Here is a 288,358-nt window from a genome sequence, read left to right as displayed (position 1 = left end):
AGGGATGGGAAAACTGTACCATTGTTGCGGCAAAAAATTATGGATTGCCTTGCTGAACCATTACCTAGTACAGTTCCAATTCGCATGATGGCTAAAAGAGATATGTGAGCAGAGCCATTCTGAGAGGAACATAAATTTAGATGTTACAGATGGTACCTAAGTTTTGGATTTATATTTATATCAAGACACAACACTCATTCCAATACTGTAGTTATCTCAACTCTCAGGTTCTTCAAAGATATTTCAGATAGCTGATTATGCCCCTAGTGATATTGAGCTGACAAGTTCTTGATGTTGATTGCCTTCATTTCCAGATCATGCACATCTCTTATCAAATAAGAGAAGTAGATGAGGACCAGGGATCATTAAAGATACAGTAGAATTTATTATGCATATTACAAGACTGTGTTTTTTAAATCACACAGCAGTTTCGTAGCGCGCTACGAAACTGCTGTAGGTGATGTTTTCAATGCAGAATAAACAGTTTGACCGGGAATGTTAGAAGAGAGACACCTGTACATCAATACAGCCTACAGCTCATCTGGAGATATGGTATTTGGTAGCAGCGTTCCATACTTTGAGTTATTAAAGATTTGGGAACATGCCTGCTACATTTTCGGAGAATGGAAGACAGGGACCGTGAAAATAGGGTGCTCATCTTTGCTAATTAATGAGCTATCTATACAGCTAGCATCCGAGGCCAGCCTGTTCAGTGAATATTCCTCAACATATCTCAGCCACAATAGAAATTGTACAGCTGTCAAGGATCCAAGAAGAATCATGCATACGAGGAGATAGAGTTGGATTTTCAATGTAATTGGGACTCTTTGTATTTACAGCACAATACCTTGTGTATTTAATAAGTTTGTTTAGAAATAGATAAGGTTAATTAATGGTAGATCATCGAGCTCTCCCCTCATGCTTGTTGAGGAGACTCAAGATAGTTTTAGTTTTGGTTTTTCTATATATAGTGAAAAACTCTGATGTAAGAGGGTTGGAGATTTTTATAAAAACAGAGTTTTCATATTGGCTTATGTAAAAGACTTTGACAGTAATAGAAAGAGTACTTTTTCTTCCCAAGATTCATCTTGTGTTTCAAATGCTCAGAGTATATGTGGTTTGGTTTTTATTCTTCTTGATTTACAGCTCACTAAATATGCAATCACTCTGAATTCACCTAGTGCTCAGACTTCCTGTGTATGTTTTTTGAGTTGAGGTTCTTCTTGAGAAATGTTCTGAGTGTTTAGACATTATATGCCTTGGCTTCCATGATTGAGTAGCTAATAGTTTACTGCAGAAGTGTATGACTCCATGAGCCCAATGGAAGAAGTCTAATTTTGTTGTTCCAACCAGCTTAAAATTCATCTACTGTTTAAAGAGTTAGCCATCTTTTCTTGTCCTTAATGCATATCAAAAATCTGTGAGAGAGCCCTCTCTGACTAAGGAGGCTAAACCTTAGTCTAAAGCCTGGTTTGAAATAGTTGCATGAGATCTTGCTAAGTAGCAGCCCTTAGTACACGATTTTGTGATAACATTTTGGTGCGTCTGCCGGGAGTCTGATGATTACTCATTCCCGAAGTTTTAAGATTGAATTTCTGAAGGTAGCAGGAGTTCAAAGTGGTTTTCGAGGCTGCAAACCTACCTTGGCGACTCCATTGTTGAAGAATTCAAAGTTCATACATTCATGGTGATTCCACTGGAGTTATGAAGGACCCAGAAGCTGCCATTCTTAGTTCAAGGTATGCATGCATAGATTTCTCAGGAATTCATGGTTTCCCAAATCATTTTCCCAAGGATGCATATTTTCTAAGGAATGGTCCCAAATTCAACGGTGAAGATTTGAGTTTAACCTTGAAGCATATCTCAGATTTCTGTCATTTTTCTGAGCTTCTTAGAGTTAAACATGAGGATGTTTGCATAAGGTTATTCTATGATTCACTTCAAGGGAAATGCAAACAATGGGTTGAAAGCTTTCCTGCCAAATCCATTAAGTCATTTCAAGACTTATGGCTTATGTTTTTGGAGGAATGGATAGATAGGTCAGAGTTGGTGGCAGACTCTCCCTCAGTTGAAGATTTTAAGCAATGGAATAATGATTATAGCAAAGAAGAAACAAATGAATCTTTTTCTTTGTCCTTATCCTCATATCTAAAATCCTTTGACTGCAAGGCAGAGGATAGGATGAGATTTTTGGATGAATTTGCTGAGGACCTTGAAAAAGAAATTGAAGGTTTAGAAGGACAAATTCAGGCATACAGTTTTCATGATCATGATCATTATTCTCAGAAGTTTTCTATGGCAGAACGCAAGGAGACTATGCTGGTTCCTTTCTCTTTCACGATTGAGGAACTGAACACTGTGGTTGAAGATCAGTTTGCACAGCTGGAAAGTTACAAGGAAAAACAAGCTGATCATGTATTCTGGGATCCTGTAGCTGATTACATGGAAGAGTTTTACTCTCCAGTATTTCAGTTTTTCAAAGAAGATCAGAGACAATTTCAGTGGCAGCGGTCATCACACTATCATATTGGCTCTGAACTCCGATGCAGTCAAAGAAGTCAAATGTCAGATAAAACAGAGGATTGGTTACATTGGAAATTTCATATTGATTGAACAGAAAGAAGTTGAAATGGTTAGGGTAGGTAGGTAGAGGTAAATGCAAATAAGCTCAAGGTTAACTGAGCATTTCTTTTTTCAGTAGATGTAGCTTTCTTTCTCCTACAGTCATGCTGGTCAAGCAAATTTCTGTTTGTCAAATAAGTTTTATAAGGCACTGGAACTGCAGGTTCTTAGTGCACCACAAGGGCACACTATCCCAAGTGGAGCCACTGTTATCACTGAAAATTCTGTTGCCAAATTTTTTTAGCCTAGCTTAAAGACAGGGTGTTTTCGCAGCGCCTGAATTCTTTTAGCAGTTTCGCAGCGCTACATGTTTAGGCGGTTTCTTAGCGCGCTGCGAAATTGGGGATTGGCTCGAGCTTTCAGCAGAAGGTTCATATACTAAATTTTGATGATAAGGTTCCTGCCCGAATGGTGCTTACTACTATTGACACTGCAGTGTTTAGAGCCACACCAGAGCCTTTTTGGTCCATCACAAACAGTTGTTCAGTTGCAGCTCATTAAGATTAATCTTCAAGAGGAATCATGTTTAATAATTACTTCTTTTGTGGTTGAGGGCATTATGGTAAATCCTGGTGATGTTTTGCCTAATAATTCGGTGAACACTTTTTACTTCGGTCTCAAGGAAATTGACCTTACAATTCCGGTAGATGTAGCAAAGCTAGATCAAGACATTTGCAAAATTGTTGATGACTGTTTCACAGGAGCAAGACTTCATGTTGAAAAATTGATTTTTATACAGTCATTATATTTGTCATTTGAACTTCTCAATCTTGAAAAAGTTTCAGCTTTCCTTTATGGAAGGGCCAGCCTATTGATTCCAGTCAAAGAAAATGTTAGAGAGCGCATTTCCTGGAGTTGATGTGGAACTTTCAAATTACCCCCCCCCACCATTACCGAAGCGCGTGCTTAGCAAGTTTGTGCCAGTGTTACAGATAGGCAGCATTGTGTTTATTACTGCAGGGGATCACATTTTTCCTAGACTGGGATACACAGCACCTCCTCCTTGGTACTACTCTCTGAAACAGAAACGCTTTGGAGTTATCTCAACTACCTGGCTTCTTGGAAATGCATTGCATTCATTTCTTCAAGGCACAGGGGCTTTTGAAGTAATGTGTAATGGTGATCTTGTGTTTTCTAAGCTAAGAGAGAATAGGTTTCCAAGTGTTGGCAGCTCGTTGGGAGCAAAATATTAGCCTGCTCTAACTCTGCATTTGCTTTACAGATGACTGATATAGATGAAAATGTCATGAATCTTATCAAGCACGTTGGTTCATTATTAATGCACATATTGAAGACATGAAAGTGAATTGTAAGGGAATATCTGCACTAGTATGAAGGGAATTTTAATTGGTGTTAGTTAGTAACATGGATTTTGGAACCAGAGAGTAGATGTCAGAGCGGTATGTGATGATCTATCATTGCAAAAGCTGTGTACTAGTGTTATCTGGTTTGATATCTGTGGCCTGGCGCAGTTATCATTTTCAGTGATTGCGGGAAAATGAGCTAGTAATGGTATGAGATCTAGAAATGTAAACGTAAGGCAAATGTGGATAATTTAGTGTTTCGTTCAAGTGTCAAAACACTATAAAGCAATATGTGTCAACACACAGGTTTATGTAGGAGCACCGCTTTCAAATCATGGCTGAGGTCTATCAAATGGGCCGGTGGAGATTTCTTTCCACTGTAGGTGAAACCAATTATTGGCAGGTGGCAAATTCATGGAATAGCATTTATGTCTTGTGCGCAAGTGTTTGACGAAGTGCCAGAGAGAGATGTAGTGCATTATCTTCGTGGCCTAGCTTCACAAGAGCTCTTTTTCCACGCAAACGGGTGGCAGAGAAGCCTCGAGCACGCTGCCTCACGAGTACTTTTTGAAACCTACAGGGGCTTGGACCATTAACTTTTGTAAGCGAGCATTGATTAGCAACTGGCTAATCATGGAGAGTGTATGTTGGCCCTATTTTGATCCGGAATATGAGAGTCTAAATCAAAGAATCCATCCTTCCATGGTCTGTATAGACAATGATACCTGCGAGGACTATTTTTTGGTGAAGGCTGATAGTGCTAACAGGCAAGGTATCTTACTAAAAGTAGTCCAAGTTTTGACGGATCTTGATTTAATCATTTCAAATGCCTATATTTCTTCAGATGGCCGATGGTTTATGGATGTGTTTCATGTAACGGATCAACTGGAGAATCATTGATTACATACACCAGGCTTTGGGAGCGAAACAGGGTGGTTCCACAACCGAAGTGAAGACCTGCTTAGGACGCACTGTAAGAGTTCAGTCTATAGGAGAACACACATCCATCGAATTGACTGGCACAGATCGTCCCGAGTTGCTTTCAGAAAGTTCAGCAATGCTTACCAACCTCAAATGCAATTGCTAGTTCTCCTTTTAAGGATGTTTTGAATCCAGTCATTCAGGTAGAAGGTTTTGTCAATGCATGCTGAATGGTTTATATTATGATCATGTTTTTTCTGATACGCAAACAGCCAGGCAATGGATATGTCCCAAAGTTTTCGAGATAAATCAGTGAATGGATGGTTGGAAGTTTTTTTTTTATGCTCCATGGCCGCGCTCAAGAAACTGGATTGACCTCTTAAAAGGAGAAGCATGTGTACCTGGTTTTGCCAAGTTATTTAAATGTCTTGATAAAGAGTGTGGAGAAACAGTACTCCAATCCTTGCAGAGCCCTTTAGAAGGATTACTGGAAAAGGAAGGGATGGGAAAACTGTACCATTGTTGCGGCAAAAAATTATGGATTGCCTTGCTGAACGATTACCTAGTAGAGTTCCAATTCGCATGATGGCTAAAAGAGATATGTGAGCAGAGCCATTCTGAGAGGAACATAAATTTAGATGTTACAGATGGTACCTAAGTTTTGGATTTATATTTATATCAAGACACAACACTCATTCCGATACTGTAGTTATCTCAACTCTCAGGTTCTTCAAAGATATTTCAGATAGCTGATTATGCCCCTAGTGATATTGAGCTGACAAGTTCTTGATGTTGATTGCCTTCATTTCCAGATCATGCACATCTCTTATCAAATAAGAGAAGTAGATGAGGACCAGGGATCATTAAAGATACAGTAGAATTTATTATGCATATTACAAGACTGTGTTTTTTAAATCACACAGCAGTTTCGTAGCGCGCTACGAAACTACTGTAGGTGATGTTTTCAATGCAGAATAAACAGTTTGACCGGGAATGTTAGAAGAGAGACACCTGTACATCAATACAACCTACAGCTCATCTGGAGACATGGTGTTTGGTAGCAGCGTTCCATACTTTGAGTTATTAAAGATTTGGGAACATGCCTGCTACATTTTCGGAGAATGGAAGACAGGGACCGTGAAAATAGGGTGCTCATCTTTGCTAATTAATGAGCTATCTATACAGCTAGCATCCGAGGCCAGCCTGTTCAGTGAATATTCCTCAACATATCTCAGCCACAACAGAAATTGTACAACTGTCAAGGATCCAAGAAGAATCATGCATACGAGGAGATAGAGTTGGATTTTCAATGTAATTGGGACTCTATGTATTTACAGCACAATACCTTGTGTATTTAATAAGTTTGTTTAGAAATAGATAAGGTTAATTAATGGTAGATCATCGAGCTCTCCCCTCATGCTTGTTGAGGAGACTCAAGATAGTTTTAGTTTTGGTTTTTCTATATATAGTGAAAAACTCTGATGTAAGAGGGTTGGAGATTTTTATAAAAACAGAGTTTTCATATTGGCTTATGTAAAAGACTTTGACAGTAATAGAAAGAGTACTTTTTCTTCCCAAGATTCATCTTGTGTTTCAAATGCTCAGAGTATATGTGGTTTGGTTTTTATTCTTCTTGATTTACAGCTCACTAAATATGCAATCACTCTGAATTCACCTAGTGCTCAGACTTCCTGTGTATGTTTTTTGAGTTGAGGTTCTTCTTGAGAAATGTTCTGAGTGTTTAGACATTATATGCCTTAGCTTCCATGATTGAGTAGCTAATAGTTTATTGCAGAAGTGTATGACTCCATGAGCCCAATGGAAGAAGTCTAATTTTGTTGTTCCAACCAGCTTAAAATTCATCTACTGTTTAAAGAGTTAGCCATCTTTTCTTGTCCTTAATGCATATCAAAAATCTGTGAGAGAGCCCTCTCTGACTAAGGAGGCTAAACCTTAGTCTAAAGCCTTGTTTGAAATAGTTGCATGAGATCTTGCTAAGTAGCAGCCCTTAGTACACGATTTTGTGATAACAGAGCTACTCATTTTATTCCTCATTGCCATGGAGCTGAGGGCTCTGCACTTTTTTCTTTTTTCTTTTTTTATGTAAGATCAAAACTCCTACAACGACACCATCTCAGATCTCCTCATTCTAACATAGCCTGAGACAAGATCAAAACCCCTACAACGACACCATTTCAGAGCTCCTTATTTTGTTCCTCATCACCATGGATCTCCTTATTTTGTTCCTCATCGCCATGGAGCTGAGGGATCTACACTTGATTTTAGTATTTTTTTTATGTAATGGACTGAGGACGAGATCAAAACCCCTACAATGACACCATCTCAGATCTCCTCATTCCAACGCAGTCGAAGACAAGATCAAAACCCCTACAACAATGCCATCTCAAAGCTCCTTATTTTGTTCCTCATTGCCATGGAGCTGAGGGCTCTGCACTTGATTGTAGTATTTTTTTTATGTAATGGACCGAAGAAAAGATCAAAACCACTGTAACGACACCATATCAGATCTCCTCATTCTAATGCAGCCGGAGGCAAGGTCAAAACCCCCACAATGACACCATCTCACAACTCGTTACTTTGTTCTTTGTCGCCATGGAGCTGAGGGCTCTGCACTTTCATTTAGTTTTTTCTGACTTGTTATATGTTTCCTTGGTTTGTAGTCATAGTTCCTCTAGTTGATGGATTTTGTCAATGGTAATTCCTTTAGAAAGAGGTGGAGATGTCAACAAGCTCACACATTTGTACCATAATCCAATGTTGATTTACCATTTTAAATGGTCACTATATTTTTCTTTTTGATTCCAGATTGTTTATTATAATGATTGCTTCTTTACAAGTCTAGGTTCTTGATATGATTCACATTAACCACATTGTGGGGCCAAGTTGTCAAGGAAAATCTAAATCACATGCATTCGCACCAACCTACTATGGAATAGTACAAGGACCATAACGAATAGGCTTGAGTTGGGTTTATGAGACCGTTGTATCCTGCCAACAAGCTCACGTAATAGACTAGAGACAAGATCAAAACCCCTGCAACAACACCATCTCCAATCCAATGTTGATTTACCATTTTTCTGTCAAGAATTTTTAAGGAAAATCTAAATCACATGCATTCGCACGAAACTACTGTGGAATAGTACAAGGACCATAAAGGATGGGCTTGAGTTGGGTTTCTGAGATAGTTGGATCCTGCAAACAATCTCACGTAATGGACTGGAGACAACATCTGAACCCATGCAACAACACCATCTCTAATCCAATGTTGATTTACTAGTTTTCTGTCAAGAATTTTTATTTTTTTTTATCCCATCAAGATTCAAAATATGATTGTATGACCATCTGGTTCTGTTTATTTTTTTCAACCTCCATTCTTAGGAAAATTATAAGATATATTATTATTTATTATTATAACATGTTAATATGTAAATTGAATGCATGTACAATGATAGTTTTGGTATTGTAGCAATTTTATATTGTAGGCATTGATGGAAAAATATGTAAAGTATTTAATTCAATGTTGCTTTCAAAAAATAATTCAAGCTCAGTTTTCTCTTTTTCTCGGGGGATTAACAACCATCTAGAAGAGAAAAGTTGCAGACCTTGAGATGATTTAAATTCTAAATTATTCTATAGCAACTTGTTTTTCTTGCTTTCCGTTTAAAAATTGTCATTTGGTAATTTTGAAATAATGATTTGATTGAACTACTGATCGAGTTATAACAAGTCATTTGGTTCTTTTTTGTGTACAACTATGTCATCCAACAAGGAAAAACCAAAGCTCTGCTTGATATTCCTTCTCAAGATTTTCCCATTCATAACTGAGGTAACAAACAAACTTTTGGTGTGTTATTAAATGCATTTGGAGAAGCGTTCATCCCATCACTGTTTTTGATTCATAAATCCATATATTTTAATAATAAGTAGAACAAGAAATCCATATCTTGGATGACGTTATCTACTAAGAAATATTCTTCCTTTCACTGGGTTTTTGCTCACATTACAGGATATCAAGCAGATTTTCATTAGAAAACCTTCTAAGTCCTTGACGATTAGAAATATGTTACTGATAAACAAGAGAGTGATCTTCAACTCTATATCGGAAGCAAATGTAGTGAAAATCCATTGAGACATTGTAGTGGATCCAAGTAGAGAGAGTTTCCCCATGGAAATTAGAACCTTCATTGACTCCTATGGCAGCGAATCCTCTGCCAGTAGCCAGGGGAAAGAGGCCTTAGCTAAATATATTACCTTCATCGTTTGATTTATCAGTTCATGGTAGGATTATTACCTGCTATAATAGCCTTCAAATGAAATTAACTTTGTGGGGTCATTGTTACTCTAAACTCTGCGTCTTTGTAGTTGCAGTTAACTTTATGCATTTCTTTTTTAAGAAAGATATTAATGGGTGCTAATTTCTTATTATTGCTCCCATCTTAAACATGGGACAACTATTTTTGCTGAGAATAAATCTAGTATTGGTGCCCAATAAGATATGTCATAGTATGTTGCTAATAAGTGGAGCAGGCACATAGGTCCAGTAGTGTGTCTTCCTCCAACAATTGCTGAAACATGGGACAACTGTTTGTCCAGAAAGGAAGTTGGCTTTAGGGCCCAATAAGATACATCATAGTGTGGTGCTAACAAGTGGAGTAGGTGCATAGGTCCAGTAGTGTGTCTTCCTCCAACAACTACTGAAAATTTAGAATATTATCATGTGGGTGAGAAATGCGAACTTCCTCTTTCAGAATAGGAGGTTCATAGAGCTTGAGATGATTAAAATTAACCACATTGTGTATCCAAAGCAACAAAGGTAAATCTAAATCACATTCATTCGCACTAACCTGCTGCAGAATAGTACAGAGACCATAGTAGATGGGCTTGAGTTTATGATGTCATTTCCCCATAAAACATTGTTTATCTAGATAAAATCAGACTTGATCACCTATGTAAAAATGAACAGACACTTGACTAACAATAGTTATTGGACAAGAAACTAAAGTGAAAACATCCTTTAAAACAAAATTACATATTTAAGAGAAAACCAAAAATCATTAACAACAACTTAGTTGTAACTAAATATCATATAATCTTAGCAAGAATGTGCAGGCTAGATAATCTCAGCAATAGTACATCAGTGAGAAAATGTTCCCAGAAGGTATGGATTAAATGCCAAAGCAGGCCCAAATATCCAAGGGCACTATGGATTTTTCACTTGGCCACAATATAGTCCTCTAACTACTTGCAAGAGAAACAAAATATAGATTCCATACATACCTTACTCTAAGGGCGAATGGTATACTTATAGTTGTTGTTCCAAATTTCATTTCCTTTCTCTCAATGTGGAATAGATTTTAGAATTCCTGCAGAAACTCTGATAGATCTAGAATTCTAGTTAAATTAAACACAAGTAATTTGTTGATATTCAAGAGAGGAGAGAAAGAATTTGTTCCATAAAATAACTGTGTTAAATTAATGAACAATAATAATACATGAGCAACCAAACCTCTAATCCGAAAGGGAGGTGGTTATATAGAAATTGTCGAATCTAGAAAAGTAGGAAAAAACTAGTAAAAAACTAGAAAAGGCTAAGAAAATCTAAAAGGAGGCCTAAAATAGAAACAATGACTCAAGACAGCCTATGCCAACTATTAGCCATGAGGAAATCATGAGGAGGGGTTAATTTCCCAAGGAAGGCAAATTTAAAACATGCTAAAATGGTATGGGGGACCAAATCCCTTGATTTAATGGGGAATCTTCATGTGGGGTGCCAATCCTCAAATTACTCAAGTGGATGAGGTGTGGTTAGGTGTGAACATGCACTTAGATGTCTAAATGGTTTAGGAAAGTGGTTGGACCAACATTTTCGCAATATTAAGCCTTTAAAGGCAAAAAATAAGGCAAAGTTGATCCACCGAGCTAGTTTACCAAAAACCAAGTGTGAACATGATTTTTAGTGCATGTGGCTAAGTCAAGGATACTTAGGCTAAAAAATAAATGTAGATGTTAGGATTATACTCCAACACCCCTCTTCATCCTAACTCACCTATCTAAACTGAGTCCCTGTCAGGCCAGGGACAACAAGTTTCTCTTGAGCTGTGGGAGATATAGAACATGATCCAGAAGAAAGTCTGGAAGACCAGGCAGTTTAAGCCTGATTATGCCAAGCCCTGATGGCTTGATTTTTGACTGATCTGCAAAGTATACTGCTCCATCAACATTGTCAGCGAAATCTTCAAAAAAATCTTTCCTATGAGTCATATGACAGGTTACTCCTGAATCAAGCAGCCAATCATTTTTCGAAGAAGCAAGTGAAGCATTAAACAAATCTTCATTTACTCCAATGTTACATTGTGCCTCAATATAGTGAGCGGATTCAGGTGCTTTACCTTTGTCTGTGTCATCAGTTTTACCTTTCTGTTGGTTTCTTCTCTGCTCAATTTTGTCCCATGGTAGCTTGCATGTAGAAGCATCATGTGATCCATTTCATTTGCAGCGAATGCAATGCAGATCTGCCTTTTCTGCTTGAGAATGTTTGCCACCCATGCCTCTGAAGTATCTTCCTCTTCCTCTTCGTCCACCTCTTCCTCTTGTAGAATCTTGAGCAGGATGCTTTTCTTTATGAGCAAGGCAAACAGTCTCTTCAGAAGATTCAGGGACTGTTTTCTTTCCAAAAGCTTTCTCTCTTTCAGCAAACTTTTTCACAAGAGACTCAAAGGTTATGTCTTTAAGATTTCCATTTGCTTGTAAGGACTCAAGATAAATGGAGTAGGTAGGATAGAGTGCTTTGAGAAAGCCAATAAGAGAGATATCCAGCTCAACCTTAGTGGATTTAATATCATGCATTATAGACTTTATTTCAGATGCAAGAGCAAGGGGATCATTATTTTTCAGTTCAAGAGTGAAGAGTTTAATCATGAGCTGAACAACTTCAAGTGCAGAATGTGAATCATAGAGTTCTTTCAGCTTTTGTAAAGCTTCAAAGGCAGTGGAATAGGATGAAATATGACGACTTACTTCTTCATTTACAGATGCTGCGATCAATGCATAGGCTTTGTTGTTCTTGTTTTCCCAAATGACAAGTTCTTTATCTGATGTAGGCTGCACATGGTCTTTGTCTTCTTCTCCGACACACACTCCTTTCCACAACTCATTGTAGATGAGGGTGTGTTTTACCATCCGAGACCATTCAGAATAGTTCTCCTTTCCAGTGAGAACTATTCCTACCATAGACATGATTGAATGCATTCTGTAAAAAAAATACTTCTGCTAAAAAACTTCTGCTGATAAGAAATTTTTGCTGATAAAAAAACTTCTACTGATGTACAGTGAAATTATACTCAAAAAAGAGCAAATACTTTACTGTTTCTTCAAAGCCCTCCAAAGATCATCATAAATTCATAAAAAATTTCAATGTATTGTAAATACACCAGCATGCAATCAACGCACATACAATCTTAGTTGCAACGTATATAAATTCAACGCACAACAACATGGACCATCATATACAATTCAAGGCAGCAGAATCTATTACTGTAAACGCACTTGTTTTTCTACAAGTCCGAAAGGACTTCTCCACAGAACCGAATCACCACGGGATCAAAATCTGAAAGAGATCCTTGCAACACCTAATCACCACATGATAAAATTTTGAGGAAGACTATTGCACATCCAAGCCTTGCTACTGATCCAACAACTTAATGTACGCATTTTTCATAAATTTCACACAGGAAGATGGATAGTCAAAGGTTCATACAGCCACATGTACAGTGTTAAGTTGACTTGACTTTTGTTGTCAACACACTGCATCTCTGCGCCATTCAACTGTTCTTGAACAAAAGTGACATCAATTCATTTACATGCACTCTACGCAATAACTATTTCTTCATCACATAAAAACGACTTCTCAAATTCTGCCAGCCTCAACTCGCAGATTCCATCACTCCACAAAATACAAAACTAGAGATTGCCGGATAATTTGATCAAAAAAGACACAGGACGTGCCATAGACCAGAATGAGGTTTGCCAAGACGAGAGAGCTCATCTGGGTACCTTTGAATGCCAAGCGTAGGTTGCCCTTGAACTCGAACTTGGAATTGCTTGCCCGTCTATGTCGGGCTCGACAGAATGGTTTCCATTCAGTGGTTTCAAGGCCACAAAAAATTACAATTGTTCTGCAGCGACTGACAGCACCTTACTGGGGAATCAGGCGTTGAATGTTTTTGGTAGAAAGCGTCTTGAAATCCTTCCGTTGAGGATATTTCATAGGAAACGGTGTATCAGGTGTGGACAGAGGCAATCAATGCGCAGAGAATCAATGTCAGACCAGGCAGAGGCAGAAACGCTCAGGTATTCAGCGCAGAGAATGAAACGCATGACAGAGGCAGCGCTCAGGTATTCATGCGCAGAGAAAAGGAGTTACGACTATTCTGAGGACTGGGACCTGTGCTCTGATACCATGTCAGGCCAGGGTAACTCCAAAATAGACAGAAGAAAACTGACTGCTTAATTCATTAGATAACTATAATTTATATACAGAAATGGAACGGATCAGTCCCAACCAAGATGCCATGTTAGGTACTCAGGTACAATAAATAAAATATCCTCATAAAATGAAGAAAGAGGGAAAACCTCATGGGAGAAAACCCCCCAAAAGAGGAAAAAAGGGTTAAGTGGCCAGAAGGGCCTACTTAGCTCTCTCCACCACTCCAAGCATAGCTCTCAGTTTTAAAAATTTCTTTTCAATGAGACTTGGTGAAGATGTCTGCAACTTGCTGCTCAGTGGGGTAGTACTGGAATGATATGACTCAGCCACTAATCAGCTCGCGAATGTAATGCATGTGAATATCGATGTGCTTGGTCCTCTACCTCTAAACTGGATCAATCGATATCTGAATGGAGCCCTGATTGTCACAAAATATGACAGTCAGAAGTGGATACTGAATATCAAACTTGGAGAGAAGCCCCCACAATCAAACAACCTTTGTAGTTGCATTCACTGCACCTCTATACTCTGCCTCAGCTATAGATAAAGCAATCGCGGATTGCTTCTTGCTAGACTAGCAGAAAGGCTGTGAACCAAAGCTAAAAAAATAACCAGAGGTGGGCTTGCGGCCTGTACCATTGCCAGCCCAATCAGAATTTGCGTACCCAATCAGTGAAAGCGAGCAATCTGCAACATAAAAGAGTAGCCATGACCTACTCCTCATCCTATGAATTAGACCCAAGAGGCTTCTCTGATGGTTGCTCTAAAGTGCTCGAATAAGTTTTAGACTCCTCCTCATCAATGCAACAAGTGGTTCCTCGGCAGGGTTTGCTGAAAAATCATGCAGTGATTCTTCTTCAAACTTCACACTTCGAGCTACAAGGAACTTTTCAATGCGAGAATCCAGAAATCTATATCCTTTGATACTATCAGGGTATCCAACAAAGATACATTCAACACTTTGAGGCTCCAAATCCTTCCTCTTATCTGTTAGAATGTGAGCCCATGCTTGTGAACCAAAAAAGTGAAATTGCGACACTTTCGGTTTCTTACTGGTCCAACATTCAAATGGAGTGGTGCCTTTGAGTGCTTCATGAGGAATGCGGTTCTCAATGTATGCTGCACAATTAATAGCTTCAGCCCATAGCTTAGGAGCTAATGATTTGGATTGTAGCATACAATTGGCCATCTCTTTTAACGACCAGTTTTTCCTCTCCACGACACCATTCTATTGTGGTGTATATGGCACTGTGTGTTGTAGCTGTATACCTACATCAATACAAAGTTCTTGCACATCTTTCTTGACATACTCCCCATTATTAGTACAGAGTATCTTAATCTTACACCCAGACTCATTCTCATCAAGTGCTTTAAATTCTATAAGGCATTCAAATACTTCCTATTTTAATTTCAAAAAAATACCCAAGTAAAGCGAGAGAAATCATCTATGAAGGTGAGTACATATCGAGCCTTACCGATTGAAGGCTACAGGAATGGGCCCGTGATGTCACTGTGAATCAGTCCAAGAGGTGAAGAAGCTCTTTGTGCCTTCCCTTTGTCAAACTTTTGCTCTAGATGCTTGCCAATAATGCATCCTTGACATACACTGCTTGTGAATTGAATAATGGGTAATCCTTCTACCATGTTTTCCTTGTTGAGTTGGTGCAAGTACTTATAGCTTAGATGGCAAAATATTTCATTCCATAACCTACTGATATCATTAAATTGTGACAAAAATACAGTTCTAATAGATTTAGGAACAAAGTGGGAGAAGAAATACAAACGAGAACCGTGACCTGCAATTCCATGTGCAAGTTATGAGCCCGTGGAAATGGCGGTAGTCACTATGGAGTCCAGTGTGAACTCCACCTTCCTTCTAGAGCCGGAATGAGTGATCTGATATATCGAGAGAAGATTTGCAGACAGCAAGGGAACATGAAGCACATTTTTGAAGTAGCCCCCTTCAAGGTCTATAATTCCTTCTCCACACACCTTTGCAGGTGTGGCATCTCCCAAGTAAATTGGGAATCTAGTGCTTTCTTCGATGGATGAAAATTCATCTTTTGATGCAGCCATATGGTTCAATGCACCTGAATCAATGATCCAAGCTAATGGAGTGGATGTGACAACCATTAAAGCATGAGCATCTCGTGCTCTCCCTCTCCCATCTCCCGTTTTGTTATTATTCTTCTTCTTTGCATTCTCGGGCATGGTGAGGTTGTGCTACTACAATTGCTTAGCCATCTCACCGATTGTTTTCCTCATGAAATTTTCTTCGGGATGAAAACCTTTGGAGCATTAGCTGCAAAGTGTTCTTTACTTCTTCTTCTTACCCTTAGGGAAAGAAGAGCTTTCTGAATATTTTATGGGTCTCTCCTTCCTCAATTCATTAAATTTACCCTTCCCTTTTTGCTTGTCTATTCCACTGCTCTTTGGAGCATCAGTAGCCGCAAGTGCTTGGTTCTTTGAATGCTTGATGGCACCCATTTGGACTAACTTAGCTTGCTCTTGAGTCAATGCTGTAATGAAATCATTCAATGGAGGCATTTTCCATTTTTCCTGAGTCAATTTAGATGCTTGAAAAGACGATACGAATAAAGAATATTTAGGGCCTAATTTCGAGAGAATCGAAAGGATGAGTTGATATTTCTCTTTCTTGACTGCACATGCATCAAGTTCAACAAGGAGGGATTTAAAATTGCTGAAGTATTCTTGTAGGTTGCTGAAATGAGTTGGACTGAGGGATATGAGTTCATTCTCCAGTTGATGCACTCTCATTTCATCCTGCTTACCGAATAGTCCTTCCAATGTGGTCCAGACCGCATAGGGAGTACTGGTTCCACTAACATGAAAGAGGAGTTCTTTGAAAATTGATAGGAATATCAGCCCAATTGCTTCATCTAATTTATTGAAATACTTGATCTTCTCCGCTACAGAAGTCGGTTTAGTCTTTGTTCCCATTGTTACCCTGTAAAGACCTTTGCTTCAGAGGAGTAGAGTGATCTCTATCTTCCATTCGAAGTAATTGAAAGGATTTAGAACGAGTTTTGTGTGATGAGAGAGATGATCCATTGCTTATTGTTGCAACTCCTGATTATTTATACATGCAAATAAAACCGTGTACAATCCACTAGATTTGAACTAGCTCTGATACCATGTAGAATTCCTACAGAAACTCTGATAGATCTAGAATTCTAGTTAAATTAAACACAAGTAATTTGTTGATATTCAAGAGAGGAGAGAAAGAATTTTCTCCATAAAATCAATGTATTAAATTAATGAATAATAGTAATACATGAGCAACCAAACATCTAATCCCAAAGGGAGGTGGTTATATAGAAATTTCCGAATCTAGAAAACTAGGAAAACACTAGTAAAAAACTAGAAAAGGCTAAGAAAAGCTAAAGGGTGGCCTAAAATAGAAAAAATGACTCAAGGCAACCTATGCCAACTATGATCCATGATGAAAGCATGACGGGGGGCGCATTTCCCAAGGAAGGCAACTTTAAAACATGCTCAAATGGTCCGGGGGACGAAATCCCTTGATTTAAGGGGGAATCTTCATGTGGGGCACTAATCCTCAAATAACTCAAGTGGATGAGGTGTGGTTAGGTGTCTACATGCACTTAGATGTCTAAATGACTTAGGAAAGTGGTTGGACCAATATTTCCATAATATTAAGCCTTTAAAGGAAAAAAACAAGGGAAAGTTGGTCCACCGAGCTAGTTTACCAAAAACCAAGTGTGAGCATGATTTTTAATGCATGTGGCTAAGTCAAGGATACTTAGGCTAAAAAATAAATATAGATGTTAGGATTATATTCCAACATAGACAGCCTTATATCATAAAATTATCCTAGCCAATTTTACTCTAATATTGATGTTATATTCAATTATTTTAGCCTCTCAAATTCTATGTTAGCGATTCTAACCCAAAATTGTGCCTTTTAATTAACTTTTTTCTTTGTTGTTAGGAATGAAAAATTGACAATTGAATTCCTTCTAACTATGTTGGAAACAATACACTTTCTTTTAGGAATCATCGTAGTGTCCCCTCGATTTTTTTTGTCCAATTGTAGCAATAAGATGTTGATGAATATATGACAATCTATCCACATTTTTATTGTCATGAATGGAAACTAATAAGATAGTGTAGTGACATTTCCCAAGCAAAGAAACACTTTTTAGGTGATTGCTTCCAATTTCCAATGAACCCACTGTTAAATTATAGCTTGGCTTACCAAGGAACAAATTAGTGTGGGAGAAATTAATGTTGCTGAAACAACGACAAAGTTGTCGTGAGTAGATGCACTAGTATTTCCTGCTACACCAACAACATTAATCCTTTCACGATTATTAGGGCATGCTCCTGCTATGTTCGTAATGCCACCAACTTCTACCACCATTCTCTAATGTCAAATTTTGTACAGTATATTTTGTAAGGTACAAATGAAAGCCACCATCATCCTTTGGGTTATGTAAATGTGTAGAGTATGTCTTTTTGGATACTACCCCAGTCACTGTCTCTATTTTAGATGGGTACAACATGTGTATCTTTTCATATGGGCAAACTAGAACTACAAAAACATTTACAATGGAGGGTACCCCAGAAAATAGGGGAGTTAACTTTCATATATTGGAGGAACATTTTTGAGTGGATGAGGAAAGAAAGGGACAATACAATTAATACCTCGGTGAGTGTATTGGAAGTTTAAAATGAGCAAATTTGAGATCCTGTTACATCCCCAACATAGCAAGGACAACATGCAAAGAAGTGTGTGTTTTTTTTTCCATTTGCACACTTTCTTTTAAAAACATGGCAATATTACATTTATATCTAATTTCGAGAGTACAAAATATAAGGAGAAATATATTTTTTCAATGTTGTTTTCTGGTGAACTCCTATGCATTCTATTACTTGGCCTATTTCCTTTTTTCGCTATATATAATTAGTAGTGATACATTGCTTCATGACAATAGGAAGTCTAAGCTCAACCATTTTCTACAAGATTCATTTGGTAATTGTCTTTAACCTTTTCAATTATGATATTAAGTTTCTTCTTTGATTTCAAAATTTTTATTGAGTGTTTCTTCTCTTGCTTCATTGTTTTCATTTCTGGTTAAAATCTCTGGTCAAAATCAAGTTGAAATTTTAATTTAGTTGTAAAAAGCTCAATTCAGTTGCCTCTGACACCAATGTGATGCATGTTCACCTAGGAGGAGATTCAAAGACTCCAATGTTTGTACAAATTAGTCCACATGAAAATGACATGGGAGAAACTATCTTCTTTTTGAACTTTTCCAGTTGAGTTTGAGGATTACAGCTTGGTCCTACTCAGAGATAACAAGATGCTAGTGAAGTTTTAAAGTATAAACAAATGTTATCCTATAGTCACTTTATTCACATATATTGAGAGGATTAGACAAGATAGAAAAGAGGTAAAGAATATGGAAGAGAGCTTGCAAAATATGGAGATTAAATTCAAGGGAAGGGAACATATGTGCATAAATCTTTAGGAGAAGGTTGAGACGACTTGTTTTTTGTTTGCTTTAATTTGCAAAACTAGTAATAATGACCTTGGAGTATGCTAAAAATGTTCAAATAATTAAATGGCTCTTATAGATAAACTAACGTGAAACTCAACTGATAAACGACAGGAAGGCTTGGGCTATATGTGAGACTGAGTTGAGAAACCATCAACACCATTTAGAAAATATGCCTGAGTATAAGACTCCATTTCTAAATTCTTTTTTGTGTATGTAAATGCTTTCAACAAAATTGTTTCTAGTCTACTAGTGCATCAGAAATTCCAAAATTGTACTACTACCCTGCCCTTGTCCCTATAGGTCATCGTGAGGTCATCCAAATTGAGAAACAATTGTAGCTCAACCCTTCTTCCAAGTATTTGAGGAATAGAGATATGTTTTTATTTCTCTCAATCATCTAGAAAATTGAGAACCTAAATCTCACATTCTGAAAAGTAGATATTGATGAGATTCCTCAATTTTACAAAGTTTATATTTCAAATTTTTTCTCACACAAATGGGTAAAAATAAAAATAATTGCATAAATTTTTTACTTCTATCTTCTATACTAGTCTTTCCTATGCTACTGCCTTATGGTGTGTCCTTTCAAACATATGGTACAATTGATAGTTAATTATCCTAATGAAACCACAAATGCTGCAATAGCCTCCAAAGCTTGTGATACCGCTTCCGCTCCCAAAAAATTAACACGAGAACAATAATCATAATAGTTTTATTAATAATTTAATAACAATCTTAAAAATATTTATTAATTATATATTTTAAAATTAATACTAATATTAAAATTAAATAAATATTTGAATATAAAGTAAATCCTAAATCTAAATTTTTAAAATTTCACAAAGACAGTCTACAAAACACCACAGTTGTAAGTGAGGGAAGCCCCAAAACCCTAAGTCAGCGAAAAGAAGACTTGCAATTGAAAGCACATTTTTCTATTCCGTGACCATTATCATTTGTACCTTCGTTTAAATTTATGTAATCTTTTAAAAAGCCGAGCTACTACATCTTTTGTTCAAAGTGATCGACATCGACTAAAATATCTAAACACCAATTTGTTTGGAGACCAATTTTAGTAAATCAAGATAAAAGGTTATGTAGATTTAGTAAACTAGTCAACCTTTATTATATTTACTTCCATAAACAAATGTGAAGGCCTCCATTTCCAACCAGATTTTTCAAGAGATAGCTTTGACACTTTATCAGAATTTATTTATGAGGAGGATTATAGATGTAGCATCCTCCATCCCATAAATAACTGCATTTTGCATGCAGACTACTAGGGCGTGTTCGCATTGACTTCAAAGACTGTAATGCTTTCCTAACTAGTATAGGTTTATACATTATTATTTATTTATTTTATTTTAAAAAAATTTAGTTGAATTAATATAGCCTATTGACTCAATAACATGAAAGGATTAATAAAATTATACATCATATTGGACTATTATTAAAAAACATAAAATTAGTTAATAAATAATATATATAAACAAAAAACTATTTTAATTCCTAATATGTTAGATGAAATCTCTAGCTTAACACTTAAATAGATTTAATCCTATTCCAGATTAAAATCGACCTGCCTGGTTTCTATTTTTCCAATAAATATTTCCATTTAGAAATTTTGATTATAAGGAGAGGCAGGTTCTGAAACTAACAATCTGATTTGATACTCATGGCTGAAGTAATGATCTAAGTTTGTAACCCTAACCATTATCGAGAATGTTGAATGCATTAGGTGGTGGTGGGAAAAATAGTCGTAAAGGTTGAAGCTTTAACTAAAAAAAATTGGAAAATAAAACATAAAACGTGGAGTAGAATTGATTAGAAAAAAATACATAGAATTTGTTATCCCTATCGCTATTAAATATTGTTTTGGTTTTTTTGGATAAATTTATGTTAATTTGGGTGTGATTAAATCAAAGAACCCTCTCCAAATATCACCACTTTGAAAAGAAAAATTACTATTAATAGCACCACTTTCACTGAGAACAGCTTCACAAACACATTTATATACCATGCCTAAGTCTTCCCCCTCAACAAAAGAGAAGGGTTTGGATTTAACTAACCAAGCTTTTAGAGACCTGTAAATTGAGAAATTCAACACCATAATAATTAATAAACATAAAGAAATGAATAAATGACCAAGACACAGAAAATAGTGCATGGTACCTTGAGGACGACGAGGAACTCTTGCAAAATCATAACACCTCACAGAGTCTACCCGAATTGAGCTGCCGTTGAGCACCAGTGTTATTGCTTCTCTCGCGACTGAGAGTAGTCATTCAATCATGCCATTGAGCACTCGTGTTATTGCTTCTCTCGCAACTGAGAATAGTCAATCAATCGTGCAATTCTTTCTCCACAATACATGGTATTCATTTCATCACATTCAACAAAAGAATGAAATCCACACAACTCCCATTGATTTAGAAGCTGGAGAATATTACTCTAAGAACGTACCCAATATTCTCTATTCTCTAGTATGTGAATCCCTAAGAATATGCCCAACATTGCCATGAAAAATATATAATTTTGATCGAAAACCTGCTCTACCTCTCTGCAGAACTGAATGTCTTGACTCTGAGTGCGATGGACGGAAAGATGAAGAAGAACAGAGATTTCGAAATTCAAGCACGCCAAGTTACAAATTCAAAATGGATGATGCATAGATGGCGTCGATGACGTAGGATTCTTGGACACTACAAACAAAGACAGTAACGGACAGTGTTGTTACGGAGGATGAACACGGTAGAAGCACGGATATCGAGTGCCACAGATGGACGTCGTCGATGATGAGGTATGATGCTTTGGATGGATAGCATGGATATGTATGGTGGACGGCCGCTATCCAGACATTAAAGCCGCTGGTTATTTGTTGGCCTACTATCAAGTTTTTAATGTATTGATAGCTTATTTTTTTGGAAGAATCACCGCACCTCTATAAAATCCGTAATTTCCACCGTGGGGATCCTAGTTACTTGTTTGCAACGTTTACACCTGCGAGGTTTGGTGTAACGGAAAACCTCTTCATGGTATCAAAGCCCACATGTTGCTAGATAAAAGGTGTACTAGAACTTTATTTTGCAGGTAGTACAGCTTGGAGATCGAAGATCAACAAAAAAATGGAGTTTCCCAAAGCATCAATCCTAACATCGTACAACTATCACGAATGGAAGGACCAAATGGCTCGATACCTTCGTGAGAAAGGGTTGTACAAGGTTACCATGGCTGCAGAAGTGGAACCCACTTCAACCATAGAGAAATCCAAGTACCTCAACCGCATGGATGAGACCCACAGATCCATATGCATGTGCATCTCCCCAGACTTGCAGTTTCATCTATCTTCCTGCAATACTCCCAAGAGATTTGGAAAAAGGTTTAAGAACTCTACGGGAAACAAGATGACATGAAAGGACATCTGCTCGAAGTGGAGCTGCTCTCATTGGATCCACGAAATTATGACAGAATTCAAGACTTCATCACCAAATATAATGATCTATTGTTGCAACTCAAGGGTTGTGGAATTGACAAATCCAAGGAGAAGATTCGAAAATTCCTCTCTATTATGTCAAAGCTCAGACCAAATACTCTGTCTTTGTGTCCACATTTCATTCAATAAGGCTCACAATAGGTAAATCCTACACTATGCCTTCTCTCAAAGAGTTCATGGAGTCCCTCACTTTTGAGCAAGTTAAACTCATTGGCATGGGGAAAATCAAACCTCCAAAAGCGCATGCACTTGCTATGCATAATCGTAGCCACAATAAAAATCACAGATCCGATTCAAATCAGAAAAATTAGCAGACAAGGGAAAAGCGCATTCCCATCCAAAGAAGGAAGGGTACACCAAGCCCTTCAATGACTCCTCCGACTCCAAAAATGAGAAAGGGAAGAGAGGAGACAAATGCGCCTACTGTCATCGAGGATTCCATCCAAAATCCTCTTGCATGAAGAAACAAATTGACCAAATGGAAGAAATCCTTCAGAAGGACAACCTTGGGGACCACACCCCTTAGGGCGCCAAGAAGAAAACTGAGGATCCGCCACACGGGAAAGGTAACCATTTTCATGCTTTAGTTGCAATTAACTCTTCCCCTGATGCATGGATTATAGATTCTGGTGCATCACATCATATGGCTGCTGCAAAGGAAGTCTATTCCTCTTTGGATGCATGCAAAGGACCTCCCATCCTCATGGGAGATGACTCACCTATTGAGGTCGCCAGAAAAGGTAGAGTGGAACTTTTACACGGAAGCTTTGAAGATGTCCTTCATGTTCCAAAACTTTCGGTAAACTTGCTTTCAATTTATCAAATCACTCATTTTGACACCGAAAAGAGAGTGGAATTCACTCCAGACGCAGTGAACATATATGACCTACATAGCAGCTCCAAAATTTCAATAGGTGAGCTAAATAATGGAGCTAGACTATATACATTTTCTAAATTTATTGAATTTGAATCCTTCTTATTGCTTACACATTCTGATGATAGTAGTAGGCTTTGGCACGAGAGGTTTGGTCACTTAAATTACAGGTATATGCAGCAGCTACGAAAGCATGAGATGGTGAAAAGCTTGCGAAATATCAATTTCTCCAAAGGAGTTTGTGAAGGGTGTGTCCTTGGAAAACATCCTAGATAAAAGTTTGACATCGGCAAGACTCACAGAGCATCCTCTCCTCTAGATCTGATCCATAGTGATTTCATGGGGCCTTTTCCTCATCCTTCCATCAACAAAGCAAGGTATGTGCTTACATTTATTGATGATTTCTCATGGTATACTTGGGTGTATCTTCTCAGGGCCAAATCTGAAGTTTTTGCGCACTTTGAAGATTTCAAAGCACTAGTTGAGACACAGTCAGAGAGAAAGATCAAAGCCCTTTGTACAGAAAATGGGGGGGAATATGTTAACACAACACTTCAAAACCTTTTCCTTGAGTCCAGCATACAGTTGCAGTACACAGTTCCATACACTCCGCAGCAAAACGGAGTTGCTGAGAGAAAGAACCAATCTCTCAAAGAGATGGCTTCCTGCATGTAGCATGCTAAGTCACTGCCTCATAAGCTATGGGCTGAAGCACTTAATTGTGCTAACTACATCCAGAACAGATCTCCTCATAGGTCTGTCAAGGATCAGACCCCCTTTAAGGCTTAGAGCGGCACTAAACCAGAGGTCACCCACTTCCATGCTTTCTGCTCCCGAGCATGGGCCAGGATCCCCTATGAAAAGAGGAAAGCTCTTGATCCACAGAGCATTGAGTGCAGCTTTGTTGGATACCCTGATGGTGTGAAGGGATACGGACTCCTGATTTCCTCAACGGACAAGCTCATCATTGAGCAAAGTGTCCAATTTGAGGAAACTCTCTCGCATGCACCTTAATTGCTGCATTCTGACACCTTTTATCTACCTCATGACCGAGATGATGAATCAGTACACTCAAATGCAAATACGAAGCATGTAGATGCTGAGGTAGAGCATGCAGATGCAGAGACAGAGTCTTCAAATATAAATCCAGTGCATGCATATGATGATCCACACCCAAGCCCAGATCGAGCTTCCAGTTGTAAATCAACTTCCCCTATCATAAATCAGAGAATAAAGAGCTTAACTAAGATATAAGCACAAGACCACCCAGCTGCTAAAAATGGTCTTGTGGGGGATAATTCTGATCTGCAGAGGACTAGCTCAGAGTTTATTGAGCCTCCTCCTACCCTCACTACCACTGAACCAACACCATCCTGGCATTGTCATTTGGTTCAGTCTTCTGATTCGTAGTCTTATGCTGAGGTTTCTGGGCATCCCTCTTGGGAGTCCGCCATGGAGGAGGAGTATAACTCCGTCCTCGAGAACTAGACCTGGGATCTGGTCCCCCTTCCTTCAGGAAGGAAACTTTTCCAATGCAAATGGGTCTATAGGATCAAGAGTGCTGCAGATGGGCAAATCACCAGACAGAAATCTAGGCTAGTAGCCAAAGGCTTCCAGTAAGTGCACGGCATTGATTATGATAAGACCTTTGCTCCAGTAGAAAATATGGATTCCATATGCCTTGCACTTGCCATTGGAGCTACCCAGAGGTGGGAAGTATATCACATGGATGTGAAGAATTCCTTTCTTCACAGAGACCTATCTGAGGAGATATACATGGAGTAGCCACATGGTTTCATTCAGGATTCATCTTTGGTCTGCAGACTAAAGAAGTATCTCTATGGCCTTAAGCAAGCCCGGAGAGCTTGGTATGCGAAAATGGATTCTTTTCTCTTATCACAAAACTTTGAAAGATATAAGTCTGATCTAAATGTTTACATGCTTAGGATACATGATTATCTTCTTATCTTAGTTTTGTATGTGATTGATCTCCTGATCATTGGCAACTCAGCTTCAGCCATTGCTGCAGTCAAGAGGGCCTTGCATTATAGGTTCTTGATGATGGATATGGGTCCATTACACTTCTTTCTTGGTCTTGAGATTAGCGAGGATGCCACAGGCATCAAACTCTCTTAGGCTAAGTATGCAGAGGATCTCCTCGAGAGATTTCACATGGCTGACTACAATCCAGCATCGACTCCTTTTCTGTCTAGGGTTCGCCTTGAGGATGGAGGCGACACTCCATTAGTTGACAGTACTCTCTACCGACAGCTAGTGGGGAGCTTACTGTACCTCACCCACTCCAAAACAGATCTCTTATCTGTAGTAGGGGAAATTTCCAAATACATGCAGGAGCCACATGAGCTACACTGGAATGCTGCCAAGCTCATCCTCCGATATGTGCAGGGCACCATCACCTTCGGGATTCACTATGCAGTAGGAACTAAATTGAATCTCCTTGGCTTCATAGATTCTGATTGGGCAAGCGACAACATTGTTCGCAAGTCCACCTCCGGATATTCACTTAGTCTAGGTTCTGGCCCTATTTGTTGGTCGAGTAAGAAGCAGGTTGCTATTTCTCTCTCTTCAGCTGAGGTCGAGTACAAATGAGTAATCAACATCACAATTCAAGCTCTGTGGCTACAACACTTCCTTATTGAGTTGGGCATCCAGTTCCACCAGCCCACTGTCATCTCGTGTGACAACCAAAGCACTCTCAAATTTTGTAGTGGTCCAGTACAGCGGCAGCAGATGAAGCACATAGAGATCCATATGCACTATATCAGAGACTTAGTACATGATCAGGTCATTGATTTGCAGTTCTGTCCTTTAGCAAAAAATATTGTAGACATCTTCACCAAGACATTCACTGAGCAGTAGTTTCACTCTCTGCGCGATCGTCTTGGAGTGAAGGACCCAGTGGCTTAGCAACTATGTTTTCTTCCTCTTTTCTTTTGATTACATTATATTTTGAGGGGGGTTTTCCCACGAGGTTTTCCCTCTTTCCTCAATTTTAGTACAAGTTGCACTATATTTTGGGTGACCTTTGGCCTTAGTTGCTAATCTGAAAATCACTCGTAAGTGATCTCAGTTAATTAATTAATTAATGAAGGTATTACAGACTCATGTGCTAGTGTGTGTGTTTATGTTATCTTAGGCAACGGATCGATCAAATTGAAAAATACACAGACACTGAAAAAAGGAAAACAGTAAGAGAAACACAACAAGAAAAACAGAACACAACAAATTAATAAGGAGTTCACCCAATCCTCCTGGGCTACGTCTCCGGTACAGCTTTCAATGGTGGCCTTATTTTATTGTGTCTTTAAAATAGAGACTTTATAATGGGGCTCAATTTGAGTCTCCTGAAACAGATGATGCTTAGTAGGGTGGTTCTTGGATTCCCCAAGCCACTAGACTGCACAGACTCTTCCTTACCATGTCTCGACCTCTCTGGTCTTTAATGGGATGAGTCCAATTTGGTATCAGTTCTCGATAGATGTCCTCACAGGTATTGCTTGAACATCTCAAGCCTTCTGTCTGCTCGATGTTGCCTTAGCTCTATAGGTCAGTTCAGCTCTCTATGTCTTACTTCTATCTCATTGTCTCCTTCTTCCTTTCTCCTATGTCCTCTCTCTTTGTCTGTTCGTTTATTCGTGGCTTAAAGCCAATTTGTCTCAAGATTGTTCGCTTCCTCTTCTGCCTCTTTGGATCGCCTGCTGTTGTTCGCTTGGAGTTCCCTGCCTCTGCGTCATCGCCACTATGTAACGTCTCACAGTGAAGTGACCACTTGTCCTCTCATGAACGATGCCATCTCTTCCCCAAATGGTTCGGTATTTCTGTTACTTTGCATAATGATTCATCCACCAATTCAGCGGTCAAATCAGACTTTAGACTTCTATATGCCGCAACTTATTTCTCCCTCTAGATCTGGTCATTCATCGGTTGCAATCTCCGTCATTGGATCTAGAGCCCCCAAATCCTACAATGTTCGTTCTTATCACGTAGTTGACTTACTCGGAAGTTATGCCGCGATGAGAGGCGGTTTTCTCTCTCATCCACCGGACACACGTCACTCGATGTATGGAATCACTGGGTCTCCTGACAATTCTGCTTACCGCCCAAAATGCCTCCGATATTCCGCTGGTTTTGAAGCGTGGGACCCACCATTGGTTTTAGCGCTTTTCCCACAGTTTCCTGCTTGCCTTGTGACTGAGCACTCGGGGCCTTTCCATTCTGAGGGGTTTTACCCAACTTAGCACGATCGCGCATCAGAAACAGCCTCCGTTTTCTGATCCGGACTTCCTAACTATTAGTTTGCGTCCTTTGCAATCTCCATGGGCCTCAATCAGTGCACTCTGACCGAGGTCCTCGTCGTTCCTTGCTGGCTACAAACTTCCATTGTCTAGAGGTCTTCCTAATAGCTCATTGTTCACAAGTTTTTGAAGCCTAATCAAATCATCATTGAGGGTGTTGGACGAACACCACATATGAAACAACATCACATGATTCGATGGATCTTCACCTAGATTTCCATTGAATTTAGGAATATTTGACAGAAGTTTATGAGGAATCGTTGGCCACCAGGGGCATAATCAATTGGATCATTTGTTAGCCGATTCAGATCTGGTAATTCTAAAGTTGCTACAAAGGGCAACTGTTGATTCAGGTTTGGCGAAGCATACCCAAGATAAGATGGGATTACCTGAGCACTGGGTCTTTTCATACCATCATAATGTATTTGATGCTGATAACTTTGATAAGGTTGATGGACATAACCATTATAATATGATTGTTGGTAACCGTTTTGAATATACGGCTGCCCATTACCTACAAAGCTTTGTTTCTCAAGTCCTCAGTAAGCTTGCTAGAATTGCAGTTGTTGATATTGCACCAGCCATGGCTGTGAGACCATTTGCTGTTGTCCAATACTGGATGTTTGGCCAAGATGAGGGGTGATAGTACCTATTTGAGCCTGAGTCGCTACAGTTAAGGAGCCACTAATCGGTGGTTGTGATTGAGTCATGGGGACAAGACGCTATTGTATTACGACCTGAGAGACTTTAGGTTGACATACAACAGGCAGTGATTGTACTTGCGACACCGTCACAATAGCTAGTGTAGTGGGAATGTTCGACACGGGTTGATTTTGTTGTATTGAATATACAACTCTTGGCTATTGAGGCAGTATTGGCACCCAGCCACTTGATGTAATTCCAGCTTGACTCGAACTTTGTTGTAAACTCTCATATGGTTTCTCCCCTGGAGAGAACAATGAAAAGGCATACTACCCCCCATATCGTGGCAATCCAGTGTTCAAAGGGTAAATTGGCCTTTGGAGACTGGACTGCCCAAATTGATACTGATGTGAAGGATCAATTTGCTGAGTCTCAACATAAGAAACTCCAGATAAGATTCTGGATGAACAAATAGGAACAGACCATGCTGTCGAAACAGTCCATCGACAGACTCCATCTAGTGGTTGAGAACTAGTTAGGACAGATGGTATACCAGTGAACATTGTCGGAGTAGCGGCAGGAAGTTCTGATGTTGCTGTATCAGAGGACACAATCTTAGATGTCGATGATCGTTTAGACATATTCAGTCTATCCAAAATATTTCCTAGCGATTTGACAAGAACTTGCAATGAAGGGTGATGAAAAGAACTAACTTCTATGGTAGAAGAATATAGGTGGATCCCAGTTCCAAAATGCAATGGGGTACTAGATGGAAGATCCTCCACAATTTCTTCTATAGCAATCAATCTAGGTGGAATAGGTAGACCGTCAGGTCCGTAAAATATTTCTGGTGCCGAAGAAGGTATAGACTCTACAGCGACAGATGTTGGAGGGGTGACACCTTCCAAATTAGCCCTAGATGGAGCTGGTTTAGGAATAGAAGTGTTTACCGTTACACTAGGATTAGTTCTAATGTCCTCTTGTAACCATGGAACTTCTTCGGTAGAGGCAGGGGTACCAGAAATAATTGGAGTAACTGGAGTCTCTAAGGATGTTGAAACACAAGTTTCAAATGAACCAAGAGACTTCGACCCAGTTAAAGGAGATCGCTTGGCCTAGAATGGTTTCATTTCCAGAGTCAAAGACAGTTGAATCGTTAGTCTCTATGAATGAAGGGGTTTTGATTGACTTTCTTCCACGATTGCAGATTACTTGATCAACTCAAAATAAAAAGGGGAAAAAGTTATTCTGAATTAAATGAATTTTATGACGATTTGACACAACTTGCTTTTTCAATTTTTAAGAGTTGAGAAAAAGCTAAAGATGACTCTAGTTGCCTTCGATTTTTAATGAGCCTGAAGTGCCAATTTCTCAGATGTACCTTTTCTTTTAAGGAGTCTGAAAAGGAATGAAAATGACTACTCTGGAAATCTAGACAGAGGGATTACCAAACCAATCACAAAACTGCAATATACACATTGGTGGTAAATTATAGAGAAATTACCGAGAGCTTTACATATGGCAGTCAATATTCTCTAATGTTGTGTTCAGTGCATTGCGATCGATAGGGCAACAGACATGGCTTCCTAAGGATAAAGGATATCAGCGTATTGTGGTCTCCCAATATATACTCGACACTACGTGGGAGCACAAGTCCATACTGGCACTTGTCATATCAAAGAGGAGGAAGCACCCAACCTACAATGAAAACAATAGTTACCAGGCTTTACGATGCTAGAATACGTGTCCAGCCTAGACTTCTAGATGTTGTGCGTTAGGTTCCAAAGCGTTTTTATGTTCATTGAGGTTTATTTTATAGTTTATCTTTCTTAAGAAGTTTGCCTTTCAAGGTTCACCACATGATGTAGATGTACAACTCCTAAATATGTAATCTAAAATGATAAATAGTTGTTTATTTTCTTTTAGCAATGAAAATCCTAGCTACTGAAGAAAGAAAAATATGATTCTTTCAACATAGAGCAGAGAGAACACACTAAATGCACTTTTCCTAAATCAATTTCCGCATGCAGTCTAAATTCAAATGCACATGCATGTATTTTTTTTCAGTTCCCTTAATGTAAGAATGACAAAAAGAAAACTAAGTACAAATCTAAACTACTTTTCCTCGAAGCGACACTTTAACAATTTCTTTTCAAAACGAAAGGAAGACTAAGATGACACTTTCAATTTCAAATGGAAAACTATTTTCGGCACTTCAAAGAATTGATAATTCAAAGCAAATGCAATGGAAAAAGTGTAATAGACTATCTAAAAGAGGAATACTTTACGACACTCTTTTTCTTGACTGAAAATGAGAGATGCGACACTTTCAAATCAAAAGACGACAGTTCGATTAAGCTACTGTGTGCAAAGGAGGACTGTAAATGATGAAAAATAAATAAAAACCATTCATAATTCCCTATCACTGGAGGCTGAATAATTTGAAGGAAGAAGGTTTCAACAGTGATATACTGATCATAGACAGCAAAACTACTGAATAGAGCTGAAAACAATGAAGAAAAAAGCAAAATCTGGAGGCAGAAACAGTCTCATTCAATCATTGTACCTGTCCTTAAGGAAAACAGGGATGCATCTCATCTGTAGCACATGGGAAGTGCGATGCATCCAGACTGCCAATGAGAGACAGTGCGATGGTCCAGGGACGATACTGAGCTTGGTTTTCACCCACAGTTTGCAGCTAAGTTTAAGGATTTAGGTTGAGCTTATGATAGACAGTAAACACAAAGTATAGGGGCTGATGTAATGAGTTTATTGAGCTACCATCAAGGCACTTAGGATGTTTGTAAGCTAGATGTTCAGTTCATAAACCAACCCAGAGATTGACTGAAGCGGCGTTGAGCTAATTTGCAGTTGCATAGCAAAATCAGTTGATCTAATTTGCAGTTGCATAGCAAACAATAGTAACAAACAAACAAACTATTCGCTCCCCAGCGGAGTCGCCATTTTGTTTCCGGGAAAACTAGTGTCCATTCAGAGTTGCTAGTCCCACTAAGATGGGTAGCTATCTTAGAAACAAACAATTCAAAGTAACTTGTGTTTTCCCTTATGAGAGATAGATGAGAGAGAAGCAAAGAGTACCAACCTTAGTCTTTTGCTTGGATCCTTGATTGTTTCCTCTCTCCTTTGATAGAGGTTCGCCACTCCTTTCTCACTTGTCCCACTTCAAAGAACACTTGTAGAGTTAAAGTAGCAAAATACCATCAAAGCATAGAGATCTATAACCATAAACAATGTAGAATCAGATGTACATTAACCATACGAATGCATACACAGATACAAGATTTAGAAATATACAGGTATATGGAGGAAAACTCAAATAGCTTTATTGATAGAAGTAGTAGAAGAGAGGATTACAACCCAGCTGTCTGATCCAGCATCATCCTCCCAACATGAAAGCCCTCTTCACCTCATGGACAGCTAGATCACCCAACAATACAATGTCTCAAAGAGAAACCAATAGCACTTCCTTACAAATTACAAAATTCCAGCCTCTGGACCTCTAGGATGAGGGATCCATGTATAGATATTTGCAGGGGATTGAGTCAGCTTTTGGGATTTTGATTAGTGTCATTTCACTGATAGTTCTTGGTTCCACTTGGAGATTTCATGATCTCTTACTCATCTCTGGGTGAATTCAGAGAGGCAAGTGTCACATGAGCAGTTTCTAGAAGATTCTCTGAGTTTCCACCTAGCAAACTACCTCTACCATTTGTCTTCTCTTGCTCATCGCACCGTACAAAAGGGATTTTTGGAATTCATCGCACCCTTTGTGTGTAGCAGGTGAGATGCATCGCACCCTCAGCATGGAGCAGTCACTATGGTCCAGTTTTGACCAATTATGAGCAGTTTTTCACAGAGAACTTCTGGTAAATGATGTAATCAGTTGATCTTGATCCTTTAGGGTACGAAAAAACACTTTTATGGGTTTGATAGCCCTTGGTTTATTGACATATGTGATTGGGGTTGCAGTGCCCAAATATGTCTATAACAAGGAGACAGTCCAGGACATGGAGAATGTAAAAAAAGAGCAGGATAAGGTAGCTGACATGGAGGACATCATAGTAGACAACCATCCAAAGGATGATCTACCAAGCCTAATGGAGATTATTAGGGACCAGGAGATGACTCCAAGTGAAGCAAGAACAAAGGACCATGAATTACAGGATATTTTGGATAAGGAAAATCTAGATCTATAGAAATTTCTGGAACAAGGTAAAGAGCTAGGGGTGGACTCCTTGCAGAAAGAGGATTATGATAGAGTACAACAACTCTTTCTCTGGAGGTCACAAGTTAAGGGAGAAAGAGTCAAAAGAAATCATGAAATCTAGGAGCTAGGTGGTGTCAAGATGATGGAGAATGCTTAGGCACAATCTCCAAAGAACTCAAGCAGGAAAAGAGGAAGAAAGAGGCAGAATGAACTGCTGAGTGAATGTGGAAAACTATTGATCAACTCAGGTAAGATGAAATATCTTACCAGTTATTCCTTTACTAATATTTCTTAACAAAATTCACAACCTGGAACATTAGAGGAATAGGTAATAGAAGGAAACAAAGAAATATTAGTAACAGAATGAAAGAAGAAAAACTAGACATGGTTTTTATTCAGGAGACAAAATGTTCAATGGAAAAGGTAAAAGATATTCATAATAAGTGGTTATTCAATAATGAGTATTTAGAGGTCAAGGAAGATCATTTGGCGGGGCGATTCTCACTTTGTGGTACCCCCAAAAATTGGGAATTCTAGATGTTGAAGCATCCAAGAACCACCTTTCCCTAATATGTCAACCTGTAGGGGACAAGTAGATATACATGATTACAAATGTTCATGGACCTCAAAAGCTAGCAGATAAGCTCAAGCTTCTCACTTCCCTGGAGGAACTTAGAGAGATACATCCCACTCTGCCTTGGATCATTGCAAGAGATTTCAATATGGTAATATCTCTTTCAGAAAGAAAAAGGAAGCACTAGACAGTTAGGCAAAGACTCCATGGCCTTCCAGAACTTCATTAGGAACATGAGGTTGGTGGATACTGAAATAATAAATAGAACCTTCACTTGGAACAACAAAAGGGGTGGGGCCCATCAAGTCGCTTCCAAATTTAATAGATTCATGATTTCAGAGGACCTCTTTCTCTCAAGACCTACCATGACAACCTCCATTCTGCCCTTTGGAGGATCAGATCATTGGCCTGTGCAGCTGGAAGCCACCTTTATGGCCACTCCCAGAAATAGACCTTTCAGGCTTTAAAATGCCTGGATCTGACATCCTAATTTCATTAATAACGTTGAGACATGGTGGAGAGAGGAGTTGAATATTCATTGGTCAAAAATGTATATGCTCCAGCAAAATCTTAAACATATAAAATCTCGTCTTACAGTTTGGAACAAAAATGAATTTGGAGATATCTTCAAAGCCAAAAGAGAAACTGAACTAAATCTCCAGGAGATCAATCAGATCATCATCACAAATGGCTTCACTAAAGAGAGGCAAAAATTAACTAACTCTCTCCAGGACGAATGGGAGAATCAATGCTTACAAGAAGAAATTTTCTGGAGGTGGAAATCAAGAATGCAGTGGATTAAAAAGGGAGAAAGAAACACAAAATTCTTCCACAAAACCACCATAGCTCACAGGGCACACAACAGGATCACAAAGATCAAGGATTCTCAAGGCATTGAGCTAGTTTCTCATAGTGATATGGAATCAGTCCTTGTTCAGCACTTTTGCAATATTGCAAAGGAGCCTCTGGAGGACAAATCTAGGTTCATTGAACATTTCACTCAATATATCCCTCAGTTGGTTACCAGAGAGAATAACCACAATCTCAATAGGCTAGTTTCAGAAGAGGAGGTTAGTGAATTGATTAATGAAATGTAGAGTGGAAAAGCACTAGGTCCGGATGGATTCAATGTAGAATTCTTCAAGGCCTGTTGGGAAAATATCAAAAATAATATCCTTGAGGTAGTGAAAGACTCAAGAATATCGAAAAAGGTACTAAAGGCTCTGAATGCATCCTTCATAGCTCTGATCCCAAAGCAAGAAAACGCCATGACTCCGGATGGTTTTTAGCCCATAGCCTTATGTAATATGGTGTATAAGATTATCTCCAAAGTGATAGCCAATTGACTCAAACCACTTCTACCCTCTCTCATTTCGGAGGAACAAACATGCTATGTGGAGGGAAGACAAATCCTCAACAATATCATCCAAGCTCATGAGGCGGTACACTCTCTCAATAGCAACAAACAAGCTGGCATGATCATTCAGTTGGACCTTGCAAAAGCCTATGACAAATTGAGCTGGGCTTACATAAGAGCAATTCTAAAAGCCTATGGTTTTGATCAGAATTGGATAAGATGGGTCATGGCATTAGTTACCTCAACCAGTTTTTCCATACTGCTTAATGGAGCTCCTTCTAGGACCTTCACCCCATCCAAAGGGCTCAGACAAGGAGATCCGCTTTCACCATTGCTCTTCATCCTCATGATGGAAGGGCTTGGCAGAGCGATTAAGATGGAAAAGTCTGAAGGAAGAATTCAAGGTATCAAACTTACCAAAGATGGAGACGCAAAAACTCATCAACAATTTGTAGATGATACTATGTTGCAGGGCATACCTACCGTTAGGGAGGCCAGATCAATTAAAACTATGTTAAATGACTTTTCCATCGTAGTAGGTGCTGATGTAAGCCTTAACAAGTCTAAATTTTTTTTCTTTAATACTAATATTGCTATTCAAAGAAATATTACCAGAATCCTTGGATTTCAAAGAGAACAACTAATTTCCAAATATATTGGCATTCCTCTTACTGACAAACCGCTAAGCAAGAAAATTTGGGAACCCATTTTAAATAAACTTCAAGACAAGATCAAAACATGGACATGCAGATCGCTAAATCTAGTAGGATGCCTTGTACTCACACAGGCGGTCCTGCAGGCCATTCCCATTTTGATGTTTTCATCTCTCCCTACTCCTCAAGGTATTAAGTGGCTAATAAGAAGCATTCAAAGGGACTTTCTGTGGGGTGGAGAGGAAGAGAAAAAGAAGTGGGCTTTAGTAACCTGGGTGTTATAGACATTTTTGTGCCTTACAGCTATAAGCATGAAATGTCCATAAATCAAGGGATCCTAAGTCCCTAAAGATGTTGTTACAGCTCCTAAAGGAATAAGGTCAACCAATGACAGCTTCTCCCAGAAGTTCTCCACCTGAAACTGCTCAAAACTAGTCAAATCAGGATCAATTCAGAAGCTCCACTAGCTGCCTGCATTGCAAAGCACCCAAATACACTGGCTAGGTGCATTGCAACGCACTTGAATGCACTACCCAGGTGCGTTGAGCGGGAAATGACAAGTGGCAGAGTCATTCAACGAGGTGGAAAGACCATGGAAGCTTCCAGAATCTTCTCCAATGACACTTGCCTCACTGAATTCGACCAAGTGATGAGTAAGAGGCTCTCGGTCTCCAAGTGGAAGCAAGAACTGATAGAGAGAAGCCACAAGTCAAAACATAAGCTGACTCATCCTCTCTGCTTACATCTATATATGGATCCCTCATCCCAGAGATCCAGAGGCGGGAATTTTGTACTTTGCAGAGAATTGTTGTTGGTTTGAGATTGAGATTAGTACATTGGGTGATTTATGCTTTGTTGGAGGAGAGGAGGGGATTCGTTTGCTGGGAGGTAGATGCTGGATCGGGACTCACTTGGTTGTATCTCCTCTTGGACTTTCTTATCATATCAATAAAATTATTTGAGTTTCTCCTACATTCTGTGTATCAATGATGTTTTGTTATATTTGCATGTTTAGCTTAATCTGATCCTGAGCTTTTTATGAATGTATATCTATATCTTCGTGTAGTTTCTCTCTCTTGTGATCTTGCAGGAATTCGGTGAAGCTGGGCCGGTAAGGGAGCAGGGAGCTGGGAGCTGGGAGCTATTGAAGAGAGGAGCGATTGGATCAACAAACTAGCGAAAGACACAGGTTAGTTACATCCTTTCTCCTCATTTACATTTCATAAAGAAGAATACTCAAGTAGTTTTCCCTATTTGTTGCTAAGGCACTATCACACCTTAGAGTGGGATAGGGGCGTTCTGAATAGATACTTTTCCCAACAAAAAATTGGTGACTCCGCTGGGGATCGTATCTAGTTAGTTTATTTGTGTTTCTATTGTTGTTCTTCTCATAAACTTAGGAGTGACGAATCGAACTGCATTTGCCATTTACAAATGCAAAGTAGAGATCTGCCACTCTAGTCCACTCACTGGGCCTGTTTATGATCTGAACAAGCTGATCCACAAATGCTCTAACTGCCCTTTGTGATAGCTCTTAGTCCTCCTTTAAATCATCCTTCTAATTGTACCTTATTGATAGCTTTTGTCCGGCCAAAAACCTTAGATCAAACTACAAACCGTGACCCAGAACCCAGAGACAATTCTCGTTTCTACTTCAGCGCAGGCTCTGTGAAGAGATTCTGCATTTCAACGTAGGTCCCGAGAGGGTTACCGGCGCTGCAATTCAGTTTCTCTGTGCAACAGGTGCGCTGATCAGCCTTTGCCCTGTGCAGTTGTGGTTCTTTGCATCCTTGTGTTCAGTTTTATCTCTATTTTTTGCAGCCTGTTATCAGTGTGTGTACCTATCTGAAAACCCCTTTTCTTTGCCTTAATTCCGCCTCAGTTGTGTAAAAGAAAATGTATTTGTTTTTGTGTATTTGTTACATCATTTGCAGTTTCCCATTACAAAAGTAAACTAGTCATACTGTCACTCTTAGATCTAGACCTGTCGTAAGTGTCGTTTTGATCTTAGGAGAAAGTTTGTTTGCTGTTGACAATTGATTGCTCTTTTACTTTTGTCTTTTGGTTTGAATTTGTGAATTTCTAGTGTCGAAACAAGTGTTTACTTCAAAATCATAAAGTGTCGTAATCGTCTTTTTGATTTCAAAAAGAAACTTGTTTGTGTTTTCACTTGAAATCGAGTTCAAATTTGTACAACAACTTTCTTTTTAGGCATCAATATTAAGAAAGTGAAAACAAATACATGCATTTGTGCATTTGCATATTGACAGTTTGTATGGTTTGATTTAGGAAAAGTGCATTTACAGTGTGCTCTATGCTCTTTGAGAAAAGATTGTGTCTTTCTTTTCCCCTTGTAGCTAGGACTTTCATTGTTGAAAAGAGATAAAAGCTTGCTTATCATCTTTAGACTGCATTTAGGAATTGTATCTACATCTCGTGGTGATCCAAAAAGGCAAACTTCTAAGAAAGATCAACCTAAAATAAATTGAAAGAACTTAACAACGCTTTGTAACTTAACCCACAACATAGAGGTCTAGGCTAGAGATGTGTTCCGGCATCGTAAAACCTGGTTACTGTCGGCCTCACTGATGGTTGGGTGATTCCTCCTGAGAGACGATAAGTGCTAGTACGGATTGTGCTCCCACGTACCGTCAAGTATATATTGGGAGACCCCTATAGGCATAAAACCTTTATCCATAGGAAGCCGTGTCGGCTGCCCTACTGATTGCAATGCACTGAACACAGCATTCGGGAAGATTGACCGCCCGTACCTTAAAAAGTATTCAGTGGTTTTGCGATTGGTTTGGCACACCCGCTACCTACAACTCCAGAGCAGGCCCTTTCGTTCCTTTTTAGACTCCTTAACGGAAAAGTTCCATCTGAGCACTTGTCACTTCAGGCTCATTAAAAATCGAAGGAGACTAGAGTCATCTTTTTGCTTTTTCTCGACTCTTTAAAATTGAAAAAGCAAGTTGTGTCCAAGCGTCGTTAAAATTTATTTTAAACGGAATATTCATACCCTTTTTCCTGCGTTGATCTTTAGGTTGAGAAAATGGAGCCTACCAACCAAGGAATTCCCCTTGGTGGAAATCCTATTCCCTTCTCCTCTTGGGGAGATGTTGGTGCACCCCATATGGCCACATTTTCGCTTCCAGGACTGACAATTGGCTTGCCAGTCTGGCTCTTCTCAACCAATGTCGTTTAGAACACCACTATTCCTGAACAGTCGAATCAGCAGTTAGACCAGTCCATAGTTACCCACCAACCTTCTACTTCCTCTAATTCTTCCTCTCCTCCTTCCTCTTCGCTTGATGGGGCTGGCAAAGCCAAAAGTCAAGTTCCTAAGGAGAAGAAGGAAAAGAAGAAGAAAGAGAAGAAGAAGAAGGAGCCAAAAGCAACTGGGGGCAAACGAGTGTCGTCTAATGAAAATCCACACACTGCACTGACCAGGCCTAAATCGCCATGTGTCATTTGCAAGGGAGACCACTTTCACAGAGATTGTCCCTACATCCCTCGGATACTAAGGGACTGGTCTCCCCGTCTGCACAATCCGGTGGCGTCAACCTCTGATAGCCATGTTGAAAGCACACCGTCAACTAGCGAAAGTGAAGTCCCAGGACAAAAAGGGAGAGCTAGATCTCCTTGTAAACTGTGCGAAGGAGATCACGCCATCCACCGTTGTCCCTTCTCAGACGAAGCTAAAAGAGTTTTGGATGATCGTCTGGTTTCACCGTTACGACTTCCTCCTGGATATAAAAAACTCTTGCTGAGTCCTTCGTTAGTTGAAAATCCAGCTGGCCCGCTCAAGTGGTCAGCTGAAGCGCCGGTCATTGAAGATGAACCAGTTGAATCCATACCCGACGAAAGTCAAAATGTCGACGCGGCAGTTGACCCAGTCTTGCCTTCAGAGGTTTTATCTTCGAATGATACAGTCACTGAAGAGGATAAAGATGACACCATCCAAATTCTCTTCATCAACACAGACTCCGACGAGCACAGGGGCAATCCACCCATTCCTTTATCGCAGGAAGGAAGTTCGTCAGAGCGATACCTGGCCGTCTACTTGGTCCCACCACCAAGCAACCTAGTTGTCTCCTTCGACTGGAACCAACTAGGCAGACCCCATTTGCCAGCAAGCATACCATTCAGAATTATCGTCCAAATATACAGAATGGTCATGGCTGGCACCATCATTGATGAGGGGGCATCTGTGAGTATCCTTTCCTCTATTGCTTGGAAAGTGCTTGGTTCGCCATCGCTTTTGCCTGAAATGAGAAATCTGACAGGCTTTGATAAAGGAACCAGTCGACCTTTAGGGATCCTCCCCAATGTGCCCATAACATTAAAAGGGAAGACCGTTCAAATGAACGTGATGGTCGTTCAAGGACCCTTGGATTATAACCTACTCCTTGGACGAGACTATATTTATTGCATGGGAGCCATCGTCTCCTTACTCTTTAGAGTAATTTGTTTTCCGCACGAAGGAAGAGTGGTCAAGCTCGTGGACCAGCTTTCATTTCCCGGATCATGCATCGCAAATAGTCATATACCATCCCTAAATGGTCTCTTCACGCAAGAAATGTCTCAACCCACGGTCCGTCCTCCCGATGAGCGCGAGTAATTCGGAGGGATATGACTGGAACCCAGGGGGCATGCGTCCTGGTCTGCTTCGGCAGGAAAAATTTGGGTATAGGGTAGGTTTCCGCAAGAGAATATGACTAGTTCGTACCCCGTCCGTGATTGGAAGAGGGGTTGTTCTAGAATAAGATTCTTTTGTCAAAGTTATGTGTTTGGCGCTCGTTGTCACTCACCTTTGTCTATCCCAGTAGACATCGCCGAAGAAGTGTTTTGTTTGAAAGATTAATAGAACAATCTTTGGTAACCTGAAAGAGGTAGGCCTTTCCTGGTAAAACAAATGTTTTATCTGCAAATTGAGGGGTAACCTTGAAATCGTCTTTTATACCTGGGGGCATGCAAACCTTTTGGAGTGCAAGCAAGGGGCGGCTATTTATTTTTTAAATTTTTAGGACCTCTAACCGTTTAAACTCGTAGGATTAGTCATTTCCGAACTTGCATAACAAAAGGATGCGGGGCATAGCTTTGTAAGGCGCAACCTCCATAAAAAATGGCATCTTACATGAGACATTCTTATCATATGACTGGATTAATCGAGCCGTTTTAGCACATAGTTCATGCTCGTTAAAAAATGAACTATCCTCCGATAAATAACCACTGTGAATGTAACATTATCAGCCATTAAAGCCTTGGTCGTGTTTGCACCGTCACCTCCACTTTTCATTGGCCGATAATTCACCTCCATATGATTGTTTACCCATTTTGAGGAACAGCTGCAAAGAGTGATTTCACTAGCCATCCTTGTGACACTGCTGTGATTGGAAAATTCCAACCCTTACCTGGAATCAGCTGCTACCCATTTTATCACTCGTTCCTCAAAAGACGAGTCTTCTTTAAGCTCTTTTCATTTGACTCGTAAAATATGAAAAGATTGCCGAGTTTTGGCCTTCCAACTCGTTAAAGCGACCGGAAGAGCTATCCCTCCTCTAGATTTTAATCTTTTTGGACCTGAGGGATTATTGCACAAAAAGATCGAGCGCTTGTTTTGTTCAGCTCGTTAAAACTATCGAAAATTCATCCCTTCTGTATTCTTTTATACTTTTTCGGACTTAAGGGATTAGATGACGAAAAAGGAACTCCGGAGTTAACTTTACGTACCTTTTCAGACTCTCTAAAAATGAAAAGGACCGAGTTATCTTTGTCGTTAGACTCGTTAAAAAACATTAATAGCGACAAACTTGTCTTTAGACGAGAACGAGTTTCACTATCGCTAGGCTCGTTAAAACATAGCGATGGGTTTTCCCGAAGGGCAAATTATAGAACAAGCATATGTTATCCTCCTCAAGCTTGACAAAAATAAAGAGGTACTGGTCAGCAATGACTGGGGAAAATTGGGAAGAAACTCAAATAACCTTTATTGGTGGCAAGTCGCTCTTGAACATGACACTTCCACTCCGTGCCTGAGTCGGGTTGGTTTGTTTCATTCACCGGCCACATCACCATGGTCTCGCCATACCATCCACCTTTGGGGTAAATGCTACCAATCCATCATACAAGTGTCGCTGATATGTTCAAGAGAAGTCATTCAGAGAAGTCAAACGTGTCCCATCCACTACCATACATTATACTTCATTCTTTCATGACCGCCACCCTGAACCATATATCATCAGATCGTTTTCACCTCCATCAAAATCATTTGCTTTGTTCCATGTCATTGATGTGGGATTCATCAAGGCCCTCCTTTGATGGATCACTTCTTGTCGACATCAGCTCATTATCCAAGAAGTTGATCTAGGAACACCCCCTTCAGTACTTTGAAGCTTGCATGCCTCAATGGCAAGTTTCTCACTTCCGGCGACATGTATACATCAATGACCTTCGACCGAAAGATTTTGCGTGGTGTTCGACGCCAATTCCTTTATCCACACCACATGAATTGTACTGTAGTACCTTGAGGGTCATTATCATTATCGGTGATCCCTCTCGCGCTTGTTAACAGTTTACATCATTGACTGGTAATCAAGCGATGTCTTTCCATGTTCGACTTCAAAACATTTCTCACATGGATCGACTTGTACTTAGAGTGAAGATCGGACGAGATTGAAGACCCTGGATCTAGTTTCATCCATCCGGGCTGCGATATATATTCAGGAAAAATAAAGACATTGACATGTACAACACTGCAGAACAGATAATCATCCTACCAAAAGGATGATGATTTCATCAGAATCATCAGTCTACCATCAGATGATTGTCTGTCCGATGTACATAAAAATGAATTTATAAAGCTGACCATGGGAATGCGCACCTCAGCTAGATCATGAAAAAAGTATGAAAAATAATGTATTGTATTGTATCTTATTACAGGTCTCCTCCTAGCATTGAATGAACTTCAGATCCTCCTAATAAAGCATTTCACCCGATAAACGGCCTCACGCTTCAGGGGGCAACTGTTATAGACATTTTTGTGCCTTACAGCTATAAGCATGAAATGTCCATAAATCAAGGGATCCTAAGTCCCTAAAGATGTTGTTACAACTCCTAAAGGAACAAGGTCAACCAATGACAGCTTCTGCCAGAAGTTCTCCACCTGAAACTACTCAAAACCAGTCAAATCAGGATCAATTCAGAAGCTCCACTAGCTGCCTGCGTTGCAAAGCACCCAAATACACTGGCTAGGTGTGTTGCAACGCACTTGAATGCACTACCCAGGTGCGTTGAGCGGGAAATGACAAGTGGCAGAGTCATTCAACGAGGTGGAAAGACCATGGAAGCTTCCAGAATCTTCTCCAATGACACTTGCCTCACTGAATTCGACCAAGTGATGAGTAAGAGGCACTCAGTCTCCAAGTGGAAGCAAGAACTGACAGAGAGAAGCCACAAGTCAAAACATAAGCTGACTCATCCTCTCTGCTTACATCTATATATGGATCCCTCATCCCAGAGATCCAGAGGCGGGAATTTTGTACTTTGCAGAGAATTGTTGTTGGTTTGAGATTGAGATTAGTACATTGGGTGATTTATGCTTTGTTGGAGGAGAGGAAGGGATTCCTTTGCTGGGAGGTAGATGCTGGATCGGGACTCACTTGGTTGTATCTCCTCTTGGACTTTCTTATCATATCAATAAAATTATTTGAGTTTCTCCTACATGCTGTGTATCAATGATGTTTTGTTATATTTGCATGTTTAGCTTAATCTGATACTGAGCTTTTTATGAATGTATATCTATATCTTCGTGTAGTTTCTCTCTCTTGTGATCTTGCAGGAATTCGGTGAAGCTGGGTCGGTAAGGGAGCAGGGAGCTGGGAGCTATTGAAGAGAGGAGCGATTGGATCAACAAACTAGCGAAAGACACGGGTTAGTTACATCCTTTCTCCTCATTTACATTTCATAAAGAAGAATACTCAAGTAGTTTTCCTTGTTCGTTGCTAAGGCACTATCACACCTTAGAGTGGGATAGGGGCGTTCTGAATAGATACTTTTCCCAAAAACACTGGGAAAAGCTTTGTAAGCCCAAGACACATGGTGGTTTGGGGCTTCATGATCCTGATACCCTCAGCAAAGTCTCGGGAGCCAAGATTTGGTGGAGATGGATTAAGGAACTGAATGCCCCCTGGCCTAAGCTTTGGAAACAAAAATATGCCAAGTACTGGCAGGAAAAGGATCATATTAAAATGTCATGGCAAATCAAGGGCTCCCATGTTTGGAACCTTGCTTGGGATAATAAAAACATTGTTCAGCACCATTGTTTTTTGGAAATTCGGGCAGGGGTTCTTGCTCGATTTTGGGAGGATAATTGGCAACAAGAACCCAACCTGTATAGGGATGAATTTTCAGATCTCAAAAATGACACAGACAACAAAGGCATGGTTCTGGTAAAAGACTTCTAGGATCAGGGAAGGAACAATGGAAAAAGGAGGGAGTCGAAGGATCTAGGATACAGTGATGAAAACCAGCTAAAAACCAAAGTAGAAACCCTCACCGAGGAGCTTAAGCATAGAAGGATTCTTGTCTCTTCCTCAAAATATCAATTAAGATGGGGAAAGAACACTGAAGCAACTTTAACCTTAAAGAAGCCAAATGGGAAGTCACAGGATTTAACTTTGTGAATCCTGATCAGATCTGAAGGAATCCTTGGCAAAGTCAGCATTGGATGAAAATAAAGCTTTTCATCTGGCTAGTGCGTCAAAGGAAGATCTTAACTTGGGAGAATATCCTCAAGAAAGGCCTCATTGGTCCTTGTAGGTGTTACCTTTGCGGCGCGCATGAGGAGACGATTGAACACCTTCTCAACCTTTGTCCTTTCACTTCAAAGGTGTGGAACTGGGTGGCTACTATCTTTGGACAAACTAATAGGGACAATCTCAGCATATCCAATACTCTAAAGAACTAGAGAAAGAACTTCTGAGGAAATGAGATAGTCAATAAAGCCTGGATTCTGGTTCTAGGTTTTGTCATCTGCAATGTATGGAAAGAACACAACAATTGAATCTTCAAAAACAAAGATCACAGACCCCAACACATAGTTGAGAAAATTCTAAGGCAACTTAAAGACACAGTTAGAAGCTTGCTAAGGACCCTTCCTAAAGATCCTCCCCTGCCCCATGAGGAGAGAATTTTACTTCACTTGGGGTTCCAGTCTATTAATCCTTTGGGAATAATTAAGACAGTGAACCCTCTAAACATGTGTGCTACCATTTGGAAGCATCCTCCTTATGGTTTCTTGAAAATCAATATTAATGGAGCAGCTAAGGGCAACCCAGGATTAGCGGGTTTTGCCGGTGCCATAAGAGATGACCAAGGACAAATACAGATGATCTTCCATGGTCACTTGGGGAAGGCTACAAACAACATGGCTGAGCTCATGGCATTACAACAATGCTTAGAAATATTGGCGAATTCAGGTTCACACAATGTTATTATTGAAGCGGATTCAGAATTAACTATTAGAGCGGATAAGAACATGAGTAATGGCACCTCTCCAGATAAAGTATCCAAGCACTAGAAGCTCTTGCAAGTTTTTTACACATCTATTCTCACCTACAAACCCTCAAAACTTTAATATTTTCTCATGTAAAAAGGAAGGTTAATATGTTAGCGTCTCGGTTGGCGAATGAAGGAGTCACAAGTACGGACAGGGATTCTAGGTATGCTTGGGATTCGCTTCCCCCAGGTAAATTACGGGAGGACTGTCTTTGTAATGCTACCCAGGATATGGAACTATGGACAAATAGGGAGGATCAAAGGAACCCTGAAGACCAGCGAGACGTTGGAGAACTCCATACAGTTCAACCCGCTATGGTTCGGTGATTTTCCATGGTCAGGCTTCCCTTTGATTGATTAAAGAATGATAGCCCTCATCATTTGTCTTAGGTGGTGGTTGACAGAGAATCCAGGTGAACATGATAGTCTAAAGTACTACCCGCTCAGAGGAATTAAGGGTCAGCACGTGGCGAAAGCTCGGGTGGGTTTTTACGCAAGTCAACTGATCCAATACCACAAGCGGTATATCGGGTGAGGTCTGAATGGTTTCCAATTTTTCTATGTTTGGCTCTGATTTCACTCTTTGAGCGACACATTGCAGAACGAGGAGAGAGAAAAGCGCCCTCATCAGGTGGTTAACTCTTGCATTTCTCATCCTTCCAATATCCATGATGACCGTTGAATCTTAATCGGTGGATCAATGGTGGCGATTGTGTGTGCGCATTGGTCGGACCTGAAAAATATTTAGAGTGTTATGCTTTAACTCCCTTTGGGTCCGTCTGTCTGTTTGTCAGTTTGTCAGTTTTCAGTTTGACTTATGGTGGGACCTCTTGTGGTTCCAAGGTTTACTATGCTCCTTGTACTTTGTTTTGAGGTTCTCTTAGTTTTGGGAGATTGGTTTGGTTTGGCCTGCCCGACTGACTACTGAACTCTCGCAGAGCGGGTGGCTCCTTGTAAATTATGTATATTTGACTAAGTTTAATAGAAGGTCCTACTCTTACTTGATAAAAAAAAAGAGAATTTGCATCTAATGAATTATTTTTTACCAACCTTTAGCTAAGAGAATTAATTAAGCTCTAAAACTATCCACAAAAAGTTTTTAATGGAATCTAAACTCGCGACCTAGAGTCGTTGTAGAATCTAAACTCGCGACTAAAAAATTGTTAAACTCTCCTCCAAGAGTTTGCAACACCAACATCAGCCCTACTAAACTCTTAGCCAAATTAATTTAAAACTCACGACTGAGAAAATATTTTGGCTTCGAGAGATCACGGAACATATCACAACTCCTCTATACTTACCAAAATGTGTTTCCCTTTTTCGTCTTTTCTCCCATAAAAATAGCACCCAGGATCAAGTTTGGGTGTTACATTCCCATTTCCCTTGTTTCCCATTTTCATCTTTTCACCCATATAAATAGCAACTCGGGAATCAAGTTTGGGTGTTACATTCCCTTGCCCTTAATCTTGAACTCTTGAACTCTTGTTAGTGCATTTGCATAAAAATGTACAAAATAGCTACAAGTACTCCTCTCTCATGGCCTCTTGAATCTCTCATGTGTCATCCTCAATATTGTAGCAAGCTATTATATATGACATGATGAAGATGGTGTTAATACTTTATAATGTTAATACCAAATTTACAATTAATTTTACCCATATAAATTTGTTTTTCATAAGATTTAAATATCCTTAGAATGATTTTCTTTTAGGATTTGCTATAAAATATATAAATAAATCAGGTTTTTCTTAATTTTAATTTTCTTTTCACAAAGAAAATTCACTACTTGTATGCATTAAGCTTGATTATTTATTATGTATTTTTTAACTTTTTCAACAAATGATAAACTTTCATATTACTGTATAACACATTTTATTGTAAAAACAATACTAAATTTTTTTATATAGTTAATTCTATAACAAAAAATTAGTAATTTTATACTCTTACCTCCATATTAAAAATTGATTTACTCTTATATCCATTACATGTTAAGTGTAATATTCATAACTCAATCCATCTACATGTTAAGTGTAACGTTCACAACTCAATTTTATTTGTAAACTAAATTTATTGCTAAATTTTATAAATATTTAACTTGAAACCATAAATATAGCAGTAGTTAATCAAAATTAATCAGAATTTTGCATTGATTAGGGTTTCTGAAGAAATAGGCAATCGTGTTTTCCTCGCCATCGAAACCTTCACTGAAATACCTCGTTCCAAAATCTCTTAACCAAGATATGTGAGTGTTTAATTTATATTATTTGTTTCGAAGAGCTCTTACCTAATATAATTAATAGTTTTTCCTTGGTTTTACATGAAAAATAGATATTAGTAAATTATTATTAACATAAATATATATTTTTAAACAAAAATGCATGATTTCATTAAATTATAATTGTGAATGGAATGCTTAACAAATGGTTAAAGCTTTTGTTTATATAAATGTAAAAGTAATAAAATTATTTTAAAAAATATATATTTTCTAATTTTTAAGAAATTAATAATATAAATAAATATAATTTTCCATCAAAATTTTAAAAATATATAATAACTTATATTTAAAATCTTCATTTAAACTTTTTAAATTCAATAATCATAAATAATATCTCATAAATGTAAAAGTAATAAAATTATTTTAAAAAATACTTATTTTCTAATTTTTAAAAAATTAATAATATAAATAAATATAATTTTCTATCAAAATTTAAAAAATATATAATAACTCATATTTAAAATCTTCATTTAAACTTTTTAAATTCAATAATCATAAATATTGCAAAAAACTAAATAGTTTCTATCATAAAATACACATGCTAAATAAGAAGCAAATAAGTCGTATCACCATAAACTTGTCTAAAGGATATTATGTGATACAGTTTGATTTTTTCCCAGAAGATACACATAGTTTTTATAAGTTATCATGATGTTGAAATGCATGTAATTATTCTGTTGATAAAATAGATGAAGCTAAACACTAAATTTCAAAATGAGATCTCTTTATTTGTATGGGAAGGGATTTATTTTTGTATGACAATTTGATTGTTAAAATCTATATAGATATATATACTTTATCTTTTTATAGATTTGATTTATAACATTTTAGAAAATACCCCATGTTCTTAACCATTAGACTTATTCAAATTACCAATTTAATTGCTAAAATCTACATAAATATATATACTCTATCTCTTTATAAATTTTACCTATAACCTTTTAGAAAATAACACATGTTCTTAACTATTATACCTACTCAAATTCTATATATATATATATATATATAATCTTAGCATTATATAAATAAATATAAACTCACATTATAAATAGTACAAGAGAACAATAGGATTGACTTTTAACATGGAGCTCTGCAAGGCCGCAGTCGGCAACCATGGAGGCCTCGGGGGCCATAACCTTGGGGATTGATGGCCATAGCTCTTGCATCTAGCTGGCCTGATCTAATGCCCTCCTCCCTATCCCCCTGGGGTTTTCACTCACTCAGCGCATGGTTACCTTGCAACAACGACTCACCGGGAAGTCACAGTTGGTTTACCCTTCATCCTATTACTTTGCCTCCTCGACAACTGTAGCTCCCCTGACCGTGACTGTCGGTTCCGATGGAGCTGGATGATGTTGACTACGAGGCGGACCCTCACCCTGACCAGCTTATCTAGGCGCACCACCGAACCGTGACGGGCTCTGGCCCTTTCGCTACCACTCTACAACCGCTGTCAGCTGCTCAGTCTGCCCAGTTTCATCCGAGCCCTTCTGAAAACCATTTGCAGCCCATATTACATACTGATGATGCACCTGTTTTGGACTATCCACCGCTCTCTCTAGCGACCTTGAACCTAATGGGAACCTGTCTCCAACCCTCTCCCACCTTTGATGCTCCTCTGTTTCACCCTCGACATATCTTAGCGCCCCATTGTGCTCCCTCTACCTCCCATATCCCCCCATCCAGACCCCCTTCCCTCACCATCCCTGCCTTCACAAGTGCTACCCTAACTCCTGGAGGTACAAACCCTAAAACCCCCATCCGCTCAGGCTGCTTCAGCTCCCCGATCCCTAACCCTAAATCTACCCCATCCACTCCCCAAACTATCAACCAGGGCTGCTAGGGTCTTCTAGAGGATCATCCGACTACTCATCACTCAGATGAACCCAAGAAAGTCAGGTGCCTAAAATCGGTTGATATGGACATCAACGTAACCCTAGGCGAGGACATTTCAATGGGTGAAGTCACAGATATGGTAAAGAAGGTCCTAGTGGGTCACATAAGGGGCAGAAACTACTCAGTGGATCATCTTCACCTCTGAACCTTAGAGATTTGGGGTTCCCTTCTGAAAGAACTTCCCATTATCAGGGTCTTGGATTGTGGGTGGTTTGCCCTTCGCTTCCATATGGAAGAATACACTTACTGGATAATATCTTACTTTTGGCACATCGAGCTCACTCTGGTACTGCTAAAAAGATGGGACCCTTTATTTGATCCAGAGCGAGAACAGTTGGGCGCAACGCTGATTTGGGTCCATCTGTCGGGCCTCCCAATGTAGTTCTGGACTCCTATTGTGTTCAAGCGCATTGGAGATGCACTAGGTACCTACTTAGAACATGACCAATCTTTTGAAAAGTCAAGGATTATGAAAATGGTGTGAATCCTAGTTCATCTAGATACCAGGGAGGGCATGGAGGAATATATAACCCTCCACTGCAGGGATTTCTCACGTCATCAAAACCTAGATTATGAAGGAGTGCCCTTTCAGTGCCGAAGATTCCACAAGGTCGACCATCTATTCAAGGATTGTCCGTTGCTCACTCCTACTTCTCAAGAGGCTAGAAGGGGATCGAAACTTCGTCTGTCTGAAGAACCAATTGTGGACGAGCAGTCCTTAGGTCATGATGACTCAAATGATGCGGATGGAGACACCGCTCAGAAATCCAGTGCTCCATGGATACCACCTACATCCCCTCCACTGACTTGATCACAATCTATGGTGGAAGCTACTCCTACAATGGGTAATGATCCTACTTCCATTACCTCTGCTCTACTTTACAATCATTTAATTGCATCTACACATATTCCTATTTCCCACTCTGTATCCCTATCGTGCACTCATCCCTCCACTAACTATGAGCTTCAGCCCCCCTCCCCCATTTTCTCTACAACCCTGCCATCTCTACAAGCTCTAAACCCTCTCCTTCAACCTCCTCCCTCCCCCTCTACTTTGGGCTCACACTCCTACAACCTCCAATCTCATCCCTTGATCAGATCCCCCCTGCTTGGTCTCGGCATCCCCCCCTCCCTTCCGAGATTAAACCCTCTAGAGGCAGGCCTTCAAAGATTTCCAAAGCCATCAAATCTGTGATGGTAGATGTGGCATAGGGTCGATAGACCACCATTGAAAGGGCACTTAGAGCACCTGAAACCCTTGATTACATTCCCTAATGATTTGGTTTTCATTCAATTGCAGGGGCTTGGCCAGCCCAAAAAAAAACTGGTCGTAAAGCGCCTCTTAAACTGTTCCCCCTATGACATGATCCTTCTTCAGGAAATCATAGGGCCTTCTTATTAGATCACTAAGCTCCTGCAAATTCTTCTACCCAGCTGGCACTTCCAAGGCCTGGACGTTGTGGGTCGATCAGGGGATCTAACCATTAGCATCAATCCAAAATCAATTAAGGTGATATCCTATTTGGGGGGCCTGGGGTTTCTGGGCATGGACATTATCTCTGCACATTTAAGCAAACAAATACGCATGATTAATATCTATGCCCCAACCAAAATAGACTTGATTTCTGGCAATCTCTACTGGATAACCCATTGATTAATAGTACCACCATTATATGGGGAGACCTAAACTTCTCCATTGGAATTGTGGAATCTTGGTGGCATCACTCATAGCTTGACGCTCTCTCAGACCAGCTGAGCTCTCTTCTGGATCAATATGGGCTTATAGATATATCCATGAATAAGAAGATGCCCACATGGCATAATAGGTGTACTAGCGAAGCTTCCCTTGGAAGAAGGCTGGACAGAAACCTCATACATGAAGAGCTACTTAGTACTCTCGCCTTATACAGACAATGGGTTGGCTCACGGGGAATCTCAGATCACTCCCCCATCTTCTTGGAAGCGACTGTCCCATTCAAGAAACCAAGGGCCTCTTTTAAATTTAACTCTTCTTGTTTAAAGGAACCAGATTATGTTAAGACGGTTTCGAAGTTCTAGCAAGCCCAGCCTCGCCTCGGGGATTAGAGAAAGGCTGCCAATTTCTACAGAAACATGTACCAGCTCAAGAGATTAACCATTGACTAGACTAAAAGGAAAAAAGCACGGGATGACCAATCCCTAGTGGATATCGAAGATCACCTGGCCTCCTTAATGGATGCTAGTGGCCTTGGCTACTTATCCACTGAAACAAAGCTTCATCTAGTGGACTTGGAATCTCATAGATCCAAGATCCTTCTAAACCGAGAAGAATTACGGAGACTTAGAAGCAAAGAAATTTGGCTGTAGGCGGGGGATGGCAACACAAAATTCTTCCACAAATCTACCAACAGTAGGAATTTACAGGGTAAGTTCCTCAGAAAGAATACCAAAAGGACACCGCTCACAACCAGATCTCAAATCAATACACCAGTATTTTTGACGTGGTTAAAACCCTCAAAGTGCAAGGAGGGAAACAGTCCACGGCCTGTCCCAACGTGGGTACTACAGGAAATTTATTAATCAAAGAATGAAAATTTACATAAGCTTCTCTCATGCACGGATTACCCTAACAATGACCCTCCATGCGCTTTAAATAGAACTCATGGACCAATCGGGTGTCAAGCCACGGATCAAGTGTCGGTAATACCTAGGTGAGAGTGAACCGTCGGATTACTACATATCGTGACCGTCGGATTGTAAGTTACAAAATGTACAACGGTAAAGAAACACACTTTACCTAACTCTAACCTAACTCTATACTAGACCAAGTTGAACTTAACTATATCCTATGTGTCGGAATATCCTAACATCCCCCCTTAAGAACAACTTGGGATAGGATTGAAGGATTTACAAATATGACACAATAGGAGAAGGAAGGAGGCACTAGAGCCTATCCCCCCTTAGTGACAACTTCCTGAACTCCAAGCATATATCGAAGTTTAGTGAACTTCGCCTCTGTGAGAGCCTTTGTGAAGATGTCTGCAACCTGATCATCTGTTGGACAATATTGCACTTCAAGAACATGGTCATGAATGAGCTTTCTGATGAAGTGCATGTGTAGTTCAATGTGTTTGCTGCGCTGATGCTGGACTGGATCTTTGCATAGCTGAATGGCACTTTGATTATCACACCAAAGTGTGGTTGGATGCTGCTGCTCAAAGCCAAACTCTGATAGGATCTAACGAAGCCACAAGGCTTCCTTACTAGCTTCCACGACACCACGATACTCTGCTTCTTCTGACGAAAGAGAAATGGCAGCCTGTTTCTTACAAGCCCATGTAATAGGTCCTGAACCAAGAGTGAAGACATAACCGGCAGTAGACTTCCGATCATCAGGGTCACCAGCCCAATCAGAATCAGTGAAACCAACTAACAGAGGAGCTGCTTTGGCACTGTAATGAATCCCAAACTGTACTGTACCTCGAACATAACGAAGTATTCTTTTAGCTGCTTTCCAATGACTTTCACGGGGGTTTTGCATAAAACGAGCAACAAGGCCAACAGCAAAGGAAAGATCAGGACGAGTATGGGTTAAATACAAGATTTTTCCGACAAGTTGACGGTATAAGGTAGCATCAACTTCAGGAGAAGTACAAGAGACTGAAAGTTTGACTCCAGACTGAAAGGGAGAAGGGGCTGGCTTACAGTCTTCCATGTGAAAATGACGAAGAATATCACAAGCATACTTGGACTGGGAAAGGAAAATACCCTCTTGGGATTGCAAGACTTGAAGACCGAGAAAATAGTGTAAGTGTCCTAAGTCTGTCATTTCAAATTTCTTTTTAAGGCTGGACTTCACATGGTTTATAAGGTTGGGATCACTACCAGTAAGAATAAGATCATCAACATAAAGAACAAGGATGATAAGAGAGTTGCCCACTTTCTTGGTGTAGACAGTATTGTCAGAATGACACCTAGAAAAGCCAGATTCTAAAAGAAAGCTATCCATTTTGGCATACCAAGCCCGAGGAGCTTGCTTGAGGCCATAAAGGGATTTCTTAAGTCGACAAACAAGGCTGGAGTCTGTTTGTATGAAGCCAATGGGTTGTTCCATATAGATTTCTTCCTGCAAGTCCCCATGCAAGAAGGCAGATTTAACATCCATCTGATGGACTTCCCATTTTAAAGAGGCAGCAAGGGAAAGAACAAGGCGGATAGAGTTCATTTTGGCAACAGGGGAGAAGGTTTCAGTGTAGTCAATGCCTTCAACCTGTGAAAAGCCCTTAGCAATGAGACGAGCTTTATGTTTATCAACTTTCCCATCTGGTCCATACTTGGTTCTGTAAACCCATTTACATCTAACAAGTTTGCGTCCCTTTGGTAGAGGAACAAGATCCCATGTATCATTTGTCATCAATGAATGATATTCTTCATTCATAGCTGCTTCCCAATGTGGATGGCCTGAAGCTTCTGCAAAAGTGTCAGGATCATGATTTACTGGAGCTTGAGCCAGTAAAGAAGAGGCTCTTTCAAACTGAGAACGTGTACGTCGCTGATCTGTAGGATCACCGGCAAGATCACCTGCTGCATCCCGAGTAGCACGGACCCATCTTGGAAGTTGAGGATCCTGAGAAGGTGGGGGAGGATTATCATCCTCGCTTTCATCATCTGAAGAAGAAATTTTTTCAAAAGTAGAAGAGATAGGAAGAGGTGGCACATCCGCCGGACTAGGCTCGCAGGCCGATTTATTTTCATCAAATTTTACATCTCTTCTAATGATAACATTTTTGGACTTAAATGGAATAAGTCTATAACCTTTTACATCTTCAGAATATCCAACAAAAGTACATTTCTCACTCTTAGGTTCTAAAGCTTTATGCTTTTCATCTGGAATATGGGCCCATGCTTCACTTCCAAACACACGAAAGTGACTTACATCTGGTTTAATGGAACTCCAAGCTTCTTCTGGAGTGATATTCTCTAGAACCTTAGTAGGAGTGCGATTGATTATATAATTTGCACAATTAATTGCTTCGGCCCAAAAACTAAGACTGAGTCCTTTAGATTGCAGCATACAATTAGCCATTTCCTTTAAGGTGCGATTTTTCCTTTCAGCTACACCATTTTGTTGTGGAGTGTATGGAACAGTATGTTGCATTTGAATTCCATTTTCGGTGCAAAAGTTGATGAATGTGTTTTTAACATATTCTCCACCATTATCAGTTCTTAGCTTAAGAATTTGATGTCCAGATTGTTTTTCAACAAAGGCTTTGAAGGCCAAAAAAGTGTTAAATACTTCGCTCTTGAGTTTTAAGAAGTATACCCAAGTGCGTCTGGAGAAATCATCAATGAAAGTTAAGAAGTACTTGCAGCCAGAGAATGAAGCAACAGGAAGAGGACCACATAAATCACTGTGCACAAGCTGTAAAGGGGCTGAGGCGTGCCAAGAGGCACGTTTGTCAAAACTGTCCCGATGATGTTTTCCGAGTACACATCCGGAACAAACACCATCTCTGCAAGATACCATAGGAAGACCTGTCACCATATTTTCTTTACATAGATGCTGAAGGGAGCGATAGTTTAAGTGACCAAATCGCTCATGCCAAAGTTTGCTCACTTCATCATTATGAGCAACAAATACTGAGGGAAGATTTGATGACCCAAAGTTGTGAAACTTATACAACCTTTTGGAATCATCAGCAAGACCAGTAGCTAGAATCTGTTTAGGATCTTTTAGATCCTTGATTACAACATCATGAGGTGAAAATTCAACAATTTTACCTTCACCTGAATGAGTTATCTGATAGACAGATAGAAGGTTGCAGGATAAGGTTGGAACACATAATACATCATTAAACTGACCATTGTCTAGATGAACAGTTCCAGTCCCTACAACATTAAGAGATCTATCATCACCAATATATATATTTTTGGTGTTACAATCATTTAAAGAAGAAAACATGGCTTGGTTTTTGGCCATGTGACAAGAGGCTCCAGAATCAATGAGCCACTCATGAGAATGAGAAGAAGAAGAAGATACATTTAATGCATAACCAGACTGAGATGATTGACAATGACATGCAGAAAGTGCCATTCCGGAAGTTGAAGTTGAAGTAGGCTCCACATGGATGTTATGTTTCTTCATTGCGGCTTCCAAGGCTTCCATCTTCTTAAAGCATTTAGATTCTAAGTGGCCATCTCGATTACAAAAGTTACAATGTCTATCAGTCTTCTTCCATTTGTTTTTATTGGTCTTATCATTTTGCTGAAATGATCTTTCATTTTGAGGCTGAGATGGTTTAGGACCATTCTTTTGAGGATATGACTTCTTAGGATTCTTTGAATTTGGTTGCTGCTGGGCGGCTAACGCTTTCGTGGAAGAGTTTCCAAGATTAAGAAGACCAAGGTGTAAGAGTTTTTCTTGTTCTCTTATTAAGGAATCACAAAAGGAGTCAAAGGAAGGGGCCTTGTAGTCTTGTCCTTGACAAATGAAAGCTTCCCTTGTAGAATGGAAAGTGGAAACAAATACAGAGTAGGCTGGTCCCAACTTAGTAAGGATGGAATAAATAAGGTTACCATCTTCTTTCTTAACTTTAACACCTTCCAAGAGATATCTAAGGGTCTTGAATTTGGACAAGAAATCTTCAATGCAAGAAAAATTATTAGGATCCAAAGTAAGCAGCTCATTTTCAAGTTGATGGGCTCTAATTTCATTTTTAATCCCAAAAACTTTAGCAAGTTTTTCTAATGCTTCATGAGGAGTTTCAAGTTCTGCAATGTGGAATCTAAGATCAGGAGAAATAGACATCCCTATCAAACCACGTGCTTGATCTTGTCTATTTTCCCATTTTTCCGCCTTGTCTTCATCTTTTGGTTTCTTCTCTTGGTCTGTGGCTATTCTGAAGAGACCTTTACTTCTAAGTAAATCTTCCATGTAGGCTACCCATTGGAAGTAGTTAGTGCTGTCAAGAATGACTTGGCATGGACTTTCCATTTTAAAAAAAAACTGAAGCTGAAGATGCTAAAAGTAAGTGTTCCAATGGATAGATCTCGAAAAAATAGGCGGTTTTAAAAAAAACGGCTCTGAAAAAGGCTTCCGGATGAAGAAGTTATGGCTTTTTGAAAAAAAAATGTTGACGTTGCCGGCAAAGTGCGCGAATGTGCGGGAATGAAAAAAAATCCGCCCCCACAAAATGGAGACTTGAACCCAAGACCTCTACTCTCTTAAAATAGCTTTGAACCAATTGATCTATACAAAAAATTTAAGAGAGAGAGAGAGAGAGAGAGGGGCCTTGGTTTGCGTGCTTGCCTTGAGAAAGCTCTTTTTCCCTACAAAACACAAAACACAAAACCCAACACGAATATGCAAAGAAAAACAAACCTTGCGGCTCGAAGTTAGCTTTAGCCAAAAAACTAGAAATTTAAAAAAAATCTCAAAGTTAGCTTTAGCCGAAAAACTAAATATTTTTCTCAATGTTTCTGATTTTCCGAGATCACACTAAGGTGCAGGGAAAAGAGCATACGCATGAGAAAAATCCTTCCTTTCTGTTTCTGATTTGCCCAGATCGCACAGAGTCGCAGGGCAAAGAGCATACGCAGAAATGAAAGGTATAGATCCGGTTAAAAAAAAAGGCTAAATAAACTGAGACCGAAATAAGCAGAGAAAAAATAACAGTAAACTGCAAAAAACACTGTATACCTCCCGATCTAAAAAATGACGCAGCTAGGGCTACCGGAAACCTTTTCGCATGAAACGAAAGGGGTTCCTCACTGGAACAGATGCTCCGAATGCAACAGAGCAGTCCTCTCGGCCCGAAAGCAGTCAGAAATAGCAGATCTAGGAAACGACAGCCGCATGCAGTTCTACCGGCTTCAGATTTGGATCACCAATGGACGCGGCCCTCAAATAGCTCTGATACCATGTAGGAATTTACAGGGTAAGTTCCTCAGAAAGAATACCAAAAGGACACCGCTCACAACCAGATCTCAAATCAATACACCAGTATTTTTGACGTGGTTAAAACCCTCAAAGTGCAAGGAGGGAAACAGTCCACGGCCTGTCCCAACGTGGGTACTACAGGCAATTTATTAATCAAAGAATGAAAATTTACATAAGCTTCTCTCATGCACGGATTACCCGAACAATGACCCTCCATGCGCTTTAAATAGAACTCATGGACCAATCGGGTGTCAAGCCACGGATCAAGTGTTGTTAATACCGAGGTGAGAGTGAACCGTCGGATTACTACATATCGTGACCGTCGGATTGTAAGTTACAAAATGTACAACGGTAAAGAAACACACTTTACCTAACTCTAACCTAACTCTATACTAGACCAAGTTGAACTTAACTATATCCTATGTGTCGGAATATCCTAACAGGAAGGCCAGCAATACTTTTTGGCAGATGCCCTTGGAATAGGATCGTTTGGCCACCACTCACTCTTAGCTTGCACAACTTGGTATATCCCACTTCAAGCAGCTCTTCAAAGCTCCCCCTGCCGCTTCTCTTCCTAAAATCATTAACCTAGCTAGTCATTTTTCTGGGTACTTGGAACCAGATGGAATCGATGATATTTTAAAACTAGTCTCCATGGGGGAATTAGAAAGCACACTTAAATAGTTCAAGAAAGACAAAAGTCCAGGGCTGGATGGCTGGCCAGTGGTATTTTATCTTGCTTTCTTGGACATCATTGGACCAGACCTACTAAGAGTGATAGAAGAGAGTCAATCTCTTGGTCGTATATATGCCCCCTTAAACTCCACTTTCATTGCCCTCATTCCCAAGAATGATTCCCCCACCTCCTTCAATGACTTTCACCCCATATCCCTCTGTAATTGTCTCTACAAAATTATCGCCAAGATTATAGCCAACCGAATAAAGCCAATCCTCTCAGAACATATTTCTCAAGAGCAATTCACCTTTCTCCACCATAGACATATTCATGAAGCCATTGGCTCTGCACAAGAGGCCCTCCACACCATTAAATTGAGAAAACTAAAAGGGATGGCGCTCAAAATAGACCTATCAAAATCATTTGATAAAGTAAGTTGGTTATATTTGAGGATGATACTTACACATCTGGGCTTCCCTTTGGAGTTCACCAGATGGATAATGGGATTTTTAACTTCAGTATCCTTTGCAATCCTTATCAGTGGGTCAACCTCCCATTCCTTTCAGATGAAAGGGGAATTAGGTAGGGATGCCCCTTATCCCCCCTTCTGTTCCTTCTAGTTATCGAAGGGCTGAGCAGACTGATAGCATCGGAGAAGCGCGCTAGGAGACTCAGGGTACTTATGATTAATGATCATTTCCTATTGACCCATCTACTCTTTTTTGATGACATCCTCATCTTTCTCAATGGTGGTATACAGGATATCATTACTCTTAGGGAGTCATTAAAAATATTTAGTGTTGCTACAGGAATGGAAATCAATAGGGAAAAGTCCACTATATCGTTTTCTAAATGTACTCAACAAGAAATTCATCTCTCCCTACAAAATTTCCACTATCAAATATTGGATCTACAGGATGGACTGAAGTATCTAGGCTTCACGATAAAATCAAATGGCTACAAAATAGCTGATTGGACTTGGCTGATCAAAAAAGTGGAGAAAAGAATAAATATTGGGTTTCATCGCCTTCTATCCAGGGCACAAAGATTGGTACTCGTAAAAGCAGTAATAGAAGCAACCCCAATATTTTGGATGTCCTTGGCCTAGATTCCCTTGGGGATTCTTCATAGGATCCAACGAATTTGCAACCATTTCCTGTGGAAGGGACAAAATGATGGAAAGCCTTATGTGTGGGTCAAATGGAACAGAATTACGACCCCTAAAAAATGGGGAGGTTGGGACTTAAAGAATCTCCAGGCTTTTGCACAAGCACTAGCTACAAAGCAAGGTTGGTTACTTCTGAAACATAAGAGTGTTTGGTCGGAGGTGGTCACCCATAAATACATTTGACCCAACTCTATACTTGATTGGATAAGGCAACCTCCATGGAACAGGAAAGGCATTTCATTTATTTGGAGGGACATTCTAAACACCTTACCCATCATCAAAAGAGGACTTATTATAGGATTGGAAATGGGGGGTCAATGCATATTGAGATTGATCCTTGGATTGGTAGTGGGAATGTTTATCAACTACCATAGGAATTGATGACACACCTCAACCACAATGGAGCCTTGTTCATATCACATCTAGGAGATCATTGTAATACAACCATTCTTCAGCAAGCATGGCACACCAGAGAGGCTTGGAATATACCGATCCATTGGGAAAGACAGTGGAGAATTTATCTGCAAGCTCTATCAGAATACCATGTTCACCTCAATGAAGAATAGTATTAATTGATTTGGGGTCTAACTAAAAATGGGCATTACTCCTCCAAAAAGGGTATGATCTCATTCATGCTAAGCACAAATTGCACAGATTGATGAGCTGGTAGAGTCAAATTTGGAAGTTAAAATCACCCCCACGCACAATATTATTAATGTGGAATATCATCATGGATAAAACCCCACGAGGAGGAATCAAAGCAAAACTTATCTCTCATCTGCCCTACATCCAAAATACTCTGGACACAAGTACTGCATACTCTAAATATTAAGCAAACCTAGAGTTGCACGGATATCCAAAGTGCCTCGGATAGTTAGTGGGTAGCTGCAACGGAACCAAAATATAGATATATGTAGCTACTGGTCTCTTGGTATATATGGATGGTGTTAGCACTCGAATTTGCCTCAGGCTGAGGAAGGTAGAATCCAAGGCAACATCAAACCACTTAGCCTCGTAGCTAGCCCTACGAGAACAGGAGAGGGTTCTCTCTGGGTCTATCTCAGCAAAAGGTTTTCAAAGGGATGAGATGACCAATAAAGAACACTGACTTTAGGCTAGTAAACTGATAGGGAAAGTTTGATTTCAAATTTTTAGGGTTTTGTTGGAAAACTGAGCACGGCAATTTTGGGTGCGGGGATGAGACACAGTTTTTGCAGAGGTATTTTTGGGGCAAGGTAGGAGATTGTCTTGATGCCTTTGAATGAAGTGAATGGATAGGTATGACTGGTGAGGAGCTAAGGAGAGCAAGAACCATCAGGAGTTCTCCTTAAATAGATGAAAACATAGATATTAAGCAAACTTAAAGGCAAAGCATAGAAACCATGAATTCTACCTTAACACTTCATTTACTTAATTTGCAGAAGAGAAGAGTAGGAAAATGATACACATAAAAAACTTACAAGTACATGAGACAAACACACCATCAACACAAATCACCACAGGAATCCCAAATAGTGCTGCAAAACCCTGGTCTTTCCTTTGCCAAATTGCAGAGATACAAAGAGTAATACAGTCTAAGCTTATCCCTCAAGAGTCCAACCATGAAAATGACTAAGAAAGTACATAATATAGGCAAGCTAACACATTTCCTTGCCTCTAGGGGTCGAGCTCATCATCCTAGGAGCTGTTTCAATCAATTCTAAACTGAGCACTACAATCTAGGTAGTCAAAACAACTTGCCTCTATAAGTTAGGAAAGCAATTCATTCATTAATTTTTTGCTATTTTATGAATGAATCTTCTAGAATAGGTAAAAAAGTGTCATGTCAACATAAAATTACATCAATTACATCAAGGAGGGTGAAAAATCCCATCACAAGTCAAAACTGGTCAAATGCTGCGTTTTCCTGAGCTGAAGATGAAAAATTGAGAAAATGTCATGATGTGTAGCGTGCCATTTCTCAATGCGTAGCGCGCCTTTGATCCCCCTTTTGGGGCACTTACCGGCATCCAAATCAGGCACAAGTGGGCTTGTTGGAAAGTTCTAGATGTCTACTCTCCATCCCAAGTGGAATTTCTCAATTTGGGGGCCATTGTACCCTCCAAAAATGAAATCTCCCAAGACTGCTTCCTGTATGTCCAAAAAGTGGCAGAAGGTCATGTTTTGCTTGTTTTTTGACCTTTTGGGGGCTCAAATCTCCATGAAATGTCTTAGAAATGGCTGAGCAAGTGTAATTTGTCATGAAAAATCCAAAAATGCTGAGTTTTTGTGAAATGGACCTCCCCAACTTAAGGGTAGCGCGCGGCGCACTACGCGTTGAGCCAAAACCCTGATGCGTAGCGCGCCTGAGCCCTATGCGTAGCGAGAATTTCAGATGCTTTTTGGAGGCCTTTTCGGTGTCCAAATTGGGTGCAGGATAGCTCGTTGGAAGGTATTTGAGTCTACTTTCCAAAACAACTGGAATTTTTCAATTTGGAGTTTATTTTCCCTGTCAAAAATCAAATCTCCCAAGACTGGTCAAAATGTGCCAAATGAGGCTACCTCAAGGCAAAGTGTTGTTGCAGTCAACTTTTGAATGCCTTACTCAACTCCAAATTGAGCTCATGATAGCTCATTGGAAAGATATTTATGTCTAGTTATCATTTGACTCATCACAAAATTTATTTTACAAACCAAGCTAGGAGAAACCTTGATTTTCCCAAGGTCACTTTAGAGGTGCATTCGATTCTCCCGAGGTGATTGTATTTTTGACATTTCTCTAAAACCATGACACCTGTGTAAAAAGTGAAGGAGGTTTTTCTTCTTTGGCATGTTTTGGACAAAACTCTCTCTCAGTGTTCCAAAATTCATCATTTATTGCTCTGAAACATCTTTTGAGTGAAACTTTTCCCGATGTGTGAAACAAGGAATTTTGTGGAAATGAAGCGAAATGAAGGGGATAAGGGGCTTATAAATTCTTGGGGAAATTTTTGGAAGTAGGGAGGGATGTTAGGAAGCAGGGAAAAGTGGAATCTCAGAGATCGAGCGAGGGGAAAGGGTCCAAAAGGGCAAAACACAGGCCTAGCCTAGAAAATTGCCAAGTTGTGGCAAGAAACTAGGGTTTGTACGAAAATGAGGAATTTGGCGGATCTCAGTGATGGGAAGCATTTGATAAGGTACACGACGGATAGGGGAAGGTGTATGAACATCTGGATACAAGTTTTGCTAATGATTTGACCATCCAAGAGAGATTGCCTTCAAAACCCTAGGAGAGGGAAATGACCTTACCTAGGCTCAACTGAAGCATGAACAAGGTGTAAAATGACTCATTAGATACTGACATGATAATGAAAACCCTATGAATGATGATAGACTCAGATGAATAGTGACATAGATTGGCATTTGGGCAATTTTGAAAAGAGTGAAAGCAAACCCTAAACCTAATGCCTAGTGACCAAATTTTTCTTGAAGACTCACTGAAATGACAAAATTTGACCTTGACACTCTGAGACCACTTTGTAAGAGCATATTTGATCACTGGAGGAAGGCTAGAAAGACTGACACTAACATTGGCTCCAATGGGGATGGTAGCTCCTTGGAGGTGCCAAGAACGGCAGATCTCTGGAAGAGCTAGACAGTGCCTTCGTCCATTGGGCAATGGAGTCAAAAACTCAAGCTGAAATGCATGACTGAAAACTGATGACTTGACAACACAAATTGACTCTCACTCAACTAAAAACTGACTCAATACTTAAACACAACTGACAAACTGGAAATGATGCTCAAAGTGGAGCTTATTCATCAAAACCTACTCTAACAGTTTCATTCATCACCTGATCAAGTGAAATGAAACAACCAATGCAACCAAGTAAGTATCTTGTCTGTTGTTCGAATTCTTCGCAAGTGCTCACTTATGAACAACAAGAGAGAACTACTGAAAGGCAACTCCCATGACAACTTGGAAACAGATCCGTTGAATGATATGAATTCTCTATCCTCCTCCAAAAACACTACATAAGGATCTTGAAATTCAAGCACACTGGAACTTAGCTCATCTAATGGATTACTTCTCGTTTCCTCATACCATGAATGCAAACTTTGATCTGAGCCTTATGACAAGACCTCTGCTGAAAATGACAAAGAAACCGACTGTCGGATCAAATTCATATCAGCACATGTTTCAAGCTCACATGTAGTCAATGGAGAAAGACTTTGACTGCAAACCTCATCCAAAACATCAACTATTGGATCATGAAAAACTTGAAAAGACTGCCGTAATGTATCCATTGAAAATGTATGACATCCTTCTAACTGTTCATCTTTTCCTTGAGAGATTTTAAGAAGATTCTGCCTTATAAACTGAAATGCTTCGAAACAAAAGGGTATAGAATATTCCTGCATCATCAAATCGTGTATTTCGTCGTCCACAGCTTCATCTGTAATCTGCCCTTCAATTTCATTTGGTGGCTGCAAATCTGATGCTACAGGCTGCTCAAGAATTTTGTTATCTGCCTCATCCTCAACATTAACACTGAGAGGTTGCTGATTTGTTATAGGCTGTTCATTTGAAGATTTACTATGCAATCTACCCTTCAAAAACTGAAATGATTCAAAACAGAATGGTACGGAGTCACCTAGAATCATTAAATCATGTGTGTCCACTTCCAAGTCTTTAGCTGCAACTTGACAATCAATGGCTTTCGGGGGTTGCAAATCTGAATATGAGAAGTCTTGAACAAAATTTTCATTGCTCTCAAGATGATTCAAACCAAGACTTGTTGACATTTGATTTTTGATTGCATGGTAATTATCTCTGATGAACTGAAACGAATCAAAACAAAAAGGCAAAGATCCTTCACTTACTTCAAACTTTGCTGCACTTTCCTCATCAATGTCATAGCTGATATGCATCATTTGATCATTGTACTCGAGCTGCTGTAAGTGAACCTCTTCCTCCCACAAACTAGCTGCTGATTTGTCTGCAAGATTAGCTTCTGTTTGGAGAACATAATCATCATCATACTGATCAAACTGAGGCAAATCATCAGTATAAAAGACATCATCGACCATACATGTCATATCAACAGATCTCTCTTCTCCAAGATGATCTACAAAACAATCATTATCAGATCTATGACAACTAGGATAAGAAACAAAATGTTTTGGATCAACAACTTGTTCTTCTTCAATCAGCGAGCCATGAGCTTGAACATCATAATCATTCCTTGTGTTGATATTATCCATCATCTTTTCCACTACACTTACCAAAATGTCAAGCTTCACCTCTAGAGATGTTGATTCAGCCGGATCTATGTTTTTCATCTCTTCTTCTTTCAACCTTGTCCGTCGGATCAGCAAATGCGACTCTACATTTATTGCACTGTTTTACATCTCGTGAAGCGTTGCAATATCCCTTTCTCTCAGCTGAAACTCCATCTCCGGATCAAAGGCACCCGGATAGTGCAAGAGAGCAGATCTAGGAGGAGGCCTTATATCAACTGGCATTGAATAATAAACTTGGTTAAATCTGGCCGAAAACTGTTGTACTGTCTCCCCTGGCAATCTTTTCAGCTGGTTATATTCTTCTCCAATCAAGAGAAGGTTCTGTCCGATCATCCACCTGTCGAGAAAAACTTTGATAAACTGCTGGAAATCTGAGATTCTCGCATCAGGCAGGGCTTTGAACCAACTCTTCACTTTGCCTTGCAAAGAAAGAGCAAAAAGCCTAATAATGACATCTTCGCTATCAACTTCAAAAAGATCTAGAAAATTCTCAACATTCTGCACATGTTTCTCAGCGTTGACATTCTTACTTTCACCGTCAAACCTCGGCAAGTATAGATCATAGTTTTTGGGGAAAGCATGGAGAACAGAAGGTAAAACAAGAGGTTTATACCGATCTGGAATTTTACAAGGTGTAGGGGTATGTACAGCAGGTATATAATCGGTCTTGGTCTTTTGAGGTTCATCAATCTGAAGATGGTCATCACAAAATTTAGAAGAAAGGTCTTGATCAAGCTCAAAGGTATGCAAATCTTTGGTATTCACAATCTTCAAAGGGAAAGAATCAACTGCAGGCCGAGGATCTCTTCTCAAATATAGTATACTTTGCAAAGCCTTCTTGACATTCTTGGGAAAAGAGAAGAAATAATTTATGACAATGAACAAAATGTCTTGGATGAAATTCCAACTTGAATACCTGATCTGTCCATGTTGTCCTTTCATGTTTTTGCTGGTCGGGATCATCCTCCAGTGGAGTCTTTGGATCTGATCTCGAAACTGATTTAGAGTCGCTAGGTGAATGATTTCAGCCTTGCCAGTGTCTAATCATTGTCCACCATCAACAATCAGATCTGACCTTCATACATGTACTAGGGAAATTAACAAGTTAGATGTCACGATTACAAGCTAGACCGGAGATTAACTGAAGCAACGTTTATCTACATCCGCTAATGCAAAGCAAAAGTGTTTTGAAGGCTACCTGGCATAACTTCAGGCTCCGTCTGTAGCTTATAAAACAAATGACATCAACAAGTAAACCATTTGTTCTCCCCAGTATGGTCACCAATATGTTAGCACTCGAATTTGCCTCAGGCTGAGGAAGGCAGAATCCAAGGCAACATCAAACCACTTAGCCTCATAGCTAGCCCTACGAGAACAGGAGAGGGCTCTCTCCGGGTCTATCTCAGAAAAAGGTTTTCAAAGGGCTGAGATGACCAATAAAGAACACTAATTTTAGGCTAGTAAACTGATAGGGAAAGTTTGATTTCAAAATTTTAGGGTTTTGTTGGAAAACTGAGCACGGCAATTTTGGGTGCGGGGATGAGACACAGTTTTTGCAGAGGTCTTTTTGGGGTAAGGTAGGAGATTGTCTTGATGCCTTTGAAGGAAGTGAATGGATAGGTATGACTGGTGAGGAGCTAAGGAGAGCAAGAAACCATCAGGAGTTCTCCTTAAACAAATGAAAACATAGATATTAAGCAAACTTAAAGGCAGAGCATAGAAACCATGAATTCTACCTTAACACTTCATTTACTTAATTTGCAGAAGAGAAGAGTAGGAAAATGATACACATAACAAACTTACAAGTACATGAGAGAAACACACCATCATCACAAATCACCACAGGAATCCCAAATAGTGCTGCAAAACCCTGGTCTTTCCTTTGCCAAATTGCAGAGATACAAAGAGTAATACAGTCTAAGCTTATCCCTCAAGAGTCCAACCATGAAAATGACTAAGAAAGTAAATAATATAGGAAAGATAACACATTTCCTTGCCTCTAGGGGTCAAGCTCATCATCCTAGGAGCTTTTTCAACCAATTCTAAACTGAGCACTACAATCTAGGTAGTCAAAACAACTTGCCTCTATAAGTTAGGAAACCAATTCATTCATTAATTTTTTGCTATTTTATGAATGAATCTTCTAGAATACGTAAAAAAGTGTCATGTCAACATAAAATTACATCAATTACATCACGGAGGGTGAAAAATCCCATCACAAGTCAAAACTGGTCAAATGTTGCGTTTTCCTGAGCTGAAGATGAAAAATTGAGAAAATGTCCTGATGCGTAGCGTGCCATTTCTCAACGCGTAGTGCGCCTTTGAGCCCACTTTTTGGGCACTTCCCGGCATCCAAATGAGGCACAAGTGGGCTTGTTGGAAAGGTCTAGATGTATACTCTCCCGCCCAAGTGAAATTTCTCAATTTGATGGCCATTTGCACCTCCAAAAATGCAATCTCCCAAGACTGCTTCCTGTATGTCCAAAAAGTGGCAGAAGGTCATTTTTTGCTTTTTTTTTTGACCTTTTGGGGGCTCAAATCTCCATGAAATGTCTTGGCAGTGGCTGAGAAAGTGTAATTTGTCATGACAAATCCAAAAATGCTGAGGTTTTGTGAAATGTACCTCCCCAACTTAAGGGTAGCGCGTGGCGCGCTACGCGTTGAACCAAAACCCTGATGCGTAGCACGCCTGAGCCCTATGCGTAGCGCGATTGTTAGATCCTTTTTGGAGGCCTTCCCGGTGTCCAAATTGGGTGCAGGATAGCTCGTTGGAAAGGTCGTTGAATCGAATTTCCAACAAAACTATAATTTTTCAATTTGGAGTTCATTTGCCCTGTCAAAAATCAAATCTCCCAAGACTAGTCAAAATGTGCCAAATGAGGCTGCCTCAAGGCAGAGTGCTGTTGCAGTCAACTTTTGAATGCCTTCCTCAACTCCAAATTGAGCTCATGATAGCTCATTGGAAATATATTTATGTCTAGTTATCATTTCACTCATCAAGAAATTCGTTTGACCAACCAAGCTAGGATAAAACTTGATTTTCCCAAGGTCACTTCAGAGGTGCATTCGATTCTCCCGAGGCGATTGTATTTTTGAAATTTATCTAAAACCATGACACCTGTGTAAAAAGTGAAGGAGGTTTTTCTTCTTTGGAATGTTGTGGACAAAAACCTCGCTCAGTGTTCTAAAATTCATCTTTTATTGCTCTGAAACATCTTTTGAGTGAAACTTATCCCGATGTGTGTAACAAGGAATTTTGTGGAAATGAAGTGAAATGAAGGGGATAAGGGGCTTCTAAATTCTTGGGGAAATTTTTGGAAGTAGGGAGGGATGTTAGGAAGCAGGGGAAAGTGGAATCTCATAGATCGAGCGATGGGAAGGGGTCCAAAAGGGCAAAACACAGGCCTAGCATAGAAAATTGTCAAGCTGTGGCAAGAAACTAGGGTTTCTACGAAAATGAGGAATTTGGCGGATCTCAGTGATGGGAAGCATTTGATAAGGTACATGAAGGATAGGGGAAGGTGTATGAACATCTGGATACAAGTTTTTCTAATGATTTGACCATCCAAGAGAGATTGCCTTCAAAACCCTAGGAGAGGGAAATGACCTTACCTAGGCTCAACTGAAGCATGAACAAGGTGTAAAATGACTCATTAGATACTGACATGATAATGAAAACCCTATGAATGATGATAGACTCAGCTGAATAGTGACATAGATTGGCATTTGGGAAATTTTGAAAAGAGTGAAAGCAAACCCTAGACCTAATGCCTAGTGACCAAATTTTTCTTGAAGACTCACTGAAATGACAAAATTTGACCTTGACACTCTGAGACCACTTTGTAAGATTATATTTGATCACTGGAGGAAGGCTGGAAAGACTGACAGTAACAGATGGGACACAACAATATCATCTTTCGAGATCGGAACATAAACTAGACCCTGATACTTCCAAAAATCTACTCGGGCTATGAGGAAATCCTAGCTAAAGATTTTGTTAACAGAACCGAGATCATCACATAAGAACATATTGACAAAGCCCACCCCTGGGCTTATTTTGATGGGGCTGCACAATCTCAGGGATGTGGGCAAGGCATAATCTTTCATCTATCAGACACCCATTTTATTCACATATGCATGGGTCTGTGTGAGGGTACAAATAATTATGCAAAGCTGACTACTCTTCGACACTTGTTACATTTTTCCATCCTCAAACAATGTAGACATTTACAAATATTTGGGGACTCCAAAATAGTCATAAATTGGTTTAACAAGACAATTTTATGCCATGCATATACACTCAGAACTATTATGGATGAAATCGTTTTTCTTAAAACACATTTTGATCACATTTCATGCACTCATATCTACAGGGAGAATAATGAAAGTGCGGACAAGCTTTTGAAAGAGGCAACACATCGTCTTTGAGGAGAATGGCTGATCACAGAGCACACACCAGAGAGGACCTACTAGTGCTTCCACAGGCCATACAGAGATCAGGAACTTTGGAGGGCAGACAAGCCCTAATATCAACAACATATTTTTTGTCTCTTTTACAGCCTCTTTATTATCTTGTAATTAGCAAACTTTTGGCAACAGAACAGCGATCACCTATTGGTGATTTTTTGAATATGTAATTACTTATATATGTACAGCACACCCAATTGAGTCTATCTATTTTTCACAATTTTGTAACTATAAACAGCTGACTATGGTCATAGTATTTGCATATGCCTCTGGGCATCTACAACATGTAATTTTCAACAGTATTAAAAATTATGATTTTTCTCCCCAGAAAAAATAATACAAGTACAATTTTATATATAATAAAAAAATGATTTATAAATTTTATTTTGGTGAATATAAAATAAAAAAATGTCATCTTAAAATACCAACTTATAAAATAAACATTAAATAAGCTTATTATACTTACATTGCTTCTAATTATTGACCACCATCTTTTGGAAAATAAAAGATGGAACAAATGTAAAAATGGTTCTCACAAATGGGAAGGATAGGAATTCGGATACCATATGCCTCCTCAACTATTATATGAACTCATAAACTAATAGATCTTTACAATAAATCAAGATTCCCACCCAAGCTATATGCTCGAATCCACAGATTTAGCACACTACACCCTCTTTAGCAGCTTGGTAATTTGGAATTAGAGAGTTAAATATAATTTCAAAATCATTATATGTTGGCCAAAGGGAGCCAAAAACAACTATTATAGTGTATGAATCACAGATGATCGTATTTAGAAACAAGAGCACATTTTTCGATTAATTTTCGACATTCACATTTTCAAAGCACTAAGCTCAAAGGCAAAGCAATAGAGGTAAACTATTTATGGTAAACAGTGCTCATGATGAGCCAAAGTTTTGATGCTTTAACTATATATAATTTTTTTGTTTATCTTTAAGCCTTGCTTAATGGTAGACTTATTTATGCTACTATTAAGAGACATGCACTGGAATCATAACGTTTTTGTAGATATTTTTTTTAAGTTGTTACCTTGTGGTTTATAAGTATTTTATTAATTTTCTTCTATATAATGGTATATAAACAATATCTACATCAATATATACTTTTGGTTTAAAGTCTTTTATATAATAATAGTAATAATAATAGTCTAATTTAAAGCCATGGCTAGGTTAGAGACCAAATTTTTATATGAGACCATTTTGTTTGTAGCATAAGGGATCCACGTTTGCATGAGGATTCATTAATAAAATCTATGTGGATGTATACACTCTACCATTATAGATTTAACTCATAATATTTTCAGAAAAAACACATACTCTTAATCATTAAACCCACTGAAATTATATATATAGACTCACATTATAAATAATAAAATACAATTATATATATACTAAAAAAAAGCAGTTGAAAATTTCCTTATTTTCATGAATATAAAATCAAAAACAACATTGAAAGTATTAACTCATAACATAAACTTATCTTAATTATCAGCAATTTCAAACAAGATGTATGGACAAAATAATTTCCTTGATTTAAGAGCATCTCAACATCATTACAACTCATAAAAATTGTGTGTATTTTGTGAAAAAACGATGCCAATATAACACCTAGCCTCCATTGGATAAGTTTTTGGTTATACAACTTATTTGACTTCTTATTTAGGATAAGTGTATTTTATGATGGAAGGCTATCTAGCTAAGGCATATAGTGTTTGGAATATTTTATCATTTTATTGATCATTATGATATTGTTTATGATTTTTTAAATTAACTGTTTTAACTTTTTTTCTTTCATCTTATAAATCATTATTTTTTATTTTTGAAATTGATAGTTAAAAAAAATGATTTTTGAAATTAATGATTAAAAAAATTTAAATTTAAATTTAAATATAAATTATCATATATTTCTTGATCTTTATAGAAAACTATAATCATCTGTACTATCCATTCTTCAAAATTTGGAAAATATAATTTTTTTAAAATAATTTATTACTTTTACATTTATATAAAAAAAAACTTCACCCATTTGTTGAATATTAATTTTAAAATTAATATTTTTTATTTAAAAATATATTTTTATTTTAATATATTTTTAATAATAATTTAATAATATTTTTTATTCCTATAAAAGAATAACAAGGAAAACCTAAAACCTAATATAGCTCTCGGAAAAACATAATTTAAAATAAACACTCAGATATATTCGGTAAGAGTTTTTGGAAACGGGTACTTTATTTAAGTTTTCGTTATCGAGGAAAATACAATTACCAATTCTCATTGTAAAGTTTTGGTTAACCAGCGATATATTTAGGGGTTGTTTTTAAGTTAAATATTTATAAAATTTAGTAATAAATTTAGTTAATAAATAAAATTGAGTGAAGAATATTGCACTTAATTTATAGATGGATATAAAAGTAAGTCCAATTTTAATAGAATGTAAGAAGGATATACAAGTTATATTTTAATAAGGATGTAAGAGTTAAGTAAAATTTTAAAAATACGTAATATATTTTATTTATTTATTTATTTATTGGTAATTTTTTTATCCTAAATAAAATAGAAATTTTATTAGTATTTAGTATATTAAAAATGGTTGGTATTATTTTTAGGATAAAAATATTTTTATTAGTATTTAGTGTATTAAAAATTGTTGGTATTATTTTTAGGATAAAAATATTTTAGAAATTTACTATTAATAAGTGTAATATGATAATATGGAAATTTAAAACACTTGTTAAAACAGTTTATATATATATATATATATATATATATATATATATATATATATATATATATATAATTTTTATCTTAAAATAGAAATTTTATTAGTATTAAGTATATTAAAAAAGATTAGTATTGCTTTTAGGATAAAAATACTTTAGAAATTTACTATTAATAAGTGTAATATGATAATATAGAAACACACACACACACACACATATATATATATAATGTCTACTAAATGTTCTTTTTCAAAAGAAAATTAAAATAAAAAAAATCTTATTTACTCATATAGCCTACAACAATCCTAAAAGAAAAATGTTTTGAGGCAATTTAAATCTCATGAAGAGCAAGTTCATATGAGTAGAAATTAATAGTAAATTTGGTATTAACATTATAAAATAGGTATTAACAATATCTTAATAGCTAAATATAATCATGCCATGCCATATATATATATATATATATATATATATATATATATATATATATATATATATATAAAGATATATATATATATAAGCTTGCTACAATATTGATGATGACACATGGGAGCTTCAAGAAGTCATGTGAGATGAGTACTTGTAGTTATTTTGTATATTTTGAGGCAATTTAAATGTAGATTTTTATAATGCACTAAAGAGAGTTCAAAATTAAGGGAAAGGGGAATGTAACACACAAACATGATCCCCCAAGTTGCTATTTGTATGTATACATATAATATATAAGTTGGTGAGTAAGTATGATTTTCAAGGGAAAGTCTACAATGATAAAATGCTAGAGAGCTTATTTATCTACTCTATAGACAAGTAATGAGTGTTATTTTCCAAAAAGATAAGTAAAATAAGTAATCTTGCAAAATAAAATTGAACTATTTATCCTAACAACTAAACATATTTAAATATCTTATAGAGTAAATTTACATGAGTAGTTATAAATGAGTAGTTATGAATGATGGAGAAGGCATGTATATTAGCTATAAATATTTGATAGAGAAAATGTGCATGAATAGTTATCAATTGTAGATTAAGCCATGCATATTAATCATTATTATTGTGTAGTAAGAAATAAAATAATATTTGTCATATACATATAGCTTGATGATTATATATATATACATATAGATATATATATATATACATATAGATATATATATATATATATATATATATATATATATATATATATATATATATATATATATATATATATATATATATATATATGATGAAATAATAAAAATTGACAATATTGTTTCTCTCCCTATGGTCCTTTTGCCTTTTTCCCCCCTTTTTTTTTCTCTTTTTTCTTTATATACGTATATCACAAGCTCCTAATATTTATAACATATATCCTTATTTTGATTCATTTTTAACCATATTTTTAACTTAATTAAAATCAATTATTGAACTCCTAATTACTTCAGTAGTATATAACCTCTCCTTACTTTGTAATACGTATTATTTAGATATGAGCCTTATTATTTTCTAATATTATTTATAAACTCCCTATTAAGACTTACAGCTTATTCTTCCCCATCCCCCTTATTATTATGTTATGGGTATTCTTAATGATATATTATTCTTAAATACTAATTTATAACTAAATTTAGGATATTTATTAATTCCTATCCCCTTTAGGTTATTTTGAAACCTCTCTTTACCTTTTTCGTTATTTTAGAGATTATGTTGGAACCAAATCTCATAACCTTATAACCTATTCATTATTTAATTATGCCCCCCTAAAACTTTATTTTTATTTATTAAACAAGCTTTTTAATAACTTATTCTTAACCCCCTTATTAATTTTCTTAACAATATTCATAATTCTAACATCTATTTTATAACTAAACTTAGAATATTAAATAATTTTTAAATTTAAAAGATTAAATCTAATTTTTAAATAAAAAAAAAAATTATTTACTTGTTTGACTAGTTTCCAACTGCTAGTTTTCAACAGCTAAGGTTGGGCAATGATGCATCCTTACAATTTATTCATGAAGATTGTATGGTCATTTCACCTTGTCTTGAGGATGAACCATATTGGTTGGTTTGAAACGTCGACCAAATCCTAATGATGTGATTATGGTTTGAAACGTCGACCAAATCCTAATGATGTGATTACAGCTAGTTTTCAACGGCTAACTTTGGGCAATGTTGCATCCTTACTATTTATTCAGGAAGATTGTACGATATTTTCACCTTGTCCTAAGGATGAACCACATTGGTTGGTTCAAAACATTGACCAAATCCTAATGATGTGATTAATGCAAAAGACATTTACCAAATCCTAATGATGTGATTAATGCAAAAGACATTTACCAAATCCTAATGATGTGATTACAACTAGTTTTCAATGGCTAAAGTTGGGCAATGTTGCATCCTTACTATTTATTCATGAAGATTGTACTATATTTTCACCTTGTCCTAAGGATGAACCACACTAGTTGGTTCAAAACGTTGATCAAATCCTCATGATGCGATTAATGCAAAAGACATTTATCTACAATATCAATCACAAAAATCTCAAATCTAACCATTTTTCTTTTATTAATCATAGGTTTTTTATTATGATTTATTAATCATAGGTTTTTTATTATGACCTTTTCTTCATGTTAATGAATTAGTATTAGATTTGGATTTTTTTTAAACTTAATTTTTTTAATATTTTTCTATTTTTTTCTCTCCACTTTGCAACAAAAATTCATTTTTTGTAAAATCAATAACTAATAATTAGTATAACCTTTTTGCTAAAGATTAATAAAATATTGTCAAAAATGAATTAAAATTCACTCATACTCCATAAAGAATTATTTCTCTATCATCCTTTGAGGAAGAAAGAAATTATTCCTTAAATAACCTAAAACGTACACAACAATTACTTAACAAAGACATTATTTTCAAAAAATTTATTTATTAATATTGGGATTCATCTTTTTTTATTTATTTTATTAAATTATTTTTAATATGTATTTAAATTCACTTTTATAATATTAATATTTTTTTGTTAATGAAGCAAGGTTACAAATTACATTTATTATGAAAAGTGAAGTACCAACAAGTATGGTCACCATGTATAGCATTCTAAGGTTAGTGTACAAAGTGACACAATGAGGTGCTCTACAAGAATGTCATAATTTAGGCTCAAAGATCCAATAGAAGGCAACGAGCTTTATTGATAGAGGTTTGTTAGATGACAAACAAGACTCAAGCTTGTTTGGCATATTGAGTGTTCAGATGGCCAAACCTCAAGGGAAGGTGAAAGGGTTTCTAGCAATGTATATGAACAACCTCAAAGAACATGAAACTATCAAACAAATCCCTAAGTTGAAGCAAAACCAAACTAGGGTTTACCCTAGGGCAAATAAGTAGGACAAAGGAATTTATGGACAAAATTGAAGTGGATTCCCGCTGAAAGAAGAAATTTTGTGGCAAATGCAATCCTCTTGATATTTAGGTTCTTCAATTCCAAAAATACACCTTGCACAGGGATTCATACCAAGCCTTAGTTAGTGTGCTTAGCCTTAAAGGAGGAAAATTAAAGAAAGATGAATTTATGGATAAGAAGTGTGTTTGATCACCAACATAATGGATCAATGCCTTGTCCCTTGGGAGCATGGAGTCTAAGGTTTGATAGGACAGCTAAAAATATTCTAAGTTCAAATTCTTAATGCCCTAGCACCAAAACTCAAGCAATTATCTATGCAACGGATCAAACAATTTTCATGGGAGAGCTAGTAAAAGGTCACCACTTGGATATTCATTCACATGTTATTCATGAGTAATGCAAGCAATAATGACATCTAGATAGCATTCAATAAATTTTCAACAAATTAGGGCATAATAACAAACTGTAGATTCAACATATTCCATACATTAGACATGTAGAAAATAAATATTCAACAATAATTACACTTACAAGATAACATGAAAAGAGATTCCATCCATTTGATCCAAAGAATCACTCCAAAGATAAACAAATGAACTCTAAATCTCAAAATGGATTCATAGATTTGAATTCTCCACAACATATGAAGGTCGAATTAGCTCAAGAGGTTGAATTCTCTAAGTGTGTGATGATGATTTACAACAAATAATCTCTCCACTACTTATATGAGGAATCACAAAGTTAATTTTAGCATAATTCCCCCAAAAACAGTAAAATAATGATGCAACAGGTTAGGTTACAAGCTGACCTAATAGCCAATGACAAAACACAAATGGTTTCCAACATGCGTGATCCATAAGGAAGAACGTGCTAAAGTCATCCGTGCATAGGTCGTTTTAGGGCATGTGTTGAGTGCCAAGGGCACCAAGTGAAGTGTAGAATCCCTCTAAAATCAGCATGTGAAGTTTGGCCTTCACATTTATGTTAATCTCTCTTTGTGGGCCCTCAAATTGCATCTTGGGGTCAAAATTTGGTCTCATGGGTCTCCAAGTGGCCAAAATGTCTGTCTCTACTCCAACATTCGAGGCTTTCAAGCAAGGTTACAAGTTACATTTAATATAAAAGTGAAGTACCAACAAGTATGGTCACCATGTATAGCATAACAAATGTGCCAATTGATGGGGAGTTGGGAAATAGTATGTAAACAATATTTTCTTTCTTTCTAGTAACTAGTTAAATTGTCTAAAAAAGACATCTACTTACTCATTGCAATTTAACTGTATAAGCTATCATCCATGAGAATATTTTTTCCTAGCTCATTGTCCATTATGCATAAATCCTAAATATTCCATAATTACATGGGGAACCCTAGAAGTTTTATCCACGTGAGGTTGTCTCACATGATCTCATCCCTAGAATAAAAAAAGAGTTGCTGGGTTTTATAGACAAGTAATACCTATCCATAAACCAAAAATATTTTGCTATAGAAATGACGTACTATTCCTTGAGAAAGACAAAACCAATGCATTCTTTTTCTACTTGATCAACTAGCCTAATCTTGAACCCTAGGCTCTAATTTATCTATCTCATAATGCAATTCATCCCTACCCTCTTGCCAATAAAATTCAATATGGAAGTGGATCGTGAAATGTCAAGGTTTTGGTTGAGTGCAATATATTCCCCCAATGCTCAAAAAAAATTCTTCCTTAATTTTGAATGACCTTAAACCATTTTTCACTTCTTTTTATTTACAACCTCTCGACACTAATCTCGCTATAAGTGAATCATGTCAACCCTTGAACCAATGATCTTGAAACCTTCCTCAAAGGTCAAGCTAAACACCTGTTCTTTCTACACTTCTTTAACATCACCTTCTATCATTTGGTATAGAGGGTTTGAGCATCCAAGAAGTTGTTTCTTTTCTTAGCTATTAAACTAGTAGAAATAGTTGGAGACAATACGCCCACATCCATGGCCTATTTATGATGGCTGTTATAATTGTCCAAAACATGTAGATATCAAGCATTTGTACCACTAACCTTATCACTACTCATGACATTTCACCAAATCAAAAATCCATTATCTTCACATTGTTTAAAATATACATAAATGTGGTTAATCATATAAAAGACCATGTTATTATATTATTCATTGATCATATTTATTGGATCTTCTATTACTTATAATGTGATTAATCATATAAAACGTCATGTTATTATATTATTCATAGACCATATATGATATATCTTCTATTACATATTCATAAACCAAATAAGAAACTTGTCTTATATTTAAAGAACGTATCATTATTATTCAGTTAGACATTTATTTCCCCACTTTGGAGATATTTTCTCAGAGGCAAGGAAAAAAAAAGAAGCCTTCCTTATCATTATATAAATAAAATAAAAGAGGAATTACATTTTCATAGTTCCCCACTTTGGGGATATGCTAATTATAAATAACATGGAATTAATAATTAGGGATAATTATAGTCGAGCTTTTGATGTGCAGCAATAAAACTTTGGGGGGGGGTCCTTTACAATCAAGAAACAACTAAAATATAACCTCAACGAATATCATATTTTGAACTAGATCTCAACTATGCTTTGAAATAGATCACAACTTCACGCCTGCAGAGGACAGGTTTTGCCGGTCCTAAACCAATGAGTGACACAGTTAGCATGGAATATATGGGAGCATGGCAGTTGCACCACTTTCTCGCCATCATCATAAATCTCTAAACAGACTGCACACTTCTCACCATCATCTGCTTCTTTTCTGAATGAAAAAGTTGGCAATGCAGCCAGTGTTTGGGCCTTTCTAGCGCGCGGTGGGGCGAAGGTGCGATGCCGGCCCTCCCCCAGCTTTGAACTATACTACTCATATTTCTAGGTAACAACTTCACGCCTGCAGAGAGGACAGGTTTTGCCGATCCCAAACCAATGAGTGACACAGTTAGCATGGAATATATGGGAGCATGGCAGTTGCACCACTTTCTCGCCATCATCATAAATCTCTAAACAGACTGCACACTTCTCACCATCATCTGCTTCTTTTCTGAATGAAAAAGTTGGCAATGCAGCCAGTGTTTGGGCCTTTCTAGCGCGCGGTGGGGCGAAGGTGCGATGCCGGCCCTCCCCCAGCTTTGAACTATACTACTCATATTTCTAGGTAACAACTTCATGCCTGCAGAGAGGACAGGTTTTGCCGATCCTAAACCAATGAGTGACACAGTTAGCATGGAATATATGGGAGCATGGCAGTTGCACCACTTTCTCGCCATCATCATAAATCTCTAAACAGACTGCACACTTCTCACCATCATCTGCTTCTTTTCTGAATGAAAAAGTTGGCAATGCAGCCAGTGTTTGGGCCTTTCTAGCGCGCGGTGGGGCGAATGTGCGATGCCGGCCCTCCCCCAGCTTTGAACTATACTACTCATATTTCTAGGTAACAACTTCACGCCTGCAGAGAGGACAGGTTTTGCCGATCCCAAACCAATGAGTGACACAGTTAGCATGGAATATATGGGAGCATGGCAGTTGCACCACTTTCTCGCCATCATCATAAGTCTCCAAACAGACGGCGCACTTCTCCGCATCATCTCCATCCTCTGCTTGCTCGCCATCATCAATATAAATCTCCATTTCAGCCCACTCTGCATCACATACAGGCGGAATTGCTTGGCCTTCTGCATCTTGGGATCTCACCTTATTCACGTCCATCTGCCGTGAGTAATACGAATATTGTGATCTTCTGAAATGGTGATTCTGGCGCCGCCCTGTCGGCCATCTTCTAAAACGGTTATTCCCGCGCTGCGCTGTCGGCCATCTTCTGAAATGGTGATTCGAGTGAAAGCCATGAAGATCCAATATTATCCAATCCATGTCCTCTCCATCGCTTACCCAATTCATGTCCATCGCCCTCTTGTTTTTGGAATTGCGTACGCAAATTTCCAGCAAATATTTGTGACTGATCACTTACGATAATGACTCAATTACAGAGCTCAAAATCTTGGTTTCCTCCGAAACCGTCCAAATATTTATAGCCACTTCATCTCAAGTGATCGATGCATTTAACCCAAGTGTTGGTTCAAAGCTTTCCTATAAAAAGGTTGCGTGGATTCTAAGTTAACGGACATGGCAACCACAATTTTTTAATATCTCGAAAGGCTGACCACGCTATTTTCATTAGGGAGATTTTATTATTGCATGTGCACTGGTGTTAATTATCACAAACACATACTCACACGGAGTTGTGTGCTTGTATTATCCGTTATACTATTTTTGAAAAATAAAATTAGAATATTATGTCACTTGAAACTTAATTCTTTTAATTATACTGAGATAACGGACTGTTTTTTTATTCAAGTTAGTGAATGCATTCAGGGATGGAATTTGACACTCAAATTATCCGTTATGGATGATCTTCCCGTTAAATACAGTAAAAAAATTTCACAAACCGTCAACATTTTATATTAAAAGGATTGAAACGGGTATTAGAGTTGTTCAAACCGTCAAATTTCACAGGTGCTTAGGATTTGAAATTCCTACTCTGGATGCATCATCGCTCAAAATTATCAGTTGAAAAATAACCGTTGGTAAATTAGTTAATAAAGTAAGTAAAATATTATTAAAAATGATTAATTATTAGAGGTAAGGAGTTATATATTAAAATAATAATAAATATTAAGTTTAAAACTAAATGTTAAGAATAAATATAGATCTTTTGTACCAATATTTTAATAATTAATTATTTAGTAACGTAAGAAAAATATTATTTAGAAATCGAAGGTAAATATTTATCTATAAAAATATTATATATTTATTTAAAAATTAGCTGTTATAAAATATTTTATAACAGTCTATGCTATGTATTCCTGAAGATCGATTGATTTAATCTATGCTATTTATTCCTGAAGATTGATTGATTTCAAACGGTCAAATTTGACGAGTGCTTAGGATTTGAAATTCCTTCTCTCGCTCAAAATTATAGTTGAAAACTAACCGTTAGTAAATTAGTTAATAAAGTAAGTAAACTATTATTAAAAATTATTAATTATTAGAGGTAAGGAGTTATATATTAAAATAATAATAAATATTTAGTTAAAACTAGCTGTTAAGAATAAATATAGATCTTTTGTACCAATATTTTATTAATTAATTATTTAATAATGTAAGAAATTGATTATTTAGATAAAGATTTATCTATTAAAATATTATATATTTATTTAAAAATTATCTGTTATAAAACATTTTATAACAATCTATGCTATTTATTCCTAAAGCTAGATTGATTTCAAACCGTCAAATTTGACGGGGGCTTAGGATTTGAAATTCCTACTCTCGATGCATCATCACTCAAAATTATCAGTTGAAAAATAACCGTTGATAAATTAGTTGATAAAGTAAGTAAAATATTATTAAAAATTATTAATTATTAGAGGTAAGGAGTTATATATTAAAATAATATTAAATATTTAGTTAAAAACTAGCTGTTAAGAATAAATATAGATCTTTTGTACCAATATTTTAATGATTAATTATTTAATAACTTAAGAAAAATATTATTTGGAAATCCAAGGTAAAGATTTATCTATTAAAATATTATATATTAGTTGTTATAAAACATTTTATAATAAGCTATGCTATTTATTCCTAAACATCGATTGATTCTTCACCTTGTTGTGAGGATGGACCACATTAGTTAGTTCAAAAAGTGAACCAAATCCTAACAATGTGATTAATGCGAAAAGCACCTATCTAATTTATTAATATTCAATATATTATTAATATAATATTGATTATATTATTATAATATTCAAATAATTGATATATTAATTTATAGTGGATAACCAAAATTAACAATAATCGATGAGTAAAATTAATAATAGTGAATATTAACTTAACTAGTAATATTATTTTATTAGTAACCAATATACTCTTTCTCCTACATGTTGTAATTAGATAAATTTGATTAATTAACTAACTACATTAAGTATACTTCTAATAGACTATTATTTAATTTTAATTTTCCATATACTATTAATATTTCGGCCTTTAAATAAAATAAAGTTAACTATAAACATTAACTAAACTAGTAATACTATCTTATTAGTAACCAATATATTCTTTTTCCTAGCCGTTGTAATTAGTAGAAATGATTATGAACTAAATTAGTTATTCTTTTAATAAACTTTTATTAATTTTTATATTCTATAATAACCTTTTATCTATATACAATTAGTAATTAAATACAATAAATTAATATTAGTCAATTAAAGTAAGAAATATAACATAAATAACTTATGAATTAACGAAACTATTCTCCCCTATCCCCATCCCTTAGTCCAGTAAAGTCAAATATAGCTTTTGTCCCTATCTCTTGGTCGAGTCCAGTCAAATATAGCCGTTTCAGAGTCTACTATAGTCGTTTCCTAGTCAAATTTAGCCATTGGATGATCTTCTCTCTCTATTTAACATGTAGCCATGATCTAGTTGTCCAACTTGTCCTAACAATGAACCACACTTATTAATTCGAAACCCGTGGACAAATGATTAATGAGGTGATTTACGCTGAAACCCTATCATATAAATATTAAGTAGTCATGATAAACAATAATAGTACCATAATTAACCATAAATAATCATCATTAAATAACTATAAGTATAGAAAATATATTAATAATAATATACATAATTCATAATAAAATATATTGATAAATATATTAAAAATAATAATACTTTGGTCTATCGGACGTAAATAATTTTTTTCTTTAGGTACGATAGACCAAAGTTTGGTCTCACTGGACATTAACGATCATCATCATCATCATCATCATCAATAATCTATAGATTTTGAAAAAATAATAAAAAAATGGTAAATACCTATCTAACGGCGCCAAATAATGTACAAGAAGGAAATTAAGAGTGCCCGGTTGATCAGAATCCATGTCTCTCTGCATTGTCGAGATTTTAAAATTAACCACAACAAAGACAATAGAGGCGGCGAGGATAAATTTATTTTGAAATTTTAATATTAATGCAATGGAGACTAGGTTGCAGGTTATAGAAAAACAAAACCAAGATACTAACCAAACATCCCAGTGAGGAGATATTAATACTTTAAAGAGTCTTAAAATGAAGGACATGATTAAAGAACTAGAAGAAAAAGTTAATAGCTGCCTCACCATAAATAATGTGGTAGATAAATTAGATATCAAACCAATTAAAGATGAAATGAAAAAATTAATAAAATTAGACCATGAGTGTAACAAAAGGGCCTTGAACCTTATAATCTTCGGTTTAAAAGAGGAGGTAGATGAGGATACTTAAGCCATAGCCCAAACAGAATTACATAATAGATTACAAATTGAAACAACGTGTCTCACAGAGGAAACAAGGTTGGGGAAATTAACCGAGAATAAAGGAAGACTGATCCAAATAAAGGTGAGCTCTAATGATCATAAGTACGACATACTTAGTAAAACCTCAAGTCTAAAAGGAATGGGAATATTTGTAAATGAATATCTCATTCCAGAAGATCAAGCAGAATTAAGAAAGGAGGTTCAAAAGGTAAAAGAAGCTAGAAAGGAAGGAAAATAGGCAATAATCATATATAGAAAAGCCTTTATTCGGGATAGAAACCAAAAAGATAGTAATAAATACAATTCAACATGCTCCGGATTCTTTCTTGGAACTGTCGGGGTTTTCCATGGAACAAAGGCCCCAAGCTAAGTTGGATCTCAAATGATGTTGATATTATTTTGCTTGTTGAAACTTGGAAGCACAAAGAATCTAAGGTCCTTAACATAGATGGCTTTACGCTATGGTCTACTTGGAACAAGCGATCCTCCCATAGAGGCATTAGCAGAATAGCCTGTTACATTAAGAAGAACATCTCCCACCATGCTAGGATTTATAGAAATGACCCTTACAACCAATATAGTTGGATAGAGATCAGTAACATTAATAATAAAAAGACCTACATAGCAATATGTTATTCCCCCCCATCAGTTCTAACTTCTATAAGAAGAAGAATATAAAAAAAATTGTCCTTACAATGGTTTAGAGAATGATATTTCTAGCCTAAGGAATGAAGGAAATATCCTTTTAATAGGTGACTTTAATGCTCGAACTTCAAGCAACCAAGCTATTATTCTAAGCAATCATTCCAACCTTTATCATCTTTGGTTAGACGAAGACCCTACTCTGGCTAATAGGTACAAAAGGAGCTCTGAAGACCTCGGGGAGAATTTGTTTGGGTCGGATCTAGTCAAGCTCTGTAGTGCTCAGGATCTCATAATTTGCAACGTGTCACACGGAATAAGTTGATCTTGCGAAAAAGATAGACCTTCCTAGAATCTAAAGAAGACCTAATGACAAGAAAACCAACCAGACACTATCTTTCTCTAAATATGCTTTAATAAACAATAGCAAACAAGTGTTTTTAGGGCCTACCTTAGGTCCAACGCTAGCTTGTGGATGCCTTCGCTCCTTTGATCCAAATGAGCTCCTCTTCGCGAATCTGCAAACACAAACAAGGAAAACAAATTAAATAGCACCTAAAAAGCCAATTGCATAAAACATATTTAACATGAAAGTCAAGGAGTCCATGAAACAAATAACATAAGATACTTGTTGAGAAAAATGAGTTTGATTGTATTAATTCAAAAGAAGAAGAACCTTACAACCTTTGCCTTGACGCTGTACAAGCTCCTCCCAAGGTCCAGCAAGAAGTCTCCTCTACTTTGACAAGTTTCACTCACTCCCCAATGAAACCAAAAAGGTATGTTATCTCTCCTCTTTAGGCTTAACTAGGAAGTCTTGATTTCGCCAGCATTTACCCTCAAAAATGTTCATCTTCTAACCTCTCCAGCAACCAGCCCAATGCCTGTATTTATAGTGCAATGGAGGGAGGTTACTAGGTCCTCCTTCAAAGGGATAAAGCCCTCCTTCAAAGGGATAGCTCCTCTCATCAAGGGATTAGCTCCTTCTCTTTTGGGATGCATGAACCACCTCAAAGCGAACAATCCACGTCAAAATTCCTTCTAGAAACCTCTAGAATTAAACCAAAGTGAGTTTTTTAAGATAAAACTTGCGCCTTTTGACTTTCACAGGGGTCTGTACCTACACCATTAGGGACAGAGCGGGCAAGTACGCAGCGTTTGTACACAGAAGGTGCGGGACCGCAGGTGACTATGAGAGAAAGTGTAGAACCAGAGTTACATTGATTTTTAATGTCTTTCTCTCATTTCCAAAGCTTGATTTGAAGAGCTGAGGTCTGAGACTTGCTTAGGAGGACAGTACAAGTGATGATAGACCCATACTGACTGCAAATAATCATGGTGACGATATTTTTGTGTAACAGATTTCCCCCTAAAGTACGAAGTCTGTAGTAGATGAGGATTTCTTATCATTTACGAAGAGTGAAGTACTTTATCATTTCGAGGATCACCTTGTGGAGAACCCGGTTGGAACCTGTAAAAACATTCAATGCAAGATATATATATGAGATCATATCATTGCTGAGGTAGGCATTCCCATACTTCGATAAAAACTGTCTAGAAACTAACTACTTTTCTGATACAGGAATGATCTTGTAAAACATCACAAGTATAGACTCATGTGGACACAGTATGGGCGCAGCCATCTGTTTATGAATAGTCCATTATATAATGAATACAAAATTCCTCGTAGCCTGGATTGTGGAAACTAGATCCAGGGTCTTCATTTCTACTTCCCGAAACAGTACGATTCTATCCATGCGAATGAATGTGTTGATGTCAAACATGGTAGAAACCACTTGATTACCAGTCAATGATGTAAACTGTTAACAAGTGTGAGAGAAACCACCAATGATGTCAATGGCTCTCAAAGTACCCAGTACAATCCATGAGATGCGAATAAATGTGTTGATGTCGAGCATGTCACAGAATCCTTTGATCGAAAGTCAATGATGTAAACTGTCGTCAAAGGCGAGAAACCTGCCATTGATGCATGCAGATCTCAAGGTACTGATGATTCCTAGATCATCTTTCTAGATAATGAGCTGATGTCGATAGAAAGCGATCCGTCGTAGGCAAGCCCACAACACGAAATCATAGATCAAGTTGAAGAAATTTAGTTGCAAGAACTGACTCAGGGATGGTCAAGATGGATGACAGGTATTTTACAGATGAATGGCTTATTGGCAGTGACCTCTTGAACACATAACGACACGACATATGGTTTGGTGATAATTGACCCAAAGTTAATACCCAGAAACCGGCTGAAGACTTTCAATGTGGTTTGATCAACTGTTAGGCAAAGGATTTCCCAACCCAGGTGAATAAAATTGTCGTGTTCAAGAGTGGTTACAAAGTATGACAAACAGGCTCATTTTTCTCTCTTTTCCCCCACCATTTCTGGCAAGTACCTCTTTATTTTTGACAAGCTTGAGGAGGGTATCATTTTCTTGATTATAAGCTCATCCTTCGGATGAGTCCAACTTAGTTTAAATTCGAACCCTAAGAAGGAGTGGTTCATTCCTATTTGTAATTGAACAGGTCCTTTACTGTGAAATTTTAATGAGTCCAGTATAGGAGAAACTCGGCGTTTTTCAATTTTAGAGAGTCTGAAAAACTTAAGAAGACTTCAGGGTTGACCTTTTTCGTAAATTTGTGTCTCGCAAGCCCGAAAAAGTATAAAATAATACTTGAGAGAACCGCTTGATCTTTTACGACCAAGGAGTACTTTTCTTCATTAGTGCCTTTGACCCGAAAAAAGTAAAAAAGCGATCAATGACACGTCGTTTTATAACCAATATCGAATTTGAAACGACAAAAATCCGGCAATCTTTTCATGTTTTTACGGTCGGAAAAGAGCGGTAAGTGGACCGTATTTTAATTCTGTTTTAACGAGTTTAAAAGAAACACTCGGCAATCTTTTCATGTTTTAGGAGTCAGAAAAGAGCTTAAAGATGACTCTACATGCTTTTCTGTTGAAAATGATAGATTTTGCCTAAATAATCCTTTATTCTGCACAAAAACACAAACATTACTCATACCTATTTGAAATGGATAAAAACGTCGCAAAATACCTTTTCAAAGTGAAACATAAACAAATTTGCGATTTATTTACTCAAAAAACTTATAAAAAGGGCCTTTGTCAAATCATTTTTACCGTTTGAGTTTGGGTGAGAAAATAGTGCTTTTGCTTAGAAAACTTCCCGTGAAGATTGCGGAAAATCCAACTGTCGGAATCAAGCGCCGTCTTCTCTAGGTAATCCACATCATCCTACTCTTCATTTTTAACCATTTAATTTTTTGTTTTAGTCCTTTATTTTCACTTTTGGGAGGGTTTTTAGGCGCAAAACCCGCGCGCGGGGGCCCGCAGGTTTACCATTGTGGACCCGCAGACCCCGACTTTTTCTCCATTGGGAAAAAGCTCGGGGTCCGCACCTTCCGTGTAGACAAAGTGCGGTCCCATGCACTGTGTCTAACCCGGAGGGTGCGTACCCCGCCGCAAGGTTTTTGAACCCAAAAATTCTAAAAAATGGACCAATCAAAATATTTTCTAGCAATTTAATTAATCTTTATACTTGATGCAAAGAGTACATCATGCTAGATTGGCATGAACGAGAGCACGAGGACGTGGATGCTGCCACATGGAATCATCAGCCTTCACTTGATGCTTTGAGGGCGTGCGGACTGTAAAAATTCTGGGCCATTCCTGGCATGAGGGCTCAGGTGGATTTCTTACAGTGGCTGGTTGACAGATGGAGCACACAGGACTAGTGCTTCTTCATTGGCGGCCACCAGCTCGATTTTCTTGACTGGTTGGCCTAAGGGAGGCGAAGACTTCACTCTGCACGGGACTAGGCCAGGTGGCCAGTCTGTCGATAGCCTCCGGCTAGAGTACTGCAACAGCCAGGCTAGAGACAAAGGGATAGACATAAAGATGATATCTTGTCCTGAGCTCATGGTGATTGCATTCACTATCACCAGACTTTGCGGAGCTGCCGCATTACATATTGCCACCGGATCCCAGATGCGTATGGCAGTTGATTGCTTTCGAGGCACCATCTTCAACTGGTGCGATGCCGTGTTGGCCAATGTGAAAGGCCAACTGACCAGGGCCAAGAACGGACGACTAAAGACCTTTTGTTATGGGGCTTTGGTCATGAGTTTTGGCCTGGAGAGGGTTCCTATGTTGATCCCACAACACCTTACTGTTGGAGCTGGGCTTCCTTGAGAGCCCAAACTGATGCGATGGGTCGCAGTCATGGCCCGTCACCCGGACGAGAGGACAGAGGTTGCTCACTTCAAACCTGAGTATTTCCAATGGTTGGAAAACCAGGTCTTTTCCATTCAAGATTTCCCTTACACTGGGATAGATTTTCGTGGTGACCCAGACATGGTTCTTCCACTAGGAGAGCAGTGGGACGAGTCAGGTAAAATCCTTTTCAACATTTTTCCTATTTTATTTTTTTTTTATTTTTCCATCGTCTCAAAATTGATAGTAAAAATTTTAAAATGCAAATGTGGGTCCACAGCAACCAGCCGCTCTCTGACCTTTCGAGAGGAGGCAACAAATTGCACCCACGCCAGCCCCACAGGATGAATCAGCAGAGGCTTTGGCCGAGTTGGAGGGTCATCTTGAGCGCTTGACAGGAGATATTCCTGAGACCACTATAGACGACATTCCTCGTCGACTTCAGCGCTATCTGATTGGAGTCCCAGGACCTTTTAGGAGGTTTCTTTGCAAGGTGGCTACCTCTTTGAGTGGAGCATCCTTCTTTTCAGTCTTCTCCTTTGCTGCACTTGGCTGATTTGACTTTTCATTTGCTGATTGTGTTTTGTGGAGATAGCATATGTTGGCTCCTTTCCTTTCTTCTGAACATTTGGAGAATCATTCTTTGGTGGTGTTGCTTCCTTCTGCTTCTGAATTGAATTGATTAGTACATCCCTGATCCTAAGTGAATATTGTCGTTGCTGCATTGTCAATGCATTCATATATCCCCTCTGATATGGATCTGATTCTTCTTCTAGGACTATTTCATTTTCTAAGATAAAATCTTCTTCTTTTTGTACAACTGGGTTTTCTGAATACTCCTCATCTTCCATAATATAAATTGGCAAACCATCAGGTGTAAAAAAGTGATTATCCTCTCCAATTGAATTATCATCATCATCTGATTCTAGGCCATGTACAAAATTCTGTTGTCATGGTGTTTTAACTTGCTATTGTGCTTCTTGTTCCTGCGCTCTTTGCTCCCGTTGTTTAATCCTGAACTATGGTTGCTGTTGACCACGGAAATTTGGATTTCTAATCTGTGTCTCTAGCTTATCTGCAATAGTTAATCTACTTTTCAATCTTTTGAAGCAAATGATCTGAGGAAGAAGCTTCTTCCTTTATGGTCACCTTCTTCTCGGTCTTTGCTCTAGCTCTATTATCTAGCAGATTTGCCTCCACACTCACTGCAATTTTCTGCATATCCTCCAATGTAGGTGGGTCTCTTTTTCTCAATTGATATGCCATGTCGAGATCAAAGCATTGGGAAATTTTATCAAAGATAGCCCCATTGGTGGCTTTATATCAGCTGGAATAGCATTATAAACAGTATTAAATATAACACAGTAATCCTGGACACTCTCACCAACATTCATCTTTATGTTTTCATACTCAAAAAGAATTTGGAGTGGATTTTTCTTTACCTCCCAGCAATCTAGAAATTGTCAATGAAGAACCGCCAATGTATGGATAGTCCCAGCTGGCAATGGTCTGAACCACTTTCGCACTTCGCCTCCAAAAGTTTGTACAAATAATCTCATAGTCACATTTTCTTCATCTATCTCATGAAGGTCAAAGAAATCGTTCATCCTATCAACATGCTGCTGTGTAGTGATACCTTGGGTAGCATCAAACAATGGAATTTTACTTTGGTAATCAACAGGCATAGCATCCAAGTTCCATGGCAAAATGAGAGTTGCATATCAGGTAACCATTGCTCTAGGGGGATTTGAAACTGGCCTTGGGGATGTAGGAGGAGTCGAAACAACAATATCAGTCGATGTAATGGGTGTATGAGGTGTAGAAGGAGGGGAAGAAATGTTAGATGTTTGACGTGTTAACGGGGTTGATGGGGGAGAAGAGACAGTGGGTCTCTGATCAGATATGGTGGACTGCACAGGAATGGTGGGGATAAAAGGAGTTTCAGTAGGAATTTTTGAACTAGATACAACAGTAGATGAACCAAGAGTAGCGGATGTAGATTCTAAGAACTTGGGAATATTTGTAGCCACAATGGAAGTTTGAATATTCAAAATGTAATCATCAATTGATCTATTTGCCCTTTCAGTTTCAAGATCTTTGACAAACTCCAGATTTAGAATAGTAGAACCAACTGCACTTTCAGATTTAGTTTCAAACAACGATAGATCAAAATGTTCATCAAACTCAAGATCTTCAAGGTATTCAAAAACAACTGGACATGAATGAGATCTAAAAACCAGTATCACAGAACTTGATTTCCGGAGAATTCTTGGAATGAGATTTGGGTTTTCATACATGGGAGGAGGATCAGGATTAGGATTGGCCCTGGTGTATCGTTTGGAAGCCAGTGTGTTGAATTATTCCCAAAAAATCAAATGGACATTACTAATTTTTTAGCCTATCAAATTCTAAAGTCATCATCCAAAAGTCTAGAATTGCTTTAATATACTGGGGTAATAGTTTTCATTTCTTCCAAAAGGGCATTTAGAATGCTAGGAAATCAGATGTTCAGTTCATAAACTAAACTGGAGATTAACTGAAGTAGCATTCATTTACTATGCACTTGCAGACAAGAGCAATTCGAAGGCTACTTGGCTAACTTCAGGCTCCCTCTGTTGTTTATAAAGAAAAAAACAATAAAAAACTAACTTTTCTTCCCTAGTATGGTCGCTAATATGTTATGGCCTAAATCTACCTCAGGCTGAGAAAGGCAGGACTAGGGTAACATCAAACCACGCTTAACCTGGTAGCTAGCCCTACCAAGTCCAGAGAGGGCTCTCTCCTTGTCAGTCTCAGGAAAATATGGCAAGTAAATCTTGAGATGACTAATATAAAGACTAATTTTAGGCTAGGTATATGCTCAGAGTAGTTTGATTGATTTTAATGGTTGTTTGCTGGATCGGATGAGGAAAGGTAGTTTTGGGTCTGGGGAATGAACTCAGTTTTGCAGAGGTTTCTGTGGGGCGATGTAGGCAAGTGCTTTAGTACTTTGAATTAGGTGAAATGGAGAGTTTTAAGACTGGTGAGGAGTTGGAGAGGGCATGGAAGTGTCATGAGTCCTCTTCAAACAGTAGAAAACATGTAAAGCTAAATAAACCCTAAGGCAGAGCACTGAAACATCAATGAATTCCACCTTTACACTTGATTCATTTAGTTATGCAGAAAGAGAGAGATAATGGCACACATAAACATATGATAACTTGAATCATAGAAGAAAAAAACAATACTAAGTCACCTTGACACAAGAATCCCACAAAATGTTGCAAACCCTGGTCTATTTCCTTGCCAAACTGCAGAAATGATGTACAATAGTGCTCAAAACATCCATAAGAGTCCAACCCTGACAAATGACTAAGAAAGTACAACATATAGACATCCAAACCACCTGTGCTATGCATCAGGGGTCGAATCCATGAGAAGAGGAGTGGTTTCAACCATATCTAAACTAGGAACACAAAAATAGGTAGTGGAACAGCTTGCCTCTAAAACTTAGGAAACTGATTCATTCAACTTAAAACCACCTACAACTGATGTATCTACCTCCTTAAGTAAATTTTTATCATTTTTACATCATAGTACATTAATTTACATCATATCACATAATGAATTTGACCATAAGAGAGAAAAATTCAAATTGGAAGAAAACTAGGTGAAATTCTGAGAGAACAGGCAAAATTGGCACTTTTTCATCATGTGCGTAGCGCCATTTTTCTGTGTGTAGTGCTTTTTACAAGCTTCTTTTGGAAGGCTTCCCAAAGTCCCAATCAGGTGTAGGATAGTTTTTTGGAAATCTTGGTGAGTCTACTTTCTGGAATAACTTGAATTTTTTGATTTGGATTCAATTTGCCCCTCCAAAATTGCAATCTCCCAATACTGCTTTCTGTGTGGCCAAAAAGTGGCAGAAAGGGCATTTTTTGGGTGTTTTAGACCCTTTTGGAGGTCCAAAACTTGTCAAAATTTCATAGAAATTTCTAAGTATACATAAATTTTCGTGGGGAATCCAAAAATGCAAAGCTTTCTTCAAATGGACGTCCCCATCAAAAGCGTAGTGCCGACTTACCGAAAAAACTCGTTTTTTGCTTGAAAAATTCAAACATGCCAAAAATTTCACCAAATTTCTTGAAATTTGGCATGAGTGATCTATGTTAGGTGCTATGCTGGGTCAATGAAGCTTTAGCCAAGATCTTGAGCTTATCTTGCTCTTTCTTGCTCCTCAAAGTTCTCCTTTACTTGGCTCTTAGGCCTCTTATCCTTGTTTCACAAATTTTGTTTTGGGCCAAATAGTGATAAACCATCTAGTGCAACATCTTTTTCTCCTTGTTGGCTTTCTCAAGCAGCTTCTCCAAGTGCATATTCACCTTCTCCAACAAATATTCCCGGTCATTATCCTTTTGTTCAATGGATGTCAACTTGCCCTTTGCCCTCTTCGACTTTTGCTAGTTTTCTTTGATGACTTGCAGCTCCAGGAGTTCTTGTTTGTCGGTAAGCTACTTGTTTTATTGCTCAAGGAAGTTGATAATCCACTTAGGCCTCTCAAGGTCAAGTGATAAGGCATGGATGTCAGCATCTCTCTCTTTGATGACGTCCTTGAGTCTTGAGCTTTGGGAGCCCAAATCAGTATCCTTCTCCTGAATCAAAAAAAATTATCTCTCTTGACCTTCAGAAGGCCCTTCATCATGCAAAGGTTGTTTTCCCTTATCATGTACCTGTACTGCTGAAGAAGAAGGCAAAGCCCCTTTCACCCCAGGTGAAAATAGCATTTTCCTGTGGTCTGGTGAAGGAAATGAGACCCCTTCCACCCCTGGTGGAGATAATACTCGTTTGGCAGCTGCAAATAGTCTCCTTGTGCCTTTTTCATAAGTGACAAATACTGGCACACCTGTAGTTTGAGTCTCATGAACCTCTGGCTGATTTGAAGGCCCTCCTTCCTCTTGAAACACTAATGGGGTCACCTAAGGGCTTTTGAAAACCTCATGTGAAATGAAGGTATCCCATGAAATATTCAGTAAGCTCAGCTAATGCAAAACAACAATTTTGATCAATGAAAAATGATAAATGCTACTGAACTATTGAGGAAGAGGTTTCCTTTGCACCAATGTAGCCATCTTCTCAATATTTCTACATATGAAATAGGGGAGGTTCATCATCCTCACTCTAGTGAAATGCATCAGCAATCTAACATGATAAGTATACAAACAAGAAAACCTCCCTTCACAGGTGACATATTTGATAATGAGTTTCATGAGTGGAGCATCAATGTCTTGTAGGTATTTGAAAATAAAAACCCTACTGATTTTTCTTTGATAACTAGCCTTGATGTAAGGCTCATAATGCTCTCTTCCCACATGCTGCCCCTTATTCCATTGTTCTCCCACATTAGGAATGCCTATCGCCGCTGCAATGGTTTTAGGTGTCAAAGTGAAGGAGACATTAGCTAGGTTCACCTGGCCATTGTGAAGATGAAGAACAAAGAACCTAGCAAGTTCATGGTGATATTTCACCCTCTCCACCATCTCACAAAACTGATAGCAAGACTGATGTTTAAAACATGTTACTGCAAGAGGGCAAGCTAGTAACTCTTTGAGAGTGATGGGCTCCTCCTGGATGTGTTTTCCTCCCTTAGGTGGTTTTCTTGGTGCATGAACCTCTTGGGAAGAATCATTGACAGTTTCATCATCCCTCTCATATGTTGAATCTGTTTCCATACTTGCAAATGTGGAGTGTAGGATGATGAGTATGAAGAGATTTTCTCAAATATTGGGTGACTGTTGTTTTCTTTTTAGGAATTGAGAGGATGACTAATAGTGGAACTGTGAATAAGGGTTTTGATGATGGCAGCAGAGTTTTAGGGAATGATAGGGTTTGGGAAATGAGAACTATGGTTTGGGGAATGGTAGGAATTATGTATAGGGTTTAGGGTTTGGTGATAGGGGGTAAGGTGAGTGTCAATAGGAGAGGGAAAGAGGAAGGAAATTAGGAAAATTTAGTGCAGGGGTGTGGGAAATCATACAAGGGAGTGAAAACAGCAAGAATAACAAAAACCCTAGGCAGTTTTGACAAAATAACTTTGAGGCAACTAGGGTTTCATTTTTCAAGCAATCACATCACCATCATCGATGAAAAATATCTTGCTAGGGCAGATGGGAGGATGTACTTACTTGTAGAGAGGTTGTTTGCAAATTTGGAGGCTTGGAAAAGCAATGAAATTTGTTTTGAAACTTGGCCAACCGATACGCCGCGCCAACACCCAGGTGCGTAGTGCACTTTCTGTGTGTAGTGCCTATTGAAATTCCTTTGTAAAATCTGCACCCAGTGCATAGCGCCAGGCAGGTGCGTCGTGGCAGTGCCCAGGTGCGTCGCGCCGGCAGAAACTGGAATTTTTGCTGCAAGTTTCCCTCTTTCTCCTCAAAGTGCAATTTTTCTTCTTTCTCTCTCTCACTTGCACAAAATAAGGTCTTCCAAACACTAAAGAGAACTTTATATCATCTTGACTTTAATTTTTCATTTAGAAACCCATTTTTCTAAAGTTCCTTTTCACTTTGCTTTAAAAACCCAATTTTTTGTAGTTTGGCTCTTTTTGTCATTTGATGAACATGATGCTTGGATTTTTTTGTTTCTTTTGCAGTAACTGGAGTGCTGGAGTTGGCAAGGTGACCTAGAGCTATAGCTTAAGCTTTATTACATATGAAAATATTAAAATTACATCAAATTTGTACATGAAATATAAAAACTCTATTTTCACCTTAGAACAGAGTTTTGAGGTAAAAACCCTTTATGAAGCAAATTATCAGTGAAATTTGTGATTTTATGAACTTATTAGACATCCTCATGTGGTTGCTGACCTCTTATTGAGTTTTTGAAGACCATGGTGGCAAACCCTAGACCTAATGAGACCTAAAAACCCTAAAATGACTTTTGCAAATGGAATGAAATAAAAATGATAGCAAATGATCTGTACATGTGAAAATAGGCTAGCAGATGATAGGCATGAGGGAAACTGACAAAGAACCACTACCATTAGTTGATCCATGACCTAATGGAGTGCAGTTGATTGGATGAGACACCTAATATGCATGTAAAAAGAGAAATTTGATCACTGATGGAGGGATGAAGATACTGACACTAACAGAAACCAAACAATAGTGAAGAGAACAAGGTTCAATGGTTTCTGGATGCACCCCCTTTTTCTTATTTGAGGTTTTTCAATGCCCAAGTAGTGTTCATCAACCTCATGAATGGCACAAAGTGCAATAGGGAAGCAATACTATCATTTTTGTGGGCCATGATAGAAAAGGTGTGCTCAGAGAGGCATTCATGCTACTAAATATTCCCTTCGAGACCCTAATGTAGGTTTTTTTCTCACTTTCTAGATCAACGAGGACAAAGTGGTGCACACTAACAAAGTCAAGGGTAGGAGACATAATGAATAGGGAAGCAATAATGGATAGGGAAAGCAGACCATGACAAGAAGGATTGTCATTTTTGCAAGCCACGACAAAAAGGTTGTCATTTTCATAGGATAGAGAAGAAATGGCTACCAACAATTCATTTTTTCTAATTTATAAAATTCAACCATTCAACTAAGAGTTTTAACTAAAATATTGGTCTCTTCATTGACAGTTTGAATGGAATCTAAACTCTTAGCTGAGAGATTTTAATTACAATATAAACTCTCAACTGCGAATTTGCGTCTAATCTCATATTGTTAATAAAATGGGATTCAGATCTTTGTGAGGGAGCGAAGAAGCTAGGGTTGGAGTTGAATATAGGGTTTTGGATTGAGGGTACCATGGAAAAGAGTGCACGAGGGAGTGTTACTCCCTCCTATAGCTAGGCAGTCACAGGAGGAAGTCAGAACACGGGAAAGAAACATTTCAAAAAATCACTGGACAAGATCTCAAAAACCAAAAGTTAGGGGACATCTCGAAGAAGCGAAGATTAGGATCAGGAAGGGGATCAACAAGAAACGAGAAAAGGAAAGGAGATTGGAGGAAGTAGTTAGAAACAGGCTTCTAGAAAGACTACGGGAGTTTGCAAGCCCAAATCAGGCATTATTCCTCAGGTCGTATTAAGCGACCTAGCGATACAAGCTCATAGAGATCATATGACAAAGCATGCAATTATATGCAAGTTCATGGGGCTATGGCCAACGAAAAGGGCTTTACATGTCTGGATAAGGATCTATTGGAAGCCAAAGCGGGAAATACACTTACATCTCGGATCTAAGGGTTTTTTCACAATTGTGTTCGCAAGCCTAGAAGACAAAGACAGAGTGTTTGAAGGGGTACCCTATTTCTATGTTGCGGCAAGACTCTGCATGAGGCCATGGATGATGAAACTTGTCCTGGAACGTGAAACATTCACTTCAGTAATGGTTTGGATCATATTATATTCCCTTTATTTGAATTATTTGTTGCTAGAATCTTTGAAAACCATAGGCAACAAGTTGGGACATTTTCTAAAAATATCAAAGAGAAACTCTGAAAGGAAGATATACCTCCTTTGTCTGAATATGCATGGAAATGGATCTATCGGGAGCCCTGCTAGAAGTGATCATTTTAGAAGCACATGATGAGGAATGGGTGCAGACAATGGACTATGAGCACATACCATTGAGATGCCACAAATGCCATGAACATGGGCATCTATATAGAGACTACCCTACAATCAACGGGGAAGATAATCAAAAAACCATTGTCAAGAGGGATCATGAGGGTTTCACCAAAGTTGGGAGTAAAGGAAAAGGAGGAAAGTGTCCACACAAGAAGGCAAATGAGGAAAAACACACAAGACAAAACAACTTCAAGATCCTGGAGGAAGAAGAGAGGAACAAGGAGACAGTCTAGGACATTGAGAATGTAACAAGAGAGCAGGATAGAGTGGCTGACATGGAGGACATCACAGTAGAAAACTAGCAAAATGATGATCTACCAAGCCTAATGGAGATCAATAGGGACCAAGAGATGACTCCAACTAAAGCAAGAACAGAGGACCATGAATTACAGGATATTCTGGATAAGGAAAATCTGGATCTAGAGAAATTTTTGGAACAAGGTAAAGAGCTAGGGGTGGACTCCCTACCAAAAGAGGATTATGATAGAGTACAACAGCTCTTTCTCTGGATGTCACAAATGAAGGGAGCAAGAATCAAAAGAAATCATGAAAGATAGGAGCCAGGTGGGGTCAAGATGATGGAGAATGCTCAGGCATAATCTCCAAAGAACTCAGGTACGAAAAGAGGAGGAAAGAGGCAGAATGAACTACTGAGTGAATGTGGAAAATTGTTGATCAACTCAGGTAAGATGAAATATCTTACCAATTATTCCTTTACTAATCTTTCTTAATGAAATTCACAATCTAGAACATTAGAGGAATCAGTAATAGAAGGAAACAAAGAAATCTTAGTAATAGAATGAAAGAAGAAAAACCAGACATGGTTTTTATTCAGGAGACAAAATTTTCGATGGAAAAGGTAAGAGATATTCATAATAAGTGCTTATTTAATTATGAGTATTTAGAGGTCAAGGCTGATCATTCGGCGGGGGGATTCTCACTTTGTGGGACCCCCAAAAATTGGGAATTCTGGATGCTAAAGCACCCAAGAACTACCTTTCCCCGATATGTCAATCTGTAGGGGACAAGGAGATGTACATGACTACAAATTTTTATGGACCTCAAAAGCTAGCAGCTTAGCTCAAGCTTCTCAATTCGTTGGAGGAACTTAGAGCAAGACATCCCACTATGCCCTAGATCATTGCAGGAGATTTCAATATGCTAAGATCTCTTTCGAAAAAAAGAGGCACTAGACAGCTAGGCAGAGACTCCATGGCCTTCTAGAACTTCATTAGGAACATGACGTTGGTGGATACTGAAACAATAAATGGAACCTTCACTTGGAACAACAAAAGGGGAGGGGCCCATCAAGTCACTTCCAAAGTTCATAGGTTCATGATTTCAGGGGACCTCTTTCTCTCAAGACTTGCCATGACAACCTCCATTCTACCCTTTCGAGGATCATATCATTGGCCTGTGCAGTTGGAAGCCACCTTTATGGGCACTCCGAGAAGCAGACCTTTTAGGTTTGAAAATACCTAGCTCTCACATCCTAATTTCTTTAATAACATTGAGGCATGATGGAGAAAGGAGTTGAATATTCAGGGTTAAAAAATTTATATGCTCCAACAGAAACTTAAACATATAAAATCTCGTCTTAAAGTTTGGAACAAAAATCAATTTGGAGATATCTTCAAAGCCAAAAGAGAAACCGAACTAAAGCTCCAGGAGATCAGTCAGATCATCATCACAGATGGGTTCACTGAAGAGAGGCAAAAATAAACTAACTCTCTATAGGAAGAATGGGAAAATCGATGCTTACAAGAATAAATTTTCTGGAGGTAGAAATCAAGAATACAATGGATTAAAGAGGGAGAAAGAAACACTAAATGCTTCCACAAAACCACCATAGCTCATAGGGCACACAACAAAATCACAAAGACCAAGGACTCTCAAGGCATTGAGCTAGTTTCTCACAGTGATATGGAATCAGTCCTTGTTCATCACTTTTGCAATATTGCAAAGGAGCCTCTAGAGGACAAATCTAGGTTTATTGAACATTTCACTCAATATATCCCTCAGTTGGTTACCAGAGAGGACAACAACAATCTCAACAGGCCAGATTCGGAAGAGGATGTCAGTGAATTGATTAATGAAATGTAGAGTGGAAAAGCACTAGGTCTAGATGCATTCAATGTAGACTTCTTCAAGGCCTGTTGGGAAACTATCAAACATGATATCCTTGAGGTGGTGGAAGACTCAAGAATATCCAAAAAGGTACTAAAGGCTCTAAATGCATCCTTCATAGCTCTGATCCCAAATCAGGAAAAGGCCATGAGTCCGGATGGTTTTTGGCCCATAGCCTTATGTAATGTGGTGTATAAGATTATCCCCAAAGTGATAGCCAATCGACTCAAACCACTTATACCCTCTCTCATTTCGGAGGAACAAGCATGCTATGTGGAGGGAAGACAAATCCTCAACAATATCATCCAAGCTATGAGGTGGTACACTCTCTCAAAATCAACAAACAAGCTGGCATGATCATTCAATTGGACCTCACGGAAGCCTATGAAAAATTGAGCTAGGCTTACATAAGAGTAATTCTAAAAGCCTGTGGTTTTGATCAGAACTGGATAAGATGGGTCATGGAATTAGTTACCTCAACCAGTTTTTCCATATTGCTTAATGGAGCTCCTTCTAGGACCTTCACTCCCTCCAGAGGGCTCAGACAAGGAGATCCACTTTCACTGTTCCTCTTCGTCCTCATGATGGAAGGGCTTGGCATAGTGATTAAGATGGAAAATTCAGAAGGAAGAATTTAAGGTATCAAACTTATCACAGATGGAGAGGCAAAAACTCATCAACAATTTGCAGATGATACTATGTTGCAGGGCATACCTGCCGTCAGGGAGGCCAGATCAATTAAAACTATCTTAAATTAATTTTCCATGGCATCAGGCACTGAGGTAAGCCTTAACAAGTCTAAAGCTTTTTTCTTTAATACTAATTTTGCTATTTAGATAAATATTACCAAAATCCTTGGATTTCAAATAGAACAACTACCTTCCAAATATCTTGGCATTCCTCTTACCAACAAACCGCTAAGAAAGAAAATGTGGGAACCCATTTTAAATAAACTTCAGGACAATATCAAAACATGGACATGCAGATCACTAAATCTTGCAGGATGCCTTGTGCTCACACAGTCAGTCTTGCATGCCATTCCCATTTTGATGTTTTTAGCTCTTCCTGCTCCTCAAGGTATTAAGCAGCTAATAAGAAACATTCAAAGGGACTTTCTGTGGGGCAGAGGGGAAGAGAAAAATAAGTGGGATTTTGTAGCCTGGGACAAGCTTTGTAAGCCCAAGATCCATGGTGGTTTGGGGCTTCATGATCCTGATACCCTCAACAAACTCTCGGGAACCAAGCTTTGGTGGAGATGGATTAAGGAACTGAATGCCCCCTAGGCTAAGCTTTGGAAACAAAAATATGCCAAATACTGGCAGGAAAGGGATCATATTAAAATGTCAAGGCAAATCAGGGGCTCCCATATTTGGAACCTTGCCTGGGATAATAAAAACATTGTTCAGCACCATTGTTTTTGGGAAATTCGAGCAGGGGATCTTGCTCTATTTTGGGAGGATAACTGGCAACGGGAACCCAACCTGTATAGGGATGAATTTGCAGATCTCAAAAATGACACAGACAGCAAAGGTATGGTTTTGGTAAAAGACTTATGGGATCAAGGAAGGAATAATGGAAAATGGAGGGAGTGGAAGGATCTAGGATACAGTGATGAAAACCAGTTGAAAACCAAGGAAGAAGCCCTCACCTAGGAGCTCTAGCATAGAAGGATTCTTTTCTCTTCCTCAACAGATCAATTAAGATGGGGAAATAACATTGAAGGAAACTTTAACCTCAAAGAGGCCAAATGAGAAGTCACAGGATTTAACTTTGTGAATCTTGATCAGATCTGGAAGAATCTTTGGCAAACTTAGCATTGGATGAAAATAAAGCTTTTCATCTGGCTAGTGCATCAAAGGAAGATCTTAACTTGGGAGAATCTCCTCAAGAAAGGCTTCATTGGTCCTTATAGGTGTTACCTTTGTGGCGTGCATGAGGAGACGATTGAACACCTTCTCAACCTTTATCCTTTCACTTCAAAGGTGTGGGACTAGGTGGCTCCTATCTTTGGACAAACTGATAGGGACAGTCTCAGCATATCCAACACTCTAAAGAACTAGAGGAAGAACTTCTCAGGAAATGAGATAGTCAATAAAGCCTAGTTTCTAGTTCCAGGTTTTGTCATCTAGAATGTATGGAAAGAACGCAACAGCCGAATCTTCAAAAACAAAGATCAGAGGCTCCAACACATAATTGAGCAAATTCTAAGGCAACTCAAAGACACATTTAGAAGCTTTCTAAGGATCCTTCCTGTTATCACCCCAAGAAACTCTCCTAGGTTGTATCTCAGAGATGCTCAGGAACATTACAAACTCAACAAAAATGTTTGAAAATGGTGAATGAATGGAAGGAATGATGCATATTCAAGCCAGATAACCACTTCCACTATGCTTAACCCCAGACATGCGTGAACACCCCCAGACTACAAGGCTTTAGACCACCAATTACTCACAGTTTTAAGGAAAATGTGATGATGGAGAATATTGATCACACCAGCAGATACACAGGACCTTGTGATGGCCAGCTGTAACCAGTTAAAAGGTCTGTAAATCTATTTCCTAATGCATAGACAGGATGATGGCTCTCTGGAATTAAAACAACAGAAACCTACATACATATTCAATACTACCTACAAGATTCTAACATAGAGGTGGGATGACAGCCCCTCTAATGCTAAACATCAAGAGCACATTAAAAATGCATAACAGACACAACCTGGAACAAAGAAGAAGTGGAAAGTGAGAAATTAATAGTAAAAGAAGCTTGTATTAGCTGAAAATGAAGACCAGAAGCTGCAGGTATCACAGTAGTTACAGTCTCCAGAAGTTGAACTTTACATCAAAATAACATTCATCAAAACCCTCAACACATCTTGTTTGTGGGTATATATGGAGTTTGTTTACAAAATTGCTCTGCTATGCTATGTGTGGAGGGGTCATAATTGACCACCAACCACATTTACAATCAAATATGGGTCTTTGCTGCAAACAAGGTGTTTTAATGAACAAAATTAACCTTTCTGGTACTCTGTTGTACTTCATGAACCGATAGAATGTCGTATTTGTCTGCTCAAGGTTGTCCTTCTCATCCTTCAGGTGTAAAATGTGTTTAATTCAGTGGGTGAAGTATTAACTGCGCAGAGTATTTGTTGAGCGATCGCTTCATGCTTCGAGTGAATGATACAGGGCAACGGGATGAAGACAACATGGAGGATGTATGGGCGGGACAGGAAGGCAATATTGGTCATTGGATGAAGTAAACGTATGGTAGACATCGATTTGGAGTGGCTATCGGGAGCAAAGAGGAGCGAATGAACGAGGGTTGTTGGATCACGGGCGCAGATCCAACGGTTGACGGACGCGTGAACTGCACAAGCATTAATGAGTGGGAATCGTACAGGATGGCAGAAAGTGGTTTCCCCACACCGCTTCAGGACAGCAGGTGGTTTCTGTATGCGAGGACGCGAGCACATACGATGAGTGACACGTGGCTGGTGGGTCCAGCGGAAAAACCGCTTTCCTCGCGGGCTATCAGAAGTGCGGCTTGCGGCGGTGGGAGCAACGTATAACGTTGGATCACAAGGTGAAGGATCGGACAACGGTGGATAAAAGTACGTGCTTATTGCTTGATGTGACAGGGAAGGGTCCTGCAGATAGTATTTTTTATATGTGCGCGGTCATATAATCAATGGACTCGTAGGTTTAGCTTTGCACCCGGGACCAGAGGGAAAAGGGGTTATATGGGGTTTATAGGGTTTATAAAGGAAATCATAAATAATGGAGTTAGGGAGAATAAGGAGAATGAAAGGGAAGGAAGAAATGGGGGTAGCGGGAGTTATAAGGGTATAAAACAAATAAAGGGGGGAGGGATAAAATGAACAGCTACGAGCTCTCTTTTTACGAAAAATACATGGCCTCGATGTCTTTGACCCAACAAATACCTAATTATGTAGCAGAGCTAACACTAGCTCCTTCTGGGGACGAGATCCTCCCTGTGAGGTCTCAAGAACCTACAGATCAATGCCTTTCCACCTAAAAAGAAATTAGCCAAAATTCCTAGTGTTTCATTGGGCATGAAGTCTACTGCACCTATACTAAACCTGATAAAAACCAAATATTTACAACTTTTAAGGCCAAAGACCTTAAACCACATAATTTTTCAAAAAACGCCCATTAATTGGGCCATCAAAAACTGCTTCTCCTCCCATACTTTTTAGTATGAAGATGTTGTTCCCTTGAATCTGTGAAATAATGAAAGGGCCTGTCCAAAAAACATCAAACTTCCCATGATTGCCTTTCTTTTCCTTCAGTGCATCCCACTTCAATACCAAGTCTCCAACCTGAAAATCATCTGTTTTTGTCTTCTTGTCAAAAGCATCCTTGATCTTTCTCTGATGTGCTGCAACCTTTTCAACCAACTGTTCTCTAATCTGATGTACTTCTGCTAAATCAGTGATCCTCTTTGCCATGTCTTCTTCCTCATCCTGCTCTTCTTGAAGGAATTTTGCCATAAGGAGAGTTAACTAGATTGGGAATACAGCTTCAGTGCCATATACCAGCTTGAAAGGAGAATTTCCTGTGGATATCTTAATGGTCACTCTGTCAGCCCACAGTGCATACTTGAGCTTAGAATCCCAATTCTTCTTGTTGTCCTCCAACAACTTCTTAATTATCCTGATTAGACTTTTATTAGAGGATTCTGCTAGACCATTTCCTTGAGGATAATATGAGGTGGAATGAACAAGTTAAATACCCATAGAATCACACATTTCCACCAATTCTTTTGCCCTAAAGGTTTCTGCATTATCTGTGACTAATTTATGTGGACAACCAAATCTGCTGAAGATATTCTCTATCAAAAACTTCATGACCACATTATGATCAGCCTTCCTGCTAGGGACTTGTTCAATCCACTTAGTAAAATAATCAGTGGCTACTAATATCCATTTGTGCTGGCCACTGGAATGTGGATTGATTTCTCTAATAAAATCCAAGCCCCACTGCTGAAAAGGTCCTTTTTCCTATATTGGTATTAGGGGTAGGGACTTCAACTGTTGATTTCCTTCAAATCTTTGGCACCTATCACAAGATTTAACAAAAGAAAATACATTAGAAAATAAAGTGGGCCAATAGTACCCAGCTCTGAGAATTTTATGAGCTGTAGTCTTCTAATAATGGTGCCCTCCACACATGCTAGAATGAAATTGTTGCATAACCTCTTTTGACTGTTCTTTGTCCAGACACCTCAAAATCACTCCAGATGGATCCATCCAGTAGAGCAGATTTTCATTAATGCAATATTTAGCTACCCTAAGCTTTATGGTTCTAGCTTGAATTTGAGTAAATCCTAAAGGGATTTCTAGCTTCTTCAAGAAATTAATTATTGCAGAATACCAATCACAAGAAGCTAGATTTTTGGCCACTAACTGCCTTCTCTATGATTCAACTGCTTTTTCTTCTTCTGCCTTACCATTTTCTACAATTGTGGACAATAAATCAATATCTAAAGACCTGCAATTTTCTTCAGCTAGCAACTTGGTAAGACCCTTACCTCTGACAAGTTTGGTGGGCTTTAATTCTATATTAAATTCTATCATCTTTGTAATCCATTTTTCCCTTCTTCCATCAGCATCAGGTTGTGTTAAGACATCTTTTATTGCAGCAGAGGGTACATATGCAATTAACTTGGAATGTAACATATAAACTTTGAAAGCTTTCAAGGATTTGATAAGGGCATATGCTTGTTTTTCAATCATATCATACCTCAGTTCAGCATCCCTCAAGTTCTTGCTGAAAAATACTACTGGATGTTCTAAACCTTCTTCATCTACCTGCAATAAAACTACTGCAATGGTATCTTCAGAGGAAAATGAGAATACATGGAACTCCTTGCTGTAATCTGGACTTATTAAAGTGGGAGCCTCCATAATAGCTTTTTTAATGGACTCAAAAGATTCTCTTGCTACATTATTCCATCCAGCCTCTGACCCTTTATTTAACATGAAGGTTACATGCTTCACCAATTCTGCAAAATTTGGAATAAACCTCCTCACAAAATTTATATTTCACAGAAAGGACTGGATATCTTTCTTAGATCTAGGGACAGAAAAACTTTGTATTGCTTTTACTCTTTCTGGGTCAATCCAGACACCTGCAGCAGAAACAATATGTCCCAACAGCTTGCCTTCTTCTAAAGCAAATTGTGACTTTTTAGGATTGACTGAAATCCCAAACCTTCTAGACTTCAGAAACACTTTTTTCAAATGTTGCAAATGATTTTGATGGCTACGGGAGTAAACTGTTATGTCATCAAGGTAGATAAGAACAAATTTATCCTTGTCTCCCACAAATGCTATATCCATAGCTCTCTGAAAGGTGGCTCCAGCATTCATCAATCCAAAAGGCATCTTGGCATACATAAAAGTGCCCCAAAGAGTGGTAAATGTAGTCTTCTCTTGGTCATCTAGGTGCACAACAATCTGATTAAAACCTGAAAATCCATCCAAGAAAGACATTACTTTAGCTTCTGAGACTTTTTGCAGCAAATGCTCCATTTTTGGTAGGGGATAATTATCTTTCTTTGAGCACTTGTTCAAATTTCTGAAATCAACACATAATCTGATTTCTCCAATTTTCTTCCTCACTACCACCAAATTGGCTACCCATTCTGAATATCTGAGAGGGACTATGATTTTGGCAACCAACAACTTTTTAATTTCTTTTTCAATAAGAGGAAGAAGCATAGGATTTATTGGTCTCAGCTTCTGCTTGAAAGGAATGGTGTCTTTCTCCAGAGAGATTTTATGTTGGATTATCTTCTTATCATAGGTTTTCAGATCACTATACTCCCAAGAAAACACATCAACAAATTGCTTCATTAATTTGTAGTATTCAGAACTTTGATCAGCAGATAGATGAGTGGACAAATTTATGTATCTAGGCTGACCTAGACCTCCTATATCATGCTTATAGACTGCAGATTGATCTTCTTTTTGGGCAGCCTTGTAAGGCACATCATTTTGGTCAAACAGTCTTTCACGACGAATTAGACCCTTAGGAATATGATTGCTAGGAAGCTGGACAATGCTATTTTTACCAATTTTATTTCTAAGCTGGGACTGGGGGGTTTTTTGAAAAGCATCATTCTCTTGGTCAATTTGCATTTTAGAAAATTCATCAATGACTTGAAGGAACCTATTTAACTCATCATCATCATTAAAAACTTTCCAATGCTGGACATTATCAAGCAAGGATGGTCTATACTTCATTTGGACTTGATAAACTAGTCTGGAAGGCATAGGAGGGATAAACAGACTAGCAGATACTATCAGGGAATCAGTAAGTTGATTTTGGGCTCTGGTAATGTATGAAATAAACAAATAATCAAAAGAATCTTTGATTCTCCATACCTCATCTATGTATGCTTTCAGCCTTTGGTGCTTTGCTTAAAATGTTTTATTTACTTGCTGAATGATCAAATCAGCATCTCCAAATACCTTCATATTCTTGATTCCTCTATCTTTTGCTACATTAGGGCCCAACAACAGAGCCTCATATTCTGTTATATTGTTTGTGACTTGAAAAACCAGCTTAAAAGACAGTTGAATGCTTTCTTGTTGTGGAGATATCAACACCACCCTTGCTTTTGCAGTCTCCTTGAAACATGCTCCATCAAAGAACATCTCCCAAACTTGACTTCCTGGCTCTTCTTCGGCCTGAACTAGTTTCCTGAGCTGCATTGAGGCCTTCTGAGATTCTTCTATTTGGAGAATACATGATCCAAAATCAGTGTCCACTGCATAAATGGGATGATTTGTAGGATTCTTCTCATCACTGATAATGTATGCCAACTGTGCTTCTCTGTACAATCTCCTACTTTCTCCTCCAAACACTGGGACAATGGCATAAGATAGATCATTTTGTAATGTCCCACCTAGTCTCTTAATCCACCCTCTAGACAGCAACATGCCAAACTTAGGAGGGACATCTGCTACCATAATATCCATTATCATACTCTTCATGGGCAGTTGAGTTAAGGTAATGGCCAAGTCTTTGATTAATCCTAAGCACTTCACTTTCCTTGAATCAAAATAGAATAAATCATGATAGGGTCTGGTGATATCAAGGCCTAACTCTTCCATGACAACTTTAGGCATCAAATTGTGGCTGGCCCCTGTGTCTAGCAGGCAATTGTGGAGGATTTTGTCATGAATGGTAAATGAGACATAAAAATATGGAGAATTATTATCAGTAGGTTCAATCATAGGGCTGAGCACAATGGCAGGCTTGTCATCTTGCAAATTAACAAAGTCAATGGAGGTTTGTACGATTTCCAGCTCAAGAGCCTCAAGGATAGGCTTTCTAAATACTTCACTCTTCACCAACTCTACCAGAGGCACATATATTTTCAATTTCTGAACTTCTGACTCAAAGCTGAAAGAAGAAGACAACTTATCAGAACCCCTTACCTCTTGAACTGGTGCTTTGACGATGATTGGATCAGCTGCTGGTCTTCTCTGTCTGATATTCTGTGATTCTGTCTGTACAACAGCTCTTTGAGTAGGATTCTCTTTGACATTTTTTGCATTGGACCTCAAATTGTATCACTATTGTTCACCAGTTTTTAGAATAGCCTCTCTGTCCCACTCCTGACTGCCTTGTTCCTGCATCAAAGATTCTTCATAAGCAACCAATGTCAAAAATGCAGTGCTGCCTTTATCTTCCATGCAATGAATTTCATCCTCATCTTCAAATTGTTCCTCCTCCATGACTACATTTTGGAAAGGAGATTTAACTTTCTATTCTTCTTTTGATTCTTCACCCCTCTGAATAATTCATAACTATTCATTTGCTTTTCTAAATGGAATGGGATTTCTTGGAGCAAATGTGTTCTGCTACCTTGTTTTTCCTGAATTTTGCTCAACCTTTAGCTTAGAAATTTCAGCAGCCAATGACTCTATCATCTTAGTCATTTTATCAAATTTAGGTTCCGAAGATGAATCAAAAGAAGTAGAAGCCTGACCTCTCTGCCTCCTTCTGTCAGCTTGACTTTTTAGCTTTTCTGCAGCCATGATATTAGACTCTATTTCTAGGGCTTCATCCTGCATGTCAGCTAGAGTAGCACATCTCCTTTTGTTGTTGGGAAAAGTATCCATTCGGAATGCCCCTATCCCACTCTAAGGTGTGATAGTGCCTTAGCAACAAATAAGGAAAACTAATTGAGTATTTCTTCTTTATGAAATGTAAATGAGGAGAAAGGATGTAACTAACCTGTGTCTTCCGCTAGTTTGTTGATCCAATTGCTCCTCTCTTCAATAGTTCCCAGCTCCCTGCTCCCTTACCAGCCCATCTTCACTGAATTCCTGCAAGATCACAAGAGAGAGAAACTACACAAAGATACAGATATACATTCATAAAAAGCTCAAGATCAGATTAAGCTAAACATGCAAGTATAACAAAACATCATTGATACACAACATGTAGGAGAAACTCAAATAGTTTATTGATAGAATAAGAAAGTCCAAGAGGAGATACAACCAAGTGAGTTCCGATCCAGCATCTACCTCCCAGCAAAGGTATCCCTTCCTCTCCTCCAACAAAGCATAAATCACCCAATGTACTAATCTCAATCTCAAACCAACAGCAATTCTCTGCAAAGTACAAAATTCCAGCCTCCTGGATCTCTGGGTGAGAGACCCATATATAGATGTAAGCAGAGAGGATGAGTTAGCTTATGTTTTGACTTGTGGCTTCTCTCTGTTAGTTCTTGCTTCCACTTGGAGGTTGAGAGCCTCTTACTCATCACTAGTCGAATTCATTGAGGCAAGTGTCACTAGAGAAGATTCTGGAAGCTTCCATGGTCTTTCCACCTCGTTGAATGAGCTTTCCATTTGTCATTTCCCACTCAGCGCACCCTGGTAGTGCATTTAGGTGCATTGCAACGCACCTAGCTAGTGTACTGGGGTGCATTGCAACGCAGGCAGCTAGTAGAGCATCTTAATTGATCCTGAATTGACTGTTTCTGAGTGGTTTTTGGTGGAGAACTTCTGGGAGAAGCTGTCATTGGTTGACCTTGTTCCTTTAGGAGCTGTAACAACATCTTTAGGGACTTTGGATCCCTTGGATTATGGACATTTCATGCTTATATCTGTAAGGCACAAAAATGTCTATAACAGTTGCCCCCTAAAGTATGAGGCCGTTTATCAGGTGAAATGCTTTATTAGGAGGATCCGAAGTTCATTCAATGCTGGGAGGAGACCTGTAATAAGATACAATACAATACATTATTTTTCATACTGTTTTCATGATCTAGCTGAGGCGGGCATTCCCATGCTCAGCTTTATAAATTCATTTTTATGTACATAGGACAAACAATTGTCTGATGGTAGACTGATGATCCTGCTGAAATCATCATCCTTTGGTAGGATGATTATCTGTGCTGCAATGCTGTACATGTCAATGTATTTATTTTTCCTGAATATATATCGCAGCCCGGATGGATGAAACTAGATCCGGGGTCTTCAAACTCGTCCGATCTTCACTCTAAGTACAAGTCGATCCATGTGAGAAATGTTTTGAAGTCGAACATGGAAAGACATCGCTTGATTACCAGTCAATGATGTAAACTGTTAACAAGCGCGAGAGGAATCACCGATAATGATAATGACCCTCAAGGTATTGCAGTACAATTCACGTGGTGTGAATAAAGGACTTGGCGTCGAACACCACGCAAAATCTTTCGGTCGAAGGTCATTGATGTATACCTGTCGCCAGAGGTGAGAAACTTGCCATTGAGGCATGCACGCTTCAAAGTACTGAAGGGGGTGTTCCTAGATTAACTTCTTGGATAATGAGATGATGTCGACAAGAAGCGATCCGTCAAAGGAGGGCCTTGATGTATCCCACATCAGTGACACGGAATGGAGCAAATGATTTTGATGGAGGTGAAAACGATCTGATGATATATGGTTCAGGGTGGTGGTCATGAAAGAATGAAGGATAATGTATGGTAGCGGATGGGACACGGTTGACTTCTCTGGATGACTTCTCTTGAACATATCGGTGACACTCATGTGATGGATCGGTAGCATTTACCCCAAATGTGGATGGTATGGTGAGACCATGGTGATGTGACCGGTGAATGAAACAACCCAACCCGACTCAGGCATGGAGTGGAAGTGTCATGTTCAAGAGCGACTTGCTACCAATAAAGGTTCTTTGAGTTTCTTCCCAATTTTTCCCCAGTCATTGCTGACCAGTACCTCTTTATTTTTGTCAAGCTTGAGGAGGATAACATATGCTTGTTCTATAATTTTCCCTTCGGGCAAACCCATCGCTATGTTTTAACGAGCCTAGTGATAGTGAAACTCGTTCTCGCCTAAAGACAAGTTTGTCGCTATTAATGTTTTTAACGAGTCTAACGACAAAGATAACTCGGTCCTTTTCATTTTTAGAGAGTCTGAAAAGGTACGTAAAGTTAACTCTGAAAGTCCTTTTTCGTCATCTAATCCCTTAAGTCCGAAAAAGTATAAAACAATACATAAGGGATGAATTTTCGATAGTTTTAACGAGCCGAACAAAACAAGCGCTCGATCTTTTTGTGCAATAATCCCTCAGGTCCAAAAAGATTAAAATCTAGAGGAGGGATAGCTCTTCCGGTCGCTTTAACGAGCTGGGAGGCCAAAACTCGGCAATCTTTTCATATTTTACGAGTCAAATAAAAAGAGATTAAAGAAGACTCGTCTTTTGAGGAACGAGTGATAAAATGGGTAGCAGCTGATTCCAGGTAAGGGTTGGAATTTTCCAAGCACGGCAGTGTCACAAGGATGGCTAGTGAAATCACTCTTCGCAGTTGTTCCTCAAAATGGGTAAACAATCATATGGAGGTGAATGATCGGCCAATGGAAAAGTGGAGGTGACGGTGCAAACACGACCAAGGCTTTGATGGCTGATAATGTTACATTCACGGTGGTTATTTACCGGAGGATAGTTCATTTTTTAACGAGCTTAAACGCGGGTTGAAACGCTTGCTCGATTTTATGTTTATTTTTTAACGAGCATGAACTATGCGCTAAAACTGCTCGATCAATCCAGTTATATGATAAGAATGTCTCATGTAAGATGCCATTTTTTATGGAGCTTGCGCCTTACAAAGCTATGCCCCACATCCTTTCGTTATGCAAGTTCGGAAACGACTAATCCTACGAGTTTAAAGGGTTAGACCTACAGGTTTAAAGGGAGGACCTAAAAATTTAAAAAATAAATAGCCGCCCCTTGATTGCACTCCAAAAGGTTTGCATGCCCCCAAGTATAAAATAGAGTTTCAAGGTTACCCCTCAATTTGCAGGAAAAACATTTGTTTAACCGGGAGAGGCCTACCTCTTTCTGGTTACCAAAGATTGTCTCATTTGCGCAGCAAACAAAACATTTCTTCGGCGATGTCTACCGAGATAGACAAAGGTGAATGACAACGAGTGCCAAACACATAACTTTGACAAAAGAATCTTATTCTAGAATAACCCCTCTTCCAAGACGGACGGGGTACATACTAGTCATATTCTCCCGCGGAAACCTACCCTATACCCAAAGTTTTCCTGCCGAAGTAGACCAGGACGCATGCCCCCTGGGTTCCAGTCATATCCCTCCGAATTACTCGCGCTCATCGAGAGGACGGACCATGGGTTGAGACATTTCTTGCATGAAGAGACCATTTAGGGATGATATATGACTATTTGCGATGCGTGATCCCGGAAACGAAAGCTGGTCCACGAGCTTGACCACTCTTCCTTTGTGCGGAAAACACATTACTCTAAAGAGTGAGGAGACGATGGCTCCCATGCAATATATATAGTCTCGTCCAAGGAATAGGTTATAATCCAAGGGTCCTTGAACGACCATCACGTTCATTTGAACTGTCTTCCCTTTCAATGTTATGGGCACATTGGGGAGGATCCCTAAAGGTCGACTGGTTCCTTTATCAAAGCCTGTCAGATTTCTCATTTCAGGCAAAAGCGTTGGCGAACCAATCGCTTTCCAAGCAATAGAGGAAAGGATACTCACAGATGCCCCCTCATCAATGATGGTGCCAGCCATGACCATTCTGTATATTTGGACGATAATTCTAAATGGTATGCTTGCTGACAAACGGGGTCTGCCTAGTTGGTTCCAGTCGAAGGAGACAACTAGGTTGCTTGGTGGTGGGACCGAGTAGACGGCGGGGTATCGCTTTGACGAACTTCCTTCCTGCGATAAAGGAATGGGGGGGGGGGTGCCCCCGTGTTCGTCGGAGTCTGTGTTGATGAAGATAATTTGGATGGTGTCATCTTTATCCTCTTCAGTGACTGTATCATTCGAAGATAAAACCTCTGAAGGCAAGACCGGGTCAACTGCCGCCTCGACCTTTTGGCTTTCATCGGGTATGGATTCAGCTGGTTCATCTTCAATGACCGGTGCTTCAGCTGACCACTTGAGTGGGCCAGCTGGATTCTCAACTAACGAAGGACTCGACAAGAGTTTTTATATCCAGGAGGAAGTCGTAACAGTGAAACCGGACGATCATCCAAAACTCTTTTCGCTTTGTCTAAGAAGGGACAACGGTGGATGGCGTGGTTGCCTTCGCACAGTCTACAGGGAGATCTAGCTCTCCCTTTTTGTCCTGGGACTTCACTTTCACTAGTTGACTGTGTGCTTTCAACATGGCTATCAGAGGTTGACACCACCGAATTGTGCAAACGGGGAGACCAGTCCCTTAGTATCCGAGGGATGCAGGGACAATTTCTGTGAAAGTGGTCTCCCTTGCATATGACACATGGCAATTTAGGCCTAGTCAGTGTTGTGTGTGGATTTTCGTTAGACGACGCTCGTTTGCCCCCAGTCGCTTTTGGCTCCTTCTTCTTCTTCTCTTTCTTCTTCTTTTCCTTCTTCTCCTTAGGAACTTGGTTTTTAGTTTTACCAGTTCCGTCAAGCGAAGAGGAAGGAGGAGAGGAAGAATTAGAGGAAGTAGAAGGCTGGTGGGTAACTCTGGACTGGTCTAACTGCTGATTCGACTGTTCAGGAATAGTGGTGTTCTGAACGACATTGGTTGAGAAGAGCCAGACCGGCAAGCCAATTGTCAGTCCTGGAAGCGACAATGTGGCCATATGGGGCGCACCAACATCTCCCCAAGAGGAGAAGGGACTAGGATTTCCACCAAGGGGAATTCCTTGGTTGGTAGGCTCCATTTTCTCAACCTAAAGATCAATGCAGGAAGAAGGGTATGAATATTCCGTTTAAAATAAATTTTAACGACGCTTAGACACAACTTGCTTTTTCAATTTTAAAGAGTCGAGAAAAAGCAAAAGATGACTCTAGTCTCCTTCGATGTTTTAACGAGCCTGAAGTGAGAAATGCTTGGATGGACTTTTTCCGTTATAGAGTCTGAAAAAGGCCAAAAGGAACTGCTCTGGAGTTCTAGGTAGAGGGTGTGCCAAACTTTTCTCAAAACCGCAGAATACGTTTTAAGGTACGGGCGGTCAATCTTCCCGAATGCTGTGTTCAGTGCATTGCGATCAGTAGGGCGGCCGACACGGCTTCCTATGGATAAATGTTTTATGCCTATAGGGGTCTCCCAATATATACTCGACGGTACGTGGGAGCACAATCCGTACTGGTGCTTATCGTCTCTCAGGAGGAATCACCCAACCATCAGCGAGATCGACAATCACCAGGCTTTACGACGCCGGAATACGTTTCTAGCCTAGACCTCTATGTTGTGCGTTAAGTTACAAAGCGTTGTTAAGTTCATTCAATTTATTTTAGGTTGATCTTTCTTAGAAGTTTGCCTTTTTGGATCACCACGAGATGTATATACAACTCCTAAATGCAGTCTAAAGATGATAAGCAAGCATTTATCTCTTTTCAACAATGAAAATCCTAGCTACAAGGGGAAAAGAAAGACACAATCTTTTCTCAAAGAGCAAAGAGCACACTGTAAATGCACTTTTCCTAAATCAAACCATACAAACTATCAATATGCAAATGCACAAATGCATGTATTTGTTTTCACTTTCTTAATATTGATTCCTAAAAAGAAAGCTGTTGTACAAAATTTGAATTCGATTTCAAGTGAAAACACAAACAAGTTTCTTTTTGAAAAAATACGATTACGACACTTTATGATTTTGAAGTAAACACTTGTTTCGACACTAGAAATTCATAAATTCAAACCAAAAGACAAAAGTAAAAGTCCAATCAACTATCAACAGCAAACAAACTTACTCCTAAGATCAAAACGACACTTACGACAGGTCTAGATCTAAGGGCGACAGTATGACTAGTTTACTTTTGTAATGGGAAACTGCAAATGACGTAACAAATACATAAAAAAAATACAGTTTCTTTTATACAACTGAGGCGGAATTAAGGCAAAGAAAAGGCGTTTCAGATAGGTACACACACTGATAACAGGCTGCAAAAACAGAGATAAAACTGAACAAAAGGAAGCAGGGAACCACAACTGCGCAAGGCAAAGGCTGATCAGTGCACCCCCAGCACAGAGAAACTGAACTTCAGCGCAGGTATCCCTCTCGGGACCTGCGTTGAAATGTAGAACCTCTTCACAGAGCCTACGCTAAAGCAGAAACGAGAATTGTCTCTGGGTTCTGGGTCACGGTTTGCAGTTTAATCTACAGTTTTTGGCCGGATAAAGGCTATCAATTAGGTACAATTAGGAGGATGATTTAAAGGAGGACTAAGATCTATCACAAAGGGCTGTTAGAGAACTCGTGGATCAGCTGTTCAGATCATAAAAACAGGCCCAGTGAATGGACTAGAGTAGCAGATCTCTACTTTGCATTTGTAAATGGAAAATGCAGTTCGATTCGGCACTCCTAAGTTTATGAGAAGAACAACAATAGAAACACAAATAAACTAACTAGATACGATCCCCAGTGGAGTCGCCAATTTGTTGTTGGGAAAGGTATCCATTCGGAATGCCCCTATCCCACTGTAAGGTGTCATAGTGCCTTAGCAACAAACAAGGAAAACTAATTGAGTATTTCTTCTTTATGAAATGTAAATGAGGAGAAAGGATGTAACTAACCTGTGTCTTCCACTAGTTTGTTGATCCAATTTCTCCTCTCTTCAATAGTTCCCAGCTCCCTGCTCCCTTACCGGCCCAGCTTCACCGAATTCCTGCAAGATCACAAGAGAGAGAAACTACACAAAGATACAGATATACATTCATAAAAAGCTCAAGATCAGATTAAGCTAAACATGCAAGTATAAGAAAACATCATTGATACACAACATGTAGGAGAAACTCAAATAGTTTATTGATAGAATAAGAAAGTCCAAGAGGAGATACAACCAAGTGAGTTCCGATCCAGCATCTACCTCCCAGCAAAGGAATCCCTTCCTCTCCTCCAACAAAGCATAAATCACCCAATGTACTAATCTCAATCTCAAACCAACAACAATTCTCTGCAAAGTACAAAATTCCAGCCTCCTGGATCTCTGGGTGAGAGACCCATATATAGATGTAAGAAGAGAGGATGAGTCAGCTTATGTTTTGACTTGTGGCTTCTCTCTGTCAGTTCTTGCTTCCACTTGGAGGTTGAGAGCCTCTTACTCATCACTAGTCGAATTCATTGAGGCAAGTGTCACTAGAGAAGATTCTGGAAGCTTCCATGGTCTTTCCACCTCGTTGAATGAGCTTGCCATTTGTCATTTCCCGCTCAGCGCACCCTGGTAGTGCATTTAGGTGCGTTGCAACGCACCTAGCTAGTGTACTGGGGTGCATTGCAACGCAGGCAGCTAGTAGAGCATCTGAATTGATCCTGAATTGACTGTTTCTGAGTGGTTTTTGGTGGAGAACTTCTGGGAGAAGCTGTCATTGGTTGACGTTGTTCCTTTAGGCGCTGTAACAACATCTTTAGGGACTTTGGATCCCTTGGATTATGGACATTTCATGCTTATAGCTGTAAGGCACAAAAATGTCTATAACACCTTTCTCTCAACAATAGGTAGAAATCAGAGTCAAAAGCATTGGCATAAGTGAGTTTGGCAGAGGTAGGAGTAGGCTTTACCTCAGCTGAAATCTTACTATACATACGGTTGAATCTTTTATTAAAATCAGGCAAAGATTCACCATTTTCCCTCTTCAGATTACCAAACTTAGTATGATAATACAACAAGTCCTTTTTATCTCCCAGTGCTTCAAAAATGCTTCATCTAAGGCTTCAATGTCTGTTATAGACCTCTGTGGTAATTCTCTAAACCACTTCCTCGCCTCTCCATCAAGGCTTTGAACAAAAACTCTCATCCACATATCATTTTCACTTATATCTAAGTTATCAGTATAACTGTAAAAAGCTTCAAGGTGTTCTTCTACTATTATTCCCTATATAACAATGAATTTAGGCATATATTTCTGATATTCTCCCATAGGCATAGGATTTAAAGGAACAGGCAAGACTAAAGGTCCATATCTAGCAGCAACAATTCTTTCTATCTTTATGGGTTCTTGCTGGCTAGACATGATTGGGATATGTGGAAGAATACTAGCAGATTGAATGGTAGTAAGTAATGTGATGGATGGCAGAGACAAAGGGATGTTTTGAACTGTATGAGAAGTTTTCTTTGGACTGAGATTCAAAGGGGAACTAACTGAACAAAGGGCTGCATTAATCTCTGAAGGAATTTCCTTATTAACAGTGCTGGGTTCTAAATCTTCAAATTGAATATCTTCAGCCATAACTTTATCTTTTAGAGATGAATGAGATTTCTTAGGCTTACCTAATCCTGATGCTCCTTTTTGTGATGTTTTCTTCGATTTGACAGTCCTCTCAAGGCCAGGCACTGGTTTAGCTGGTGATTTCTAAGGATTTCTTCGAGTATGCCTCACAAACTGAGCCAGAACTTCAATGTGGAGTCACCAAAGGATGGTCTTCTTCCAGTGGAGTCGTTAGATAGATGATTATAACCAGAATATGTGTCCAAACCTTGTCTATCATCAAAATCTGGAACTGTGTCATTCTCCCAAGGAAGTTGAGCTTCAATTCTCCTCTCCCCGGCAACGGCGCCAATTAATGTTATCACCCCAAGAAACTCTCCTAGGTTGTATCTCAGAGATGCTCGAGAACATTGAAAACTCAACAAAAATGTTGGAAAATGGTGGATGAATGGAAGGAATGATGCATATTCAAGCCAGATAGCCACTTCTACTATGCTTAACTCGAGACATGGGTGAACACCCCGAGAATACAAGGCTTTAGACCACCAATTACTCACAGTTTTAAGGAAAATGTGATGATGGAGAATACTGATCACACCAGCAGACACACAGGACCCTATGATGGCCAGATACAACTAGTTAAAAGGTCTGTAAATCTATTTCCTAATGCACAGACACGATGACAGCTCTCTGGCATTAAAACAACATAAACTTTCATACATATTCAATAATACCTACTAGATTCTAACACAGATGTGGGATGATAAGCCCTCTAATGCTAAACATCAAGAGAACATTAAAAATGCATAACAGGGACAGCCTGGAACAAAGAAAAAGAAGTGGAAAGTGAGCAATTAATAGCAAAAGAAGCTTGTATTAGCTGAAAATGAAAACCAAAAGCTACAGGTATCACAGTAGTTACAATCTCCAGAAGTTGAAGTTTACATCAAAATAACATTCATCAAAACCCTCAACACATATTTTTTGTGGGTATATATGGAGTTTGTTTACAAAATTTCTTTGCTATGCTATGCATGGAGCGGTCATAATTGACCACCAACCACATTTACAATCAGATATGGGTCTTTGCTGCAAACTGTGTGTTTTAATGAACAAAATTGGCCTTTTTAGTACTCTATGTACTTCAGAAACCGGTATAATGCCGTATTTGTCTGCTCAAGGCTATCCTTCTCGTCCTTCGACTGTGCAACGTCTTGAATGCAGTGGGTGAAGTATTAACTACGAAGAGTATTTGGTGAGCGATCGATTCATGCTTTGGGTGAATGATACAGGGCAACGAGACAAAGACAACATGGAGAATGTATGGGTGGGACAGGAAGGCAATATTGATCGTTGGATGACGTAAACGGATGGCAGAGATCGACTTGGAGTGGCTATCGGGAGCAAACGAGAGCGGATGAAGGAGGGTCGTTGGATCGCGGGCGACAGATTCAATGGCTGACGGGCCCGGGAATTGCACGAGAATTAATGAGTAGGGGCCGTACAGGATGGAGGAAAGTGGTTTCCCCGCACCGCTTCAGGATGGTAGGCGGTTTTCGTATGCAGGGGCACGAGCACATATGATGAGCGAAACGTGGCTTGTGGGTCCGGCGGGAAAACCGCTTTCCCCATGGGCTATCGAATGTGCGGCTTTCAGTGGTGGGAGCATCGTATAACGTTGGATCACAAGGTGGAGGATCAGACAGCGGTGGATAAAAGCACGTGCTTATTGCTTGATGTGATAGGGAAGGGTCCCGCCGATAGTATTTTTTATATGTGCACGGTCATATAATCCACGGACTCGTAGGTTTAGCTTTGTGCCCAGGACCAGAGGGAAAAGGGGTTATACGAGGTTTATAGGGTTTATAAAGGAAAACAGAAATAATGGAGTTAGGAAGACTAAGGAGAATGAAAGGGAAGGAAGAAAAAAGGGTAGCGGGAGTTATAAGGGTATAAAACAAATAAAGGGGGAAGGGATAAAATGAACAGCTATGAGCTCCCTTTTTACAAAAAAAACACTGCCTCGGTGTCTTTGACCCAAAAAATACCTAATTATGTAGCAGAGCTAACACTTCCTAAAGATCCTGCCCTGCCCCATGAGGAGAGAATTTTACTTCACTTGGGACTCCAGTCTATTAATCCTTTGGTAATAATTAAGACAGTGAACCCTCTAAACATGTCTTCTACCATTTGAAAGCCTCCTTCTTATGGTTTGTTAAAAATCAATATTGATGGAGCAGCTAAGGGCAACCCAAGATTAGCGGGCTTTAGCAGTGCCATAAGAGATGATCAGGGACAAATACAGATGATCTTGCATGGTCACTTGGGTAAGGCTACAAACAACATGGCTGAGCTCATGGCATTAGAGCAATGCTTGGAAATCTTGGTGAATTCAAGTTCACACAATGTTATTATTGAAGCGGATTCGGAATTAATTATTAGAGCAGCTAAGAAGATCAGTCATGGCACCTCTCCAGGTAAAGTATCCAAGCACTAGAAGCTCTTGCAGGTTTTTTATCGCATCTATTCTCACTTGCGAACCCTCAAAACTGTCAGATTTGCTCATGTAAAAAGGAAGGCTAATATGTTAGCAGATCAGTTGGTGAATGAAGGAGTCACAAATAGGGACAAGGATTCTAGGTATGCTTGGGATTCACTTCCCCCAGGTAAATTGCAAGAGGATTGTCTTTGTAGCGCTACCCAGGATATGGAATTATGGACAAATAGGGAGGATCAGAGGAACCCTTAAGACCAACGAGACGTTGGAGAACTTCATACAGTCCAACCCGCTATGGTTCGGTGATTCTCCATGGTCATGTTTCCCTTTGATTGATTGAAGAATGGTAGCCCTCGTCATTTGGCTTAGGTGGTGGTTGACAAAGAATCTAGGTGAATGGGATAGGCTCAAGTACTGCCCGCTGGAAGGAATTAAGGGTCAGCACGTGGCGAAAGGTCAGGTGGGTTTTTACACGAGTCAACCGATCCAATACCACAAGCGGTATATTTGGCGTGGTCTAAATGGTTTCTGGTTTTTCTATGTTTGGGTCTGATTTCACTTTTTGAGCGACATGTTGTGGAACGAGGAGAGAGAAAACTGCCCTCATTGGGCGGTTAACTCTTGCGTTTCTCATCCTTCTGATATCCATGATGACCATTGGATCTTAATAAGTGGATCAACGACAGTGATTGTGTGTGCACATTGGTCGGACCCAAAAAATATTTAGGGTGTTATGCTTTAACTTCGTTCGGGTCCATATGTATGTTTGTCAGTTTGTTAGTTTTCAGTTTGACTTATGGTGAGACCTCTTATGGTTCCAAGGTTTACTATGCTCCTTGTACTTTGTTTGGAGGTTCTCCTCGGGTTTCCAGTTTAGGTTCTCTTAGTTTTGGGTGATTGGTTTCGTTTGGCTTGCCTGACTGACTGCTGAACTCTCGTAGAGTGTGTTGCTCCTTATAAATTATGTACATTTGACTAAGTTTAATAGAAGGTCCTACTCTTACTTGATAAAAAAAAAGAGAATTTGCATCTAATGAATCATTTTTTACCAACTTTTAGCTAAGAGAATTAATTAAGCTCTAAAACTCTCCATAAAAAGTTTTAAATGGAATCTAAACTCTCGACCTAGAGTTGTTTTAGAATCTAAACTCACGACCAAAAAATTGTTAAACTCTCATCCAAGAGTTTGCAACACCAACATTAACCCTGCTAAACTCTTAGCCAAATTAATTTAAAACCCACGACAAAGAAAATATTTTGGCTTCGAGAGATCACGGAACATATCAAAACTCCTCTATACTTACCAAAATGTGTTTCCCTTTTTCATCTTTTCTCCCATAAAAATAGCAACCTGGGGATTAAGAGTGGGTGTTACATTCCCCTTTCCCTTGTTTCCCATTTTCGTCTTTTCACCCATATAAATAGCAACTCGGGAATCAAGTTTGGGTGTTACATTCCCTTGCCATTAATCTTGAACTCTTGTTAGTGCATTTGCATAAAAATGTATAAAATAGCTACAAGTAATCCTCTCTCATGGCCTCTTGGATCTCTCATGTGTCATCCTCAATATTGTAGCAAGCTATTATATATGATATGATTAAGATGGTGTTAACACTTTATAATGTTAATACCAAATTTACAATTAATTTTACCCATATAAATTTGTTTTTCATAAGATTTAAATATCCTTAGAATGATTTTCTTTTAGGATTTGCTATAAATTATATAAATAAATAACATTTTTCTTAATTTTAATTTTCTTTTCACAAAGAAAATTCACTACTTGTATGCATAAAAAAATTCACTACTTGTATGCATTAAGCTTGATTATTTATTATGTATTTTTTAACCTTTTCAACAAATGTTAAACTTTCATATTACTATATAACACAGATATAAAACTTATTAGCCGTGAATTTTTAAAATATTTTTATTGTAAAAACAATACTAAATTTTTTATATACTTAATTCTATAACAAAAAAATTAGTAAATTTATACTCTTACCTTCATATTAAAATTTGATTTACTCTTATATCCATTATAAAATGTAATATTCATAACTCAATCCATCTACATGTTAAGTGTAACGTTCATAACTCAATTTTATTTGTCAACTAAATTTATTGCTAAATTTTATAAATATTTAACCCGAAGCCAAACCATAATATAGGAGTGGTTAATCAAAATTAATCAAAATTTTGCAATGATTAGGGTTTCTGAAGAAATAGGCCATCGTGTTTTCCTCGCCATCGAAACCTTCACTGAAATACCTCGTTCCAAAATCTCTTACCTAAGATATGTGAGTGTTTAATTTATATTATTTGTTTCCAAGAGCTCTTACCTAATATAATTAACAGTTTTTCCTTCGTTTTACATGAAAAACATATATTAGTAAATTATTATTTTTAAACAAAAATGGATGATTTTATTAAATTATAATTGTGAATGGAATGTTTAATAAATGGTTAAAGCTTTTGTTTATATAAATGTAAAAGTAATAAAATTATTTTAGAAAATATATCTTTTCTAATTTTTAAAAGATTAATAATATAGATAAATATAATTTTCTATCGGAATTTTAAAAATATATAATAACTTATATTTAAAATCTTCATTTAAACTTTTTAAATTCAATAATCATAAACAATATCTCATAATTGTAAAAGTGATAAAATTATTTAAAAGAATACATATTTTCTAATTTTAAAAAAATTAATAATATAAATAAATAGAATTTTCTATCAAAATTTTAAAAATATATAATAACTCATATTTAAAATCTTCATTTAAATTTTTTAAATTTAATAATCATAAATAATATAATGATCCATAAGATGAACAAATATTGCAAAAACTAAATAGTTTTTATCATAAAATACACATGCTAAATAAGAAGCAAATAAGCCGTATTAGTGTAAATTTGTCTAAAGGATATTACATGATATAGTTTGATTTTTTCCCAGAAGATAAACATAGCTTTTATAATTTATCATGATGTTGAAATGCATGTAATTATTCTATTGATAAAATAAATGAAGCTAAAAGCTAAATTTCAAAATCAGATCTCTTTATTTCTATGGGAAGGGATTTATTTTTGTCCGATAATTTGATTGTTAAACTCTATATAGATATATATACTTTATCTTTTGATAGATCTCACATATAATTTTTTAGAAAATACCCCATGTTTTTAACTATTAGACCTACTCAAATTATCAATTTAACTGCTAAAATCTACATAAATATATATACTCTATCTCTTTAGAAATTTTACCTGTAACCTTTTAGAAAATAACACATGTTCTTAACTATTATACCTACTCAAATTATATATATATATATATATATATATATAATCTTAGCATTATATAAATAAATATAAACTCACATTATAAATAGTACAAGAGAACAATAGTGTTGACACATAATCTTCATGATTGGGAACTTTATGTAAATAAATAAATTTGGAATGTGAACAGTCATCAAGAAGATGAACTGATCAGTCACATTCATGTATATAACAATAGCTACCTAATGAAATAAACGAATTAGTTTTTCTGCCAAGTCTGGAGTTACTCTTGGCCTGACATGGTATCAGAGCCAGCTCCTTTTTTTAACCTTTGTGTCTTTGTAACTCCTGGTCTGCTCTGCTACCATCCCTACGTTGTACCTGTGCTCTGCTTCATATTCTATTACCTGCACCATACAGTGCGCTGCCCTTACTGTCTCATCCGCCATCTGAATGAGCCTGAGCCTGTCGGTATCGGATCTGGTCTCGCAATGTATTGCTTGAATGCTTCGAACACGTTGCCAAACGCGGTTTGAAACAAGTGGTCCTCGTATATTTCTTGGTTCTGAGCCATTTTAACTATACCACTGTTCAGATACCCTAGGAACTCAGAAACGCTCGAGCCAGAGGTTTTTACCTCGGTTTATGGTAGCCAAGAGCCATCCCTCAACTCTTGATTCAGTGTCAGGTATGGCTCCACAGAAGCGCATCGTGGTTTCTTAGGGACAACCTCCACCCTCATTTTGCCGAGACTTTGGAGGTCGATTAATCGTTGTGGTCTCCGAACGACAGCCGAGACTTTGGTGGTTTTGAAGCGTGGTGGTTTTGAAGCGCGGTGGTGACATGGCGCCCACCGTGGGGCACAAGTAGAGCGTCTCTGGTTCAAAGCAAGCCTGACAGTTTTCCACTCTACGTCAGCGAATAGGCCTTATTTAGGTGAGGCTCAATTTTCACGATCTAAGCTAAAGCATGTGGCCTGGTAAATTAACGTGCTTTTAAATGATTTAAACTCCCGGCTCTTAGCTTTAATTGCAAAGTTTTTTGATAGATCTTCTGGAGTGACCTGAATAGCTATATGTCGTGTTCCTTTTATTTGAGATAGTGGTGCTGAGTTAATGCCTGTTGCTGTGGCTTATATTAAAGCGGTGCTGAATTAATGTGTGGTTTATATGCGTGCTAACGTTGCATATATATGTGTGCACTGTGGTTACATTGACCAGCGTTTGAGTTTTGGACGCCTGATGATTAACCAGCATATATATATTGACCATCTTGTTTGAATAAATTTTTTTGAATGCGTTTTGGACGCTATTTAAATAAGTTTTGAATGGTTTTTTGGACGTTGTTTGAATAGTTGTAGATATGGAATGTGGTGGATATATTATATGAGGATACTTGGAGGGGTTTGAAGAAATAGTACATAAAAGTATTTGAAATCTGTTGCCTTTTTGAATACTACTTCACTATATATCAGCAGAAGTTTTTTTTTATCAACAGAAGTTTTTTTATCAGTAGAGGCATTTTTTATAGAATGCATTCAATCATCTCTATGGTAGGGATAGTTCTCACTGGCAAGGAGAACTATCCTGAATGGTCCCGGATGGTAAAACACACCCTCATCTACAATGAGTTGTGGAAGGGAGTGTGTGTCGGAGAAGGAGACAATGACCCAGTACAGCCTACATCAGACAAAGAGCTCGTCATTTGGGAAAACAAGAACAACAAAGCCTATGCATTAATCGCAGCATCTGTAAATGAAGAAGTAAGTCGCCATATTTCATCATATTCAACTGCCTTTGAAGCTTTACAAAAGCTGAAAGAACTTTATGACTCACATTCTGCACTTGAAGTTGTTCAGCTCATGATTAAACTCTTCACTCTTGAACTAAAAAATAATGATCCTCTTGCTCTTGCATCTGAAGTAAAATCCATAATGCATGATATCAAATCCACTAAGGTTGAGCTGGATATCCCTCTTATTGCTTTTCTCAAGGCACTCTATCCTACTTACTCCAATTATCTTGAGTCTTTACAAGCAAATGGAAATCTTAAAGATATAACCTTTGACTCTCTTGTGAAAAAGTTTGTTGAAAGAGAGAAAGCCTTTGGAAAGAAGACAGTCCCTGAATCTTCTGAAGAGCCTGTTTGCCTTGCTCATAAAGAAAAGCATCCTGCTCAAGATTCTACAAGAGGAAGAGGTGGACGAAGAGGAAGAGGAAGATACTTCAGAGGCAGGGGGGCCAGACATTCTCAAGCAGAAAAAGAAGATCTGCATTGCATTCGCTGCAAACGAAATGGATCACATGATGCTTCTACATGCAAGCTACCATGGGACAAAATTGAGCAAAAAAGAAACCAGCAGAAAGGTAAAACTGATGATACACACAAAGGTAAAGCACCTGAATCCGCTCACTATATTGAGGCACAATGTAACATTGGAGTAAATGAAGATTTGTTTAATGCTTCACTTGCTTGTTCGAAAAATGATTGGTTGCTTGATTCAGGAGAAACCTGTCATATGACTCAGAGGAAAGATTTTTTTGAAGATTTCACTGACAATGTTGATGGAGCAGTATACTTTGCAGATCAGTCAAAAATCAAGCCATCAGGGCTTGGCACAATCAGGCTTAAACTGCCTGGTCTTCCAGACTTTCTTCTGGATCATGTTCTATATCTCCCACAGCTCAAGAGAAACTTGTTGTCCTTGGTCCACATCTGCCAGCAATGTCACTCCATTCATATGTTTGATGGCAAGCTTGAGGTAAGAAAAGCATCTGACCACTCACTTGTCATGAGGGGAATAGAAGAAGAAAGACTTCTCAAACTGCAAGGAACCTCTGCTCATGCACAACATTTCTCATATATTTCTCATCATGAAGAAGGTACACTTCCATCAAGTTTATTATGGCATGCTAGATTTGGACATTTAAACTATGACAGTCTCCGCTTATTCAAGAAAAATGGTGTTGCTGGTTTGCCTACAATTCCTAGGAAACATTAGCAATGTGATGCTTGCATTCTAGGAAAGCATACCAAACAATCTTTTCATGATTCACATTCAAGAGCACATAGGAAGCTTGAACTCATTCATTCATATTTATGTGGTCCAATGCCTGTTCCTTCTGCAAATGGAAATAAATATATCATGACATTTATTGATGATTACACTAGAATGTGTTGGGTTTATTTATTAAAGAACAAATATGATGCTTTTCAAACATTCAAGAATTTTCATAAATGGATTGAAAATGATGCACAATCTCATATTGGGTCTATACGCACTGATAATGGAAAAGAATATACATCAAATGAATTTGAACACTATCTTCGCCAACATGGGATCAAACATCAAACAACTGTGCCTTATAATCCCCAACAGAATGGTGTAGCAGAAAGAATGAATAGAACAATCTTGAATATGGTACGATCCATGTTTTTCTTCAAAAATGTAAAGATAATGTTTTGGGCTGATGCTGTTCTATGTGCTGCATATATAAAGAATAGATGTCCATCTAGTGCTATAAGAAACAAGACTCCTTATGAATTGTGGTATGGACATGTTCCTTCAGTAAAACATCTCAGGATTTTTGGTTCCACCTGTTATGCTTTGATACCGAAGGTACATAGAAACAAACATGGTGCTAGAAGTCGTAAGTGTATCTTCCTGGGGTATTCAAACACCTCTAAAGCATACCGCCTCTATGATGAAGTAAATAAAAAGTTTGTTATATCTAGAGATGTCATTTTTCTTGAATCATCCAAATCTGACAATGTTGTTGAGCGACAACTTGATCGCTTGGATAGACTCAAAAAACGAAATCATTTCAAGAGTTTGATAATCAGATTCCACATCTTGTAGGGGGGATTCCTATACTAGATCAACATGTGGAATCTTCTTCTGAAGAACAATCTCCCCTGCATGAAACTCCAACAACGGATGATGCTTTAAGTGATGTAATTGATAGAATTGGGAGACTCAATCTTGATTCAGTCCCAACTCAATCAACAGAGAAGCCTGGACCATCTCAGAAAGGTCCCCCAAAGTGGCTGACAAATACACTTGAAAGTGTTCATCCTGATGAAATTGGAAAAACAGGAACCAGAAATTCAAACCGACAAAATAGAGGTGATGTAGATGACTCTAATTCACCTGTTGATATGGATGTTACTTATGATTGTGAATTGAACTTGTCTACAGATTTTGAACCAACTTCCTTCAAAGAAGCTGCTTCTCATGATGAATGGAAAGAAGCGATGAAAAATGAGTATGATGCCCTCATAAAGAATGGCACTTGGAAGCTGGTTGATCCTCCATTTGGAACCAAACCAATTGGCTACAAGTGGGTCTACAAGAACACATACAAAGTTGATGGCTCTCTTGTCAAGCACAAAGCTAGGCTTGTGTCAAAAGGCTTTGCATAGAAGGAAGGGGTCGATTATGAGGAAACTTTTGCCCCCACAGCAAAATGGGCCACCATCTGGACACTCTTTGCACTAGCTGCACAGAACGGTTGGAAAGTCCATCAAATGGATGTAAAAACTGCATTCTTGAATGGAGATCTAAAAGAGAATGTTTTTATGTCCTAGCCTGAAGGATTTGCTGTGAAAGGACATGAACATAAAGTATGCAAACTTGTGAAGTCCTTGTATGGCCTCAAACAAGCACCACGAGCCTGGTATGAAAAACTAACTGAGCATCTTCTGAAACTCAACTTCAATCATTTTGATCTTGATGATGCAACTTTATTAGTCAAGAAAGTTGGCAAAATGGTTGTATATCTTGTGGTATATGTATATGATATTTTAATGACAGGGAACAATGAAAGCTATATTGCATCCATAAAGAAAGAATTAGGAAAAAGTTTTGAAATGACTGATTTGGGCTATGTTCATCACTATCTTGGCATTGAAGTAACCCAACATCCAAAATCCATATTTCTTTCTCAAAAGAAATACATTGGAGACTTGTTAAATAGGTTTGGCATGACAGAGTGCAATCCTCTTTCTACTCCAATGGAACAAAACTTAAAGCTCACATCTGTTGAAGGAAACGAATTTGAGGATGCAACAAAGTATAGACAGCTTGTAGGAAGTCTCATCTACCTCACTACTACCAGACCAGACATTTCATTTGCTATTGGAATCCTCTCCAGGTTTATGAAAAAGCCTTGTGAGGGACATTGGTCTGCTGCAAAAAGAGTTCTAAGGTACTTGAAGGGAACTCAAGACCTTGGAATCAAGTATACACAGGTGGACGACTTCAGCTTGATTGGATACTCAGATTCAGACTTCGATGGAGACAAAGAAACTGGGGTATCTACTTCAGGATATGCTATGAGTCTTGGATCGGGAGCTGTCTCCTGGAGATCACACAAATAATCAGTTCCAGCAGATTTCACAACAGAAGTAGAATACGTGGCAGCAGCTGAAGCAACGAAAGAAATTGTGTGGCTCAGGAAAATTCTTGAAGATTTCCAGGTAAAACAAGTACAATCAACTCCACTCATGATTGATAACACCTCTGCAATAAAGTTGGCCAAGAACCCAAAGTTCCATGATCGTACAAAGCACATCAATACTAAATATCATCTGATCCAACATCATGTTGAGGCCAAAACAATCCATCTCCGTCATTGTTCCACAAATGAGCAAATTGCAGACATCTTCACCAAAGCACTTGGAAGGGAAAAGCTTCAACGATTCAGAATGATGCTTGGACTCACCAACATCCCTTCAGATTAAGGGGGGGAATGTTGACACCTAATCTTCATGATTGGAAATTTTATGTAAATAAATAAATTTGGAATGTGAACAGTCATCAAGAAGATGAACTAATCAGTCACATTCATGTATATAACAATAGCTACCTAATGAAATAAACGAATCAGTTTTTCTGAGTTTTTCTGCCAAGTCTGGAGTTACTCCTGGCCTGACAAATAGGATTGACTTTTAACATGGAGCTTTGCAAGGCCACAATCGGCAACCATGGAGGCCTCAGGGGCCATAGCCCTAGGGATTGATGGCCATAGCTCTTGCATCTGGCTGGCCTGATCTAACACCCTCCTCCCTATCTCCGTGGGGTTTTCACTCACTTAGCTTGCAATTACCTTGCAATAGTGACTCATTGGGAAGTCACAGTTGGTTTACCCTTCGTATTATTACTTTGCCTCCTCGACAACTGTAACTCCCCTGATGTGACTGTCGGTTCCAATGGAGCTGGACGACATTGACTACGAGGCGGACCCTCACCCTGACCAGGTTATCTGGGTGCACCACCGAACCGTGACGGGCTCCGGCCCTTTTGCTACCACTCTATGACCGTTGTCAGCTGCTCAGTCTGCCCAGTTTCGTCTGAGCCCTTCTGAAAACCATCTGCTACCCATAGTACATATTGATGATGCACCTATTTTGGACTATCCACCGCTCTCTCCAACGACCTTGAACCTAATGGGAATCTGTCTCCAAACTCTCCCACCTTCGATGCTCCTCTGCTTCACCCTCCACATATCTCAACGCCCTATTATTCTCCATCTACCTCCCGTATCCCCCCATCCAGACCCCTTTCCCTCACCATCCCCGCCTTCACAGGTGCTACCTTAACTCCTAGAGGTACAAACCATAAAACCCCTATCCGCTCAGGCTGCTTCAGCAACTCGATCCCTAACCCTAAATCTACCCTATCCACTCCCCAAACTATCAACTAGTGTTGCCGAGGTCTTCTAGAGGATCATCCGACTGCTTGTCACTCAAATAAACCGAAGAAAGGTAGGTGCCTAAAATCGTTTGACAAGGACATCAACCTAACCCTAGGCTAGGGCATTTCGATGGGTGAAGTTACAGATACGGCAAAGAAGGTCCTCGTGGGTCGCATAAGGGGCATAAACTACTCAGTGGATCGTATTCGCCTTTGGACCTCGAACATTTGGGGTTCCCTTCTCAAAGAACTTCCCATTATCAGGGTCTTAGCTCGTGGGTGGTTTGCCCTTCACTTCCATAGGGAAGAATACACCGACTAGATACTATCCCGCTTCTGGCACATCGAGCTCGCTCTGGTACTACTAAAAATATGGGACCCTTTATTTGATCCAGAGCAAGAACAGTTGGGTGCAGGGCCAATTTGGGTCCGTCTGTTGGGCCTCCCAATGCAGTTGTTGACCCCTGTTGTGTTCAAGTGCATTGGAGATGCACTGGGTACCTACTTAGAACATGACCAATCTTTTGAAAAGTCAAGGATTATGACAATGGCGCGAATCCTAGTTCATCTAGATACAAGAGAGGGCTTGGAGGAAAAGATACCCCTCCACTAGAGGCATTTCTCGCGTTGTCAAAACATAGATTACAAAGGAGTGCCCTTTCGGTGCCGAAGATGCCACAATGTCGACCATCTATTCAAGGATTGTCCGCTGCTCACTCCTACTTCTCAAGAGGCTGCAAGGGGATCAAAACATCATCTGTCTGAAGACCCGATTGTGGACGAGCAGCCCTTAGGTCAGGATCACTCAAAGGATGCGGACGGAGACACTGCTCAACAATCCAGTGCTCCATGAATACCACCTACATCTCCTCCACTGACTCAATCCCAATCTGTGGTGGAAGCTACTCCTACAATGGGTAATGATCCTACCTCCATTACCTCTACTCTGCTTTCGAATCATTTAATTTTGTCTACACATATTCCTATTTCCCACTCTGTATCCTTATCGTGCATTCATCTCTCCATTAAATATGAGCTTGAGTCCCCCTCCCCCATTTTCTCTACAGGCCCGCCATCTCTACAAGCTCTAAACCCTCTCCTTCAACCTCCTCCCACCCCCTGTTCTTTGGGCTCACATTCCTACAACCTCCAATCTCATCCCTTGATCAAATCCCCCCTGCTTGGTCCCAGCATCCCCCCCTCCCTTCCGAGATTAAGCCCTCCAAAGGCATGCCTTCAAATATTTCCAAAGCCATCAAATCTGTGGTGGCAGATGTGGCACAAGGTTGACAGACCACCATTGAAAGGGCACTTAGAGCACCTGAAACCCTTGATTCTATTCCCTAATGATTTGGCTTTCATTCAATTGTAGGGGCTTGGCCAGTCCAAAAAAAACTAGCCCTAAAGCACCTCTTAAATTGTTCCCCCTGTGACATGATCCTTCTTCAGGAAACCCTAGGGCCTTCTTATCAGATCACTAAGATCCTACAAATTCTTCTACCTGGCTGGCACTTCCAAGGCCTGGATGCTGTGGGCCGATCAGGGGTTCTAGCCATTGGCATCAATCCGAAATCAATTAAGGTGATATCCTCTTGGTGGGGTTGGGGTTCTTGGGCATGGACATTCTCTCTGCACATTTAGGCAAACAAATACGCATGATTAATATCTATGCCCCCAACTAAAACGTACTTTCTTTCTGGAAATCTCTACTGGATAACCTGTTAATTAATAGTACCACCATTATAGTGGGAGACCTAAAATTCTCCATTGGAATTGAGGAATCCTGGTGGCATCACTCACAGGTTGACCCTCTCTCAGACCAACTGAGCTCTCTTCTGGATCAATATGGGCTCATAGATATACCCATGAATAAGAATATTCCCACATGGCATAATAGTCGTACTGGCGAAGCCTCCCTTGGAAGAAGGCTGGACAAAAACCTCATACATGAAGAGCTACTTAGTACTCTCGCCTTCCTTAATGAATGCTACTGGGCTTGGCTACTTATCCACTGAAACAAAGCTTCATCTAGTGGACTTAGAATCTCATAGATCCAAGATCCTTCTGGACCGAGAAGAATTTTGGAGACTCAAAAGTAGAGCAATTTGGCTGCAGGCGGGGGATGGCAACACAAAATTCTTCCACAAATCTGCCAACAGAAGGAAGGCCAGCAATACTCTTTGGCAAATGCCCTCAAAACAGGATCGTTTGGCCACCACTCACTCTCAGCTTGCCCAACTTGGTATATCCCAATTCAAGGAGCTCTTCAAAGCTCCCCTTGCCCCTTCCCTCCTTGAAATCATTAACCTAACTTGTCATTTCCATGGGTACTTGGAACCGGATGGAATCAATGATCTTATAAAACCAGTCTCCATGGGGGAATTGAAAAGCACACTTAAATGGTTCAAGAAAGACAAAAGTCCAGGGCCAGATGGCTGGCCAGTGGAATTTTATATTGCTTTCTCGAACATCATTGGACCAAACCTGCTAGGAGTGATAGAAGATATTATTCCCAAGAATGATTCCCCCACCTCCTTCAACGACTTTCACCCCATATCCCTCTGTAATTGTCTCTACAAAATTATTGCCAAGATTATAGCCAAGCGAATAAAGCAAATCCTCTCAGAACATATTTCTTGAGAGCAATTCACCTTCCTCCACCATAGACATATTCATGAATCCATTGGCTCTACACAAGAGGCCCTCCACAACATTAAATTGAGAAAACTAAAATGGATGCCGCTCAAAATAGACCTATCAAAATCATTTGATAAAGTAAGTTGGTTATATTTGGGGACGATACCTACACATCTGGGCTTCCCTCTAGAGTTCACTAGATGGATAATGGGATGTTTAACTTCAGTATCCTTTGCAATACTTATCAATGGGTCAACCTCCCATTCCTTTTAGGCGGAAAGGGGAGTTAGGTAGGGATGCCCCTTATCCCCCTTCTGTTCCTTCTAGTTATCGAAGCGCCTAAGCAGACTGATAGCATCGAAGAAGCACGCTGGGAGACTCAGGGCACTTATGATTAATGATAATTTCCTATTGACCCATCTACTCTTTTCTTATGACATTCTCATCTTTCCCAATGGGGGTATACAGGATATCATTACTCTTAGGGAGTCATTAAAAATCTTCAGTGCTGCTACAGGAATGAAAATCAACAGGGAAAAGTCCACTGTATCTTTTTCTAAATGTACTCAACAAGAAATTAATCTCTCCCTACAAAGTTTCCCCTATCAAATAGTGGATCTACAGGATGGACTCAGTGTCTAGGCTTCAGGATAAAATCGAATGGCTACAAAATAACATACTGGACTTTCTTGATCAAAAAAGTGGAGAAAAGAATAAATATCTAGTGTCATCGCCTTCTATCCTGGGTAGGAAGACTGGTACTCATAAAAGCAGTAATAGAATCAACCCCAGTCTTTTGGATGTCCTTGGCCTAGATTCCCTTGGTAATTCTTCAGAAGATCCAACGAATTTCCAACCATTTCCTATGGAAGGGACAAAATGATGGAAAGCCCTATGTGTGGGTCAAATGGAGCAGAATTACGACCCCTAAAAAATGGGGAGGTTGGGGCTTAAAGAATCTCTAGGCTTTTGGACAAGCACTGGCTACAAAGCAAGGTTGGTTACTTCTGAAACATAAGAGTCTTTGGTCAAAGGTGGTCAACCATAAATACATTTGGCCCAGCTCTATACTTGATTGGATAAGGCGACCTCCATGGAACAGGAAAGGCATTTCAGTTATTTGGAGGGCCATTCTAAACACCCTACCCATCATCAAAAGAGGACTTATCTGGAGGATTGGGAATGGGGGGTCAGTGTGTATCGGGATTGATCCTGGGATTGGTAGTGGGAATGTTTATCAGCTACCATAGGAATTGATCACACACCTCAACCACAATGGAGCCATGTTCATATCACATCTAGGAGATCATTATAATACAATCATTCTTCAGTAGGCATGGCACACAGGAGAGGCTTGGAATATACCGATCCATTGGGAAAGACAGTGGAGAATTTATCTGCAAGCTCTATCAGAATCCCATGTTCACCTCAATGAAGAAGAGTATTAATTGATTTGGGGTCTAAGTAAAAATGGGCATTACTCCTCCAAACAAGGGTACGATCTCATTCATGGTGAGCACAAACCAGACAGATTGATGAGCTGGTGGAGTCAAATTTGGAAGTTAAAATCACCCCCACGCACAATATTATTAATGTAGAATATCATCATGGATAAAACTCCAATAGGAGCTAATCTCAGAAAAAGGGTTTTTTCTTGTCCGACTTTGTGTGTTCTATGTCACGAGGAGGAATCAAGCCAACACTTATTTCTCAACTTCCCTACACCCAAAATACTTTGGACACAAGTACTGCATACTCTAAATATTAAGCAAACCTCGAGTGGCACGGATATCCCAAGTGCCTCGAATAGTTGGTGGGTAGCTGCAACGGAACCAAAATCTAGAAATATGTCACTACGCGTTTCTTGGTATATATGGATGGGATGCAACAATATCATCTTTCAAGACCAGAACATAAACTGGGCCGTGATACCTCCAAAAATCTGCTCTAGCTATGAGGAACTCCCGATTGAGGATTTTGTCAACAAAACCGGGATCATCACACAGGAACAGATTGACAAAGCCCACCCCTGGGCTTATTTTGATGGGGTTGCACAAGCTCAGGGATGTGGGGAAGGTGTAATCTTTAATCTATCAGACACCCATTTTTTTTCACATATGCATGGGTCTGGGTGAGGGTACAAATAATTATGCAGAGCTAATTACTCTTTGACACTTGTTACATTTTTCCATCCTCAAACAATGCAAACACTTACAAATATTTGGGGACTCCAAAATAGTCATAAATTGGTTTAACAACACAATTTTATGCCATGCATATACACTCAGAACTATTATGGATGAAATTGTTTTCCTTAAAACACATTTTTATCACATTTCATGCACTCATATCTACAGGGAGTGTAATGAAAGTGCAGACATGCTTTCGAAAGAGGCAACACATCGTCCTCAAGGAGAATGGCTGATCACAGAGCACACACCAGAGAGGACCTACCAGTACTTCCACAGGCCATACATAGATTAGGAACTTTGGAGGGCAGACAAGCCCTACTACCAACAACATATTTTTTGTCTCTTTTATAGCCTCTTTATTATCCTGTAATTAGCAAACTTTTGGCAACAAAATAGCGATCACTTATTGGTGATTTTTTTAATATGTAATTACTTATATATGTACAACACACCCAACTGAGTCTATCTACTTTTCACAATTTTGTAACTATAAACAACTTACTACGGTCACAGTATTTGCATATGCATATGGGCATCTACAACATGTAATTTTCGACAATAATAGAAATAACGATTTTTGTCCCCCGAAAAAAGAATACACGTACAATTTTATATAATAAAAAAATAATTTATAAATTTTATTATGGTAAATATAAAATAAAAAACTGTCATCTTAAAATACCAACTTATAAAATAAACCTAAAATAAGGTTATTATACTTACATTGCTTCTAATTATTAACCACCATCTTTTTTAAAATAAGAGATGGAACAAATGTAAAAATGGTTCTTACAAATGGGAAGGATAGGAATTTGGATACCGTATGCCTCCTCAATTATTATATGAACTCATAAACTAATACATCGTTACAATAAATCAAGATTCCCACCCAAACTATATGCTCAAATCCACAGAGTTAGCACACTACACCCTCTTTAGCAGCTTGGTAATTTGGAATTAGAGAGTTAAATATAATTTCAAAATCATTATATGTTGGCCAAAGGGAGCCAAAAACAACCATTATAGTGTATGAGTCATAAATGATCATAGTTAAAAACAAGAGCACATTTTTCGATTAATTTTCGACCATTCACATTTTCAAAGCACTAAGGTCAAAGGCAAAGCAATAGACCAACTATGAAATTCAAACAAATCCACGTCTCCTTCAATTTGAGTATATTATAGATGAAGTTTGCACATCTCATTCAAAACGTTTACTCTGAAGCCATTGTTTACTATTTATGGTAAACAATGCTCATAATGAGCCAAAGTTTTCATCTATAGATAATGTTTTTGTTTTTTTTATCTTTAAGCCTCACTTAAAGGTAGATTTATTTATGCTACTGGAATCATAATTTTTTATACATATTATTCTAAAAAATTGTTTCGTTATTTATAAGTATTTTATTGATAAAATATTTGAGTAATTATTTTCAATAAAACACTATATAAACAATATTTACATTAACATATAATTTTAGCTTAATTTTTTCTATATAATAATAGTAATAATAATAATCTAATTTTAGAGTTATGGTCAAGTTTGAGACCAAATTTTTATGAGACCTTTTTGTTTGTGGAATAAGCAATCCACATTTACATGAAGATTTGAACTAAAATCTACATAAATGTACATACTCTATCCCTATGAATTTAACTTATTCAAAATGTTTACTCTGACTCCATGGAATCTGAATCTGAGGTAAACTATTTATGGTAAACAGTGCTCATGATGAGCCAAAGTTTTGATGCTTTATCTATATATAATTTTTTGTTTATCTTTAACCCTTGCTTAAAGGTAGACTTATTTATGCTACTATTAAGAGACGTGCACTGGAATCATAACGTTTTGTACATATTCTTTTTAAAGTTGTTACCTTGTGGTTTATAAGTATTTTATTAATTTTCTTCTATATAATGGTATATAAACAATATCTACAACAATATATACTTTTCCTTTAAAGTCTTCTATATAATAATAATCTAATTTTAAAGCCATGGCTAGGTTAGAGACCCAATTTTTATATGAGAACTCTTGTTTGTAGCATAAGGGATCCATTTTTGCATGAGGATTTCATTACTAAAATCTATGTGAGTTTATACACTCTACCGCTATAGATTTAACTCGTAATATTTTCAGAAAAAACACATACTCTTAATCATTAAACCCACTGAAATTATATATATAGACTCACATTATAAATAATAAAATACAATTATATATCTATATATATATATATATATATATATATATATATATATATATATATATATACTTAAAAAAAACAATTCAAAAATTTCCTTATTTTCATGAATATAAAACCAAAAACAACATTTAAAGTATTAACTCATAACATAAACTTATCTTAATTATCAACAATTTCTCACAAGATGTATGGACAAAATAATTTCTTTGATTTAAGAGCATTTCAACATCATTACAACTCATAAAAATTGTGTGTATTCTGTGAAAAAACAATGCCAATATAACACCTAGCCTCCATTGGATAAGTTTTTGGTTATGATGATGATGATGATGATGGTTAACGTCCAACTTATTTGACTTTTTATTCAGGATAAGTGTATTTTATGATGGAAGACTATCTAGCTAAGGCATATAGTATTTGGAATATTTCATCATTTTATTGATCTTTATGATTTTTGAAATTAATTGTTTTAACTTTTTCTCTTTCATCTTATAAATCATTATTTATGATTTTTGAAATTGATAGTTAAAAAATTGATTTTTGAAATTAATGATTAAAAAAATTTTAATGAAAAATTTAAATATAAATTATTATATATTTCTTGATCTTTATAGAAAAGTATAATCATCTATACTATCCATTTTTCAAAATTTGGAAAATAGATTTTTTTTTTAAATAATTTATTACTTTTACATTTATATAAAAAAAACTTCACCCATTTATTGAATATTAATTTTAAAATTGATATTTTTTATTTAAAAATATATTTTTATTTTAATATATTTTTAATAATAATTTAATAATATTTTTTATCCCTATAAAAGAATAACAAGGAAAACTAATATAGCTCTCGGAAAAACATAATTTAGAATAAACACTCTAAGATATATTCGGTAAGAGTTTTTGGAAACGGGTAGTTTATTTAAGTTTTCGTTAGCGAGGAAAATACAATTACCTATTCTCATTGTAAAGTTTTGATTAACCAGTGATATATTTAGGGTTTGTTTTTAAGTTAAATATTTATAAAATTTAGTAATAAATTTAGTTAATAAATAAAATTGAGCGAAGAATATTGCACTTAATTTATAGATGGACATAAAAGTAAGTCCAATTTTAGTGGGATGTAAGAAGGATATACAAGTTATATTTTAATAAGGATGTAAGAGTAAGTAAAATTTAAAAAATATGTAATATGTTTTATTTATTTATTTATTTATTGGGTAATTTTTTATTCTAAATAAAATTTATTTTATTAGTATTTAGTATATTAAAAAATTTTGGTGTTATTTTTAGGATAAAAATATTTTAGAAATTTACTATTAATAAGTGTAATATGATAATATGGAAACTTAAAACACTTCTTAAAACAGCGTGTATATATATATATATAATTTTTTATCTTAAATAAAATAGAAAAGTATATTAAAAAAAATTGGTATTACTTTTGGGATAAAAATATTTTAGAAATTTACTATTAATAAGTGTAATATGACAATATAGAAACTTAAAACACACACACATATATATATAATCAAATTTAATGTCCACTTAAATGTTCTTTTTCAAAAGAAAATTAAAATAAGAAAAATCTTATTTACTCATATAGCCTACAACAATCCTAAAAGAAAAATGTTTTGAGGCAATTTAAATCTCATGAAGAGCAAGTTCATATGAGTAGGAATTAATAGTAAATTTGGTATTAACATCGTAAAATAGGTATTAACACTATCTTAATAGCTAAATATACTCATACCATGCCATATATATAAGCTTGCTACAATATTGATGATGACACATGGGAGCTTCAAGAAGTCATGTGAGATGAGTACTTGTAGTTAGTTTTTATATTTTGAGGCAATTTAAATGTAGATTTTTATAATGCTCTAAAGAGAGTTCAAAATTAAGGGAAAGGGGAATGTAACACACAAACATGATCCCTCAATTTGCTATTTGTATGTATACATATAATATATAAGTTTGTGAGTAAGTATGATATTCAAGGGAAATTCTACAATGATAAATGCTAGAGAGCTTATTTATCTAGTCTATAGACAAGTAATGAGTGTTATTCTCCAAAAGGATAAGTAAAATAAGTAATCTTGCAAAATAAAATTGAACTATTTATCCTGACCGCTAAACATATTTAAGTATCTTATAGAGTAAATTTACATGAGTAGTTATAAATGAGTAGTTATCAATGATGGAGAAGGCATGTATAGTAGCTATAAATATTTGATAGAGAAAAATTGTATGAATAGTTATCAATTGTAGATTAAGCCATGCATATTAATCATTATTATTGTGTAGTAAGAAATAAAATAAATATTTGTCATATACATATAGCTTTAATATATATATATATATATGAATGATGAAATAATAAAAATTGACAAAATTGTTTCTCTCCCTATGATCCTTTTGCCTCCTTTCCCCCTTTTTTTCTCTTTTTTTCTTTATATACGTATATCATAAGCTCTTAATATTTATAACATATATCATTATCTTGATTCATTTTTAACCAACTTAATTAAAATCAATTATTGAACTCCTAATTACTTCAGTAGTATATAACCTCTCTTTACTTTGTAATACGTATTATTTAGATATGAGCCTTATTATTTTCTAATATTATTTATAAACTCCCTATTAAGACCTATAGCTTATTCTTCCCCATCCCCCTTAATAATTTATGTTATGGGTATTCTTAATGATATATTATTCTTAAATGCTAATGTATAACTAAATTTAGGATATTTATTAATTCCTATCCCCTTTAGGTTATTTTGAAACCTCTCTTTACCTTTTTCGTTATTTTAGAGATTATGTTGGAACCAAATCTCATAACCTTATAACCTAATCATTATTTAATTATGCCCCCCCCAAAACTTTATTTTGATTTATTAAACAACTATTTTTTAATAACTTATTCTTAACCCCCTTATTAATTTTCTTAACGATATTCATAATCCTAACATCTATTTTCTAACTAAATTTAGAATATTAAATAATGTTTAAATTTAAAAGATTAAATCTAATTTTAAATAAAAAAATATTTTATTTACTTGTTTGACTAGTCTCCAACGGCTAGTTTTCAACAGCTAAGGTTGGGTAATGATGCATCCTTACTATTTATTCATGAAGATTGTATGGTCATTTCACCTTGTCTTGAGGATGAACCATATTGGTTGGTCTGAAACGTCGACCAAATCCTAATGATGTGATTACTGCTAGTTTGAAACGTCGACCAAATCCTAATGATGTAAAATCCTAATGATGTGATTACAGCTAGTTTTCAACCAAATCCTAATGATGTGATTACTGCTAGTTTGAAACGTCGACCAAATCCTAATGATGTAAAATCCTAATGATGTGATTACAGCTAGTTTTCAACGGCTAACGTTGGGCAATGTTGCATCCTTACTATTTATTCATGAAGATTGTACGATATTTTCACCTTGTCCTAAGGATGAACCACACTGGTTGGTTTGAAAGGTTGACCAAATCCTAATGATGTGATTAATGCAAAAGACCTTTATCTACAATATCGATCACAAAAGTCTCAAATCTAACCATTTTTCTTTTATTAATGATAGGTTTTTTATTATGACCTTTTCTTCATGTTAATGAATTGGAATTAGATTTGGATTTTTTTTTTAACTTAATTTTTTTAATATTTTTCTAATTTTTTCTCTCCACTTTGCAACAAAAATTCATTTTTTGCAAAATCAATAACTAATAATTAGTATAACCGTTTTGCTAAAGATTAATAAAATATTGTAAAAAATGAATTAAAATTCACTCATACTCCATAAAGAATTCTTGCTCTATCATCCTTTGAGGAAGAAAGAAATTATTCCTTAAATAACCTCAAACGTACACAACAATTACTTAACAAAGACATTATTTTCAAAAAAATTATTTATTAATATTGGGATTCATCTTTTTTTATTTATTTGATTAAATTATTTTTAATATGTATTTAAATTCACTTTTATAATATTAATATTTTTTTGTTAATGAACCAAGGTTACAACTTACATTATTATGAAAAGTGAAGTACCAACAAGTATGGTCACCATGTATAGCATTGTAAGGGTAGTGTAGAAAGTGACACAATGAGGTGCTCTACAAGAATGTCATAATTTAGGCTCAAAGATCCAATAGAAGGCAACTAGCTTTATTGATAGAGGCTTGTTAGATGACAAACAAGACTTAGGCTTGTTTGGCATGTTGAGTGTTCAGATGGCCAAATCTCAAGGCAAGATGAAAGGGTTTCTAGCAATGTATATGAACAAGCTCAAAGAACATGAAACTATCAAACAAACCCCTAAGTTGAAGCAAAACCAAACTAGGGTTTACCCTAGGGCAAATAAGTAGGGCAAAGGAATTTATGGACAAAATTGAAGTGGATACCCGCCGAAAGAAGAAATTTTGTGGCAAATGCAATCCTCTTGATATTTAGGTTCTTCAATTCGAAAAATACACCTTGCATAGGGATTTTCACCAAGCCTTAGTTAGTGTGCTTAGCCTTGAAGGAGGAAAATTAAAGAAAGATGAATTTATGGATAAGAAGTGTGCTTGATCACCAACAAAATGGATCAATTCCTTGTCCCTTGGGAGCATGGAGTCTAAGGTTTGATAGGACAGCTAAAAATATTCTTAGTTCATATTCTTAATTCCCTAGCACCAAAACTCAAGCAATTATCTATGCAACAGATCAAACAATTTTCATGGGAGAGCTAGTAAAAGGTCACCACTAGGATATTGATTCACATTTCATGAGTAATGCAAGCAATAGTGACATCTAGATAGCATTCAATAAATTTTCAACAAATTAGGGCATAATAACAAACCGTAGATTCAACATATTCGGTACATTAGACATGTAGAAAATAAATATTCAACAATAATTACACTTACAAGATAACATGAAAAGTATTCCATCCATTTGATCCAAAGAATCACTCCAAATATAAACAAATGAACTCCAAATCTCAAAATGGATTCATAGATTTGAATTCTCCACAACATATGAAGGTCGAATTAGCTCAAGAGGTTGAATTCTCTAAGTGTGTGATGATGATTTACAACAAATCATCTCTCCACTACTTATATGAGGAATCACAAAGTTAATTTTAGCATAATTCCCCCCAAAACAATAAAATAACGATGCAACAGGTTATGTTACAAGCTGACCTAATAGCCAATGAAAAAACACAAATGGTTTCCCACATGCATGATCCATAAGGAAGAATGTGCTAAAATCATCCATGCATAGGCCGTTTTAGGGCATGTGTTGAGTGCTAAGGGCACCAAGTGAAGTGTAGAATCCCTCTAAAATCGGCATGTGAAGTTTGGCCTTCACATTTATGTTAATCTCTCTTTGTGGACCCTCAAATTACATCTTGGGGTCAAAATGTGGTCTCATGGGTCTCCAAGTGGCCAAAATGTCTGTCTCTACTCCAACATTCGAGGCTTTCAAGCAAGGTTACAAGTTACATTTAATATGAAAAGTGAAGAACCAACAAGTATGGTCACCATGTATAGCATAACAAATATGCCAATTGATGGGGAGTTGGGAAATAATATGTAAACAATATTTTCTTTCTTTCTAGTAACTAGTTAAATTGTCTAAAAAAGACATCTTCTTACTCATTGCAATTTAACTGTATAAGCTATCATCCATGAGAATATTTTTTCCTAGTTCATTTTCCATTATGCATAAATCCTAAATATTCCATAATTACATGGGGAACCCTAGAAGTTTTATCCACATGAGGTTGTCTCACATGATCTCATCCCTAGAATAAAAAAAGAGTTGCTCGGTTTTATAGACAAGTAATACCTATCCATAAACCAAAAATATTTTGCTATAGAAATGACATACTATTCCTTGAGAAAAGGCAAAACCAATGCATCCTTTTTCTACTTGATCAACTAGCCTAAGCTTGAACCCTAGGCTCTAATTTATCTATCTCATAGTGCAATTCATCCCTACCCTCTTGCCAATAAAATTCAATATGAAAGTGGATCGTGAAATGTCAAGGTTTTGGTTGAGTGCAATATATTCCCCCAATGCTCAGAAAAAATTCTTCCTTAACTTCGAATGAGCTTAAAACATTTTTCACTTCTTTTTATTTACAACCTCTCGACATTAATCTCGCTATAAGTGAATCATGTCAACCCTTGAACCAATGATCTTGAAACCTTCCTCAAAGGTCAAGCTAAACACCTATTCTTTCTACACTTCTTTAACATCACCTTCTATCATTTGGTATAGAGGGTTTGAGCACCCAAGAAGTTGTTTCTTTTCTTAGCTATTAAACTAGTAGAAATAGTTAGAGACAATACGCCCACATCCATGGCCTATTTACGAGGGCTAATATAATTATCCAAAAACATGTAAATATCAAGCATTTGTACCACTAACCTTATCACTACTCAGGGCATTTGACCAAATCAAAAATCTATTATCTTCCCATTGTTTAAAGTATGCATAAATGTGGTTAATCATATAAAAGACCATATTATTATATTATTCATTGATCATATATATTGGATGTTCTATTACTTATAATGTGATTAATCATATAAAACATCATATTATTATATTATTCATAGACCATATGTGATATATCTTGTATTACATATTCATAAACCAAATAAGAAACTTGTCTTATATTTAAAGAACGTATCATTATTATTCACTTAGACATTTATTTCCCCACTTTGGAGATATTTTCTCAGAAGGAAAAGAAAAACCTTCCTTATCATTATATAAATAAAATAAAAGAGGAATTACATTTTCATAGTTCCCCACTTTGGGGATATGCTAATTATAAATAACATGGAATTAATAATTAAGGATAATTATAGTAGAGCTTTTGATGTGCAGTAATAAAACTTTTTTTTGGGGGCAAAAAGCCGTTTACAATCAAGAAACAACTAAAATATAACCTCAACGAATATGGAAAAGTTAATCTAGAATGAAACAAATTGCATCCTGTAGGATCCAACTACATCATCATATTTTGAACTATGCTTTGAACTAGATCACAACTTCACGCCTGCAGAGAGGACAGGTTTTGCCGGTCCTAAACCAATGAGTGACACAGTTAGCATGGAATATATGGGAGCATGGCAGTTGCACCACTTTCTCGCCATCATCATAAATCTCTAAACAGACTGCACACTTCTCACCATCATCTGCTTCTTTTCTGAATGAAAAAGTTGGCAATGCAGCCAGTGTTTGGGCCTTTCTAGCGCGCGGTGGGGCGAAGGTGCGATGCTGGCCCTCCCCCAGCTTTGAACTATACTACTCATATTTCTAGGTAACAACTTCACGCCTGCAGAGAGGACAGGTTTTGCCGATCCTAAACCAATGAGTGACACAGTTAGCATGGAATATATGGGAGCATGGCAGTTGCACCACTTTCTCGCCATCATCATAAGTCTCCAAACAGACGGCGCACTTCTCCGCATCATCTCCATCCTCTGCTTGCTCGCCATCATCAATATAAATCTCCATTTCAGCCCACTCTGCATCACATACAGGCGGAATTGCTTGGCCTTCTGCATCTTGGGATCTCACCTTATTCACGTCCATCTGCCGTGAGTAATACGAATATTGTGATCTTCTGAAATGGTGATTCTGGCGCCGCCCTGTCGGCCATCTTCTAAAACGGTTATTCCCGCGCTGCCCTGTCGGCCATCTTCTGAAATGGTGATTCGAGTGAAAGCCATGAAGATCCAATATTATCCAATCCATGTCCTCTCCATCGCTTACCCAATTCATGTCCATCGCCCTCTTGTTTTTGGAATTGCGTACGCAAATTTCCAGCAAATATTTGTGACTAAGGATCTATCTGATCACTTACGATAATGACTCAATTACAGAGCTCAATATCTTGGTTTCCTCCGAAACCCTCCAAATATTTATAGCCACTTCATCTCAAGTGATCGATGCAGTTTTTACTATTTCTATAAAAGTCATGGCCATGCATTTAACACACGTGTGGGTTCAAAGCTTTTCTATAAAAAGGTTGCGTGGATTCTAAGTAAACAGATATGGCAACCACAATTTTTTAATATCTCGAAAGGCTGACCACGCTATTTTCACTAGGGAGATTTTATTATTGCATGTGCACTGGTGTTAATTATCACAAACACATACTCACACGGAGTTGTGTGCTTGTATTATGCGTTATACTATTTTTGAAAAATAAAATTAGAATATTATGTCACTTGAAGCTTAATCCCTTTAATTATATTAATGGGATTATTTTTGGAAATTGACATAACGGACTGTTTTTTTATTCTAAGTTAGTGAATGCATTCAGGGATGGAATTTGACACGCAAATTATCTGTTATGGGGTGATCTTCCCGTTAAATACAATCAAAAATTTTCACAAACCGTCAACATTTTATATTAAAAGGATTGAAACGGGTATTAGAGTTGTTCAAACCGTCAAATTTGACGGGTGTTTAGGATTTGAAATTCCTACTCTGGATGCATCTTTGCTTAAAATTATCAGTTTAGTAAATTAGTTAATAAAGTAAGTAAAATATTATTAAAAATTATTAATTATTAGAGGTAAGGAGTTATATATTAAAATAATAATAAATATTAAGTTTAAAACTAGCTGTTAAGAATAAATATAGATCTTTTGTACCAATATTTTATTAATTAATTATTTAATAATTTAAGAAAATTATTATTTAGAAATCCAAGGTAAAGATTTATCTATTAAAATATTATATATTTATTTAAAAATTAGCTGTTATAAAACATTTTATAATAATCTATGCTATTTATTCCTAAAAGTAGATTGATTTCAAACTGTCAAATTTGACGGGTGCTTAGGATTTGAAATTCCTACTCTGGATGCATCATCGTAGGTAAAGATTTATCTATTAAAATATTATATATTAGCTGTTATAAAACATTTTATAATAAGCTATGCTATTTATTCGTAAAGATCTATTGATTCTTCACCTTGTTGTGAGGATGGACCACATTAGTTGGTTCAAAAAGTGAACCAAATCCTAACAATTTGATTAATGCGAAAGGCACCTATCTAATTTATTAATATTAAATATTTATTAATATTCAATATATTATTAATATAATATTGATTATATTATTATAATATTCAAATAATTGATATATTAATTTATAGTGGATAACCAAAATTAACAATAATCGATGAGTAAAATTAATAATAGTGAGTATTAACTTAACTAGTAATATTATTTTATTAATAACCAATATACTCTTTCTCCTACGGGTTGTAATTAGATAAATTGGATTATCTAACTAACTACATTAATTATATTTCTAATAGACTATTATTTAATTTTAATTTTCCATATACTATTAATATTTCGGCCTTTAAATAAAATAAAGTTAACTATAAATATTAACTAAATTAGTAATTTCATCTTATTAGTAACCAATATATTCTTTTTCCTAGCCGTTGTAATTAGTAGAAATGATTACAAACTAAATTAGTTATTCTTTTAATAAACTTTTATTAATTTTTATATTCTATCATAACCTTTTATCTATATACAATTAGTAATTAAATACAATAAATTAATATTAGTCAATTAAAGTAAGAAATATAACATAAATAACTTATGAATTAACGAAACTATTTTCCCCTATCCCCATCCCTTAGTCCAGTAAAGTCAAATATAGCTTTTGTCCCTATCTCTTGGGCGAGTCCAGTCAAATATAGCCGTTTCAGAGTCTACTATAGTCGTTTCCTAGTCAAATTTAGCCATTGGATAATCTTCTCTCTCTATTTAACATGCAGCCATGATCTAGTTCTCCAACTTGTCCTGACGATGAACCACACTTATTAACCTGTGGACAAATGATTAATGAGGTGATTTACGCTGAAACCCTATCATATAAATATTAAATAGTCATGAGAAACAATAATAGTACCATAATTAACCATAAATAATCATCATTAAATAACTATAAATATAGAAAATATATAAATAATAATATACATAATTCATAATAAAATATATTCGTAAATATATTAAAAATAATAATACTTTGGTCTATCGGACCTAAATAATTTGTTTCTTTAGGTACGATAGACCAAAGTTTGGTTTCAATGGACATTAACGATCATCATCAATAATCTATAGATTTTGAAAAAATAATAAAAAATGGTAAATACCTATCTAACGGCGCCAAATAATGTACAAGAAAGAAATTAAGAGTGCTCAGTTGATCAGAATCCATGTCTCTCTGCATTGTCGAGATTTTAAAATTAACCACAACAAAGACAATAGAGGCGGCGAGGATAAATTTATTTTGAAATTTTAATATTAATGTAATGGAGACTAGGTTGCAGGTTATAGAAAAAGAAAACCAAGATACTAACCAAACATCCCAGCAAGGAGATACTAATACTTTAAAGAGTCTTAAAATGAAGGACATGATTAAAGAACAAGAAGAAAAAGTTAATAGCTGCCTCACCCTAAATAATGTGGTAGATAAATTAGATATCAAACCAATTAAAGATGAAATGAAAAAATTAATAAAATTAGACCATGAGTGTAACAAAAGGGCCTTGAACCTTATAATCTTCGGTTTAAAAGAGGAGGTAGATGAGGATACTTAAGCCATAGCCCAAACAGAATTACATAATAGATTACAAATTGAAACAACGTGTCTCACAGAAGCAACAAGGTTGGAGAAATTAACCGAGAATAAAGGAAGACTGATCCAAATAAAGGTGAGCTCTAATGATCATAAGTACGACATACTTAGTAAAACCTCAAGTCTAAAAGGAATGGGAATATTTATAAATGAAGATCTCATTCCAGAAGATCAAGCAGAATTAAGAAAGGAGGTTCAAAAGGTAAAAGAAGCTAGAAAGGAAGGAAAATAGGCAATAATCATATATAGAAAAGCCTTTATTCGGGATAGAAACCAAAAAGATAGTAATAAATAGCAATTCAACATGCTCCGGATTCTTTCTTAGAACTGTCGGGGTTTTCCATGGAACAAAGGCCCCAAGCTAAGTTGGATCTCAAATGATGTTGATATTATTTTGCTTGTTGAAACTTGGGAGCACGAAGAATCTAAGGTCCCTAACATAGATGGTTTTACGCTATGGTCTACTTGGAACAAGCGATCCTCCCATAGAGGCATTAGCAGAATAGCTTGTTACATTAAGAAGAGCATCTCCCACCATGCTAGGATTTATAAAAACGACCCTTACAACCAATATAGTTGGATAGAGATCAGTAACATTAATAATAAAAAGACCTACATAGCAATATGTTATTCCCCCCATAAGTTCTAACTTCTATAAGAAGAAGAATCTAAATAAAAATAGTCCTTACAATGGTTTAGAGAATGATATTTCTAGCCTAAGGAATGAAGGTAATATCCTTTTAATAGGTGACTTTAATGCTCGAACTTCAAGAAACCAAGCTATTATTCTAAGCAATCATTCCAACCCTAATCCTCATTGGTTAGACGAAGACCCTACTCTGGCTAATAGGTACAAAAGGAGCTCTGAAGACCTCGGGGAGAATTTGTTTGGGTCGGAGCTAGTCAAGCTCTGTAGTGCTCAGGATCTCATAATTCGCAACAGTCTAAAGAAGTGGCCCAATTCTAGCTAGATGACCGGCACCCATGGGCTTGGTAGCAGCGTGGTAGACTATGTTATTTCCGATCTCCCTTTATACAATGAAATAATAAATTTTGACATCTTAAATGACCACAAGCCTGACTCTAATCATAGGCCTTTACTTATAACTCTCAATTTTGTCATGCATAGAGTTCCCATAGAAAATAATCCTTATAGCAAAAAGAACGTAATATTTGATAGAAACAAAAACGATCTCTTTCTAAATGAATTAAAAAATAATTTGCTTCCTTTATCTAGTATAGACAACATAGAAGACCTCTATCATAATTTTACTACAACCCTCTCATATTCTATTAACAAGTTATCAATTGAAGTTTTAAATAATAAAAGAAATATCAAAACCAACCCATGGTATGACAAAGATTGTAAAAGTGCGAGGAGAGAAATTAAGGAAGTTGTTGATGAATCTCTTAAAATAGGCAAGATAAAAATATACAAAGCCTTAACTAAAAGGAAAAAGAGGCAGTACATTCATAAAAGACAAGAGAAACTCTTACACCTCTCTAATGTAGCTGCTAAGAAATTTTGGAGGCAAATTATAACTAGGAAAACTAAAGATAATAATAAAATTGATCTACACGATTGGAATTCCTATCTTGAAAAACTTTATGAATCTCCAAATGTCATGGATAACTTTGAAACCCTGCTCACAACGAAAGAAGTTTTCTCTTTAGAAAACATTGAGTTTGGGGTTAAACTCCTAGCTAATGGGAAAGCTAAGGACATTGAAGGTTACCAGGTGGAAATATTAAAAATTGGAGGTCTTGTCTTCATCCCCCACATCCACAAGCTTTTCAATCAAGTTGTTAAGCAAGGGTTCCCTAAAACATGGACTGAAAGCCTCATCATCCCTATTTTTAAAAGTGGGGATACAAATAACCCCTCTAATTATCGGAAAATTATGATCAGCCCTCTCTTAGCCAAGTTATATGGAAGTATTTTGGAAAATAAGTTGAGCATATGGCTTGAAAGTGAAGGTAAGCGGGCTAAAGGCCAACTGGGTTTTAGAAGGCATTACTCAACAACAGACCACCTCGTTATGCTTAGGATCATTGTGGAGGAATGTCCTAATGATAAATCCAATCTCTTTTGTTGTTTTCTGGACTTTAGAAAGGCTTTTAATATGGTTCCTAGAAACAACCTTTGCAATAGATTAGAAGAGCTAAAGGTTCCTTTCAAGTTGACAGGTGCCGCTATAAGGTTATACGAGAATGTAATTGCCAAGCTAAAGAGCAATGAGGGGTGGTTGAAAGATATTAAGTGTAATATCATGGTTAAACAAGGTTGCCCCCTCTCCCATACCCTATTTGGCCTTTACATCGACAAGCTCGAAGGTTATATAGAGGAAGCAGGATGTGCTGGCACAATCTTAGCTAGGATAGTCGTCATCCTTCTTCTCTATGCTGAAAATATTGTTCTTCTCGCAAGGTGCCCATCTGATCTTGATAAGCAACTTAGGATTCTTAAGGATTTCTGCTCTACCATGGGTATGACTGTTAACATTGACAAAAGAAAAGTTATGATTATCAAATCCAAGAAGGACACTTACGCTAATTTTATGTATGACAATAATAGCTTGGAGGAAGTGTATTCTTACAAGTACCTAGGAATTGATATTCATCACAAGCTCAATTGGAACTATAGCATTGAGAAAAGGATTAATGGGGGGTGGAAAGTTTATTTTGGCCTTGAAAATAATTGTAAAACGGCCAACCTCATAATGTGGGATAAAAAGAAGTTCCTCTTTGAAACTTTAGTCACTCCTGTTATCTTATATGGATGTGAGGTTAGGGGTTGCAGCATCTCTAGAGAATCCTGGAGAAAGATTGAGCAAATCCAGAAGCATTTTATAACGTATAACCTGAAAATTAAAAGCAATACACCCTATCCTATTCTCCTTATAGAAGTAGGTCTTTCCCCTATCGAGAGCCTAGCTATGATTAGGCTTCTGTTGTAGAAGCACAAACTCAATAACATAGGAGATCATAGACTTCCTAAGCTAGCTTTAAATTCTAGCCAAAACCACCTAAGGCTCAAACGGGGGTGCTATAAAGACACGAGGGCTTGGTTAAACCATTGGGAGATCAATGAGAATGATGCATTGCAAAACATTAATAACATTAAAAATATTGTTACTTCTAAGTTCAAAGAAAAAATGTGGTGTGAGAAAGATTTAGCAACTAAAAGAAAATTAGGTTATTATAAGAAGGTCATCAACCCCATCCTAGAAGATCAAAAGTATCTCTCTATTTTAACTAGCTCAAAGAAGAAAATTAATATAACAAGATTATAATGAACTCTCATGAGCTCCATAGTGAAACACGTCACTGGGCAGTTCCTAAAACGCCATGGATGGAAAGGATCTACCATCTCTATGAGAATAGGAACATCGAGGATGAAAACCACTTCCTCTTAGAGTGCCATGTGTACAACCACATTAGATCTCAGTTTCATAATATTTGTCGCAATACTAGCCTTCCTAGCCTTTTACGATGTCAAAATTATAGTCAGCTTCGGAGGCTTCTCTCCAACCTTTTTGAGCATAGGAATAAAATCTTAAATCAAACTAAATAATTTGTTTCTTTAGGTCTGATAGACCAAAGTTTTGTCTCAGTAGACATTAACCATCATCATCATCACCATCATTAATAATGTTATTATAATATTTAAATAAAGTTACTTGATATAGCAAAAAGATATTATTATATATTATTATTAATCTTTTATTAATAATAATGTGTAATGATTTCCTATTGTCTTAGGATTATTATTTTTAAATTAATTAAAAATAAATTAGTTTATTTATAAAATAAAAATAATAGAAATTATAAGTGTCATATATTCATATATATATATATATATATATATATATATATATATATATATATATTATAGTTGGAATAAATTATAAAATAATATGAAATAAATCAATTTGATATAAAAAGTCAAAAGTAATTTTTGAATATATTAATTTTTATTTCTTAACTTTTTTTAATTATTAATTATTAATATTTTTTTTAACATTGTATTTGTGAGATATTTGTTAGGAGTCTCTTGATCTTGCTCCTCATCCTCATCGTGATGATGAACCTAGATTGAGATTCTAAACTGGTGGACCAATAATTCTCCGTGTAATTTTCCAGAAGATGTCAATCATTTTATCGACAATCACAATTAAATATTCATAAATATAGAGAGTATATGTCTAATAATATAAAGAATTGATAATTGGAAAGCTATATATTTACATTATGGATCTTAAAAGTTTTAGATCTAAGACTATATTTTATTTTCAATTCTTTTGTGGTCTAACAATATAAAATATTTTATTAGGTCAGTTAATATAACTATTATATTTATATTCCTAATAACCTTTTTATATTTAAATAATAATAAGTAACCTCTTTTTCATTTTATATATTATTATTTATAGAACCTTTTCTTAAACTATAACTCTAGTTCTATACATTGAACTTAGGTATATTTTATTTCTTTGGAATAAGTTAGCCACTTATAATATTTTATAAATTGATAATATCTAATTAGTTATTAAAACATTAAAATAAAATATTTACTCTGAAATAAATAAATAAATAATTAAAATAATAAATTACTTACCTTATTCATTAATTATTAAAGTATTGGAATAAAATTATTTTATAAAATAAATATATAATATTTTAACATTCTACTTACCTTATTACTTAATTATTAAAATTAAAATAATATTTATTTATTCCTAACAACTAGTTTTTAAATAAATATATAATATTTTAATAAATAAATCTTTACCTCGGATTTCTAAATAATATTTTTCTTGCCTTATTAAATAATTAATTATTAAAATACTTGTATAAAATATTTATATTTATTCTCAACAGCTAATATTTATAATAACAAAATCTTTCCGAAAAAATCACATAGGAGTAATATCTTCGACGTGGTTCATCTTCAGGAGAAGATGATGAATCTTCCAGGCAAAGAAATAAATAGATGAAGAGTGGAGCTAACTAGCCGTTAGAAAAAATAGCTAGTTTGACTAAAAATAACTATTTAGCTGCTCTCTTCATCTATTTATTTCATTGAGATTCGTCATCTTGTCCTGAAGATTAACCACACTAGTTGGTTATTACTCCTATGTGATTTTTTCAAAAAGATTTTGTTATTATTAATATGGATCACATAAGTCTAAACTCAGAAGCTAATATTTAACTAAATATTTATTATTATTTTAATAGATAACTCCTTACCTCTAATAATTAATAATTTTTTATAATAGTTTACTTACCTTATTAACTAATTTATCAAGGTGTAGTTTTCAACTACTAACAAATGCATCCATGATTTTTATTCCTTAAGATCGATGGATTCTTCACCTTGTCCTCAAGATGGACCACATTCGTTGGCTCAAAAGACATTTATCTACATTATGGATCACAGAAATCTTAGATCTAATATTAATAAATTAATATATTAATTAGTATATTAGTTAATATTTAAATTTATTAAATTATAATTATAATTATAATTGTAGTTAGGTGGTTCCCCTCTGGAATCAACTCCTCGAACTACCTTTCTGTCATAATCATGACGATCATATCGTTTTCCACCATTTTATGGCATACTTTTTTCCACCATTAGATGCTACTATCTGTCAAGTCAATTAAATCTTGATTTTCACTATTATAACCATAGTCCAATTTGCAATTCTTTCAACTCGGTTCGATGGCTCTACTTGGTGCATTTAGCCCTAAGCCTATTCATTACCAAACACCATGAGGAACAACTCGGTATGTATGGGGAATTGTTTATTACAGTCTTTAGTGTAATTTTGTTTGTGAATTAATGACCTTTTTTTTTTAGCTTCTTCCACCATTTACTTCCAACTTCAAGACGAGTGAACAACAACAGTTTCCTTCACTGTTTTGGGAACATGCAAATATGGATTTTTTGCATTCTGTCATCAAGGTATCCTCAGGACCCTGCTACAACTCTATTTGCAATTCTTCCAGCTCAGTTCGGTGGCTTCGCTGCGTCCATCTAACCCTAAGCCCTATTCATTACCAAACAACATGAGGAACAACTCGGTATGAATGAGCAATTGTTTATTGCAGTCTTCAATATAATTTTGTATTTGAATTAATTATTTTTTTTAACTTCTTCTGCCATTTACTTCCAGTTTCAAGACCAGTGAACAACAACAACTTCTTTCACTATTTTGGGAACATGCAGATATGGATTTTCTGCATTCTGTCATCAAGGTATCCTCGGGACCTTGCCCCAAATCTTGAATAGAGTGTCCCTTTCAAATTATTCGACATCACTATGTGAAATTTGAGGGTTAACTTTTGTGTCTCACCTCATTCCAGAATGGCACCACACAATCGATTGGAAACCCTATCAAAAAGTGATAAGAGGAAAACCCTAATTTACTTTACTTGGATGGTGAAAAACCCCAAGGAAGAGAATGGTTAGTATTGTGAACCATCCATAAAAGAAATTTAACCTCCCCTCACGTTTTCGAACTTCTGTGGTAACGCGTTCAGTTTTCTTGTTATATTTTCCCAAATTTTGCAGGTTTGGTACCTATGATAGGGCTAGCCTTATATAGCTATAGCTCGAGATATAAACCTTGATGCCTCATCCTCGCAAGTAATCAGAAAATATGGCCTTCTTTTTCCAAGCCCCTTCTCTAATTTATTACTTTTTTGGAAAAAATATTATATTGTTGGGCCATACTAATGCACACAACTCATGTTTTTTTGCACGGTGCCAGTGTACTCGGCGAGAAATCTGTTCAAAGTAAGAGCACACCCTTGACCAATTGTTTCCTAATTTTACTATATATGTGTGGCTCAAGTCTTCACATTGACATTTGATTCGTTTGGTCGGGTGCAAATTTAGGTTTTTCTTTCCCTACCAACTAAATTGGGACATGATCTCCTTTGGAATTTCCATAGCTTTGCTATTCCACATTCAGATTCTCATTCAGGTTTTCTCGGTTGGCCAGGTTCCAATTACGACTTGCCCATTTGTATATTTCTCTCTTGTTTCAAGATTATTCCCTCATTCTATTCTCTTCAGTCTCCACAATGCTCCTGTCATTCTTCCCTAAAAAATAAGCTTATAAAACCATAAAATCACCTCTGCAAAAATATCTTTAGCCCTTCAAGGTTCAACTAGATTAAAGACAAGTTAGGTTTTTCATTTTGAGGTTTATATTGTAGAATTTCCCACTGTAGATCAACAGATTATGCAATATACTAAAGCAAAATTCAAGATCTACTTCTACAACAAACTTGAGGAAGCTTAATCGATTATGAGCAAGATCAAATAGAACACATATAACAGAGAATGATAAAGAAATCACACATGAACACAGAAGAATACTCTGGGGAAAGCCTCAGCTAAAAACCCCAATGTCTGTAATATCATACAAGTGGAAATATGTTCGGATTACACAAAGCTTTAGCTCACAAGCTATCCAGCTCTCAGTACAATCCTACAATACAACTCACAGACTGAATAGACACAACATATGTCTTCCCTCCGCCCTCCAAGCCTCCTATTTCCTTACGCAGTTTCTCTTGGGGTCCAATGCTACCACCTGTGTGAATTGGCCTCTCACACAACTCATGAAACTCAAAATTAATTGTGCAATCTCCAAGGAATGAATTCCTTCTCCATGCAAGAGATATCCTCAATGGAATATTCCTGCAACTGATAGTACACTATCCCATCACCTGATCTCAACTGGGTCTCTAACTGAACTGACATGCATGAGTTATTTATGAGAGAATATTTAGTTATCTGAAGTGCAGCAGTTACATGCATCCATGTATTAACTAACTGAACTCCCAATCAGTTCCAAAAACTGTTGGAACTAATGTAACTAGACTTAACTCAAATAACTGAGCTAACTAATTACAACTCAAAGTACAACTCATCCTCATCTCCTTAATCAAGGGATAACTTTCTCAATCAATGGAGAAACTGTTGCATGTCTTCACATAGACTTCATGTTTGATTTCCTACAATGAACTTTTTAATTCTCAATTTTAGTTCAAGGACTAACTAAAATTGGAATGTATCCCAAAATTCTATTTATAGCAGTGCTATTTTTATCACTTCTATTTTTAGCATTTCTTGTTGCTATTTTCAACACTCCCTCTCAACAAGAAAGGGATTATCAGTCACCCCAATCCTGTCTCTGTGGAACTCGAACTTGCATTTTGACAATGCCTTAGTCAAAATATCTACATCCTATTCCTCGTTCGGAACATACAGCAACAACATGATCCTCTTCACAACATAGTCTCGAAGATGATGGTACCAGATATCAATGTGCTTGGACCTGTCATGAAATACTGGATTCTCAGAGAGTTTGATACAACTCTGATTATCACAGTAGATCACAGTTGGATCCATCCTCTAACCAAACAATCCTACTAGAATCTTCCGCATCCAAATGGCCTCGCATGCTGCCTAACTAGCAGCCATGTATTTAGCCTTTGCTGAGCTAAGTGCAGTTGACTTTTGTTTCCTATTGTATCAAGAAACTGCAGCTGAACCAAGGTTGAATATTCCTCCTGAGTGCTCTTCCGGTCTGATGGACTCCCTGCCCAATATACATCTGTGAAGCCCTGAAGCTTCACTCCCTCTGCCCATCTATACCACAATCCATACTATGATGTGCCTCTGAGGTATCTCATCACATGATTCGCTGCCTTCCAAAACAGCTTGTTCGGCTGAACCATAGCTTGACTCAGATGGATCACTACAAAGCATAAGTCTGGTTGTGTGTTCACTAGATACATGAGTGAACCCACAAGCTGTTGATAAAAAATAGCAGCTACTACCTCATCTGAAGTAGCATCCTCCTTCCTCCAGTTACCACTTAGAGGAGTCTACATGGGCTTGTACTTCTGCATGTGGAACTTCCTAAGTATCTCATTGGCATACTTGCCTTGAGACACAAACACTTCCCCATCCTTCTACCATACTTCCATTCCTAGAAAGTAGTGCATAAAACTCATGTCTTTCATTTCGAACTCTCTTGCAAGGTCCTCCTTGCAATTCTTGATCAACTTATCATCACCTGTCAAAATAAGATCATCGAAATAAAGAAAAATGATCAATGGCTTACCTTCTACCATGATGTGGTAAAGGTTCGCGTGTGCTTCACTCTTGGTGAAGTCCAACCCAGTGAAATAGTTGTCAATCCTGGTGTACCAAGCACGAGGTACTTGCTTCAGCCTGTACAAAGCCCTATTGAGTTGGCACACATGCGACTCATGATCGAAGGTCTCAAAACCTTCCAGCTACTCAATGTACACCTCTTCCTCAATCTTCCCATTGAGGAACGTAGTCTTCAGATCCATTTGATGGATCTTCCAACCCATCTGAGCTGATAGTGCCAACATCGATTTGATAGATGAGTACCTTCCTATAGCAGCAAAATTCTCATCGTAGTTGATCCCCTCGACCTGTGAGAAACCACGGGCAACAAACCTTGCCTTATGTTTCTCAACACTGCCATCAGCTGCCTGCTTTACCTTGTAAAGCCATCGGGAACTCACCACTGACTTGTCCTCAGGTCTTGGGAGAGCATCCCAAACACAGTTCTAAACGATGGAGTCATACTCCTCCACCATGGCATCAACCCATACAGGTTGTTGCACTGCCTCCTCGAATGAAGAAGGTTCAGATTCTACACATTCCCCAACCAGGGCCATGTAACCAGTGTACTGCTTCGGTGACCTCCTCTGTCTGCGCTGAGAAGATGGTTGTCCCACATTCTCTTGTGCGTCCAGCATCAACCTGTCAGCTTCCCTTGAGCATTTCCGCCCATCTCTGGAAGACTCAGCATGAGTTGATGTGTCCACTCTCGGATCCTCTTCATGCGGCTTCTCCGCATCAATATGAGGCTCCTCCTCCTTAAGAACTGAAAGTTACTCCTCTGCATGCAACTTGAGCTCCCTTTCAACTGATACTCGCATGGTTTTCCGCTTGTTGAACTTCAAATCTCTGCGTACCACTATCCTCTGACTGGTAGGTAGGAACACCTAATAGTTGTGGGGTGTATAAGTGTACCCCACAAGTATCCCCAACTCAGTTGTTGGATCTAGCTTCTTTCGGGCAGCTTTGGTCACATGGCAATAAACCGATGATCCAAAGATCCTGAACTGACTCACATCTAGTCACTTCCCAGAAAAGGCCTCCATATGTGTCCTCATTCCCAATATACAGTGCGGGCTTCTGTTCTACAAGTATACTGCTGTATTGCATGCCTCATCCCACAAATGAAGTGGTAGGCTTTGGTCATGCAACATCGCTCAAGCTGCTCCCACAATCGATCGGTTCTTCCTTTCAGCCCCCCCATTCTGCTATGGGTTATGGGGTGCTGTCAACTCCCGTCTAATTCCTTTTGCAGCACAGAAGTCCTTAAACAGTTGGGAGACATACTCTCCACCATTGTCGCTACGCAAAGCCCTTATTTTCTTTCCAAATTCTTTCTCTGCCAAGGCTTTAACTCACGAAACCTTGAGAAGGCCTAATCCTTCTTCTACATAAAGTAGATCTAACATCTACGAGAAAAATCATCAATAAAAATAACATAGTACCTTTGTTTAGCAGTGGAGGTTGTAGAGAATTGTCCACACACATATGTGTGAACTCGCTCCAGGATTGCTCCAACTCTAATGTCTCAATCCTGAAAGGAAGATTTCACATACTTACCTAAGGTACAATCTTTGCATGTATCCATTTGCTCCAATTTTCCCTTGGGAAGTCTGGTAGAAATCTGCTACATTATCTTCAAGGCTCCATGGTGCAAGTGGCCCAATATTCTATCCCATAGCTCGCCAACATCTTGCCTCTACACCAACTCTGCTTTGGAACTCAATGAAACACAGTCATCTACGTCCAAATTATAGAGATTCTTTACTCGAATCCTAATACTCTTGGTCTGTCCAGTGTCGATATGCCTCAGGAATACCTTTCCTTTACTAAAGACTACATCATAGCCTTTATCTTCTAGCATAGTTATGGACACAAGATTCTTCTTCAGACCTGGTACATACTTTACATTAGTCAGGGTGAGAGGAGCTCCATGCTCCCTCTGAAACACAATCGTACCTTCACCTGAAACATGGTACTTTCCATCATCGCCCATCTCGATCCGCATCTAGAGATCTTTCTCCTCCAAAGTACTGAAAATATTCTTGTCACCAGTCATGTGGAATGAAGCTCCACTATCCAGGTACCAAACACATCCCACCATGGATGAAACCATGCATGCAATGAGGGAGAAATCTAATTCGAACTGTGAGGCCAGTGCCTCACCATCTGATCCCTTCGACAATCCCTTCTTGGATTTCTTCTATGGACAATTCGTAGCATAATGGCCCACCTCATGACAATGAAAGCATCTCACTTTTGATTTGTCAATCTTCTTCCCACCATGGGAAGAACTAGATTTGGAATGGGACGCCTTCTCTTTCCCTTTCCTCGCCTTACTTGCTAAGGCTAGATTTCTTCATCATCTTGTTTTGATGAAGGTCCATCTCTAGTGCTTCTTCTTATCTCCTCCTGCATCATATCCAACCAAAGTCATTCCCAATCTAGTAGTTTCTCTCTTCGATTTGTTGATTCTTGGTAGCTATGCCAGCTCTTAGGAAGACTGAGAAGAGTAAGACTCACCATGTCATCATCGGTTGTCATGATCCCTACACTTCCAAGCTCATCCCTGCAGGTGGTGAGCTTGATCAGATATGTAGAGATCAAGTCGCCCTTTTCACACTTGATTTTCCAAAGCTTGTCTTTCAGTTCCAGCTTCCTCTAATCGTTGTTGTTATGATATAAATCTTTCAATGTTTTCCACATTGAAAACGATGTCTCCTTCCCATGGAGACTCAGGACTATGTGGTCTCGAACTCCTTCCAGAAGGATTCTCCTCACTCTAGCCACACATTTCTTCCATTCCGCCAATTCTGTAGCATTAGTCGCTATTGGCTTGGGGACTTCTTGATCAATGAAGTCCTTTAGACCATTGTCCTATAATACTACTTCCATGTGATCCTTCCAGGCTTATAATTCAAGTTGCCATCAAGGGCATACTTGAGTCTTAAATCATTGAATGCCATTGGTGAAATTTGAGATGTGATAAGAATTCGAATTCTATAATTAGGAACTTCAACCTTCGAACTTCTCCCTTCTTTGTATATTGTTCTTTGCTTTGATCACCTTTGCTCTAATACCATGTAGAATTTCCCACTGTAGATCAACAGATTATGCAATATACTAAATCAAAATACAAGATCTACTTCTACTACAAACCTGCGGAAGCTTAATCGATTATGAGCAAGATCAAATAGAACACATATAACAGAGAATGAGAAAGCAATCAAACATGAACACAAAAGAATACTCTGGGGAAAGCCTCAGCTAAAAACCCAAATCTTTGTAATATCATACAAGTAGAAATATGTCCGGATTACACAAAGCTTTAGCTCACAAGCTATCCAGCTCTCAGTACAATCCTACAATATAGCTCACAGACTGAATAGACACAACATATGTCTTCCCTCCGCCCTCCAAGCCTCCTATTTCCTTACGCAGTTTCTCTTGGGGTCCAATGCTACCACCTGTGTGAATTGGCCTCTCACACAACTCATGAAACTCAAAATTAATTGTGCAATCTCCAAGGAATGAATTCCTTCTCCATGCAAGAGATATCCTCAATGGAATATTCCTGCAACTGATAGTACACTATCCCATCACCCGATCTCAACTGGGTCTCTAACTGAACTGACATGCATGAGTTATTTATGAGAGAATATTTAGTTATCTGAAGTGCAGCAGTTACATGCATCCATGTATTAACTAACTGAACTCCCAATCAATTCCAAAAACTGTTGGAACTAATGTAACTAGACTTAACTCAAATAACTGAGCTAACTAATTACAACTCAAAGTACAACTCATCCTGATCTCCTTAATCAAGGGATAACTTCCTCAATCAATGGAGAAACTGTTGCATGTCTTCACATAGACTTCATGTTTGATTTCCTACAACTAATTAACAAAATATGAATTAATTAATTATTTTACAAACAACTGCTAAGATCAAATTCAAATTTTAATTCTCAATTTTAGTTCAAGGACTAACTAAAATTGGAATGTATCCCAAAATGCTATTTATAGCAGCGCTATTTTTAGCACTTCTATTTTTAGGATTTCTTGTTGCTATTTTCAACATATATATATGATAAAGAAAATATTCATTTTTATATATTCCTTAACAATGACCAGAAATGCCACAGGGCTTTGGATTGACAGTGAATGGGTGTATTGTTAAGGCACTCCTTGCAATAGGTCACCGGTTCAAATCCCCCGTGGGTGCTTAGGTAGTATTATATAGAAAATAAAAAATAAAAATTCAATGACCAGAAATGTAGTCACTGAATGATAAGGACCTTTTAAATATTGTATTAAGAGTAAATGACTTTAAATATTGTGTTTTAAGATTAAAATTTCACTTCAACTTGTGGACATAAATGAGTAAGGAAATTTTTTTAATGGAATGGTGGTGTGCGTTAAAATTTTCAAAATTTGGTTTATAGTTTTGATGTGTTATGATAATGTTCTATTTCTATTAGATTAGAAGATTTCCTTTAACTGGCCATAGTTCACTATGGTTACAATTGACCATAGTTTATTATCATTGACTTTTGCTTATTATGGTTAATTTTGTTTAACCATAGTTTACTATAATATTACATACTCTACATTATGAATTGCCATTGTTGGATAATGATGATGCTCTATCCCTTTTTTTATTTTAGGCTTTTGGATAGAAATCAATCCTAGGAACTACTAATGAACTTCTAGTCAAGTAGATATAATCCTATTAATGTGCATTATATTACTGTGTTGAGTTTGGTGGTGATTACAATATATACCATCACTCCAAATGTCCCTAATAACAGGCCATTATTATAGTTCCATATCCTTATGGTGGGATTTATTTGCACATTAATACTGATGATGAGATTTATGATTGGATTTCCTACATAGTCACATAATCAATTTTTCAGTAAAAGAGATGCCAAACATGTACTCAATATTCCTTTAGTAGAATATTTTTTCCACAAAATGTATTCATTACATTCATCTTCATAAGCCATAAAACAAACATCATGATTTCACTTTAAAGCATATTAGTTCATGCTTCAACAACAAAATATGTGTTTGATTGGTTTTTCTATCCATAGAAGTTGCACTTATGGTTATAGTTGTATGCATGATAGGTACAAACAGAATCTAAAGGTTTGCCACTTGCTCTGAAGGTGATAGGAAGCTTTCTGCATGGTGAGCCTCGTCTGGTGTGGGAGAGTTCCAAGAATAAACTATTAAATAGTGAATCAATATTAGATTATCACCAAGAAGGGCCTTTCAAATCCCTAGAAGCCAATATTGACGTCTTCGACAAAGTAGGGCTTTTCAAATGCCTAGAAGCTAGTATTGATGTTCTGGACGAGGAAGCACGAGAGTGCTTTTTAGACCTGGGGTGATTTCTAGAGGATAGAAATATCTTCGTGGATGCATTATTGGATAACTGGGTTTATGTGCAAAATATGGACTGGCATGATGCTTTTATCATCTTTCTATAACTTGCAAGTAGAAATATGTTATATTTAACAATTAATCTCAAGTAAGTTTATTTTCTTCTAGTTGTTGTGTTCAAGCTCTTTGACCTCGGATTCATCTATATACGTTGTTGTTTTGATAATTAGGCTTGTAGGAGTCAAGAAATCAATTATGGAAGTGCCTATGAGCTGTACTTTTCCAAGCACGATGTCATGCGAGCCTTGGCCCTAGATTTCGAGATAGGATAGTTTGTAGGAACAAGTTGCTTATGCCTAGTAAGGAGGAGAGCTTACTGGGGAAATGGGATTTGTTCAAGGATCAATCGTTTGATGCTCAAATAGTTTCCATTACACACATGGGTGGTGTTAGAAATTTTCTTGGAGAATGGTAATTCAGTTTATTCAAAATATCAAAATCAAAAGTATTGTATTCGTTAATGTTGTTTTTTTCTTTCTTGCTTCAAAATTCCGAGCTAGAAAATATTATATTGGGATTTGTTGTGTTTTTCCTCAGTCCTAGTGTTTCATGCAAACCAACAAATTTAATCAAAACAAGATATAGGTTATGGATCAACTTAGAACCAGAAAGCCTTGTCAAGGAAATCATGAGCTTCTTTATCACGGATTGGTTATTTTGAATGTCTATATATTTTCTCTGATGATTGGTATTTCATGCTAAACAAATAGTTTAATCAACAGGGTACATGTCCTGGATAAGGCCTAAAAACTAGAGAGACTTTCCAGATTAAGCAATAGGTTATAGGTTATGGGTGAGGCCTAGAAACCAGAGAGCCTTGCCAAAGAGATCTTTGGGGGCTCTTTATCATAAAATGGTCATTTTGGAAGAAATTCCTCTGAAACTACACTAATCCAATAACGAAATTATTTTGAGAGTTATTTTACCTATAATATCAGAATTTTCTATTTCCAAAACCAAATATGATTCATGAACTAGTTAATGATGTGTCTAGGATATTATTTTTTCTTTGTTTTTCTTATATAGACAAAATGCTCTCTAATTTTGTTGCTTAGGGGCACTAAGAAATCAACTTGAGAGAAAATTATTTGTTTTTGTTAAATTTTTTGCCATATTGACAAATTGGATTATCACTCTGTGATCTGCATGAACTAATTAGCGCCCAATTTCTAGGTCTAGGTGCTTGATATCGAACATCTTAGAAAAGATGTGAAGTGTCTCACAATGTATATTTTTGTAATTTGACTTAGCATTTGTAGTTTACCTATGCAAGAGAAATGGAAGAGTATCAGTGGTGTAAGATGAATTTTCATGAGGCGGAGGCTTTGGTTTTACTCTTTTTTGCAAGAAATTACTTTCTTCCATCGTTTTTTAGTAAAATGAGAAAATTGAAAGTCTTCATAGTATTAAATTACAGGTCCAAGAGAGCCATAGTGAACTCAATACTATTCATTTGGAGAGGTTGATTGTGCCCCCACTTCAAGAGCACAGTAAACTCTTAGAAAACTTAGAGAAGGTATCTTTGAGCTTATGTGAAGGGCTTGGAATTAGGTCTAGGTTCAATGGCATCCAGTTGAATCTAAATCTTCCCCTAATGCTAGATTTTAACATGGATTATTGTTGTGATTTTGAGGACTTTCCCCTTTGCATTTGTGACATGTCTTCAACTCAAAAGTGGTCTGTCACTAACTGTCACCTTCTTCGAAAGTTACCTGATGATTTGGGGAGGGTCGGTTCTTTAAGAATATTAAGAATATCTGCATGTATAGTTATGAAAAAGCTTCCAGCATCTATTGGAAAACTTGGGAAGCTAGAACATTTCTCTATATGATTGCTTCAAATAAATTCCCGAAGAAATAGGGCAGCTAAACAAACTCGAGGAGATTGACATGAGAGAGTGTTCTCGGTTGAGGAAGTTGCCTAAATCAGTTGGAGGGCTTAAATCTCTAAAGCATGTTATATGTGATGAGAATATTTGGCAGCAATGGAATCATCTAAAGAGGTGTTCTGCTACCATGGATTTTAGAGTTGCAATTTTAGAAGCACACTTCAACTTGGATTGGTTGGATGGTTAAGATCTCTCTTAAACATGATGCCAAGTGCAAGTAGACTAGTAAGATATCAAGATATAAGCTTAAAGTTTCCTATTAATAAAGTTTCCTTTTAATAACATTTGATTCTCATATGGGTGTCTATTCAATGTTAGCAGATCCTCATATGGGTGACTCTTCAATGTTAGCAGTGCATATTTTTTACATCGAAGTGTATCTTTTTTGGACAAATTTTCAGTTTATGACTTGCGCTCATCATGGCAAGGTTTCTGTTGTGCAAGATCAAGACGAGTGCACACTGCAAACATGTTATCCATGTTCCACTGGCATTATTGGCCCTTCATAAATTAGTTATCCAAAGTTTCTGTGTAGTGTGTCTAGTCCTGTTGGTATAGCTAAATAAATAGTCGTAAAGAATATAAGTGTGTATCTAGAGTCCTCATCATGGTAAAAGTAGGGTGTCTAGTTGTGATCGTAACATTAAGGACCTTTTAAATATTGTATTAAGAGTAAATGACTTCAAATATTGTGTTTTAAAACATTAAATATTGTGTTTTAAGATTAAAAGTTTGCTTAAGATTAAAAGTTCACTTCAACTTGTGGACATAAGTGAGTAAGGACAAATTTTTAATGGAATGGTGATGTGTGTATTTGATTTGTAGTTTTGATGTGTTATGATAATGTTCTATTTCTATCAAATTAGAAGATTTCCTTTAGCTGGCCATAGATCACTATGGTTATGATTGACTATAGTTTATTATCATTGAATTTGATTTATTATGGTTAATTTTGTTTAACCCTAGTTTACTATAATATGACATAGTGACATTATGGTTTATTTATCTCAATGGTGGTTGTTTTTATTTAAACGAAAATCATTTCACTTATTTAAAAAAAAATATTATTTCACCTAATTCAAAAATAAATTATAAATTTAAAAAAATAACATTTGAAAATTATTTAGCTAAATTTCCTAAAAACAAAATAGAACACTTAGACTATGCCGACTAGAAAATATATATAATTAAGATCATAATCTACCTAATGTAATAAAGACAGCCACAAAAATCTGTATTTTATTATTATATCTTATAAAATCTACAAACATGTAAGTATCGTAATATCAACATCATGAATCGTTTGACAACCTAATATCTAAGATGCTTTATTAGCACAATCCAATATATTCATCATGTCAAAAAAATTGCCAACATCAACCGTATGAGGAAACATGAAAAACATTAACCATCTATGCATATTATTTAGAATTTCCCATTCCCATGTCATGATTTTTCCTCAATTTATGCCTTACGGCTTTTTCAGTGTAACATCTAGTGTAAACACTAGTTATATTTACGCCGCAAGGCATTTCCCTTTGAAAAAGACTCCCCTAGATGCCACCTTGCACCACTATGCACCTTTAGATTTAATCTTAGACGATTCAACAAAAATCAACCATCAAATTGTGAGTTAATAATTAATAATAATTATAAGTTAATAGTTAATTAATAAAATAGTTAAAAAAATAATGAGAAATTGATTTTAACTGTTTGTCTTCGACGCCTTCCTATCAAGAGAAAAATATAACAAAAATGCCCTGTCTTTCTTGATAATGCAAAAATTGGTTTAGAAAAAAGTTGGTGTAAAGGCTCTCACAGTTTACTTCTTATTATGATGAATACCACTTTAGCAATGGGAGTGGTAGCGCAAGTGATAAGCTCTTTTTCATCACGAGTGGAAACGCTTCGTCAACAAGAGCAACAGTGCAAGGGATAACCTCTTTTGATGTTCTGAAAATGGGTTCTATAGTTCTAGGCTTTACTTTGAATGTTCTTGATTTCGTTAATTCCTTGTCTAGTGGTAACTCACTTATGTGTCTATGGATAAAGCGCACCATTGAAAAGTATTTTTAAGTTTAGATCTATATGTTTCCTAATAAAATAGAACAAATGTTGCAGTAGTGGGTACATTACACATTTGGAAGTGTCAAGGTGGTGGTTATATGTTGTTGCTTTAGATATTTGGAATATTATTGATTATGATATTGTTGTACTCAACTCTGTTTACCACTGTTTATAAATTTATTTATTTTTTGGTTGAAGTTTGATTGTTATAATATTTAAATTTTTGTTTGTAAAAAATGGGTTGAGGTTTGATGGTTGGGTTTAGATTGTTGTAAGGTTTTTTTCGGTGATAGTTGTTATTTTTTATTTTAGTTAGTATCAATATGAATTTATCATAAATATGGGTAGAGATGGATTAAATATCTTTATGTGCAAATCTCTTTTAGAGTGAAAATTTTGAAAAAAGAAAATGCACCATAAATCCCAATGAATTTGTAGTGGTTTTCTCTTTGTATACATACAATCTATAATTTTTCATTTTTTAAATTGTATTTTTGAATGCAATATAGAGGACATCATAATTTAAACTTGATAAATCCCAATGAATTTGTAGCGATTTTCTCTTTCTATACATACAATCTATAATTTTTCATTTTTTGAATTGTATTTTTGAAAGCAATATAGAGGACATCCTAATATAAACTTGTAGAGTAAGTAAATTAATATTGTAAGTCCAAAAAATATTCAGTGAAAATTGACCAAAAATAAATACCTTAAAAAGTAGGCAAAAAGGTACTGAAACATAAAATATAAATACCGAAAAAAAGTAGACAAAAAAGTACCGAAATATAAAACAGTGAGAATATTTCAAAAAATTTAACCGTCAAAACTCATTTTTTCAAGCACTTTATATGATATATGTATACTTTTTTAAACCACATATGATATATACATAGTTGACATTAAAATATTTCACACCTAACATATTCATTGAGACATTTTATCTATGAAATAAGTTGTCCAGGCCAAAAATGTTTTTTTCCTTATTAATATATTTCAAGTATATGTCAATATTATTTAATATTATATATTAAAATATTGCATTGATGATCCATATTGAAATATATTATTATTATCAATAGTCTTAAATGTTACATATTAATTTTATATTAAGAATTGAATGAATTACATATCTTCCTCTTATTATTTTTGCTTTTTGATTCCTAATAAACAATCATTATAATAAACAATCTTGGAGATCCTCATTTTGACGCAATGGACTAGAGACAAGATCAAAAAAACTTGCAATGCCACCATCTTAGAGCAAGTCGTTTTGTTCCTCATTGTCATTGAGCTGAGGGCTTTGCACTTTTTTTTTTTGTAAGATCAAAACCCCTACGATGACACCATCTCAGATCTCCTCATTCTAACATAGCTTGAGACAAGATCAAAACCCCTACAATGACACCATCTCAGAGCTCCTTATTTTGTTCCTCATCACCATGGATCTCCTTATTTTATTCCTCATCACCATGGAGCTGAGGGATCTGCACTTGATTTTAGTATTTTTTTTCTTATTTAATGGATCGAAGAGAAGATCAAAACCCCTACAATGACACCATCTCAGATCTCCTCATTCTAACACAGTCGGAGAAAAAATCAAAACCCCTACAACGACGCCATCTCAGAGCTCCTTATTTTTTTCCTCATCGCCATGAAGATCCTCATTTTGTTCCTCATCACCATGGAGCTCCTCATTTTATTCCTCATCGCCATGGAGCTGAGGGCTCTGCACTTGATTTTAGTATTTTTTTTTTATGTAATGGACCAAAGACAAGATGAAAACCCCTATAACGACGCCATATCATATCTCCTCATTCCAATGCAGTCGGAGACAAGATCAAAACCCCTACAATGACACCATATCACAACTCATTATTTTGTTCCTTGCCGCCATGGAGCTGAGGGCTCTGCACTTTCTTTTACTTTTTTTGTACTTGTTATATGTTTCCTTGGTTTGTAGTCGTAGTTCCTCTAGTTGATGGATTTTGTAAATGGAAATTCCTTTAGAAAGAGGTGGAGATGTCAACAAGCTCATGGATTAGAACCCTAATCCAATGTTGATTTACCATTTTAAACGGTCACTATATTTTTCTTTTTGATTCCAGATTGTTTATTATAATGATTGCTTCCTTACAAGTCTAGGTTCTTGATATGATTCACATTAACCACATTGTGGGGGCCAAGTTGTTAAGGAAAATCTAAATCACATGCATTCGCACCAACCTACTATGGAATATTACAAGGACCATAACGAATAGGCTTGAGTTGGGTCTATGAGACAATTGTATCCTGCGAACAAGATCATGTAATGGACTGGAGACAAGATCAAAACCCCTGCAATAACACCATCTCCAATTCGATGTTGATTTACCATTTTTCTGTCAAGAATTCTTAAGGAAAATCTAAATCACATGCATTCGCATGAAACTACTGTGGAATAGTACAAGGACCATAATGGATGGGATTGAGTTGGGTTTCTGAGATAGTTGGATCCCGCAAACAATCTCACGTAATGGACTGGAGACAAAATCAAAACCCTTGCAACAACACCATCTCTAATTCAATGTTAATTTACTATTTTTCTGTCAAGAATTTTCAAGTTTTTTTATCCCATCGAGATTCAAAATATGCTTGTATGACCATCTGGTTCTGTTTATTTTGTTCAACCTCCATTCTTATGAAAATTATAGGATCTATTATTATTTACTATTATAACATGTTAATATGTAAATTGAATGCATGTACAATGATAGTTTTGGTATTGTAGCAATTTGTAGGCATTGATGGAAAAATATGTAAACTATTTAATTCGGTGTTTCTTTCAAAAAAATCATTCAAGCTTAGTTTTCGCTTTTTCTTAGAGGATTAATAACCATCCAGAAGAAAACAGTTGTAGACCTTGAGATGATTTAAATTCTAAATGATTTTATAACAACTTGCTTTTCTTGCTTTCCTTTCAAAATTTCTCATTTGGTGATTTTCAAATAATGATTTGATTGAACTATTGATCGAGTTATAACAGGTCGTTTGGTTCTTTTTTGTGTACAACTATGTCATCCAACAAGGCAAACCAAAGCTCTGCTTGATATTCCTTCTCAAGATTTTCCCATTCATAACTGAGCTAACAAACAAACTTTTGGTCTGTTATAAAATGTATTTGGAGAAGCTTTTGTCTCCATCACCGTGTTTGATTCATAAATCCATATATTTTAATAATAAATACAACAAGAAATCCATATCTTGGATGACGTTATCTAATAAGAAATATTCTTCCTTTCCCTGGGGTTTTGCTCACATTGCAAGGTATCAAGCATATTTTCACAAGAAAACCTGCTAGGTCCTTGACGATTGGAAATATGTTACTGATAAACAAGAGAGTGAGCTTCAACTCTATATCAGAAGCAAATGTAGTGAAATCCATTGAGACATTGTAGTGGGTCCAAGTAGAGAGAGTTTCTCCATGGAAATTAGAACCTTCATTAACTCATATGGTAGTGAATCCTCTGCCAGTAGCCAGGGGAAGGAGGCCTCAGCTAAATATATTACCTCCATCGTTTGATTTATCAATTCATGGTAGGATTATTACCTACTATAATAGCCTTAAAATGAAATGAACTTTGTGGGGTCACTGTTAGTCTAAACTCTGCGTCTTTGTAGTTGCAGTTAACTTTATGCATTTCTTTTTTAAGAAAGATATTAATGGGTGCTAATTTCTTGTTATTGCTCCCATCTTAAACATGGGACAATTGTTTTTGTTGAGAATAAATCTAGTTTTGGTGCCCAATAAGATATGTCATAATATGTTGCTAATAAGTGGAGCAGGCACATAGGTTCAGTAGTGTGTCTTCCTCCAACAACTGCTAAAACATGGGAGAACTATTTGTTCAGAAAGGAAGTTGGCTTTGGGGCCCAATAAGATACATCATAGCTTGGTGCTAATAAGAGGAGTAGGTGCATAGGTCCAATAGTGTGTCTTCCTGCATCAACTACTGAAAATTTAGAATTTTATCATGTGGGTGGGAAAATGTGAACTTCCTCTTTCAGAATAGGAGGTTCATAGAGCTTGAGATGATTAACATTAACCACATTGTGTAGCCAAAGGAACGAAGGTCAATCTAAATCACATGCATTCGCACTAACCTGCTGCGGAATAGTACAAAGACCATAGTGGATGGGCTTGAGTTTATGATGTCATTGCCCCATAAAACATGGTTTATTTAGATAAAATTAAACTCGATCACCTATGTAAAAATGAACAGACACTTGACTAACACAGTTATTGGACAAGAAACTAAAGTGAAAACATCCTTTAAAAAATTTTACATATCTAAGAAAAACCAAAAATCATTAACAACAATTTATTTGTAACTAAATATCAGATAATATTAGCAACAGTGCACAGGTCAGATAATCTCAACAATAGTATGTCAGTGAGAAAATGTACCCAGAAGGTATGGATTAAATGCCAACTCAGACCCAAAATATCCAATGGCATTATGGGTTTTTCACTTGGCCACAATATAGTCCTCTAACTACTTGCAAGAGAAACCAAATCTAGATTCCATACATACCTTACTCTAAGGGCTAATGGTATACTTATAGTTGTTGTTCCAAATTTCATTTCCTTTTAATCTTAATGTGGAATAGATTGTAGAATTCCTGTAGAAACTCTGATAGATCTAGAATTCTAGTTAAATTAAACACAAGTAATTTGTTGATATTCAAGAGAGGAGAGAAAGAATTTACTCCATAAAATAAATGTATTAAATTAATTAACAATAGTAATACATGAGAAGCCAGACCTCTAATCCCAAAGGGAGGTTGTTATATAGAAATTTCTAAATCTAGAAAACTAGAAAGGGCTGAGAAAAGCTAAAGGGAGGCCTAAAATAGAAACAATGACTCAAGACAACCCATGCCAACTATCATCCATGAGGAAAGCATGAGGAGGAGTGCATTTCCCAAGGAAGGCAACTTTAAAACATGCTAAAATGGCCTGGGGGACCAAATCCCTTAATTTAACGGGGAATCTTCATGTGGGATGCCAATCCTCAAATAACTCAAGTGGATGAGGTGTGGTTATGTGTGAACATGCACTTATATGTCTAAATGGTTTAGGAAAGTGGTTGGGCTAATATTTCCATAATATTATGCCTTTAAAGGAAAAAAACAAGGCAAAGTTGGTCCACTGAGCTAGTTTACCAAAAACCAAGTGTGAACATGATTTTTAGTGCACGTGGCTAAGTCAGGGATACTTAGGCTAAAAAATAAATGTAGATGTTAGGATTATATTCCAACACCCCCCTCTTCATCCTAACTCACTTATCTAAACTGAGTCCCAGCCAAGATGCCACGTTAGGTACTTAGGTACAATAAATAAAAGATCATCATAAAATGAAGAAAGAGGGAAAACCTTGTGGGAGAACTCCCCCCCGCCCAAAAGAGGAAAAAAGGGCTAAGTGGCCAGAAGGGCCTAGTTAGCTATCTCCACCACTCCAAGCATAGCTCTCAGTTCTGAAAATTTCTTTTCAGTGAAATACTTGGAGAAGATGTCTGCAACCTGCTGCTCAGTGGGGTAGTATTGCAATGATATGACTCGGTCACAGATCAGCTCACGGATGTCATGCATGTGAATATCGATGTGCTTGGTCCTCTGCCTCTGAACTAGATCAATCGATATCTGAATGGAGCCCTGATTGTCACAAAATATGACATTCGGAAGTGGATACTGAATACCAAACTCGGAGAGAAGCCCCCGCAACCAAACAACCTCTGTAGCTACATTCACTACACCTCTATACTCTGCCTCGGCTATAGATAAAGAAATCGTGGATTGCTTCTTGCTAGACCAGCAAAAAGGCCCTGAGCCAAAGCTAAAAAAATAACTAGAGGCAGGCTTGCAACCTGTACCATTGCCAGCCCAATCAGAATCTGTGTACCCAATCAGTGAAAGCGGGCAATCTGCAACATAAAAGATACCAAAACGGGAAGTACCTTTCACATATCTAAGGATTCTCTTTGCAGCTTTCCAGTGAAGCTCATGGGCCTTCTGCATATATCTGAAAAAAACTCTTGCTGCAAAAGATATATCAGGTTAGGTGTGAGTAAGATACAACAAACTCCCAACGAAATTTTGATACAATGTATTGTCCACCAAAGGTGTAGTACCCGCATCCTCAAATTTGATCCCCGAAAGAAAGCAAGAAGCTACTGGCTTGCATTCTGTCATTTGAAAGTGGAAAAGTAGATCTGATGCATACTTAAACTATTCCATCTTGATCCCTAAAGTAGACTGAGAAACTTCAAGACCAAGAAAGTAGTGCAACAATCCCAAATCTGTCATGGAAAATCGATCGTGCAATGTTGATTTTTCCGAATCAATAGCTGAGGTAAGGTTCCCTGTCATCAGTAAATCATCTACATAAAGTACCACCAGCAAAAGGGAATCATCATGTTGCAACAAAGAAACATTCAGATCAGATTTGCATTGAATGAATCCAATGGAAAGAAGGAAAGAATCCATCTTTGCATACCAGGATCTGGGAGCCTGTTTTAGGCCATACAAAGATTTATTTAATCTACAAAAGAGGGAAGAGTTTTGAATGTATCCCTGTGGTTGATCCATATATATCTCCTCCTTGAGATATCCATGAAGAAATCCACTCTTCACATCCATGTGATGAACTTCTCATCTGCGAGAAGCAGCAATAGCTAAAACTAGTTGAATGGAGTCCATTTTTGCAATAGGTGCAAATGTCTCTGTGTAGTCTATGACGTGTACCTATGAGTATCCTTTTGCAACAAGTCGAACTTTGTACTTTCTGATCTCACCATTTACAGCAATCTGTGTTCAATAGATCCTGTTGGAGAGGTAAATCCCCTCTACGGATAGAGGCGATCCCTACTAGCCCAGCAGGGGTCTAGCAACAATCACACAATGTTGCCATGCATGTTCCTAATTACGATTAAACAAGAGGTAAAGAGCACCTACTTGGATTCCTGCGCTGTCATTTGACGAAGAGATGTTGTCTTCGCTCCTTCGCTTTGGCTGGTCACAATCCTCCGCGATCTCCGCGAATAGATACCTGCACACACGAAGAAGAAACAAACGCAAGCGTGAAATCTAGTAAAAGCAACCATACATCAGTCAGAAAAGATGTAATTCACATTTAACCATTGCAAGTACAAATGAGAATGGAACAATAATAGCAGTCATCTATTATTAATCAGAATAGAGAAGAGTACAACCAAATGTTCTGACGTCGGTAACCTTCTCAGGAGGGGCCAGTCAGCATGTATCTCAAGCATTCACCTTTGAGGATGATTCTCCCAAGACAAACAACTCTCTCTCTCACACAAATGGCACAAAACAACCTTCCCTAAGCAATCAATCACTTCCACACCTAGCACACCAAACCTATAGCAGCAATCTGAGCACTACAAGCTCTGTACAATCCAAGCTATTCCAAGCTAAGTCTAACTATCCAAACTAGCTGCCCATGGTAATGGTGAGAGTTTATATAGGAGAAGGAGTCTCCTATAAGGGTGGAAGGATGAGCTTATCTTCAAGGGAAGTTGTTGCAAAGGGTCGAACAGACATGCCATAGAAGGGAGTCGACATTCACAAAGCTAACAACCAAGCCTGGAGTGATCTGGAAGGCTGACTGTTTGAACAAATTCGCCCAAACTGGATCAGCGCAGATTATGAGGCAACTGACGCGATGTCGCCGCGTCTACATAACTGGGACAGTCATGTCAGCGCGGAAGAACACGGGAAAGGCGCGCTGGCGACCAGCGCGGAAAAGTGATGTCCTTCCGAGCTGGCAGCGCACGGAATACACTAGAGGGCGCCAGTCATCGCGGGTATTTTGGGGACAGACGCGCTGATGAACAAAACTTTGGATAAATGGGTTTTTGGGCCAGTTCAGGAAGCAGGAACTTGGTGATTGTGAATTCTGGGCACAGCAGGGTGACTGACAGGGAGGCAGTGACAAATTACTGTGTAACAGATGCCCCCTAAAGCATGAAGACCGAGAGAGTGGGAGGGGTGAAATGCTTTACAACACACGCCGAACTGGAACACCACCAAGAAGGACCGAAAATCTCTATCAATCAAATACATGCAGTCTAGGCATGGGCGCAGCCATCCAAAGGACATGCGAAAATGGTCTGTGGAATGGACGCAGCCACCCAGCTAAGGAGACCAAAAGAATGATAAGGTATGGTCGCAGCCTGTTGAGTCTTGAAAATGTCATTCATTTCCATTACACTTTCACTATTATGTCCATTATATCACCTCCATTTCACCTCCATTTCACTACTATGTCACCACATTCATCCCACTTTCATTGTCATTGGGCTACCTTTATGTTTTTCCAATATTTATTATTTCTAAGCCTTTTAAGTGAATTTGTGGTTAAACATTAGAAAATAATGTGCATATGCTTATACCTAACAAATGGGTTGAGTTTGTTGACATGTGTAGGTTGAAAGGAGACTTCTAGAAGACCCTTATGTGGCACTCTAAGGCCAAATTCGAATTTGGTTGGAAAGAATCATGGGATCATGAGGATATGTGTCACATCTCCTAATTGTATTGTAACTCTAAAAGACATGTGTCTTATCAGTTCCTATTTTGATTAGGACTCTAGAGGTAGAGGGAGAGATTCATGGATTATCATTAATGAGAAGGCTCTCATCTTTTTGTATAAATAGGAGGTCTCTCTCCTTCATTAGTTAGTCTCTTTTTAGTCTCTCTTTAGTCTTTCCTTTAGTCTTTTCTTAGTCCTTTTAGTTTGTTAGTCCCATGGCTTTTGAAAGCTTTGGAGAGCTTTGTTGTACTTTGCACTTTTGAAGAAATTGAATAAAGCTTTGATGTTCTCAACATGGAAGGAGATGTGAAGTAGATGTCATGGAGCATATTAGGATGTAAGTAGATTAGATTTCATTTTGTAAATATTGCTTTGTAGAATGTAAGGTAGATTAGATTTTCATTCATGCAATTTTAAGTATGCTTTGATTTCATAGGTAGAAGGGGGCCCCTGCCTTGTACAGTTTGAATTATTGCATTTTATTTTCTCCCGGGATTGTGTGTGTTGTATTTGCTTTAATATCTAATGGTAGTTGCAGTTGTCTTATTCATAGTGCTGCCCTTTTTACTTTGTTTTTATAGCTGATTTTTAGTCTTATTTCTCAAAGTTCTGCTAACACATGAATGATCTTTTATCATAAATTGTTATCTTTTAAGGATCAGAATACCACTAACTTGCAGTTGGCTTTGAGTGCTTTTTAGACTATTCTTTCACTACTTTCTAATCATACTTTGCATAGTACATATGGCAGAAGTAGAGAGTTAGAAAGAGCAAAACGTTATCACTAGTCTTTAAAGTAGATTTTTCTCATTTTTAATCACTTTTCTAATTCAACTTGAGCTACTTCCTAATCATGCTTTACACAGCACATGTGTTTGAAGCAGGGAGTTAGGGAGAGATAACCATTATCTTTGGTTTTAAAAGTGATTTTCTTATTTTCTTTTATTTGCAGCAATATGAATAGAGACTAATGCCATTAGAATGTGGTCATTTACTTTCAAGTCATTTCAAGTTCTTTGCTGTCAGTTTCATTTCAAGTTATTTCTTTCAAGCTCTTTCTTTGCAAGTTTAAAGTTTGATTACTTTCTAGACTTATTTCTAACTACTTCTTAATCGTGTTTAACATAGTACTATATGTTGAAGCAGGGAGTTAGGAAGAGTTGAACATTATAACTGGTCTTTAAAGTGGTTTTTCTTACTTGTCACCTTAGAGCTTGATTACTTTTTGGACTTATTTCTGACTACTTCTTAATCATGCTTAACATAGTACTATATGTTGAAAGCAGAGAATTAGGAAGAGTTGAACATAAACTATAAAACAACGAAGTAAGAAAGAGGTTAACTAAGCACATATAGTGCACCACACTTCATCAGTTTACGATACCCGGATTGATAATTTATGTAGAGCAATTTAAGACGTTAAATTGACTAAACATTTTGGCACCGTTGCCGGGGAAGTGTAATTAGGAGACCTTATTTCTTACATCTGGAAAAAAAAAAAATTAATAATCCTTGAGTATGCTCTCCTCTTGCACTTTGTGTGATCTGGAGGATCAGAAAAAAGATTGTTAAGTAAAAAAAGACAAAATAATAATTCTTGAGTATGCTCTCCTCCTGCACTCTGTGTGATCTGGAGGATCAGAAAAAGAATTGTTAAAAAAAAAAAATAGGAGACAAAATAAACTTCATCACTTCAATTGATTCAATAAAATAAAAAATATAAAAAAAAATGAAAAAATAAAACTCAAGTGCTTTGATAGGTTCAAATTGTCCAAAATTGTCTGGTTATGCTTTGTAGTGGTCTTCAAAACACTGTATCTTGTTCAAATAAGGTTTTGCAACTTAGTTGCAGAAACTGCCCTGATCCCGCAGCTATCTGACAATCCCGCAGCTGTTTCAAGGTTTAACAGGTTACATGCATCTAATGAAAAAACCGACCACATGGGCATCTCCAGAATTGTCCTGACATGGATCCTATCCTAGTCATCCAGCTCAGATCGATGAAAAACCAGCCTAGGACCTCAGTCAAAGTCTTGGTTTTAGCATGTTTTTCTTGAAGTGTTTGCTTGCCCTCTTTCTCTCTGTTACTAATGGAAACCTAGAGGGAATTAGTAACTTCTGATTGAAGAACCATTTGCTGATCAACGGCTTAGTAATCTGCTCCCCCAAGTCTTCTCCTAGGGTTTTAAAGTCCAGCCCCACATACTCTTCGTCTCCGTCTGTGACACTTTCCCTTTCACCATCTTCAAGCACTCCAGTGGTATCCAACACACCTTCTGCCAGCTCATCATGGTTGAAAAATACCAGAACACTGAGTAATATAAGTGGGAGTTCTGAAGCTGCAAAAGAAAAATTATACAGAGGGAATTCACACGTAGAAACTCCCTCTATGGATCTCGGCAGCAATTCTGGTACAGTAGACCAAAACAAGAATATTATACAAGAAATGTCTATGTTCTTGCAGCATTGCAGAGAATTGGATGAGAGGCAACAGTCATGGTTGGTGCACAAGAAAGAAACTTGCTGGAGACTGAAACGACTTGAGCAGCAGCTTGAAGCTGAGAAAATTCATAAACAGCCGAGTGCAGAACAGAAAATTAACTCAGAAAAAAAAAACGCAAAACCTGAAAAACGTCAAACTTTACACGCTCGATTTGCCCAAATGGTAGCGAATTTCAAAAAAATAAAACATGGGTTTTGTTTCCAGGTGGGTTAATTAGATAACCCAGAAACCGATTGGGAAAATTCGTGGTGGTTTGGGAGAAATGTTTGGTTCTTTGGAGCCCGTTTCTGACTGCCGCGCGTGAAAAATTGAGTTATTAACTGGTTGTTTGAATAACTCCGCGTGCCTGAGGGAAAGAGTTCTAATAGGGATCAATTACATGCTGGCATAAACAATAAATTACACGACTTTACACCTGTTAGAGACGTGTTTCAATTAAACACGACTCTCTGTCATTAATCGCTGCCAGTTAAATGTTGGGTATCCAAAACACTAACCCTCCTACGCTCATAACACTCCATTTCACGTTGTTCCATTCTCTCATTTCCTTCATTCCGTTCCATTCACTACGTTGCCCCCATAAACCATACTCTATTTTCTCCTCTCTGCTAATTCTGAGAAACAGTGAATACATATAACCAGTGAACGTATGTTACGGTTGTATTACGACTGCTAAGCCACCGTTCCACTGTGTTAAAGCTGTTAATCCACCTTTTCACTATGTTCAAGCCGTGAATTCACTGTGTCCAAGGCTATTGCTGAAACCATACAACCTCTTTTCCACAAAATTCTGAACAGAGCCGAGAATTTACTGTGTAAAGCCACCATTGAAGTAGTGTTTTAGAACAGAGCCGTAGAGTCAATGGGGAAACTTTTAAGGGCTGAACCAGAAGGTTCAAAATTCCTAGAAGCATATCCTCAAGTTGAGGAGGCATTGCAGAAAGCCAACTGGCTACAGTGCATCAAGAAATTTAAAGGCTACCACAAGGAGGTTACAAAAGCCTTTGCAAGGTCATTCAGAGATAAAGACAGTCAAGTGGAGGTGGAGGTTATTAAACCCCGTAGCTCTGTTTCAAACTCCACAGTTCCATTTTTCAGCCGAAGTTTGAGATGGAGAAATTGCTTAGTTTGTTCGCACACAGCCACTCCATTTCACAGTATTTTTTACACTCTGCAATCCCGCAGCCATTTAGTGATCCCGTAGCTGTTTTGTTAAACTCTAGGTTGTAGGTGTCATCAGGAAAAACAGGTCACATGGGTAGCTAGGGAAATGTCAGTACATGGATGGTGTCCTATTCATTCGGTCAAATTTGATGAAAAAGACCCCGGTCAAAGGGAAGTCAAATTGGGTGTTATCATAAAGTCGCCACACTGAGTCGCCACATTAAGTCGCTGCATGTCAAGAAAAAATAATAATTTTGAATCAATGAAATGAACAAGTTATTTTCTCACTTTTCTGAAGGTATTGATTAATTTTGGACTGGTAATGAAAATTGAATGGCTAACTTTTTATTCAAGATTTTTAGCTACAGAGCTGTTCCTCAATTCCGCAGCCAGAAAAACCTCATTGTTCAAATCAGCCTATCTTTCTCATACAGAATCAGATTTTGATGATTTAAGTACCATTGGAAAGATCTCAACAAGATCTATACAATGAGAAATATATCATTAGAGTTTGAAATGGCAAATAATGAAATAAATTGCTGAAAAGAAGCAACATCAAATTGAGACACTAATTCCAAAGCAGGTATAAATTCCTTTGATTTTTCCTTTGAGAACTTGTTTCATTAATACAAATTCTTAGTTTTGTGTGTAAATATCATAACTAGAGAGATTGATCACCTCTCTCCTTTGATAATCTTACATTCCATTGCAGAAGAAGTATTAGTTTTTTTGCAGGTTCCAGGAGGAAGGACAAATGACTACAAGGGAATGATGTCTCTCTAAGAGACCAATTTGTTTCATAAGAGGATGATCAGCAACAAAGAGGAAATATGTTGATGCAAAATCAGATCCAAATACTTGAAAAACTTTCAGATACTATTGTCTCCATCACATCCATACTCCATAATAAACCATTCACCTCATTCCACTCCATATTTTCCATTTTCATTCACATACACTTTCCATCTCTTTTTGTCCATTCATAACCCACCAATAAAAGCAAAAGGCTCATTCAAATGCTTATTGCCCATTGTCATTTCTGTTCTCCATTGCCATTTTCCATTTTCACTTTCCATTCCTTGTCATTTTCATTCCGCAAATAAGCCCTGCTTCAATGCAAATTATTGAGTCCATAGTCCTTTGAGTCTAAGTTCTTTGTAAAAATGCCTTGAGACTTGCATGCCTTAATGGCAAGTCCTCATGCTGACAAACAAGGGAATACATTAATGTCCCTTGTTCGTTAGATCTTCTAGGTGACTCGACATCAGCAAATTCATTCGTACCTAGCAAGATGTGTTTGGGCATCTTGACTCTCATTGACATCAATGGTGAGAGTACTCGTGTTGACTAGTGGCATCCATTAATGGCCACTAAGCCAACAATTTCCTACTATGTTCGACATCAGAACATCTTTTCACATAGTAGGAATTGTGCCAATGAGTTTTGAAGACATGAAGACTATTATTTTCAGCATTTTGGAGCAGATTCAGCAAGTTTTAGTAGAAGCAATAAAAAGCCATCTTATCTCTCTATCCATGACTCCTCTTGTTCAGCCACTTGAAGAAGAATATGATCAGAAGTTTTCAGCCACCACACACATACAACTCATCCATTCCAAAGGGTAAGTAAAGGTACGGCATTTTCTAACTTTTAACCATAGAATTCCATAAAAAGCTAGAATGATACTTGTTGGAAAAACATTTCTCTTCCTCATTGCATAAAATTGCCAATACCATCAGTTGGGGGGGGGAAATACATTCATATTCATATCTTTCCATGTCCATAACATATTCAAGAGCTCACATACTTCCAACATATATTAATTATTACATTGCTATTATGAGCATACAATGGCTTTTGAAAAAGTGCTTAAAGGATAAATTGGATACAAACAAAATCATGGTTGTCACACAAGAACCAACCATCATGCAATCCAATAAAGATATACTTTGCAACAATAATCAAAATATCATTATGCAAAGTTCAAAGATCAAAATAGAAGGCAACAAAAAAAAAAAAAAAATGGTTGTAACACAAGAACCAACCATGTTGCAATTCAAGTAAAACACTTTGCAGAAATATGAAGTTATCAAATGATATCATGCAAAGTTAAGCCAAAGCTCAAGTGTCAAAAGAGTCAATGTAATATATGTTGCATGAGGACATGCAATAGCTTCAGTTGGGGGGTATGTTGAGTCTTGAAAATGTCATTCATTTCCATTACACTTTCACTATTATGTCCATTATATCACCTCCATTTCACCTCCATTTCACTACTATGTCACCACATTCATCCCACTTTCATTGTCATTGGGCTACCTTTATGCTTTTCCAATATTTATTATTTCTAAGCCTTTTAAGTGAATTTGTGGTTAAACATTAGAAAATAATGTGCATATGCTTATACCTAACAAATGGGTTGAGTTTGTTGACATGTGTAGGTTGAAAGGAGACTTCTAGAAGACCCTTATGTGGCACTCTAAGGCCAAATTCGAATTTGGTTGGAAAGAATCATGGGATCATGAGGATATGTGTCACATCTCCTAATTGTATTGTAACTCTAAAAGACATGTGTCTTATCAGTTCCTATTTTGATTAGGACTCTAGAGGTAGAGGGAGAGATTCATGGATTATCATTAATGAGAAGGCTCTCATCTTTTTGTATAAATAGGAGGTCTCTCTCCTTCATTAGTTAGTCTCTTTTTAGTCTCTCTTTAGTCTTTCCTTTAGTCTTTTCTTAGTCCTTTTAGTTTGTTAGTCCCATGGCTTTTGAAAGCTTTGGAGAGCTTTGTTGTACTTTGCACTTTTGAAGAAATTGAATAAAGCTTTGATGTTCTCAACATGGAAGGAGATGTGAAGTAGATGTCATGGAGCATATTAGGATGTAAGTAGATTAGATTTCATTTTGTAAATATTGCTTTGTAGAATGTAAGGTAGATTAGATTTTCATTCATGCAATTTTAAGTATGCTTTGATTTCATAGGTAGAAGGGGGCCCCTGCCTTGTACAGTTTGAATTATTGCATTTTATTTTCTCCCGGGATTGTGTGTGTTGTATTTGCTTTAATATCTAATGGTAGTTGCAGTTGTCTTATTCATAGTGCTGCCCTTTTTACTTTGTTTTTATAGCTGATTTTTAGTCTTATTTCTCAAAGTTCTGCTAACACATGAATGATCTTTTATCATAAATTGTTATCTTTTAAGGATCAGAATACCACTAACTTGCAGTTGGCTTTGAGTGCTTTTTAGACTATTCTTTCACTACTTTCTAATCATACTTTGCATAGTACATATGGCAGAAGTAGAGAGTTAGAAAGAGCAAAACGTTATCACTAGTCTTTAAAGTAGATTTTTCTCATTTTTAATCACTTTTCTAATTCAACTTGAGCTACTTCCTAATCATGCTTTACACAGCACATGTGTTTGAAGCAGGGAGTTAGGGAGAGATAACCATTATCTTTGGTTTTAAAAGTGATTTTCTTATTTTCTTTTATTTGCAGCAATATGAATAGAGACTAATGCCATTAGAATGTGGTCATTTACTTTCAAGTCATTTCAATTTCTTTGCTGTCAGTTTCATTTCAAGTTATTTCTTTCAAGCTCTTTCTTTGCAAGTTTAAAGTTTGATTACTTTCTAGACTTATTTCTAACTACTTCTTAATCGTGTTTAACATAGTACTATATGTTGAAGCAGGGAGTTAGGAAGAGTTGAACATTATAACTGGTCTTTAAAGTGGTTTTTCTTACTTGTCACCTTAGAGCTTGATTACTTTTTGGACTTATTTCTGACTACTTCTTAATCATGCTTAACATAGTACTATATGTTGAAAGCAGAGAATTAGGAAGAGTTGAACATAAACTATAAAACAACGAAGTAAGAAAGATGTTAACTAAGCACATATAGTGCACCACACTTCATCAGTTTACGATACCCGGATTGATAATTTATGTAGAGCAATTTAAGACGTTAAATTGACTAAACACAGCCATCCATGAAGACTCAGGTATGGGCGCAACCATCCATCAATGAGTCATGTAATGATCATCCACAAAATCGCAACCTGGACCATAAACAGACAGGGATCCAGGGTCTTGCGCTCCGTCCCGATCCGAACAAAGTACAAGTTCAAGCATGTGAATACATGGGTTGAAGTCGAACATGCATGAACATCGTCTGATTACCAGTCAATGATGAAAACTGTTAACAGACGCGAGAGGTACCACCAATAATGACAATGGCCCTCAAGGTACTATAGGTACAATCCGCGGCATGTGAATCAATGAGCTGGTGTCGAACACCCACGGAATCATTCGATCGGAGGCCAATGATGTAAACCTCACGTCGAACACGAAGAACCTGCCATTAGGGCATGCAGGCTCTAAGGCACCTGAAGGGAGTCTCTAAGTCACCTTCCCGGATAATGAGCTGAAGTCGACAGGAAGTGACTTTGATCGAAGGCGGGCCATAATGTTTCCCACATCATCGATGCGAGACAGAGAAAAAATGATTTGTGTGAGATATAAGGGAAGGTTGTACTAATGCAGAGGTCAACTTCTCTTGAACATATTGGCGGCACGACGGTGGATTTGGCAGTATTTGACATCAAATGAGCAGAGGTCATGGTGACAGGGCAACGAGCAGATGAGAGGTCAAAACAGGGTAACCCAAACCCACGGAGGCTAATGTGAAACGAGATGAGATATCCCCACCCAGACACGAATGCAGACTAGTGCCATGTTCAAGAGCGACATACTGCCGACACGACAATTATTACAGTTCCATTTTCCCCACCATTTCTGGCAGGTACCCCGGTTATTTTTGGATGACAAGCTTGACGGGGATAGCATATGCTCGAAGAGTGTCATTTCGACAATACCCGATGTCATCAAGTGTTTAACGAGCCTGACAAAGGAAAAACTCGGCGTCTTTTCTTGTTTAGAGAGCCTGAAAAGACAGCAGAAAAGAAGACTCCAGGGGGGTCCTTTTTCGTATAGTTGTGTCTCTCGAACCCGAAAAAGTATAAAACAATGCTCGAAAGAACCGCCCGACCATTACGATCGAGGAGTACTTTTCGTAAATAGTGCTTTTGACCCGAAAAAGTAAAAAAACGGTCGAAAACACGTCGTTTTAGGGCCAATAACGAGTGCGAAACGACAAACACCCGGCAATCTTTTTAGTTTAAACGGTCGAAAAAAGAGCTTTAAAAGCGACTGCCTCTCATTTCTTTAACGAGTCGAGAGGGGGACTCGGCAATCTTTTCATCTTTAAACGGTCAGAAAAGAGCTGAAAGCAGACCTCCATTTTTATTCTCTTTAACGAGTCAAAAAGGGAAAAATACTCGGCAATCTTTTCACATTTTACGAGTCAGAAAAGAGCTTAAAGGTGACTCGTCCTAGAGGAACGAGTGGTACAAAGGATAGCAACTGGTTCCGGCAATGGTGGAACTGCTCAAAACATGTAATGGTCAAGAGGCTGGCTAATAAAACCACTCATCGCTGCGGTTCCTTAGGAAAGGATAAACAACCAAGTGAGAGCATATGATCGGCGAAAGAGATGGTAGCAATGGAATGAAACAACCAAGGTTCATCTAACAGAAATTAGCAGATAAAAGGCAATCACGAGATGTAAATCAGGTATGGGTTCATTTTTACACAAGCTTGAACCGTGGAGAACTTTGCTTGGATTCGGTTTCATGTTTACACAAGCTTGAAACGAAAAACTATGCTTGTTATAAGTTTGCATGCCCCCAGCATAATAATGCAAATCGAGGTACATGCCCCCCAAGCTTCATTGCATTCGACAAAGTGGATGGAATGAAGGTTCACTTTCGAGATCTTGGAAAGACTCGACTGGGATTTTACGAGATCTTAATCAAAGACTCAATCTGAAAAGGGAGTTGTTTCATTTTTTTTAATGAGGTTGACACAGTAAAAGAACTATCCTCATAACCCTTGTTTCATGTTTTAACGAGCTTGACACAAGATCAGGAACTATGCTCGACCAGACCCAGTTTCATTTTTTAAGGAGCTTGACACCGGAAAAGAACTGTGCTCCATCCAGACTTCATCATAATGAACGGGAAGTGGAGGCCCCCAAGAAAGTGGCTCCGGAGGGAAGGCCGACATCTTGGAAATCAGGACCTAATGCCCCCAGGACACTATGCACGATGGTGTCATCACTGGGTATAGGCACGGGGAAGGTGGCCACGTAGTTGATCTGGGGTGAGACAGATGCAACTTGTGGATGAAAGCCAGGAGGGAAGGACGAGTGCGCCTGAGGGGCTTGTGGACGAACGAATGATAATTGATCGAACGTCACGATTCTTCCATCGTGTGGAAAACAAACCACACGGAAAAGTGAAGAAACAAGGGCTCCCATGGCATACACATAATCACGACCAAGGAGAAGACTGAAGTCTAAAGAACCTTGGGTAACTGAGATGTCTATATAGACGGTCTTGCCCCCAAAAGTAATAGGAAACTTTGGAAGGATCCCTAATGGCTGACTCGTTCCTCCGTCAAACGCGGTGAGATGCAGTGCGACAGGTACAAGTGATGGGGAACCCAAAGCTCGCCAAGTAGTAACGGGCATAAGACTAACCGATGCTCCTTCGTCTAACACAGTGCCAGGCAGCGCCTTATTGCAAGCATAGGCGGTGACCCAGAAAGGCACATGGGATGGAAGGGGAGGGGTAGTCAAACGACTCCAATCGAAGGAAATGACCGAACTACTTGGTGGGGGAACCATATGGTTGACCCCCTGCTCGGAAAGAACCGAATCGAAATTCTCCGGAGAGGTTTCAGGAGAACCTTTATCAAGCTCAGGAGAATCTGAGGAGACGAGAAGAACATGAGAATTTTTCTCTTCCGAAACAGAGTGTTTGAGAGGAGGTGAACTCGAATCAACACCCTTTCCGACCAACGGCGGGTCTGGAACAGCCAGGTTCGGGAAGAGGGGCCTGGACAAAAGGGGAATTTGAAGCGATCTCTTTGTCAATAGGGGCGCGATCTACAGTTGTAGAAAGACGTTGATAACCGGCGGGAAATGGATTCGGAGGAGCAACAAGACTTTCCAACACAGCAGAGGCTTTATCCATGAGGGGACAAAGGTGAAGGGGATGTTTGCCTTCACAAAGTCGACAGGGGATTCAAAACCTCCCTTTCTCCTTACCATTCCCAACTGATGAGGTAGCATCGCCATGATCATTAGTGGATGATGAAGGGTGGGCCGGATCGTGGGACCAAACTTCTAATACCCTGGGAATTCCAGGACAATCACGAAGCAGATGGTCCTCCCTGCATAATCGACAAGGGAACTTAACCTTCCGCGGAGGAGCAGAAGGTGACCCAACTTCAGGTGTACTGGAGTGGATAGTTGGACTTGAGAGGGGGACTGTGTGTGTAGGCTCTCCCTGAGGGGACTTCTTCTTCTTGGTCTTCCTCTTCTTCTTCTTAGCCACCTGGTTACTCACATCGAGAATTTCACCAGGAGAAGTACAAGAGGACGACGTAGAAGTAGGCATCGAGGGGGAGAGATCCACCTTAGGATCAACATGATGTCGTTCAGGTGGAGGGACTGATGGACTAACACCCGATACGGTAGGGACCAAATAGGTTGAAAACAACCACACAGGCAACCCAACAGTTAACCCTGGTAGGGACAACGTCGCCATATACGGAGCACCAACATTCCCAAGAGGAGGTAATTGTCCTGGATTCCCATCAGATGGGAAACCTGGGCTAGTGAATCCTGGAAAATTTGCCATAGCAAACGAAAACGAAACCTACTCAAGCTAACGCACACGAGATCTAATCAGGTGATGTTATCGTGGCCGAATAAATTTTTAAGAGACAGGAACTGAACTTGACCTTTTCATGTTTCAAGAGTCGAGAAAAGGACGAAAACATGACTCTAGTCTCCTTCGAATGTTTAATGAGCACGAAGTGACAAGAAGCTCACTGGCACCTTTTCATTTAGGGAGTCCGAAAAGGATCAAAAGTGACTGCTCTGGAGACTCTAGGTATAGGGTTTACCAAGCAACCCGTAAAACTGCTTATACACCTCAGCACTCGTATGAGAGCCAAGGACTTTCCGTACTGCAGTCAATCTTCCCGAATGCTGTGTTCGGTGCATTACGGTTCACAAGGCGGCAGACTCGGCTTCCTATGGATAAAGGATAAAAGCCTAGCGGGGTCTCCCTATATACGCGACGATACGTGGGAGCGCAGTCCGTGTTAGACCACTATCGAGTCACAGAAGGAGGAATCACCCAACCTAATGTGAAACAACAGTGACTATGTTTAAAGACGCCGGAACACGTCTCTAACCTAGACCTCTAGATGTTTGCCTTTAGTTCCAATGCGTTTTTAGATTCATTCGGTTCATTTTATAGTTGATCTTGAAATTAAGTTTCGATTTCAGGCTCTATCGTATGTTCTCTCACAATTACCTAGATGCCAACTACATGCCAAAGAATTTCATTTTGTTCGATGAATTCTAGCTATGAGAGGGTAAAGAATTTTGATCAAACAAAACAAATACAAGCAAACAAGCAACCTAATGCAGCTAAAAGCAAGGAAAGGAAACTTTTTCTTTTGAAAATGCAAATCAACGAAATGTTCTTTTCCTTTTCAATTCTCAAAGCAAAGCTACTAGTTTGATTTTCTTCCAATGGAACAAAGCATCTAAATGAATTTGGAGGAACCGGAACACCAAGCAAATCACTTAATGAAAGCACACAAAGTTCCCAAAACATCCAACGAAGGCTTCCAAATCAAAAGGAAAACTAAGTTCCGCACGAGCTATGTGATCTAAGCTTGGCAAGACAAGCAAGGATTGCAAGCAAGGAGGAAGCGAATGTGAACTGATCGATCCAAACAATCGTAATCTATGCTTGGTAGTGAAGAACTCGAATCAATCATAAAAAAGGTTGTTCAATAATCGACACTAAAAATCAACCAGCAACAAGCAGTGAAAAAGCCTCAAGCAAATCAATAAGAGGGTTGTGGATGAATGTTGAATAGACAAGTAACCCAAGCAAACGGTTTCTCGATGAAACTTCTAAAGGGCTAGGTCACATGGTCTAAAAACACAAGAGTCACTCGAATGAAATCAAAGAGAGAGCATCCCTTAACCAAAAAGCAATCAAAACAAGCTAATGAGGGACAAGAAACCAGAGGGGATAAGAAAGATTGATGAATTCAGGAGATAAAGTTATAAAAACAACTTTTCAGGAGTCAGCGCAAGTTTTACACTAAAAACCCATGTCAGCGCAACTTTTACACAGACCACCCGAGCTGTCAGTGCGACTTTTGCCCAAAAAACCGAGCTGATCTCAGAAAACCCAGTCGTCGCGGAATTAAGCTAGAAACCCAAGGTCAGCGCGGGTAGAAAGCTAGCAAGTGGCGCTGACATCGCGACTATACACGTCTTTTCCGCGCTGATCCGATTTTCCAGGATCGTCGCGACTGTTAGGCGTATTTACGCGATGAACAGGATGTTGCAAAAGGGTGAGCGCGATGTCAGCACGACTGTTAAAATTAAATCCGCGATGGAGCTCAAAAATAGTGACAGGCAAATCAAAACTCCCAAATCAAAACAACCAATCTTTCAATCAAACAGGGGCATCTCCCAGATCAACCCAGGAAACGCAAAAGACTGATAATTAATCCCCAATTTCAAAAAGAGAGCAATCAAATTCAAACACAAGAGTGGACACAAGAGACAAAAGGCTGATCCCCAGCGGAGTCGCCAAATTGTTGGAGAGGTAAATCCCCTCTACGGATAGAGGCGATCCCTACTAGCCCAGCAGGGGTCTAGCAACAATCACACAATGCTGCCATGCATGTTCCTAATTACGATTAAACAAGAGGTAAAGAGCACCTACTTGGATTCCTGCGCTGTCGTTTGACGAAGAGATGTTGTCTTCGCTCCTTCGCTTTGGCTGGTCACAATCCTCCGCGATCTCCGCGAATAGATATCTGCACACACGAAGAAGAAACAAACGCAAGCGTGAAATCTAGTAAAAGCAACCATACATCAGTCAGAAAAGATGTAATTCACATTTAACCATTGCAAGTACAAATGAGAATGGAACAATAATAGCAGTCATCTATTATTAATCAGAATAGAGAAGAGTACAACCAAATGTTCTGACGTCGGTAACCTTCTCAGGAGAGGCCAGTCAGCATGTATCTCAAGCATTCACCTTTGAGGATGATTCTCCCAAGACAAACAACTCTCTCTCTCACACAAATGGCACAAAACAACCTTCCCTAAGCAATCAATCACTTCCACACCTAGCACACCAAACCTATAGTAGCAATCTGAGCACTACAAGCTCTGTACAATCCAAGCTATTCCAAGCTAAGTCTAACTATCCAAACTAGCTACCCATGGTAATGGTGAGAGTTTATATAGGAGAAGGAGTCTCCTATAAGGGTGGAAGGATGAGCTTATCTTCAAGGGAAGTTGTTGCAAAGGGTCGAACAGACATGCCATAGAAGGGAGTCGACATTCACAAAGCTAACAACCAAGCCTGGAGTGATCTGGAAGGCTGGCTGTTTGAACAAATTCGCCCAAACTGGATCAGCGTGGATTATGAGGCAACTGACGTGATGTCGCCGCGTCTACATAACTGGGACAGTCATGTCAGTGCGGAAGAACACGGGAAAGGCGCGCTGGCGACCAGCGCGGAAAAGTGATGTCCTTCCGAGCTGGCAGCGCACAGAATACACTACAGGGCGCCAGTCATCGCGGGTATTTTGGGGACAGACGCGCTGATGAACAAAACTTTGGATAAATGGGTTTTTGGGCCAGTTCAGGAAGCAAGAACTTGGTGATTGTGAATTCTGGGCACAGCAGGGTGACTGATAGGGAGGCAGTGACAAATTACTGTGTAACAGATCCATCGACATTGAACAAGCTTTCTTCCTTTCGGAAGTGGAACCAAGTCCCATGTGTTGTTTTCCATGAGAGCAGAGTACTCTTCATATATGCCAACCTCCCAAAGTGGGTTTCTAGTAGCCTGAGAGTGTGACTGTGGATATGAACCGAGTGTCATATAGCAATGTATGGGAAGCAATGGTTTGGTGGCAACTAGGGCTTGAGGAGCCCTAAAAAACTGTGGTCTAGTCCTTCTCGCATCTGCAGTATCATTGACTAGTTCACCCAAATCTTGCAGGGTTTTCTCTGTCCAAGTTGGAAGTTGAGTTGGAGCAGCCATGACCTACTCCTCATCCTATGAATTAGACCCAAGAGGCTTCTTTGATGGCTACTCTGAAGTGCTCGAAGAAGTTTTAGACTCCTACTCATCAGTGGCAACAAGCGGTTCCTCGGCAGGGTCTGCTGAAAAATCATGCAGTGATTCTTCTTTAAACTTCACACTTCGAGCTACAAGGAAATTTTCAGTGTGAGAGTCCAGAAAAATATATCCTTTGACACTACCAAGGTATCCAACAAAGATACATTCAACACTTTGAGGCTCCAAAGCCTTCCTCTTATCTGTCGGAATGTGAGCCCATGCTCGTGAACCAAAAAAACGAAATTGCGACACTTTTGGTTTCTTACTGGTCCAACATTCAAATGGAGTGGTGCCTTTGAGTGCTTTGTGAGGAATGTAGTTCTGAATGTATGTTTCATAATTAATAACTTCAGCCCATAGCTTAGGAGCTAATAATTTGGACTGTAGCATACAATTGGCCATCTCTTTTAACGACCAATTTTTCCTCTCTGCAACACCATTCCGTTGTGGTGTATATGGCATTATGTGTTGTAGATGTATACCTGCATCAATACAAAGTTGTTGCACATCTTTTTTGACATACTCCCCATTATCATTACAGAGTATCTTAATCTTCCACCTAGACTTATTCTCAGCAAGTGCTTTAAATTCTATAAGGCATTCAAATACTTCCGATTTTAATTTTAGAAAAAAAACCCCCAAGTAAAGCGAGAGAAATCATCTATGAAGGTGAGTACATATTGAGCCTTACTGATTGAAGGCTACGAGAATGGGCCCATGATGTCACTGTGAATCAGTCCAAGAGGTGACGAAGCTCTCTATGCCTTCCCTTTGTCAAACGTTTTCTCTAGATGCTTGCTAAGAATGTATCCTTGACATACACCGCTTGTGAATTTAATAATGGGTAATCCTTCTACAATGCTTTCCTTGTTGAGTTGATACAATTACTTATAGCTTAGATGGCCAAATATTTCATGCCATAACCTGCTGATATCATTAGATTTATGACAAAAATACAGTTCTAATAGATTTAGGAACAAAGTGGGAGAAGAAATACAAATGAGAACCATGATCTGCAATTTCATGTGCAAGTTGTGAGCTCGTGGAAATGGCGGTAATCACTGCAGAGTCCGGTGTGAACTCCACCTTCCTTCGAGAGCCGGAATGAGTGATCTGATATATCGAGAGAAGATTTACAGACAGTGAGGGAACATGAATCACATTTTTGAAGCAGCCCCCTTCAAGGTCTACAATTCCTTCTCCGCACACCTTTGCGGGTGTGGCATCTCCCAAGTAAATTGGGAATCTGGTGCTTTCTTCGATAGAGGAAAATTCATCTTTTGATGCAGCCATATGGTTTGATGCACCTGAATCAAGGATCCAAGCTAATAGAGTGGATGTGATATCCATTAAAGCATGACCATCTCGTGCTCTCCCTCTCCCATCTCTCGTTTTGTTATCATCCTTCTTCTTTGCATTCTCTGGCATGGTGAGATTGTGCTGCTGCAATTGCTTAGCCATCTCATTGATTATTTTCCTCATGCAATTTTCTTTGGGATGAAAACCTTTGGAATAGCTACAAAGTGTTCTTTACTTCTTCTTACCCTTATGCAAAGAAGAGCTTTCTGAATATTATATAGGCCTCTCCTTCCTCGACTCATTAAATTTACCCTTCCCTTTTTGCTTGTCTATTCCACTGCTCTTTGGAGCATCAGTAGCCACGAGTGCTTGGTTCTTTGAACACTTGATGGCACCCATTTGGACTAACTTATCTCACTCTTGATTCAGTGCTGCATGAAGTCATTCAATGGAGGCATTTTCCATTTTTCTTGAGTCAATTTAGATGCTTCAAAAGACGATGCAAATACAAAATATTTAGGGCCTAATTTCGAGAGAATCGAAACGATGAGTTGATCTTTCTCTTTCTTGACTACACATGCATAAAGTTCAACGAGGAGGGATTTAAACTTGGTGAATTATTCTTACAGGTTGCTGAAATGAGTTGGACTAAGGGATATGAGTTCATTCTCCTGTTGATGCACTATCATTTCATCCTGCTTGCCGAATAGTCCTTCCAATGTGGTCCAGACTGCATCGGGAGTACTGGCTCCACTGACATGAAAGAGGAGTTCTCTGAAAATTGATAGGAATATCAGCCCAATTGCTTCATCTAATTTATTGAAATACTTGATCTTCCCTGCTGTAGAAGTCAATTTAGTCTTCGTTCCCATTGTTACCCTACAAAGACCTTTGCTTTGGAGGAGTATAGTGATATCTGTCTTCCATTTGAAGTAATTGAAAGGATTTAGAACAAGTTTTGTGGGATGAGAGAGATGATCCATTGCTTCTTGCTACACCTCTTGATTGTCTATACCTACAAATAAAACTGTGTGCAATCCACTAGATTCGAACTAGCTCTGATACCATGTAGAATTCCTACAGAAACTCCAATAGATCTATAATTCTAGTTAAATTAAACACAAGTAATTTGTTGATATTCAAGAGAGAAGAGAAAGAATTTTCTCCATAAAATCAATGTATTAAATTAATGAACAATAGTGACACATGAGCAACCAAACCTCTAATCCCAAAGGGATGTGGTTATACAGAAATTGTTGAATCTAGAAAACTAGGAAAAGACTAGTAAAAAACTAGAAAAGGCTAAGAAAAGCTAAAGGGAGACCTAAAAGAGAAACAATGACTCAAGACAACCTATGCCAACTATGAGCCATGAGGAAAGCATGAGGAGGGGTGCATTTCCCAAGGAAGGCAACTTTGAAACATGCTAAAATGGTCCAGGGGACCAAATCCCTTGATTTAAGGGGGGATCTTCATGTGGGGCACCAATCCTCAAATAACTCAAGTGGATGAGGTGTGGTTAGGTGTGAACATGCACTTAGATGTCTAAATGGCTTAGGAAAGTGGTTGGACCAATATTTCCATAATATTAAGCCTTTAAAGGCAAAAAACAAGGGAAAGTTGGTCCACCGAGCTAGTTTACCAAAAGCCTAGTGTGAGCATGATTATTAGTGCATGTGGCTAAGTCAAGGTTACTTAGGCTAAAAAATAAATCTATATGTTAGGATTATATTCCAACATAGATAGCCTTATATCATAAAATTATCCTAGCCAATTTTACTCTAATATTGATGTTATATACAATTATTTTGGCCTCTCAAATTCTATGTTAGCCATTCTAACACAAAATTGGGCCTTTTACTTAACAATTTTCTTTGTTGTTAGGAATGAAAAATTGACAATTGAATTCCTTCTAAGTTGGAAACAATACACATTATTTTAGGAATCATCGTAGTGTCCCCTCGATTTTTTTTCCAAATGTAGCGATAAGATGTTGATGAATATATGACGATCTATCCACATTTTTATTATCATGGATGGAAACTAATAAGATAGTGTAGTGACATGTCCCAAGCAAAGAAACATTTTTTAGGTGGTTGCTTCCAATTTCCAATAAACCCACTGTTAAATTGTAGCTTGGCTTACAAAGGAACCAATTAGTGTAGGAGAAATTAATGTTGCTGAAACAATGACAAAGTTGTTGTGAATAGATGCACTAGTATTTCCTGCTACACCAACAACATTAATCCTTTCATGATTATTAGGGCATGTTCCTGCTATGTCTGTAATGCCACCAACTTCTACCACTAGTCTCTTATGTCAGCTTTTGTACAGTATATTTTGTAAGGTACAAATGAAAACCACCATCATCCTTTGGGTTATGTAAATGTGTAGAGTATGTATTTTTGGATACTACCCCAGTCACTGTCTCTATTTTAGATGGGTACAATGTTTGCATCTTTTCATATGGGCAAATGGGAACTACAAAAACATTTACAATGGAGGGTACCCCAAGAAATAGGGGAGTTAACTTTCATACACTGGAGGAACATTTTTGAGTGGATGAGGAAAGACAGGGACAATAAAATTGATATCTCAGTGAGTGTATTGGAAGTTTAAAATGAGCAAATTCGAGATCCTGTTACATCCCCAACATAGCAAGGACAACATGCAAAGAAGTATCTTTTTTTTTCCATTTGCACACTTTCTTTTAAAAACATGGCAATATTGCATTTATATCTAGCATTTCGAGAGTACAAAATATAAGGAGAAAGAGATTTTTTCAATGTTGTTTTCTGGTGAACTCTTATGCATTCTATTACTTGGCCTATTTCCTTTTTTCCCTATATATAATTAGTAGCAATACTTTGCTTCATGACAATAGGAAGTCTAAGCTCAAGCATTTTCTACAAGATTCATTTGGTAATTGTCTTTAACCTTTTCAATTATGATATTAAGTTTATTCTTTGATTTCAAAATTTTTATTGAATGTTTCTTCTCTTGCTTCATTTTTTTCATTTTTGGTTAAAATCTCTGGTCAAAATCAAGTTGAAATTTTAATTTAGTTGTAAAAAGCTCAATTCAATTGCCTCTGACACCAATGTGATGCATGTTCACCTAGGAGGAGATTCAAAGACTCTGATGTTTGTACAAATTAGTCCACATGAGAATGACATGGGAGAAACTATCTGCTTTTTGAACTTTTCCAGCTAAGTTTGAGGATTACAGCTTGGTCCTACCCAGAGACGACAAGATTCTAGTGAAGTTTGAAAGTATAAACACATGCTATCGTCTAGTCACTTTATTCACATATATTGAGAGGATTAGACAAGATAGAAAAGAGGTAAAGAATATGGAAGAGAGCTTGCAAAATATGGAGATCAAATTCAAGGGAAAGGAACATATGTGCATAAATATTTAGGAGAAGGTTGAGACGACTTGTTTTTTGTTCACTTTAATTTGAAAAACTAGTAATAATGACCTTGGAGTATGCTAAAAATGTTCAAACAATTAAATGGCTCTTATAGATAAAATAACTTGAAGCTCAACTGATAAAGGATAGGAAGGCTTGGGCTATATGTGAGACTGAGTTGAGAAACAATCAACACCATTTAGAAAATATTCCTGAGTAGAAGACTCCATTTCTAAAACCCTTTTTGTGTATGTAAATGCTTTCAACAAACTTGTTTCTAGTCTACTAGTGCATCAGAAATTCCAAAATTGTACTACTACCCTTCCCTTGTCCCTATAGGTCATTCAAATTCAGAAACAACTGTAGCTCAACCAAATTCAGAAACAATTGTTAAATTGGATTTTTTTTCCCATGTTATTGATTGATAGATAAGTGTCGGTAATGATTGCAGTGCAACATATCTATTTTAGGAGAAGACAAGGACAAAAACTAAATCTCTTTCCATCGAAAAGGAGAAATTTACATTCCAATTGTCACTTCAGGTTGTAAGTATTCTCACTCATTTTGGATCCCTATTTTAGTACTACTAACACAACCAAATCATTCAACAATTGCGCTTTGGCTGATATAGCCCCAATTCATGAGTGAGTTTCATGAAGAGTCTATGTCATGCAGAAAGAACTTATCATTTGTTCCTATTCCTTCCTTGGGGTCCACCCCATGAATCATTTATTACACCTTTTCATGGAAAGACATGTTTATTGATGATGATGTCACCCTTGGAGGCATTTCTACTCACATGTGTGGATTATTTGAAGTTATTTTTCATGTTTAGTCTTTATAGAGAATATCTTTGGGGGTTGACTTGTTGACCCAACCACCTTGTATCATGGGTTTAGTACATTTTAAGGCTTTTAGCCTAATTATGATTTGAATAACTTGGTTTCCTATTATAAAAAGGGGGACAATTTACATCATTGTTAGATTGTCACACTTGAATCATACATTCTCTTGATTAGTGATTCTTCTTTCTTGTGCGCTATGGAGGCCTGGTTGAACAACTTCACTTGGGTGGCACTGGAATGTGATATAATCTCTTTTCGTGGATGCTTATGGTGGATGTTAGATGATGCATGTTGAAGTTATTTTATTTTCTTTATATTCGTATTATGTTCCATGGGATGAAAGTTCATGTGCTATGTTAGTTTATTTGGTATTTTCTTCAATTATCCTTTGTTGAAATAAACCCTTCTTCCAAGTATTTGAGGAATATAGATATGTTTTTCTTTCTCTTAATCATCTAGAAAATTGAGAACCTAAATCTCACATTCTGAAAAGTAGATATTGATGAGATTCCTCAATTTTACAAAGTTTATATTTCAAATTTTTTCTCACACAAATACCTAAAAATAAAAATAATTGCATAAATTTTTTACTTCTATCTTCTATACTAGTCTTTCCTATTCGTGGGCTCCAGTATTGTAGCAATAATGCTACAACTCCTGGAGCTTCCTATCTCTAATTTTATCAACCCGGTAGTTCGTACAAACTTGGAAGCGACGGTGTTGTATGCACAAGTACTAGCTCTTGCCGCAACTGTCACTTGGTCAGCTGGCACAAGTCTGCTGGGGCTCGAGCCAACTTCTATATGCTCTCAGAAGAAGCTTTATGAGTGATGGACGAAATCTATCTCGAAGAAAGCTAGCCTACTTTGCAAAAAGGAAACTGAAGGCCAACAAAGCATGGAAACCCTAGTAAACCCTAATTTGACTAGCTAGACCCTTACTATGCAAAACTGTGAATGAAACCACTACCAATAATGCCATTACTTGCAGTGAACTAAAATACATGCATCTAAGCTACTTGCATCTGAAAAGACATGTTTTTGTATTTTTTCATTAAGTGGTTGGATTTATTGTGATGATGCTTTTGATTAGGGTTTGGTTGTGCAGGAGCGGTTTGAATGGAAGGAAAGCATGGGCAAGGTCAGGATGGCTAAGGGAGGTCCCAGAGGGTCTCCAACATCAGTCCACAAAATTCTACCACGTTCGGATGCTCAGCAACCGAGTTTGCAGGCTTCTACAGGAAATCTGCAGGGGATCCTACAGGAAACTCAGGGATTTCTACAGGAAGTCTGTGCAATTCTACAGGATGTTTGACCGAGGAAGTTTTGGGAGATGGTGAAGTGTTGGAGTGGTGTGGGAGGATAGGTGAGATGGAGATGGAACTAGTGATGGCTCAGGAGCAGAGAAGTCAGATGGAGGAAGAGTGCATACAGTGGGTTGATGGTTGGAAGGATGGGATCAACGAAAGTTTAAGTAGATGGAGCTAAGTGAATAATGGATGAGTTGGAGGGTAAATGAGCTGGACAGAGGCCGAGTGGGTGGCTTGAGGAGAGTTCAAGAAGAATAAGAAGGAAGTGGAATGATATGGAGCAGCGTAAATGAAACAAATGACTTATGCACCAAAACGAGAATTCATCAACCTATGTTAACTGTGTCATTAAACCTATGATCAGCAATGGAAAACCGTGAAAAGAAACTCGTGCATGGAAGTGGAATGTAGAAGTATGCTTCAATATCAAAAGTGCATGGATGGATCTTCAACGAAAAATTACTATGTTGCAGCTTGCATGGAAGTGAGAAGAACTGCATTTCTTTTTGGTGGTTGGTTATGGACTGCACCCCAATCCCTAAGCAAAGATGGCAGTGAGCTCTAACAACCTTTTTTTGGAGCTCCAATGAATTATATCTATCCTCTTCTAACCTGAGCAACTGGAAACAAATTCACCATAAACTAATCCTATTCAATCTCATGAAAAAGACTAAATTAACAGACTGTAAATTCGAATTACATGTTAAAGTAAAAACTCAAAGTGCTGGAACGAAATGCAAACAACATTACAACACCGAGGATATCTATTGCTCTCAGGTTGGGCCCTAACCTGAGAGCTATAGCTCCCTTAGAAACTCAGAATGAGATCAAAATCTGCCTGCCTTTATTCATAAACAAAAATCTGATGTCATGCCAAAACTGGCTTACAAAAGGAACAAAAAACCGAGCTGTAGCTCGTAATTCCAAATTACAAGAGCAATACAAAAGTTCAAAAAGCTTCTATCCAAGGCTACGGCCTCAGTATTTATGCAAAATGATCATCCAACAGGTGTCCTTGATTTGTGGAGCTCGGCTGTCCAACTGAAGGTTAAACTGCTGATCCTGTAGAACAGTTATAACTGCTGTTCCTGTCGAACAGTTGGCTGCCTCTAAGCTCGGTGGGGAGATTGATTGGAGCTCGGAGCTATGGTGGGAATCACGAGGAAGGTCCCCAAGACTGTGGACATCCTCTCCTAAAAACCAGCAGTGCCACCTCACTATCTCCTTGTCTCCTTTCTCGTGGTCTTTGCTCCCTTTTAATGCCAAAACCTGAAATCATCATGTATTAGTCACATGGATAGAATGCCTACCCTTCTTCCTACAAACAACACGAATAAACCAAGAAATGAATGCATAAGCAATAAAAAATGAATGGTTTGAGCAGAGCAAGTAGGCCAAATGAGCCCAAATTGTACCAAAAATTGGGGCTCATCATCACCTCGCAGCTAAACTATTTGCTCATCCTTGAGCAACTTAGTCCAAATCTTCATCCTTCATTGCTTTCACTGCTTCCCTTGCATCCCAAGGCTCTATGGTAGTGTCTTCTCTGTGGATATGAAACCCTGCTTTCCTGTTCACCTTTTCCCATTGTTGACTGTCATCCTCCTCGGTATTGCCTTCAGTCAATCCTAGCAGTAGTGGTGGGCTGAGTTTAAGGCCAATCCAGCTGGCCTGGAGGCTTTTCATGGACTTCTTGTAAAGTTCAACCCTTGCCAAAGCTTCCCTCATCCGAATGGGGGTATGGTACTCTCTGATTTTCAAGCTGTGTGCCAGGGTATTCCATCTGCGTGCACATGCTTGGGCAGCATTTTCTCCCAACAACCTTTCCATGTCTTCAAAGTGAGCTATGGCTTGGGCCTGTTGGTCCATAAATCTCAAGGAAGCTGTGGGATCCGTAGTCAACTGTTGGTGGGCTGAGATGAGTTCCACCGGATCCTCTAGTTCTGGTCGAATGAACAGTGGCTCGTTCACTTCTCGGTTCATGACCGATTTTGCTTCAGCTGCTCTTTGATACTCATGGTTTAACCATGAGGAGAACGCCATCAATTGCATATCACCCAAGGCAATATTGGGATCCTAGGAGACTTCATTAGGCAAAGCGAAATTGTGGAGGTAAAACTCTGCTAATTTGGCTTTGTCCTCTGACGAACTAGTACTGCACAATTCAGAAAATTGTTGTGGGTTTTGGATATGTGAAATACCTCTTTGTGCCAAGGTATTTATTTGGAACTGTAGCCATTGATCTTTTAAGAACAATCCATAGGATTTTGCAGGTGGTCTGCACTGAATTGCCTCCATGGCCCAACTGGCCATGCAGGCCAATTGTGCTTCCTTTTGTTGCAGCTGTTCTCTTAAGGCTTGCTCTTCAATTTTTGTTTGCTGTTCTGCTTCCTGTAGAAGTTTCATTGGCTCTTCAAGGCTGGTGGTCAGCTCCTTTTTGCTTTGTTGCTCATTTGTGATGTCCTTGGAGGATGTTCCTGCCCCTGCCCTTAGTTCTTGTAGCTGCAATCTCAGCTTCTGATTTTCTTCCTGTAGAAGCACACGTTGGCAATTAGCCACATGTTTAGCCATGGTGAATTCACTCCTGACCTCCTTGAGTTGTTCTTGTAAAGGGCCTATGTCCGCCACACCCTTTGATTTGGCGATCTGCATCCATGTGTGGGAACGGACTCTTTCTTCCTCTAATGCAAAAAATAAAGGCACAGTAAATTTCTGCGGTATGATTTTGCTCGCCTCTAAAAAGGTATAGTATGAATTCAGATTAGGTGAAGGGCTAGGTTCTGGTATATGTTCCCTTTCTATCTCTTCAGGTGGTTCTACCTCACCCTCCCTTGGTGGTGATGAGAGTCCTTCTCCTTCCCTCTTTTCCGTTTCCTGTAGCCGGGCCAGAGTATCCTGTAGAACATTTTGAGCTTCCTGTAGCCGAGTTTTTTCGGTCAACAGGTCTAACCTTTCTTGCCACGTATTTTTCTTTGGACTCCCCTTCTCGTAGGTAACTGTGATCCTGCAGGGTGACTTTTCCTTAGGAGAAGCAGGTGTATCTTCGATGACGATCGGGCTACTGGATTGAGGCTGTGGCTTGCCCGTCTTTATCCTAACACTTCTACAAGCTTTAAAGTATAGAGGGGTCTCCCTCTTACTCTTTTTTTTTGGCTTAGGTGGCGTGCTGAGGCCAGCTAATATAACTGCTGCCTCCCGTGCCAGAATGTCCACCTTCTTCTCTTTGGGTTTCGCCTTTTCGGGGCTTCCTGTAGAAGCCTGTTTCTGCAATTTCGGGCTTCCTGTAGAAGCCTTTGTCTCTGTTTTCGGGCTTCCTGTAGAAGCCTGTTTCTCAATGATTTTTGGGCTTCCTGTAGAAGCCTTTGTCTTTGTTTTTGGGCTTCCTGTAGAAGCCTTTTTCTGCTTTCCTGTAGACACAGGTGTCTCCACCTCCGCTTGCTTGCCTGCCTGAGTTTTTCTTTTTGCTTTGGTTGCAGGTGTTGTTGATGTACTTGGGCTGACGTGGACCACCTCAGCTTTGTCCATTCTGCTCTTCATCCTCTTTTCTCTTGCTGACAAGATAGGTGTGCCACCTTTTTCTTTGTCCTCCTTTTCCTCATGCTTCTTCCTTTGTTCTCTCTTCTGCACTGTGGTCGGGGTCTTCTGGCCTTCTTCTCTCTGTCCCTCGGCCACTGCTTCTTGTTCCTCGCTGCTGGAGGAACCCGTTTCTTCGATCAACATTTTAATGTCTCCATCTTTTGTTAAATTCCGGAAGGATTCCCATGAGAGGGGAACATTATATGAATGCAGCGCATCCTCCACAAGAAGCTTGATCAACCCATGGTGGGCTATCTAATCTGGTATGCCCTCTTTCAACTTTGTGGCACAATCCATTAGAGATTGCAGTAGGTAATAAGGGATGCTCAGTTTTTGTTCTACAGGAAGATCAATTCGGTGCCTCAATTCAGCGAGCAGCCAAAAGTGATATGCATACACGATGTTGAAACGGCCTTCACAAGTGATATATTTCATGATTTGCAAACTGACTTCATTCCATGGTGGCAACAGGCTCGTTCTTCGCACCCCATTTTTGTCCTCCGAGAATTCTTCCTCAGGTGGAAAGAATTCTTTCTTTGCCTGCTGGCTCAGCTTTCTTTCTTCCTTATCCCACGGAAAACCCATAGGAAGGTCTATGATCTGACTGATATGTTCCGGGGTGAGCTTGAGGCTTAGACCTCTGAAGTTCACTGTGGCCAGTGTCTAGGATTTAGGCTTCAGAGCTTGCAAGAATTCTTCGGCCAGTTCATCATCGTAGCCCTGCAGCTTATCACAAAAAGGCATCCATTGTGCTCTGGTAAAGAGCTCTACCACTGCCGGGTTTTCCCTTAATTTGGTTGAATCAGTGGGTTCCCGTCTTATAAACCCACCCGGCATGATGAACACGGTTGTTTTAATTAAAGGTGGCAAATGAAAAAGAGATTTGGTCTATTAAGACAGAGCATGCACATAATCCACAAAATTCAACACAGTCTACTTATACTGACATCCTGTAGAACGACAGCATAGGCACAGCAAACAACAATTCCACCAATATCTTTATGACCAGACTATGGACGATGGTCTTGCCACTCTTACTAACCAGTTGCATGAAGAGTTCAGGGTTACCTCTTTAATTGGCCACCTTTTTCGTGAGGCACCCGCTTCCCTGTAGAAGACTGCGTTCCTGTAGAGACTGCGTTCCTGTAGAACTGCGTTCCTGTAGAAACTGTGCGCAATTCTCGGGGAGGACTGTAGTTGGCCCGCGCTCGAGGTGTGCTTCATCGGCGTTCTGGTAGCCAACAGCTCGGCGTATCAAAGTGCAGAGGAGATCAGAATAGCCACCCGAGTTTGAAGTGGTGGTTGATAAATGCATGCGCATGATCTAGCCGATTAGATTTTGAATCGGCGCAATCCGTGGCGCGGGGGATGAGCTATCCCCGCCGGACCGTTGGGCGACGTCATCCATCATTCGCCTACGTATTCACTTGCTGCCGCATCCATTCCCACAGATTTTCCGCCGCCTTTTCCTGTTAAACTTATTGTTTCCGACGGGAGTGTTCTCACGTGCATGCCGCTCATTCTTTTTGTCGTGGTCGCCACCCAAACATCCAATTACACTTTAACTAGCCGACGTGGCCAGTCGATTGGCCATACGGCCGCTCAACCATTCAATTTTACGCTGTGCAAACAATTTCAAAGTAAAATTCATGCGATTTGATGGAAGGAAGGGTCGAGACACTTACCTGCGTGGCTGCACACGATTTTTCCAGTTCTTGGACGATGGTGAGTGGATCTACCTGCTGCATGCGAACTTACACAGACCCAGAGGCTCGTGGTTACAGGCTGCCGACGATGGAGTGGATGCTTGGGTTGCATGCGCCCGCGTTTCCTTGCAGATGGCAGTGCTGTGAATGGTATCCACTCTAGCAGGTTGAACTGTTACAGGATTCCCGCGAGGTGTCTCGTAACAGTTCTTTCTCCTTGGGTGCATGCTGCACGACGGAGGATCTGGCCATTCAATCACGTTCCCGGAGCTCTTGATGCCTGTGGTATGAGATCTCAGCGCTTGTTTATCTTTGAAAATGGCTTTTCCCGCGAGAACTCATCGATCTTCTTTGTTGGTGCAGGGAACTTGGTTGCATGTCGACAAGGATGGCGGAGCAAGGTGACAGTGATGTGCAAAGGTGCCAACAGAGGCTTGCATGCATCCAAACCAATCCGTAGTCGCTAAATCTCCTTTTAAGATGAATTCTGAGCCGTCCCAAACTTCTACAGGAAGTTTCCTGTAGAACACAGACCTTCCTGTAGAAAATCCACGCCTTCCTGTAGAAAGACTGCATCTTCCTGTAGAAAGACTGCATCTTCCTGTAGAGGACTCAAACCATGATAAAATTGCAGATACCTTGAAAAAACATGGGTACCCTTGGAGGAGGTGCTGGTGAGGTCTCTTGACAGCATGATAAGGACCCTTGGCTTTGAGTTGAAGGGCTTCCTCTCCTCCATAGAACATCTGCAACCTGCATGCAATTTTACCATATTTTGCTTATTGTTTTTTTTTTTTTTTTTTTTTTTTTGGAAGATAACAGGGGCGCCTCAAAGAGGTTTTCACCCGTGCCATCTGCCTTGAGTGCCTCAGAGAGGTTTTCACTCAAGGATCTTTTTCAAACTTTTTCCTTTTTTTTTTTTGAAAGACAATAGGGGCGCCTCAATGAGGTTTTCACCCCTACCACCTGCCTTGGGCGCCTCAGAGAGGTTTTCACCCAAGGATCTTTATTATTTTTTCTTTTTTCTTTCCTTTTTTTTTTTTTTTTTTCATATCCCTCAGGGTATGCCAAAAGCAGAGGCAGAACCCCTCTCTAGGACCAATACAGATTTCTCCATAGTTTTGATGAACTCTTGTCTTGAGAGAGGTCTCCTGTAGATCTTCAATCGATGCCCATTGACAAGCATGGGAATGGTTTCCTCATCAATGGTTCGAATGGGGACAGATCCATTGTCATGGCATTTCTCCACTACATATGGTCCTAGCCATCTGGTTCTTAGCTTCCCCTTGAAGTCTTTGTATCTGGAGTCATACAACAAAGCCCAATCTCCCGGCTGAAATTGCTTGTCATGGAGATGTTGGTCATGCCACACCTTTCTCTGAAGTTGAACCACTTCTGAGTGAAGGAGGGTCTGCATTCGGTGCTCATCCAGGCCATTCAGCTGCAGTAGCCTTTCTTGTTGTGCATGGCTGAGATCTAGGTCCAGCTGAGCTGCCATCCTCAAAGTGTTGTATTCAAACTCAATGGACAGCAAAGCTTTCTTCCCATAGACCAGCTCATACGGTGTGAAGCCGGTGGTGGTCTTCCAAGTGGTGTTGTAAGCCCATGTGGCTTCAACCAGGCGATCTGCCCAGTCCTTTCTGCTGCTGCTCACCACCTTAGTCAAGATCCCTTCTAATGCTCTATTGGTGACTTCCACCTGCCCATTTGCTTGAGGGTGATAAGGGGTGGAAGTCCTATGCTTGATCTTGTGATGGGCTAGTAGATCTTCAACCAGGTTGGAGGTGAACTGGCTCCCTTGATCGGTGACCAGCTCTCTTGGATAGCCAAACTTATAGAAGATGTTTTCTCTTAGGAACTCGGCCACCTTTTCTTCTGTTGCTGCTTTGATTGCTTTGGTCTCTGCCCACTTTGTCAAATAGTCAGTACACACAATGATGTAAGTCCTTTGCCTCGAAGAGGGGTTGATTGGGCCCACAAAGTCCATGCCCCACTTCTCAAATGGCTCAAGAGTCACTTGAGGTTGGAGAGGCATCTCATCCCTTTGGGTCGGTTTCCCCATTCTTTGGCATTGGTCACACTGACTGACATATCTTCTGACATCTTGATGAAGTGTGGGCCAATAGTAGCCTGCCTGCAGGATTTTGAAGGCAGTTCTCTTTGCTGCAAAATGTCCTCCACAAGGCCCATCATGACAAGTGAGGAGGATATCAAAGACTTCCTCCTCCCTTACACAACGCCTTAAGATCTGATCGGGGCCAAGCTTGAACAGATTGCCCCCGATCCAAGTAAATGAGGCACTTTTTCTGATGATTCTGCTCTTCTCTCTGGAAGATAGGTGTGGAGGGAACTGTGCTGAAACAAGATAGTTTGCTATATCGGCAAACCATGGAGAGAGTACTGAAATAGCAAACAGATGTTCATCGGGCATCTGGTCATCCACTGTTCCATCCTCATCTGCAGACAAATCCAATCTAGATAAAAAGTCAGCAACAACATTTTCTCTACCTGGTTTGTCAACAATGGTCAAATCAAACTGCTGCAATAAAAGTAACCATCTAATAATACGAGCATTCACATCTGGTTTATTCATTAAATATCTAATAGCAGCATGGTCAGTATGTACAAAGGTCTGGTAACCAGTAATATAATGTCGGAACTTGTTCAATGCATGGACCACAGCCAAGAATTCTTTCTCGGTTACAGTGTAATTCAGCTCAGCTTTGGACAAGTTTTTGCTAACAAAGTAAATGGCATATGGGAGTTTTTGCTCAACTTGTCCTAAAGCTGCACCTATGGCTTTGTTCGAGGCATCAGTGTGGATGTGGAAAGGTAGGGCCCAGTTGGGACCTCTCAGGATTGGGGCTGACACCAACTTGTCCTTCAATTCATTTAAAGCCCTCTGACAATCGTCAGTCCAATTAAACTCCACATCTTTTGCCAACAGGCCAAACAATGGCGAGGCTAGCTTGCTGAAATCTTTAATGAATCTCCGGTAGTATCCTGCTAATCCCAAGAAACTCCGGACATCCCTTACCTTTTGAGGAGGTGGAACCCTCTTGATGAGAGCAATTTTGTTAGGATCCACCTGCAACCCTTGGCAAGAAATGGTATGGCCTAGCACGGTCCCTTCAGTCATTAGGAATTCACATTTTTCAGGACTAAGGGACAAGTTCATCTCGGTGCATTTGGTTAGGACTTTTCCCAGGTTGGACAATGCTTCCTGGAAGTTGGCCCCATAAGGAGTAAAGTCATCCATATAGATTTCTACCGCATCATGGACCAGCTCCGAGAAGATGCTCAAGACAGCTCTCTGGAAGGTAGCAGGAGCATTGCATAGCCCAAAGGGAAGGACTCGATAAGCAAAGGTACCCCAAGGACAAGTGAAGGTGGTCTTATCTTGGTCTTCCGGGCTGATTTGGATTTGGTTGTACCCGCTAAACCCATCCAGGAAAGAGAAGAACTTCTTTCCTGCCAGTCCATCCAACACTTGATCTATGAAAGGTAGAGGGAAATGGTCCTTCTTGGTAGCTTTGTTCAGTTCTCGGTAGTCCACACAGATTCTCCATTTCCCTTTTTTCTTGGGAACCAACACTAGAGGGGACACCCATTCACTATCTGAGATGGGGTAGATGAACCCGGCATCCAACAGTTTTTGCAATTCTTCCTTGAAAATGTCCTTAAGGGCTGGATTCATTCTCCTCTGAGGTTGCCTAACTGGTTTACAATCCTCTTTGATGTATATATGATGGGTACAGACCGAAGGATGGACTCCCTTCATTTCCTTATAGCTCCAAGCAAAAGCATCTAGGTGGTTGGCCAACAGACTACACAGCTCCTCTTCCTGGGAAGGAGATAGGGAGGAGCTGATCTTCAATGCTTTCTCAGGGCCGAACTCCACATTCTTGACTCTGGGAGTAACAGGGTTGGCTGTACAAAGATCCACTAAGGTGCTGGCTTGGGCATCCTCCACCAATTTTTCTAAGGGTAGTGCACTGGAGGGTGGATTCTGGATCAAGGTCTCGATCAAGTCATCCTCGGTTGGGGGGTCTCTTCTAGTGGTATCTAAGGTGCACAGAGGTGCTGAGTACACCTCGTCTTCCTCTCCTTCTTCCAACCAGAGTGGTAAGTCATGCTCTAAGGAGGGTTGGGCAGGAGGGTATAGGACTAGCTGCTTGGACATGGGACCATTTTTGATGGTCATGTTTCCTGCACGACAACTTATGTAAGCATCTGCAGTAGCTAACCAAGGCCTTCCCAAAATGAGAGGATATCCAGTAAGCTTTGCCTTTGGTTGCAGAACCAGGAAGTCTGCAGGGTATTCCCAAGAGTCAATAGAGACCAAGACATCCTCCACAATCCCTTCGGGAGTCACGGTGGAGCGATCTGCTAATTGCAGTACTGTCGAGGTCTTCCTCAAGGAACCCTGAAGATTAAGCTTAAGCATGGTATCCCTGGTCATCACATTAATGGCAGCCCCCAGATCAATCAAGGTGTGAGGTATAATGGTGCCATTGATGTGAACATCTACTACAGGACTTCCAGGATCTAGGTACTTTGGGCAGATGACTTGTCCTAACATAAGGTCAGACAGTTGTCCTATGACATTGATAGTTGAGGCATCTTTCTTCCGTCTGCCTGGGTGTTTGAAACACTTCTCCTTAACCAGTTTGTTGTATATTGGCACATCCTTGATGGCTTGGAGAAGTGGTATTTTTACACACAACTGCTTGAGCTCACCCAGAAGCTCATCCTCCTCTGGGTTGGGTTGTGTGGTGGCTGTTAGTCTCTCAGGAAAGGGTGGAATAACCTTCGGTTCACTTTCCTGTTTATCTTCCTCATCCTCTGGGGGAGGAGGTTGGCGATCTGGTAGAGTCTTTCCAGATCGAAGATTGATCTCCTGGATCTCCACAGCATAGGTAGGGCATGAGGTTTCCCCAGTGTATACCTGCTGGGCCTGTCTATTGTTGGGGTTCGGGTTCGGTTGAGCAGGCATTTGAGTTTGCCTTGGAGGAGCACGAGGTAATGGCTGAGGTTGAACTGGTGGTGGAGGCAAGATGGCAGGAGGAGTGTTGTATTGGGGCCTCCACCCCGACTGAGGTGCATTCCATTGAGGCTGTGGCTGGGCATGTGAGTGATATGAATGAGAAGTAGGTTGAGTGGGGTACCGAGGTGGATAAGACCATGGAGGAGGCATGGACCATGAAGGAAGAGCAGGGGGACCCCAGGAAGGCATAGGAGTCGATTGGTTGGGGCTGTAATAAGCTTGAGATGCCCCTTGCACCCCCTGCTGATAATGTCTAGATCCCTGTGGCCTCCTTTGGTTGAGGTAATAGAGAGGTTCCGTGGGAGCTTCTGCCCCTTGGTACATGGCTTTAAACCCAGGTAAGGTTGGACACTGATTTGTGGGATGGTCCTCCTCACAAACGAAACACACTTCAACCGAATGCAATGGACATTCGTTCTTAGGGTGTCTCCTTGTGCACCTAGGGCAGAAGACATCCAAGGCTCTCTCAGCTTCTTCATTCTTTTACTGAATCCTGAATGTGTCAAGCTGCATGGCAATGGTCTGTCTCACCTCACTCTTAAGATCTTCTAATTGATTTGCAAGCTCATGTTTGGAGAAAGGGACACTAGTTGAGAGGTGGTTTCCTCTACCTCGTTTCCGAGCTGCCCTGGAGTGGTTTCTAAACACAGTCTTGATGTCCTCATAAGGCAGTTGGTAAATGTCCCCCCCAGCTAACATGTGAAGGGTATCTAAGAGGTCTTCAGGGACTCCTCGGAGCAGGACCAACTTGAGGGATTCAGGGTCAAGTGTGCACCTGGCCCGCTTATAGCTTAGTTGGAACCTCTCCTCATAATCCTCTAAGGATTCATCATTTCCCATGGACATCCGAAAGATTTCCCCCTTTGTTTCCTTGGACCTACAGTAATCCCGGTACTTGGTGTTGAAAGCTTGCTGCATCTGAGCCCAAGTGGTGATACTATTCCCAGGTAAGCCCATGAACCAGCGTAGTGCTGCATCCTTAAGAGTGGAAGGGAAAAGTTTCAACTTTTGCTCATCTTCAGTATAGTCATAGGTTCTACAAAGGACATCAAACTCAAACAGGAAGGTATCCGGATCTTCAGTGGTCAGCCCATGGAAGTGAGGTAAGGCGGAGGGGCTAATGTTCTTCATTTTCATCTCTCCATTGGTCTCTTGGATGGGGAAGGCACCTTCTATTCTCTCATCGTCTCTTCTATTGTCAGCCATAGCTTCAGATGGAGTGGTCTCTAACTCTTCTTCTACAATAGGATCTTTGTATATCTCAGGATGTTCACCTATAGGTTCTTCTGGGTCACTGTCACCAAAGAAGAGAGCAGGGTGACTCAGTGATGTGGTGGGGGTGTTTGGTAGGAATTTGCCTGATCTATCTCGGTTCCTACGAGGCATGAAATGGAAAAGACTTTCTTTTTCTTTTGATTGATTTTGCTTTGCTTTTCTTTTGGTACCTGCAAAACTGAGACAGATTGATCTACACTAACTATGAAAGATGCAGAATTAAACTGAAAGCAGGAAAGAACTATTCTACTTTGCTCAAATGAAATTGCAAGAATGGAAATGCTAGTCTACGCTTGCAGAAAGGAAATGCTAATCTATGAAAGCAGGAAATGCTAATCTATGAAAGCAGGAAATATCTATGCTACTTTTGCAGAATGGAAATGAAGTAAACTACTTGGCAGAAGGCAAGAGTAAGAAAGTAGAAGAAAAGCAACAATTACTAATACTCTGACGCTTCCCCGGCAACGACGCCAAAAAGATGGTGGGCTCCAGTATTGTAGCAATAATGCTACAACTCCTGGAGCTTCCTATCTCTAATTTTATCAACCCGGTAGTTCGTACAAACTTGGAAGCGACGGTGTTGTATGCACAAATACTAGCTCTTGTCGCAGCTGTCACTTGGTCAACTGGCACAAGTCCGCTAGGGCTCGAGCCAACTTCTATATGCTCTCAGAAGAAGCTTTATGAGTGATGGATGAAAGCTATCTCGAAGAAAGCTAGCCTACTTTGCAAAAAGGAAACTGAAGGCCAACAAAGCATGGAAACCCTAGTAAACCCTAATTTGACTAGCTAGACCCTTACTATGCAAAACTTTGAATGAAACCACTACCAATAATGCCATTACTTGCAGTGAACTGAAATACATGCATCTAAGCTACTTGCATCTGAAAAGACATGTTTTTGTATTTTTTCATTAAGTGGTTGGATTTATTGTGATGATGCTTTTGATTAGGGTTTGGTTGTGCAGGAGCGGTTTGAATGGAAGGAAAGCATGGACAAGGTTAGGATGGCTAAGGGAGGTCCCAGAGGGTCTCCAGCATCAGTCCACAGAAGTCTACCACGTTCGGATGCTCAGCAACCGAGTTTGCAGGCTTCTACAGGAAGTCTGCAGGGGATCCTACAGGAAACTCAGGGATTTCTACAGGAAGTCTGTGCAATTCTACAGGATGTTTGACCGAGGAAGTTTTGGGAGATGGTGAAGTGTTGGAGTGGTGTGGGAGGATAGGTGAGATGGAGATGGAACTAGTGATGGCTCAGGAGCAGAGAATTCAGATGGAGGAAGAGTACATACAGTGGGTTGATGATTGGAAGGATGGGATCAACGAAAGTTTAAGTAGATGGAGCTAAGTGAATAATGGATGAGTTGGAGGGTAAATGAGTTGGATAGAGGCCGAGTGGGTGGCTTGAGGAGAGTTCAAGAAGAAGAAGAAGGAAGTGTAATGATATGGAGCAGCGTAAATGAAACAAATGACTTATGCACCAAAACGAGAATTCATCAACCTATGTTAATTGTGCCATTAAACCTATGATCAGCAATGGAAAACCATGAAAAGAAACTCGTGCATGGAAGTGGAATGTAGAAGTATGCTTCAATATCAAAAGTGCATGGATGGATCTTCAACGAAGAATGACTATGTTGCAGCTTGCATGGAAGTGAGAAGAACTGCATTTCTTTTTGGTGGTTGGTTATGGACTGCACCCCAATCCCTAAGCAGAGATGGCAGTGAGCTCTAACAACCTTTTTCTGGAGCTCCAATGAATTATATCTATCCTCTTCTAACCTGAGCAACTGGAAACAAATTCGCCATAAACTAATCCTATTCAATCTCATGAAAAAGACTAAATTAACAGACTGTAAATTCGAATTGCATGTTAAAGTAAAAACTCAAAGTGCTGGAACGAAATGCAAACAACATTACAACACCGAGGAGATCTATTGCTCTCAGGTTGGGCCCTAACCTGAGAGCTATAGTTCCCTTAGAAACTCAGAATGAGATCAAAATCTGCCTGCCTTTATTCATAAACAAAAATATGATGTCATGCCAAAACTGGCTTACAAAAGGAACAAAAAACCGAGCTGTAGCTCGTACTTCCAAATTACAAGAGCAATACAAAAGTTCAAAAAGCTTCTATCCAAGGCTACGGCCTCAGTATTTATGCAAAATGATCATCCAACAGGTGTCCTTGATTTGTGGAGCTCGGCTGTCCAACTGAAGGTTAAACTGCTGATCCTGTAGAACAGTTATAACTGTTGTTCCTGTAGAACAGTTGGCTACCTCTAAGCTCGGTGGGGAGATTGATTGGAGCTCGGAGCTATGGTGGGAATCACGAGGAAGGTCCCCAAGACCATGGACATCCTCTCCTAAAAACTAGCAGTGCCACCTCACTGTCTCCTTGTCTCCTTTCTCGTGGTCTTTGCTCCCTTTTAATGCCAAAACCTGAAATCATCATGTATTAGTCACATGGATAGAATGCCTACCCTTCTTCCTACAACCAACACGAATAAACCAAGAAATGAATGCATAAGCAATAAAAAATGAATGGTTTGAGCAGAGCAAGTAGGGCAAATGAGCCCAAATTGTACCAAAAATTGGGGCTCATCACCTATGCTACTACCTTATGGCGTGTCCTTTCAAACATGTGGTACAATTGATAGTTAATTATCCTAGTGAAACCACGAATGCTGCAATAGCCTCCAAAGCTTGTGACACCACCTCCACTCCCAAAAAATTAACACTAGAACAATAATCATAATATTTTTATTAATAATTTAATAACATAATCTTAAAAATATTTATTAATTATATATTTTAAAATTAATACTAATATTAAAATTAAATAGATATTTGAATATAAAGTAAATCCTAAATCTAAATGTTTAAAATTTCACAAAGATAGTCTACAAAACACCACAGTCGTAAGTGAGGGAAGCCCCAAAACCCTAAGTCAGCGAAAAGAAGACTTGCAATTGAATAAAATGTGCTTTTCATTTTTCTATTCCGTGACCATTATCATTTGTACCTTCGTTTAAATTTATGTAATCTTTTAAAAAGCCGAGCTACTACATCTTTTGTTCAAAGTGATCGACATCGACTAAAATATCTAAACACCAATTTGTTTGGAGACCAATTTTAGTAAATCAAGATAAAAGGTTATGTAGATTTAGTAAACTAGTCAACCTTTATTATATTTACTTCCATAAACAAATGTGAAGGCCTCCATTTCCAACCAGATTTTTCAAGAGATAGCTTTGACGCTTTATCAGAATTTATTTAGGAGGACGATTATATAAGTAGCATCCTACATAACATAACTCACTGCATTTTCCATGCAGATGACTAGGGCGTGCCAACCTCGACTTCAAAGACTATGGGTAGTGCTTTCCTAACTAGTACAGATTTATACATTATTATTTATTTATTTTTATTTTTATTTTTTTTTATTTTTTATTTGAATTAATATTAACAAAATTTCGACAATGAGCCTATTGACTCAATAACATCAAAGGATTAATAAGATTATACATCATATTGGATTATTATTAAAAAAACATAAAATTAGTTAATAAATAATTTATATATATATATATATATATATATTAATTCCTAATATGTTAGATGAAATCTCTAGCTTTACACTTAAATAGATTTAATCCTATTCCAGATTAAAATCGATCTGCCTGGTTTCTATTTTTCTAATGAATATTGCCTTTAAAACTAACAATCTGATTTGATACTCATGGCTGAAGTAATGCTCTAAGTTTGTAAACCTAACCATTATCGAGAATGTTGAACGCATAAGGTGGTGGTGGGAAAAATAGTTGTAAAGAATGAAGCTTTAACTAAAAAAAATTGGGAAATAAAACATAAAACGTGGAGTAGAATTGATCAGAAAAAAAAATACATAGAATTTGTTATCCCTATCGCTATTAAATATTGTTTTGGTTTTTTTGGGTTAAATTTATGTTAATTTGGGTGTGATTAAAAAAATTGTAAAATTTATAAATTTTAATTTTGTATGTATGTTTTTTTTCCCTTTTTTTGTATTTAAATTAAACATATTATTGTTTTGTCAAAAGTGCAAAAAGTCTCATTATTATTACTGGTCTTGCCTTCATCAAAAAGTACATTGAGTCTTGGTTTGTAGATTTTTGTAGTGTGGTTTTTGAGAAACTGAATTCAGATATTCCACAGTGTTCATATTTTATTCATCGAAGTTTCGAGTCTAGACCAAGACTCATCATCAAGACTGATTGAGTCTTTTTGCATCATATACTATCACTATATTTCTATAAAAAATGAAAATTGCATACAGAACCAAAAAGTATGATATTTAAGTTTCGAGCACTGCTTAATCCCCTGGGTTAAAAGAAAATTAAGTCACTTTTTACTGATGTTCTTCCATATATTATTTTTTGGATGATCAAAATTGCAATTCTATTATATTACATTGTGATTTGTAATGTTATTTTTTATTTATAAGTGGTGGTGGTGCCCTAAATTTCATTTAATGAAAATGCTTTCACAATGATCATCCTAAATGACGACAAATAACTAATAACTAGCTTGCTATCGGGTTTTATTTTACACATATAAACAATAACAAAAATTGTTTATTTCTTACAACAAATCAAAGAACCCTCTCCAGGCTCCAAATATCACCACTTGAAAATAAAAACTACTATTGATATCACAACTTTCAATGACAACAACTTCACAAACACATTTATATACCACGCCCAAATCTTCCCCCTCAACAAGAGAGAAGGGTTTGGATTTAACTAACCAAGCTTTTAAAGCCTCGTAAATTGAGAAATTCAACACCATAATAATCAATAAACATAAATAAGTAATGAATAAATGAGCAAGACATAGAAATATTTCATGGTACCTTGAGGATGACGAGGAACTCTTGCAAAATCACAACGCCTCACAGAGTCTGCCCAAACCGAGCAGTAGCATTGACCCTGTAGTGGAGCTGCCATTTAGCACTAGTGTTATTGCTTCTCTCGCGACTGAGAATAGCCATTCAATCACGCCATTGAGCACTCGTGTTATTGCTTCTCTCGCAACTGAGAGTAGTCATTCAATCGTGCAATTCTTTCTCCGCAATACTTGGTATTCATTTCATCACATTCAACAAAAAGATGAAATCCACACAACTCCCATTGATTTAGAAGCTGGAGAATATTACTGTGTTAATGACTAAGAATATGCCCAATATTCTCTAGTATGTGAATCCCTAAGAATATGCCCAACATTGCCATGAAAAATATATAATTTTGATCGAAAACCTGCTCTGCCTCTCTGCAAAACTGAATATCTCGACTCTAAGTGCGATGGACGTAAAAATGAAGAAGAACAGAGATTTCAAAAATCAAGCACGCCAAGTTACAAATTCAAAATGGATGATGCATAGATGATGTCGATGGTATGAGATGGAAGAAGGATTCTTGGACACTACAAACAGAGACAGTAATGGACAGTGTTGTTTACGGAGGATGAACACAGTAGAAGCACGGATATCGAGTGCCAGAGATGGACATCGTCGATGGTATCAGAGCCCACATGTTGGTAGATAAAAGGTGCACCAGTACTTTATTTTGTAGGTATTACAGCTTGGAGATCGAAGATCGATAGAAAAATGGAGTTTCCCAAAGCATCGATCCTAACACCATACAACTATCATGAATGGAAGGACCAAATGGCTCAATACCTTCGTCAGAAAGGGTTGTACAAGGTTACCATGGCTGTAGAAGTGGAACCCACTTCAACCATAAAGAAATCCAAGTACCTCAACCGCATGGATGAGACCCACAAATCCAAATGCATGTGCATCTCCCTAGAGTTGAAGTTTCATCTATCTGTCTGCAATACTCCCAATGAGATTTGGAAAAAGGTTGAAGAACTCTACAGGAAACAGGATGAGATGAAAGGACATCTGCTCGAAGTGGAGCTGCTCTCATTGGATCCATCGAATTATGATCAAATTCAAGACTTCTTCACCAAATATAATGATCTATTGCTGCAACTCAAGGGTTGTGGAATTGAAAAATCCAAGGAGAGTCGCCAAGTTCTCTCTATTATGTCAAAGCTCGAACCAGAATACTCTATCTTTGTGTCTACATTTCATTAATTAAGGCTCGCAATAGGTACATCCTACACTATGACTTTTCTCAAAGAGTTCATGGAGTCCCTCACTTTTGAGCAAGATAAACTCATTGGCGTGGAGAAAATCAAACCTCCAAAAGCGCATGCACTTGCTATGCATAATGGCAACCACAATAAAAATCACAGATCTAATTCAAATCAGAAAAATCAGCAGCAAAAAGACAAGGGAAAAGCGCATTCCCATCCAAAGAAGGAATGGTACACCAAGCCCTTCAATGACTCCTCTGGCTCCAGAAATGAGAAAGGGAAGAAAGGAGACAAATGCATCTACTGTCACAGAGGATTCCATTCGGAATCCTCCTGCATGAAGAAACAAATTGACCAAATGGAAAAAAATCCTTCAGAAGGACAACTATGGGGACCACATCCTTCAGGGCGCCAAGAAGAAAACTGAGGATCTGCCACACGAGAAAGGTAACCATTTTCATGATTTAGTTACAATTAACTCTTCCCCTGATGCATGGATTATAGATTCTGGTGCATCACATCATATGGCTGTTGCAAAGGAAGTCTATTCCTCTTTGGATGCATGCAAAGGACCTCCCATCCTCATCGGAGATGACTCACCTATTGAGGTCATCGGAAAAAGTAGAGTGGAACTTTTACACGGAAGCTTTGAAGATGTGCTTCATGTTCCAAAACTTTTGGTAAACTTGCTTTAGTTTATCAGATCACTCATTCTGGCACCGAAAAAAGAGTGGAATTCACTCCAGATGTAGTGAACATATATGACCTACGTAGCAACTCCAAAATTGCAATCGGTGAGGTAAACAATGGAGCTAGAATATATACATTTTCTGAATTTATTGAATCTGAATCCTCCTTATTGCTTACACATGCTAATGATAATAGTAGGCTTTGACATGAGAAGTTTGGTCACTTAAATAACAGGTATATGCAGCAACTAAGAAAGCATGAGATGGTGGAAAGCTTGCCAAATATCAGTTTCTCCAAAGGAGTTTATGAAGGGTGTGTCCTTGGCAAACATCCTAGAGAAAAGTTTGACACCAACAAGATTCACAGAGCATCCTCTCCTCTAAATCTGATCCATAGTGATCTCATGGGGCCGTTTCCTCATCCTTCCATCAACAAAGCAAGGTATGTGCTCACGTTTATTGATGGTTTGTCATGGTATACTTGGGTGTATCTTCTTAGGGCCAAATTTGAAGTTTTTGCACACTTTGAAGATTTCAAAGCATTATTTGAGACATAGCTAGAGAGAAATATCAAAGCCCTCTTTACAGACATGTTGAGGGCCCCGAAATCAGGTCAACAACAAGGGGGATACCCACCCGGTCCGGAACCTGGTTGGCGGCTCCTTGCCCGTTTGGTGTAGCGGGTCCGACTGGGGATAATGGGACCAGCTTCCCAATCTAAAGGATGTGTGTGTGTGTGTGTGTAGATTTTGATGATGCTAATTTAGAGGTAATTTTTAAGCTAATTTAATTCTAAACTCTAAACTGACTCTATACTACTGTAATCTAACAAAAACAGCACATCTAATCTATACTAACCCGGGGTAGAATTCTTTCATTATGCGATCTAAAAAGATTTCATACAATAACTGGTAATAAAGATCATTCAGCTATCATAAGAATATAAATCAATTAAGATAAACCATTCTGCATAAGAAGTTAGGCAAAACAGTTGTGAACAACATATCGCATAACAGTTTATTCATATGTCAAGCACAAACAAATGACTTCACCATAAAAAAGTGCCAAATGGTAACCCACATATTCATACATTAACATATAAACAACTCAGTTGTATATCACTCTAAGAATATGAGCAGAAATTAATCAAGAGATAAAAGTACCATTTATGACTAATTTCACTCACAAACTTCAAGCAATAACGATTTATCTCTACTTACTTCTAACATCTACTAAGAGTACAGAAGTGCAACATCAGTAGTAGACATTAAAATGCAAACATAAATAAATCTCGATCCATCCATTCATCAAAAACCCCCTCCGAGGGTGCAAAAGTGCATGTTCTGAGGACAAGTTTTTTGAAAAATTTCCGGACCCTTCTCCAAATGCCATGAGAAGGGTTAAATACTACTAACTAACTAATCTTAATTACACAAATTTAGGAAATGGCTTCAAATGACCGCCCTTTTACTAAAACAAATTTATTTCTAAAAATTGAATCTAATTTCTAACCGTTTCTGTATTTGCTCCTTAGTGCTGTAAGCAATGCAAGGTTCGCCTGGAAAGAGTCGGCTGGTTGTCTTTTTCTTTTGCTCGAGCGATAAAAGTAGAAATAACAAAAGCTGGCACCTCTTTCTGACAGACTAGAAGATATTTTTGAAAATCTTCCTCTGGCTGGGTGTATTTGCTATGTGTATACTTAGTATAACCCAGATTTCTTTCAAACGCATTGTGCTGTTGCTATTTCGGTTTCTAGCCGTGTGAATGACTCAATGAGTTAGGGATTTCGTTGCCTGAACAATCTTCCATTCTTTGTTCCAGGCTTTTCTAGAGCGTCCTCCCTCTTTAGCATTTTTCTTTTTGCTTTACCCAGTCTGAGCTTCAGGATCTTTTGCAAACATGCTGCTTTTGTGCGCCTTTGACTCTGAGTCTTGGATAGTCTATTTTCATCAGTGTCTGTTGAGTGATACTCTGGAATCCGTAGCCCTGCTGCATGCGGCATCCATCTGCGAAGGCATCTCCTCTCTGTTCTTCTAGTATTGGAGCTTTCCCCTTTTCCTTAGATGTTTCCTACATATAGATTTATATTAGTTGTTGCCTTGCAGTTTACGCAAAGGAAAAGAGAAATGATGAAAAGATTGACATGAAAGCTTTAAGTTCTAATGAATGCATAATCATGACACTCATAATGACTTGACTCTTCGAAAAACGCAACACGATCATCCTTGGATACTCAGGCGTGCAATCATTAATTTCCCTTAAGGTGCGTGCTCAATTTTGGGTTTACAGATCATGCCGAAGAAACTTTGCGATGAGTGGTTTCTGCGATTCGCATCGCAGCAATTAATAGTCTCATTCATCGCAGATCGCAAATCGCAAGATCGTAGGTCGTAATATCGCAGATCGCAATATCGCATTTTTCATTTGATCACTGTGCGCTGCTTATGCGACGTTGCGATATGCGACGTCGCATATCGGCCATCGGCGATTCCTTTTTGTTTTCTTTTAAGGGCGCTTTCAAAATATGCGATGCGATGAATTTCGCATCGCTTCTTTGCAACTTATTTATGCACATAGGAAAACGCTTCACTCTCTCTTTGCGATGCGATATAGCTTTTAGGGAGTTAAATACAAAAATTTTGATAAAAATATTTTTGGGATTTTTTTTTAAGGGTCCCCCCTTTGCTTGATGTTATTGCTAATATCAAACAAAGAGGGGGGTTGTTGGTGACCACAACAATGGCGATTCACTGTGAAGAACCAGTTATCTCTGCTTTTCTATTGACATTTCCACTTCCGAAACAGAAAAATTTTCATATGTCTAAATTTTGTTATGGACAGATAGAGTAGATTACCCCTTATCCTGTCAATGATACTTTGTCTCAACCTTTCTTTTATTCCAATTGTCTGCTTCCTTAGGCTTAGTTCTTGCATTCATACCAGACATTACTCGGTCCTTTTTAAAGATAAAATAAAGTCTTCTCTGCGTACTGGCTTTAAAATATGCTCATTTGTCGTAGGTAGAGCCTCTGCTACCCGCAAGCGTCCATAGCCTCGACAGGGTTACCATGTTAGCTAGCAATGATCCTTTTTCCTGCTTGAGGTTATTTACAACATTTCAGAGAAAAATCCTTTTTGACACTTTTTCCTTTTTTATTCTCTAAAGAACAATGTCTTGGTTTGGTGGCCAAATTATGACACAGTCATTCACTTGATTTACACTTTTGCTGAACAAGCTGGCTCGTGATGAGACCCCTTGTCTTTTGATTGCAACAATCTTTGAGTCGTTGCCCTGTTTTGATAGACAATATTGGCAAAGTCAGCAAGTTATAATATCTGTGATCATGATAAGCCGGCTCGTGATGAGACCCCTTATTCTTTGAGATATAGTGTTTTCTCAGATTGTTCCTCTGAATGCTGCGATTTCCTTTAGCAGGGAGGAAGTCATTGTTTTTCCTTAAGAAAGCTCTAGACGATAATAATAGAGTTTGAAAACAACAGCTTTACAGAGAATATTTATTTTATTATTGATGATACCTTTCATTATGCTGACATAAAACAGTTTTTTACCAAAGGTTGTTTTCATCAAAGTTTTTTGAGAGGTTGAAACTAATATCATATTTAGGTTAAAGTTAACTCTATTTGTCAATAATAAAAATCAGATTTTTCGAAAAGTTTTGCTATTTGTACAAGTGAAATCAAAATCTGATAGAGAGTTGGTGCGCTCTTTCATGAATCCTTTTCAATGATCATTTACAACCGGTTTTATTTATAAGAAAGAGAAAAACAAAATAAAAGAAACTAAAACTATCCTACAAAAAATAGAAGAATGATCTTCTATGGAAAATACATTTTAAGAATCTGTCCATTCAGAGGCAAAGAATCTCTTCTACCTGCCAAATCCTGCAACACAAACGTCGATGGGCCTATGACTTCTACAATCTGAAAAGGACCAAGCCACAGCTTCTGAAATTTCGTATGTTTGCCCTTTTCTTCATGAGCCTTATCCCATTTCAAAAATAAATCTCCCATCTGAAAGTTCTTTCTGGTTATGATGTTTTAGTCAAAAGAAGATTTTATTAGCGCTTGGTGATGAGCATGGGTTTTCTTAGCTTGTTCTCGTCGTTATTCTAGTTTGATTATCTCCATTTGTCTCAATTGTAAGGAGGAAGTAGATACTTCATTGATGTGTTGTACTAAAGACAAAGAGGGAATGACTAAGTGAGTTGGAAGAACCACTTCTTTCCCATAAACTAAATTAAAGGGAGAAGTGCCGATTGAAGCTTTCTTCGTAATTCTATCTGCCCATAAAGCATTTACCAGCGCTTTGTGCCAATCCTTTTGGTTTTGGTCGACTGTTCTTTTAATAATCCTGATTAGGTTCTTGTTTGTTGATTCAGCCAACCCATTACCTTGCGGATAGTAATTGGCAGAATATTTCAGTTTGAATCCTCTTTTAAGTGCAAACTCAGTCATTGCATTTCCAGAAAAGTATGATGCAGTATCAAACATTAAGGCCGTTGGCAATCCAAACCTAGTGATGATAAATTGATCTATGAATTCAATAATGTTTTCAGAATTAACTGTCTTGAGAGGAACTGCTTCTACCCATTTAGTAAAATAATCTGTTGCCGTGAGGATATACCTATGCTTCTTAGAAGAGTGAGGAACGATCTCACCTATTATTTCCAAGCCCCATTGGCTGAATGGATGCTCGATGTTAACTGGTTGTAGTGGCATGGACGATTTCCTTTGTTTCCCTACAGCAGTCTGGCAGATTTGGCATTTCCTTACGTAATTGTATGAGTCTTTGAACAGCGTGGGCCAATAGTATCCTGCACATAATATCTTATGCGCAGTAGCTTCTCCAGCATAGTGTCCACCTGCTGGTCCATCGTGGAGTTCCTGCAAAACCTTTTCGGCTTCAGTTTTCTCAAGACACCTAAGAAGTACAGAATCGTAATTCCTTTTAAACAGAACATCATTTATGAGCTGGTATTGTTTAGCTTTCAATCTCAGAGCTCTTTTCTTGGTGTGATCCAGATGTGATGGAACATACCCGTTCTTAAGATAATAAATGGTGTCCGCATTTAATGATTCTGCGTCGTTTAGGCTTACCTCATATGTATGTACCTCTTCAGATGAGTTCTCAGGAATTTGCGATGCTCCAGCTAACATCTTGCAGAAGCCTTGACCTCTTACGATGTTTGCTGGCTTGATCTCAAGATCGTATTCTTGTAAAGCGGTAATCCAATTTGCTCTCTTTTCGCCCACATCCTTCTGTACTAACAGGTTTCTTACCGCTGGAAACGGTACTATGACTTTGGTGTGGGCCTTAAGTAAGAAAGGTCTGAAATATTTGATCGCTTTGAAAACAACATATGCCTGTTTCTCCACGTCTGAATAATTGAGTTCAGCACCTTGTAAGTTCGAGCTAAAGAATGTGATTGGAGCTTCCGCCTTCTCTTGATTTGTTTGAGTTAAAATCACGGCATAAGATTTCTCTGAGGCAAAAGTGTATAAGATAAAAGATTCTGAAAAATTTGGGGTAGCTAAAGATGGAGCAATGATGATAGCTTGTTTGATCAGGTTGAATGCTTCGTGCTCATCTTGACCCCATTTAAAATTTGAATTATTTTTTATCATATTTTGTAAAGGAGAAATAATACGTGAAAAATCCGGGACAAACCTTTTTACAAAATTGATTTGTCAAAGGAAAGATTGCATGGCCTTTTTGTTATGGGGCATGGATATTTCGAAAATTTCTTTGATTCTGTCAGGTTCAATGTGAATACCAGATTTCGACACTATGAATCCAAGCAATTTCCCTTCACTTAATGCGAAAAAAGATTTCTTTGGGTTAAGTGAAATCCCATACCTTAAGCATCTTTGAAAGATTTGTTTCAAATCTTTGAGATGGTCGCTTTGCTTCTTGGAGTACACTGTTATATCATCTAGGTAAATCACTACTGATTTATTGACTAAACCTTTAAACGCGATGTCCATGGCTCTCTGAAAGGTAGCGCCGGCATTGATCAGACCAAATGGCATCTTCCGATATGCATATGTGCCCCATTTGGTTCGGAATGTGGTTTTCAACTGATCATCGAGATGTACCAGCACTTGATTGTATCTTGAAAATCCATCTAGGAAAGACATTAATTCTGAGCCCGCTACTGCCTGTAATATTTGCTCCATAGGTGGGAGGGAAAAATTATCTTTTTGACAGGCTTTGTTGAGATTCCAGAAATCAATACAGATCCTTATATCTCCGTTTTTCTTTCTAACGGGCACCATATTGGATACCCATTTCGAGTGTCTGACGGGGAAAATTATTCTGGCTCTCAACAATTTATTTAGCTCAGTCTTTATCTGATTTTCTAAGTTGGGGTGGATTTTTCTGAGCTTCTGCTGGACAGGTTTTTCATTGTCAATCATAGGGATAGTGTGTTGAATGATAGAAGTGTTGTATGTCTTCAGCTCATCGTAATTCCATGCAAAAACGTTTTTGTATTGTCTCAGAAGACGGATATATGCTGATTTTTCTTCAGGGGCTAGGTCGTGGCCTAGATTAACGTTTTGCGGCTTCTGATCGGTTCCTAGGTTCACTAATTCATAGTTCAGAGTTGAACTGTAGAGTTTAGAATTGGCAGACCTTTTAAACCGAATTTTCAAATCATATAAATCTTCTAACTTAACCACCGATTTAGGTATAGCATTATCAGTGCTATTTTGTTGAATTTGGTGATCATGATGGTCTTCGTCAATTATTTGATTTGAGTAGGAGCCTTCAGAAGTGAGGAAATTTACAATGTCTGGATCGTCGTTGAATACTCTCCAGTTGGTGATGTTGTCAGGGATGGATGGTCTAAAGATTAATTCTATTGAAAACCTATCTGGACTGAAATCTTCGGAGGGAATAAGTCTAGAGGCTACGTTAGCTAACAGGTCTGCGCTCGCATTTTGGAGTCTTGGGATTGACGAAATATTGAATGCTATGAAATGTGAAGTCAGATCTTGAACTAAAGATTGATAGTGCTTTAAATGACTTGACAGGCAATGTATGGTGTTACGTACCTGCTTGACGACAATTTCAGAATCTCCAAAGACTTGAAGATACTTAACATTCAACCCGATTGCTTTGTATAGGCCTTGCACCAAGGCTTCGTACTCCGCTGTATTGTTTGTGCAATCGAACTCAAGTCTGCATGTAAGCATGATCTTGTTTCCGTCTGGGCTAATCAGAACGCATCCTGCTCCTGCTCCCTCGTTAGATTTAGAGCCATCAAAATATAATTTACAAAATAAAGACGTGTTTACAGAGTTATCTAAAAAATTAAAACACTTTGAATCATCAGTTTGGGAAAAAATTTCCAGTTGGGACAAAACTGAATTTTCTAAGTAAGGTGAGGTGTGAGCATTGAAATTGCCGAGGAAAGAATCTACCGAGTAATTGCCTATGATACTATTGTATGCTATTGCTTCGTTCTCTCCTTCCAATTCTATCACTATGTACTTTTGGTGCAACTCTCGTTCAACCTTTATTTGATTCGGTTTACCGTTGTAGGGTAACCACATGTGCGACCAGTCGGTTGAGAAATATCCGTGGAGTTTTTCGGACCAATCCCTGCTAATAATTAAACCATAAAATTCAGGGATATCAGCTACTAGAATGTCGATAACCTGGCATACTTTTGGGTTAGACGACAATCTTATGGTCACCTGGTTAAGTTCACCAATCACTTCGACTTGAGATCGATCAAGTTGAACTATGCGCACTGCGGATTTTTGTGGCTGAACATTCAATTTAGCACATATTGATCTGGGTAGAATATTCGTTGAAGCACCAGAATCAACCAAGCAATTGTGCACGTTTTTATTGAAAATTTCATAAGTGAGAAGAAAAGGAGGAGTATGGGATCTTGACCTTCCTCCAATCAAGGCAATGTCATTCGGATCAATCTTATTGATCATGTTGGTTGGAGGTCTTCCCATGTTGTGGGAAGCTACAGCTGTAGGTAAAGATGTAGTAGGCACGGCATGTAATTCTTTCATCATTATTTTCTGTTGATGTTTCAATTTGCTCAATTTGTAAAGAGTGATATTAGCCCTAGTCTTTTTCATGTCATCGATAATGTTATACTCCATTTCATCCGACACTATCAGTTTTCTTCATGGAGGTGCTTGATCTGATTGGACTGGGCTAAATTGGGTCACTCTAGCAGTTGTTTTCTTTGATGCGACCTTATCTTTTGTTGCAGGGCTTGTGCCCTTCTGTTTAGGGGTAGTTTGGGGAGGATCAAGTTGATTTTTGCTTCGTGTGCTAACTGGAAATGCTTCTTGATCCTCTTCTTGTGGGAGGATGAAATCCCACATTCCTTGTAGTTCCACAACTTCTTCATCATCGGTCTGCCCTTCAGTCGTATTCTCTTCTTCTTCTTCTTCTTCTTCAGATTCGACGTTTGAGACAGCATTGGGTGGTTTCACCTCCATGGGAGGATTTCTTTTAAAAGATCTGTAGGGCTTTTTTGAAGAAGTTTCTGCTACTTGTTTTCTTATGTCAATCATCTCATTGGACATGGCCTTTAACACCTTTTTTAATCCTTCCATATCGAAAGGATCTTTCATTTGCTTCTTCTTGGTGTCTTCTTTGAAAGAGATTTTCTTAGATTTGCGTTCTTCTATTACAGATCTCTTTTCTAGGGCAACTACGCGTTTTTCTACTGCTAACGCCTCAGTTAAGTTTTCAGCTAAGGTCGTCTTGTTTGCCCTGTCTACGAAGATAGCCAAGTTTGATGGTAAGGCCGTGATGTACCATTCACATCTTACTTCCTCGCTGGGTTGAGAAGCAGCGGGAATTTTGTTGAGGATCTTATTGAACCGTAAATTGAAATCTTTAATGGGTTCTCTAGCCTCAGCTTTAAGATTAGATAGGTCATTGATTAATGTTGTTGTTGATCTGTCATCGCCAAACTTGGTGAGGAATTGACTTTGAAAAGTATCCCAACTTGTGATGGACCCGGAAGGTAACGAAAAGTACCATGACCCGACTGTTCCTTGCATTGTATAAGGAAAAAGCCGGACGACAGCATCCTCGTTGGTAACTCCGTTGAGATTAACAGAAAGCATGAAATTATTGATATGCTCTTCAGCTAGCATGCCTGTTTCTGGATTGAACTTAGGTAGCCATTTCTCAGGATGGGCCGGTATTGGGCTCAGGGGTGGAGGCATTAAAACTGCCCCAGGATTGTTCCATGGAGACTGGGCCATCGTTGAGCCGCTAGTTAATGAGAGTGCAGAAGACGGTCCCTGATGCTGAGAAGATGAAGGTATTATGATCTTTGATGATTGAAGAGGAAGTGTTGTGGAAGATGGATGAGTGATTTGGGATGAGGATGTGGGTGGTTGACTTCGCGGTGAGGGTGTTGAAATGGATGAAGTAGATGAAAGAGTCTCATGGTCAGACTCTGGTGGTGTTTTCCTTGCTCTTTTCCTAGTAGGGAGAGGGAGTTGACTTGGTTGAATACCAAATTTCTCACTCTTCAATCTGGTCAGGGGATGAGCAGGATTGTACTGCGAAGTCACGCTGCTGTGAGATTTATCAGACTTCTGAGAAAAAATAGAGAATCCCTGGAGTTTACGAATCAAAGTTTGAATTTCCGGGGGTTCAATGATAAGTTGGTCTGATATATTAGGGTAGGTAGCAGCGGTGGATACTCGAGCGACTTCTAACTCCGGGTTTAACCGTACTGGAGAAGTCGGGGGAGTTGATGAGGGTGATTGACTCTCAGAACGGCTTTTAGATTTTGACTTAGTTGCCATTCATAGTTCGTGCCCTCCTTCTAGCGCCAAATATGTTGAGGGCCCCGAAATCGGGTCAACAACAAGGGGGATACCCACCCGGTCCGGAACCTGGTTGGCGGCTCCTTGCCCGTTTGGTGTAGCGGGTCCGACTGGGGATAATGGGACTAGCTTCCCAATCTAAAGGATGTGTGTGTGTGTGTGTAGATTTTGATGATGCTAATTTAGAGGTAATTTTTAAGCTAATTTAATTCTAAACTCTAAACTGACTCTATACTACTGTAATCTAACAAAAACAGCACATCTAATCTATACTAACCCGGGGTAGAATTCTTTCATTATGTGATCTAAAAAGATTTCATACAATAACTGGTAATAAATATCATTCAGCTATCATAAGAATATAAATCAATTAAGATAAACCATTCTGCATAAGAAGTTAGGCAAAACAGTTGTGAACAGCATATCGCATAACAGTTTATTCATATGTCAAGCACAAACAAATGACTCCACCGTACAAAAGTGCCAAATGGTAACCCACATATTCATACATTAACATATAAACAACTCAGCTGTATATCACTCTAAGAATATGAGCAGAAATTAATCAAGAGATAAAAGTACCATTTATGACTGATTTCACTCACAAACTTCAAGCAATAACGATTTATCTCTACTTACTTCTAACATCTACTAAGAGTACAGAAGTGCAACATCAGTAGTAGACATTAAAATGCAAACATAAATAAATCTCGATCCATCCATTCATCAAAAACCCCCTCCGAGGGTGCAAAAGTGCATGTTCTGAGGACAAGTTTTTTGACAAATTTCCGGACCCTTCTCTAAATGCCATGAGAAGGGTTAAATACTACTAACTAACTAATCTTAATTACACAAATTTAGGAAACGGCTTCAAATGACCGCCCTTTTACTAAAACAAATTTATTTCTAAAAATTGAATCTAATTTCTAACTGTTTCTGTATCTGCTCCTTAGTGTTGTAAGCAATGCAAGGTTCGCCTGGAAAGAGTCGGTTGGTTTTCTTTTTCTTTTTCTCGAGTGATAAAAGTAGAAATAACAAAAACTGGCACCTCTTTCTGACAGACTAGAAGATATTTTTGAAAATCTTCCTCTGGCTGGGTATATTTGCTGTGTGTATACTTAGTATAACCCAGATTTCTTTCAAGCTGATTGTGCTGTTGCTATTTCGGTTTCCGGCCGTGTGAATGACTCAATGAGTTAGGGATTTCGTTGCCTGAACAATCTTCCGTTCTTTGTTCCAAGATTTTCTGGAGCGTCCTCCCTCTTTAGCATTTTTCTTTTTGCTTTACCCAGTCTGAGCTTCAGGATCTTTTGCAAACATGCTGCTTTTGTGCGCCTTTGACTCTGAGTCTTGGATAGTCTATTTTCATCAGTGTCTGTTGAGTGATACTCTGGAATCCGCGGCCCTGCTGCATGCGGCATCCATCTGTGAAGGCATCTCCTCTCTGTTCTTCTAGTATTGGCGCTTTCCCCTTTTCCTTAGATGTTTCCTGCATATAGATTTATATTAGTTGCTGCCTTGCAGTTTACGCAAAGGAAAAGAGAAATGACGAAAAGATTGACATGAAAGCTTTAAGTTCTAATGAATGCATAATCATGACACTCATAATGACTTGACTCTTCGAAAAATGCAACACGATCATCCTTGGATACTCAGGCGTGCAATCATTAATTTCCCTTAAGGTGCACGCTCAATTTTGGGTTTACAGATCATGCCGAAGAAACTTTGCGATGAGTGGTTTCTGCGATTCACATCGCAGCAATTAATAGTCTCATTCATCGCAGATCGCAAATCGCAAGATCGCAGGTCGTAATATCGCAGATCACAGATCGCAATATCGCATTTTTCATTTGATCACTGTGCGTTGCTTATGCGACGTTGCGATATGCGACGTCGCATATCGGCCATCGGCGATTCCTTTTTGTTTTCTTTTAAGGGTGCTTTCAAAATATGCGATGCGATGAATTTCGCATCGCTTCTTTGCAGCTTATTTATGCGCATAGGAAAACGCTTCACTCTCTCTTTGCGATGCGATATAGCTTTTAGGGAGTTAAATACAAAAATTTTGATAAAAATATTTTTGGGATTTTTTGTTAAGGGTCCCCCTTTGCTTGATGTTATTGCTAATATGAAACAAAGAGGGGGGTTGTTGGTGACCACAACAAGACAATGGGGGGGAATATGTTAACACGGCGCTTCATAACCTTTGCCTTAAGTCCGACATACAATTGCGGTACACAGTTCCATACACTCCACATCAGAACGGATTTGCTAAGAGAAAGAACTAATCTCTCAAAGAGATGGCTTCCTGCATGCAGCATGCAAAGTCACTACCTCATAAGCTATGGGTTGAAGCACTTAATTGTGCTAACTACATCCAGAACATATCTCCTCATAGGTTTGTCAAGGATCAGACCTCGTTTGAGGCTTAGAGTGGCACTAAACCAGAGGTCACCCACTTCCATGTTTTCGGCTCCCGAACATGGGCCAAGATCCCATCTGAAAAGAGGAAAGCTCGTGATCCGCAGAGCATTGCGTGCATCTTTGTTGGATACCCTAATGGTGTGAAGGGATACAAACTCCTGATTTCCTCTACAGACAAGCTCATCATTGAGAAAAGTGTCCAATTTGAGGAAACTCTCTCGCATGCACCTCAATTGGTGCATGCAGACACCTTTTATCTACCTCATGACCAAGATGATGACTTAGTACACTCAGATGCAGATACAGAGCATGTAGATGCCGAGGTAGAGCATGTAGATGCAGAGACAGAGTCTTCAGATATAAATCTAGTGCATGCATATTATGATCCACATCCAAGCCTAGATCGAGCTTCCAGTAGTGAATCAACTTCCCCTGTCATAAATCAGAGAACAAGGAGCTTAAGTGAGATATATGCACAAGACCACCCAGCTGCTATAAATGGTATTGTGGGGGATAATTCTGATCCATAGAGGACTAGCTCAGAGTTTATTGAGCTTCCTCCTGCCCTCACAGCCACTGAACCAATGCCATCTCGGCATTGTCATTTGGTTCAGTCTTCTGATTCGCAGTCTTATGCTGAGGCTATTGGGCATCCCTCTTGGGAGTCTGCCATGGAGGAGGAGTATAACTCCATCCTCGAGAACCAGACCTGGGATATAATCCCCCTTCCTTCAGGAAGGAAACTTGTCCAATGCAAATGGGTCTACAGGATCAAGAGTGTTGCAGATGGGCAAATCACCAGACATAAATCCAGGCTAGTAGCCAAAAGCTTCTAGCAAGTGCATGGCATTGATTATGATCAGACCTTTGCTCCAATAGAAAATATGGATTCCATACGCCTTGCACTTGCCATTGTGGCTGTCCAGAGGTCGGAAGTACATTAGATGGATGTGAAGAATGCATTTCTTCACGAAGACCTATTTGAGGAGATATACATGGAGCAGCCACATGGTTTCATTCAGGAATAATCTTTGGTCTGCAGACTGAAGAAGTCTCTCTACGGCCTTAAGCAAGCCCCGGGAGCTTGGTATGTGAAGATGGATTCTTTTCTCTTATCACAAAACTTCAAAAGATGTAAGTCTGATCTAAATGTTTACATGCTTAGGACACATGATTCTCTTCTTATCTTAGTTTTGTATGTGATTGATCCCCTGATCACTGGCAGCTCAGCTTCAGCCATTGTTGCAGTCAAGAGGGCCTTTCATGATAGGTTCTTGATGATGGACATGGGTCCATTACACTTCTTTCTTGGTCTTGAGATCAGCCAGGATGCCACAGGCATCAAACTCTCTTAGGCTAAGTATCCACAAGATCTCCTCGAGAGGTTTCACATTACTGACTGCAATCCAGCATCGACTCCTTTTCTGTATGGGTTTCGCCTTGAGGATGGAGGTGACACTCCATTAGTTGACAGTACTCTCTATCAACAGCTAGTGGGGAGATTACTATACCTCACCCTCTCCAGAACAAATCTATCATATGTAGTAAGGGAAATTTCTAGATACATGCAGGAGCCGCATGAACGACATTGGAATGCTGCCAAGCTCATCCTCTGATATGTGTAGGGCACCATCACCTTAAGGATTCACTATGCAGCAGGCACTACATTGAATCTCCTTGGCTTCACAGATTCTGATTGGGCGAGTGACAGCATTGATCGCAAGTCCACCTCCAAATATTCACTTAGTCTAGGGTCTGGCCCTGTCTATTGGTCGAGTAAGAAGCAAGCTGCTATTTCTCTCTCTTCAGCCAAGGCCAAGTACAAAGGAGTAGTCAACATCACTGTTCAAGCTCTGTGGCTACAACACTTGCTCACTGAGTTGGGCATCCAGTTCCACTAGCCCACTGTCATCTGGTGTGACTACCAAAGCACTCTCAAATTTTGCAAGGATCCAGTACAGCGGTAGCAGACGAAGCTCATAGAGATCCATATGAACTATATCGGAGACTTAATACATGATCGAGTCATTGATTTGCAGTTCTATCCTTCAGCAGAATAGACTACAGACATCTTCACCAAGACATTCATTGAGCAGAAGTTTCACTCTCTGTGTGATCGTCTTGGAGTGAAGGACACAGTTGCTTAGCAACTGTCTTTTCTTCCTCTTTTCTTTTGATTACATTGTATTTTGAGGGGGGGGGGGGGGGGGTTTCCACAAAGTTTTCCCTCTTTCCTAAATTTTAGTACAAGTTGCACTATATTTTGGGTAACCTTCGGCCTTAGTTGCCAGGGCCCATTTTCTATTTTTCCCCATAGTGGTGCTCAAGGGGGGTGTTGGAGGTAGTACACACGTAGGAACTTCAATTACTGGCACATGCGGACACTTAGTTAGAGCATGGGACTACATGCAAGATCCTTTCTACATGATTTACTCCCTAATTTGCTCCTACTTTCACTCCACAATTGGCTAGTTCTTCTGCATGTTTTACTCCCTTATTTGCTCTTCCTTTCACTCCGCAATTGGCTAGTTCTCTCCGGAACTTGCTGTAGGTGTTGAGTCCTCTTATTGATCACCACTATGGCGCATTACTTTGGGATCTTCACCCAGTAATGCTATATCATGAGCATTGTAACATATTTTCTAAATCAATCATTCTTGTTGTTCTTTCGATTTTCTTTTAGTGTTTTTTCTTTGTAAAGATGTGCGTTCAACCTTTACTAGCTAGATTCATCTGTGCAAGTTTTCTAACACATTTACATATTTATGTTATGCATATGAAGTCATATGTTTTCATAGCTTAATATATTGGTTGTAGTTTAATAATTATGTTTTTTTTTCCAAAAATGTTATGGAAATTTTGATCATATTTTGAAAAAATTAGGGATTTTTGTAAATTTAAGTAAAAGTAGTTTATTTATAATTTTAGCTACTTTATACATTTTTGATGGTGCTGAATCTATTTCCACCGTCAAAAACATGATTCAAACACTGCCTCTACAATATTTTTTGAAATATTTTTGCCCAGATTACTACTACTTTAGCGGTCCTGACAATTCCTCCGCCTCCAAATCCAATATATTGTACCTCATCATCGACTTTTCGACTTTCTTGGCATCCCATATCTAGCACTGAGTATCTTTGTTGTTGCTGTGTTCACCCTCCGTAACGACACTATCCGTCAATGTCTCCATTTGCAGTGGCCAAGCATCTTGCATCCATCTCATACCATCGGCTCTATCCTTGCATCATCCATTTTGAATTTGTAATTGGGCACGCTTGAATTTCAAAAACTGCATTGTACATTGTGCCATCCAAGGAACTTTTTAAAGTAAAGATTCATGGTACAATGAAGAGAAACTTCAAGAGGAATTTTAAAACTTCTTGAGTTCGAAAGAAGATAAATATCATACTAATTTGGGGTTAAAAGGTTCTGTTATCACTCAGGTTGTCCCTTTTGACTCCTAAAGGGATACGGCGGAGGTAACCACAAACCAACTTTGGACTGCAAGCCCTAGCCTGCCTGCAGTCAGAGAGGGCTCTCTCTTTATGATTTAGCTTTGTTGAAGGGGGTGATTTTAGGCTAGTTATGATGCACAGGGGTTTGATTGAGTTTTGGTGGGAAAACTGACACTTTCAGGTAGAGAGGCTGAGTATAGTTTGAATGTTTCAAACCATTGGGCGTGGAGTCGAGGAGGGGGAACTGCTGCTGTCTTTCCTTAATAACAGTGAGGGGAAAATGGAGCAAGATAACTGAAGCAGAAGCAACTTTCAGGTTTCAAGGGATGGCAAGAATGCTAAAGAAAGAGAGGCAGTTAAGAATCTCTCCAACAGATTAGCAGAGGAAACAACAGGGCGCTACCTAGGAGCAGTTAAGAATCCCTAGATAATTGGCCAACACAGGTGAACTGGGGTAAACATGAGCCAGAAGGAATTCAATGTTCATAGCCAATTCATTCAGAAGAAAACATCAAGAAACAGCAGAAATTGAGCATAGAGAGTATTTAACTAATTCTAGGCTATTCTTTTTTCCTGCTATTTAGATAATGGCAAACACATAAACAAAGATAAGAGGCACTTATTGCTTCAGGCCGTAGCGCAGGAATTCCATCTTCAACTCTTCAACACATTCATCAACAACAAATAGTTCGCTCTCCAAGCTTTAAGCAATCTTTGATTACAGAAAAATTCAGGTATACACAACGAGTCTCTAGCGAAAATTATCAATTGACCAACCCTTAGAACTATACAGAGGGTGGTATATATAGGGCAAAACTCTCTGCAGAGTTCCTTTATTACATCTTGACCTAATTAGGTCATAAAAATGACTACTTGACCTAATCCTATATAAAAAATAAATTCAAAGAATGTCTCGGGCCGTGCTCAGGGCCGATGTGTCAAAACTGAATGAATGATGCTGTCCTCGGTGGCTTGCTGCAACGCTTTCTGTAATAAATGGGTATGGGTTTAGGCTTCCTTGCTGTCCTGGTGCTTTAAATGTCTTGACGGTGATTTGAAAGCAAGGATGGGTTGATGCTTATCGATTTGATTTTCTGGGGGCTTCATCAATGTTCAGGTGTCTCGAGCACCTAAAAAATCATGACTGATTCTTTCTGGCGTCCTTTCTTCCGCTGATACTCTTTGACAAAATTTGGGCTGCTGATATGTTATGCTGCGTGTCTAATCACCAGTAAATGGCCGTTGTTCGGCCTCTGTATCATCTGGAATTGTCTTCTGATCATTTTGGTATGCTCTGTGAAGAAAATGGATCATTTTTGCGCCTTTTCGGGCTTCCTGGGGCAGCATGGGGCGAAGATTCCTTAAAGATTCCCTGAAGATTCTCCATTCTGGCCCAAAAAATCCTGCGATGAGCGATTTGCGCTATCGCTCATCAAAAACTGCCTCAGAATTCGATTCCGGGGCTCCCAAGTGCGACTTTCGCGCCTCTGTGTCAAAAAACGGGCTAATGACGTCAGCATTGTACGGTGGTGACGTCAGCATGGTGATGTGGCGGGATGATGTCAGCATGACATCATCTCATACGGATGATGACGTGGCAGGTACGGTGGCGGGACACATGGCAGTGACGTGGCAGGAGGCCACGCAGGCGGGTGACTGTACAAGGGGGGTGACGTGGGCTGTTGACTGTGTAGGGGTGACGTGGGCTGGTGACGTCACTGGGCGGTAAGCGGTATGTGGCGCACCGCTTATGGGGGATGGCGGTTTCAGAGGGAGGGGTTCCGCCACAGCCCGGCGCCTGTCGCGTGGCGGGAGTACGGTGGCAAAACTGCCGAACTCACGGACATTAAAGGTCGGGCGCGTTGGGGATGAGGATGCCCGCCAGCCGTAGATCTGCGGGGCTGTGGATCGGACGGCTGGTGGCGGACGCGACGTGATATGGGGTTAATGGGCAGGAATATTCACAGGAATATTCTGAATTTAGTGTGCACGGGGGTTGTAGACTTAGGAAAACGGGTTTGCGGGGTTTTATGAAGGTGCGGGTTAATGTTTATGCGCGGGATCTTTGGGTTAGGGGCGGAATGTGGGTTTTTGGGGGGTTTTTAGGGTTAAGGGAGGGGCTACTAGCTGACCAGATGTCAAACTAGTTCCTCAATGACTCGGATGGGCTAAAAACAGTCCCAGATGGACTGAGATTTCCCGGAATTAGTAGAAAGTATGGTTATAATGCCAGGGATGGGATATTTACATAGGGGGAATTATATACATGATTTTAATAGGGGGAGGGAAAAACTAATAGGGAGTTACATAATAAGGGTGATGAGAAAAAAGATGTTAGTGAACTCCAGCCTGAGTACCTCCAACTGAAAAAACTGCCTCGACCCAAAAATGGATTGCTTTATCAAAATTGGAACACAGTAGTGGCCTTTAGACCAGCCTACTCTGGTGGATACTTTTTGGCCATCAGTAGCAAATATGGAGCATTGCAGCATGCATAGCACGACATATTTGGCATGTAAAACTGTCGATCATGAAAGATGATTAACCTGCTGCAGCAGGAGGCTAACAGTGGCTCCACTTGGGGATGGCTTTTCCTTGTGAAAAGTCAAGAACAGTAGGTCAGACTGCCTTGTATTCAACTGTTACTGTGTTCTGCAAATTTCTCTTGGTTGGCTGCCTTATTGATCCTACCTACCTACCTACCCTAACCAGCACTTACTTTGCTGTTAGGTGAAGTGAAATAACCAATGCAGCCACTTAAGTAATAATAACATGAGTGGGCTTTGCTGCTTATGCTTGCTAGTGACATCAACTGAGATTTTGCAATTTGTTTTGGCTTTGTCAATCTTTGAGAAGATCAGGAAGCTACTGACCTCCTTTGCGGTGTTTAAATATTGTACAAAACTGTCCTGCAACATATATATACAATTTTTTGGCTGAATTAAAGAACTGTACAAAGGTTCAGGATCACTACCATGCCTTGGAGTCGGGAGATCATTGACAACTCGATACTGAGCCTCGCAGCCTGTTGGTGGCGACGTGCACTGATCTCTTTCATTATTCTGCCTGCCAGCGGATAGGTCATTCGGTACTTGCAGAGGTGCTTGTAATTTATTACAATCTGGCTCGAATAGGGCCGGACTGATCTGTGCGGGCTGTTGGTCTTCTTCTTCTTTGAATAATTCAAATGGCTGAGAACAAAGAGGCAGGGGATCCACTTGGATCATCTGGTCATATGCTTCTGCTTCTGGGTCCTCCTCAATCTGATATTCAATGGCTCTTTGGGGCTGCAAAACTAGAGGCGATACCTTTGGAACAGTATCTTGATTACTCTCCAGACGGTCAATAGCAACAGGTGGTGCCGCTTGATCATATATAGCATGATAGTTATCCTTGATAAATTGGAAAGATTCAAAACAAAAGGGTAAAGTCCCTTCACTGAAATTGGCACACTCTGCGTTTTCCTCCTTTTCTTCATAGCTAAGACGGGCACGCTGATCATTAGGTTCAGGTTGCTGAGCCTGAACACTGCTTCCTACCAAAATAGGATCTGATTCCTCTGCAAGGCTGATTTGGTCATTAGGCTCATAATCCTCATCATACAGATCATCCTTGGGCAGACAGTTGAAAGAAGAGGAGCTATTATATTCACACAGTATATCAGGAGATTGCTCCATCATGTATGGCTGGATGAATATGTCATCTGTTTTGTGGCAGGTTTGTTCGTGAATGTCACTACTTTCCTGTTGTGAAACAGATCTGTTCTGGTGCTCTGAACTTTCTACTTTCATTGTGATCAGCTACATCATTTCCTCTGTCTTTTGTATCACACTATGAAATCTTTCTTCTTGCTCTGCTTTGCGCTGTTCCTCCCTTCTTCTTAGATTTGCTTCCACGTCCACAGCTATGTCCTGCATCTATTTCAAGGTGGACGGGCCTCTTTCTCTCAGACAGAATTCCATTTCTGTGTCAAATGCTCTAGGATATTGCAATAGAGCTAGATCAAGGGGAGGTCTTATATTTAGAGGCATGGCTTGATAAACTTGATTGAATCTGTCTGAAAACTGCTGAACAGATTCATCCGGATGCCTTTCTAAATGATTATATTCTTCGATCAGCAAGAAGAGATTACCTTTGATCATCCATCTATCAAGGAAAATCTTAGCACACTGCTGAAACTTAGAGATGCTCACCTCAGGCAACGCTTTAAACCAAGTCCTAGCTTCGCTTTGCAAAGAAAGGGCAAATAGTCTATGGCTGACATCTTCATCTTCCACTTCAAATGTATTAAGATAGTCTTCAAAAGCCTGGATATGTTTTTGGGGAGTAGTGCCATTCCCTCCATCAAATCTAGGGAGATATTCAGGATGATTTGCCGGCAGGGGACCAAGCACAGGAGGCAAAATGAGCGGCTTATATCTTTCAGGAACTTTATGAGGCACGGGAGTATGTACAGGAACTAGAAGACTGGACTCTATTTTTGGTTCCTCCTTGACTGTATGATGATCTTCAACAACATGTGAAAGCTGCTGCTCTGACGTGCAAGGAGGCTTTTCAACAATCTCTTCCAAAGGAAAAACACAAAAATCTGACATAAAATCGCTTTTAAAGTACAATATGCACATCAAAATTTGGTGCAAGAGAAAGAACATGGTCTCTTGGATGATCATCCAAATCAAGAACCTGATCTGCTTATATAATTCCTTCGGGTTCATTTCTCCAGTGGAGTCTTTATTATGAGGATGGTGTGGAGTCGCCAGGTGGATGATATAACCTTAAAGTGCCTGATCTCTGTCCACCGTCACAGATCAGAGTTGAACATGAAAAACCCTGAAGAAAAGGAAGACTTTCTCCAGAAAACGAGGCGAACTGGTCAAAATTGAGGATTCACACTAATAGACACATGATTCATCTCCCCAGCGGAGTCGCCATTATGTTATCACTCAGGTTGTCCCTTTTGACTCCTAAAGGGATACGGCCGAGGTAACCACAAACCAACTTTGGACTGCAGGCCCTAGCCTACCTGCAGTCAGAGAGGGCTCTCTCTTTATGATTTAGCTTTGTTGAAGGGGGTGATTTTAGGTTAGTTATGATGCACAGGGGTTTGATTGAGTTTTGGTGAGAAAACTGACACTTTCAGGTAGAGAGGCTGAGTATAGTCTGAATGTTTCAAACCATTGGGCGTGGAGTCGAGGAGGGGGAACTGCTGCTGTCTTTCCTTAATAACAGTGAGGGGAAAATGGAGCAAGATAACTGAAGCAGAAGCAACTTTCAGGTTTCAAGGGATGGCAAGAATGCTAAAGAAAGAGAGGCAGTTAAGAATCTCTCCAACAGATTAGCAGAGGAAACAACAGGGCGCTACCTAGGAGCAGTTAAGAATCCCTAGATAATTGGCCAGCAGAGGTGAACTAGGGTAAACATGAGCCAGAAGGAATTCAATGTTCATAACCAATTCATTCAGAAGAAAACATCAAGAAACAACAGGAATTGAGCATAGAGAGTATTTAACTAATTCTAGGCTATTCTTTTTTCCTGCTATTTAGATAATAGCCAACACATAAACAAAGATAAGAGGCATTTATTGCTTCAGGCCGCAGCGCAGGAATTCCATCTTCAACTCTTCAACACATTCATCAACAACAGACAGTTCGCTCTCCAAGCTTTAAGCAATCTTTGATTACAGAAAAATTCAGATATACACAGCGAGTCTCTAGCGAAAATTATCAATTGACCAACCCTTAGAACTATACAGAGGGTGGTATATATAGGGCAAAACTCTTTGCAGAGTTTCTTTATTACATCTTGACCTAATTAGGTCATAAAAATGACTACTTGACCTAATCCTATCTAAAAAATAAATGCAAAGAATGTCTCGGGCCGTGCTCAGGGCCGATGTGTCAAAACTGAATGAATGATGTTGTCCTCGGTGGCTTGCTGTAGTGCTTTCTGCAATAAATGGGTATGGGTTTAGGCTTCCTTGTTGTCCTGGTGCTTTAAATGGCTTGACGGTGATTTGAAAGCAAGGATGGGCTGATGCTTATCGATTTGATTTTCTGGGGGCTTCATCAATGTTCAGGTGTCTCGAGCTCCTAAAAAATCATGACTGATTCTTTCTGGCGTCCTTTCTTCCGCTGATACTCTCTGACAAAATCTGGGCTTCTGATTTGCTGTGTTGCGTGTCTAATCACCAGTAAATGGCCGTTGTTCGGCCTCTGTATCATCTGGAATTGTCTTCTGATCATTTTGGTATGCTCTGTGAAGAAAACGGATCATTTTTGCGCCTTTTCGGGCTTCCTGGGGCTGCATGGGGCGAAGATTCCTTAAAGATTACCTGAAGATTCTCCATTTCGGCCCAAAAAATCCTGCGAATCGCTCATCAAAAACTGCCTCAGAATTCGATTCCGGGGCTCCGAAGTGCGACTTTTGCGCTTCTGTGTCAAAAAACGGGTTGATGACGTCAGCATGATGTCAGCATTGTACGACGGTGACGTCAGCATGGTGACGTGGTGGGATGACGTCATCTCGTACGGACGATGACATGGCAGGTACGGTGGCGGGACACGTGGCAGTGAAGTGGCAGGAGGCCACGCAGGCGGGTGACTGTACAAGGGGGGTTGACATGGGTTTTTGACTGTGCAGGGGTGACGTGGGCTGGTGACGTCACCTGGTGGTAAGCGGTATGTGGCGCACCGCTTATGGGGGATGGCGGTTTCGGAGGGAGGGGCTCCGCCACAGCCCGGCGCCTGACGCATGGCAGGAGTACGGCGGCAAAACTGCCGAACTCCCTGACATTAAAGGCCGAGCGCGTCGGGGATGAGGATGCCTGCCAGCCATAGATCTGCGGGGCTGTGGATCGGACGGCTGGCGGCGGACGCGACGTGATATGGGGTTAACGGGCGGGAATATTCATAGGAATATTCTGAATTTAGTGTGCGCGGGGGTTGTAGACTTAGGAAAACGGGTTTGCGGGGTTTTGTGAAGGCGCGGGTTAATGTTTATGCGCGGGATCTTTGGGTTAGGGGCGAAATGTGGGTTTTTGGAGGGTTTTTAGGGTTAAGGGAGGGGCTACTAGCTGACCAGATGTCAAACTAGTTCCTCAATGACTCGGATGGGATATTTACATAGGGGGAATTATATACATGATTTTAATAGGGGGAGGGAAAAACTAATAGGGAGTTACATAATAAGGGTGATGAGAAAAAAGATGTTAGTGACCTCCAGCCTGAGTACCTCCAACTGAAAAAACTGCCTCGACCCAAAAATGGATTGCTTTATCAAAATTGGAACACAGCAGTGGACTTTAGACCAGCCTACTCTGGTGGATACTTTTTGGCCATCAGTAGCAAATATGGATCATTGCAGCATGCATAGCACGACATATTTGGCATGTAAAACTGTCGATCATGAAAGATGATTAACCTGCTGCAGCAGGAGGCTAACAGGTTCACTGGAACGTTCCTTTAGAATATCAATTGAAGGGCCACAAGCACATTTACTTGTAAGGATGAGTTCGAAGCTCAGAGCTTACATTCTAATTCCTTGTCTTAGATCTCGAGTTCGAACTTGATGGGTCCATTTAAATATTTCCAAAGTTGTGAGACAATTCTGGGTCAAAATGTGCTACATAGGATTTTGACATTTCCTAAACGATTCAATCCACACTAAAACAAGGAAACAATGGCTCGATGTCAAAGTATTATGCATCAGATTAAATGCCTCTGGATTCATTAGAAAAAGTATAAAGATTCGCGATACCTTAACCCTCCATTTCTTACCTCGCAACAATCTGACGACTCTCGAGATCAAAGGGCGCTGATTCCATCCATTTTCAAGTGCATTTCTCACACTCCAAAGGAATCTAGTTAAGGAAAAATGTGAAGACGAAATCGCATACATGGGCCCTAACAACATCAGGATGAGTGACGACCTTTGTTTTGAAGTGTAGCTGAGGGACAACCCTCTCATCTTTGAAACATTGGAGAAAAATCAGGAAATAAGAGAAATCTCATGCCAATGACCATGGCTGTAGGAACCGGCTGGAATATTCGTCAAAATTATGCTTCGACGCCATGTCCATCCTGACTGTGAGCGTATATTTGGAGGATTAGATCTCGAGTTACACTGTAATTGTAATTGAGACTCTGCATGAGGAGTTAGCTAAAAATAGAGAGTTAGTTAATTGAGTAATTAAGTGATCGAGTATTTGAGTGTTAGTCAAGTCGATTTAATTGATAAACCTGTAGTTGAATGTGGTTGAGTAGTTAGTAAAAAAAGGATAAATACTTGTCATCGTGTGCATTGTATTCACCATGTTTTATGTGATCAATAAAAGAGAAATAACTTGTATTTTATGTGTGAATTCATGCTTTGTCTCCTCTGCCTTCCCAATAAATTGGGATAAGAACGAGGTTACACAGAGCGAAGAAAAACAAATTTACAATGGTCTATGTGAGAGGAAAAATCTATTTTTTTTCTCGTAGTTTGAGAATTAACGCATCCTACAATGATACATAGAGCACTATTACACACCGAGGCTCAGCAAAGAACCACTTTAAAAGTCAAAAACTTACGGCGATTTGGATGCACGCGGGTTCCGTGAATTTTTGACGTGTTAAAGGATTAACACTTTTAACTTATGGCGATTTGGATGCATGCGGGTTCCATGAATTTTTGACCGGTTAAAGCATTAACGCTCTCCTCCCACTCGTGCGCTACGTTAGTTAGTCCGCATACCCTCCTAACATGAAATACGTTAGCATGTTGAGTTGTATAACGTGTTGAAAGCTCACGAGGTTTAATGGTGAAGAGTTTTATTGGGTTGTTTATATATATATATATATATATATATATATATATATACGTGTTGAAAGCTCACGAGGTTTAATGGTGAAGAGGTTTATTGGATTGTTTAAAAGCTCACGAGGTTTAATGGTGAAGAGGTTTATTGGATTGTTTATATATATATATATATATATAGCTATATATATGTCAAGAGTTTTTTAAAAATGGTTTTTGAAAGAGCATTTTTTTTAAATAAAAAAATTTAGGGTTTTTATTAAAAGGGTATATTTTTTTAAAAGGAGTTTTTACAAACGAGAAATTTAGGGTTTTTTCAAAAAGGAATTTTTGGAGAAAGAAGGTTTTCTCAAATTTCTCGAGTTTTCACCATTTATAGGAAAAGATTATTATGTGTGGTCCATTAATATGGCAACCATGTTGCAGGCACATGATGTTTGGGATTATCTCCAGTTTGGGTTCTCAAAACCTAAGAATGAAGAAGAAGAACAGGCTCTAAGTAATGCAGAGAGGGAACAATGGAAGAAGGACAAGAAGAAGAATGCACAAGCATTGCAACTTATCCAACAGGGAGTGGACTGAGCAATGTTCCAGAAGATTATGATCACGTCTTCAGCAAAAGTAGCATGGGATACTTTGGTGACAAACTATACAGGTATGGCCAAAGTTAATATTGTTAAGTTGTAGAATACTAGGAAATATTTTGAAAGTCTGTAGATGAAGGAGACATAGGACATCGAATCTCTTTCATGAATCAGGGCATAACTATTGTAAATTAGTTAAAGATTTATGGTGAAGAGATTAAAGATAAAACAATAGTTGAGAATATCCTAAGATCTTTGTCTACCAAATTTGATGGTGTGGTAGCAGCCATACAAGAAGCCAAAGATTTGGCATCATTAACAGTTGATAAGTTGATGGGATCACTTCTATCACATGAGGCAAGGATAGATAGAAATAAGGATTCCACTTTAGAGATCGCTTTCAAAAGTCAGGTTTCTATTTCAAGAGACAGAGGTCAAAGCAGAAGTAGAACGAGAGGCAGAGGATGAAGTGAAAGATATGGTGGTCAGAGAGATGGCTGAAAAGAGCATGAACATGAAAGTGGAAGAAACTACAGAAGCTTCAACAATAATCAAAGAGTTGAGAAATCAAAGGTGAGATGTTATTATTGCAATAAATTTGGTCATTATGCTCATGATTGCAGGAAGAAGATAGTTGATCAAGGGAACCAAAGAGCTAATGTCACTACAAAGAGTACTAACTCCATGTTCCTACCTTGTCATACCATGCATGAACCTTTTGCTAGTGTGTGGCTGTTATATAGTGGTTGCAGTAACCACACGATAGGAAACAAGGATTTGGTTGCAAATTTCGATCAATCTGTGAAAACAGAGGTAAATTTGGGGACTGACAGGATTGCGGAAGTAGATGGAAAAGGAGTGGTCAACACTCTGACTAAGCAAGGGGTGCCGAAGACAATCTCAGAGGTATATTATGTTCCTAGTCTCAAACATAATTTGCTAAGTGTTGGTCAATTGACACAGAAAGGATACAGAGTTATCTTTTAAGGTCAAGAATGTGTTATATATGACAAGCACCCAAGCACGCTGCTTATAGCAAAGGTGCAGATGACGAGGAACATGCTCTTTCCTCTAATTTTGAATTACAGTGGTTAGGTGAGTTCTTTTACAGTTGCATGTTCTGATGATTATTGGTTATGGCACTTTTGATTTGGACACTTGCACTTTTCTGGTTTAAGATTGTTGCAACAGAAACAGATGGTTAGAGGATTACCTCCCATCAAATAACCTACTAGTACTTGTGAGTGTTGCATCTTGGGAAAGCAACACCGTGAAAGTTTTCCAAAGGGAGTTGCAAATAGAGCAAAGCCACCTCTTGAGCTAGTGCATACAGACTTGTGTGGACCTGTGAGGACACAATCAATTGGTGGAAGTTGTTACTTCCTCACTTTCATTGATGACTAAAGCAGAAAGACTTGGGTTTACTTCTTGAAGCAGAAGTTTGAAATTTTTGTGAAGTTCAAATAATTCAAAGTCTTAGTAGAGAACCAAAGTGATCGACAAATCAAGGTATTGAGGTCAGATCGTGGTGAAAAACATGACTCGAATGCATTCCATGATTACTGCAAACAACATGGGATCAGAAGACAATTTACAATGAGGTACACACCACAACAAAATGGTGTAGCAGAGAGAAAGAACGGGACAATTATGAACATGGTAAGAAGCATGTTGAAAGCAGAAACTTGTCTAATGAGTATTGGGTAGAAGTTGTTGCATGTGTTATTTCTGTGATCAACAGATCTCCTACAAGGAGTGTTATGAATAGAGTACCAGAACAAACATGGTTAGGTATGTATTGCAGTGTATCTCATCTCAGAGTATTTGGATTTGTAGCTTATGCACATGTGCCTAAGGAGCGAAGAGGAAAATTGGATGATAAAAGTGAAAAATGCATATTCATTGGTTATAGTAAGCAATCAAAAGCTTACAAATTGTTTAACCCTGTCACAAAGAAGACCATCATTAGCAGAGATGTTATGTTCAAAGAAAAAGATTCATGGAATGGAACTATAGACAAAACATTTTATGCACAACCTCCACTGATGGAAGAAGATGATGTACCAGAAAAGGAGTAGCAAGAATCACAGGTGAAGACAATAAACATAGACACACCAACAAGTACTCCGAGGTTTTTAGAGCAGAAGGATCTTCAACCAGATCAACAGATCAATATTCTCCCAGGAATAAATCAGGTGATGAATCAAGCAATGGTAAGAGAGAGATGAGAATTTTGAAAGATATTCATGATTTAGATGTTGGTTTAAATTTTGCATTGTTGTCATTCCAACCTTCTTCGTTTGAAGAAACAATTAGAGATGAAAAAAGGGTGCAAGCCATGGATGAAGAAATTGGAGCTATTGAAAAGAATGATACATGGGATTTGGTTGATTTCCCAAACGACAAAAATCTCATTGGTGTGAAGTGGGTGTACAAGACAAAGCTAAATGAGAAAGGTGAAATTGAAAGATTCAGAGCTAGACCTGTAGGAAAAGGGTTCTCGCAACAACAGGGAATAGATTTTAGAGAAACGTTTGCTCTGGTAGCAAAATTGGATACCATAAGAGAAATTCTAGCCACGATAACTCATAACAAGTGGAAAGTATATTAGATAGATGTGGAATCAAACTTCTTGAATGGAATTCTAGAAGAATAAATTTATGTGCAACAACCTCTAGGATATGAAGTTGAGATTAATGAAGAGAAAGTTTACAGGTTAAAGAAAGCGCCCTATGGATTGAAGAAAACACCTAGAGCTTGGTATAGCAAAATTGACAGCTACATGATCAAGAATGGATTTTGCAGAAGCAACATTGAGCCTACCTTGTACACAAAGGTAAATGAGCATGGACAGATTTTGATTGTTTTCTTATATGTTGATGACATGAGTTTTATAAGTGATTTTGAGATAGATGAATTTAAAACAAACATGATGAAAGCATTTGAGATGACAGATCTTGGTCTCATGAAATATTTTCTTGGCATAGAAGTTGCAATCTGAAAAACGACTTTTTGTTCGTCAAAATAAATATTCCAAAGATTTGTTGAAAAGATTCATGATGGAGAATTGCAAACGTTTCCCTACACCAATTGCAACAGGTACAAATTTAAGCAAGGATCATGAAGGATAATATGTCAATCTAACTCTATTCAAAAGACTAGTTGGAAGCCTCATGTATCTTGTTGAGCATGGAATCCCCCCACAATATGTTTTGGGGATCAAAGCCCAAGTTTTGGTCAAAGGTTTTGTAAGAATCCGTGAATTGCGGGCGCAGAGCGCGAAGTATAGGATAAGTCATAGGGTTGTCCACCCTAAAGTATTGTAATGTAATGTAAAGTCATGTCGGCCTACCCATGGTCCGCGAACCATTGGATTGTATAAATAGAGCAAGGCTCTAAGTGAAAAGAGAGAGAATTGGAGAGAAGAATAGGAATGGTTCGAGCCTAAAGTAAGAGTCTAAGTGTATTGGGTTTCAGTGGTAGGAATAAGCTCTGCAACTAAGTGTGTAGGCCTAGTAGAGTCTGTAGCTGAGTGTGCAAACCCCTCCAGCTGAGTGTGCAGGGCTATGTTGAGTTTGTAATCTGGATCGAAGAATAATAAAAAGAAGTTGATTCCTATTTCTGTGTATCTGTTGTATATTGCCTTATTTACATTTATACTAATTTATTTATCACATGCACTAGTATGATTGTTGAATATGCTGTAGTAATCATTAAGTCTTACATAAATAAGTTAATTAATCAGGTAATAATAGATTGAATAGAAAGGAACTTGGCTATTATACGGGTTGCACCCTGAGTAGGGTTGCGCGGAAGCAGCATCAGAGGCTGCGAAGGAATAACAACTGTGTGTAGCGACGTGCGCACAGGGTTAAGCCACGGATATCCAGAAGCTCATCAGACATTCCTAGGGTGCGGAAAATTGGTTCTAACACCCTCCCATACTACTTCGGGTGAGACCTCAATCTGCGCTCCATGAATTGTTTTCGAAAGGGCCAGTAGTACTAGGATTTGCTTGGCTAAATCACCTCTGAACTTGGGTCAGGCCCATACAAGCCAACAAATAGTTCCATTGTTGGGACCAGGATTTGCATAAGGGATGTCCAATGTCGTGCCACTAGAATGCAACAAATAAAGAAATTTAAGAGTGGTTGGACAAGAAGATTCAAGAGTTCAGGACGTAGGAAAACAGAACTCCACAAGTATCTAAAGAAGAGTAGCAAGAATCACAGGTGAAGACAATAAAAAGAGACACACCAAAAACGACTCCAAGGTTTTTAGAGCAGCATGGATCTTCAACCAAATCAGCAGATAAATATTCTCCCAGCAATAAATCAGGTGATGAATCAAGCAATGGTAAGAGAGAGATGAGAAGTTTGAAAGATATTCATGATTTGGATGTTGGTTTAAATTTTGCATTGTCGTCATTCCAACCTTCTTCGTTTGAAGAAACAATTAGAGATGAAAAATGGGTGCAAGCCATCGATGAAGAAATTGAAGCTATTGAAAAGAATGATTTATGGGATTTGGTTGATTTCCCAAACGACAAAAATCTCATTGGTGTGAAGTGGGTGTACAAGACAAAGCTAAATGAGAAAGGTGAAATTGAAATATTCAAAGCTAGACTTGTAGCAAAAGGGTTCTCGCAGCAACCGGGAATAGATTTTAGAGAAACGTTTGCTCTGGTAGCCAAATTGGATACCAGAAGAGAAATTCTAGCCACGATAGCTCATAACAAGTGGAAAGTATATTAGATAGATGTGGAAGCAAACTTCTTGAATGGAATTCTAGAAGAATAAATTTATGTGCAACAACCTCTAGGATATGAAGTTGAGATTAATGAAGAGAAAGTTTACAGGTTAAAGAAAGTGCCCTATGGATTGAAGAAAACACCTAGAGCTTGGTATAGCAAAATTGACAGCTACATGATCAAGAATGGATTTGCAGAAGCAACATTGAGCCTACCTTATACACAAAGGTAAATGATCATGGACAGATTTTGATTGTTTTCTTATATGTTGATGACATGATTTTTACAGGTGATTTTGAGATAGATGAATTTAAAACAAACATGATGAAAGAATTTGAGATGACAGATCTTGGTCTCATGAAATATTTTCTTGGCATAGAACTTGAGAAATCTGAAAAATGACTTTTTGTTTGTCAAAATAAATATTCCAAAGATTTGTTGAAAAGATTCATGATGGAGAATTGCAAATTTTTCCCTACACCAATTGCAACAGGTACAAAATTAAGCAAGGATCATGAAGGATAATATGTCAATCCAACTCTATTCAAAAGACTAGTTGGAAGCCTCATGTATCTTGTTGGGCATGGAATCCCCCCGCAATATGTTTTGGGGCTCAAAGCCCAAGTTTTGGTCAAAGGTTTTGTAAGAATCCGCGAATTGCGGGTGCAGAGCGCGAAGTATAGGATAAGTCATAGGGTTGTCCACCCTAAAGTATTGTAATGTAATGTAAAGTCATGTCGGCCTACCCATGGTCTGCGGACCATTGGATTGTATAAATAGAGCAAGGCTCTAAGTGAAAAGAGAGAGAATTGGAGAGAAGAATAGGAATGGTTCGAGCATAAAGTAAGAGTCTAAGTGTATTGGGTTTTAGTGGTAGGAATAAGCTCTGCAACTGAGTGTGCAGAGGCCTAGTAGAGTCCGTAGCTAAGTCTACGAACCCCTCCAGCTGAGTGCGCAGGGCTATGTTGAGTTTGTAATCTGGATCGAAGAATAATAAAAAGAAGTTGATTCCTATTTCTATGTATCTGTTGTATATTGCCTTCTTTACATTTATACAATTTTATTTATCGCATGCACTAGTATGATTGTTGAATATACTGTAATAATCATTAAGTCTTACATAAATAAGTTAAGTAATCAGGTAATAATAGATTGAATAGAAAGGAAGTTGGGTATTATACGAGTTGCACCCTGAGTAGGGTTGCGCGGAAGCAGCATCAGAGGCTGCGAAGGAATAACAACTGCGCGTAGCGATGTGCGCATAGGGTTAAGCCACGGATATCCAGAAGCTCATCGGACATTCCCAGGGTGAGGAAACTTGGTTCTAACACCCTCCCATACTACTTCGAGTGAGACCTCAATATGCGCTCCATGAACTGTTGCCGAAAGGGCCAGTAGTACTGGGATTTGCTTGGCTAAATCACCTCTGAACCTGGGTCAGGCCCATACAAGCCAACAAATAGTTCCATTACTGGGACTAGGATTTGCATAAGGGATGTCTGATGTCGTGCCACTAGAATGCAACAAAGAAAGAAATTGAAGAGTGGTTGGACAAGAAGATTCAAGAGTTCACGATGTAGGAAAACAGAACTCCACGAGTATCTAAATAAGAGTAGCAAGAATCACAGGTGAAGACAATAAACATAGACACACCAACAAGGACTCCGAGGTTTTTAGAGCATCATGGATCTTCAACTAGATCAACAGATCAATATTCTCCCAGTAATAAATCAGGTGATGAATCAAGCAATGGTAAGAGAGAGATGAGAAGTTTGAAAGATATTCATGATTTGGATGTTGGTTTAAATTTTTCATTGTTGTCATTCCAACCTTCTACATTTGAAGAAACAATTAGAGATGAAAAATGGGTGCAAGCCATGGATGAAGTAATTGAAGCTATTGAAAAGAATGATACATGGGATTTGGTTGATTTCCCAAACGACAAAAATCTCATTGGTGTGAAGTGGGTGTACAAGACAAAGCTAAATGAGAAAGGTGAAATTGAAATATTCAAAGCTAGACTTGTAGCAAAAGGGTTCTCGCAGCAACCGGGAATAGATTTTAGAGAAACGTTTGCTCTGGTAGAAAAATTGGATACCATAAGAGAAATTCTAGCCACGATAGCTCATAACAAGTGGAAAGTATATTAGATAGATGTGGAATCAAACTTCTTGAATGGAATTCTAGAAGAATAAATTTATGTGCAACAACCTCTAGGATATGAAGTTGAGATTAATGAAGAGAAAGTTTACAGGTTAAAGAAAGCGCCCTATGGATTGAAGAAAACACCTAGAGCTTGGTATAGCAAAATTGACAACTACATGATCAAGAATGGATTTTGCAGAAGCAACATTGAGCCTACCTTTTACACAAAGGTAAATGAGCATGGATAGATTTTGATTGTTTTCTTATATGTTGATGACACGATTTTTGCAGGTGATTTTGAGATAGATGAATTTAAAACAAATATGATGAAAGAATTTGAGATGACAGATCTTGGTCTCATGAAACATTTTCTTGGCATAGAAGTTGAGCAATCTGAAAAACGACTTTTTGTTTGTCAAAATAAATATTCCAAAGATTTGTTGAAAAGATTCATGATGGAGAATTGCAAACGTTTCCCTACACCAATTGCAACAGGTACAAATTTAAGCAAGGATCATGAAGGATAATATGTCAATCCAACTCTATTCGAAAGACTAGTTGGAAGCCTCATGTATCTTGTTGGGCATGGAATCCCCCCACAATATGTTTTGGGGCTCAAAGCCCAAGTTTTGGTCAAAGGTTTTGTAAGAATCTGCGAATTGCAGGCGCAGAGCGTGAAGTATAGGATAAGTCATAGGGTTGTCCACCCTAAAGTATTGTAATGTAATGTAAAGTCATGTTGGCCTACCCATGGTCCGCGGACCATTGGATTGTATAAATAGAGCAAGGCTCTAAGTGAAAGGAGAGAGAATTGGAGTGAAGAATAGGAATGGTTCAAGCATAAAGTAAGAGTCTAATTGTATTGGGTTTTAGTGGTAGGAATAAGCTCTGCAACTGAGTGTGCAGAGGCCTAGTAGAGTCCGTAGCTGAGTGTGCGAACCCCTCCAGCTGAGTGCGCAGGGCTATGTCGAGTTTGTAATCTGGATCGAAGAATAATAAAAAGAAGTTGATTCCTATTTCTGTGTATCTGTTGTATATTTCCTTATTTACATTTATACTATTTTATTTATCGCATGCACTAGTATGATTGTTGAATATGCTGTAATAATCATTAAGTATTACATAAATAAGTTAAGTAATCAGGTAATAATAGATTGAATAGCAAGGAACTTGGGTATTATATGGGTTGCACCCTGAGTAGGGTTGCGCGGACGCGGCATTGAAGGCTGTGAAGGAATAACTACTGCGCATAGCGACGTGTGCACAGGGTTAAGCCGTGGATATCCAGAAGCTCATCAGACATTCCCAGGGTGCGAAACTTGGTTCTAACACCCTCCCATACTACTTCGGGTGAGACCTCAACCTGCGCTCCATGAACTGTTTGCTGAAAGGGCCAGTAGTACTGGGATTTGCTTGGCTAAATCACCTCTAAACCTGGGTCAGGCCCATGCAAGCCAAATAATAGTTCCATTGCTGGGACCAGGATTTGCATAAGGGATGTCTGATGTCATGCCACTAGAATGCAACAAAGAAAGAAATTGAAGAGTGGTTGGACAAGAAGATTCAAGAGTTCACGACGTAGGAAAACAGAACTCCACTAGTATCTAAAGAAGAGTAGCAAGAATCACATGTGAAGACAATAAACAGAGACACACCAACAATGACTCCGAGGTTTTTAGAGCAGCATGGATCTTCAACCAGATCAACAGATCAATATTCTCCCAGCAATAAATCAGGTGATGAATCAAGCAATGGTAAGAGAGAGATGAGAAGTTTGAAAGATATTCATGATTTGGATGTTGGTTTAAATTTTGCATTGTTGACATTTCAACCTTCTTCGTTTGAAGAAACAATTAGAGATGAAAAATGGGTGCAAGCCTTGGATGAAGAAATTGAAGCTATTGAAAAGAATGATACATGGGATTTGGTTGATTTCCCAAATGACAAAAATCTCATTGGTGTGAAGTGGGTGTACAAGACAAAGCTAAATGAGAAAGGTGAAATTGAAAGATTCAAAGCTAGACTTGTAGCAAAAGGGTTCTCGTAGCAACCGGGAATAGATTTTAGAGAAACGTTTGCTCTGGTAGCCAAATTGAATACCATAAGAGAAATTCTAGCTACGATATCTCATAACAAGTGGAAAGTATATTAGATAGATGTGGAATCAAACTTCTTGAATGGAATTCTAGAAGAATAAATTTATGTGCAAAAACCTCTAGGATATGAAGTTGAGATTAATGAAGAGAAAGTTTACAGGTTAAAGAAAGCGCCCTATGGATTAAAGAAAACACCTAGAGCTTGGTATAGCAAAATTGACAGCTACATGATCAAGAATGGACTTGCAGAAGCAACATTGAGCCTACCTTATACACAAAGTTAAATGAGCATGGACAGATTTTGATTTTTTTCTTATATGTTGATGACATGATTTTTACAGGTGATTTTGAGATAGATGAATTTAAAACAAACATGATGAAAGAATTTGAGATGACAGATCTTGGTCTCATGAAATATTTTCTTGGCATAGAAGTTGAGCAATCTGAAAAAACGACTTTTTGTTTGTCAAAATAAATATTCCAAAGATTTATTGAAAAGATTCATGATGGAGAATTGCAAATGTTTCCCTACACCAATTGCAACAGGTACAAATTTAAGCAAGGATCATGAAGGATAATATGTCAATCCAACTCTATTCAAAAGACTAGTTGGAAGCCTCATGTATCTTGTTGGGCATGGAATCCCCCCACAATACGTTTTGGGGTTCAGAGCCCAAGGTTTTGTAAGAATCCGCAAATTGCGGGCGCATAGCGCGAAGTATAGGATACGTCATAGGGTTGTCCACCCTAAAGTATTGTACTGTAATGTAAAGTCAGGTCGGCCTACCCATGGTCCGTAGACCATTGGATTGTATAAATAGAGCAAGGCTCTAAGTGAAAAGAGAGAGAATTAGAGAGAAGAATAGGAATGGTTCGAGCATAAAGTAAGAGTCTAAGTGTATTGGGTTTTAGTGGTAGGAATAAGCTCTGCAACTGAGTGTGCAGAGGCCTAGTAGAGTCCGTAGCTGAGTGTGCAAACCCCTCCAGTTGAGTGCGCAGGGCCATGTTTAGTTTGTAATCTGGATCGAAGAATAATAAAAAGAAGTTGATTAATGAAGCACCAAAAGAAGAGATAACAGTAGAAGAAAAGACTTCGTTCAGGTATGTTAAGAAAAATCATCCGAAAACTCAAATTTTAGGGGAAAAAGGGGCAGGTGTGCAGACAAGAAGAACTATTATAGAACCCTCAAGCTATCTAGCATTACTATCTTCCACCGAACCTCAAAGTGTAAATGAAGCATGCAAAGATGAATGTTGGGTCAAGGCCATGAATGAAGAACTTGACCAAATTGAAAAGAATAATACTTGGGAATTAGTTTCTAGACCTCATGACAAGAATATCATAGGAACTAAATGGATATTCAAAAACAAGATGAACGAAAATGGAGAAGTTATTAGAAACAAGGCCAGACTTGTTTGTAAAGGATATGCACAACAAGAAGGTATAGATTTTGAAGAAAGTTTTGCACCTGTTGCTAGACTTGAAGCCATAAGGATGTTTCTTGCTCTTTCTAGTTTTCAGAAATTCAAAATATACCAAATGGATGTAAAATATTCCTTTCTTAATGGAGACTTAGAAGAAGAAGTCTATATTGAACAACCAAAAGGATTCGTTCTTGGAAATGATGCAAAACTTGTATGCGGGCTCAGAAAGGCTCTCTATGGTCTAAAATAGGCTCCAAGGGCCTGGTAATACCGTCTTGACAAATATCTCCACCAATAGGGTTTTTCAAAGGGGTCAGCAGATAGCAATCTATATACAAATATTGATGCTAATAAATTGGTAATAATTGTTGCTTATGTTGATGATATCATTTTTGGTAGCAATGAAGAATCCATGAGTTAGAATTTTTCTTTAGTAATGCAGCAAGAATTTGAAATGTCCTTGCTTGGTGAGCTTACCTATTTTCTTGGTCTACAAGTTCAACAAAAAAAAGATGGTATTTTTCTCTCACAAACCAAATATCTCAAACAGATCTTGAAAAATTACGGCATGGAAGATTCTAAACCAGTATGTACCCCAATGGTAATAGGATGTAGTCTCAGCTCAAATGATGAATCAGCAACAGTACATCAACAAACTTACAGATCCATGATTGGCAGTCTGCTTTATATAACAAGTACCCGACCTGACATCATGCATGCAGTAGGAATAGTTGGAACATTCCAAGCATATCCAAAGGAATCACACCTTTAGGGAGTCAAAAGGATTTTCAAATATCTTCAAGGAACACAAAACTTTGGTTTATGGTATCCTAGAGATACAGGTCTTACACTTCATGCATATTCAAATGTTGATTGGGCAGGAAGTGTTGATGATAGAAAAATCACTAGTCGTGGTGCATTCTATATGGGTTCCAGGCTAGTGTCTTGGTTCAACAAGAAACAAAGTTCAATTGCATTATCTATAGCTGAAGCAGAATACATGGCTGCTACATCTTGTTGCACACAACTACTTTGGATGATGCAAACCTTGCAAGACATTTAGATCACATGTATTCCACCCATCTCCATTCTATGTGATAATACAAGTTCCATTAGTATTTCAAAGAATCCAGTCATGCACTCCAAGACCAAGCACATACCCATCAAATATAATTTTCTACATGAAAAAGTGCTTGAACAAAAGGTCAAAATGGAGTATGTTCCCTACAAAGAATAGGTTGCTGATATATTAAGGAAACCACCGCCCAGAGAGACATTTGAATATCTTAAACAAAAGCTGGGAGTAGTTGCTGCATCATCCTGTTGTTAAATCCTATTTTTTCAGAGAAAGGTGGTTATACGTAATTTTCATGAAGCGTAGTCGTGTACATACGCAGGTTTCTGTGGGCACAGTCACGTATATGTTGGTTTGAAGAAAAGCATTGAGCCAGACTCAAGAAAAAGGGGTCTGTTATGGTTCTGTCAATTATCTGCTCTGTTTGATGATGGTTACAATCTGCTGATAACATGTGGAAATATATTGGTCCTCATAAAGTTGTTGATAACTTGATGTATATCTGATTGATGATGATGCTTTGATATCTCTTACTGACATATGCAATGATCAGATCTGACAGTGAACAGGTGGAACAGGTTCAGGGGGAGAACATGGTATGCTTCTAATAAAGCATTGTTGGCATTATGACTAGAAGTCTTTGGTACCTAATGAGTTCTTACTTTATGATGATAGGTTGATACTCACATATGTTGATTATCATGGTTGATGATGTGGGATGTTCCCTAGTGATGATATAATGAAGGTTCTTGTGGAAAGATCATGTAGTTCTTGATAAAGATGTCTATGGTGTTTTCACATACATATGATATGATTTTGTGCTACCGCTTGGAGATATGACATATGCTTAGTTGATTCATGGAAGGTTATGATAAGGGAATGAAGCAAGTTGATCTTGATGAGATCAAGAGGATGAGTTGATATATGCCGACATACTTTGTCACAGGTTGATGATATTTTGGGAACTAATGATGGACATATACAGGTTGTTGGTCTGGATGCTGTTGACAGATGTTGCTGATGGTGCAGATCATATGATAGTTGTTGATGACTATCATGGCCTTATTTGGTCTCTGTTACATATATCATGTATATCATTTAATGTAAAGGTCATGAAAAGACCTAATTTGTAACCCCACTATGCATGGGATGGATGATGTAATGTTTCTTGTTTTTGTCATGTATAAACAATTGGTATATCCCCACTTGGTTGGGTGGATGAGTCAAATTTGGTATATCCCCACTTGGTTGGGAGATGGATGTATGTATGAGTCATTGGTGATAGGAAGGTCATTGGTGATGTATGTATAGAGTCATGCTATTTTTTTAGAACATCTTTTTGCAGACTTTTCTTGTGCTCAGGGGGAGCATGGACTCGATCATGGGAGCCCAATCAACACACTTCAGCATATCAAAGAATTCAACATGTACTCAGGGAGAGCATGCCACTTTGTCCTTGATGTCAAAGGGGGAGAGTAACTTGGTGTGGTTGTTGCCATAGAGTCCAAAGGGGGAGATTGTTGGCATTATGATACAGGTATTGTCCTTGATGGCAACTCTCTCAGATGAAAGATCATAGTATAAGCAGGTAAACAATAAAGAATTACATATTAGTCTTCACAGAATGAAGAAAGAGAGGTATACACAGGTTCACCATTGACCAAGCTACGTATATATGCAGGTTCACTATATACAAGTCGTGTATATGTACATACGCACTTTCACAGAAGGCAAAATGCGTATACCTTGGAAAACTAAGTTTCTGGTCTGAGGTATTTGGTCCATGGTATTTTGATCCATGGTATTGGCCCAAGGTATCTGGTCCAAGGTATTGACCCTAGGTATTGGTCCTAAGTGGTTTTGCTCCATGGTATTGAGAAAGGCCTAAAACTATAAAAGGAGTAGAAGGTCATTAGGCCAAAGTGTGCAAGTATCGAATATCTGATGAAGTGTGAGATATAGCATGCAGGTTATTGGGTTATGGTGAATTGTTGTATCTGAACCAAGGATGAACCTTAGCAGATGATGAGGGATTAGATCTAATGATGGATCATGATCTTAAGGCGTAAAATTAACTATCATTATGTGTTTTTTCTCATGTGTATTCTAGATCTGAATACTGATGCATATATTATCTTGTAAATGATATGATCTGGGTATAACTGAAGTCTGGAATAGCTATAGAATTTTGAATAACTATTTGCAGATGTATACGCTGGTTGTCTCTGAGAAAAGTGCATAAACATGCAGGTTAGACACATGGAAGTAGCATATATCCTATAAAATATGTTTTAGTTGCTTTTCTTTGCTATTGCAGAGTTTTGGGTTCTGGTTTGGGTTCTATATTCTGGTGACAGTATTCTGAATGATCAGATTGATGGGTTGTCAAAGTGACTGATTGATTTGGTTGTGGTTAATTCAAAAGGTGATTGGTTGATGTAGATGTATTTGATGATTGAATTACAGTTTTGATGTTGTTAATGGATTCGGTCTGGTCCCTGGAGGATGAAAGAAGGTCATAGCCTTCTGTATGTCGGCACCTATGTACCAGCAAACATATCGGCTAGTACAAGAGCTAGGGGGTTGTAGCTCCCTTCCAGTAGTAGCTGGAAAATGAGAGAAGGTTGCAGCCTTATGCAAGTAGAAGCCTGCATAGTGGTATAAGTTTGAACCAGTACCAAATTGTAAACAGATTTTTCTTATTATTAAAATAAGACAGAGACGACAGCAATAGGTGGTTTTTACCCGCAATCGGTTTCCACCTTATATCTTGGTGTTCATGTGTGATGCTTATGTGTAATGCTTTATTCTACTTTTACTGCACTGTCTAATTAATATCTGACATATTGGTTAAAGTTCAATGCATGATAAATTGGGTAAATCAAAAGTTCTCTACATATATGCTAGTTGCCTTAATAATAGTCGTGTGTACACACTGGTTCACTTAGCTAAAGTAGCGTATACAAATATGTCTATGGAAATGAAATATTATTGAGTTAAAAATACTAATTCACCCCCCCTCTCAGTATTATTTCCAACAATATCAACAACAATGATTTATGGTTATGGACCTTTGAGGATCGTCACTATTGATGCATATACATGGTGGTGTTCATTGACCATCACCATTTCATATTTTTTTGAGGGTAAAAAAATGTCACCAAAATCTCATTGGTGATGGTCAAAAGAGCCTCTGTCACTAAAAATTGATCATTGCCATTCCATATGAATATTAGGGCACGATGGAATCGAACCACCAACCTCTTGCTTGTAAAGCAGGTGCTCTTCCATTGACCTATCACCCTTTAAAGAATTAGACTTTTAAAAATTAGACCTTGAAACTTCATAAACTGTAAATTCTACAACTTTCAATAAATTAAATTCTTGGAAATATTTTATTAAACAAGGAAAGCAACATCGAAGTTGTAGGTCCCTACCTAATGGTTATGGAAGTTATGAAAATTTGGTGGAGGGAAAAATAATTATGTATAAGAGAATCAATATGTTTAGTTGAATACTCAATTAGAAGTGTAACTCTGAAGACATTTGTAATCTATAAATGACCTATAACTAGAAAATGCACCAAATATTGCAAAGGAAATGTCATAAGTGGATAGCATATGGAAGAAGAACATTTATGGAGACAAATGCAATATGTTATAGGTTGAGCAAAAGAAAATTCTCAATGTTGTTGTTGTTTTGGTGTTTAGATATATGAATGATATCTAAAATTTTGTGCAAATGTAACACAGATGTCCGAAAACCATGAACGACATATCATAAGATATATATATATATATATATATATATCTATATATATATATATATATATATATATATATATATATATATATATATATATATATATATATATATATATATATATATATATATATATATATATATATATATATATCCCCTTTACATAAACCATCATGCAATTTGGAATTTCACAAGTCCGTACTCAAAACATGATAGCAACCAACAAATAAAATAAATTGACTTGAATAGAAAGCAATAGCTTCAGCTTCATTCTTGAGTTGCTTCTGTTTATTTGAATTTGACTTGTGGCATTCTTTATCTGACAAGGAATCTAAATCATCACTAGTATTAAATTCATCCAACATGGACTTTGGAGATCCCACTGACATCTTCGTTTTTGTTGCCATGCCTGAAAACCATGGAGATCCATGTTGATAGTAGAATAAGATGTGTGTTTGCAGCTCAAGAACACATTCCTTATTAACCATTGTTACCTGACAGAAACCAAAGAGACAACACAATATCAACGTACACAAATTCCCTACCAAAATATAATCATAACTTAGCTAAGAATTCTAAAAGATGTTGTTAATTAATAAACTTTGTATTTAAAAATTTTGTTTCTTTAGATTTAAAAAAGATTATGTTGTACAACACTTCTATCTATTTATCTAAACAATTATATCATAGCATATGTCACACGGTAGCAATCTACAGTACCTAAAGTAAAAAGACAAATTTTCTCAAGAAAATAGATTTAGAAAAGATCTTTGAAAACTATATGTTTGTCATCAAATCTTTAATTAGTTTAACAACAAACTAGTTGGAGTTTGAAAATCAAAATCATTCATAAGAAATGAACAGGACAATGGCCAAAGTCGTTTTCATACAAATAAAGCTAGAGTCACTACTCTCATTGCAGATAATTGAAATTTGGGTAATGGTCTAACAGTTAGAGCTTATTTGCAGGGAAGACTCGTCAATACCATCATTTTTTTTTCCACAGTATGTTGTCTCTCTATATCCAGATTAGATAGATTTTTATTCTCAAGTTCTACCTTTCAAATGTTGATTTCTTTCTCACCCTTTAAAACACAATTCTACCACTCCATTTGATTTTGTTTTGTTAAGAGAATTGGTAGGAACTTCCCATCCTATGTTTTACATCAACCAATAATCGTCCATCAATGATATAAATAATAATAGATACACAACAAAGACGAAAGATGCACTTGTTGTATACCTATGTTCTAGGAATCATCTAACCTTATTGGTGCAAAGAGCTCACCCTGAAAAAATAGCATCCATGTAGAATTTACAAAAAAAAAATCAAGCTCCAAGTAAACCAATCAAAATATGAACATCCTTTTAATCAATAGAATATCTGACTTAAAATAAAAGTGGCCTAGAATTGAATGTTATATCAACCATGTCAAGTAACTAACATGAGGTGAGAAATACAGGCCATGCATATTGGACTAGCGAAATAATTGATGTGCTAAATCTCAAAATCAAACAAATGACTTATAGCTAAGAAATGCAAATAAATGACTTACAACTAAGACATGAGTTTTCCCTTTCAACCTCGTCGTTAAATAACTCTTCTTTATGACACAGACCATTAAACGTTTTCTGATACTAGGTGGAAGAGGTATTGTAACATTAGCCTCTGATAGATTCTGTGTCCATGACTACTTCTAAAGATCTGCTCCATTACCAACATTTGGGGCTAGATAAGATACATGTAAAAACCATCAACATGAAACTGAAATCTACATCCTTGTTAAAAAATGGGAGGAAAAAAAATCCACAAATTGAAACAGACTGTAGGATAACTCATTCCTACAACTTGATTATCCTGTCATGAACAATAAAGAAATAAATCAGAAGAAATATAATTTTTGCCACATTTTGACAATCATTTCTGTTTGCATATTCTATGAGCAATTGATGAAAAAAGTCAGCTAAAGCTTGTCAACATCAAGATTATAGTAAAACATAAAGGAACCGCTCCAACACATATAATCCTAAACATAATTATCTATACATATAATTATTTATTGAGGACATTGTATTTTGTGAAAAATTAGAAGTCAAATCTTTGAAATAACATAATTTATGGTACCACTGCCTTACGAAGTCCATTCATTTGAGTATTTACAAAGTCCATTCAGGAAGTTCTTCAAAGTTCAAAGTTCAAACAATTAACATGTAGCCTAAAATAACTCAAATTTGGAAAGGAGATCAACCAAAGATGTAGAATATATATCTGACATTTATATATTCTAATTTCCATACATTCAAATGACACTTTTAAGCATACTATTGTGAATTCAGCCCAAAATGCTAGAAAAAAATATTGATGGTTATTTTTGTTAAAAATGGCAACTAGCGCCAAATTCCACTTTAAACAACTCCTTTGGGGAATATAATTTTGGCATTGAATTCCTCTTTTTGAGAGGACCAAAATCGATCTAAAGATCATCAAATATGGATAAGTAGAAGTGGAATTTTGAATTTATGTTTCTCTCATGTAAATTATTTAGGTTGACGTCAACTATATGTCGGCTTAAGAATATCAAAAGTCACGTCCCCTCAACTCCACTGAATTGTATATATAGAGGAGCTTTCTCTCTCATTTGGGACACATCAATCAAAAGAAAAAGATATCTCTGTGGCAGCGAAGATTAAGGAGGATAAATTTTGGTTGGTGTTGGGACTGTTTTGGTTAGGGGTTTGTCATAACAGGTCTAAGTTTGGAAGCAGTGCTTCGCTATGGTTAAGGAAAATCTTATATATGGGTTGTGACTTGTTTCGTATGGGATTTCTTCCTGTAGTTTGGCCATAGCTATAAGATATTCTCATAGCTTAACTGCGGGCCTTAAATCACTTTCCCAAGAAGCTAAAATACAATAGAAAGTCATTAAACTTATATGATAGTATTCAGGTGCTTGTTGAGGATGACATGGAAACTTAAAAAATGGCTAGGACTACTACAACTAATAGAGCCCTTGTAAGAAGAAAAATGTTGCACTATTTACATAATTCAAGGGCTGGAGCAACTTGCTTCATAAGCCCTAATCCTGAAGCATAAAGATAATATCAATGATGGCCTTAATGTGGTCATAAACCAGCTACTTAAGCCAGTGAAAGGGAGCATCATGTGAAATAAGGCAGGTTGCAGTAGAAAGGAGGATTTTTGGATCAGTCAACTTAGAACGCAGTGGATTGTTGTTTCCCTAAGCATACCGATCTTGTACAACAATATGATTTGTCCTCTATGAACAAACTGCCTAGATTATAGGATTGAATGGATCTAAGAGAAGTGATGCCTAATCTTCATATTGGAAAGTTATTTTATATCATTTTACTCTCTCTCTCTTTCTCTACTAAACATTTGATGATAATAATAAGAAGATTTGATCAGGGGTTTTCCCCATCTTGGGGTTTTTCCCCGGCTTTAAGCCATATTATCGTGTCTTTCTATCGTGGCTTGTCTTCTTCATCTATCATTTATGTTATTTCGTCAATTACTGTTATATAATGTCTAATGTGATTGGTAAATGGATTAATGGGCATATGGTTGAATGAAGTATCTAACCTTTGCAAAGAACATGTTAACTAAAAGTTAACATGGTATCAGAGATCAGGTGAGGACAAGCCGAAGCTTAAAGATATTGAAATCACTAAAGAATTTCATTGATACCTCCAGTTGTCTATGGTAAATCAAGTCAGAGTTCAAATCTGGGTTATTTCTCAAGGCCTTCTTCAAGGCATAATCAGTAAACATGGGCACCAATCCTAAAGATATTCAACTATCATGACCAAAAGTTGGAAGACAACAAGGTATGTTCTTGTACTTTATAACAGTCCTACTCATCAAGCTTAAGACTGTATCATCATTGTAAGCTTATGGAAATATATTTTTTATGATCCCTAGAGGTAATTTCAATCCTCTATAGATCTTTGTTTGAGATATTATTCTCATCTCTAGAGGACTAATCAAGTGCAGGAGATATCTAAGATATATTGAATACTTTAGATAACAAGTATAGGCTTGCATTCATTCTATCATTCTTTTGAAGCTAAGATTCTTTCCTAAGAAGTTACAGTCCGAGACATCGATCAAGAGTACCAAATCCTAGACCAAAACGTATTTCATAAGGGTCCCGGAATCTAAAATTCCTCCATCAAATTCTGAGCATGATCACCATGATCATTTATTAATATCAATTGTTCAGCACCTATTCTCTTTATCAGTGCCTTTGGTTTAGGAAGGATATTTCTCTTTGAAGATAGAAATTTTTTGCGATAGGGTCAAGTCACTATGATTCCTTGCTTGAAGGATCGAATCATATAACTTGTTGCAGGAATAAGCCTAATGGATTGCGTAAGAGAAAAGTTAAAGAAGGATCATATTGATCTCAAGAGATATATTACAGTACAAGAAAAAAGGTCATTGGTGAGGGTCATGCCTGTGACGGACCTTTAAGGTGTGTCACCAATGTCGCATATGGTGACGGTCTTTAAAAAAGCGTTGTTGTAAGTGTATATAGTGATGGTCCTTTAAGGTTTGTCACCAAAGCCATTTTCAATGAAACTTTTGGTGAGGGTCGTTAAAGGTCTGTCATTAATTCTATCTTTGGTGACACTTTTGGTGAGGGTCATTAAAGGCCCATCACTAATTCTCTCTTTGGTGACACTTCTAGTGATGATCTTTTATTGACCGTCACCAATGATCTTCTTGGTTACTTTTGGTGACGGACAATAAATTTTCATCATCATTGATCATTCCAATGAGTTTTTATGACGCTTCATGCCTGTGATGAACCTTTAAGATCCATCGCCAATGTCTCATATGGTGACAATATTTAAAAAATCATTGTTGTAAGTGTATATAGTGATGGTCCTTTAAGGTTTGTCACCAAAGTCATTTTAAATGACACTTTTGGTGAGGGTTGTTAAAGGCCCGTCACTAATTCTCTCTTCGGTGATACTTTTGGTGAGGGTCATTAAAGGCCCATCACTAATTCTCTCTTTAGTAACACTTCTAGCGATGATCTTTTATTGAGCCTCACCAATGCTCTTTTTGGTTACTTTTGGTGACGGTCAAAAAATGTTCTTTATCATTGATCATTCCAATGAGTTTTTGATGACACTATGTACCAGTTACTATATTTTTTCTCAAAAGATAATGATTTAAGACCATTGTTGTGGAGTCTTTTTCATTATGTGTCCAAGGTCATAGTGGTTATAATAGTCAGTCAAATAGTTCAGAAGTAATTAGTGTGTATCAATTCCCTCAAGTCATAATAATATAGTTTTCCTATGAGTCAACACATGATTCATCTCTATTAGGTTTCTTATCTAACAAATTTCCTTTAAATAAAGCTCCACTAGTGTGTGTAGGAACTATATTACTTAATACATAATCAAGATCTATCAATTCTATTAATGAGAGAGACCTAGCACTTCTCAACACTTATGGCACACCTTAACATGTTTTGGAACATTACACTAACATTCCTTGGCACCTTGCATGTCTTGGAACATCTTTGTACCTGGATCACCTTTGTACCTAGAACATATTGCCATGAGTAGGATTCCCAAGCACATGTTGACATGCCCTAGTATAGCATATCACTCCCCTATCATGTGTTGGCATTCCATATAGTCCCTAACATGCCTTGGAACACCTTGGCATATTACATTGACAAACATCAGCACTTGGCATGTATTCGAACATATTATTATTGTGCCTAGCATGCCCCTTTTGAAAAAGATAAAGTCCTAACTTATTAAACCTCTTATGTGTTCATTTCCTTGCATTTTAGCGTGGTTATTCCTTTTGTTGCCTTGAAACTCCTTGACGCATATTGGCATACTCTAGCACCCTGCACATCCTAGCATGTCTTAGCACCTGGTATGCCTTGGCACTATTTGGCATATGTTAGCACACCCCGAAACTACCTAGCACACTCTAGCACTTCTTGAAATTCCTTGATATTCCCTGGCATGCCTTACCTGTGCTTAGCATGCCTTGTCAGTCCCTCCTTGGCATGACAACTAACACTCATTAACACTCCCCAAAACACCCTCATATTCATTCACTTCCATGCATTTTGACCTAGCGCTCCCTTGTGTTGTCCTAGTACTCCCTAACACTCCTCAACATTCATTGGCACTCTCTAGCACACCTTAGCACTCTTCGATATGCTCTGCCACTTCATAGCATGCTGTTAATCTAGGTTGTCATTGATGTCAATATGGCATTGGCTAAGATGGAAATCTGTTATTGTCCCCACACAACTCACGTCAGAAAACATCCACCACTACATTACGTTGAACAAATTATATATCGTATTCACCAAAAAACATATGTCGGCCCCCATTCCAGTGACTAGTCGGCTACATAAAAAAAATCATGATTTCTATTTACATATATATGTGATTTGATTTTGGGAAAAAGGGATAAGTGATGTGGAGAAGAAAACAGAAGAAAAGTGGATAAAAAAATAGGAAAACGTGTTCACATCTCGTGAACTTAAATGAAGAAATATTGTAAATGCATATCTTGGATAGCCTGCAGATAAAAGCATATTTCTATGTAAACATAATTTCTAGATAAAATATAGTGAACACATATTTATGGGTTAACTAATTACAGTGAGTGTGAAAAATCTCAGACAACCTTCAGATGAAGTTTCTGAGACAGCGTGATTTTTGACAGCATGTGGTTTGGAATTTCACTGAGGGTGCATCACCATCGCAGATCCATGTATGGGATAGCAAAGGGTGGAGGAAATATTTCAGAACAGTCTACAGGTCATGTGATCATTCGAGTGCATTTTTCATTTTCGGATTAACAAAGCAAGAAATACAAAATGGATCTAGGTGAAGGAAAAATTCGAGTTCACTGTGGTGGACAGGACCTGAGTCTATTGTGATAAAAACCTTAAAGATCTGTCACAGTAAAACTGAGCTCAAGAATTCGTTTCTCTTGAAAAGTGTGGCTTGTCACAAAGATCGAGTTCTTGTGATCGGATGTGTGAAAACGTCATGGAGGTTCATTGATTGTGGAGGCTCAGTTACTTAAACCTTGTGGAGGCTCGTTTTGCTCAGACCTATGGAAGTTGATCTCGTGGCACAGTAGTCTCGGCTCTATAATATCAGGACAGTGATTTATCTCTTGCAATTACATACTACGTAGACTAAAGCGATTAAACAACAATTGAACAACAACTAAACAGCTATTGGACAGCAATTGAACAACAATTGAACAACAACTGAATAAGAATTGAACAACAACTGAACAAAAACTGAACAAAAATTGAACAACAATTAAACAGCAACTGAACAGCAATTGAACAACAATTGAACAACAACCGGTCCCATGTTTAATTCCCACGTATTTTTCCATAATCCTTATTTGGATAGTGAAAAACTCTCTCATCAACAAAGACAATTAAGTGAAGCCCAGAATTGAGGACGACACAGTGAAGAATTATGTCATGGTCAGACAAGTAAGAACTTCTCATATTCCCTATTAAAGAAAGACAACAGGATTGGTATCCTTGGAGTCGGTGCTCTTAAACACATGGTAGGTGCCTTGGATTAGATAGGGTCGAAGCCCTAGAGGTCAGAGCCTCATCAAAACCAAGTTGGTGCTTGGGAATATTTATCATACATTATATCTATTTTTTCTATATTCAATAAAATTACTCTTATATGGTTCTTTGATTAAAATTGCGAAGAATATAACTGGTTATAATAACAATCGAAAGAAAATACTAATTTACACCCCTCTCAGTATTTCCAACAATTGGTATCAGATCCAACTTCTTCATAATCAGCCTAATAGTGGGAAGAAGGATTCTTAGTCACAATGAAAAATCAAGAAGTGTCAGGAAGGCTTCCTCTATTCGATCGCACAAATTTTGGTTTTTGGAAAAAAATAATTTCCTACTACTTAATGTCCCTTGGACCTGAAGTTTGGCATTTGGTTTTAAATGGCTACACAACTCCTTCCACTCTTCCAACTGATCAAGATGAAAGGAAAGCTTACATTGCAAATGCAAAAGCCTTCAATTCCATTACTAGTGGAATCACTGACTCAAAATTTACAAAAGTCATGAATTGTGACTCGACCAAAGAAGTATGGGATAAGCTAGTTAGCTTATACGACGGGGAATCCAAAGTTAAGAAGGAAAAGCTTCAAACTCATAGAAGACAATTCGAAAGTCTGAAAATGGATGATGAAGAAGACATTGCATCATACTTTCCCTTAGAAGCTGAAGTGGTCAACTTTCTTAAAGGATTGGGAGAACAGATTGAAGAAAGCACTATTGCTCAAAAAATCTTAAGATCTCTCCCTGACAGATTTGATTCCAAAGTAAGTGCTATAGAAGAAATGAAAGACCTAGATACTCTGAAGATGTATGAACCTCATGGAATCCTCATTGCCTATGAGATGAGAAATGGAATCCCAAGTTCCAAAGATGCAACATTCAAGGCCTCCAAATCAAAAAAAGGGAAAGGATGGAATACCGGCAGTGATGACTCCAATGTTGAATCTGAATTGGCACAATTTGTACGAAGACTAAAGAAATGATCCAAGCTAAAAGGTAAGTATTGTCTTATTTGTTTCAAATTCAGAAGAATGGGTCATTATGCTGCAAAATGTCCTCTTAAGCATGATAGTGATGATGAGGAGGATTCTAAAAGGATGGTTTACAAAAAGAAAGGGTTCAATCAGAAGAATTTCTTCTCCAAGCAAGAAGAGTCTGATGAAGATGAATTTGTAGTCATCAAAATAAAATCAACTAATCATTTCTCCCATCACAAAGGAGGTGATGATGAATCAGATGAATCAGATGATTATGCTGGAAGCCAAGAAGTATTATTCATGGAATTCACAAGTGATGACGATTCAAGACTAGAAGATGTAGATGAATTGTTAATGAGTGCCATTGAAGAAAATGAGAAATTATGTAATAAAATCATTCGTCTCAAGGTAGAAATTGAGGAAGAAAAAAGAAGGGAAGACTTCTTGAAAAATAAGCTAAAAGAAAAGGAAGAAATATGTGAAAATCATGAAGCTAAAATAGTATCTCTAATGAAGGAATTGGAGCAAGTCAAAAAGAAGTTGGAAAGCTCTCAAACACTTGACATTATCCTAAATGGGTAAAAACCTCAATATGACAAATTTTGGATAGGCTTTAAAGGAGAATCATCAAGTACTAAAGATAATGCAAAAAACACCGACATACTTTCCAGCAACCAAAAAGAAGAAAAATAATTTCATCAAAGGCCTATCTCAAATCTAAAGAATGAAGAGAGAGTAGCTCCAAGGAAGAATGCTCATTCAAATCATGACTATTACAACAGGTACAAAACTATCTTTTTTTGGAATTGTTATTATTGTAAAAAATTTGGTCATCAAGCTAAACATTGCATGGCTCACAAGAATGGAACACCAAAATTGAAGACTCAAATAGACAAACCATATGGTTTCAAAGGACAAGGACAAATCAAGACTTTCACCTCTTTTGATCCCTTGGCCAAATTTGATCCAATTTTCTCACTATGTAATGATAATGGACATAATGAACAAAAGTGCCCCCTCAAAATAAGAGAAGCAAAAAATGAGAATCCCAATATGGATAAATGTGGCCTAGCTCTTTGTGCTCACAGTGGTGAAAACCATTGGTTTGTGGATAGTGGGTGCTTTAGACATATGACAGATGAAAAAAGAAAGTTTGTCTCATTGAACAAAAAAGAAGGAAATGTATCCTTTGGAAGTGGATCTGCCAAAATTGCTGGAAAAGGAACTGTTACCCTTATTAATGGAAAAGGGAAGGCTCAAAATGCTTTGTTGGTAGACGAGTTCAAACACAATCTCTTAATTGTTAGCCAAATCTGTGATCAAGGACATAAAGTTGTCTTTAGCACTAAGGATTGTGAAATAAGGAACTCATCCTCCAGAGAACTGGTGGAAAAATGAGTTAGAACATCATATAACATCTACATTTTGAACAAAATTCAAGAAGATAAATGTTACCTAAGTCAAACAGATGAAAGTTGGTTGTGGCACAAGTGACTGGGACATACAAGTTTCGATAACTTGATCAATATCTGTAAAATCAATGCATTGCAAGACATCCCAAAGTTATTCAAGCAAAATCAAGGTGTATGTGGTCCATGTCAACATGGAAAGAAAACTAGAACCAACCACAAGACTAAGGAGTTCTCTACATCAAAACCTTTGGAGACCATTCATGCTGATTTATGTGGACCAACTAGAACTCCGACACTCCAAGGAGAAAGGTACTTTGCTTTATTTGTTGATGACTATACTAGAATGATGTGGGTATATTTCATAAGATATAAATCTGAAGCATTTGAATGTTTTAAGAATCTTAAATCTCTTGTGGAAAATGAAAAAGATTCTAATATTAAATGTCTTAGAACAGATAGAGGGGGAGAATTCACATCAAAAGAATTTGATGAATTCTGTAAAGTACATGGAATTGAAAGAGAACTCTCTACTACTAGAACACCCAAGCAAAATGGGGTAGTTGAAAGAAGAAATTGAACTGTCTAAGAAATGACAAGAACAATGTTAATAGCAGCTGACTTGCAACCAAAATTTTGGACAGAAGTAGTCGGAACAGTAGTTTATACCTTGAATCGAACTCAACTAAGACCAAATAATGAGAATACTCCTTATGAATTATGGAAAGGAAGACCTGCTTCAATAAAATACTTCAAGATTTTTGGAAGCAAATGTTTCATAAAAATCAATGATGACTCACCATGAAAATTTGATTCACGGGTTGACGAACAATATTACTTGGATATTCTACTAGAAGCAAAGCCTACAAGTGCTACAATAATAGATTATGGAAAATAGTGGAAAGCATTGATGTGAAGATTGATGAAGACATTCCAGAAAAAGAAATAGAAGATCATGGGGTTGACCCTCTCATTGAAGAAAACGAAGAAGAACCTGAAAAAGAGGAAAAAGATCAAAAAAAGGAAAAAGAATCATCTCAAACCCCTTCAAAGGTGAAATTCCTTGAAAAACATCACCCGGAAGAGTAGATTATTGGAAATGTAGATGAGGGGATACAAACCCGAAGAAGGATGAAAAATACACCAAGGAAAAATAATGTTGCTCTCCTATCTATGATAGAACCAGAAACTTTTACTCAAGCAAGGATCCTCATTGGGTGGAAGCCATGGAAGAAGAAATGTCTCAAATCGAGAAGAATGAGACATGGGAGTTGGTGTCTCATCTAAAGGATAAAAATATAATTGGAACCAAGTGAGTGTTCAAAAACAAAATGAATCAAGATGTACAAATCATCAGAAATAAGGCAAGACTTGTCTGTAAAGGTTATTCACAAATAGAAGGAATCGACTTTGAAGAAACTTTTGCACCAGTAGCTCGTATGGAAGCTATAAGGATGTTCTTAGCATTTTCTTGCTCAAAAGGATTCAAAATCTATCAAATGGATGTAAAATCAACATTTCTGAATCCAGAACTCAAGGAAGAAGTCTACATGGAGCAACCAGAAGGGTTTAATCTAGTAGAAGGAAAAGATTTTGTTTGTAAGTTGAAAAAGGCATTATATGGCTTGAAACAAGATCCTAGAGCTTGGTACGCAAGATTGGATCACTATCTACAACAACAAGGCTTCAAGAAGGGTGTAGCAGGAGTAATCTCTACATGAAGATGGATGAGGATAAGTTATTAGTTACTCTTGTCTATGTTGATGATCTGATTTTTGCTAGCAATAATGATGAGATGAGCCATATGTTTGCTCAAAATATGTCAAAAGAGTTCGAAATGTCGATGATAGGAGAATTATCTTACTTCCTTGGACTACAAGTATCTCAAACCACAATCGGAATGTTCATATGTCAAGAAAAATATCTTAAAGATATGCTTAAAAGATATGGAATGGTAGATTGTGCACCCATGAGCACACCTATGACCAGAGATTGCAAATTAAGTAAAGATGATGACTCTCCTCTGGTAGATGCAACTCATTACAGGTCAATAATTGGAGCCCTCCTATACTTAACTACTACGAGACCTGACATTATGCAAGAAATAGGAATTGTGGGAAGATTTCAATCAGCTCCTAAAAAATCTCATTTATTAGCTGTCAAAAGAATTCTCAGATACTTGAAAGGAACCCCTGATTTTGGAATTTGCTAGCTAAAGAGCTCAACTCTTACTGTGACTATGTACACTGATGCTAATTGGGCCGAAAGTATCAATGATCAAAAAATTACTAGTGGAAATGCATTATTCTTGGGATATTGTCTGGTATCTTGGCTCAACAAAAAACAAACATCCATATCACTCTCTACAGCTGAAGTTGAGTATATAGTTGCTATAGATTGTTGTACCCAAATATTACGGATGAAGGAAGCTATAAAGGATGTTAATATATATACCAACCAACCAATCACCATATACTGTGATAACACAAGTGCTATCTTATGCCATTCCCTCCTTTGAACACTTGGAACTCGTTGACACTCCCTATCACACACTCTCATCTCTTCATTTCCATGCATTTTGAACTAGTTCTCCCTTGTGTTTTTGTGGCACTCCCTAACATTCACTGGCACGCATTAACACACCCTGGAACATGGCATATCTTGGTATGCTACCTTGGCACTCTAGAATCCCTTGGCACTACCTAAGATATCTTGTCGCTCCCTCCTTACTACACCTAAAACTCACTAACACCCCTTGTCACACACTCTTATTCATTCATTTCCATGTATTTGAAACTAGTGATTCCTTTTGTTTCCTTGGCACTCCATAACACTCCCTGGCATGCATTGGCATGCCCTATCACCTAACACATCTTGGCATGTTTCCCTAGCCTCTAGCATGCCTTAGCACTACCTATCATACCTTGTTACTCCCTCAACACACCTGTATCTCACTGACACTTCTTGTCACAAACTCTTATTTGTTCATTTGCATGCACTAATTTGACCTAGTTCTCCCTTGTGTTTCCCTAGCACTCCCTAACATGTCCTAGCACATGTTAACACACCCTGGCATGTGGAACATCTTGGTTGCATGTCGCCCTAGCAATCTAGCATGACTTAACGCAACCTATCATACTATGTCACTCTCTCCTTAGCACACTTGGAACTCAGTGACACTCCCTATCACACACTCTTATTCATTCATTTCCATGCATTTTGAACTAGTGCTCCCTTATGTTTCTCTAGCACTCCCTAACACTCGTTAGCATGAATTGGCACACCTTGGCCCTTGGCACATCTTGGTATGATTCCCTAGCACTCTAGCATACCTTGGCAGCAATGCATAGCATACCTTGTCACTCCCTCCTTAGCACACCTGTAACACGTTGACTATAATGTTCCAAACTAGGAAAAATAGTGCTATGCAAAGCAGACAATAAAAATAACACCATAAAATTAAATCAAACCACTAGACCACAAAACTGTCTGGCATGTGTTAGCATGCCTTTTCATTCCTTAGCACACCCTCGCACTCCTTAACTATCACGCCCTCACAATATCATTCCTAAACTATATATTCAGCTGAATGTTCAATATATTAAACAAAATGCAAGCAATTAACTTGAATTTGGTCAGCCCTTGTTCAATGGTTGTTTATGATTCTGTCAACTCATTTTGACCATACCACCCAAGCCCACCCCAAGGAAAAACCAAAACTGAAAGACAAAATATAGAAAATAAACATACCCTAAACTTAGTCCCTAGGGTTAGCTCAGCTCATTGAGTCCCGATCGGTAAAATACTTCTTCTATTGAGAGTTCACAAGTTCAATTCACTCAACACTATCAGCGTCAAGCTTCATGGTTAATCCAATAGGAAGTGAATCCTTTGGGCAGATCTACATTGTAAAAATATTCCTTAGATGTAACAATTACCATTCTCCAAGAACTTTGAACCACATAAAATAATGGGCTACCTAGGACTATTTGAATTTATTAATAACATTATTCATAGAATTAGATATATTTTCCACCTCCTTAAGGGTTAGTTAATATTGGAGTCGTCTACAAAGGTGGAGGAATTGTCTGGATGACCAAAAGTGGCTAGAATCCGGGCAAAAAGATTTCAAAAAATCTTGTATATGCAGTTTTTGAATCATGTTTTTGATGGTGGAAATAGATTCAGCACCATCAAAAACCTCTAAGGAACCTAAAATTATGACGTTTGACAGCTTTTTCTTGGATTTACAAAAATCCCTGCTAGATTTTTTAAAAATATGACCAGAATTTCCATAACTTTCAAAGAAAAAAACATAATCGTTAGACTACGACATTAATATTCCCCTTATGTGAAAACCTCATGTTCTCTTTCCCTATTTATATAAACATACTTAAAAAAATCTTTTATACTTTCATGTAATAGATCCTAAAAACATTTTTCAAAATAATTTTTTTTTATAAATTTTATTGATACCTCAATACAAAATTATCACAAAATTATAATTTTGGAGACCCCTCTAAGAGGAACTTCCTACTCAATAATAGCAACATAAACAATGGACAAATTATTAAAATCTAATTTTGGGCCACTCTAAAATCTAAAATTTAAAATTGACCCATTAAAATTTAATTTCTCGCAAACAAATTTACAAATTGCTAAAATCTAATCTTTTAATTTCCCTCCTTCCCCTTCCACGCTACTTTTCTTAGCATGTTGGGAGAGGGCTCAAAGCCAATAACACTGAGTAGCTAGGGATTTTACTATAAATAAATTCTATTTCACTAGGCTTCCGGGTAGACTTAGCATTGCAATCCCTTCCTGGTTTGTAGTGCCAAATGCAGAAAGAGAAATATTGGAAGGTAGGCAGCAAATGTTACTTTGGGCCCTTAGCAAAGCATCCCCTGAGGGGTGAAAAGATGATTGTACTATCCCATTATATGATCGGAATAGGGATGGCCTCCCAACAACGATCCATGAATAGGCTGATTCAAAATCATCGGCCATCCATTCTGTACATTCAAGAGACTATGTGTTCAGCTGAAGCAGCTCAAAAGGTCCTCTGCAAGTGGTCGAGGCTGGGTAAGTTGCATCCTCCAAAATAGTTAAATAATTCTGGAGATGTAGAATGCTATCCAAGTCAAGAGCGTATAATGAGAAAACAAGAAATAACCTCCCAACCAGATCCTCTACCTGTAAATAGCAATACGACCCTCCTCTTTTTCAATTTATTACAGCTGGGACGATTTCACGAACGTTGAGATACTACATGGTTATGGTGATATTAATCTCCACTTAGAGCCTTCAGAGAGTGCAAGGATGAGACACTTGGCAAGAATGGCTACAGCTTATGCTAAGTGATACATACATACCAAAGGCACATTGTTCAGTCTGTATGGAGAGAACATATACTGGGAGTGGCAATGATTGGCAACCTTATTATGCACTGTTTTATGGCTTGTAACACCATTTACTCTGCAAATGAAGTGTGCTAGAATTGTTGAAAAGAAATAGAGAATTGATAAGGCCAAGACTGAGACAGCTGAATATTGAAATGATCCTTCAAAGTTGAAGCAACAAGGTGATCACAGGAGTGAGAGTTTAGCAAATGAAACCTTGAAGATCGATGACAAACTATCTTAAGGAACTGGATTTACAATATGAAGATGTGGAGGATGTTGATAACTCCGATCTATAAATTACTCTCTGAATCACTTAGCTAACAAGGATGAAGACGACTTTGAGCTGAAGGAATCAAAAGAGGAGTTTTAAGTAGATGAAGATGATGCCTTTCAATGTGAGCCTGAGGATTTGTTTAGCTCTCAGCTTGGTGATTCTACAAGCCTTTCACTAGTCTTGCCAGGATAAAGAGATTTCTGATATCTCCAAAATGTTTGCATTCATTGTCATCATGAAAAATTGTTTCAAGCATCCATTCAGGAAAAAGTTTTGTGATGAACCTGTTTGGGGCCTTGGGCATCACACTGTTTGTTTCAATTTCTGTCTATTTCATTTATATTGGATGTAGTACATGTATTACAATGAAGAGGATCCATGTCAGTCTGTAGAAAAACTATTGCCACTTATGGATTTTAATGAAAAAGAGATTCAGATGGTTTATGAGATTTCGAGTGGATGTTTCCTCGAATCAATAGTTACAACATTTACCTTCAAGAAAGAATTGAAGTTTTCCTCATCGTTATGAAGTTTTTGGAAGGAAATTTCTGCAAATAAAGACAAGTTGTTGAGTCAATTAGAACCTGAAACCTCCCATGTTGTACTGCATTAAGGCTTGCACTAAAAATAAGTAGAAAATCCTCTGCTTGTAAGCTATGTCACAAGGTTTGTCGAAATTTAACCTTGAGGTTCGAATTTTGGCGAACCTTAAAAAAAATTTGAGGTTCGGCAAACCTAATCGAACCTCATAGCCATTGACCAAGTTCATAGATCAAAACTCATAACCTCATGTCACAACTCGAGCTTGTAATTTATCCTTGTAGTTTCCATGTCCGTGATAACTTTTTTGATGTTTACTGATGTTGATTTCTTACTATTTTATCCTATAATTCATTATATATATATATATATATATATATATGAACCTAATGGTGAACCTCATTCGAACTCAAACCGAACCTAATCATTGTCGAACCCTAACTTGAATGCGAATCATGTGACATTGCCTGTAAGTAGCAATGTGACCCTCCTATTTTTAAATTCATTGTAGCTGGGATGATTTGACATCCTCGTCAACATTGGTTTCTTATTGCTTTATCTGGAATCCAAGCACTTTCATGGATTGTATTTGGGGCAGTAAATTGGACATGAGAAGAAATTCAAAGCTACAACACGTCCAAAGTCTCTATATCTCTAGTGGCTTATGAATTTCATTCTGAATACAATATTCTTGATCTCTACAATCATCAGGTTCATGTCCACAAATCCTAATCCATATAGTATTCTCCCTCTTGATGACCTTTTTTCATTGATTATTTTCCCTACCCATGGATTTTTGCTAGCATTAGCCCTCAAAGGGACTACAAGAATCACCATTGTTGAAGAAACAGAAAAAAATTACATGAACCTCTTCTTGATGGTAGCACTTTGAATTCTGGCACTGAGAAGAATTAATAACCCCTTATGCTATAGTAGGTATTTTTTCAAGGGCTACATGGTTATGGTTGAATCCTGTATTGAACAAAGGTTACATAAATGCTTTGCAATTGATAGATGTTCCTGCACTGGCACCTAGTGATAGCGCTGAAAATATGTTTGAACTTTTTAAATCAAACTGGTCTAACGACATAGTGGAACACCAACACCCTGTACACCTTACATTGCTTCGATGCTTTTTTCCAAATCTTGCACTTACTGCATCCCTGGCCATTGCAAAACTATGTGTGATGTATATTGGCCCAGTTTTGATAAAAAAAATTGTTGATTTTACATTTGGAGATCAAAGCTTTCCTTATGAAGGCTTTGTCCTTGTATTGATACTATTTCAAAAAAATCCATTGAGGTTCTTTGTTCCCATCAATATAACTTTCAATATCAAAAGTTGGGAACACTGATAAGGTCTACTCTGATCACAAATTTATACAGAAAGGGTTTAAGATTGTCAAGTTCCACTAGGCAAGCTCGTGGTGTTGGCCAGATTGTAAATTACATGGTCATGGATTCTCAACAACTTTCAGATGTGATGTTGCAGCTTCATTACATCTGGATGATGCCTCTACAAGTTGGGGCTGCTTTATCAATATTGTTTGAGGTTTTTGGCATTTCTATGTTGTCTGGTTTTGTTTACATAGCACTAATAATGGGCATTGTAGCTTGGGGATCCAAGAGAAATAGGAGATATGAGTTCCAATTAGTGAAAATGTGTGATCTTCATACAACTAATGAGTTTTTGAATTATATGAGGGTTATCAAACTTCAAGCATGGGAAGACCATTTCCAAACACGTGTAGAGACTTTTAGGAATTCCAAAAATGAATGGCTCTACAAAACTATGTATTCTATTTTAGTGAATATAATTACTCTATGGCGCATGCCTTCACTTGTTTCAATAGTGACATTAACTACATGGAGCATGTATTCACTTGTTTCAGTAGTGACATTCACTACATGGAGCACATCTTCACTTGTTTCGGTAGTGACATTCACTACTTACATTTTTTTAGGAGAAAAACTTATAGCAGGGAAGGTGTTCACTACAAAATCGATTTTCAAAATTCTTCAAGAACCCATTAGGAACTTTCCTCAAGATTTAATATCTATCTCACAAGCAATGGTTTCCTTGGATAGACTTGACAGGTATATGACCAAGAAGGATCTTGATCCTGAGGTAGTCGAAAGGTTACCGCCAGGCAAAGAGATTGTTGTTGTAGTTGAAAATAGTACTTTCTTTTGGGATGAAGAGGAATCCAAATCCACTCTTCAAAATATCAACCTTGAGGTTTGAAGTGGATCTTTGGTGGCAATTTTTGGCACAGTTGGATCCGAGAAGTCCTGTTACACAAAAATATCATCACCATGATTATTTGCAGTCAGTATGGGTCTATCATCACTTATAATGTCCTCCTAAGCAAGTCTCAGACCTCAGCTCTTCAAGTCAAGCTTTGAAAATGAGAGAAAGACATTGAAAATCAACAAAGCTCTGGTTCCGCACTTTCTCTCACTATTGCCTGTGGTCCCGCACCTCCTGTTTACAAAAACTGCGGACCTGCCCGCTCTGTCCCTAAAGGAGTGGGTGCGGACCCCTGTGAAAGTCAAAAAGGCGCAAGTTTATCCTAAAAACCCGACTTTGGGTTAATTCTAGATGATTCTAGAAGGAATTTTGACGTGGATTGGTCGCTCTTAGGTGGTTCATACATCCCAAAAGAGAAGGAGCTAATCCCTTGATGAGAGGGGCTATCCCTTTGAAGGAGGGCTTTATCCCTTTTAAGGAGGACCTAGTAACTTCCCTCCATTGCACTATAAATTAAGGCATTGGGCTGGTTGCTAGGGAATTTAGAAGTTGAACATTTTTTAGGGTAAATGCTGGTGGAATTAAGACTTCCTAGTTAAGCTTAAGAGGAGAGATCACATAACCTTTTTGGCTTCATTGGGAAGACAGTGAAACTTGTCAAAGTAGAGGAGACTTCTTGTTGGACCCTGGGAGGAGCTTGTACAGCGTCAAGGCACAGGTTGTAAAGTTCTTCTTTGATTTGAATTAATACAATCAGATTCATTTTTCTCAACAAATTGTCTTATGTAATTTGTTTCATGAATTCCTTGATCTTCATGTTAAATATGTTTTATGATATTGGATTTTCAGGTGCTATTTAATTTGTTTGCTTGTTTGTGTTTGCAGATTCGCAACAAGGGAGCTCATTTGGATCGAAGGAGCGAGGCTTCCAAAAACTTGCATTGGACCCAAGGTAGGCCTAAAACACTTGTTTGCCTTTGTTTATAAATGCATATTTAGAGAAAGATAGTTTTTTATTGGCTTGCTTTTCACTAGGTCTCTTTAGATTCTAGGAAGGTCTATCTTGTCCGCAAGGTCGACTCATTCCGTGTGACAAAAAGGCGACTCGGCTGGGGACTTGATTTTTTCCTTGTTTTTACTTTGACCTGAGAAACTGTATTTTTGTTTCTGTTTTTGGCTTGTTGTGTGTGGAATTGGGTAGAATTAGTAGATCCAGGGTTATTTTTTGTTTTTCATAACTTTGGGAGAGGACCGCACCCTAGGCTTTTGACACAGTGCGTACTTATCCACACTTTTTCTTTTAGCTCAGAGCGGTACCGCACCTGTGTTAACTGTGGGCCTGCGGACCCTGCCAAAATTTTGGAAAACCTAAGATTTTCTCTGTTAAGTCAGCTTAGTTTTTATTTAGATGTTATCATCCCCTACCCAGACCTGCATATGACATGTCAGAAGCTTTCCTTAGGTTGATTTCATTGGTGTTAGGGTTTTAGGTGAAATTCCTAGAAGTTTCGCTTGTTGGGTTTGGTTTTTGTTTTCGTCTTGTAGTAGCTCTGAGCTTAGAAGCTGTAGGAACCTCAGATTACCTTGGTTTTTATCAACCTTCTTATGAGTCTGACCATTTGTGAAATCTACCTTTGTTGAGGAATCTGCCTTGTGTTTTCTCTTTACAAAACTTCGAAAAGCTTGTGTTTAAAAGTTTGGATTTCATTTTTAAAAAAGAAAACAAAATTGGTTGTTTTTTGACTGATTTGTGATTCTGCATAAATTGGTCCTTAGTTTACATCTAGCTAAGTAAAACATCCTTAAAAAAGACATCTGGTAAGCTTTGACTTCAAATAGGTTTTTATAGTTTATAGATCTCAAGTTAGTCAATTCATAATTTTGAGTGTTTTATAAAAATTAAAAAAATCTCTTTTGGAAAAAGTTTGTTTTTGTAGTGGCTGAGTATTTTGAAAAGAAAAAGGAAACTTTTGTGAAAATAACTAGTTGTCTCGTTTTGAGTGCATTGGAAAGGAAAAAAGCTCTTCTTTTAATTTGTTTATTAAGAAATATTTGTGTTTACAAGTATTTGCATTCTCAAACTCTTTCCTAGCTAGAAGTTCATTGAAGGGAAAAGATTGTTTAATCATCTTAAGTGCATTTTTAGTGATTTTGAGTCGAGTCTTCATACCACGAGTTTCATCTCCGCACCTCTTGACTTAAACAAAAACCAATATAAATAATGCTTAAAGTAAAATTCATCTAGTAATATTTTTATTCTATGGCTCTGATACGCCAACATAGCTTAGGCTAGTGTCTTGGAGTAGGAGAGTAATTAACTCTCCAAGACAGTAAAACAAACAAGTAGCTGTATCTTGTGGTAGGGAAGAAATCAAATTGCTGCATTTATGACCTGGGAAAGCTCCTCTTAAAGGAGAAGCACGAGATCGTGTCCGAACCAGTGTGGGAATCAATCCTTCCTCATTGGGAACGACGCCAGATATTCACGTATTAAAAACGGTAAACCTCACATTAACCATTGTCGAGGAGCCTGGGGTCACTTGTTGGTAAACCTTGGATTATGTCAAGGAGCCTTCAAGGGGATTGAGCTTGTTACTCTGCCCTTGCGTGTGTATCGTATCATAGACTGCTCCCCCAGGTATATTTGTTTCAGTTGGTAACCTTAGTGACCATATTCTTTAGGATTCTTCCTAAGGTGACAGTAGTGGGAAGATCCCACTGTACCTGGAGTAGACGTTGGCTAGACTCACTTGGATTTTCTAGGGGGTTCTCTTCACTCGAGACGGTTAAGTGGAGGAACTTGTGCCAGTATATTCATTAAGTAGGTTGCTGGGGTAACTATTCCAACCACCATTTCTGTATTGAACTCTGCGACGTTGGATTTCGTCACCAACTAGTGTTTTCAGTACGGAAAGTTACTGTTTGTATGTGTTTGATCTCCTAGATTCTTTAGGCGTGTGATTCAAATTTGTTTGGTTCTTTAGAGGATTTAGGTGGTTTTCATTGAGATTTTACTTTGTTTGTGTGTGAAGTAGTTAAAAATTTTTAATCGTGGCTAAATTACCGAGGAAGTCCCATAAACTTCAGGGCCAACCTCCTAAGTTTTCACCGAGCCAGCTTGAAGGGTTAAGAGCCCTCGTAACTCCTAGAGACAGTAGAGTTGGGTCACCTGAAGAAGGAGAGTCTTCTTTGGTGGTACATCCTGATTTTCAAGCTTTAGTAGCAAATTATAATCCACAATCAGTGTCTGTTTCCAAAGTTACTGGTAGCTTTTCATCTACTAGTGATATAGGTGAGGAACCTGAAATATCCGAACCTGAAAGTGAATTTGCTACTACTCCAACATAAGGGTTTGCTTCTCCAACTTCTAGTGGTCCTGGTTCACCTAGGGTAGAAAGAATAATTACCCAAAATCTTCCTTCTAGACTTATAGCTATCGAAGAACTTGCTACTCCGGAAGGAGAAGTAGGCATCCCTATCCCTGAAAATCAACCTGCTATCGAACTAAGGGAGCGTGAATCAATATTTTACACTCCACCTAGGAGCAGTGCTTGGTATCTTTCTTTGACTAATTTCTTAGAAAACCCAGGGTTAAGTTTTTCACCACCTCGTGTTCCTTATCACCCAACACCTAGAGGTTACTATCCTCCATTAAATATGTCAAGACAGTCGTCCATGTTTACTCAATCGCCCGAATCCTTTTTGTATGGCGGACCTTTTGTTCCCTCTGGGTATCAGTCACCTTCTGGTACTTTTTCGGGAGCATCTCCTCAACCCATTGAACAAGGGTTATTAACTGGAAGCAATGGTACTAAGCTGTTGAGTGTAGAAGATATTCTCATGATGTCAGGTACTATTCCTAATCCTCAACCTCAAGGTGGCCAGTTACCGCCGGGGGGGCAACCTCAAGGATAGTACATACCTAAGGACAATACATTCCTCAAGGTCAACCCCAGACTCAATAATTACCCCATGGTCAACCCCAGTATCAATATGTACCTCAAGGTCAACCCCAGTATCAATACGTGCCTCAAGGGTATCAACCCCAAGGTCAATACTCGAACCAAGGTTTCCAACCACCCTCCGGTCAATCATATGTTCAAGGAACAGGAAATGTACCTTTGAATTATCAATCCTATCCTCAACCCGGTTATGGTCCTCAATATTCTCAACCTGTTATGGGTCTGTACCCCGGAATGAATTTAGTGTGGGATCCATCACAAACACAACAGATCTTGCAACCGAATGTACAGTTGTCATCTCAAACTGGACAACCCTTAGTTTCTGGTACACCCCAGGAACTTGTCTAGTCTACTATTCAAACTTCTGTACCTTCAGTAGTTTCTCAGCCTGGGCCTAGTACGCCTCGTACTCCGCCTCAAACGACTGCTGCAACTACCGCAACATCTGTTCAATCTACCCCACCTACTTCTGGAGTATCGGCAGCTCTGTTTCTACTGTTCCTGTATCTACTCCTCAGACATCTTTACCTCCGTCTGGATCCACAATTCAAACTTCGGTTCAAATGCCTGTAGGACAACCTGGTTCAAGTACGGTTGTCACAAGTCAACCACAATTTACTTATCACCCGTACCAGGGACAGTACCAATTCAGTCCTGCTGTGCAGCAACCAGTCTATCAATATCAACCGTACCCTAGGTACACATATCAACAACCTCAACAACCCCAGTACGGTCCGGTTAATCCTGGTTTTCCGGGAGGATACAATATCCCAAATGCAATTCCTATTCCTAGTTATCCTGGATATCCTCCTCCTGGGGCTGGTCTCATGACCCAGAGTTTTAGGGACCCTAATCGTCAGTTACTGTTTATCACAACTTTGGACTTGCCTGACTTGTCGCGCCTAACGAACGATCCCATTAATTATCTTCCGTTTTTGCCACCAATGCCGAATAAGTTGCCTGGTGATATTCCTAAGTTTGAAGGAAAATCAGGAGAGGACCCGTCGAACCATGTGATGACTTATCACCTCTGGTGTGCATCTAACTCCATTTCAGATGATTCAATCCGTCTAAGACTTTTCCAGCGCACTTTAATTGGTCTCGTGGCCAAGTGGTACATTGAGTTACCACGGGGCACTTTTTATAATTTTAGTCAGTTAGCTACCTCGTTTTTAACTCATTTTCAGCTGCCAGCCAGATATGACAATGGCACGGAATTACTAACTTCATTAAAGAAATCGACGTCCACTTACATTTCAGATCACATTCATGAATGGAGACGTCGACGAAGTTTAGTGAAGGTTTTTATTCCGGATCAGATCTTGGCTGAATGGTTTGTAAAATCTTTGTTGCCAAAGATCACTGAAGATGTAGCTAAGGCCGGAGTCTTTACTGAGGAGAAAGTAATTGCTCAAGCACAGTACCTTGACTTGGTCTATACTCAGTCAGGTACGTTACATGAGAAAATCCCCGATCTTCCCAAGCAAAATCAAATCGTTGCAGCTCCTTCAGGGTCTCATGCCGCTGATGGTATGATTGGTACGGTTAATACTAAAAGTAAGAAGAAGTCTTCCAAGAATTCTTCTCCTATCATAACCTTGCCTGATTCCCCAACAAGAGATTCTTCCACGGATATTTCCACTGATATTCATGTTGTAGAGTCATCTACAACCAAATCCAAATCCGGTGGAAAGAAGAAAGGGAAGAAGAGGAATAAAACGGACAAAAATTCAAAAGAGAAACCTGAAAAATCAGAATCCAATGCTGAAAAACACAAACCTCGTTATCCTTGTCTCATTTGTGACGAAGAACATTTTACAAGAGACTGCCCTCATCGTGCAGAGGTTGCGAAGATTGTCAAAGGTTCCCAAACGCCTACTGTCTTGAAGGATCCTTTTCCAAGTCAAGACAGTAAGATGATAGGTTCTTCCTCGAGTCCCAATGAAGAACCCATACTGATGATGTCCCATGTTAGGATTGTGACTCGATCGCATGATTATGGTAGTAAAAGTCCTGTTGATGGAAAAGAAGCAGAATCTTCTCATTCTAACCCATCAACCTCAGCTCCCGGTTCCGATCCACTACAGATCGAGAAACCTAATCCAGACTTTGTAATCAAACCTCCCACCAAGGGTATACTTCGAAAGTCAGCTTTCAATCCACAGGTGAGAGCGGCTCAGAAATATAACATTGTTGAGGATTTAGCTATTTCACCCTCAGCAATGTCGACTTTGGAAGTGTTGCAATCATGTCCAGCACAACGTAAATAACTTTTGTCGGCTATAGGAGCTGTTGACGTTCAGGACTCGAACCTAATAATTTTCGATCTAGAAAATAGTACACCGCGCTTACCTCATCAAATGGCTTTCCAGGTTCCAGTGATAGTCAAAAACAGACCTATTCATAGGACTGTGATTGATGAGGGAGCCTCAACGTGTATTATGTCAATACAGTGTTGGAGATCACTTGGTTCTCCTTCACTAAATCAATCCTCGATGATTCTAAAGGCCTTTGATGGCCGTGGGTTTCATCCTTTTGGCATCTTATAGGATTTACCTATAGGGGTTGAAGGAAAAACCATTAATCTAGATGTGAGGTGGTTGATGCCCCTCTAGATTACAACCTTCTCTTGGGTCGTAGTTGGTCTTACGCTATGACAGCTGTCATTTCATCGGTCATTCGGATTATAAAGTTTCCTCATAATGGAAAGATCGTAACAATAGACCAGCTGGCTTACTTTTCATCTGACCCAGCCTCTTTTGAAAGTATTCATCATGTTGGTAAAATGACTATCTCGTATAAGGATGTTGGAGTAGGACTAGTTAAAGATGCCGGTTTACTAGGAACTTTTCCTTTTCCTCCGTTCAACGCATCGTCTTCATTTTCAACCATTCATATGACTTCGTCAGACACCATTGTTTATGATGATCCTTGGATCGTTCCTTCTGAATCTGAGATAGACTCATTTGGTGATGTTATGCCTTTGAGTCCATATGAAATTGCGTATGAGGTCGTGCAATAGTTTACCGACCCATCTTCAACCAAAATTGACTTAATGAATGTGGTCCGTGAAGAATCACTTTTCACATCAAGATCGGATTCAATCACATTTTCTGAACTTGTTCACTCTGATGAGAAAATTCGTGAAATCCTATGTGTAGATGATTTACCATGGGAAGATCTCCATCACCGATCTTCGTTCTTACCCGAGAATGATCATTTTGAAAATATTTTTCATCAATTTTTACAACTGAATATGTCAAGGAACCTCAGAATCAAATGAAACATCCTGATTCAGAGTTAAATTTGGGAAACATCTCTCGAACTATTCCTATTGACATTTCGGTTAAGCCTGGAATTGTTGAGAGCATTCATATAGGTGCCTCGTGTACAGAAGACGAAATCCATATATATAAGGCCCTATTTCAAGAATTCTGCGACGTGTTTGCCTAGTCCTATGAGGAAATGCCAGGAATTGATCCCGCGATTGTTGTTCATGAAATCAAGACTTACCCGGACGCTAAACCCGTCCGGCAACATTTACATCAGATTCACCCAAGAAAAGCTGCTGCTATTAAAGCAAAAGTTGAAAAATTACTCAAACCAGGTTTCGTTTATCCGATCCCGTTAACGGATTGGGTATCGAATATTGTTCCGGTTAACAAAAAGCAAGGGACAATAAGAATATGTATCGATTATAGGGACATTAATCGAGCCTGTTGGTGGGCCCCAGTATTGTAGCAATAATGCTACAACTCCTGGAACTCCCTTCTTTAGTTTTATCAACCCGGTAGTTCGTAACAAACTTGGAAGCGACGGTGCTGTATGCACAAGTACTAACTCTTGTCGTAGTTGTCACTTGGTCAGTTGGCACAAGTCCGCTAGGGGCTCAAGCCAACTTCTATGAGCTTTTAGAAGAAGCTTTATACCTGATGGATGGAAGCTAACTCAAAGGAAACTGATCTACTTGCAGAAAGAAACTGAAAGTCAAATAGTACCATAACCCTAGCAAACCCTAATTCTACCAGCTAGTCCTACTGATGCAAAGGAAAGGAGGAAAACTATTGAAGAAGATGCCATTACTTCTATGAAGGTAAAATACATGTATCTAGACTACCTCTATTTGAAGAAATTATCTTTTTGTATTTTTGACTAAGTTATTAGAATTATCATGCATGTGCTTTTAACTGGATTTTCACTGTGCAGGGGTGGATCAAGGAGGAGAAATGCTTCGGAAAGGTTGGGATGGTACAGAGAGGGCCTAAGAAGCCCCTAACACTCTTCCAGAGGGTTTCACAAAGTTTGGTTGCCAAAAAACCTTGTTTGTGAGCTTCTACAGGAAGTCTGCAGGGGTTCTACAGGATGTTTCAGGAATTTCTACAGGATGTTCAAAAATTTCTACAAGATGTTTTAAAATTGGATTTTGGAGGATGGGTGAGTGAAAGAGGATGCATGAATGGATAGGGAGGTAGGGTAGGGGTCTGAGATGACCCAGCGACTGGTGGATGAAGTGATGAGAGGGTGTGGAGAGCTAACTTGTCTTAAGGAAGACCAAGGCAATGGAAGAGCAAGAAGGTAGGGTTACATGGACAGAAGAGGAGTGGTGAGACGAGGAAGCTGACTAGGAGATGGAGCAGCTGGCCTGGACGAAGATTAGGTGGATGAGAGAAATATGGATAAGCCCTGCACGGTGTGCACTTAACTGAATCAACCAAGTCCTGCATACAACCGAAATCTTAGCTAATTTATCATAACTGTCAATGAAACGCATGAACAGCAACTTTATTCCCAAAGAAAACCATGTACAGCACTTAATCAAAGGAACATCTAAAAAGGTCTAAACGCATGACTAATTTCTACAAATGAAAAACATTACACCAATGATTGCATGGCCAAGCAAACTAGTGTTTTTGTTGAGCAGCATTGGCTTCACAATTCCAGCCCCTGATCCAATAAGGGAGAGGTGAAACTGAGAGTGCAGGCAACCCTTTTATGGAGCTTTTATCAATCTTTGTCTTATCAATCTATTCTATACATCCAAAGTAATTCTATTCATCAACAGTATCCTACTTAACCAACACAACTAAATCCTAGCTCAACAAACTTCGTTCAGATGCATAAAAGGAAAATCACAGTGCTGAAAGGAAAGATAACAATACAAATAAGGAGGCCCTAGGCTCTCAGGTTGGGCCCAACCCCGAGAGCTATGGCTCCTATAAAAATCTCAGAGCTGATATCAAATCCGACTGCTTCCCATTATCAAAAAATAATCATAAGTCAAGAGTTATGCCAATAATGGCTACAAAAGAACAAAACAGAGCTAGCAGCACGTAGTGCAGAATGTGAAAAAGTTTTTCAAAATTCCTTTTCGAAGGCTGGAGCCTTATCATTTATACACTACGAGGCCCTGGCTGGCCTCCTAAGTTTATGGGACTTGGCTGCCCAAACTGTGATTGAATAGCTCCTTCCAAGAAATCTACTTGGCTGCCTTCTAGATCCGGTTTTGGTGGCCTTTGGAGCTCGGAGCTGGGGGTGAAGATCTCGAGGGAGGTTATTTAGGCCATAGACAAACCCCCTATGAATCCTCAACCCAAGCTTGGCTGCCTCCTAGCCCATGTCTGCTCGGGTTTGCTTCAACATGTGTCAAAAAATCCTGAAATGAGCACGTGTTAGCCACCAAGGAATAGTGACTACCCTTATTCGTACAAATGACATAAACATAGTAGAAAATAATGCATAAGTTATGAAAAATGAAGGATTGAACAAGGGTAGTTAGGCAAAATGAGCCTAAAATGTTACCAAATTTGGAGCTCATCATCACCCCCCTGCTAAAATGATTGCTCATCCTTGAGCAAATAATCCAGCTCCTCGTCCTTCATTGCCTTAACCGCCACTCTCACATCCCAGGCTTCTGCAGTAGTATCTTCCTCACTGTCATGGAACCCGGCCTTCTTTTCCACCTCTTCCCATTGCTTATGTTCTTCTTTTTCTGTGCTTCCTTCTACCAATCCCAGAAGCAAAGGTGGGCTTAGCTTGAGGCCGATCCAGCTAGCCTGGAGGTTCTGCATGGACTTCTTGTAGAGAGGTACCCATACTAGGCCCTCCCTCATTCTAGTTGGAGTGTGATACTCCCTGATTTTGAGGCTGTGGGACAATGTGTTCCACCTCCGGGTGCAAGCATGAACACAATTGTCCCCTAGTAGTCGCTCCATATCCTCGAAATGTGCTATAGCCTGAGCCTGCTGATCCATGTATTTTAGTAAAGCCTGCGGGTTGGTTGCTAGGTGTTGGTGGGTGGATATCAATGCAGTGGGGTCCCCTGGCTCTGCTCTGATTAACAGTGGTTCATGTAACTCCCGGTTCATAACATCTCTGACCTCTGTCGCTCTCTTTTCTTCATGGTTTAACCATGAGGTAAATGCCATTAGATGCATATCTCCCACAACCGTGTTGGGATCCCATGAAGTTTCATTAAGAAGGGCCAAATTATCGAGATAGAACTCTGATAGCTTGGCCTTGTCCTCTGAGGAGCTACTGTTGCATAAATATGTGAATTGCTGGGGGTTTTGGATCTGGGAGATACCCCTCTGTGCTAATGCATTAATCTGGAATTGCAGCCACTGATCCCATAGGTATAGGCCATAAGATTTGGCTGGCTGCCTACATTGTAGAGCATCCATAGCCCAACTGGCCATGCAGGCCAGTTGTGCCTCTTTTACTTGCAACTGTTGTTTGAGAGCTTGTATCTCTATGTCTGCTTGCAGTTCCCTTTCCTGTAGATGCTGGTTTAGTCCCTCAGGACCAGCTTGCATTCGTTCTTTGCCTTGATGTTCTATTGTAGTGTCCCCTGAGGCTATGCCCCTTTCTTTCCTCTGTTCATGTAGCTGCAGTTTGAGCTTCTCATTCTCTTCCTATAGAAATACACGCTGGCAGTTTCCCACATGCTTGGCCATAGCTAATTCCCTTCTTGCCTCCTTGAGTTGTTCCTCCAAGGGGCCTATATCTGCTACTCCTTTAGATTTAGCTATCCTCATCCACGTGTGGGTTCGTACTCTTTCTTCTTCCAATGCAAAGAAGAGCGGTACTGTGAATTTATGTGGGATAATTTTCCCGGCCTCCAAAAAGTTATAATAAGAGCTCAAGCTGGGCTGGGGGCTAGGATCCATGATGTGTTCTACCTCTGCTTCCATTTGTGGTGAGGTGGCTGCCTCCTGCTCCATCCTTTTGGTCTCCTTGAGCTTGGCTAAAGTTTCCTATAGAACTGCTTCAGCATCCTGTAGAGGGGTTTTTGACGCTGACCTTTCCATTCTCTCCCTCCAGGTAGTTGTCTTGGGGCTCCCCCGCTCATAAGTGACTGATATTTTGGAGGGGGACTTCTCCCTTGGCGAGGTAGGGGTGTCTTCGATGGTAATTGGGTCTTTAGATGGAGGTTGGGGCCTGCCAGTTTTAATTCTCACACTTCTCCTCGCTTTGAAATACAGAGGAATCTCCCTTTTGCGTTTCTCCTTTGGCTTGGGGGAGGTACTTAGGGTGGCCAGCATAGCTGCTGCCTCCCGAGCAAGAATTTCGGCCGTCTTCTCCTTCTGTGTTCTTTTCTCAGGACTTCCTGTAGAAAGCCCTGTAGTGGCTGATTTCTGGCTTCCTGTAGAAGTCGTTTTCAATTTTCCTGTAGAAACAGATGGCACCGTTTTAGCCTGCTTGGCTGAGGGTTCTTTTTCTTTCAATTTTGCTGAGGCTGCCTTAGAGGTGCCCTCACTGACATGGACCTTTTCAGTCCTTTCCACTCTGCTTTGTAGCCATTTTTCCCTGGGGGTTAATGTGGTTTTGTCACCCTCTGTTTTGGCAGCTTGTTTTTCCTCTTGTTTTCCCTTGGGCTCTTTCTTTTCCTCTTGTTTTCCCTTGTGCTCTTTCTTCGGTGCTTTGGCCATGTTTTCTCGGCCTTTTTCTTTCTTTTCTGTTTGAATTGGTTCCTTCTCCTCGCTGCTGGAGGAGGTGAGCTCCTCAGCCAGTACTCGGATATCATCATCCTTAGTCAAATTCCGGAAGGTTTCCCAGGAGAGAGGGATGGTATACGTGTGAAGTGCATCTTCCACGAGGAGCTTAATGAGCCCATGATGGGCTATCTGATCTGGCGTCCCCTCTTTCAACTTAGTGGCACACCCGGTCATGGACTGCAAGAGGAAGTAAGGGATTCTCAACTTTTTCTCTGAGGGTAGGTCCATTTGGTGTCTAAGTTCTGTGAGCAGCCGAAAATGGTATCCATACACGATGTTGAATCGCCCCTCGCACGTGATATACTTCATAATTTGGAGGCTGACCTTACTCCAGAACAGTTGTAGGCTAGTTCTTCGCACTACATTCTTATCCTATGAGAATTTCTCCTCCAGCAAAAAGAATTCCTTCTTAGCCTTCTGGCCTAGTTTTCTCTCCTCCTTATCCCAAGGTACCCCCATCGGTAGATCAGTGACCCTACTAATGAACTGTGGGGTAAGCCTGAGGGTCAAACCTCTGAAGTTGACAACAGCCAACGTTTTGGACTTCGGTTGCAAGGATCACAAGAATTCCTCTGCAACCTCGTCGTCATGACCTTGAAGCTTGTCACAGAATGACATCCACCGAGCACGAGAAAACAGGTCTACCACCTCAGGGGTTTCCCGTAGTTTCTTTGAGTCTGTAGGCTCTTTCCTGATGAACCCACCCGGCATGGTAAAAGCTTGCTGTGGTGGCCTGAGCTGGCTGGCGCGTATACAAAGATGGACCTTTGGGATTTCCTCAGACAGAGCGCAGAGTTACGCCTCTATCATGCACACAGTTAAAAATTTACGACTGTCTACAGGTGAGCCTTGACAGTGGCTCAATTATGAACCAAACCCTGTAGAAAATCCCGCATATACACGATGACGACAATTCTCATGCAGAAATAAGAAGACACTTGCAAATTCATGCACAGACTGAAATTTACGGTTTTCTACCCCTTTTGTACGTCGACTTCACCACCTTTCGAACCAACTGCATGGGAAGACAATGTTCAAGCTTACCTCGTTCCAGACTTGCCACCTTTGATGTGAACAGTTTGATTTTTCCATGATGTTGAGCTTCCTGTAGGAGTCGTGCACGGGTTCTGGGGAGCGCTTCAGCAGTTCTGGGCCTTCTGTGCAACAACAGGATGCTGAGCAGGCCGAGAACTCGGAGTATCAACCTTCAAGAAATTGCGGATGTGTACTCAGCTGCAAAGCGGTTGGAATAAATGAGTGTAGTGCGCCATATGCGATCTAGCCAGTAGATTTGAATCTCTACGGAACTCGTGGTGCGGGGGTGAGCTGTCCCCATCGGCCCGTTGGCCAACGTCACCTATGATCATACCACTGAATGTCTGCCTTACCACCGAATAATTCCCTACATATCTACCGCCGCCACTCCTGTTAGACCGCCGCTTCTCTCCGACTGGACTCTTCCCACGTGTCCATTTCCTGCCTTGTCGACACCCCCAAAGCTTTTCAGATCGGACGAGGCCGTCGAGCTGGTTGTGGTGGCCAGTTGAATGGCTACCCGACTTGCTCAACCCATTCATTTTCATATTTACACACATTTTAAAGTATTATTCATGTGATTTGACGAAACAGGGTGAGGCACTTACCTGTGCGGCTGTGACGTTATTTTTCTCATGCTTCAGGCCGAGGGTGACGGATCTGCTTGCTACCGCTTCGTGCACAGGCACGGGATCTCCGGTTTGCTGACTGCTGCTAGTTATGAGACTGGTTGCTCGGATGTGGATAGTGCATGCGCTGGCTCACGAGTTTCAGGTATCTCCATAACATGTGCTTTAGCCGGATCAACTGCTACAGGATTCCTGTAGGACATCCTGTAGCTGTTTCTCCTTCTCAGGTGCATGCTGAAATGGTGGAGTCACATTCACGGTTGCAGGGTCTTCAAATTGCTTTGACAGTTAGCGTAGCGGCCTCTGCATGCTTTGTTTTTCATTTGAAATTGATTTCTTCTGAAAGCCCAACATTCTGGTTTGACTGCGCAGGTATTTCAATCGTATGGCAGCCATGGTGGTGGAAGGAGGCGACAACAGTGGGTGCTAGAGAAAAACATTGGTTGCATGCCTCCTTATTGGACTTCGGGCTTCAAATTTTCCTACACAGTCGGTCCTGGCCCGTTCTAAGATTCTACAGGAAGTTTCCTGTAGAAATACAGAACTTCCTGTAGAAAGTCCTGTAGCTTCCCGTAGGAGGCTAAACTATGACCGGACCGTACCCAAACCTTGGAAGAGATGAGTGTTTCTAGAGGGAATGCTGGTGAGGTCACCTGGTAGCATGGTAGGGACCCTTATCCTTGAGCTGAGAGGCCTCCTTTTCTGCATGGGATACCTGCAACCTCCATTAATTTCAAAAGCTTGAGCCTGTTTTCTGTTACTGTTTTTTTCTTTTTTCTTTTTTCTCTTTTTTTTTTTTTTTTTTTGAGGAGACAGCAGGGGTGCCTCAATGAGGTTTTCACCCCTACCATCTGCCTTGGGCACCTCAGAGAGGTTTTCACCCAAGGATCTTTTTTGTTTTTATTCCAATTTTTCAGAGAGACAGCAGGGGCGCCTCAATGAGGTTTTCACCCTACCATTTGCCTTGGGAGCCTCAGAAAGGTTTTCACCCAAGGATCTTTTTATTATGATTTTTTTTTGGATGCTCAGGGTATGCCCAAAACAAAGGCAGAACCCTTCTCTATGACCAGTACTGATTTTTCCATAGTTTTGATGAACTCTTGCCTCGAAAGAGGTTTCCTGTAGATCTTTAGTCGATGCCCATTGACGAGCATGGGGATGGCTTCCTCATCGATGGTCCGGATGAGAACAGACCCATTATCATTACACTTCTCCATTGCATATGGCCCTAACCATCTTGTCCTCAGCTTCCCCTTGAAATCCTTGTGTCTGGAATCATACAACAGCGCCCAATCTCCCGGTTGGAATTGCTTGTCATTGAGGTGCTGGTCATGCCAAATCTTCCCCTGAAGTTGAACCACTTCTGAGTGGAGAAGGGCCTGCATTCTGTGTTCATATAGCTCGTTCATCTGCAATAACCTTTCTTGTTGGGCGTGGCTGAGATCTAGGTCCAGCTGAGCTACCATTCTCAATGTGTTGTACTCGAACTCAATTGACAGCAAAGCTCTCTTCCCATAGACCAGTTCATAAGGTGTGAAACCGGTTGTGGTCTTCCAAGTGGTGTTGTAAGCCCAGGTGGCCTCAACCAGGCGATCTGCCCAATCCTTCCTGCTGCTGCTCACCACCTTAGTCAAAATCCCTTCTAATGCTCTATTGGTGACTTCCACCTGCCCATTTGCTTGAGGATGATAGGGGGTGGAAGTCCTATGCTTGATCTTGTGATGAGCAAGCAAATCTTCAATTAAGTTGGAGGTGAACTGGCTTCCTTGATCAGTGACTAGCTCTCTTGGGTAGCCAAATTTGTAGAAGATGTTTTCTCTTAAAAACTCAGCCACCTTTTCTTCCGTCGCTGCTTTGATTGCCTTGGTTTCTGCCCACTTGGTCAGATAGTCTGTGCACACAATGATGTAAGACCTTTGCCTTGAAGGAGGATTGATAGGACCCACAAAATCCATGCCCCACTTCTCGAATGGTTCAAGAGTCACTTGAGGTTGGAGAGGCATTTCGTCCCTTGGGGTTGGCTTCCCCATCCTTTGGCATCGGTCACATTGGCTGATATATCTCTTGACATCTTGATGAAGCGTGGGCCAATAGTAGCCTGCCTGTAGAATTTTGAAGGCAGTCCTCTTGGCTGCAAAATGTCCTCCACAAGGCCCGTCATGACAGGTTAGGAGGATGTCAAAGACTTCCTCCTCCCTTACACAACGCCTTAAGATCTGATCGGGGCCAAGTTTGAACAGGTTGCCCCCGATCCAAGTGAACGAGGCACTCTTCCTTACAATTCTGCTTTTCTCCTTGGAAGATAGATGCGGAGGGAACTATTCTGAGACCAGATAGTTTGCTATATCAGTAAACCATGGGGAGAGTACTAAGATAGCAAATAGATGTTCATCTGGCATCTGGTCATCCACTATTCCATCTTCACCTGCAGGTAAATCCAATCTAGACAAGAAGTCAGCAAGAACATTTTCTTTACTTGGTTTGTCAACGATAGTCAAATCAAATTGCTGCAACAGAAGTGACCATCTAATAATACAAGAATTCACATCTATTTTATTCATTAAATATCTAATTGCAGCATGATCAGTATGTACAAATGTTTGATAGCCAGTGATGTAGTGTCGGGACTTGTTCAGGGCATGGACCACAACCAGGAACTCTTTCTCAGTTACAGTATAGTTCAGTTCTGCCTTGGATAAATTTTTGCTGACAAAGTATATGGCATATGGGAGTTTTTGTTCAACCTGTCCTAAGGCTACCCCTATGGCTTTGTTCGAGGCATCAGTGTGGATGTGGAAAGGTAGGGCCCAGTTTGGACCTCTTAATATCGGGGCGGACACCAACTTATCCTTTAATTCATTCAGAGCTCTTTGACAGTCATCCGTCCATTTGAACTCAACATCTTTTGCTAAGAGGCCAAATAGTGGCAAGGCTAGCTTACTGAAATCTTTAATAAACCTTCTATAATATCTTGCTAAGCCTAGGAAACTCCGAACATCTCTTACTTTCTGAGGAGGTGGAACCTTTTTGATGAAAGCAATTTTATCAGGATCCACTTGCAATCCCTGGCGAGAAATGGTATGTCCTAACACGGTCCCTTCAGTCATCAAGAATTCACATTTTTCCGTACTAAGGGACAGGTTCATCTCAATGCACTTGGTTAGGACTTTTCCC

The sequence above is a fragment of the Pinus tabuliformis genome, chromosome X (genome assembly GCF_031772625.1).
Source record: "Pinus tabuliformis cultivar Carrire ecotype Pingquan chromosome X, CPIR1, whole genome shotgun sequence".
NCBI classification, from domain to species: Eukaryota; Viridiplantae; Streptophyta; class Pinopsida; order Pinales; family Pinaceae; genus Pinus; species Pinus tabuliformis.
Note: the sequence above shows the minus strand (reverse complement) of the source record.